General features: G+C 40.7%; 1 protein-coding gene across 1 annotated transcript; it reads left to right on the forward strand.

Moving 5' to 3' along the window:
• The first annotated feature begins 65,447 nt into the window (after positions 1 to 65,447).
• Positions 65,448 to 236,995, forward strand: Brinp1 (BMP/retinoic acid inducible neural specific 1). Its single transcript, XM_047525019.1, has 8 exons — positions 65,448 to 65,767; positions 113,972 to 114,239; positions 172,686 to 172,876; positions 179,668 to 179,837; positions 182,660 to 182,765; positions 205,652 to 205,888; positions 210,100 to 210,322; positions 234,334 to 236,995. Exons 2-8 carry the CDS (start codon positions 114,022 to 114,024, stop codon positions 235,472 to 235,474), a joined length of 2,286 nt encoding a protein of 761 aa, XP_047380975.1. The 5' UTR covers positions 65,448 to 65,767; positions 113,972 to 114,021; the 3' UTR covers positions 235,475 to 236,995.
• The last annotated feature ends 51,363 nt before the right edge of the window (positions 236,996 to 288,358 follow it).

Raw genomic sequence — 288,358 nt, forward strand, 5'->3', positions numbered from 1 at the left:
CTAAGTACACCATTGTTAACACATGTGCACATAGTCACAAGCAAATTTCTATGATGTGTATCTTTGTATATTATTTGAGTTACAAATTTTCATTGATTCTTATCAATGGGAATACTGCTTTAAAAATAGGTTAATATAATTGTCTCTAGATACTATTGTTAAATTGCTTTCTCAAAAGACGTAGAAATTCATATCCCAGTTATTGAATGCTTATTTCACAGATCCCTATTTAAAGGAGAAATTTTTCCACCAGTTTTGCTAATTTGAGAGGTGAGGATAATAGTTCTTTGTTTTAATTTGCCTTTATTTAATTGCAAGTCAGGTTGCCTTTTAAAAACATATGTTTAGTTAGCATTTGTATTTTCTTTTTTCTGAATTGTGTCTGAGTGACATTTTATAGCCAGTTATCATATGGAGTCTTACTGTTTTATATCAATTTCATTTATATTTTAATAACAACTATTATTCCGTTGTGTATATTTGTTTAATTTTTTTCCATTCTTTTTCTAAGTATGTCAATTTTGTCTTTTATGTCATATTTTTAAACAGTAACATCTAATTTTTGTGTATGTTTGTAACTTCTTCGTTTAAATTAAAAGCAACATCTTTCCTTTTATCCATTGAATTGATCAATTGTCAGTATTGCTTTTTTTATTTTTGTTTATAAAAATTACATTTAGTTATTTTAAAAATCTGAAGTTCATTAAAGCATACAGCTTTGAGGGATGTAACCAAGACCTTTGACCCCTTGATAAAGGGGCTCATGACCATTAATTAAAAATAATATTTCATCTGTACATTTGTGATACCATTCAAATGTGGCACTAAATTTCTATGTGTTGAGTAAACTGAATTTTTTTGTCCATTGAATGTCTTCCACCAGAAACACTATCTTCATTTCTTTTCTTATAATATGCAGATAAACCTTTCCAATAATTACTACTTTTTAAAAATGACCTATTTTTACCCATCATTTGGCTAGATGAATTTCAGAGTTGTCTTGTTAAGTTTTCAAAAATCCTGTCAAGAGTTTGATTAGAAAATACGATAAACTCACAAGCTAACTTAGGAAAATGGATCTTCTTACAACACTGAGCTTTCTCCCCAAGAACTCTGTTTATCTTCCTATTTAGCCAAATATTTTTTATACCACACTGTAAAGTGTTCTGATTTTCTTCATAAGCATCTTACATATTTCTTGTTAAAGCTACTCATAGGAATTTTATATTTTCTATCATTATTGTGAATAAGGTATTTTACAATCATATTTCCCAACTAGTTATTGCCAGTAAAGAAAAATGCTATTATTTTGGTGTATTTATCCCATAACCAGTCTCTTCACTGAGCTTTCTATTAATTCTAATAGTTGTTCAGTTGATGTTTTTGAGTATTTTAGGCATAAAAATATATCCTTTGCAGATAATGGTAATTTTATCTCCTCATTTTTTGGCCATTACTACTCGAGCAAAGCTATCTTTATTGCAGGGACTAGAAACCTAGGAAAAGTGAATGGGTCTGGTAGGGGTGGCAGAGGGGATGCCACGGGGCCATGACATGGAATCAGGAGCCTGGTACACCCTGGCCTCAGGGGAAGTAGAGCGAGGGAGCTATTGGAAACCAGAGTCATCCTCCATGTCTCTTAGAAACTACATATTTTGTTTCCCTCCACATCTTGAGTATCTCTCCATGTTTCTGTCCCCCTCTTAGAAAATTTCCTCTGCTGGTGAATGGCAGCAAAATGTGTACCTGTCCTCTCAGTGTTAACTTCCAACATGGACCCAGCAGGCTCAGCAGACTCTCACCAGTGGCTGGCCAGGCAAGGGACTGACTGGCCTTTGTTCAGAGGCCCACGTCTGGTCCATCCAGCACTGCTCAGGTTGGGCCTGGATCATACAGTGGAAATGTCACCTCCAAAGTCTGTTTGTGCTTGGAGCTATGAACACTGTGTTAGCAAGTTTTGTTAGTTTCATACCAGGAATGATAAACTATGAGCTAGCCAACTTCTTCTCCACTCTTACAAAGTCTGAGAATTATCTGTTCTTTGAAAGTTGGAAAGAAATTACCTAGAAAAAGCAAACAGAGCAACAACAATGAAAATAAAAAACTATCTGGAGGGAAGTTATTCTTTGATAATTCTTCCAATTTCTCCCATCGTTACTGCTCCAGTCAGGTCATGAGTGTGTCTCTGTTTGTTTTGTTACCGGATTGTGACCCTCTGGACTGCTGGAACTATGTTTCATTTATCTGTTTATACCCAATTTCAAGTCTGGGCGCTGGCCCCGAGCAGGCCCCTGATTTGGGTTGAGTTGGAGTGATTCAAATCAGAGATGACACACATAATAAAAAGAGGACTGGATTTGGAGACAGAGGAGAGAGTTTAAGCATTTTCTGTGTTCTTTGTTAATTGAGGGGGATTCAGGGAAGCTGCTTCACTCTTTGTCTTACTTCTCGAGTATACAGTGATGCAGATTGAGATGGATACGTGTCTGGAAAGAATCCTCTAAAATCTTTATTGTGCTTTAATATTCTGACTTAAGCATAAATGTAAAAACTGAATTTCAACCATGGAAATAAAAAAGTACTGTTCAGAATCTTTATTAATCCTTGCAGAGCCAGGGTGGTATTAATAAATACATAAATAAAGTAAATACACAAATTAGGCTTTATTTACCCCCTTATAGTGGGAGATAATCATTTGTTCTTTGAAGCCCATAGGCATTGCCTTCTTGATAACTTGTGCGGCACATGTGGAAATTCAAATATTTTGTGTGAAAAATCTGAAAACATAACATAATTGCTTGTGCTTGCAATTTCAATGTGGGCTAATAGCCTTATCCTAGCAATTTATTGTATTTGAAAATATAAACTGAGCCCCTAATTCATACTTCTGTTGAAGATGTGTCCTTGGTTCATATTGATAGAACTCTATGTGTCCACATCCCTATTACCTTCTGACTTAGATCAATTGGCAAGGAGACCCTATACACAGTTATGGATGGCTTATGGGCCCTTTTTTTTTTTTCTCAATTATGTAAAGTATTTTGATTGAGTAACTGCAGTCAGTCTATGGGAAAGAAAAGGTAGGAAAATGACCTTCAGGCAGTGAGGTAACTGGGTGTCTTCCCTGCCTCCTGGCAATGTTCAAGGGGCAACTCCCAACATAAACACCTGACTTTGAAGAATTCAGCAATTGACTGAATGGAGTCTCAGGATCAGGTCACACCGAGCTCCAGTTTCTAACATGAGTTTCAAATATGAAGCACAAGCACTGATTGCAAATCTGAAGACATTTTCATTTCGCCCCAGGGCAGGATTTTTAATTTAAAAAAAAATAAACCTGTCAAGGTCTGCAAGAAAGACTCTTAGATATTCTGGCCAATGGTTTATTTAAAAATCCAATAATGCAATTTCCTCAGCAGCAGGAGGCAAGAGACCTTCTCTAGGGTGAATGTCCCATAAGTGGATGGTAGCCAGATTCCCAGTCCATGAAACAGAAGGGACTTTATAAAAAGAGTTCTATCTTGTGGATCCAGGACTATTCGGGTCTATCCTGAATGCCATTTCTGTATACGGGGAGCAGGAAGACCTGACAGTCCAGCTTCACATATGATCCATGTGAACTTAATCATTCACAGATAATTTAAATACAAAAAATTTAAACTTTAAAATTAAATTTGAATTTTGTAATAGGCCTGTGAATCGTCACCTAAGCCTGGCCCAAGGGTAGAGATGTACTATATAACCTTCCCCTCTTAATCATAAGGGACTCAGAGAAGCACTGAACTCCTGGGCTGATCAGACTCTCTCTCTCTATAATTTGAAATCACTAACCTAAAAAGGATATTTAGTTACCCATGGGCACTGGAGCTGTTAAGGATATCTTACAGCTAGAAAAATAATTCTGTAGTAGCCATCATTATGAGCTATGGCTATGGCTTGTTGTAGATGGGAGAGTAGAACATGGGTAGACAGAAACAGATTGGAGACCATATTACCCAGAAGAAGTAAGAAGAAAAGGAGAGAGGAAGGATGAGAAGATACACACACACACACACACACACACACACACACATACAGAGAAAGAGATAGAGATATATCTGATAATACTGTATTTCCTGTGAGACCTGGAAGTTAAGTTCCATGAAATGTGTTCTATTGTCTCAAGTTTCTTGTGGCAAATCTTTATTCCTAGAAACCAACTATAAGAGAATATCATGACTAAGTATCTGAGCAGAACTTAGGCATTCTTTTCTTAAGTATGGGCAAGATAAACATAAGTGATAGGCAGTCTTGGTCTAGTTTGTCTATACTTCCTCAAACTGTATAAGCAATAAAAATCCAACTTTTCACAGTAAGACACTGGATTAAAAACAGGATATGCTAAATCTAAAGTGACATAAAGAGGAGAATTAGAAAGAATACAGAAGAAAGTTAATTCAACTAACAAGTATTTATTGGATATGTTTTATGAACCAGAATCTATGATAAAAGCTCAAAAGAAAACAATGAGCAAGATAATCACACAAGATGTAGCTCGGTGGTCAAGCGCTTGCCTTGCATGCATGAGGCCTTGGGCTCAATACCCAGTACTGGAAAACAAATAAAAGACATGCAAATCTTCAGATCTCATGGATCTTAAATTTTAACAGGAAAATAAAAACTAAAACAAAAATATGCAAAAACAAACCCTCATAAATAAATAAATAACTGCACATTAACAAATGTGCTAAATGTATGACAGACATAAAAGACATAATGGAATCTTGAGAAGCAGGGCAATGAGAGGAGGCTCTTCTAAGAAGAATGGTCAGAGAAACACTCAGAAGTGATGCAGAAAATATGCCTCAAAAGCAAAGAGGCACTGACTCTGCCAAGAATCAGAGAACCAAGTTTCAGACAGGATTCATGTTGTTACATTTAGAGGAAATGGACTCAGATGCAGTGACCACCTATTTCATGCTCTTTCCTTGTTCTTTCTTTGTATGGGCAGAAGCAGCACCAGTTTTGAGTCAGATAGAATTAGATAAAATTCCTGTGTCTACTTTGTAACTTTGGGTAACTCAGTTTGTTTCACTGAACCCCAGTTTTCTCATTTGTTAAATGAGAAGGAGGATGCCTGTCTTGGTTTCTATGAAGTTTAGCAATGATGTACGCAAATGTCTAACCCAGTAGCTAGTTCTGTTGTGAGAGTTATTATCTCTAAGATTATAGGGATTATAGGGACTATAGTAACCCAACTACTATAGTTTGGATAGGAGGTATCCCCATAAATCTCCTATGTTAATCGAGGACTATGTAGAGGTAAAAGGATTGGATTAAGAGAACTATAACCTAATCACTCTATACTAGTTAGAATAGGCTAGCTAGTTGGTAAATATGGGCAGATGGGGTGTGAGGAGAGGAAGCGTGTTGTTGGAAGTGTGTTGTTGGAAGTGTGCTCTGGAATGGCTCATCTTCTCCTCCCCTTCCCCCACCTCTCTGCTTCCTAGCTACCACCACCTGAGCTGCTGTCCTCTGTCAGGTTCTTCCCCCATGATGCTCTGCCTCACTTCAGGCCCAGAGCAATGGGGTCAGTGACCATGAACTTAATCTATGAAACCATGAAGCCAACATAACTTTTTTGGACTCTAAGTTGTTCTTGTTGGGGATTTTGGTCACAGAGACAAAAAGTTGACTAACACACCAACTTTCCACAGTAATGAACTGGAAAAAAAAAAATGTCCTAAATCCAAAGTGGCAAAAGAAGGGAAATAACAAAGATCACAGAGGGAAAATATGAAATAAAGAATAGAAAATGGGAAAAAACAACAAAAGCAAACTCAGCTCTTTGTAAAGATCAACAGAATTGACAAATCTTTAGTTAGATAGACTAACAAAGAAAAGAAAAAGAGAACTCAAAATATTAAAATCAGAAATAAAAGAAGGGCCATTATTACTGACTGTACAATAAATAAGAATTATCATAGAATAATTTCAACAATTATAGGTTATTGGGTAACCTAGAAAAAAACTGAACAAATTCCTAGAAAGGCACAATCTATAGACAATGACTGAACAAGAAATAGAAAATATAAATAATGAGTAAGAAAGAACTTTTATTAAAAAAATCTAAAAATAAAGCCCAGAACCAGATTTACTTATGAATTTTACCCAACAATTAAAAAAAATCATTTTTTTTTTACCAAGATTTCCGAAAAATAAATAAGAAAAGTAACTCTATAACTTATTCTGTATAACCAGTAATTTTAATTCTGGAACCAAAGACACCGTAAGAAAAGAAAATTAAGCATCAATATTTCTCTGAATATAGTGGCAAAATATTTTTTAAAAAGCTAGCAAACTTTATCCAGCAATGTATAAAAATAATCATGCACAATCTCAGAAATGCAAGTTTGATCCAATATATGAAAATAAATCAATGTAGTGAACTATGTTACTAGGACAAAGAACTGAATCCATATAATAATTTTAATAGGTGCAGAAAAGGCATTTGACAAAAACCCAACTGCCTTCATGATGAAAAAAAAAAAAAAAAGAACCCTAGAATAATTCTTCAACTTGATAAAAAACACCAATAAAAAGACCATTGGCAGCATCTCACTGAAAAGTTTTCTAAGATCAGGAACAAGACAAGAATATCTGCTTTCACCACTATAAGTCAATAGTGGATTCAAGGCTCTATACAAGGCATTCAGGCAAAAACCAATATCAAAATCATCCAGCTGGAAAGGAAGAAGTAACCTATCTCTATTTGCAGAATACATGACCCTGTACGTAGAAAGTCCTAAGGAATCCTTGAAAATATTACAGCTGATAAGCAACAAGTTTCTAAGACTTAAGATCAATATATAAAAATCGATTCCTTTTCTAAACACTAGCAATGAACAATCTGAAAATTAAATGAAGAAAATAATTTAATTTGTAATAGTATCAAAAATAAAATATGAGCTGTGCCTGATGGCTCATGCCTGTAATCCCAGCAACTTGGGAGGCTGAGGTGGGAGGATTGTGAGTTTGAGACCAGACTCAGAAAATTAGCAAGGCCCTAAGCAACTTACTGAGACCCTTTCTCGAATTTTAAAGAAAGGGCTTGGAATGTGCCTCAGGGTAAAGAACCCCTGGGTTCAATCCCCAGTACCAAAATAAATAAGAATAATTCTAGCAAAAGAAGTTCAAATATTTGTGCCCTAAAAATTATTAAACATCACTGAAAGAAATTAAACACAAATGAAAAATCATAACATTCTTGTGGATCAAAGACTTAATAATGTTAGGATTGATAAAAAGATTCAAGACAATCCTTATCAATATCCCACCTGACTTTTTTGTAGAATTTGATATGTTAATTCTAAAATTCATATGGAAATGCAAGGGATTCAGCAGCGCAAAACAATCCTGGGAGTAAAAAGAAACCTAGAGAACTCAGTTCCTGATTTCAATACCTAACACAAAATGGCAGTTATCAGGATAGTGTGGTTCTAATATAGGAATAAAAATATTAAATAATAGATGAACTAGGATCGAGGGCCTTGAAATAAACCCTCACGCTTTTGGTCAATTGATTTTTTAAAAAATAAAGGTATCAAAACATAGGGGGAATTTTTTTTTTTAACAAATAATGATGCAGCAACTGGTTATCTATACTGAAAGGAATGAAGCTGGACCTTTAACATCGAACACAAAACCAAAATGAAATATAAATGTAAAACCTCAAACAATTCCAAAACTCTTAGGAGACAATATAGGATTAAATCTTTGTGACTTAAGTTAGGCAATAGTTTCTCAGTTCAAAACCACAAGTGAAAAAAGAACTAATAGATACCTTGCACTTCATCAAAACTAAAATATTTTATACATAAAATGACATGCTGAATGTGTAAAGACACCTTACAGAATGGAATAGACAGCTGTGAATCATCTGTTTGAGAAAGGTTTCACATCTGGAATATACAAGGTACTCTTGCAACTCAATTATAAAAAGACAACCCAAAGGGTAAAGTATATGAATAAACTTTTCTCCAAAGAAGATATACAAAGAGGCGATAAGTTCAAGAAAAGATGATCAAGATGAAATGAAGAAATAAATGCAAGTTAAAACCATAGTGAAATGGACATTATTACCTTATGTGCATAGGTGACTGAATGACCGAAGTGATCCTACAATATGTATAATCAGAAAAATGAGAGATTACACTCCATTTATGTGTGATTTATCAAAATGTATAAATGCATTCTACTGTCATGTACAACTAATTAGAACTAATAAAAAATTATTAAAAAAACAGAAACACCACTTCACTAACGCTAGGATGGTTATAATAAAAAACAGATAATAATAAATGTTAACAAAGATGAGAAATTAAAATGCTTACAAGCTGCGCTTGCAATATAAAATGGCATATTATTTGTTTTGGAAAACAGTCCTGGCAGTTCCTTAGAAGATTGGTTGGGGGTGGTGAGGAGTGATTGCTAGTTGGTTGGGGATTTCTCCTGAGGCTAATCAATATGTTCTAAAATTTATTATGATAATTATTGCACAACTCAGTGAATATACTAAAAAAAAAAACCCTCTGAATTTTATATTAAACGAGTTGTGGAATATGAGGATAACATCTCCATAAGGTGGTTAAGAATTAAAAAAACGGGGGGTAATCTTATTCCCCCTGCAGGCTCATTAGCAAAACTGTTTAAACAGCTATTTGTTTGAATTTTTGTTGTTATCATAGATCATCCTATTGTAGACCATCCTAGTTTTAGCTAAACGTCAACTCAAGTTGTCGTAGCTTTGGAGAAGGGGATACCCTATGGAATGGGGTATCCCTGCACGTGATATCCGGGAGTGAAGGAACATTCTTAGGTACTGATATCAGGAATTTTGAAGTATAAATATAAGGTGGAACTTTTTGTGTAGGTTTCTTTTTCTGCTTTCACTTATTTTTTCAAACTCAGGTAAAGCATTTAGGATGAGGTTCATAATGATGGTGGCGATGATGATGATGATAGACCAAGTCTATGTAAAGTGCTACACAGATTTTAGTTTCCTTAATCTTCAGTGGTTTGTTTCATTTTCCCCATTTTTAGATGGACAGTGGAAACTCAGATAGTTAGAAAGTCACAAAGTCCATGGCAACTAAGTGTATTTCCTATTTAAAATTCTGGCATGTTTGATTCCAAGATCCATACTGCTAATCTCTAATTATGTCACTTTTTAACCAGCATATTTGCATTTTTGGCTTGTTTTTCTTCTTTTGACATTTTTAAGTGCACGTTGATGCACGTTTATAGTAAAAATATGAAGAGGAGATGTATATCATCAATCACACTTGGGGAATAACTGGGCCTTTTAAATGAGGAATAAAATTGCTAACAAAATTCTAATGTATTTACATGTGACACCATTAAAAGAATGCTTATGGTATATTAAGTGAAATATACATTATAAAGTACTTCATCATACCTCTTTACATATATGCTATATTACTTACATGTATTTCAAAATACATTTACATATATTCTCTATATAAATTATACAGGTGAAAATTTATGGAAAGAGAATAATCTACAAGTGCATATACCCAAATGCTAATTGTCTCTGAATGGATTTCGGCAAGTATCTTGCTTTGGGCTTCTCCATAGTTTTTAATTGTTTGAACATGGTCATCTCTGACTTTTGGAGGAATCCATTGCTGGATGCTTTCCATTTTCTTTGGAAATCTGACTAATGTTAACTGTAAGCCAGGCCTGCCTAGCCAATGGCCTGCTCCTGAATGCTCTAGCATGCTTCTGCTTTAACTGACTTTCCACTGGCCTGCAATTATAGACCCAATCTCATCAGATAAAAGGGACTTTATTGCAATGGGGGCAGGAGGAGCATGATGTTGAACGATGAGTACCTGACTCCGGACCACAGCTGAGCAGCTCTTTGGAGGGAAAGGACTTCATATGTAAAGCTTCAGAATGACCACTCTCTGCATTCTGTGTTCCCCACCCAACAAATTATTGTCTTTAAGATTCTTTGTCATTTCTCTCAAATCTTTAACTGACAGTCTGTGCAGGGGAACTACAGTTAACAACAACCAACAAATCAACCTCCAGTGGTTAAATCCCTTAGCTAAAGAAAGGACTTTAGCTATGCGGAATGCAAACAGAGAACACACAGGAAATATTTGGGTATTTCCATCTCATTATTTGGAATAACTTGGGAAAAGCCAAGAAGTTTGATGGCAGATCCATCAGTTTTTCATTAATGATCACAAATTCTATTTCTTTGAAATGACAACAAGCATATATGCACCCACCATTCTCCAGGGAGTTTAGAGAAAGTCATTGCTTTTTCAAAGAATGTCTTTACAATGAATTTTTCTGCTCAAGATAGATCTCTGAAGCCTAGACAAAAGTGACCTTAGATACTGAGTCCAATCCCTTCATTTTATTAAACAGACAGTGAGGTTAAGCTGGGAAAGTCGTTGACCCAAAGAAACCCCCAGTAAGTTATTAGTAGAAACAGGGAGAAAACTGAGCCTCCTGACTTCTGATTTAGAGTTCTCTCCATACTGGATCAGACAGTTAAAGTAAATGGGTAATATTCAGTAGGGTAAAAATATAGGGAATGCCAATGCAGGGGTACATATCTGTAATCCCAGTGGCACCGGAGGCTGAGGTGGAAGGATCAAAGCCAACCTCAGCAAAAGTGAGGTGCTAAGCAATTCAGGGAGATCCTGTCTCTAAATAAAATACAAATTAGGGGTGGGGATGTGGCTTAGTGGTCGAGTGCCCCTGAGTTGAATCTCTGGTACCCTTCCCCACCAAAAAAAAGTATAGGTAACGGTGTGGACTACACTAAAAAGAACAGGGTCTATTACTGGTTTGAAAAACACATGCATATCTACAGATTGGATTTTGCTCCTAGGTCTCAGTATGCATGCCCAGCATATCAAGTCACTCATTCGGAAACTCCAATGCATTTACACATGACTTATTTTATTCATATTGAACAGACAATGTCGTAGTTTTAATAATGATCACTTAATTCAGTCTCTAGTTAAAACGCCTTTTGCAACCATCAATATCATCTTGAATCCTTTCATTGTTGGGGAAATTATTACCCTACAATTTATCACATTTGATTTCCAGTCAACTCCAATCATTAGAATTAGAATTTTTTTTTTTTTTCGATACAAGGTTTGAACCCAGGGATGCACTGAACTACATCCCTAGTCCTTTTTAAATTTTGAGGCAGAGCCTCACTAATTTGCTGAGGCTGGTCTCAAACTTGCAATCCTCCTGCCTCAGACTCCTGAGTCATTAGGATTACAGGCATGCACGATTTATTTTTTAGTTGAAAGAAAACAAACTTCCCTATAACTTCTACCTACTGGCCAAATTTTACCTTTGAAGGCAAACAGGAATAAATCTCATCCCTCTTAAAACTGATGCTTTTGAAATATCTGAATATGGCCCTTCCAAATTTTCCCATCTCCCTTAACCATTCTTCATATGATCTATGATATTCAACTGGGTAGTGTGTTCAAAAAGGTGAGAGAAAGTCCCTCTAAACCAAAATAGCTTTTCTGATAGTCCATCATAATGCCTAAAATTAATCTAAAGTACTAAAGTATTCTAAGAGATGTCAAAAGAAGTGGAAGAAAGGTTCAGAAAGGAAACATGAGTAGGGTATTTGAAGTTAATATTAATAATAATGGCATCTAACATACATCAAAATCTTACAGTATGTCAAGAACTCTACTGAAATCCGTACATATATTATTACATTTGACTCTCGCAATTATCCAAAAGACAGGCATTCCATCCCCATTTTATAGATGAAGAAATTGAGCCTCAGGGGTTTTAACTAAACTGCCCAAAGTCACTTGGTTCCAAGAGGGCAGAGCCAGGATTTAAGCCAGATCAGTCTCATTATAAAATCAGTGTTCCTGCCTCCCACCATGGTAGACATATTGGAAAGGACACTAAACTTTGAGGTAAAATGTTGGTGCAAAATCTACCATTGCGTGCTATGTCCTGAGCAACTTGGTTAACTTCTTTGAGCTTCTGCCTTCTCATTTGTTCTTCCTGATTTGCTCGCTCTCTCTCTCTCTCTCTCTCTCTCTCTCTCTCTCTCTCTTTCTCTCTCTCTCTGTCTCTTAAAAAAGCACAATTTCCGATGAGAACTGAATATTTTTCTATTAAGGATTGCTAATGTTTCCCATCCGCCAAGGGATGGAGAAGGATAATGCATGAATTCCTTTGCATGAAAGGACCCTTCTCAAGCTCTTACCCACCTTCCTGGACTTTCTTGTTGCTTTTCCTTCAAGCACTCAATATTTGACTAACTACTTGACCCCCAGCAAAGCATGTATTCTCTGGGCTTGGTACTTTTCTTTCTGCTTTGAATGGCATTTTCTGTCTGGAGAAATTGTATCTCATTTTCAAATCAGAGCCCAAACTGCCCCCTTGCCTTTCACTCCCTAGCCCACCAAAACTAACCCATATTCCCTCTGCATCCTTGAACACTGGTTGCATGTCTTATCAGCACAGTCTCCTGGTTACATGCTACTTTTAGAATGTGAATTTCTTGGGAGCAAGAAACACATTTTGTTCATTAATTTTTATCCAATAACATATAGCATAGTGCCTTACATGTTTAAAAATATACATGAAGTTAGCACCTACTAAGTGCAAGATGTAATTTATCCTAAATATAGTTTGACTATATATAGTTTGAATACATTTTGACTTCTTTTAATGAATGAACCAATGTACAAAACCAGAAAGACCAGGCTTCCTTCCTCCACATCAATTAGCATTTTATTAAATGTGATGAATTCCATTTGCTGCAAAACTACAGCTCTTAAATGACTTTCATTTGGATATAAAGATGTACTTTCACATTCAGAGAGCAGAAGATAAAATCAGGTGCCCTGTCATTATTACAACCACTGTCATTATGGTTATGATGATGAATATGAGATTATTATTATTTTTATTATCTTTGGCAAATGAGTTTTCTTTCTTTCCCCCAGAGCTTCCAGGAATTCTTCTCATGTGTTTTTAGCCATCCCATATTGTTTTGACATTTCTGCCAGAGAACTAGATAGAGAGGGGAGAGGGAAAGGGGACCCAGAGGCTGACCTTGGACTTGAGCTGGCCTGCAGCAGACTGCCCTGAGGCTGGGCTGCCGCCACCACTCCGTCTCTTCCTCTGCTGCACTCAAGGCCGCCATTGATCTGCTGGCTGAATGCTTTACGGCTGCAGCCTTGGACAGGCTGCTGGAGAAATTGATTGCAGTCAATTCCCAACAGATTGAGCCACATCGACTTGTCTCCTGGTCCCACCAATGAGTGCCTCGATTCCCCTTTGTAATTACCCCAGTAGTCCTTCTGCATATTGGCCAGGGTCTAGGTTAGGAAGAGAGGAGAGAAAGAGGAGAGAGAGAGAGAGAGAGAGAGAATATATAGGGGCTGAAATAAAACAGCCTTCCCCAGAGTAGGGTGCTTTCTTAACTCATGCCAGGAAACTGGGTCACATTTGTTCATTATGAATTTAGTACGTAGATTATTAGAAATTTTGATGAGCACATCAAGTTGAGTTCAAGACTCAACTCGGCCAACTAATTTGGTAAATTTTTCAAGTTCTCTCATAGAGGTGGGATATGAACATGGGCTAACATTTATGGAGTATTTAAGGCACTAAGCACCACAATAAATGCTTTACAAGGTAATTTCTCTCCTAATAATTTTTAAAATATCACCCTATGATATGATATAAATAAACTATTTCCCTCTATTTCACATAAGTGAACAGCAAAGCTAAGGAGTTTAGATTCTTGTCCAAATTTATGTTAGGAATCAAATTCAAGTTTCTCTGGACCTAAGGTTGCTGTTAATGTCTGTGAGAACTATCAAGACGCTCACAAACCAAGTTCACATGAGTTTCCTTGATATTTCACCTTCAGCCTTGCCCCTCCTATGTGCCACATAGGTGACACACTTAATATGGGCACCTTGGTGTGACATCCATAGGGTTAGATAGTCCCAACTTCTTTCTTTCTCAGCTCAAAGATAAGTTCTACACTCCTGATATTTACATATTTGCATCTTTGCTTTTAAGATGAACTCACAATTTGCAATGACAGTCACTTCTACCTTGTACATCACTTTGATTAAGGATCCAAAATCATGCAGTGATTGATTCTCATGATGTGAGCAACAGACATCCAGCATCAAAGGCCCCTGGAAAACTTGTTCAAAGACACGTTGGGCCACCTCCTGTCCCTATTTTACTGGCATTTCCAAGGCAGGGGCCTAAGATGGCATTTTAACAAGAACCTCTGGTCATTCCCAGGAATGTTTGAGAACCATTGTGCTGAAAGACATGTGTCACCCAGAGTTCAAATTCTAGGTGGTGCTCACTCCCCTCTTACCCAGCAGGCCGAGCGTGTCTTCCTCAATCTTGGCATTCTGAACTCCTGTTTGTCTACCCGCCAGTCACCTTCACCTGTCCCTTTCTGCAATTGGTATTTAAGTTTCATTCAGAGGAATGAACTTAGATCTAAAGGGTGATTATAACTCTTGTGAGCCAGTGGGCCATCCCCATCCTTCTTTGTTGGTGGTTGCTGAGATGTGAGAAGGTGACCTAATTCTGATTGGCAGGAGGCAAAATCTTTCCAAAGGATTCCTGGGGAAATGTCTCATTTTACTTTAAGAGAAAGGAGAGGAAAGGAAGGTCCTTTGCTCTGCTTTTCCTTTAATAATTTGGAAACAGACCTACGAGGATGTGATTCTTAAGGTACTACATCTATCCTGGAACTATTAGGTGAAATATGAGAAGCCAAGAAGGTTAGGGTGGCATAGTAGAAAAACATAAAGGTCCTGTATCCTTGAAAATGGGCTCAGAGTCACTCAGCCAAATCTGAGGTCAACTGATGCTGGTCTAATTGTATGAATAATAAATGGCCTTTGGGTTAAGTCACTGTTAGTCAAGATCTATTATTGCAGCCAAAAACATCTTAACTATCTCCTTATCCTGTCTTGCCCTTAAGCATTCCTTCCCTTCAAAATCAATGCGGAAAAGTCATGTGGAAGCTTTATCAGCTCAGCATGCTGCCTATCATGTGAGAGTCAGATGAAGAGAAATTAACATGGCCATTTGACTCTGCTGTCAAATATCAGATGTCATAACTAATCTTGGGCAGATTCTAGATTGCAGTAAATTGATGGTAGGCTTCTCCAACTCAACTTGGTATATTGATCAGGGGTCTGAAAACCAGTGCCCACAGGACACATCTGGCCCCCTGCCTGTTTTTGTAAATGTGATTGGAACACAGCCCACACATTCGTTTGCATGTTGTGTATCGTTGTTTTTATGCTACAGTGGCAGAGTTGTCGCACACACCAAATGACTGCAATAGCCTAACATATTCTCAGTCTGGGTCCTTTGTAAAAAGTCTTTTCTGCTCTTGATACTGATAATACAGCTGTTGGTTAAGGAGAAAATCTTGTGCTTTAGATACCAAGTGGGAAGGGGACCACACTGTTTTTCTACTGAAAAAAAAAAAAAATTAAGAATCAGGCTTTTACCCTCATCTGAACAGATGGGCAACCCACTTCACCAAAGGTGTAGACAGAGTGGATAAGTCTAAGTTGAAACACTATTTCTCACATAAAAGAGCCTTGGAATCTTGACCAGTCAAAAGGTAGGAAAAAGTAAAAACCTAGGTGTATACTGGAGAAGTAGAAGAACTCTTGGGAGACATGGTGGCCATCAAGAGCAAAACTGGACCAGTGACTGAGATCCAAAAGAGGAAGAGAACTCTGGATGAATGGTATTGTTTCTGGTTCTGGGATCAGCAATGGATGGTGAGGTCAGCTGAAGGAATACAGCTTGAAGATTTGGAGTTGACCTTCAGCTTGCTCTTAAAGGGCTTCCTTGGCCATCCTGGCATGCAGATGGCTGCTGAGAGGTAATAAAAGAGTTGGTGTAGGACCCAGATTTCTGTGTTTAATTAGAGAGGTTACTTGAGCACCCTGATCCCCCATTTATTTTCTTTAAGGTATCACGAGATAATCTTATATATAGAGGGCTTATGTAGGCACTGAAAAAAAATCTTGTTTTAAGGAAAAAGAAGTGAAATAAATATCTTATTTTAGACTTTAAAAAGGCATTTGCTGTTGACAGGGTTGAACGGCATATAATGCCTGGCTTGTAACCTTGGGCAACAAAAGAAACTCTGAGCCTGCTTTTTGGCCTATAAAATACAGCAAAGGAGATATTGACAAGAATATACAAGGGTGTGCACATTACATTCAGAAACATGTGAAAAGTTCTCCCTAAATTATAAACTGCTCTGCAAATGTGAGGTGTCACTATTATTATTGAATGAAACTGCATACTGATAGACCTACAGTTGAGTTGGCTGCGAAAGTTCCCCAAAATAGCTATCTAAATTGACCTGTTGAATGAGAATAATTCATGACTCTCTTCAAGATGTTGGAGAGTGCCTCCAAGATGGGCTCTCTCCGCTTAGTGTAACTGACACTGAGGACATTCTTGTGACAGTAACTAGCCACCAGACTCAACCTCTCCCAGAGAATGTTCCTTGTCAGAGATAATAGAGCAACTTCATCTGCCTAGCAGGGTGTGCACACTTTTCTGCTTGCTGAAAGGAGAAGGCGCATGCAGCTCGGTTACCTAATGCTCTAACATACGGGTCAGGTTTAACCCAGAGACACAGATGGTGTGAGACCAGAAACACATCCATGGGTACTAGGTTGTGTTCACAACAGTGCCATCTGCAGAATGGAGGCTACACTGATGACCAGTGCATTTACAGGGATAAGCAAGGGTTATGGAACAGGATGCTCTCGGCAGCAGCCACCAGTTTAGAAAGCTCATTGTAGTGTTTCCAGGGAGGTCAGTTCAGATACAGGGAAACAGGTAGTGTCCAGATCTTGGAGACAAGAGTTAGAGAGCAGAGGGTAGTGAACAGCGTTGGGGATCTTTGAGTCTTGGGCAGGTACAATTAACTAGCACAATATTTGGGATTTGTAGTTTTCTAATGAAATTATCTGAGATATTTCAAAATTCATAATTGTGTGTGAGTTGGTGGGCTCTGAATGAAGCATAGTCTTTAATAAAACACACTTACATGGTGTATCTAAGTTGAAATCACAGAATCAAACAGTAGAATGACAGCTTCCAGGTACTGAGAGTAGAGAATTACCAACTGATGGTTATAAGGTATCAGTGTCTGCTACAGAACACTGTGCCTATAATCAACAATGATGTAATGTATGTAATGTATAAAGCTGTTCCCCCTGAACTTTCCAGTATAGCCATTTTCCCCGCCTCCCAACCACTTGTCAATCTGTGAACATACTAGCTAGTTATTGGTTCATCAGTCAGCTTGCAAGTATCCTCCTCCGTTATTGGTCCCCTGTCAGCCTGGCGGAATTCAACTGCTTCACTGTAGCTACCCCGCCATCTTTTCTCACACCTCTCTCTTTCCTACTCACTTTCTTTATCCTCCTCTCTTTTCCATTCTCTCTAGCGCGCGCCCTTTCTTTTCCTCTCATTTTCTCTTACCCTGCAGGGAGACGCTTTGTTTGCTTAATAAACTCCCTTATGTGATTTCCCATGTCTGGTGTGGTTTTCGTGGGATCCCTTACCATGTAAACTTAAAATTTATTTAAAATGTATCTCACATCAAATGTCCTTACTATAACAAACTTTGGAAAAATAAAACATAAATCAGGTGTTGAACTTGAAGGTTGTCAGTTTAAACTACTCCTTCTTTCTCTTGAGCACATCTGTACCCCAGTTATATTCACAGCACAATCCTGTCTTTGCAATTGCTAGGTCTTGTGATAAGTATTCAATTAGTAGACTTTTTCTACATGACCATGTTATCCAACATTGAGTTTGTAGGTGACTGTTATGATTTAGACAATGAGGTGTCCCTGAAGAGCTCTGGTGTGAGATGATGCAAGAAAATTTAGAGCCTTAAAACCTAGTAAGTGCGTTAACCCACTGACACGGATAAACTGGGCTGTAACTGTAGGCAGGCAGAGTGTGGCTGGAGGAAGGAGACGGCTGGTGGTGCGTCTTTAGGATTTACATTTCGTTCCTGGTCAGCAGAGCTGCCACCACTTTTTGGTTTTCATGTCCTGAGCTGCTTTCCTCTGCCATGATGTTCACCTCACCTCGGGCCCAAAGCAATGGAGCCAGCAGTCTACAAACTGAGACCCCTGAAACCAAGAACCAAAATAAACATTCCCTCCTCTGCCTTGTTCTTGTCAGGTAATTTGGTCACAGAGATGGAAAAACTGACTAAAACAGTGAACCTATGGGAAATCCTCTACAGGAATGAAAATAAATGGTCTATAGCTGAAGACAACGGTATGGATGTGTTTCACTTACATGTATTGAACTAAGGAACACAGGCCTAAAAGAATCCCTAATTCACTATTCCATTTATATAAAGTGTAAAAACAGCAAAATAACCTAGGCTAATAGCCCCTGGTGGACATCACAATCATGGTAACTGTCAGGGAAATAATTGTAGAAGAGCTCATGAGAGGGACTTTGGAGGTCCTGTTATGTTCCTTTTCTTGATTTCAGTGTAGAGATGTATTCAGTTTACAAAATTCACCAAGCCATGCATTTGTGACATTTCTGGCTTGTTAAATTTGCATGACACATTTTTAAAAATGAAAAAGGTGTCAGGAATGTAAGACAAGAAAGCTAATGAGCAACTCTGACAGGAACGTGCCGTAACACCTTGGGCAAGTCATTTCACCTGACTGAGCCTAGAGGCCTCACTTATAGAGATTAATGATTCTTGTCCATCGGGGTCACTTGAATATCAATTGAAGGGAACAACTGTATGTAAAGTATGTCGCACAGGGATGGGTACACAGCAGGCCCCGACGCCTGGTGGTTGTTAGGATTATGTGGTCCTTAAACTGTCCAGACTGACACCATCTCAGGTGACACACTTACTGTATGCTGGAGGGCACAAGACTGAGCAATGAAAGCAGAGTCGAGATGAACACTAGTTTAAGACTAGGAAATAAAGTTCAAAAAGCTCACCTGGGAAGAGACCATGGAGTTTAAAGATGTCCAGAGGCTGGATTTTATTCTGCAGATGGAAATCACTGAAGACTTTGCGATTGAACAGAGAAATACATGGAACTTCGATGCAGCCAGATTAATTCTCTAGAAAGGTAAAAAAGAGTAAAATGGAAAACCTGGAGATGAACATTGCTTTTCTGAGAATGTATCAGGTCTGCAGAAGTCAGAATCTGATGATGTCGTTCTCATTATTAGAAGGTATAACGACAACTGCAATTGTTATTATTTGATGGTGCACCTGCTTGGTACCACATGTTTAAAAACATATCTCATCTAATACATAAGCAAAACACAATGGGGAGTAGTTGTCATTTATTGGGTTCTTGGTAAGTGCTAGGCGCTCTTCCAAGCCTTTGTATGTATTAATGCAGTTAATACCCATAACAGACCTGTGAGAATGGCACTGTTGTTATTTCCAGTTTGCAAATGAGGAAACTGTAGCAAAGAGGGATCAAATTACTTGTGTAAGATCAAACTTCTATCAAGTAATGGAGCTGGGGTTCAATCCCTGGTGACTTGACTCTCGTGCCCATTCTCAAGCTCATGGTGCTGTATCGACACCTTGGGTACTGCCAAGCCCACACTCAGATGAACCAACAGTCAAATCAATGCTCAACAGACAATAGGCCACTCAATTCTCACTGTCACAGAGAGGGACAGACCGGACAGACCCTTGTTTCCATGATGATACGGACTATGCTTTTCATTACTCACCTACCTCTGTGGGAAATAGTTTCCAATCATGGCTGAGGACAAAGAAACCATCAGGTACTTAAAGATGAAAAGAAGAGCAATAACAACAGTGCTCATTCACTGAACAGTCATATGACAGGTACATGTTACGTGTTTACGAGTGTTATGTGTTCTTATGTGTTGATTGATCCTTGTAACAAGCCTGTAAGGAAGCCTCATTTTTAATCCTTATTTCACTAATAAGGAAGTGGAGTCTCAGAGAAGTCACAAAACCAGTGGGAGATTCAAAATGAGGGCTTTTGCAGCCCAACACAGAAACCAACTCTTATCACTCCACTCAACTGCCTCTTAGCCACAGGAGAGCTGATTTCAGGATCCGAGCCCTCCTCTCTCCAGTGTCCTCAGTGAATTCTGTACTTATGTGATGGCCTGGGGCAGTCTGAAAAGCATTCCAAGCCTTAACCCCTATAAGGAATTCTCAACTAACCTTTCCACTATAAGCTGCGGCAGCGAATTCCTTCCCAGGTTAGTAGAAAGCCCCAGGCCCCAGAAGAGCAGGTGCTTGCCTGACCCACATGTCAACTGCATCTGATATATCTCATTAGCCCTGGGGAGAAATTCAGTCTGGTCTGTCTGCCCTTTCTCCCAGATGCACTCTATTGAAGCAAGAGAAAGAACCAAGGACCTATTTGTGAAGGAACCAGACAGTGTCTCTTCGGGATCAGGAGAAGAGCATGGCTCCCTCTATCAACATGCCTTCTTGAATCCACAGTGTTTCATGAAGATCGACGGTGGCCACTAGCCCAGTGGCAGGGCCAGGGCCAGCCCTAGACACAGAGAAAACAACTTCCATGGCAGCCAGTGAGAGGAATTCAAAAGCTCCCTTTCCCTAGAGGTCTCCCTTCCAGATCTGTCTATTGATCTGAAATCTTCTATATAATCAAATCTTTGGGTAAAGTTCCTTGTATAGTCAGGGTTCAAGCAGAGAAGTAAAAGCAGAGTCAGTAGAATACACAAACACACATTGGATATATATATATGTATGTCTGTCTGTCTATCTATCTATCTATCTATCTATCTATCTGCAGACCAGCAGATTGGAAGCTCTAGGGTGTAGGACTTGCAGTCTCTTGGTGGGATTTCTTCTTCCTCATGAAAACCTCAGTATTGTTCTTAAGGTCTTCCACTGATTGCATGAAGCCCAGATCATAGAAGATAATCCCCTGCATGAAGCCCAGATCATAGAAGATAATCCCCTTTGAGATTATCTGATTTTATATGTTAACCACATCTACAAAATACCTGTGTGGAAACACCTGCAATCATTATTTAATTGCATAATTATGTGATACAGTCTAGTCTCATTGGCACATAAAACTTGGCTCATAAAATATGACACTCCTCTTAGTATGATGGAAAGGCCACCAAGATAGTGGTTATAGTCCTAGATTTCTTTTATCTTGGCATCAGCATTCCTAATACTGTAAGAACATGTCTTAGAGTGAGTGATTTACGAACAACAGAAATTTACTGTTTACAGTTCTGGAGGCTGGGAAATCCAAGAAAAAAAATTCCAGCAGATGAAGTGTCTGTTGAGGGACAATTGCTCAGAGATGGCACCTTGTAGAATCCTCGTATACCAGGGAGGGAAAGGAAACTCACTGCAGCTTCTTTTGGGCACTCATCCCACTCATGAAGGTGGTGTCCTCATGGCTTAATCACATCACAGAGGCCCTGACTATGGCTACTATCACACTGGGTATTTGGTTTCAACAGATGGATTTGAGGGGACACCAATATTCAAACCATAGCACTTGGAGAAGTCTTTTCCTCTCCCTGAACCTCAGTCTGACTTTTTGAAGAACAGGTAGAGAAAGAAAGTGAAAAATAATGAAGGCATGACATTTGTCTGCAGGTATCCGAAAGCAAGCTTGTTTCATGGAAGGAACACCTGAGTTTGCTGGATGGGATTCCAGAAGGCAGGGCCAACTCCTTTGCATTGAAGGAGAAATGCGAATTTAGTTTCGGTTAAGGAAATATGTCTCATAATGAGGTCCCACCATGAGAGACACTGCCTTATAAGATTATGCCCTCCTTGATCCAGAAGAAGTACAACCACTGAAGGGGAATATACCTTGGGAATAATAATATAGAAGGCATTACTTTCTGGACTAAATAAACTCAATGATGTTTTCAGCATAATTATTCTTCACTACTAGAAAAGCTTGCCTCTTTTCTTTTTTCTCCCCCTGGATCCTCCACTGTCACCAAAGTTTGTCAACTTAATGTGCTAGGCAACATAAATATAAACAAATTCTGAAAGAAATATTACTCATTTGTACCCATCAGATGCATTTTCTGGATTTATTTATGAGATTAACTGTCACTAGTGTAATCTCTTAAATCAATTTAGACACTCTCACCCAGAAAGATGCTGAAGTTAAAAGCACAGAAATAGTTTTTGAGTTGGTGTGTTAGGCAAACCATATACTGATGACTGCTATATGCAAAATATTGCTTTGCTTAAAGATCCAGCATGAGCTAGGTCTAGCTCCTGGCCTCAGGCAGAGTAGTTACGAAGTAAAATACAGGGCAGCTTATGCTAGGTGTTATTTTTGATAAGTCTCTGGGATGGGAAAATGGTATAGGGAGAAGGGATTAATTATGATGAGGACAAGGGACTACATTGTTATGAGTGGGAAAATTTAGCTGAGGATGAAGATGGAAAAGACTTGGCCAGATGAAATTTCTAGGGAAAGGCATTATGGGTGACCATACAGGTTACACTCAGGGTAGCAGGAGTGTCATTGAGCTCGAGATGATGACAGAGTAAGATTTTGCAGGGGCCATGGAAATAACAACGTCATTATTATAGAATTGGAAAATGAGTTTGGGGCCCCAAACCAGGGTGTGGTTGAAAGAAAAAGTGACAATTTCCACTTTTGAGAAATTGCTAAGGGACAGAATTTTGACTGCCATTTTTCTTGCTATTCTTATAAGTCTCCCTACCGAAGGTGTCACTGAGAGTTGCCATGTGTCCAAAAGACCTGTGTCCTGGTGGAAAGCTACCTCTCAAAGTCTTGGTTTCCCCACCTGCAAAACATGTATCTGAAGACTTGGACAGATGCTACTCATAAGCTGGAAGTGGCCATGTGCACACTTAAGTACTTAGGGACAGGTTGTGTTTCCTGGGGGAGTTTATAACAGCTTGAGAGCAAGTCTCAAATCAGCTAAATCTGCCATCAAAATGGAGGTGGCAGAGTTGACATGGAGACCAGTGACAGAGACATCCACCTTGTAGCCTTCAAAGCCTTCTGCCTGTTGTCTGTGGAGCATGTCAGCTGTTTGGATTGTTCAGTGTGAAATTTAATTTGGGCTCCTGGGTGAGCAGGGAGGAGGGTGTGAAAGATATGACATTGGTTAATTTCATGTTTTACAGGCCCAACAACCCTCAACGTACCTCGTTCAGAGAAAACGAGAACCTGCAGGCCACTGCGTGCAATGAGATGCAGTCCAGAGGGAGAATGAAGATAGAGGAAAAGAAAAAACATAGAATATATCATTTCTTGAAATCAAATAAACCCCCAAACTTCCATTTCGATGGGTTAGATTGACAGGCAGAGAGAAAAAAGCAAAAGAGGGTTTCCTTTAACGCTTGCCAATACCTTTGCACATAACTGCAAAGAGTCCTTCAGCCCCTTGCCTCTACCCTAATTCATCTTTCCACAGTCAGGTCTGGTCTTATCTCACTCTTGCTCAAAATCTTTCTGTGCCTCCTTGTAGGTTACAGCATAAAACCTGAACTCTTTTTTTTTTTTTTTTTTTTTTTCCGGTGCTGGGGATTGAACCCAGGGCCTTGTGCTTGCAAGGCAAGCACTCTACCAACTGAGCTACATCCCCAGCCCTCAAATTCTTAAATGGAGCCCGGGAGTTCCCTTGCCTGATGGGACCCTGTCCCCTGTCTCCCACATTGCAGCTTCTGCTATCATCCCCAGCCAACTCGAACCACCACCAACAGCATTGACTGATGAATTCCCAAATCTGCTGACCCTTCCACATGGCTCTGTCTTTGTATGTTAAGTTCCTTCTGCCTAAAATCCCCTCTACTTTGGATCTTTCCTCTGGTCCTGATATTGGCTGCTTGATGTACTGAATACTGACTCCCCACATACCACCTGAAGACCTTAACAAGTTACCTAACTTCTTAGCTGATTTCCACTTGCCTCCTCTGTCTGAAGCAGTGAATGAATGCTCCCTACCTCTCTGGTTATTGTGAACTTCAGTGTGCATCAAGTATGGAGCACAGTGACTGACCTATAGAAACTAACCAGTAAATGATTTGTTTCCCTTATAAATATAGCCCAAATATTCCTTCTCTATGAAGTCTCCCTTACTCTCACAGGTAGAATCAGGTGCTGTTTCCATGAATGACACCATTGCTCTTTGAATGTGTATCAGTTTCTGCCATTACTGTGATGTGGGCTATACCTAGCAGTCACTTGTTAATCCCTCTCTCCACCATTAGACTGCAGATGCATGGGTAAAATTTAATCAGCTCTATAGGTCCAACATTAAGTCAAAAGTCCAATATGAAATTGTCATTTGATACATGGCTGAATTAATGAATGGCAGAATAAGTGATAGTTCACAGGCATGGGTTGACCTTCAGGACCCAGGTCATGCCTGCTCTCTTAGGATGTCTTATTTGACCCTATCAGTAGAACAAAATTCCCCTCTTGTATATCCTGTCTGTTTGCCAAAGTCCTCACTGTACCACAATCACAGGATCTCTACACAGGAGACTCCATGTATTATTGGTCCCTCTAAAGCCATTAGCAAAGAACCTGGAACACACTAAGAACTCGCTGTATGACCCTCTTTTCCATCTCTCTTCTCTTCCATCTCCTCATTATCACTATTCCCATGGCAGCCAAGGTTTGTGATATCATCAGAATCAGGATGGGAGAAGGTCATGCCAAATGCAGGGGCAGTCATGTGGCTGGGTTTAGTGCCCAAGCCACACATTCAAATGCAGACTGTGGCAAGATCCTCTGGAACACTGTTCATAGCTGCCTCAGAAAATCAATGCTCAGGAGAAACTGTGAGAAAAATCACAAACCAAAAGGCCTTTGCTCATGGGCAAGAGGATATGTGTCAGGTTGTGAGTAATATCTTGGGCAATTTTGGTTCTGCTTAGGAAGCTATCAATTGATTGAGAGTTTGGAACAAAGAAAAGCTTTGAAACCATTCCAGATAAACAAAGCAGGAGGTAAAAATAATTACTGAATAGGTGCATGTATATTTGCAACTATTTGTAGAGTGTATTTGTATTTGAGAGAAAATAAGCATAAGACAAATTTACTGTGCATTTATTATGTGGCAGGCTTTGTTATAAACACGTTAACATGTATTGAGTCACTTAACATACACCACAACCCTGTAAGGAGGGTAGTATTATTCCCACTTTTAAAATTACTAACTTGCTCAAGGTCACATTGCTAGGCAACTGACTCTAAAACTGATGTTCTTTGTGAATACAGAAGAGATCTGTGGGTATCAGAAATAATAGAGAGGTGTGTGTATGTGGTGTGATTTTTAAAAACAAATGCAACAGGTGTTTATTGAGCATCCAATATTTTTCAAAGCAAAGGAAATGAAGGCAAAGGGACTAGAACATTCCTAAAGATGGGAAGAAGAAACGCAAAGACTTGAAATTACAGAACGTGGCTCTTTTGAGACTAGGGGAGATGAGGTCCAAGTGATGGCAGAAGAGAGCTCACAAAAGAGCTTCCATTTCCCCTTGGGGAGACTGTCTTTTCTCAAACACTGCTGAAGGAAGACTGATTCTCAGCATGAATGAGCAGACGAGTTTGGTGATGTGGTGGAGACTGAATCAGGACTGGAGACCTCACAGTGGGGATGGAGGTGAAGCTTTGTGGAGCACATCCAAGTTCAGGCAGAGGAGACTGCCTTGATCAAAGGTAAACACGAGTGTACTTCTTTTCTAGGAGCAGAGACACCTAGAGATCAGCTGTACTTGGGTTCAAATCCCTACTCTGTCACAGCCTGCCAGCATGGCTGTGGGAAGTTCTTATCACTTCTGTTTCTTCATGTGCAAGTTGAAGAAAGGAGCTCGGAAATAACTGTGAAAGGCCATGGTGTATTTAATGTTGTCCGTGATGTATTGGTTAAGTGTAAGTAGGCGAAATCAAGTGAGTAAATGGGCGAGGATTCTGTGAATGAACCTGAGAAATGGCTGGGACCCCAGGTGTGCCTCAAAGGTGGAAATCCTCTCCACCAGAAAGCCAGATTCCCACTCTCCCTAAGATTTGCAGCCACCTGCTCTTAGGAATAGATCTCATAGACCAGCTGGGGTGGGTGCCCCTCAGTCCCAAGTTCTCTTCCTCAGCAGGAGCCTTGGCTGTAAACAGGGTATGTGGCCTTTTCCTGCACTTCTGTCCCCACAATCATGACATTCCTCCAGAGATCCAGAGCTTCCCCAACTCTAAGGGCTCTCTGATGGCTACTATCCAAGGTTCACATCCCCTGACTCACTTTCTGCTGCCAGATTTTGGCGACAAGGAGCTTGTGTCCCCCCTGGAGAGCTGACCGCACCCTTTCAGGCCTCCTATTCACTCCTCTGCAGGGCCCTCCTCAGCTACTGTTTGGTTTGGTTTGGTAGGATATGCTCCTTCCTTCCTGCATCCGGGCCCTTCTTGCCTTACTGCCCTCTCTCTCTGGGATATATATTCCCACCTCTTGGCTCAGCTGAGTCTTTGTCATCTTTCATGCCCCATTTTCTCATCCATCCTCCTCGAGGTCTTTCCTAACAGCTCACCCCTGACAGCCTGACTTCAGACTAGTGTCTGCTCAGATAGGTCCCCGTCCTTCTGCCTCACAGCACAAAGTTGCATAGGTAATCGATTTGGAATCTTTTTGTTTAACGTCTGTCTTTCCCCCATAGACAATGATTGTCAATGTCTGATAATTTTTGTTCCCACGGGACATTTGATAATGTCTGGAGACATTTCCAGCTTATCACATTTGAGAGAGTCTCTCTCTAGGTAGAGACACGTGGAGCATGGTTAAATCTGTACCTTGCATGGGAAAGTCCCCCACTAATAAGGAACTATCTGACCCAAAATGTCAATGGTGCCACATTTGAGGAATTCTGCCAGAGACTGGGAACTTTATATGGGCAGAGACCTTGACTATCTTATTCATAACTTTATGTCCTACATTGGGCCCCAGTACATTGGCTGATCCGCAGGTGATGCTCAACAAATAGCGGTGGATTCCCCAACCCCCGCCCCCCCCCACAGGTACACACACAAACGCATCTTTGGACCATCTTTTACACAAATCCAGCTCATATATGCCCCCCTCTCAATGGTCACTCCTATTTCCCATATGTATGACCTTACACACTGGACAGTGATTCACACATAACACATCACCTACCACCTAAACCATAATTCATTCTTCGCTCCATCAAATAAGTCCTCCTAGTTTCAACATATATCCATGCTCTTCCCATAATCCCCCTTGTGTGTCTGCATGTGTGGGTGCACCTGCACAGAGACTTGGCACACTTACCACCCCCACCCCCTGGACATCTTTTCACCAAGCACATCAACTTGCTGCAGAGGCTTTCTATGTTATCTCAGTCTCTTGGACTAACAGGCACACACATGTGCGCGCGCACACACGTACAAAAGATGGTGTGGGGAGGAGGCCCAGTGCCTTAACAAAACCTCCCGTGGCCTGTCTAAGCCATGGGAGTGTGAAATGTATACCATTAAAACTAGATCTGAAGCCAGACATCAAGCAGAGGCATCAAATACAACTCCTATTAAAACCTCTCTCTCTTTCCCTTTCTCTCCCTCTATCTCTCTCTCTTTCTCTCTCTCTCTCTCTCTCTCACACACACACACACACACACAACCCTTTACAAATTTTCTTAAAAAAAAAGTCAAATTACAGAAAATAATTTTAATCAACGTCATGCTAGTGTGGGCTGAGGGTGAAATAGGATATTAATGCTTTTATCTCTGCTGGGGACATGGCTGACTTCACCATTGATTCCATTCGAAGTCGCACCCCAGGTGTGTTCCCATAGCATTTCTGCATTAAGCAGCTGCGAGACCAGGTCTAACGTCTTTTATTATCTCAGCGAAGCGGCACACACTGAGTGGTGGGGCCATAATAAAAAGATCCAATACCCCATTAGCACAGCTAAATATTTGACTTCTAAACTCAAGTGGAAAATGAAACTCAGTGCCTGGAGTGGAGCTGGTAAGGGGTTGTGGTGTCTGGAAACGGAACCGCAATCCTTTCTTGTGTCACAGCACCTTACAGTTTATGAAACATCTTTTCACTTATTTCTCCCAACTCTGAAAAGCTGTCTTCGTTTTGGTCAACTTAGCTGGAATTGCATTAAACCACAACAGATAGGAGGTAAAGTCATGTTTGCAGTCTACTTATGATCAGAATGCTGGAAAGAACTGCAGAAAACCCCCACCTGCCTCATTTTACACTAGAAGAAGCTAAGGGAAATAAACACCAATGTCCCGCAGCCAATTGGTTGGCAGACCTAGGTGCCTGATGTCCAAACCTTCTGACTCCCAAAGCATCCATGCAGTTTTCCGACCTCCCTGGGGAGACAAACACATAATAGAAGAGACAAAATGGTAGGGGAAAGGTGAGGTGCCAAGGAACTAACTGCCTGCAGGTAATAACCCGATATAGGCATTACCATTCCTACCCACAGAGGTGAGAGACTCATAGCTTGGAGAAGTGAAGTGAGTGGTCCAGATGACTGGTCCTTAAACCCCCATGCTTGACTCCCAGGTAGATGTGGTCCATAAAATGCACAGCACAGTCACCTCCAAGCCACATTGTCTCCCTTTTCTTCTGGCTCAAAATGTCAGTGCTATACTGAGAATTTTCTGAGCAGAAAATATGATTTCAGTTTCACACTGGGGGAACCTACCTTCCTCCCTCCCTCCTCATCTTCTGCCTGCCTTCTTTACTCCCTGCCTTCTAACAAAAATGTCCCGAGTCCTCACCACCTGCAATGTGTATGCCAATCCTGTGCCAGGCACTTGGGATGAAGGGGTGATGTCCATATCATCATGATCTTCCCATCGAGCAGGGAGGATAGACTGGTATTTAAAAATCATAACAGAAAAATAGGGAAACAGAAGAGGCTAGTAGAGTAGAGGAGATAGGAGGGAAATTACCCTAAAGATGGGTAAGACCCTAAAAAATAACATCAAAGCTGAAACTCAAGTCAGACTCAGTCATGAGAAGGTGGAGAGAGATCTAGATGGAGAAGAGTCCTAGAAGAAACATATAGAAATGCTGAGAAATGTAAGGAGACCATTGACTTGAGTCATTGTGAGCAGTTCATTGTGGTGTGAGAGCAAACCCATGTGAATTGGCTAATAAGTAGGCAGAACTCAAGGGGTAGAGGGGCTGGGTGAAAGGAATGCTGCTTAATGCAGGGCAGAGGTGCCAGTGGTTGTGGGAAGGTCAGGACTTTCTCAAGCTTTAATGTGTAAGCAAACCACCTGGGACCTCCTTAAGGCGAAGCTTCTGAGTCTGTAGGTCTGGGATGCAGCCTGAGATTTTGCTTTTCTAACAAGATCTCACATGATGCCCAAGACAAAACCCATGAACCACACTTGAGTAACAAGGCCTGAATCTGTGCTGTCCAATTTGGCAGTCCCTAGCCTTGTGTGGCTACTGAGCAGTTGAGATGTAACCAGTTCAAATTGAAATGTAATGTTAGTGTAAAGTATGCACCTGATTTTGGAGACCTAGATAGGAAAATAAAACAAAACAAAAACAAAAACCACAAAGAATCTAAGAAGGTCTTACTAGTAATTTTTTAATTGTTTGCATGTTTCAATGATAATGTTTTGGATATATTGCATAAAATAAAATGTGTCATTAAAATGAAGTTAACCTGTTTGTATTTTTTGAGTGGATACAACAATTTTTAAATCACATACTTTAGTATAGGTTTAAGTAAAATATATGACTATAATTCATTACTTCCTCTTTACTTTTGAAAAAGTAGGTGTCACAGAAGAAGAGATGTCTCCAGGAAAAGGTCTGAGGAGTTCCCAGAGGAGAGGGGGAACTCAATCCAGGACCAGCCGGGTTCTTGGCATATGTGACAGAAAAGAATTTCAGCACGAACCAGACAAAGGCATAGACAGAAGTTTATTTAGGAAGGTAAATCCACATTCAAGAGAGAATGCAAGCTGTTTCAAGAGTGAGAAGCAGCCCCGACTTGGGCTGGGGTCCCATATTTATGAAAGGGCTGTATCAGGAGCCAGACTGGAGGTGGATCCAGGGTGGAGCTGCACAATTTCACGTCAGTTTCCCTATCCTTGCATATTTCCCTCATTTTATAAGGCGTAGGGCAAAGGTATGGGCCAAGGGTATGCCAAGGGCATGGGCCAAGGCTGTGCTTTCTGCATGTAATGACTTGAGGGTGTTTCCCTTAAGATTCTGTATTTCCCTCTCCTTATCCTAAATCCTTACCTCATAGGTGTTAGGAACTTTAAAATTACATACATGATTCTCATCATGTTTCTGCCAGACCCCACTACCCTGAACTGTCTCCACCCATAGTTACTCTGCTTACTGTGGCTTTAGCACTGTGCACTTCCCACCGGGCTCCCTGCTCTTAGAATGACCTCCTAGCTACTACTATTATTCAACGAGTTCATCAGAAAGTGTTGGCTCACCTGAAGCAGGGTTCCCAACCCTGGAATCACCAGAGAAACAGGGGAGCTGATCCCAATTGGGTCTGATCTAGATACTTGACCCCAGGTTGTTCTTATGTATATTCAAGGTTGAATGCATGAAAAGGGAATTCAGACTTACTCCAACACTTATTTTGCAAATGGCTAATCCAGTGATAAGAGAATGAGATTAGTTAAGGTCACAAAACAATCAAGTTCTCTTCATTCTTCTCTGTTCTCTGTCCTCAATCTTTCCTTTACAGCCTCTTGTGAATGTCATTCACTTTGACCCAACATTGTGTTTCTCCTCCCAAGGTATTTGCATTTAAATGCCTTGATTATATCTGAAAGGACACACCGTAGGCTGAGGAGCTGGGTAAGCAGTCCCAGGCCTTTGAGAGGTAGGGAGGGGCCAAGACCACTTTCTATAAATATAAATAATAGAAACATATATATACTCTTTGTATATGTAGTTTCCAGTGCTAAAAAAATGGTGATATATTTAGTTATGTAAATACTGTCTAGTAAAGTTAATACCGCTCTCTCTTTCTTACACACACACACACAGATAATTTCATGTATAACTTTTTTGTAAACAATGTTAGCAACCTGAGGTCTTCCATGAACATGAGGCCACATGATGAATGACCATTGTGCCCTAAGATCACCCCTTTCTAGGACTCATTAGGAGATGCTTTGCAGGCTACCACCTGGTTGCCAAAGTCTTGCTTTGATTGCAGTGCTTACCCAAAGTTTGTCTTTTGTAGACTCAGCAAGAATCCCCCTGGGCTTCCTTTTATGATTTCTGTGGGATTATCCCAATCATAATCCCCTAAGGAATTTCAAGCGAAGATCACCGAGCAGTGTGGGAGCAGCACAGCACTCCTGTCTCCACTTGAGGAATACCTCCTCTCCTCTTCTTTGTGGGTTCGCATTTTAAGTTTGAAGCAGCATGTTTAACGGAGTCTCCATTACTCTAATTCTCCCTAAATGCCCTTCTGGGCAGGAGGGTGGATTTATAAAAATGTTGCCTTAATGACTTTTAATAAATTAGAAAGTAGTTCAAAGCTGACATTTGATGGGATGGTTTGGGCCTGAGCTTCATTCCAGTGTCATATAATTCTAGTTCCAGGAAGGGACCCAGAAGTCATTGCGTCTAACCCCTTACTGTATAAATGGGAGGACATTGGCCCAGATGAGGGGTGACATGGTAAAAGGCTACAAAAACAGTGAGTGGCTGTTATAGTCAATTTTTTCAGCACTGTGACAAAAAGACCTGACAAGAACAATTTTAGAGGAGGAAAAATTTATTTGGCACCATGAAGTTTCAGAGGTCTCAGTCCATTGACAGCTGGTTCCATTGTTCTGGGCCCAAAATGAGGCAAAACACCATGGAGGAAGGGAGTGGAGGAGGAAAGCAGCTCAGGATGTGGCCACCAGGAAGCAAAGAGAGATCTCCACTCACCAGGGACAGAGTATAAACCCAAAGGCCCACCCCCCTTGTCCTATATTCTCTAGCCACATCCTAGCTGCCTATAGTTATCACCCAGTTAATCCATTCAAGATTCATGCACTGATTAGATTAAGGCTCTCATAACCCCAAAATTTCGCCTCTAAACTTTCTTGCATTGTCTCACACATCAGTTTTGTTGAACACTTCATAGCTAAACCATAACAGTGACTTCAACAGAACATTAAACCAAGTTTCTGGACTCCCACCTCTTTTCATGACCTTGGATGCAATTGAGTTGACATGAGGACCAGCAAGAGGCAACCTCTTAAACCAATGTTTCTGAACTAACCAGACACGTGCAAAGGAGCAAAGTATTAATTTTGCCCTCAAAAGGTTTAACTTCAGCATGAATTCATATGCATAATTGGGGTTGTGACTCCTTGCACTTGTTTCTTGTCTGTTCATATGGGCTTCCATTCCAGAGGGTATTTTGTCTATTTGTTGTTGTTGTTGTTTTTGGTACCTCTGTCCAAAAGAAATATAATATGAGCCACATAGATAAATCAAAATTTTCTAGTATCCATGTTAAGAAGCTAAAAAGAACTGTGGAAGCAATTTTAATAATATATTTTATTTGAACAAATCATTCCCAATTTTATCATTTCAACATGCATCAGTAGAAAACAGCACTGAAGTCTTTTACACTCCTTTTCCTCTCGTGCATTTTACACTTACAGAACAATTCAGTTTAAGGTAGCTCCTTTTCAGTGTGCCAAAGCCACATGTGGCTTGTGGCTACCATGTTGGACAGTTCAGCCCAAGGCCTCCAACGGTCCGCACAACTCCTGAGACATAACATGTGCCCAGTGATCCTGTGATGAGGGAAAGGTACACTGGCTAATTGGTAAGAGCAGGGTAGAAGATCTGGGGCTCCTGCCTCCTGCCCAGGGCTCTTTATACTATACCCTGCTGTCATGAAAATTGATTTATTTGCAGGACCTGGGAGAGTGCATGACAATGGCAAGCAGGACATGCTGCTGGGGTGCAGATGCTGAAGCACTGATTACTATTTAGATTTCTTTGTGAGTAGGAGTCCAGTGGGCACAGTTGGAACTCATTGTGTCAGGATCTGAATCCCCCTGCAGTAGAGATGCTGGATGCCATTTACATAGCAGAAGACAGGCACCTGCTACCCAGGTTCCTTTTAAACAAACATATGCTTTGGGATGTGCCTGGGGCTCACTGGATTTCAAAACTTCCTCAGAGCCACAGGGTGTCAGACCTGGGGAAGTTTCCCTCTCAAGTTTCCTCTCCTTTCAACATATGTGTCCACTTTGTCCCCATTCTTCAGCCTCACCCAAAGGTACCTTTGGAATGCCTTCCCAGATCTGGGCTGGGCATCCAGGATACCCGCTTCCTTCTCTGGATGAGAGGGAGCAGAGTTCCTATCATTGCGCCTGGGCTTACTGCTTCCTACCTCTCACAGAAAGAATGAATTCCAAGAAAGAGTCAGCTCTCAGAACTACAGAACTATAAAGCGTCAGCTCAAATTGACCTTGTACAAGAGTTTCCCAAACTCTAAATATTTGCATGCCACCTCCATCATTTTTGTAGCCATCTATGCATTTGTAACAACTTATTTTCTTTACATCTTTCTGCTTTCTAAAGTTAAACAATTTTACTTTTGAAGAGAGCAGTAATATCCAAAAGCATGAATTAGATCTATACATTGTGTGTATTTCCATGTAAAATAAATATATAGCCATTTTACTATAATCACGATATATTTAATATTTATAAATAGCTATATATAGCTAGCTACTCTCTGTGTACCTCTGAAAACCAACTGTGCTTCTACCAGTGACATACATATCTCACTTCTACAACATTTTTCTAGGGCACCACCCTCATTAAACAGAGCCTAAAACAGGCAGGGAGAAGCAGGCTCTCTCTCCAGGTAGCTCTTACAGAGATTTGGTGGCCAAGCTGACTTGGTACTGAGATCTGCTGGTTCTAAAAGCTAAACTCATGCTCTTCTCCATTGCAGCAGTCAATGGCATGGGCTCCAAGTGTCAGTTTGATGTCACAAGAAAACAGGGGATTTAGGTTCAAATTCAAAATAGGTTCCAATCCCAGCTGTCCAACTGTGACTGTACCAGCTTATGCCAAGTTTCTGCTTACTCCTCCCCAGCCTGTTTCCTTTCAGGAAATGGGATGATGCATTTCCTGGAGTCGAGGGGACATTTGCATTTCTAACCTGGTTAAGGAAAGGCCCTGTCATATCAATTAGCTGAGAGATTTCCAATAGAAAGATAAAGAAAGCCACGTAGTCATTTTAAATTATACAGTAGCCACATTAAAAAAGGGGGAAAGCAAACAGATAAAGCTCATTTTAATAACATTATATTTAACCCATTATATCCAAAATATGCCCATTTCAAGACATAATCAATATAAAACTTTTTAATGAAATAATTTTCTTTCTTCCATACTGAATTTTTCAAAATCCAGTGTGTATTTTGTATTTATAGCATATTTAAATTCAAACTCTAAATTGTAGTTGAACAACTTGATCTGAACTTAGATTTCACAAAATTTATACAATTGAGAAAGTAGATTCATATATCCAAGTTTTCCAAACATACTTAAAATTGCTTCACTAATTGAATTATCAGCTTTTAATTTTAAATTTAATTTTTTGAATGTTCAATAAAATCATAAATTCAGTTCCTCATCACATTGACCAAGTTTCAAGTTCTCAAGAGCCACATGTGGCTAGTGGCTACCATCCTGAACATAATAGGTTCAGCACCTATCCTTTTTTTTTTTTTATTGTAAACAAATGGGATACATGTTGTTTCTCTGTTTGTACATGGAGTCAAGGCATACCATTTGTGTAATCATAAATTTATGTAGGGTGATGTTGTTTGATTCGTTCTGTTATTTTTCCCTTCCCCCCCACCCCTCCCACCCCTCTTTTCCCTCTATACAGTCCTTCCTTCCTCCATTCTTGCCACCCTCCCTAACCCTAACTCTAACCCTAACACTAACCCCTCCCACCCCCCATTATGTGTCATCATCCGCTTATCAGCAATATCATTCGTCCTTTGATTTTTTGAAATTGGCTTATCTCACTTAGCATGATATTCTCCAATTTCATCCATTTGCCTGCAAATGCCATAATTTTATCATTCTTTATGGCTGAGTAATATTCCATTGTATATATATACCACAGTTTCTTTATCCATTCATCAATTGAAGAACATCTAGGTTGGTTCCACAATCTGGCTATTGTTAATTGAGCAGCTATGAACATTGATGTGGCTGTATCTCTGTAGTATGCTGATTTTAAGTCCTTTGGATATAGGCCAAGGAGTGGGATAGCTGGGTCAAATGGTGATTCCATTCCAAGCTTTCTGAGGAATCTCCACACTGCTTTCCAGAGTGGTTGCACTAATTTGCAGCCCCACCAGCAATGTATGAGTGTACCTTTTCCCCCACATCCTTGCCAACACCTATTGTTGCTTGTATTCTTGATAATCGCCATTCTAATTGGGGTGAGATGGAATCTTAGGATAGTTTTGATTTGCATTTCTCTTATTACTAGAAATGTTGAACATTTTTTCATATATCTGTTGGTTGCTTGTAGATCTTCTTCTGTCAAGTGTCTGTTCATTTCCTTAGCCCATTTGTTGATTGGATTATTTGTATTCTTGGTGTAGTTTTTTGAGTTCTTTATATATTCTGGAAATTAGTGCTCTATCTGAAGTATGAGTGGCAAAGATTTTCTCCCACTCTGTGGGCTCTCTCTTCACATTGCTGATAGTTTCCTTTGCTGAGAGAAAGCTTTTTGTTTGATTCTATCCCAGTTGTTGATTCTTGCTTATCCTAGTTTATATATTTTTTCCCACTGTAGAAGTCATTATATGTACGTCAAAATTAAGTATCTTTAAAATTCTTGTACCTGTGGTGATTCATTTGCTTATCAAAACAATCTACCAGACAATCTAGCTAGATGTTAATATCCTCATTGCATTAATAATAATAAAAAAAATCACTGATCAGGAAGTTACAGAGTATTCTAGGGTCACACAGGCACTAAATAGCAGGATGAAGTCTAGAACCCAGAGTTGCCAATTTCCTGAACAGAGCTTTGCTCAAAATTCTTAATGAAAATTCTAAGTTTACCTACTATTTAGAGAGTAGTGAGATTTGAAGACAAACTTACCAGATTTATTCCTTTAAAATACTGGCTTTATCACATACTTAGTATTATGTTAATAGCTTGAACTCATCATTTTTTTTTCTTCAACTGAAGTGAAAGGAGATGAGGTTATTGGCAAAATGCTGAACTAATTAGCTCTACTGCGGGTTTACTTAGAAGGCTCATTTTAGCAGCTGTATTATTTAAACATCAGATAACTGATTTGTTAATAACTCTTTTTCTTCCTCTAGTGAGTATAATTTTCTTCTCTGGGGTTCAAAAAGGTAAAACTTTCTCCACATAGAGGCCTGATTGTAGTGTTCAGTCTTTGATAAGATTTATTCTTTTGCCAGGTTTTCTGGTTCTCTTTCTCTTTTCTTCTTTCCCCCCAGGTTGCCGGGTGTGTGGGAGTGCTAATCTATATTGGATCTATTTTTTTTTTCTCCTGTTTGTCTTCCTTTGACTATTTTCTCATGTGAAGGCAAATACAATAATAACATCTTACTTTCTAAAGCTCTTTTCATCCTGATCCAGTTCTGAGTGCCACAGAACACACTGCATTTCAAAACTTATGGAAATGCAGTCTTACAGGTTACGAATTCAGACAACAGGAGAAGTCGCAGGCACGGGGCCCTTGAAGTCCATTAATTCACTCACGACATGCCCGGTCCTCTGAGCAGCTACAATTAATCGTCTCCGAGTGAAGCCAAGCCTTTTGCTAAAGGTAGCGCAGACCTTGTTAAGAGAAGGGGAATGATGTTTATTTATGTGTCTACATTTCCATGTGATTATTGGGAGCCCACACAGATCCGCTGGGCTCAAACCAGCAATGTCAGAAGAGGCTCTTATGCTCTTGCTGCAGTTTTGCAGGCAAACCAAGAATTTGCATCTTGAAAAGTCCGCGTTGCTTTAAAAACTGTGCAGAGGTTAACTATAACGCTTCAGAAGATAAAACCCAAACTCCTGCCATCTTGTGTGAGGCCCTACGTATACAACAGCCCTGCCTCACCTCAGACTGTGGATCTCTCTCAGCCACACTGCTTAACCTAACCCTGGAGCCACCTATGCAGTCTACCCTCAACCACGTTGGGATCCTTGTCTGGACCAAGCTCCTCCTAACCTCCCGGCTTTCTTCTTATGCTTTTACTTCAACATGTGCTCTGCTGGCTTTTTCCAACCTCTCAAATCACATCTTCTTCAGTGGGCCTGCCCTGCCCATCTTATAATTTTTATTATGTTTTCCTGGGCTATTGTTTCTCTTTCAACGCTTCAGGTATGTGCCTTTTGATTGGGGGCATTTCATTTGTTTAATCATTTCTGTTTGTGTTCCTCATCTGAGGGCAATTTTAGCCATACAATTGAGCTTGTAGGGTAGCCCCAGGAACCTATTCTCCTTAAATGTATCAACTTAGTTAAAAAAAAAAAAAATAGTGAGATTAAGGGTATTCTCAGTGGTCTTTATTTACTGCAAGTATCAGTGCTTAGGATCCAGAGTAACTTTGTATGCTGGAAGGAAATAATTTGAAGAATAGCAACTTTATCCATGCCTCCCAAGCTCATGGCTGGATGAAATCATTGCTCAGTGTGTCAGATTGACAAGGGAATATGGCCAGGGGGATTTTGAATCACTACCTTTTCCATCCAACTTCCTGTCATTTTATCCATCCGAGTTCTTTCTGGGAGCAACTTATTCAGATCCCACATTCATAGCTAATTTCTTTTAACTACATGTAATGGAAAGGAAACCCTAAAATGAAAAGGAATCCAAATAAATCTCTTTCACTATACCTCAGTCCTAAATCAAGACTCGAGCTGATTTTTGACAGAAGAAATGAGTTTATTCCACACTACAGCCACATAAACTCTGGGGGAGAGACAGAGATGAAAGACAGAAAAGAATAAAGAAAATTGACCATTGTTTAATGTTAGAACTTCCACTTATATAGTCTCAAGTGAACTCCTATGAAGTTAGAATAAAGGTCACTGTCTGCATGTTTCACATGAAGATTGTTGGACACAGGAAAGACTTGTTTGGGCAGATTGATGCTTTGCTATATGTACCATCAAGGCTGTATTTGTCTGTTTGTGTGAATGTTTCATTTGGATTTCACCTCAAGTGTTTCCTCAATAGTCTATTGACAACAACTGTGGGGACAATGATAGGAAGGATTCTGAAACTGTGTCAGAATTTTGCCAGAAAATGTGGTGATTGATTAATAATGTCTGTCAGGACCATGACCATATAACTTAAATCTTTGATAACTCCAAGTTTCCAAAGTACCAGCCATCTGCGTAATCTGGATTTTGAGTCATTGACATATCTGGATTCTATTTCTTCCTCCTCCAATAATGAGTAATGTGTTCTTCAAAAGGCTGTTTCCTTCTGAAAGGGTATTGGGAGTCTGTAAAATCAGAATATTGCAGTGGATGATAGATAAGCCTTTGTTCTGCTGAGATAGTCTGAGATTTTACAGGAAGTTTATAATGACTGTATTATTAGAACAGGGACACTCTTAGGTAATGGAACATTCCATTCTGATAGACCAGCATATTTTTCCTCCTCTTTTTCACTTGAATAGATTACCTAAATGGGATATTTGCTGATATAAATAATGCAACTATTTAAAATAGCAATATTGACTTATTTGGAGTAAAATTAGAAGTCTGTTACGTGTTTGCTCTAACATATTGGGAAGCAGTCAGATTCTCATTTCATCACGGTGACAGCAGTTGACCTACACAATGCACTCCGTATGCTGAACATATGCTCAAGATCATGAAGGTAGAAGAGCAGGGGTCAGAGACGAACACGTACAAGGAAAGAAGATCTGAAGACTCTGATTCACAAAGTTAGAGGGAACTTTCTCCTTCCTATGACAAAATAAAACATGTGCATTATAGAAAGATTAGGGAAAGTAAAGAAAAGAGCTTTGTCTATGAGGTCTATGAGTCCTGCTCACCCCTCTGTCACCAATGGTTTGCAATGGCTGGGACTAGTTAACAAATAGACTTTGGATGTATAAGTGAATGAATGTCAGCAAGAGTTAAAAGAAAAAAATCACATGATCTTGAAACACAAAGATAACCAGGGTTAACACAGTACGCCACCACCTATACTTCATTGGCAAACATATGTTCTCATGCCTAAAAACCATTTTATTGAGGTACAACGTATAGAAGGTCATCAGATTTAATTGTATAGTTCAATGCATTTTGACAAATGTACAGAGGCTGGAAAAAACCACCACAATCAATATATTAAATTTTTTTTTCACCCCAATAAATCTCTTGTGACCCTTTGAAGTGAATCACCTGTCCCCATGCTTGACACCTTGGGACCTCTGGTCTGATTTCCCTGAGGGTAATTTTGCATTTACTGGGTTTCATGTTAATAGAATCAAACAGCATGTTGTCATGTGTGCCTGGCTTCTTTCTGGTAGTGTAAAGCTTTGGAATTCATCCACATCTGTGTTTATCAGAAGTTTGTTCCTGCACTTTTTCATTTTTGTTTTACAATGCATTTATCTATTTACCAGTTGATGGGTATTTAAGTCACTTCCAATTTTGGCTATTGTTATGGAGTCATTACTCACAGTCCTGTAGAAGTCTTTGTGTGCACATGTATTCAGTTCTATGGAGTAAATATATAGGGATGGAAATGCGAAGTTAAGTTTTAACTTTATGAGAAAGCGCCAACTGTTTTCCAAAGTGATTCTATCATTTTGTATTCCTACTGGCAATGTGAGAGTTCCTCTTGCCCCACATTCTTAACAAAACTTACTCTTGTCATTTGTCCTTGTGGTTTTAATTTGTATTTACTTAGTGACAGATGATTTTGAGTGTCTTTTTTCTTGGGCTTATTTGCATTCTGTATATTATCTGGTGAGGCATCTGCTCAGATACTTTCGAAAATTTCTTCTTCCTTTTTAAAATATCTAGATGTTTATCTTTTTACTAGGGAGGTTAATAGATTACTTATATTTGTATGCTTATCATATATTTTCCCAGTCCGTAATTTGCCTTTACATTTTCATCAGAATGTCTTTGAACAAGTGTAGGGTTTTAATGCTCCTGAGGTCCTATTTGAAAATCCATTTTGACTTGTGTATTAGGTATCCTGTAAGATGAAAACTTCCCATAACCCAATACCGCAAGGATTTTTTTCTATTTTATCTTCTAAATATATTTATTTATTTATTATCCTTTACTTTTAGTTCTAGAATTTGTTTTGAGTAAATTTTTTGGTCTGATATGGGGTAAAAGTTTAGGTGTACTTTTACATATGTGCACATTCAATTATGATGGGTTGGCACCATGTGCTCAAAAGGATAAAACCTTTCTGCATTGAATTACTGTCTCTCTTTTATCAAAAATCAATTGACCAATTATGTTTGCATTGATTTCTAATATTCTATTTTAGTGATATATTGTTATCCTTATCTTACAGTTTGGATATAAGTTATCTTCCCCAAAACTCATGAGTTTTTAAGGAATGTTCAGAGTTGAAATGATTACCTTATGAAAGCTGTAACATTATCAGTGGATTAATCCATTTGATGGAATAACAATTTGAATGGACTAACTGGGTGGTAACTAGGCAGCTGGGGCATAGTTAGAGTGGGTAGTTCATTAGGTGGGGTGCTCTTGGAGATTATATCTTGTTCCTGGTTCTCTGCATGGTCTCCCTCTCTCTGCTTCCTGGCTGTCATGAGTTGAGCTGCTTTCCTCCATCACTCCTTTCCACCATAATGTTCTGCCTCCGTTCAGGCACCAGAGCAATGGAGTTGGCTGACCATAAACTGAACCTATGAAACCATGAGCCTAAATAAACTTTTTCTCTTCTAAATTCAAGAATTTTGGTACCAGTGACACTAAGCTGACTAATATACCTTATGCCAAAATAACAATGTCTCAAGTTTATAAATTTTTATGTCTTGCAATCTGGAAGTTTAAATCCTCCAATTCATTCTTTTAAAAAGTTGTTTTGGTTACTGTAGATTGTTTGCATTTCCAAATACATTTTACAACCAACTTCTCAATTTATGTAAAGAACACGTTTCAAAGGACGTTGTTTGGGATTTAAATAAATCTATAGGTTCATTTGGGGAAAATTGCTTAAAATATTAAGTAAGTCTTCTAATATACATCTCCATTTATTCATATTTTAAAAAATTTCCCTTAGCAATACTTTCTGGTTTTTAGTGTACAAATACTGCCATTTTTATTAAATTTATCTCTTAAGTGCTTCATGCTTTTTAATGCCTTTATAAATGGTATCTTTTTGTTTTGACTTCTAATTATTCATGACTGATAAATAGAAGAACTACTTTCATACATTTATCTGGTATCTCACATACTATTTCTAGGAGTCTTGTAATAGATTTTTTGGCAGATATTGTGTACATAAATAATCACATTTCCTGCAAATAAAGACAGCTTTAATTTTTATTTCCTGATCTTTATGTCTCTTTTTTTTTTTGTTTTGTTTTCTTGGTTGTTTTTATCTTAGTGCATACTCTCAACCCCTAGCACAGTAATAATGGGAGTAACGAGAACAAACATTCTTGCCTTGTTTCTGGAAATGTGGAGTGTAAGTCTCTTATCATGGACTAAGAAGAGAACAATAGACTTTTTTTTTAAAATGCCTTTAGAAACAGAGAAATAGTACTAAAAATAGAGAAATTAATTTTTTTCCAACTAGTTTGCTGAATGTTTTTATCATAAGTTTGTGTTGAATTTTTTCACACTTTTTTTTTGCATTGATTGAGGTAATCTTATGAGATTTCTTGTTAGTCTGTTAATTGGTGGATTACATTGATAGATTTTTTAAAAAATGTTATTGTATAATGAATAATTTCTCTACTTTACCCCTGGCTCCTGGGATGGATTTGAAAGTACTTGATACATTTCTCATCTGAGTTGTCCAATTTTATAACACAAAATTGCTTGTGATGACATATTCTCATTTTATGTGTGCAGGGCATGTAATGATACCCCCTTTTCCGTTCCGGATATTGGTAATTTGTGTCTTCTCCTATTAAATCTGCTAAGCCTTTTGTCAAATTTTATTGATTCCAAAAATTAGGTTGTTACTTAATTTTCTCATGTGTTTGCTTGTTTTTTGTTTCTTTTATCATTTGTCATTTTTCTTACTTAAATAGATTTTTTTGACCTTTCTCTTTTCTGATTTTTATCCTGAAATTAGATTACAGATTGAAAATATTTTCTTTACCAATATAAATATATGATTGCCATGAATTTCTTTCTCAGCACTGATTTTCTTGCACTCCACAATTTTTTTTTATTGTAAACAAATGGGATACATGTTGTTTCTCTGTTTGTACATGGAGTCAAGGGATACCATTTGTGTAATCATAAATTTACATAAGGTAATGTTGTTTGATTCATTGTTATTTTTTCCCTTCCCCCCACCCTCCCACCCCTCTTTTCCCTCTATACAGTCCTTCCTTCCTCCATTCTTGCCACCCTCCCTAACCCTAACACTAACCCTAACCCTAACCCTAACACTAACCCCTCCCACCCCCCATTATGTGTCATCATCCGCTTATCAGTGAGATCATTTGTCCTTTGGTTTTTTGAGATTGGCTTATCTCACTTAGCATGATATTCTCCAATTTCATCCATTTGCCTGCAAATGCCATAATTTTATCATTCTTTATGGAGGAGTAAAATTCCATTATATATATATATATATATATATATATATATATATATATATATATCAATCACAGTTTCTTTATCCATTCATCAATTGAAGAACATCTAGGTTGGTTCCACAATCTGGCTATTGTTAATTGAGCAGCTATGTACTTTGATGTGGCTGTATCTCTGTAGTATGCTGATTTTAAGCCCTTTGGATATAGGCCAAGGAGTGGGATAGCTGGGTCAAATGATGGTTCCATTCCAAGCTTTCTGAGGAATCTCCATACGGCTTTCCAGAGTGGTTGCACTAATTTGCAATCCCACCAGCAATGTATGAGTGTACCATTTTCCCCACATCCTCACCAACACCTATTGTTGCTTGTGTTCTTGATAATTGCCATTCTCATTGGGGTGAGATGGAATCTTAGAGTAGTTTTGATTTGCATTTCTCTTATTACTAGAGATGTAATCCCAATGACATACCTTACAGAAATAGAGCAACCAATTATGAAATTCATCTGGAAGAATAAGAAACCCAGAATAGCTAAAGCAATCCTTAGCAGGAAGAAGCAGGGGGTATCGCAATACCAGATCTTCAACTCTACTACAAAGCAATAGTAACAAAAATGGCATGGTATTGGTACCAAAATAGACAGGTAGATCAATGGTACAGAATAGAGGACATGGACACAAACCCAAATAAATACAATTTTCTCATATTAGACAAAGGGGCCAAAAATATGCAATGGAGAAAAGATAGCCTCTTCAACAAATGATGCTGGGAAAACTGGAAATTCATATGCAGCAGAATGAAATTAAACCCCTACCTCTCACCCCGCACAAAACTCAACTCAAAATAGATCAAGGACCTTGGAATCAGACCAGAGACCCTTCATCTTATAGAAGAAAAAGTAGGTCCAAATCTTCAACATGTCAGCTTAGGATCAGACTTCCTTAACAGGACCCCCATAGCACAAGAAATAAAAGCAAGAATCAACAACTGGGATAGATTCAAACTAAAAAGCTTTCTCTCAGCAAAGGAAACTATCGGCAAGGCAAAGAGAGAGCCTACAGAGTGGGAGAAAATCTTTGCCACTCATACTTCAGATAGTGCACTAATTTCCAGAATATATAAAGAACTCAAAAAACTCTACACAAAGAATACAAATAACCCAATCAACAAATGGGCTAAGGATATGAACAGATGCTTCACGGAAGAAGATCTACAAGCAACCAACAGATATATGAAAAAATGTTCATCATCACTCCACAATTTTTTAATGTTTTGTTTTAATCTTCATTCAATTAAAAATATTCATAATTTGTTTCTCTTGAATCTGTCAGGTATTTAGAAATGTTTCGTTCACTTTCAAATTTTTTAGAACTTTAAAAAATGTTCACAAATGGTATGCCTTTACGCCATGTACAAACAGAGAAGCAACATGTATCCCATTTGTTTACAATAAAAAAAACTAAATAAATGTAAATAGATTAATTGAAAAAAAAGTGTTTTCTGGTTTCTAGTTCAAGTCCATGTTTGTTAGAGAACGTATTCTAAATCTTTAATTGTTTTACATTTATTTGTTTGTTTTGTTTTATGGGGGTGCTGAAATGTTATCCTACTTGGTAACCAGTACACATTTATGAAAAGATTACATACTCTGCTGTTATACTGAGTCTTAGAAGTGTTAATTAGGTCAAGTTTGTTGAAAATATTTTTCAATTCTTCAAATTCTTCGTGATTGTTCACATCTATATATTTATTTAGGTCCTATATATTATCTATGCCTGATGAGGGACATAGATAAATCCGAACTAAAATTAGTATTTATTGAGTTTTTCTTCAATTTCTTTAAGTTTTGCCTCATGTTCTTTAAAATTCTTTATTAATTTTAAATCAATTGATACGTTTTCCAATGAATTGGCAAATTTATAATTATGAAATGTCTCTTTTTCCTTGTTAACATTCCATTATAGAAGTCTATTTTATTTAATTATTAATTTTGATACTCTGGTTTTGGTTTTTTTTTTGTTGTTGTTGTTGTTGTGTTTAATTCAGTGTGCCACACTTTATCTTTGGTTTTACATTTATTTGGTTGTAGGTATCAGACAGTTAATTCTTGCTTTTGTTAATCCAGTTTATTATGCCTTTTTCTTTTTAAGTTTTAAACCACTTTATTAAGGTATAATCCATATAAAATAAAGTATACATATTTTAAAAGTAAAAGTTGATATGTTTTGACATAAATATATACACTTAAAAATATCTCAGTCAAGAAAATGAACATATCCATCTTCATCCAAAATTTTCCTTGAGCTATGCTTTGGTAATACCTCCTCTGCCTTTTCTCTTACTATGCCTTTTGTTTGGAGTTTGATTATTTTTATTTTATTAAACTATTAATATGGATGAATTTATAGCTACTGCTATACTGCTTTCTATTTGTACCCTTGTTCTTTGTTCACTGATTCTTTTGTCTCAATCCATCACTTTCTGTGGTTATATTTCATCTATTTATTGGTCCATCCTCTTTTTAAAAAATTTAGTGTTTAATTTCTCTATTCATCTTTAACTTACTACAGTCTATCTTCAAGTAATATACAAAATTGTCTATGGCATCTAAGACTGTATAGTTCCATTTGTCTTAGTTTGTTCTTTATGATATTATTGTCATACACTTTTACCTCTACCTATGTTATAAACTCCACAAAACGTTTTTGTATGTTTCAATCTAAGCAGACAATTATCTTTTTTTTTTTTTAATATTCTTGTTTTTTAGTTATAGGTGGACATAATGCCTTTAATTTATTTTTATGTGGTACTGAGTATCGAACCCAGGGCCTCACGCATGCTAGGCGAGTGCTCTACCACTGAGCCACAACCCAGCCTGACAATTATCTTTGAACAATATTTAAAAATTAGAAAAATATTCCTAGGTCTCAGCACAAGAAATTAGAACAAGATATTTTGCCTCTGGGTAGTCTTCATTTCTGTGTAGATCCAAACTTCCATTTGGTATGTTCTTTTAATCCTAAGAACTTCTTTTGACATTTCTTATGAGGCAGATCAGCTGGCAATAATCACCTGTTTTCCTTGGTTTGAAAACATCTTCATGGCTTTTAGAGTTTATTGCCATTGGGCAGAGTTCTTGCTTGATAGGAGTTTGCTATCAGCACTTCAAAAATGTGGTTCCATTGTCTTCAGACTGTCATGGTTTATGATAAGCAGTTTGCTGTAATTCTTATCTTTGTTTCTTTGGAAGTGTCTTTTTCTCAGACCACTTTATTCTCTTTATCACTGCTTTTCAGCAATTGGATTATGATATTCCTAGTTGTGGTGTTACTTCATTTATTCTGCTTTACATTTATTGATATAGTTTTTGTTTGTTTTTATAAATATTTTTCTTTTTTTCAAGACAATGTGTCTCTTGCTATCCATCTCACAAGATGAATTTTGATGATGTAGTTTTTAAAATGTATAGTTTTCTACAAGTTTGGAGAAACCTGTTAAACACTATTTTTTTCAAACTTATTTTGTGCCATTACCCTGTCCTTTGTATTCTCATTAGATACACAATAGTCTCCTTGACATGGTCACAGAGCTCACTGAAGTCTATTTAAGTTTTTTCTTCCGTATTGTTTTTCTTTTGTTCAGGGTTTCATTTTGGAAAGTCCCCTGTTTTAGTTAGGGTTTTTATCACTGTGACCTAAACACCTGACAAGAACAACTTAGAGGAGGAAAAGTTCATTTGTAGCTTGTGGTTCCAGAGGCCTCAGTTCATAGGTGGGTGACTCCATTGCTCTGGGACCAAGGTGCAGCAGAACATCATGGGAAAGGGTTCAGGGAAGGAAAGCTCCTCAATTTATTGGTGGGAGTCAGGAAATAGAGAGTATAGAAGGGGATCTAGGGAAGATGTGCCTTTTCAGAGCACACCCCCCTAAGTAACCCACCTCCTCTAGCCATGTCCAACCAACCTACCATTCAAACTAGGATGGAGTGATTCATTTATGCCTCTCACACTTCAATCATTTTACATCAAAATATTTCTGCATTAACAGGAGTTTTGGGGGTCCACCTCATATCCAAACCATAACATCCACCTTTCCATGTCTCAAGGTCATTATAGTTTTCTTTGACTGCGACTAATACTATATTTTATTTTATTTTATTTTATTTTATTTTTTGTGGGGAGGGACTGGGAATGAACTCAGGTGCACTTGAACACTGAGTCACATCCCCAGCCTTAATTTGTATTTTTATTTAGAGATAGGGTCTCACTGAGTTGCTTAGTGCCTCACTTTTTCTGAGGCTAGCTTTGAACTTGTGATTCTCCTGCCTCAGTCTCCTGAGCCCCAGGGATTATAGTAATGCACCACTGTGCCCATCTATTTTTCATTTTAGATATTTTATTTTTATGTCTATGACTTTCATTTTTGTTTATATTTCATTTATCTCCTCAGTATGTTCATGTTTTCTTTTACTTTATTGAACACGTTGAACATACTTATGATGGTGATATTAACTTCCACGACTTCAAATTTCATTATCCACATTATAGGTCTGCTTTGTTAATTTACTTCTCTTCTTCTTTTTTTTTTTTTTTTTAGACTTTTAGCTGATTTGCATGACTAATAATTTTTTAGTAGATGTTAGATATTGTGAATTTTTATCATTGAATGCTAAGTCTTCTCTATGACTCATATCAGGTTTATGTCATATGTTCCTTTGTTCTGGTATCCATTACTGTACATGAAAAAGTTCATTTTTAGGGTTGTTTAAATAATCAAACACTTTTATTACAACTGGTCCAGAATAGTACTTATTTGGAGCCCAATTTAATTCCACTCTTAGGGCAATACCTTTCTCAGAAACAGTTCATAAGGGCTGGGGAAGATAGCTCAGCTGATAGAGTGCTTGCCTTGCAAGCACAAGGCCCTGAGTTCAATCCCCAGTACCGAAAAAAAAAAAAAAAAAAAGTCCATAGATGGACTGTTGTGCTCTTGTTGGTGAAAACAGGCATTATTCCTCATCCTCTGTGAGCTCCAAGAATAATGCAGGCTGCTGCCCATACAATCTCTTATTCAATCTCAGTTAATGTCATCTCAAGAATAAACAGGTCATACTCAGTTAAAAACATGAGAAGGTCATGCAGATCTCCAGAGATGATTATTTGGGTACACCTTTCTCTCTTTTCTGTGCCCTGAAAATTCTAGTTTTTTAGTCCTGTCCGAAGTGCAATCTCCATCTCTCAATTTGATAGAAACTCCAGGTCCCAATTGTTCCCCTCCCTTTTCCACAACCTGTAGGGTGCCTCTCCCAGCAACCAGGGACCATCATGGCGCTGACCTCTAAACTCTACACGGCACTGCCTGTTGTTCACAGTCTTGGCTTTGATTAACATTAAAAACTTTTGCTTTGATTTCTAGGTATACAAACTAATTCTCACAGCTCTTAATCCTTCGTGAGTGGATGTAGAAATCCCATAAACACATTTTGAAAGGGATCATAATATACCTTTTCTCTTATAGTTTTTTAAAAATTTCTGCATGTATTATGAGACTTTTCCTAGATCATTAAAGTTGTTATTCAACAACTCAACTTTAAATGCTTTGGAATAGTCTATAGTTCCATTTAATAAATTTGGCATGATTATACATATAGGTTATTTAAGTATCAAAAATAATGTCATCGATATTTATGCACTTTAAAATTAAAAATAAACTAATTATCAGTGTCTACATCAGTGTAGAGAACTAGGAATGAGGAGTTATAGGATGGTTTACCAGAGGCACTCTTTTCTCAGAACAAGATCCTGTAATGGGTCTGACCAACAAATCCAGAAATAGAGACATAATGCACAAAAATGTAATTGGATAGCCATCCATTGAACCTCCTTGAGCAGAATTCTGAGCACACTGCATACTTTTACCTTTGTTGTTATAATAGCAAGAGGGAGATACTTGAAAAGTATATGATGAGTTAATTCATAAATTTATCTTCTGAGTCACGTCCTTGAATTATAATTTAGTTCAGGTTCTTCACCTTCTTCATCTTCAACTACTATAATTTAGAAAAGCCATTAGGGACATTTGAAAAAAAGTAGTCTTAGTGGCACTTTCAATAACACTTCTACAGCAATAAAAATATCTAAGTACATTCTCTCTGTATATCTATTTATTCATAGATGATATACATTATTATATCTATGTGTTATGTTTGCTACTGCTCACATATAGAATAAAAACTCTGAAAGATGAAAAACATGGAAGTAGAATTTCAATATTTTCTTCTCAAACCTCATAATGAATTAAATTTTGATTTTTAAGATGTGTGTTTACTCGCCTTGGAGACCACTACTCTCAAATATAAAATAAGTGAAAAACAGTCAAAGTGACTTATTGAGTTGACACATGGCAATATAATAGTGTACAAGGTTACGACTCACATTTTATGTAAAAGGAAACAGAATGAGATAAGTAAGAGACACCTGTGATGGCCTATAAGTAGAGCATTCCAATATAAATGTAAGGTTCCTCTCTCTGAACACAAGGAGCTGTCCCCTGCACCACTGTGCACCTCCTTGGGAAAGTAATCCTGCATGTCCCATATACCCGGACACCATATCCAAGTAGCCTTCCAGTCCCCAAATCCTGATGACATGATGAGAACCTTAGTTTCAAAAACCAATCACATAAGATGTGCTATTAAATTCATACAATCTAATAATGATAAAAATAGTCACATGTGGTCCTAGAGGAGATGACATTTAATCCCATGTTTCTGTATCTTTTGCTCTTCATTCTTTCTCTCATTTCAGGCATGAGAGGAAGTGAGGTCAGTGGGAATTAACTTTTCATTTCCAATTAGTGAGGAGAGGTTTTGGAGAAAAGTAGGCCTGAATGAAGGAAACGGAAATAGGATAGAAGGAGGGAAGGAGAGCTCTTGGAAAATAGAGGAATCTTTGGGGGAAATTCCAATTCCCTGCTGCTCACCACCAAGTAATCATACAGAACAGACACTGAAAGACTGGACTAGATTCAGTCACTGACCTGGAGATGAAATTCTCCATTTTCCATTATCAACTCAGCCAGAAAGCGACTCCCCCTGGAGCCGTACTTAGCCAACTTGCTATCTTCCTCCACCCTGCCTGGTTCATAAACACAGATCCAGACGTGGAGGGGCTCAGACCCAGCACTCTCTTCCCAAAGGGCAAACTATTTTTGTACTGCATCAAGCAGAGTGCAGGGGCCAGAAATGGTTGTAGTAAATAAAATAACAATATTAAATCCTGTTTGCAGTCCTGCGAGCGATGGGTAAAAAGAGATAAGGAGAGAAGACGAAGAATCAGAACTGAAAATCTTGAGCCCACTGGCTATCGTAAAGTAAATACATTTCACAGCCTTGCACTTTGGTGTAGCAGAACGGGCATGAATTTGACAGTGGAGAGACTAGGCTCCCTGTTCTACTATTTCTTGTGTCTAGATTTTTAACACACCACCTCGGCTTCTGTTAGAAGACCTTTCAAATGGGAAAGAGATTATCAGGGTCACCAAAGAGTTGTTTGTGGCTTTAATGTAGAGTAAACAGGAACATGCTTGGTTTACATATTTAAGGGTTGTGACCATTCACCCTTCCCTCCCACTCTCCACTGCCTTTAGCTAATGTGAACATTCCCTTTTCCAGCATCTTTGGAACCAGGTGGTCATCACATTAACAAAGAGTAAAATGAGATGGATGAGATTAGGTACAATAGCATTTGATTAAACCTCACACATCAAAAATATCATTTCAACATACACCCAACCTAAAAATTATCATAGACATTTTATATTCTGATACTATTCTCTATCTTTAATATCAGGTGTATAGTTCTTACAGCTCATCTAATTCAGATTGGCTCTAATTCAGTTATTCAATGGCCACCTGTGGCCTCTTCCACTAAGAGTCCAAGAGAAGGCAACTTCCTTTCTGAGGACCAAATGCTTTCCTGTGACTCTTGGGTAGCAAAGACCATTAGGTGGCCTGGGAAATGCTTCATGACACCAACACAGTTTCAGAGTTTTAATCAGTTTAACTATCTCTCCTGATATTTGAGATTCAAACAGCAGATTGAAAATGAGATGAACTTGAGCCCCAAGACAGTTTTAGCCCTGATTCAGGGCCCCGTGGATATTTTAAAAAGCATCCCGTCGTTCAAGTAAAAAAAAAAAAAAAAAAAAGTAAATAAATCTGGGAAGAGAGTGGGCCAGCACATATTAGAGTCCACACGCCTTTCTTTTTCCATCCAACAGTGCTCACAAGGTAAAATGCCGCTGTGCGGCCTGAATGCAGATGTGTCCAAGAGGATGAGACCCTAGCTCATTCTACCATAACCTAAATTTGGCAGGCTCGCTAAGGCAGGGAGGATTATAGAGTTTAAATTGGATGAGAACGGTGATGGTTGTTAAAAAATAACACCGTCAACAACAAAAAATCAAAAGCAAAAATAAAATAGAAATCCCACTGTCCACCCATGAAATAACGTTTTATCCCAAGTCTCGACTAGACCAAAGATCTCCTGGAAGCAGACAATCTTTAGTGACTCTGTTAAAACTGAGATTGTGGCTACTCATGTGTGGAAAGGTGCCCTTGGCTTTCTAAAAGCACAGAAACCCTGGCAAGGGTCTGGACTTATGGCCATTTAATAGACAGGCAGTCTAGGCCCCCCGAGCTTACTCAAGGTAGATATCTACTTCCCAGGAGACAGATGTTTGTGCAATGGATTCAGGGGGCAGTCAAATAAGATCACCACTTACAGTGGTATTTGTTTGAAGAGGAGAAACACAGTTCACTTTCCACCAGAGATTTAGAGAGCAACAGAATACCAACACAGCTCTCCAGGAGCACATTCAACCAAGTTTGAGCTTATGGTGAACAGGCATTACTACTGTGACTTGAAAATAACAAATGCTGCGAGTTCTTATAAACGGATGGGAAGAAATATCTCCCCACTTCTTCCCAGCACCCAAGCTGCACTTGTGAAAACAGCTGGAGGAGCAAGAAACTGGATTTGAGTCTAGCTCATTGATCAAGGGACTTCACAGCAAGTCTCAGCTACAGCATGTCCATGGGGAAAGGAAGAGCTCCTAGCATAGGAACCCTGACTTTCCTCGTGGAAACTTTAAAAAAAAAAATTTTAGATTTTTAATTATTTTATTTTATTTGTTCTAATTATTTGTACATGACAGTAGAATGCTTTTATACATTTTTATAGATCATACGTAAATAGAGCATAATCTCTCATTTTTCTGATTATACATATTGCAGGGTCACATCAGTCATGTAATCACACATGTACATGAGGTAATAATGTCTGTTTCACTCTACTATCATTCCTCCCCCCATTACCCTGCCCCTCCCTTCACTCCCCTCTACCTAATATAAAGTAACTCTATTCTTCCCTATCCCCCACTTATTGTGAATTAGCATCCACGTATCAGAGAAAACATTTGGTCTTTGGTTCTTTGGGTTTGTCTTATTTCACTTAGCATGATATTCTCTAGCTCCATCCATTTACCAGCAAATGCCAGAATTTCATTTTTGTTTAAAGCTGAGTAATATTACATCGAATATTTATGTATATATATATATATGTATATATATATATGATACAATATTACATATATATGTATATATATCACATTTTCTTTATCCATTCATCTGTTGAGGTGTACCTAGGTTGGTTCCATAGTTCAGCTGTTGTGAATTGAGCTGCTATAAATACTGATGTGACTGTGTCACTGTAGTATGCTGATTTTAACTCCTTTGGGTATAAACCGAGGAGTAGGAGGATTGGGGAAACTTTGAAAAGCAGGCGGGACATATGTTGGCCCACCCTGGGTGGCTTCCTGGGCTCTTGAGGAACCAGTCAGCATCGGCCACTTGTAGACCATTTTCCAGCTCTCAAGTGTATTTCAACTTACAGGTCATTTTTTTTTTTTTTTCAGAACAAAATGAATTTTAAAAAGTGCCTCCTTGACTTTCTACACTGCATGGTATAAATATGGTAATGGTGTACATAAGAGGGGAATAATTTCCATTGTTTGACTAGTTGTCATAGTCCCATTTAATGCACCAAGAAGGAAACATATTCTGGTTTCTCGCTATATGGTAAAAGGTCTAATATCTTTGCATGCAGAAAGTAACAGAAACAAGAAGAGAAGACTAAGTGCAGGTGAACCTAGGTGTGTTGATTTTCTTCCCTGGCTGACTGAACCAACATAGACTGAATGTATGCTCCGGGCCAGCTAATGCTTCAAGTTCTGGGTTTTAGTTCTGAATCTGCCACTTATAAACTAAGACCAGTACACTTTCTTAATTTCCTTGACAATGAGGTAACAAACAATCTGATTTAGTTACATACTGCAAAGAGCATTAAGTATGTTAGGCACTATGCCAAGCGATAGCAATTTTTTTTAGACCTTTATTTTATTTTTATGTGGTGCTTAGAATTGAGCCCAGGGCCTCACACATGCTAGGTGAGCACTCTACCACTGAGTCACAACCCCAGTGCAGCAATAATATTTTTAACCCTTACTCAATTCTCATAGTTAAATAGTAATGGGCCAATTTTGCATATGAGGAAAGTGAGACTCATACAACAGAACTAGTGGAAGAGGTGAGATTTGAACCAAAGACATCTTGCTGCAATGACTCTGCTTTTAACCTCTGCATGCAAACCTCATAACAGAACTATCATCCTAAAATGTTTTAGAATGATATATTTAATTTCCTGCATTAATCTTAAGTAACTCTATGGTAGCTTAGGAGCTTCCAGATTGCTTTTACCAGACATCTTTCAGAAGACTAGCAATGAAATGCTAGGAGAGAAAGTGGATCACTTAGTCCTCCCTAGTCCCGTGAATGAGAGAGAGCAAGGTTTCAGCTAGGAATCTGTTGCCATGGAGCTGAGACCTAGACTGCACACTTTGGTGCTGCTGGTCTTGAGTCCGTGGCTCCTGGGTGGATGTGATACATCAGGTAGCCTTGCTGCCGTGAGGTCCCAAGTACATGCTGGAGCTCATGCATTACCACCTCGCTGAGACGGAAGGTGCTTTTGAGGTTTATTCCTTTGGTTCTCTTGAAACTGAGGCCCACAGGATAAAATAATGTTCTTAGGGTCTGTATTAGTAAGGATTTTCCAGAGATACAGAAATAACTAAATAGATAAGATAGAGAGATAATTAAAAGGAATTGGCTTATATGATTATGGAGACAGACAAGTTCCCACATCCTGCAAGATCCTGCAAGTCTCCAGCTGAGACCTAAACTGACCCAGGAGCAGATAGTATACTTTCAATTTCAGTCCAAAGGCTGAGAAGTTCAAAGACAGGAAATAGCCAACATCTCTTTTGGAAGTCAATCAGGCAGGAAGAATCCTTTGGTTTTAGGGTATTAGGGGGAAGTAGTGGGACATAAGGTCAACCTTTTATTTCTATTCAGATCTTCAACTGGTTGGTCAAGGCCCACCCACATGAGAGGGGACAATTATTCGCTCTAGTGATTTGACTGTCAATCTCATCCCAACACCCTCCATGACACACTCAAAATAATGTTTGACAAAATATCTGTACATCCCAGTCATGTTGGCATGTAAAATTAATCCTTACAGGGCACACTGCTAAAAAATAAAATAAAATAAAATAAAATAAAGGAAAAAGCCACAAGGAACACACAAGCCTCTGGATTCATTGTGTGGCTGCTTTCCTTTTAAATAATGATTTTATACATTTCTCAACACATCAATTAGAAATAGTCACCCATGTGCATTAACTAAATCACTGTATTGAAGTTACTGACAGAGATCAACGAGTGGGAAATGCCATATACAAGTTATTGGTAAGTGTTATATTGGCATTTTCAATATATAGGTACCTGAGTTATGCTCTATAGTCTACTTGATCAAGGGAAAAAAGGCAATTAAAATAATGTTCTTAGGTTCCACTACCTAATCACCTTCACTTTTTCCTGTTCTTTCTAATGCTTGTGAGTTTTGGCATGCAAAATTAAAAGAAAATAGAATCAATTTTTTACTATCCCTGGCAATATTTAAAAATATCATTAAAATATTTCAATATTAACTGTGACCATTGAATTGTAAAATGTGTAAGGTTCAGCACTATTTAAGAATCTTTCTGAAAATAAGCTCTGCGATTCTAACACCAACCTCAGAAAGATGTTAAAAAAATATTCTCTATATCGAAGACACAGATACTTACCTAAGGAATTTCTGAGAGTCCCTCAATGAGTGAGGAAGCTGACTTCCTAAAACTTTACCCAGTGTTTCTCAGGTGAAAATTTAAAATATGTCTTTAAAATTTAGAATTACTTGCATGTTTCTCTAGACATGCTTAATGGAAAGACTCGATGAGCGTCAAGGAGCTGGTGATGTGCACATTGTTGCTTTTGTAGACTTTGTCTCTTCTGCGTATTTTTAGTAATAGCCTCCCAGACTTTCATGGGAGTCTTCTCTTCCTCCTCCTCCTCTTTCTTCTCCTCCTTCTTCTTTTTCCACTTCATCCTTTCATCTTCCTTCTTTTTGCTTCAGCTAAGTTTCACCAGTTTCCTGTCATTTACAGGCACAAAGTGCTAATCGATACAGAGTGTTTGATGAACTACTGCCTCTCAGTCTGTCTAAAGTTGGATAACCCCCTGGAGTGTGTGGTGATCCTGCAAGACAATTGCTGTGGGATAGTATGACTTGGTTATATCATGATCTTGGTTGTTATCCGCAAGATCTAATACAAGCAAATATCCTAGCACAGAAGAACAATGACCAAATTCATTAACCATGACTTTGTTTAACCTCTGTTAAATCAGACATTGATCTGATTCTAGGAATACCATCCCTAGTAAAGTCCTTGGTGCCCATATATTAATGAAATAGAGTTTGCTATCCACAAATATGTCTGAACTTCGTCATATTGTATTTTACACAAGCGGCATCACAACTCAGGCTCTGCAAGCAATGTTCTGTGCTGAAATCTGTCATAAAACACAAAGAATGATATGAGCCCTTTAGAGTAGAGAGGCAAAGATACACTTAATTCACAATTTGGATAATTCTTTCTATTTGATCTTGCCATTGGACAGTCAGGCTATTATTTCTGGAGTCTACAGAGGACCTTCACCAGGGGTGGAACATGCAGGGCTGCCATTTAGAGTTCCCTTCCTAGGCCAGATCTAATTGATTGGCAGTCATTGCTTGAGGGTTGTGCTAATAAATGGTTTGGGTTTTTCAAGAGAGAGTCCCATGATCGATTAGGAATGGCTAACCCAGGCAAGAGATGGGCAAGAGGTAACTAAGAGATATTGAAAATCTAAGAATATGTGATGGTGTGAAGCAAAGATTAACCAGTTGAACTCAAGTTAATTGCAGTAGAAGTTCTTTATAAACAGTGACAAAAATACATGTTAATGTCACAAAATAACAAACCAACCAGACTTTCTCAGAACAGTGAACCTGAATCTGTAAAGCAAATGTGCTTATATACTATCCTGATGTCACTTGAAACTCGAGCAGATGAGACTTGCAGTCACCATGTTACATAGTGTATTCTGGAAAAAAGCAAGCCAGTTAAGCACAGAGGAGCCCATCCACTGGAGACACAGGCTTTAGGGCTGGGGTTCCAGTCCAGCTCACCTCTTCTTGCTAGCTATGGGTACTTAAGCAAATCATTTTACCTTTTAGTTTTTTTCATTTACAACAAAGGGGAATAATCTGTGACTCACTGCTTTTTGACATTTATTTTAATTCACTTAATTTATTAAATTAAACAATATTTGTGAAGCATTTAGCAATTTTTCCAGAGTATTATAAGCATGAAATAAATGTCAAATAAAAGCAACAAAAAATGACAGAAGTTCTGGTAGCGCCACTTTGTCTACCTCTTCCTGATCAGTGTGATGACTCGTCAGAATTTGTCACATGTGGGGTGCTCACAGTATGGAGGTGGAACGTGTGACCCAGTGTGGAGAAACAACCAAATAATAAAACCTCTCTACGGTTTCATCCCGTTTGTTTTAACGGCCTCTGACCAGAGTTGTCAGGACATCATGGTGAAGTATACAGACTTGAAAGCACAACTATGTGAATTTAAATCTTGAATTCTTACTAATTCTGTTCTCACTGGGGAAGATACTCATAGCCTCTGCCTCTTGGTATTTTTGTGACAATTATATGAACTAATGCACAGAAAGCAGTTAATAAAATGTTGGACCCAAAGCAAGTGCTGAATAAATGCTGTTATTAATAATTATATGATTCCTGTTGGGAAGCTTGAGTCCACTTAGGATGACACCAAGCCCCATGTCATGCTCCACACCAAATCCTCACCTCATTTAATGGTTGCAACACTTTTAGGCATAAGAGTTACTGTTAAGCAACAGACAAACGAGATCGGTGGCAACATGAGGCTAAGAGAATAATTCTATAACATGGGCCCACTGTGCTGACCTCCACATGCTTCCTTTCCCAAGAAGCAATGTACTTGCAGCCCTGCCTGGCCTCAGGGGACAGGATGTGTCACAGTCTTCAGCAAACTACTTGTCAACTGTAGGAGAAATACAGGCCCAAGATAATGTCTATGGGAGGAACTCAGGCAACTCTGGGAGTTAAGGATAGTTCCTCCTAACCATAAAATTTGTAGGAACTTACAGTTAAGAATTCAATTAGAACCAGTCAGCCTGGGCCAAGGTGACGTAGGGTTGCTATGGGTCCTTGAAAGTCTGATGTCATCTTCTTTCAGTCAAAAGTCAAGAGGTGGACCTGGGTGGGACGCTGGAAACTTCTTTTGGGTCCCAATAAAACTGGGGTGCAGGGGAGGAACATTGTCCTTTTCCTCTCTGAGAGGAACCACTTTATCCCTTGAGAGTGTCTCTTTTCCCTTTTCCTGTCTCTTCAAAAACTCACTCCTGTTACTCTGAGGAACATGCCTGAAATCTTTCTGACTCGGTCACACAAATCGAGGTTCGAAGGGCAGGTCTTTGCACTGCCTCACTTTCTTAGAAGGCCCCAGCTCTGTAACATTACTTCCTAATGAGACTGTATATTTCAGGAGGGAGAGGTCTGTTCAGTGCTCTAGACTAAATATTTGACTCAGAGAAGGCACTCAAAACATAATTCTGGATAAATTAGTGGACATGAGGGTGGGTTATCAGGGATTGGGATATATGAGAGGAAACCTCAGTTAGTTTAGCAGCAGTGTAAATTGCCACCTGACCATGCAATGTCAGATCTGAGAGAGATGACTATAGAGATGATTTGATCCTGCCAATTTATGTACAGTTAGTATTCATTTTTTTATTGCTGTGCAACAAATTTCCATGCATTCAGTGGTTTAGAACACATATATGTACTTTCTCACAGGTTCTGTTGGTTTAAAACCCAAGAATGGAGTGACTGGCTTATTCTCTTAGGGTCTTGTCAGACTGAAATTAAGGGGTCAGATAGGGCTTTCAAGTTTAGAGTTGGTTTCTTTGTGGTTTAGGGATGAAGTTCCTGTTTTCCTGACTGCTGTTAGACAGGGATACCTGTTAGCATCTATGAGCCACTCATGGGTCCTTGCAATGTGACCCTCCTAGGCTTTTCATGACCTGGGCAACTGCTTTCTCATAGATTAGTTAGGTATTCTCAGGTTTCCTCTTCTTCAACCAGCCAGAGAAACACCGTTTTGAAAAATTAACATAATTTAGCTGGCCTACCCAGGCAGCCTCTCTCTTTCACCACATAAAATAATATAATCATGTTATTATCTCATAATATGCACAGAAGTCACTGTTTAAGGTCTTCTTAGAATTCTGCCTAGGTGGAGAACACAAGACCCAGAGAACAGATAGACTTGACTTGTCTGAGGCACAGAGTTGGCCGGAGGTAGAACTGGATTAATGGCTATGCATTCCTCTCTTGATTTACTGCTGGAAGAACTACTTCTGTTCTTTCAAATGCTTTCAAATTTCTGTATCTAAAGCTCAATCACCCAGATGTATAATGCTCTTTTAAGATGCATTTAGTAGCAAATGACAAAAACCCCAATCAAACTGGTTTAGATAGAAACCTCTGGATCCATTTCCTCCATGTTGCCTTTATCCCAGTCAGGTTCCTTCATGGTGGGAGCAAAGACAATCTCCAAAACTTGGCCACCAGATCCTGCCAGCCTCAGTGTGTTTGTTGTCATTGTTTTGTTTTTAGTGGTATTTATAAATAAAGCTTCTAGCAATTCCAGCAAATGTCCTGTGGTTGATTTTTATGGGATTAATCTGTATTAATACCTACCTCCAAACCAATCATTGAGATAGAACAATAGAACATTCTGACTTGTTGGTCCTGGTCTAGGCCCTTGAGTCATGGAGTAGTATCAGCATCTCTTGAACCATTTGGATTGAGAAAATTAGAAGGGTGGTTTCCCAGAGGAAAATAAAAGTGCTGTTAGCAGAAGAGGAAAATGGATGTCAGGCAGGCAAAGGCTAAAAATAACCTATGTAGGGCTCCCCCTGGTGGACCACAGGTAGAGAGTGAGAACTGGCCAGCCTGTTGGAAACAGGGAGGGGCTCGGAAGGAATAGGATATAATGAATTGATCATCAAACCACCTAAAATTGTGTTTAATGAGAAATAAAGAAAGACCTAGTACTGATGACTTTTGAGTGACTGGTTCAAGTTGTGGGTCCCTCATTACAAAATCTTATCCTTATGCAATTCATTCTATGGCTCTGAGGTGATGTTTCCTGTATCATAGGGCTACCTGATGGGCCTACCTCATCTTTAAGTCATTGCAGAAAAAGTAAGTTTACAGCAAACAGAACAAAACAAGGGATCAGCTATGTGGGATTTCAAAAAACCTTACATACACTGAAATATTAATTCAAGTAGGTTATCAAGGGAGTTTGCAATAAGGAAATTTCTTGAGTCTCAGCCAACAGGATAATATTTTTCCAGACTCCTTTCCTGAGATCTGTTTTGGAATCATTTGTCACCAAAGCAAAGATCTGGGCAGACTTAAGGTAAGGAAGCTGAAACTTTAGCAACGTGGAAGGAAGAGTGAGGAGAGAGTGAGGAAGCTGGGAATGCCTAGCAAAACCAGTTTGCATGTGTCTTGTCCAAACACATCCATTCTCATGACTGGGGAGATTGGTGGGAGACCAGAACAGGTGCGACTCTTAGTCAAGCAGTCAGTGCATAGTAGCATGACTCCAGAATATCAGTATGCTTCTTGAAGGACCACAGCCAATAGCCAGGAACATAAACAAGGCTGCCATATGCAAATAACCATCATTAAAGACAGAAAATGAAGAGTTATGCAGACTAGAAAGACACAGAATATACTTAAGGATTGGAAAGATTAAAAAGAATTCCTGTTTACTGAATGAATATGTACCAGGCTCCTCCTACATAAAAGACTAGGTTTGTTTTCTATAGCTGGATGTTCTGGGTTTAGATCATGATTCTGGTACCTGATATCAGACCATTTATTTATCTCTGTGTTTCATCTGAAAATGGGGGTGATCAGTATAATAACAATGACAGCATCACAGAGTTGTTTGAAGAATTAAGTGAATTAATATTTGTGAAGCACTGGGAGTAGCTACTGAGATACGGGGACTAATTAATACATGTTCATTATATTTTATGTACCAAGCTGTCATCGTGGATATACATTTTATGGTTTTGAGTTTTAGTTCTAGCTGAGGAAACATATATTAAACAAAAAATGTCACCAGTAATTATTTCATTACAATGATGATACATGTTATGAAGGAGACTTTCAGGGTTGTGAAAGAGCTGACAGGCTTGCGTGGGGGACAGGGAGGTGACATTTACAATGATACTGGAAGGATGAGAAGGACTTGGATGGGAGTGGAGAGTTAGCAGGAAGGCTCAGAGGCAGAGAGGAACTTGGTAAGCTCTGGCAAGTGGAAGAGGACAGTGGGGTCCGAGTGCAGAGCCAGGCGCGAGAGTAGAGAGAAAGTTCGAGCCAAATTATCCTCAGCCTTGTGTGCTTCCTATGAAAATGTGTTCTTACCTTAATTGAAGTGGTACAGGAGACAGCATGTGAGCTAAGCAGTTAAGGAGAAGTCGAGTTAGTCATGTAGGTATGAAGGATTGCTAAGGAGAAAAACTTAACCCTTAAGAGGGACCGGCCTGAGTGAGGGCACAAGGAGAACTAGGAACTAAGAACTAGTGAGCAATGATGGAGAAGGTAAAGGGTGATAATCAGGCACGCATAAGATCGTAAAGCACCTGGGGCCAGAGGGTGGGGGACAAGGCATTTTGGGAAAAACAGTTCTGACTTTGGTATGTAGTTGGATGTCCAACGGGTTTTGGATGAATAAAAGGATGGATGAGAATTTCATTTTAAGCACATTGTCCCTGCAGTTTGGATGGGAAGAGAATGGGGATTTGGGAGAGAGGAGGAAAGAGGCAAAGAGAGGGGTGCTACCTGGCACTTTCACTGAATGAGTAGATGCTTAAATCCACCAAGCTGAGAAACATGGAAGTCTTTGACTGCTTCTGACATTCAGTGATCACTTAATAAATATTAGCTCCTATTCAACTGTTTTTAAAACCGAATTAAAATAGCTCTTGATAGGTGTAATATATTATGCCTTATATAGAAGCAAGCTTTTTTTCCTATTAGCTTTTCCTAGTATTTCCTAAAGGCTGAATATGCCAGCTACATTCTACAGTGTGCTGTGATCATTTAGGCGTAAGTATAGCTCTGCAGTTGACTCCAGATTTCTAGAAGGCAGAAATCAGGCTACTCGTTCATCTCAGATTCTTTCATACCACCTCACATTCAGTGGATGCTTAAGAAAGGCAGGTTTCTTTCTGCAGTTGCTGAGCCTGTTCTGAGCCCAAAGTACCTTGGATTAAGGGATTTTAACTGTTTTGAGATTTGGCAGGAGTAGTCAATGGAAGCTTTTGAGGCAGTAGCAGGTGGCTCAGAGTCCTACACAAACAGGACAAAATCTTGTCTTTAAGGAGTGGGAAGTGGAACCTCCATTCCCCTACTGAACGTTTATCTATATTTCTTATCTATTTCTAGAAAAAAGAAGCCCATTTACCTCCTTATGTATATCCCAGTTGGCTTCTTTTTTCTAATTTCTTCAGCTCAAATTTAAATGAAGCAAGTTATAAAATCTAACTTCAGGTGGGAGACCAGAAAATTCATCTACTCTTGAGGCTTTACAGCTGGGGTTTGAGAACAGACAGTCATAAATGGGGTTGGCAAAGAAGGACTCAATAAAATTTTATGCAAAATTTTGTGGACATGTTTGTGAACACTTTTTTTTTTTGCACAACACAAAGGGTTCAGAGCAATTGTGATGCACATAAAATGAACTGTGACTTTAATAATATTGTCTAATCCATCGTAGTGTGAATAGGATGCTGTGAAATATCCCATTTACTTAGTTAATGCTCTTGAAAAGGTTCTGTGCAAGAATCACCCCAAGGTCTACAGACAGGAAGTTCTTCCTTAAGTCTACCCTAATCTGTCGCAACTCCTCCCCATGCAAGCCCTTGGTAAATTCAGTGGAAATAGCAAACAGCTGCTCACCAACACCCACCCCAAAGAAAGAACAAGACATTTCTCACATATCTCAAGCTGCTTTAAATGTTCTTTCTTTGGCAAAGAGGAAAAAAAAGAAATATATTTTTGGCCTATAAACCTTTTCCCACCCGTGTGTATTTCTGCAGAAATGTTATCCATATGGTTCTGATTGCTTTCTCCATAAGTCATTAGGAATGCTTTGCACTCGGAACTTTTCTGATGACCAAGGAGTCTTTGGAGACATTTTTAAATGGCCCTCTTAGCCTTTCTTCATAGAAACAGGGAAGCTAAACACAGCCAAATGCAAATGAACTAAGGCCTGGAAAGGTTGGAGTTTTATTCAAAACTGAGAAACCATAAGACTCTGGTGAGTCTTAAATCTGTACATGCAAAACCTTCACCTCCTCCTCCAGGGGCAAAAGCTACTAAATCCTCCATTGGACAAATTATGCAATGGACCTAGACATTTAAGTTTATATTTTTAGGGTTGGGTGCAGTAACTCCTGTAAATTCTAAGATCTTCCAATCTTTCCAGGGATTCCCTGTTATTTCTTAAGATGCATTAAAGATTTGGGACTTGGACATGGGTGTGGAATTTCTGACTCTATCACTGACTGACTAGTTGTATTTCAGTATGCTACTCAAGTCTTCTAGGGTCCAATTTTATATCATGTAAAAATGGGGTAGTATTATCTACAACATGCCTCATAACACTTTGAAAATTATGAACAGCGATACAGGGGGCCTTTCCAAATGGAATATCTAGTGCATGATCAAAGTTCTCTCTAACAGTAATTGGAACTAGAATAGGCATCATGTTTCCAGAGGGAAATATTGACTGTGTGGATTAGGGGAAAGAAAGTCAGGAAAATATTCCACAGTGTTAACTCCCTTCCTTATAAGGCAACCAGACCACAACCAATGTAGGAGATTGATTACTAAGGAAGAGTTAAGAAGAGAATTCAGTCTTTACATTTGTCTAGACATGAACCTGCCTGCCAGGTTTTCAGACCAATTTCAGAACTGCATCACCAATAATGTACTGTTGCCTACTATTGCTGAAGGAGGCAGCTCCGAGTTGGGGGGGTTTATGGAGAAAGAGAAAGAAAGTGAAGGGGAAATAAAGGAAGAGGTGGGGTACAGAAAGAGAGGGGAAAAGAGAAAAAAGGAGATAGAAAGGGATAGGAGATAGCAACCTGAGGTTCCATAATGACATGGATGGAGAATCAGGTGTGTGGTGAAAGTACTTCTTCATAGTCAGACTCAAAATCGGAGTTGCCCCTGGAACCGCTGGCCAGGTTCCGAACCTGCTCCAGATGCCAAGGGGAGGAAAAGTTGCCCAAGAAAAAAGGGAAGAAATCTCCATCAGACAGAAAGAGAAATCAGGGCTAGTCAGTGACCTGAGAGCTGTCCGTGGTGCTGACGTCTTCACTTAATAGTCCAGTGAATCAGAGGAACCCTGAACTGGTTGCTGCTCCCTCCCCTCCACTCCCTCTCCTTAGTCCTGCACTCTAGAGACCCAGGCTCATCCCGGTTATCTGTGTTCTTCCTCTTTTTTTCTCATTCCTTCTTTGTCGATTACATACAGTTTTCAAGTTCTCAGACCATCATTCAACTCTCACTCTTCCATTTTACTTCAAGGTTCTTCTTCCTCCTAAGTTCTTTCCAGGCCTTCTTAAAAGTCACATCTCTCTCCTATCATCCTTTGGATAATTAAAATAATAATAATTATAATTATAATAGGAATCACAATAGCAGAAAACATGCATTGATAATTCACTAGGTGGGAGGGATCATTTTATATGCTATTACATACATTGGCTCATTTAAATTCCACACCAACTCCATTACATAGATAGTTACATTATCCTAGTAAACAGATGAAAAAGTGAGGCGTAAGAAGTAAGTAATTTGGCCAACACTGTGTAGCTACTGGATTTGCACCCCTTCTAGAGCCTGTACTTCTGAATCTGGGTTCCTTTAAATTCCCCAACATTTTGTCTTCATGGCTTCCTGCTCCTCCACTCTGGTCGTTTCATTACCCTGGTCTAATGTTCGGGGGTCTAGGAATGTGCATTACTGGTGTGGTTTAAATCACAAGGGAAGCAAAGTAAGCACGCCGACAGAATATGCACGGCGTGGGCATTCAGATCGCCTAAGGGCCTTCTTTTCTGCTTCAGAGAGAGGCCCAGAGTCAGCAACCCCAGCCTGCACCTCAGGCTGAATGCGGAGCCTTTGGCTGCCTACATTCTCCTCTCGGTCCCCGTACCCTTGCCTCTTCCCTGCCTCTGGTGGTCTCCAGAGAACTTTGCGTTTCCTTCAGCTACGTCCTACGTCCTGCCCACGTAGAGAAGCACTTGCTTAATTCCTAGAGGTTCCGTGGGCTCCCGCCGACACAAGGAGAGAAACAGTCTCAAACAGAGAGGCACAGACACAGCCGGACCCACATGGGCACCTCCCCAGACAAAACCCCCCTTCCGATGGGCTCACGCAGCCACACGAGTACCCGCATACTCAGAAACACTCGGGTACTCGCGACGCACAGCTACAGACACGCTTAAGAACACCACGTTCGGGATCTGCGCACACACGCAGCGCCTGTGGATGCTGGGACCCCGAGACGCGCCTCCCTGTCCCCAGACCCCTGAGACTCCCGGGTGGCTCAGCCTCAGCCCACCCAGGCCGCCCCTCCCTCCGGGCGGCCTCCCTTCTCTCCGCTGCCTTCTCTTCCTCCTCCGCCTAAAGACGTACAAAACACTCCTCGGAATAAACCCGGCGCTCGGCTCCTCCCTCCCCGCCCCCCGGCTGCCGCTCCCCCATTCATTTTCGCCCGTCGCCGGCTAAGTCCCGCCCCCTGCCTGGCCCGTCCTCCGCTGCTCCCCGCCCGGAGACCGCGGCGCACTTGGACTTCCCTCTCCATTCGCCAGCCGCCTCGCTCCGGGTCCCTACGGCTGCGAACTGATCTGGCGCGGGGGGAGGAGGAGAGCGCAGGCGAGAGAGGGAGCGAGCTGGCGAGAGAGCCGGAGCCAGGAGCCGGGAGGCACAGGGAGTAGTGACCGCCTTCCGGAGCCGGGATTCATGCCTGTCCTCGGGACCAGCGAAGGGGACTTTACGGCTGAGTATGAGCCAGGCTGCTAGGAGCCAGGTACCCCCACGCCTGCAGTCCCCGCGCCGTCCCCGGTATGCGAGCTGGACGCAGGGCTCTCCCAAGTTCCCACCGAGCAGAATAAAAAGCGTCCGCCCGCAGCTCTCCGCCAAAGACGGACATTGACTCCAGGTAAGGCGGCGCCGGGTGCAGCGCCCTGGAGCCCCGCTGCCCTTGGAGAGGGCCCCGCATCGCGTTCGGGGCGCCCCCGGCCACCCCGCTCTCCGCGGCACGCTCGTCGGCTCTTCCCCGGCCACAGTCCGCCGCCAAGTCCAATCGGGTTCCGGGGAGGGGGTCCCTGTACGTGGAACTGCAAGGGTTAAATGCGGCTTTTAGTAAAGTGGCGTGTGTGCCCCGGCGTGCTCCCGACGTGTGTACCATGGTGGGAAGTTGATGTGCTGCTAGTGTGTGTCTGCGTGTGCGGCGTCGTTTGCGTTTGATGCGTGTTTGTGGTGTGTGTGTGGCTGCGTGTGTGTGTGTGTGTGTGTGTGTGTAGGGGAGGGGGGTGAAGAGAGGTCCTATAACCTACTTACTGCGCGATTTGTGTGTGTGCATGTTTGTATGTATCTTGGTATGTGTGCGCTTGTGTGTCTTTTTAATTAGGTCTCTCCAGCTTACACGAAATGGGATCCTTACTATAGGATCACGTAGCCATCGGGAAACCCGCTGTGGACTTCCTCTGGGCTCTGGGCTCGGGTTTGGCGGAGATGATAGGGATATGGATGGCATCATGTTTAGCCCAATGTTGGTATCCTTGAAGGAAAATTCCTCCAAAGGTTGGACCTGCTACACACTTGGACCCACCGTTTTGTATGAAAGAGAAATGACCAAACCCTGAGGCAAATGAGATGCTGTCACTTTAAATTCCACACTGGGCAGACTCCAGGATTCTGATGGGAATTTGGAGGCACTGGGTAGCCTGTGACAGAGGAAGGGGAAAGTCAGCGCGGTGGGCTCCTTATTTGGGGCTGGGCAAGTCTGGGATAGAAATCTGCCCTGTCTCTTGGTTTGTAATCATCTCAGCATAAGGACATTCTCTGTTTCTAGTGCTTTTGGGGGGAGGATCAGGGCAAGTTTGTGTGGTTCTCCCTTGGGGAAGGGAGAAAACATCCTCTGGGGACTTGCTTGTCCATCACCATTGCATGGGGTCTCGGAGGAAATTTCATGTGGGGGCAGCTCTGCCGCTGTGGGTGATAGGAAGGAGATATCTGGGGCAGAATTTTCTTTCCTTCCCCATATCCAGCAGGCTTGAGAAGCCCCCCAACCCCAGGGAATCTTCCAAAATTGTGCCTCCCCTGGAGTTAGAAGGATATAGGGAGAAGCAGAGGTGTGTGTGTGTGTGTGTGTGTGTGTGTGTGTGTTTCAGTACCGGTGGGGGAGACTCACAATTTGGGAAGGGACTGTGGATGGCGAGCACATGACAGAACGTGGCGGTAATTGACTTAAACTGCTGTCTGGTTTGTACCTCACATCTCTTGTTTAGCTCCTAAATACTGCCAAGGGCAGGGTGGGGCGTGGGAGAATCTCAGTTAGGAAGACAGTTTGGGTCAAGGCCCCTCTTTCCTCCTTCTTCCACCTTTTAGAAGTCTTCATAGGTAAGTCCCTTGGCCACCTTGGCTAGGTACTCTTGGGCTTGGGCTCTGGGGCCAGCCATTGATTTGATTCCGGGCTGTCTCTAAAAGGCTTGCCCTACTCAGCAAAAATGCTGAGTTTTACTGCTGTTAGCATGGCTTCCAGACTCGGCAGCTGTTACTTTCTCAAGGTAAGAGGCAGCTGTTCTACTCCCAGGCAGCAAAACTAGGAGAAGACAAGCCTGAGAAGGTGGAACACAGCAGCTTTTCTACCTTAGCTTGAAGGGACCACCAAAAAAGGGTTTGGGAGGGGGGGAAAGATAGAAATATACTTGGCTTAAAAATTATCTACGTATGTATGTGTGTGTCTTCTAGGGTAAGATAAAAGCAAACGTGTGTTTGCAGGAACCTGCCCCGGCAAGTGGGTGGCTGTTCTACCTGCAGGCACTTGCACACATACCATTCTCTGGCCAGAGGCAGCTACCTCGGGTTGAAGCTTTCACATTGCCACAGAGAATCTGCTTTAGGAAACTCGGGTTAGAGCAGAGCTCCCTGGCTCATTTTGGGCAGGGGGTGTGAAGACAGAGGAGGAAACCCCACGCTGGGAACTGTTCTCATTTTCTCTCTTTTCCAGTTCATAGATGATCGAAGTTGGAAGGAATATTAAAGACCAGACAGGCAGGACTCTGTGGCCCAAGACAGGATGAGTTTCCCCTAACATTCTCCAGGGAATTGGTGGCCTGCCCAGAATTAGAACTCAGGTTGCCTGTCAGTCATATCAATGTCTTTCACTCAGTCACTCTGCCCAGGGACTATGTATTGTTCCCTTCCCTGCCTGGACACCATGCTCCCACCCAAGGGACAGCTGCTTGTCTTTCCCTCATCAAACTTCTCATTTCAAAGACATATTGCAGAACTTCTCCATCTGGAAATGTGACCCTGGAGAGAAATGACCCGATGTGTCTCAATCACTGTTCCCCATAGACAAGCGTGTGTGTGCACATGCGTACGCATGTGCGTGCGTGCGTGCACACACACACACACACACACACCCCATGGATTCTTTCTGCAGTGTCTTTAGATAATTATACACAACCTGGGAACCAATACTGACTATGGCTGGTAGACAGAACCCCTCAAAGCTTCTGGACTAAGCCTGAGCTTCTTATTAAGGAAACTTTGCTTTCCAGAGAGCTAAATGTACACCCATTCATCAATGCAAATACTTCCAGGCAAATTAATTTCTTTGTATTAATTGGAATCTGAGCCCCATATGTTTATTCATGTTGTGGGCATAGGAGCACATGCAGGCACACGTGCTTACATGCACTCACATGCACGTGTGCACACACAGATCCAGAAACCTTCCTGCTTGCTGCACTCCCCAAAGAGATTTGCAACCTCCACACCAAATTGGGTTCCCCTATATAAGGGCATCCATCTCTCAAAGGAGTACTGGGACTCTTAGTTCCAGGGAAATGAAAATCCAAACCCCTGTGAGTCAGAGGCCCTTGAGAAGTCAGAATCAGGCTCACTTAAAAGTGTGCTCTCAGTCTTCTCGATGCTCTTTTTGTCGTGCAGGCAAGTACTGAGAAGCACAGGGTTTTAGGCCCAACTGCTATAAAGTCTTTTCCACGCAGGTTTTTCCGGGACTGGATGGCACTTTAGCTCCCAGAAGGGGGAGCTGTGACTCCATTTCAACCAAGGAAAAACAGTTCAGAGATTCCAAATCAGCTGTTGGGCCCCTGTTGAGTTTAGAAGGCCCAGCTCAGGCTGCAGTGAATACATTTGTAAGCAGTAGAGGTGGAGATGGTAAAATCACTCTCCCCTGTTCTGTTCAAGTAGGACATCTCTTTCTTAGTGCATTAGAGATTTTATGTTATTGACCAGAAAGTCCTCTTTTCTCTGAAAAGGTCTTTGTCCAAAGGCCCTTTAGTTATACAAGGAGACATTTTATGATTTGCATCCTCTCTCTTTCCCCTCCCAGTTCCTTAGATAAAATCATCAGCAAGCATCTCCTAGATAGTCCACTGAGGTCGAACGTACCTTGCCCTTCTCTGGCCCTTTGCTAAAATCCAAAGATGATCAAATCAGTTACCAAACTCCCGGTGAACATATTAACAAGATGGGGCTATGTGAAAAGGAAAAGTCTTCAAATGTCATTTTTCAAATCATTTCCCCCATTGTTTTCCATTCTCATCCTTTGTTATTAAAAATAATGAATTTCTCTCTCATTTTTCCCACGACTCCCTACATTCAGGCTTTCCTTTGTAAAACGCTACCCATATTTTAACATCCAGCTCAAATAACCCTTTTCAAGAAGACTACCCAAGACCTTATTCTGGAATTAATCTCTTTCTTCTTTCGATTGCTACGTAATTCGATCTGAAACTCTGTTGAGGTTGTCTCTGTTTGCTGGGACTTGCAGCGCCATGGGTCTGGGTCTGTCTTGCCCTCTTCAGTGTTCTTCTGAGGAGCATCTTGTGTCCCCAGGGACTGACACTGAGTGGTGGCTTTGTAAATGTTTGCTTTTGCATTTCATGGCCAGGCTCAGCAGCAGCTGTCATCTTTCGTCCTCTGTCTCTCACTCTTTCTCTCTGACAGTCGATGCCTATTTACTCAAAGCAATGCCATTGTGGCTTCGGAGTTAGGCCACGTATACCAGCCATGTCATAAGGATTCTGATGATTCAGATGGAAAGTTATATTCTCCTTGGGAGAGAACATTACCCCTACTGAGTTCCTGATCTTTCACTTTGTTCTCTCCTTTCGTCTCCCTTCCCACCCAGTAGGGCCAACACAGGCCCTGTTTCAGAAGAGAAGAGTGAAGCTCATGATGGTTAGGTTTCTTGCCCAAGGTCACAGAAGGAGCTGGGCATTTGAACCTAGGTCCTCCTTACTTGAGCATCTCTGTGCTTCCCGCTGTACAAGTGAGTTAATGGACGGCTCACGAGATGGGTTTGTTCAATGGATGCCAGAAACAGCAGATACATATTATTAACTCTTTGAATTTGATGGTAAGAAGGTGTCATGAAGTCACTGGATAAAAAAAATCTCAGTGTTTTCTTTGAGAAGTTTTTCTGAAGAAACCTCTGATGGTTTTTCAATAACTGAACTTTCTTCTTATCCAGTAATCAAAAATTCTTTTGGTAATAGACTCAGTTTTAGTTTGAGTACTTTCGGTGACTATGAGTTTATTACCACACAAAGCAGCCTATGTGGTATTGGGAGAGCTTTGTTGGAATATACATATTTTTTTACTTTGACCCTAAATCTGCCTTCTCTCCATATGTCTCTGAAATCACACAAATGTAATTCTCTTCCAGTTTTCTGTTCTTCACATAATATGCAAGCGTAATCACATCACCCCATGTATTCTCTTTCTGAGAAGGGCCTGTATTCACAGCTCTGTCTCCTGGAAATCCTTGTAGGAGGTCTCTTACCATGCCGGATTTTGTCCTATGAACATTCTCTATTTTATCTCATTTTTGGGTTTAGACGGCACAAAGAGGTGAGAGACAAACTGAAATTGAGTGAGGATTCAAAGAAAATACTCATTTATTAAATTATTCCACAAATACTTATTGGGTACCTGCTATTTGGAAAACATTGCCCTAGGCAATCTCTGCACTTCCCACTGTACAATTGAATTAATGGATGGCTCACAAGATGAGTTTGTTCAATAGATGCCAGAAACAGCAGATACATATTATTAACTCTTTGAAATTGATGGTATGAAGGTGTCATGAAGTCACTGGATAAAAAAAAAAAAAATCTCATTGTTTTCTTGGTGAAGTTTCTGGAATTATTAAAATGTTCTCTGTGCTGTCCAATATGGTAGTCATTTACTGCATGTTATTACTGAGCACTTGAAATGTCTCTAGTACTACTAATAAACTGAATTTTTAATTTTATTTAATTTGTATTGATTTTTATTTTAATTTACATAGTTATATTTGGCTAGCGGTTACTGCATTGAACAGTGCAGGTCTAGACATCAGAAATGTAGCAGAAAAGTGGCCCTGTTTTCAATGGAGCTCATATTTAGGAGGCAGAGATAGATGAAAAATGAGAAAGCGAATAGACAAGCATAACAATGTCACAGAAATAATTGGGGAAATCTGCTAGAAAGGAATGTGGGTGATTTAACCTAAGATGCATTGGTCATGGAAAGCCTTTTCAGAGGAACTGACACTAGAGCTGAGATTTAATTGAGGAGGGACCAGCCTTGTGGTTGAGGTTATGTGGGGGAAAAGCATGAGAGGCAGGGAGAAAGATGGTGGTGGAGTCGTTACACAGAGGGAGGCTAGGAGTGGACTAAACTCTGTGTGGCTGAGGATTTGAATGAGAAGAAGAATAATGACAAGAGTTGTAATAAGAGAGGGGGGCAGCATCAGATTCCATAGGCCTCAGAGAGGGAAAGACTTGGCACCTCTCCCGTGACACTGCCCTGGTTGGGAAGCGGGTGGTCTGAGAACCGAGGAGAGTTTGGAAGTTGACAGAGGTTCATCATAAATCTCTCATGATGGGTTTTCATCGTGGTCAATTTTAATCAGTCATTTAAACAAGTTTTCTAATCTGAATTTCTGGTTCTGCTTTGAGTACCATACCCTGGAAATGCCCAAGTTTAAGGAAGGGGGAGAAACAGGAGTAAATGGTGAGAAAAGGAGGAAGAGAATGAAAACCTGGGGAGAAGGTGATTATAAGTCTGGAATGAGTTTCAGTTGGCAAATATTATAGATCTTGTCTGTGAAAGGACTTGAACAAAGAGACTTAGGGGATACATCACTGAATCCACCAGGTGCTGGTCGTCTAATATAAGAGATCTGGAAATCCCTACATAATGGTCATGCGTAATAGACTGATATCACCATTTCACAATTTCTATGAGAGTGTGGGGAGGGGTAGACACATCAGTAGAGACAGTGATGATCAGGATGGTGACAGTGGCTATAATATCTTGGGGATCAGAGACTGTATCTTTTCATTTTAGATCTCCATTAATTCCAAACCTTGTACAATAGGCGCACAGGGACACAGGGTCTGGCCACTGTATATCTAGACCTCCTTAGGGGCCTGTCTTTCTCTCTCTGAGCTTGTCTTCTGTAAATCTGGAAGGACCCCACATAGCTTGGCCTCACTGAAGAGACATTGCCCAGCTCTATGGAGATACTGCATGACAAAGTTATTGTATAACCAGAAAGACACAAGCATGGCGGACATGTGTCATTATGAAGTCTAGGTGACCTCTAAAAAATGAGCAAATCTAAAAGAAGTCATAACTGAGAGCACAGATTGGTATTCAAGGGTGTCCAAATGGGGTAGCCGGTTAACGTGTGCTGCTGGTGCAGCTCTTAATATCTAAGTGATTCAGTGTTGCCATGAAACCCACTGTCCTACTGGAACACAGAAGGCTGCCTGGAAATCCACAGACAATCCTTCCTACTGAGGGGGCAAAGAAGACAATTAAGAAGATAATGAGGCTGAGGAAAAGTGAAATTAATTTTTTTTATGAGAGTGAAGGGGATCTTTGTGTCCCAAGACAACTATCTTTTGGATATTGCAGGTGGCCTAAAGGAGAACAGACTTAAGAAGAATGGGTGTGAGAAAGTTAAGAGCAGTAAATTATCAGACCAGCCTGCCATCCACACACAGGAGCAGGGAGCCCAATGAGGAAATGCCATAGATCATTCTGAACGAATTCTGCTCTCAGCATGCAGTGGTTTCTCACAGGGTGCAGAGCTGTGTACAGGATGCTGGGGCCAACTTGGGAACAGCTAAGTGATGGTATGCCCCCAAGGGTGGAAGGTAGATTCATAAGGCAATTAACAAAGGCAAGATGCAGGGCTTTTCTGTGTGTGTAAACTGCAAAGGTTGGAACAGCAGGGCTCCAAGTAAATGGACCATCTGAACAGCTAGAACTCTTTGTAAGGGTTAATCCAATACTGGCCCCAAAGGGTTTCTGAGAGATAATTTATCTAGCCTTTCAAAGGTCTTGCAAATGAGCCAGGGGGAACCTCTCAGAGAAAGAATGGATCCTGGGGGTAATGTGGAACAGCCCAGTTTCAGCTCACAGGCAGATGCTGGATACTGATAGAGGAAGGGCAGCATCCAGGACATGAGTACCTCTTAGGGGACCCACTCTACCAAGTGAGGAGTTGTCCAGTTTCTATTCTAAAAATTAGCAATCTGCAAAAGTAGATGAAACTCTGGTGGGCTGTGGAAATTAGGAGAGTATCTGGAAGCCCCCAGATCATACTGGAAGTGCATTCTGAGAACTTGGACAGAGACACCTGCCTTTAGTAAGTAGGTCTCTTTTTACACAGTACAAGGTAAGCTGAAATTCTCACGGAAGTTGATGAGTTCTGAGTTTATAGGCACTTCGAAGGGGAAGGACCTACAAGGAGCCGTGCTGCTACTATAAAAACATCTGCACCAGCACAGTGGCCATTAAAAAAAGAAAATCAGCACTTTGGTATGTTTAGGATTGTAGGGGAAAGATTGAAAAATAGATTACCCGGCAAGGCTTGGTAATACGGTTTTGCTGCTGGGACACATTTTGGAGACATGACTCTTTTAGATGAAGTGGTCCTCGTCAAATGCCATTTCCAGAGATGGCCAAGACTGGGAAGGGCTTCAAGGGGTCATAAAGAATTTTATTCTGAGTGCATATCAACAGAACAGCATCTTTCAAAGTCCAGTGAAGCCTTACAAATGATTCCTGAAAATATCGCCAAGTCAGCCAAGTTTTGCTTGTCCTTTCTCTTTCCTATCACTGGGAATTATACACTTAAGCAGAACTCAGGATCTTCACCCAGAGATAGCTGAAATGTGAATATACTAAAATGATTCTTGCGGTGGGACAGTGTATGGACTAAGCATGTCATGTGTTCCGTAACAGGTGATTGACATAGATTTCTTGTTGAATATTCTCAACAAACTTACAGGTAGTATCACCCATTTTAGAGATGAGTAAACAGGCTCAGAGGAGTGATGCAGTTTGTCTAAGGTCATACACTGTGTCAATGTGTGTTATGAACCCGTTGCCATCTGACTTGAAAGTAGAGAGTTGAAGGCTTCAGTGATGGATTTGAATGCCTGCTCTGCGGCTTACTAGCTATCTGACCCCAATGCTCCCATGTCAGTTTTCTCATCTGTAAAATGAGGATTAATATCTGCATAGAGGTAATGTGGGAAATTAATTTCTTTACACGCTAGGTGCTTCAAACAATGCCTGGCAGATCATCAGAGCTGTGGAAGCATTTGCTGTTATTGTTTTCTTTTGTTGCCACACCCTGTTGTATCAGGTTAAGCGTTATCTGGACTCCTGGGTGTGTTCTTACACTGGAAATACCATGCATGGAACATGGAAGAGATAACTATTAGGTTCAAGGCACTACCTTGCTGTTTTAATCAGTTTTCTTTCTTTCTTTATCTATGTTTTTTTTTTTTTTGCTGTTGTGACTAAAAGGCCTGACAAGAACAATTTTAGAGGAGGGAAAATTTATTTTGGTGCTTATGGTTTCAGAGGTCTCAGTTCATAGGCCAGTTTCATTGCTGTGGGTCCAAAGTGTGGCAGAACATCATGGCGGAAGAAGGTGATGGAGGAAGGCAGCGCAGAACACGACCATCAGGAGGCAGAGAGAGCTCCCCTCACCAGGAACGATATGTATGTCCCAAAGGAATGCCCCCAAAGACCCATCACCTCTAGCCACACCTACAGTTACCACTCACTTCATCTTTATCAGGTGATTAATTCACTGATTAGGTTAAGATGGTCATAACCCAATCAATTCACTCTAAACTTTCTTGCCTTGTCTCACAGAGAGCTTTTGGGGGACACTCATATCTAAACTGTAACATTGCAAAGGAATTCACTCATCCTTTTTTATCAACATCCTCCCTCCCCATCCTCCAGTGTAGCATGTGACATGCTGGAGATACTGAGGAAGCAGGGAAGGCAGAGAAGTATGCAAAATTACTAAGGCAGGTTTTTAAATTTCAGTAAACAGATACAGACTAAAGGTCATCTGCCACCAAAAGTGAAAGTTGTCTTCCACACAGTCCAGTCTAATTTTCACTTTTGTGGTTGTTGTTGTTTTGTTTCATTTTACATGTAGACTCTTCTCTCTTAAGATCAAACAGTGTCTGCATTGGTTTGAGAACCTGAACTCCCTATAGCCCATCTCACTGTACCTCTTGCTTGGCTTTCTGATCCATTAGCGTGCTTATCAGGTGTGCCTGGGAGGGTGAATGATTGACAACATGTGGGATGCTCTGGTGTGATCTGTTATCCTCCTCATGAGTTTGCTCCTTATCACTTACTTTACCAAGAACTTGCATGTCTTGACTTGACTTTTATAATCTCATTTAATCTTTATGTTAACACTTTAAAATTGGGACTCTTCTTCCATTTTTCTGGTGAGGACATTGAGGTTCAGAGGTAAAAGAACCTGCTCTGAGATATTAAATAGGTGCTGGCATCAGATCTCAAGACCGTGTGTGCCATTGGTCATTGGTAATGTTATTGCATTGACTTGCTTGCCTCCTTCCACTAGTCTAAGGAAGGCATTGTCCAGCGGTCAGCAGCTTGGTGGTTTGCCAAAGTCAAGGCTGATGATTGCTGCTTGGTCCCTGTTGTCTTGGGCCAGGTCAGCCATTGCAAATCTTCCCCCTTCTGTTATGCATTTGCCCTCGATTCTGATCTCATACACGCCTAAATGAGAAAGGCATCCATCTCGCATGTTCTAGGAGATGTTATAAATGGTGCTGCTGGAGGGAGCCTTCTTAAATCTCCTTAACAATCTGCATTTTACTTTCTCTCCTTCTTTATCTGTCAGCATCATGAATATCTTCCACTCTTCCAGTGCTTTCTGGCTGCCAACTTCATAGCCTCTTAAAATAGTAATTTAACTTCACAATGCCTCAGCAGGAAACCTTAGCTTAGCCTGTTTATTTCCACCCATAAGTTGTAAAAGTTCAAATGCTGCTGAGACCAGGACCAGTAGTCATAGAATAAGCTACTATTTCCCACTGAACCAGAGTCAGGTGCCAAGATCTGACTTTCCTTGAGGATAGAACCACCAAAGCCACTTAGGATTTCAGGAGTGCTTTTAAAAGCAGTCGAGGAAATAGGGTGGAGGTGGCATAAATTGTGGCAGCCAGATGTTGCAAGATAATATATGTATATTTCTCTGTATGTGCATCTGCCTCTCTCCTCTCCTCACTTACACCCACACATGTATATGCATGAAGAAAGGAATGCTGAACGTGATTGAGTGTGGGAAGGAAGGAGAGGAGCAGAAGATAGAGAGATGTAAGTCCAGGGCAAGTTTCTCCTTTCCTGGTGATGGGACATGAGCCCAGAGATGGCCTGGAGATCACCTACTATCAGAAGATGATCTTGGAGAAGAACCTTCAAATAAAAATGGAATGTAGAGCACATGTGGTCAATACATTTATAAGAAATCAAAATATTCTGGTTCTTAAAAATCAATAGCAGTAGGATGCCAAATACTCTCACCAAAGTTTTGTTTTGTTTCAAATGTCACTTTCAATTTGGACTCTAATGCTGGGGGAAAAGGACGCTCTGGTGTAGTGTTGGCGGGGAATATGTATTAAATGCAGAGCCTTTTTATGAAATGTGACTTTTATTTATTTTTTTCATTTTAAAACAAATAAAAAAGCAAACCTTGTTTCTGGAGCACCTTCTTCTGTGCCAGACACTGTTGTAAGTGCTGTGACAAAACCAAGACCCCCATTCCCATCTGGAAGCCAACATTCTCATGGAGGGAGAAGATAATGTATAAATAAACACATAAAAATATATTATCTGTCAGATGCTGATAAGTGGTTGGAGAGGGAAGGCATGGGGACAGATGGCGAGGTGGGAGAGGGCTTGCTGTTCTGTGTGGTTGGGAGAGGGAAGCCCTCGCTGAGATGCTGACGCTGGAGCAGAGCAACCACGGGAGACCAGGAGGACACCAGGTAGATAGCAGGGCGAAGAGCATGCCAGGCAGAGGCAGGGAGAATACAGTCCCTGGGGTGGGTCTGTGCCCAGGAAGGACTGGGTGTGGAAAGAGCAGTGTGCCTGGGCTGGATGAAGTAGGGGTGAGGGAGGAGCCGCATTAGCAAGAGAGCAGGACTTCATTTTGATCTGAATGACTCTCATCTCTGTCTCTGTCTACCTGTCTTTATCTGTGTCTCTGTCTTATCTCTAAGAAATTCCCCTATTCTAAGACGTCAATTAATTAGATGTGCACAAGTTTGTAAAGAAGGGATGTTATTAGAACATTTGTGAAACAAAGGAAAATGACAAAGCAAAGTGTGTCGTGGAATACTGTACAGACTCTAAGACTGGCAATAGGGAAGCACATACATTTGAAACTGGGATGAAAATAGGGAACCTCATCTGTAAAGTGGGTTAACAGTAGGACCTTCTTTGTAGTTCTGCTGTGAGAATGAATAACAAACATAAGGCACTTAGTAAAACACCTCATATACAGTAAGAGTTCCATAAATGTCACTTAATGGCATTTATTGACGGCAACCCATTTTTTTGTGAACTGTTAAGTTAAAGAAGCATAAGGTCAAAACACCATGGATAGCACGGTTGACTATTTTACAAGATGCACCTATTTAAGAGTGGCTTTATTTTGGTAATAGATTATGAGTTGATTTTATTCTTTCTTTTATGCTTACCTCTATTTATAATATTCTGTAATGAATGTGCATTACTTGGGTAATCAACATTTTAATTAGTAGGATGTGGGGGATCAGTGAGCAATTGAGGTAGGAAAAAGAACCAAAGCAGAGTACATGTTTTAATGCAGAGTTTTCTTCATTTCTTAGTCACGTAGCAACCTAAATCAAATTGAAAAGGAGTCAGTATTTTTTTTTCTTATTTTACCTCGGCCTGAGCAAATTCTTAAAAACTGAAGGTTTCCTAGGTGGTTTATACTTTCTATTGAATATTAAAATAACTCTCACACCCTTTAATGGAAACTGTACCACCACCTCTGTATCATCTGGAATCAGTTCCTGTCTGGTGGGAGTTTGTGCATCAGTTCAAAAGCAGGTGGGTGGCAGCTTCCTTGGCACTGGGAGACTTTTCCTCATGTGCGTCTTCATTTTGAATTTTGGGTAAATCACATCTGTTCTCTAGACCTTGCTTTCCTCCCTTGTAAAATGAGGGTTTGAGATTCAAGAGAGGCTCTGAGGGATGTTCTGAAGCCAAGCACAGGAGGAGGGAGGGGCCGATCAGGTGAGACTGGATCTGAGACCCTCCTCAACCTGCCACCTGCAACCAGAGTAGCTCTACTCCATCTGCTTTGACTTGTTACATTTCTGCATTTGAATAAGAGGCTTCAAAGCTTTAAAAAGGCTTGAAATCATTGGCTTAAACTTTAAATTGTCTCTAAAGTAGACCTGTGAGTGACAGAGTCTGTCCTAGATTAAACCTTTGTGCTGAACTCTTTGTAGACCACAGATGACACGGGCACGTTTCGAGGGTTTCTAGGGAAGAGAAGGCATATGAGAGAAGGCACACGAGGAGCCCTCGTCACCTTGGTCATCACGACGCATGGCACATCATTGCCATCAACCAATGAAATGAGCTCTAAGAAAAATGTGCTGATTTATGATAGCATCTTATGGAAATGAAATGTTTGTAGAGAAAGCCTCAGGAATAAATGCATGTTAGTCCAGATTGCCCAGAAAAGTCTGGGCAGGTGGTAGCATTAGAGATGGGCCTGGGAGGATCTGGACTCCTGGAAGTGGAGAGACCCTAAGGCATGACCAGCTGTGTTGTCTTCCATCACAGAACTGTGAGGTGCTAGGGCTGAGCTAGAAGGTGTGTGAGGATTCATCATATCCAGCCCCCTCCTCTGAAAGATGGAGACATTAGGACTCTGGCAAGGGGGACTGTGGTGGCAAAGGTCACATTCTTACTTGGGAGCACACTAGACTTAGAACGTCAGGTTCCTGCTTGCTCGTGTGCGTTGATTCCCACGGCCCCGCCTTTTCTCATCGTTGTTCAAGTCTCTTGGAAAACTAAGAGACAAATGTGTTTTATGCTAACATAAATTTTGGAGAGGCTTTGTGATTTACCCGCCTGGAAATCATAAGGTATATAAACACATTCAAGGTTCTGACAAGTCCTGTAATAAAGGGAATTTTCATCATCTTTAATGAAAGCCTTCTCAAATTTATTTGAGCTTAGAATTTTGACAGGACATATATTTGTTTTTTAAATTTAATTCTTAGTAGTATCTGGTATAACACACTTGGGGAAGTTCTAAAACTGGACGAATCTATACTCCAGAAAAATCAGAATATTATGTGTATGAAAAATTTTTAAATGAACAATTCTGGTGATCTACAATACTGTAGAAGTGATGGTCATATGAAGGAAATTATCAAAGATTAGTGAGAAGGAAAGTTTCCCAGGTTTGGTGTAAACTTCACCTCTTTTCTTCTTTCCTTCCTTCCTGTTTTTAGTCCATTGTATTCCTGATCTCCTCTCATTGTTTCCAAATATAAATATAAATATATATAATTATATATAAATAATTAATATATAAATATATAAAAATATATAATTATATATATTTTTAAATAATTAATATATAAATATATATAAATATACATATATAAATACATATTTGAGGAGCTACTTTGTTCCAGGTTTCAGAAAGTCTACCATGAGTAGAGTATCTTTCTGCTGAGATGCTCTGTCAGCTCCACAAGGTGACGAATGTGCAGCCTGAGATAGTGCATTAGAGCCGGTGCTGTCGTTGGGGCACCCCCAGCTCGCTAAGGCATAGAGAGGTCAGACTGTGAGCCAGGAAGACCCAGGAGCTAGCTGGAGAGACCCGGAGGTCCTTGCGGATGGAGTGGGAGAACCTGCAGAGCGTGCTAGGGGTGTGGCTCAAGAAATAATCTGGGGTAGAGCACCTGAAACCTCAGAACTCAGATGAAGTCACCTCTGTTTAGAAAATTGTTGAGAACTTTTAAGATGCGCATTGACTCCATCAGCTGTGAGATGGAGGAAAATGGGTAGGTGGGAGAGGGCAGAGGGAAGCCCGTTGACCTTTAGTAGGTCATGACCATGGTCCCCATGCCAAATACAAACCATCCTTCTAGACTGGGGCAGTGACCGGGAAGTAGATGGACCCAGGAGACTCTGCGATGGTGGGACAAGGGAAAGGAAGGGGTTAAGGGCGGCTTCCTCCGAGGTTGTGCCGGATCTAGGCCTGCTTGCTCTAAATAGTGCTTCCAGAAACAGCAGGGTCTCAATTATCTCACCGTGGGCTGTGAAATTCTAAAAAAAAGTTCTCAAAACAAAATTAAGTTTAATTTGCTTTAATTGAAAAATAAACACATGCCATGTACAGCAGTCTCAAGAGGAGGAAAAAGGGCTAGAAAATGAAATGAACAGTTGGGTGTGGAAGGCCCAATTATTGGATATCCTGAAATGGGAATTGGTATTGATTGAGAAAATGAATTTAGAGTTAAATTCAGGAACAGAAAGCATAGGCCTCCTCTCTAGGCTTTGATTTTCTTAATTTTTTCTGTGATGGTGCTATTTTTATTATTATCGAGGACATTATAAGGCAACTGTGGACATCAAGTCAGACACTTCAACCATTTTTCTATCACTTAAGTGACTTTTGATAAATCATGTATTTCTGAGTCTCCAGCTCCTCATCTGTAAAATGGGAGTAATAATTCATATATCACTGGATTCCCAAAAGGCTTAATAATTACTATACATCGGAGTTGTATACTGTTAGGAGATGATGGAGAAGAGGAAGGTGTGGAGGAGAGCCAGGAGGCACTGGCGAGGAGGGAGGAGGAAGATTGAGTCCAGGTGACACATTCAGTCACACAGGGTTTATTGAGAGCCCTGTGTGCTCAGGCTTTGTGCTGGACACTGGGATAGAAAGTGGAGAAACAGTTTAGGCTGGCCTCAGGGGCACTGTCTTCTAGCAACAGATGCTCTTCATCTTTAAGCCACGGAATGGAGTCCAGAGTCAGATGGGGTGGAAGGTGGTGCCCGGCAGGCTCTCGACTTTGCTCAAAGATCTCTCCTCATTCTTTTCGTGACCTTTTGCCTTCCCATGAGCATGCAGCACTTTGACCCTGACTTAGGCTCCTCCTGCTCCTGGAGAATGTCATGGCGACCTCATTCACATCGGGGCGATGGCCACTTAGGATTGCAAGCTCTAATTGTCAGAGTCTTACAATAGTGGCATCTTAGGAGCATAACTGTAGAATTTTAGAATCTCTCAAACGTTAGACTCGGAGACTCTTAGAATAGTGAAGACTCAGAGTCAGAATCCCATAGACTCATAGAATGGAATGTAAGAATCCAATCTTCGTACCAAATCTTAAAAACAGAATCATGGGCTCAGAGTCTTTCACCTTCTTTCTCAATTCCAGGAAAATACTAATACAGCATTAAAAATGTAAATATGTTTGAGAATGAATACACATGCAAAAGTGTCCATGAGGAAAACATAAAGCTTAGCAACAGTATGTTAAATAAACTGGCCACAGGGCACCAATGCAGAGACAGGTGAAATTTCTGAACATCATAACGTTTCTTGGTGAGCTGATTATTGACTTTACTGACACCTAAGGCCAAGACTTATCATGAGTAATGGAAAACTTGAAGCAAAGTAGGATTGATGGCTTTGCTCACTGACCATCCCTGCTATAATTTTTATGTTTGCTCAACCTGTCCTTGCTGTCCTTTTAGAAAATATTTTCATAAATATCTGTCTTCTTTCCTATGACTGTAAGCTTCAGGAGGGTAAGAGTGATACATGAGTTTCTAGGACTTCGATGGGGATTCTAGATAAGTGCTTTGCACAGCTGGGCACTTGAAGCATCTGTTCCTAAAGGCTCTTCCCTCAGAGCTTCCTCTTGTAAACACAAGCTAAGCTATCGTTGATCTGTGTCCTTGGTTAGGTTTGCTCTGAAGCATTGGTTTGCCTGGTGAAAGCTTCTTAAAGAACCTGGCATCTAATCTCAAAAAACTAAAGGACGAATGATCTCCCTGATAAGCGGATGAGGACATATAATGGGGGGTGGGAAGGGTTAGCGTTAGGGTTAGGGTTAGGTTTAGGGTTAGGGATAAGGAGGGTGGTAAGAATGGAGGAAGGAAGGACTGTATAGAGGGGTGGGAGGGGTGGGGGGGAAGGGAAAAAATAACAGAATGAATGAAACAACATTGCCCTATGTAAATTTATGATTACACAAATGGTATGCCTTGACTCCATGTACAAACAGAGAAACAACATGTATCCCATTTGTTTACAATAAAAAAAAAAAAAGAACCTGGCATCTATTTTATGTGTGGTTGTTGTTTCCTCCACGGTCCACATTCTCTCACAGGAACTCGGATCCTAGCACAGATTTTGACAGGTACAGGCAGAACCTGGCTTAGAGGTTTGTAGTCTGAGCAAAGCTATTTGGTATCATGGAAGCTGCGTGAGTGAGTGAGTGTATGTGAGTGCATGTGTGTGTGCTATGCACATAAATTGTGAGTTTTAAATGTTTTGTAGGTGAGTGCATGATTTGTGTTTGCATATATCCTTGGATTCCTAAGTACATTCACATATGAATAATCTTGTGTGGAAATGAATGTGCAATAGGCATGTTACATACCTTACCTATTGACAAGGAACATGCTTTGTCAGTGGGTAAGAGGTAAGTGCCTATCTTATGTCCAACAATGAAGTAGGTTCTTCCATAAATGTTAATTTATCTGATCTTACAACAATGACTTAGGTATTATGGTTTTTATTTTGAAGAGCATCAACTTAGGCTTTTATAATTGAAGGGACCAGGGCTAATATTTAAAGTGGAGTTCATATTTTTGAGTGTGCTGGTGTTGAGCACTGGGGTATGTGTGGTAGGCATACATTCATGCATACGTGGGACATGCAGGCTTTTTTATATTTACTTCTTAATGCATGTGTGTATATTAAGTGATATACATATATATGTATATATATGTATATATGTATATATATATGTGTGTATGTGTATACATATGTATATATGTGTGTGTGTGTAAATATATATATATTTACTAAAACACTCATCTTCCACCAAAGCAAATGTGTGTGATTGGTTTGGGGGATTTGGGGGATCAGGGGAAGGTGAATGAGTTGTGTGGGGAAAATATTCAAAAGACAGAGAGTGATATCAGTATCATTTTGTCTGCATTGCTGACATGACTATGTGCTTTTCAGGGATTCTATACCATAACTTATTAACCCCCAAGAACTTGTTTTCAAAGCAGGTTTATCCAGGCCTTGCCAGGCCCATGGAATCAGGGGTTGCAATGTAGGGATCTGTCTCGAGTGTTTTGTGAAAGGTCCCCTGGCAGTTCTGGAGAGCGTCTCTGATTGAGAGCCTCTGACAGCCTTCATCCACAGCAGCAGTTCCCAAATGCTGATGTGCATCCCCAGTTCTGTGGCATTGATTGACAGGCAGGGTCCCAGCCTCCAAGATCCTCAGAGGCTTGCTCAGCAAGTCTGTGGTCAGGACTCAAAATCATTTGAATAGCACCCACGTGTGTCCGTTTCAGGTTATCCTGAGACCTCAGTTTGTGAGTCACTCTTCTAGATATTAAAGTAGGCTTTAAAGATGGGAGAAAGGCAGCAAAAGAAAGCAGATGCCAGAGGGCGTTCACGAATCAGGCCTTAGAGGAAAAAGAGATAAAGGATGGGGAGAAGAGGAATGTGGAGGAGGAGGAAGGCCATAGGACACTTTTGTGGAGTCACTTCAGGTGATTATTTTACCGTCTTGCACTGAAGATAGGACCTGCAGGATCTCTGGAACAGGCCACTTTTCTGTTTCACAAGTGATGAAATTGAGGCTCAGGGTTGATTTTTCTTGAAGAGACAGGTTCGGGACTGGGATCTGAATCCAGGTTTTCCTCCCTTTCCCTTCACGGTTCCCTCCGCTGGGGGTTTTCTCTGGCTAAGACCTGAACCCACATGAATCTTCTGCAGTCTCACACCCAGCCAAACCACATAAACATTTCGCATTCACTACGCTGACGCTTGGAGGGGCTGAAATAGAACTTTGAAATTCTCCTTCACTTTTAATTAAAAAAAGATTTAGGCCAACCCTGGGTTCCCAGTTCTATTTAACTGAGACTGCTTTTAACCGTTGCTGTATTTTTATCGTTGCAAATGTGACGCACAGATCCATCTTCCTTGCAATACTTCTCGGTTTCTGCTCCATCTGTCGAAGAGAAAACATTTGCAGAAATCTCTCGGCTTCTCTCCAAGGGCTGAAACTTCAGTGCTAGCAAGGAATGCAGTGCAGGAAGTGAGGCTGGGCCCTGGTGAAAACCGGAAATTGCTGAAATTTGTTTCCAGGATCTTTTTTTTTTTTTTTCCTGGTGTTTTTGTTTTTAGTTATTTTATTTTTTATTTTTTACAGACTGCATTTTGATTCATTGTACACAAACGGGGTACATCATTTCATCTCTATGGTTGTGCACAATGTAGATTCACACCATTCGTGCAATCATATATGTACATAGGGTAATGATATCTGTCTTATTCCACCATTTTTCATACCCCCTCCCTCTCATTTCCCTCTACATAAAGTTCCTCCATTCTTCTCTTACTCACCCCTCACCCCAATTATATATCATCACAAATAATTGATGTTGGCATGGATGTGGGGAAAAAGGCACACTTTTACATTGCTGGTGGAGTTGCAAATTGGTGCAACCACTCTGGGAAGCAGTGTGGAGAATCCTCAGAACACTTGGAATGGACCCACCTTTTAACCCAGTTATTCTACTCCTCAGTTTAAAGAACTTAAAATCAGCATACTACAGTAATGTAGCCACATCAATGTTTATAGCAGCTCAATTCACAATAGCTAGATTGTGGAACCAACCTAGATGCCCTTCAACAGATGAATGGATAAAAAACTGTGGTATACATACACAGTGGAATATTATTCAGTCATAAAGAAGAATAATATTATGGCACATGAAGATAAATGGATGGAATTGTAGAATATCATGCTAAATGCAATAAGCCAATTCCAGAAAACCAACGGCCAAATGTTTTCCAGGATCTTTTTGATTATCATTTCCTCCAATCTTACAGTGTCCTATTGTATCTAGCCAGGCTGTCCCATTCCCCAGTGTATATATGGGAGTGCACCTACAGTGTAGCATAATCTAGATCCCATGTGTAAGTCTGCACCCTGGGTGTACTCCCACCCATGGGGAGGTTTTTCCACGTGCTCTTTCAATGGATCCATCAGTTCTGTTCTCATTTTTGTCTGTCCCCTATTCTTGGCAAGCTCTTATGTTTGGGTTTTCTAATAAACTGCCATTAATTCTTAATAATGAGAACTAGATTTTGGTGTGTAAAGAGCATTGGAAGACTGGGGTTCAAGTCCTTGCTTTGCTATACCTTAACCTTGCTAAGTCCCTCAAAATCTCCATACCCAAATTGCCTGCAAAAACCCCAGGAGGTGATTAGGAATAAATGGTTTAGAGGAAGCACAAATGCTTTGCAAATTGTGAGGTGCCACACTTAACACTATATATACCAGCAAGTCATTCATTCGTCAGTAGACTTTGCTTGTGCATTGATGTATTTGTTTATTGATGGATCATTTGCTGGATGAACACTATACCACAGACCCTGCATTGCTATATGATACCAAGGTGGGTCAGGAGAAGTTCATATCCTCAAAATGCCCATAGGTATGACAACATGATGTGTTGATCTGGAGTTATGGAGCCTGCTGTTTCTTCTTCCCGTGGGGTCTGGGGATTCCTCCAAGAGGGAAAGGCCTTGAGCTGAATGTTAAAGAATAAAGGTTCCCAAATCCAGAACATTGACAGTCTACATGCTGATGAGGATGTGGAGCAACAGGAGCGCTCACTCAGCTGCCGGTGGGAAAGCAGCGTGGTACAACTACAACTACAAAATATAAGCACCCTCTTACCATAGGGTTTAGCAGCCATGCTCCTTGATATTACCCAAAGTCACTGAAGATTTGCAACCACATGCAAAAACTGCACACGGACGTTCACAGCCACTGTATTCATAATTACCCAAACTTGGAAACAACTATGATGTCTTTTAACAGGTGAATGAGTAAGCAAACTTTGGTACAACTAGATAATGGGGATATTATTTATATATATATATATATCAAGCCAGGAAAATATTGAGGAAACTTCAGTGCATATCCCTAAGTGTAAGAAGTCAATTTGAAAAGGTTACATACCACAGGATTCCAAATACCTGACATCCAGGAAAAGGCACAACTGGAGACAGTAAATCTCAGTGGTTGTCAGGGGTTAAAAGGGAAGGGAGGATGAATAAGTCAAGTGCTGAGGAATTTTAGGGCAGTAAAATTATTCTCCATGATGCTGGGTTGTTGGGTACATGTCATTATATAGTTGTCCCAAAGCATGGACTGTACTGTAACAGAAGTGAAGTTTAATGTATAGTTCAGACTCTGGGTGACAGAATGCAGGTTCATCATCGGTAACAAGTGTACCACTTGGATGCAGGATGATGATAAGGGGGAGGCGGTGCAGATGTGCAGGGGGGAGGGGACATGTGGGATATCATTGTTCCTTTCTTTTAATTTTACTGTGACTCCAAAGCAAATCTTTTTTAAAAAGAAAAAAAAAAGGATAAGTCTTTATTATACTTGGGATGGGGATAAGGTGGGAAGAACGTTCTAGTGGAGGAGCAGTTTGGCAAAAAAATGGCGGGAAGGTTACAGAGATTGGGTCAACTGAAAATAACTGCAGGAAATCTAGAACGCAAAGGCAGAGATGCTGGGAAGAGGGTGGAGAGTGAAATGTGGGGAATAATGAAGTGAAGTGAAAGCAGACAATAGTTCTCATTCAGAGGTGGGAGGGAGTCATCGATCGAGGTGTAGTCAAGGAATCAGCCGACTGACAATGAGCTGCCTTTCCCAGACACTCTCTGTGTCAGACACTGCATTAACTTAGGTTTACGTTCATCATTTCATCGCGCCCGCACACAAAGACCTTGTGTCAAAGGTACAATTTGATGGATAGGGAAACTAAGGCTAAAGTTGCCATGCCTTGTCCACATGGACAGCGTGCCTAGGTCTGGAGCCAAAGCCAGGTGTCTGCTTGTAGCCTCTGCTTTCAAGCTCCTCACCAGCTGCTTGGCATTTTGGGGCTACCTGCATAGCTCCGGGAAGGAGCTGGTCAGGAACATGATGCTGAGCCATTAAGGGAAGGCGGTTACTCTTAAGGGTAAGAAATTCCTTAGAACTGTGTAAAGTAAGTCATTCTGGAAGTTAAACTCCAGGCATAGCTCTGAATCTTTGCAGGGGGGCATTTTGAGATGACAGGCAGAGCTTCCCAGAAGTACACCTTTGTGGGCAAGTTCCTGTTGCCCTGGGGGAGGAGATGGGCTCTTGTCAGGGAGTTGGGCCCCCTGCCTCCTGCCAGTGAGCACCCTTCACATTGAGTCTCTTGGGGTTCTGCACAGACACCTCCCATTTCTGACTAATGTCATGCAAACTGCCTTCCTTGGCCATTCACCAGAGACAGAACCCCAAAGTGAAAAGGCCATAAAACAACTCATAACCTTTATTTTTTCCTTCTATAATGAGATTTTTAAAATAGCATTTTAAGTTCCTTGAAGGAAAAGCCATAGGATCGCAGCCTATGAGGTCTGAAATGTCTCTCAGATTTTGAGCCTCTTTTTGCATCTGTGAATACCAGTGTGGAGACCCCCTCAATACAACCTCTATTTCCACATCCTCTGCCTGTCGGGCTCTGCTTCCCTGCGTGCGCCTTTCTGTGTCACCCTTCTTTGACCAACATTTGTATGTTGATGGTTCTGAAATGCTGTTGTGAAATTCAGTGTCAAAATTTGAAGGACAATCTATCATTTTGGGATTTTTTCCCACTCTATTATTATAAAGTCGGTAGTTAAAATGTACATTCTCTTACAAAATGCTAATAATGGTAATTGTAATTTTGTTTAGTTAAATACCCATTCCTGGAACAAGAAAATGTTGATAATTTCATGTTGGTCCAAAATATTAGTTTTTCAATTTAGACTTGGCTATGGAGTCCAGAAGGCTGATGTTGATACTCCAGAACACACAATCTCTCATTTCTCATTTGACTAGAGCATATTGTTATCCTACCTTTGTATATTTCATTGTCTTCTATAATATTTTGGCAATGTCTTGCCTGCAAGAAGTTATCATTAAATGTGTGACAGTAAGTGAATCTCTAGGAAGCCAAAAAATATTAGATCGAGTGCCTTTTCTATGTTCTGGCCTGCTTCATGTGGCACAGCATGCACATAAATTTCAGTTTGGTATGAAGTTTATAGTCAAGGCTTCAGAATTGAGTAAATTTAGTCATTAAGAGTACAAGATCTAGAACCAGCCTGCCAGAGTCCCCTTTAACTAGCTGTACATCCTCAAGTAGGTTTCTTTACAATGTAGTGCCTTGCTTAGCCAGTCTGTAGTGTAACAAAAACTTCCTAGAGTTCTTTTGAAGGTTGCTAAGTTCATCCAGAGATCTTAGAGTAGTATCTGGCACCTGGAAGTGCTCAGCAGATGTTAACTCTTGAAAGGAAGGCTTGCACATCAGAAATGCTGGTGTAAGGAGTCCTGGTTGACTTGGATCAGATGACTCTGGTGCAAGTTTCTGCTCTGTCACTTACAAGTTGAGTAAATTTGGAAGAGTGAGTTAACCTTCTAATATAAATTCAAATTCAACTCCAACTGCCCAAAAGACTTGAAAGCTAATATGTGTAGGATGGGGATAGTGGAAAGGCCTCTCTGAAGAGGGGCCTTAAAGGCCAAGTAGGGTATCCATGTGATGAAGGCAGCAAAAGAGGTGAAATCACCTGTGGAAGAGACTTAGAGAAGACTTAGAGCTACCTACTTTCCTCTTTCTGGAAAGTTCTTTGAGGAATTAGTAAGAGCATTCTTTTCTTTTGGGATGAGGGACATTGGAACTATTATAGCCGATGGAGCATTTTTTTTGAGTAGAGCCACCTGGAAATAGAATTTTCATTCTCCCACTACCACGACGAAGACTTTATCATCGGGGCGTTGAGGAAGAGACGAAACCAAAGTTGAAAAATGGAATTAGTGAACATAATTGTTCGAATGAAGTTGTTCAGAGTCTGCCAAGTATACTTAAGCTAGGATCAATCTGGAAAGGGTTTCTGCATGACGCAAATAGAATCAGATGTGTGCGTGTGAATATTCAATGAGACAGGGGTTGCAAGTGCTTCTGGCTCTCTGGAGTTTGCTTGTTGCCAGAGATTAGGCTGCCACCTGGATCCTACCTGCATTCAAGATGTTGCGTGGATTCTTGCTGATTTTCTGAAGTTTTATTTACCATCATGCAGAGAAGAAATAAATGCTGGAATTTTAACGTTCTGAGAGGGAGCTGATTGTGGGGTGGGGAAGGAAGTGTGAGGTTCTATTTTTCTGTGTGTGCCCGGAGAATCTTGATAAGACGCGACAAGGTCTGAGTTTAAAAATATGCCAGGTGTGAGCAGAAGACACTGAGTGGATAATCCGTCTGAGTACTCCTTTTGGCAAAGTATGGATATTTGCACAATTCCATGGTGGCTGTGGCATCCGAGGTTAAATGTGTGGTCTCTGAAACTGAGAGAGGTGGAGGTGGGTTCAGAATATCAGCTCTGGATATCAGGCAAGTGATTCCGCCACAGCATCTTGGATTCATCTACTTACTTTCAAGTTCATCTCTTCTTGAGCATGCATGGAAAGCATTCTCCTCTTTGTGCTAAAGGCTGTGGTTAAAATGAAAAAAGTGGATGTGCCTCAGGTCTGGATGATTTCAATCAGTTTATAAACATGAGTTATGCGATCTGTATGTGATTAAGCGCTGGTGATATAAATGTGAACAAGATGGTATGGCCTTTCCTTTTAAGGAACGTAGAGTTAAGGAGAAAGATTAAGCAAATAGAATATGATGTGAGGATGCTAATATGTGTGCATGACTATATATTCACAATATATATTCACCATATATATATATATATATATATAGAGAGAGAGAGAGAGAGAGAGAGAGAGAAAGAATTCACATAATTATGTTTGTTGAACATTGTGTGCAAGGCACTGTACCAAAACAAGTAGTATGCACCATCCCAAATAATTCTCCCTGCCATTCTCTGCAGTAGGAAGAATACAGTTATTATCCAAATTTTAAAATTAGAAAATCGATTCAAGGATGTTAAGTAAGTTACTTAAGGAAACAAGAAGAATCTAGGCAGAGTGGGAACAAATTGAGGTTCTCCGGCTGCACCCTCTTCTTTTTAGCTTCTCTCCTTTATATCCTCTCCCAAGGGGCACTAGGGGCTTTGAAGGTGAAAGCAACTAACATGGTCCTGATGAAGGAAGAGGGGCAGAGAAAGAAGGCTTCCGCCGAGCACTTCAGGAGGACAGCGGGAAAAGCAGGTGACCCGAGAACGTGCGCCAACACACGGAGGTCGGAACAACCCTGCCGTGGTGTGGAAGAATAGTGGGCTCTTAGTAGGTGGACGCGGGGCAGCAGAGAGCCTGGGACATCTTCGTCCCTCAGTATAGCAGAGCCTCAGGCAGAGAACGCATCTCACTTTCAGACTCTGCCAAGGTTCACTTCTCTGGGACCGAGGGAGGGAGGAGTGATTCACTGACCCGATTAGCAAACACCCTACAGAAATGGAGATAAAGAATGAGGAAGCTGGTGTTAAATGGAGAAAATCGGGCTTCCAGGTGTAAGAACTCCTTTGGGAGATCTGCGGTGGCTTTCAAAGGGCGCCAGCGCACGGCAGGTAGCGTAAACCTGTGGGTTAGAAGGTAAAAGCAGGGAAGCTGGTCAACGTGAGCGGGTGAGTCGGGAGATGAGCGGCCCGGTGCCAGGCGAGGACTGGAGAGTTGTTAAGTTCAGGCTTTATGACTTGGAGAACGTGACCCATATAGCCAGCTTTCTCTTGCTGATGTGTTTTTAATCGGATGTTCTTCTAAAATTCACCCTTCGCCGACTCCATATCTCATTTCCCGGAGGCAGCGCGGAGCAATCTGTTTGCATCTGCACTTTATACAGCTGTGGGTCCCTTTGCCGTCACACCTGGTGGGTCACATCTTGGACGCAGCACAACAGCCAGCGTAACAGTGTGCTGAATGACCTGGAGGAAGCTCCGCTCGACGCCGTGAGCTAAAGGCAGCAGAACCCTTCAGCGCGTACTTCCTGGGCTCTGCGCACGCTGCTGACTGCTGTCAGTTGGTTTGGTCCAGGCAGTGGCCCAGGGTATTACCACAATCGCTATTTTATAGATATTTGTAAACTAAGGCAAAGAGAAATACACTGCCAAGGTCAAATAATTAATGAAAAATTTAGGATTTTTTGGTGCTGGGGATCTACTCCAGGCCCCTCCCATGCTGGGCAAGCACCACACTACTGAGTGACATCCCCAGTCCCCAAGCTGAGATTTGATTTGGTGGATGTCACAGCTCTGGAGCCTTGTGTTTAACTTCTGTAGTACACTGTTGACTTGATATTGTTCATGGGTTCTCCAACACAAGCTTAGATGGGGGCCTGGGCCACGGTTTTAATAGCACTTCTATATTAGGGGCAGGAATGCAAGTAATATCTGGCCATCTCAAATACAATTGAGTTAATTTTGCTCCAAGTCACTGGCAGCCACAGGGGACTCTTACTGGTCTCATATCCAGAGGTCTCCCAGGGGTTGGATATATTAACTTTGGTTTAGCTCCAGGCCATGAAGCAAGTACATGTAAGTTTTCCATTTTGTGGAGACGTAAATGGAGCCTCAGGCAGATAATGTAGTAGTCCTAAGGGAATTGTAGAAGTTGCCAGATTTGGGGTTCAACTGAGACTGACCTGATTCCAGAGTCCTTGTTCTTACGTGTGACTTTGGGCAGGCCAGTCCCTTTCCCTTCAGCTCCCCTCCCCCATAAAACTAAGACATTGGATCACATCAATGCCAGTTTTTTCAGCACATCCATAACAACTTCTGCTCTTTTCATTTTGTCCATAATGTTTAATAATTTTCTTTGAATTCACCTACTTATTCGTACACACACATCTCCATGGGAAACTTCATATCATTACTGCAAATTAAAAAAAAAAAGATTGTAATTATATGAATATATACAGTGAAAACAAAAATAATGCAATGATATTCTGGTTTGCATTCGAGCTTATAGATTCTGCTATCTTCTTGTTGACCCAAGTCTATGCTTAGTGTATTTTTGTGTTAAAAAAGTAATATATATAAATACTAGAGAGATACTAAGGGCTTAATAGCAACAGAATTGGATTTCATACTCACGACTGGGAGAGAATCAAACAGGATTTTTTTTTTTCTTTATGTGAGTTAAAGCTATTAAAATGGGTCTCCATTGAAAAGTCATGTGTCCTCCAGCCAGGATGATAGCTCTCATTTTGTGTGTTGCTGGATGTGGGTACTAGTTGCATCTCCTCTAGTTTTGCATTCTGTCTGTAAGATTCTTGGTGTCTCTACAAACTTGGAGATCCAGTTTGGGAGAAGTAGTCCTGATTGGATGATGCAGCGAGAAGTCTGACTCTAGACTGAGCTACAGAAGGAAGAAGTGAAAGGAGAGTTATTGCTTTGCTCTAGCTATCTTGAAGCAGCTAGAAGGGAGGCAGGCATTGGAGTCCATAAAAGGCCAGGGGCTGGAAATCTAACCCTCCTACCCAGCCTCTTCAGTTTTTTGCCACTTTGCCTTGGATGCCCATTGACTGCCTACCCTGTGGGCCTTAGCCCAGTTCTTTCCTGCTGGTACCTCCCTTGCTCACCAGGGACTGATATCAGTTTAAAAAACTGTCTCCAAGCTGGGAGCATTGGCACATGCCTCTAATCCCAGGAACCTTGGAGCCTGAGGTAGGAGGATTGGAAGTTCGAGGCCAGCCTCAGCAATTTAGTAAGGCCCAAGGCAACTTAGCAAGATCTGTCTCAAAATATAAATAAATAAATAAATAACATTAAAAGGTAGGGGGGGGAGTTGGGAATGTGGCTCAGTGGTTGAATGCTCCTGAGTTAAATCCCCAGTTTTTCCCCCACCCCCCAAAAAAAACCAAAGCTATGTCCAGTGAGAATTTGCCTTTTTGCCTTATTGCAATTCCAGGGAGGAATGAATGTGAAGGCTGAGTTTCCTTTGTCCCCATCGTTGCTTAGAAAGTTGGCATATTATCTCGCTTCCCTCAACAAATCGATAAAATAAGCAAGGGTTAGTTTCTCGTTTTACACATCAGAAAATGAGGTTTGGAGAGTGTTAGTAGCTCAGTGAAATCCCACAGCTTCTGAGACCCATAGAGTGGGACCTGCTCCAAATTCTGTACTTTTTTCTGTTGTCTCCATGTGCTGAAGATTTGCCTGGTTTGGGGAAAAGTAGGTCCTTGGGGCGGTTTCTGGATCCTTCCCTGCACCAAGAGGCTGGGACACGATGTCACACCTCTCAGCTCAGCCTTTCTTTGTTCAGTTGTTGGAGTGTGATGCTAATGAGACCCTACTCATGGATTTTAGCCCCTTGGGGGCCAATTAACTTCACTTTACTTCAGCTGCCAGGAACCTCAGAACTAAATCCAGATCAATTAGCTCATCCCAGGTGCCTGGTAACATCTATTCCTTCACTCGTTTTAACTATTCTTTGTTCCATTTTTATTTTTAATTGTCCTGATTTATATCTTATTTAACTTTGTAATATCCCTTTAACTGTGTCTTGGGGGTAGATAGGGTATGAATTCTAAATAAATAAGTAAAAACACTTTAGGGTCATCTCTTGAGAGGAAGAACAGCTCCTGAGTCCTCTTTGGGGTAGAGGCTGAGGTTGCTTCTGGGTGGGTGGCTGGGGGAGGGGAATCCTTCCTGGGACACATGGGCATTGGGGGAGAGGGTGAGGGAGAGGGATGAGCATAAGTAGCTGGGCAGAGGAACCATGTCCACGTGGGTAGGTTAGCGAGTACAGCTTATAAAGTGGAGCAGGACTATTCTTAAGAGCTCCTGGGTAATCAGAACTCAACCAGGATTTTGGAGCCATGTGGGCTGTAACCCTGGAGAAGGATGTGGCAAAGCAAGGTGACACTTGCTGAGATGTGGTGGGACAGCCTTGGAGTTCAGTCTTTTCCCTTTAATGATGAACTGTGTGTCTGCAGGCCCGTCACTTGACCTTTCTGACCTTGTTTCCTTATCTAAACTGAGAGAAATAATTTCTGTAGAAAGTTAAAAAGACTGCACAGTTCAGTGCTTAATACTTCATTCATTCCAAAGATTCCCTCCCTCCCTTCTCCCTTTTCCCTGTTTTTGAGCTGAAAGATTTCTTCTAGACCAGTCTTCTTTTATGAAGAGGATGCTGAACCCCAGAAACTGGAGGTGACTGCCAAGATGAGGTGATAGGGAGTATGAAGGAGCAGCCACTCTGACAGCCTCTTTCTGCAGTGTCTGTGCATCTAGCACATAGTTAGGGCATGAGAGGAGAGAAGACATACAGACCCAGGGAAAGCATTCAGTGGAGCAACTGGTGCATAACAAATGGTCGGTGCAGCTTAACTGAGTTCAGAGAGGCCCAGTGTAGTGCAGAAGCAAAAAGCCCCAAGCACCTGCAGTTGAAATGCTGGAATCTAGTCAGAACCTTAGAGGTTGGTGCTTTTCAAGACATCAGGACTGTCCTAGGGTGTCTTTCCTGCACCCCAACACCTTACCCTGCATCATGGTACCTCTGATCCTTGAAAACTGCTGACTTAAGCCAAATACCTTTAATTAAAAAGCAGTGACAATGGGGTCTTAAGATGAGGAAGCCACATGCCCAAGGCCATCAGGAAGATGGGGAGAGCTAGGAGTAGCACCATGCATCCCAGGTTCCCCAGTACCCTTTCGACTGTAGGACTCTGCTAAGTACCCAAGGGATGCTGGCAAATTTTTTAAAGGACAAAGAGCAATTACATCCCCTCCAAAGCTGTAGGGTGTGACAAGAAAGCTGACGCAGTCAGGGAAAGCTTCCTGGATAAGGTAGGGCTTAGGTGGCGCTTCAACGATGAGTCAAGATGGGGAAACGGGCAGAGAACAGGTTCTGCGTCTGTGAATCTCCCAGAGTGTTGAGATGGGGCTGACTGTGGTCATGGGATCGGCTTTGGAGAAAAACAAAAGTAGACTAGGGAAATAAGTCAAGGCTAGTTAAGGGAGAGGTTTGGGTTGTTACTTACTGTGTGTGGACTTGAGCTTGTCAGCCTGGGGTCACAAACGGATGCACCTATAGGCATGTTGATGAGTTCAATTTGACCTTCCCAGCACTTGGATGGGGAGGCTCATTTGTTAATGCTTAAAAAATTTCCTACACAAATCTGAACTTCTCCCTGGCTTCTCATAAGGGACCTGATGATCTGGCAGCATAGAGAACCTCCTTCCTTGTGGCCTGCTGTCCTTGTGGACCTGGACATGACCCTGCCATTTGTGACTGGACTTCCTTTATAAGCTCCATACCTGGACACTTCTTCCCTCCTGTTTACAGCTTGGCCTTCATGGGCTTTCAAGTCTGCATTCTGTTCAGCAGTAGTCCTGCCCTAAAAATTGGTCATCATTGACATAACAGAATCAATGTTTGAGGCTGTTTATTCGTTCATCAAATCTTTACTGAGCATCTGTTTCCTGCAAGGCTTCAGAAAGGGAAGGATTGGGTTTGGGAGGTGAATTGAGAGGCTGGTGTGGTCAGAGGAGAAGGTATAAAATCTACGTAGGGAAGAGTCACCCCCCACTGAGAAGGAGGCTATATCCTTCTCCCTTGGTCCCCTCAGTTATCCTTTTAAAAGAGAAAGCTGCTTCATCCATTCCCATAGAATGAGGTACCTGTCATTTCAGACTCTTTCACCTGGTTTCTTTTATATTATAATAAAATGTTGATATACATTAGTGTATTCATCCGAGGAGGGTCCATCCTCTTTTCCTTCTCATATTTTGTCTCCCTTTCTTTTTCTTTCTTGCCCTCTCAAATGAACACAACCCATCTGGTCCTCATTCCCCATAACTGCCCCCTACATACTGATGGACAGTGCTGAACCTCAGAGGGAAGTTGTGTGTCATCATGGAGCCAGGCTGGCTCAGAGAGCTGCCTTCTCAAATCAATACAACTGCTTTGTCTCCATCTCTGCATTTGACTGGAGCACTCCTGTTTCTGTGCTCCCAGTGCAGTTTCCTCCCACCCCTGCAGCCCACCCTCTCCATCACTTCTCCAGTGCATTCCTCAAAGGCCTTCATCCTGCGCATGCATTGCAGTATGATTGCTCTCAGAATAACCAGAAGCTGAATTTGGGGAGTGGACTTCACTGCAAATGGTCCTTTTGCTAAAACAAACAAAGAAGAATAAAACCTTACCACCACCCAAAAAAAAAAAAAAAAAATCAATGTCTCTAGGAAGAGGAGAGGATTCTTGGAGTAGTAAAAATAGTTTACGGGAGGAGACACAAAAATGCAGTCTATACTCTTGATTTTCTGCCATTCTCTAGCAGTGGGACCTTGAGTAAGCATTGTTTCTTTTTGTCTAAATTGAAGCAGATATATTTGAGTCTCTTCAAGGACCACTCAACCTAAAATATTTTCCTCCTTGAGCACACTGACATTTCTGATGAAATTTCTTTTCAGTCTATACCTGACATTCATATGGGGATGACCATAAGATGTGCAACTGAAAGACTCTTACCCATGTATGTCAGCTTTAGCTAGAGCTACCTCTGGAGAGTAAGCAAGCTCAGGGAAACCTGAAAGAAGATCTTCCTGACTGCATGAGATCACAGTGGATTGGAAAAGCTCTTTTCCTCCCCATGGATCATCACAAAGAAGATGAACAACAGACCATAGAGTGTTAAGATTCTGTACTTCCTAAACACAGAAGCCTGGTTTGAATGAACTTGGGTGGTTCCCCACCTTAGGAGGGTGTCATCAATAACCTCATAGAAAACAGAATTTAGGTATAAGAAACCAGTTACCTCATCTCTGATCACATGGCCTGGCACATGGAAGGTGTCCTTCCAGTACCTGCTGAGTGAATTGCTTATATTGGCAAAGTATCCAATAAGTACCTGTTGATTGAAAGCCGCTGGTATTTGGTCATGGGATGTCATAGCATGCCTGAGATAGAAGAAGCTTAGAGATCATTGGAAACCTCTCTTTTATACCCAGGCAAACTTAGGTCTGTGGTTTGGACTAGACTCACATGATGAATTAGGACCTGAGTGCCCAGGCTTCATGACTCCCAGAATAGGGTTTTTTGGTCAACCTTTTCTGCATCCAACAATGTAAATTGACTTGAGTGGCCTTAGGTCAACTATTTCCAGAGACCCTACTGGGGTTTGTGTAAATTTGGAGCAGGCTCAGCCGGTGCCTTCTCTCCTACTCTTGGGCTGGCACTTTCTGTTAGCCTCAGTCAAGAGAACATTATAATCCTTCTCCCTGCTCTCGGGCAGTGCACGGCCACCCCATCACTCACTCTAACAGACCCTGCTGAGCACCCACAGTATATCTGGAAGCCATTTTCTGTTTGGAAGTCAGTGGCGGTCAGCCAACATTTCAGTAATATTTGCTTTCCTAAGGCTTAGACAAATCAAATCCATTCACTTCCTCAGACTCGATCTCTCTTGTCTGGCACAATGTCCCCTCATCCAAGGCGAGCCAAGATTGAGCGTGGTTTTTCTCTCTCCTTCTCTTAAAATGTGCAAGTTTCTTTTTCTTTTCTTTTCTACTAGTATAGAATCATAGCCTGATATAAAGGTTAAACTTGAAAGAAACATAAAAAAACAACCACGCAAGCAACCAACCAACCAACCAAACAAACAAAAATACACTGAAGTCAACCTTTCTGGATATATCAGTGTAGACACCAAGTTCCAGAGGTGTGGAAATATCAGTGGCCCTGAGTCTTGTCTCTGGAGAGGTGGTAGGAACAGAGCTGAAATTTGAGTAGCCTAATGTAGACACCTCACCTTGCCTCTCTGAAACTCAGTTTTCTCACCTGTGAAGTGAGGGCTCAGTTTCCTGTTGTGCTGGCCACACAGTGATGCTGTGGAAAGCAGTTGGGGCCATGTGCCCCCTGGGTTCTAAGGTGCTAGATACACGTCCACCCCTGCTGTGTGACATTATGAGCCGCCTTCTTTGAGCAGGAACTTTCAGTATTTCAAAGTTGTGTTTATTCTATAATGAGCATTTGGGACATCCTGGCAAGGAAGCAGCTATGATATTTTGGGGCAAAGGATCTCTTTCAGGCGCCCTTCCATTCATCTAACTGCCTACTGTGTGACTGTCCCAGCAGGGAAGCGGCCATGTTCTCAGATGCATTTAGAGCGGTCTCTGTCAGGGAGTGTATGGGCTGGAAATAGACCAGGCGTTTCCTTTGGAGTTTCACAAAAATGGATCCTTTGGGTCAAAGGACCCTTAATCTGCAAAACACAAGCCGTTTGCCTGACTTGAGGCCTCGGCAGACTTCCTAGACTTGAAGGGGCTTTGGTATGGAAAATGGATTGTGTTTTGAAGATTAAGGGTCCTTTCATCCAAAAGATGCAATATATATATTTTTTTCTTTCCTCAAGCTCCCAGTGAAACACCTTGCTCCTTTATGGCTTAAAACCTGCAGGCTTCCTTTCTTATGCATAGATGGATTAGGCTGGATGACATATTCACAGCCTCTGAGCTGTAGAGAACCTCAGTGAATACTCACTGTCTCCGCCCCCCCCTTTAGGACTAGCCCTTTTCTCCTCCAGATGTGGGCCAGTCATCCTCACCAATGCATTAAAATCATGTGCACGTGATTTAAGACTCCAGATTCTGGAACCTCACCTCTGGAATTTCTGATGAAGTCTGGAGGAGCTGGTGCATTTTCAAAGCAGACTGCTGGGGACCCACAAGCTGTTTTCCCCTAAAGTCTCTTGAGCACCAGAGACCTCAGCCAGTAGCTGACCGTACAGCGCAAGTTGAGGGTCTGGGCTTTGGATAGACCTGGCATCAGATTTCAACTCTGATTCTATGATCCACACATGGGGTTACTTTGACTACGTTACTTAACTTTACTACTCTCAGTTTCCATATCCCACAAAATGGGAATAATTATATTATTATTATTCCACCACAAACTTACTGTATAGCAACCTTTCTTTCAGCCCAGTCAGTTCAGTGCCTTTAACAACTGACACACATTATAGGTCATGCATCAGTGGGTCAGCTCGGGAGCAGCAGATCTCACCCAGTCTCACTGATCTAGGCTGACTGTCCCTGCTGTACAGTTCAGTGTGTGTGTAGGGGGGTCTGCTCTAAGGTTAGCCTGAGGCATGTTAAATGAACAGTCTGCTTCACATGTCCTTCAGCCTCTTTCTGAAACATTAGACACATCCTTCTTCTGGCAGAGGCAGGAGTACAGAGGTTAAGTGGAAACCCACAAGGTCTCTTGAGGTACAGACTCAGAGCAAGCACACCATCACTCCTGTCTCATTCTAATGATCAGAAGGCAAAATGAGGAAACTCAAGGAAAGGGGAGTGGGCTCTGCCTGTTTAGTAGAAGGACTGCAAAACGTACGACAGAGTCCCTGATTATAAGGAGGGGTGATGATTGGAGATCATTAAAGTAACCCATCATGACCATCCCATAGGGAAGGTAGATTGAAGTCAAGTTTGTAAATACCTTGACACAGCTCCACTCACTAAGAGTAATATAACCATAAGTTATTTTAATCACTATCATTAGTGTGGCAAGGACTCAAAGATGGTGGCAATAAGAATTAAATCCAGAGCTCCTGAATCCAGCAGGACAGATGCTCAGGGAGGTGCCCTTGCTTTCTAGGCATGACACAGATGGGATTGTTGGGCCCTTGGAAAGCAGATGGTGCAAGGCTTCTAAATTTTGGATTTGAAGAAAAATGAGAAAAATCCTCATTCTAACTCATCACAACATATGACATGTCACCAGGTGAGGTGGTACATGCCTGTAATCCTAGTGACGGGGGAGGCTGAGGCAGGAGGAGAGTGAGTTTGAGGTCAGCCTGCTACTTAGAGAGACTCTGTCTCAGAAAAATGATTAAAAAGGCTGGGGATGTAGCTCAGTGGTAGAGTGTGACTGGGTTCAACACCCCATCAGTACAGCAAAAATTAATTAATTAAAAACTTAAAATTATACATATTTATGAGTGTGTGTGTGTGTGTGGTGTGCGCATGTGCATGCACGAGCACACATCTCCCTCCAGAGTTGGGACAGTGTAATATGCATAGCATTCACCTATAGTATTTACTAAACATTCAGGTCTCTGTACCACGTTACTAGAAATGGTGATTCAGTTAAGTTAGGTGAAGTGTCCCGGAGGATGAACGGGTGTTAAGCATCCCTGGTGATCTGGACCGAGGTGGTCTGTGAGCTATTCTTTGTGAAACCTGAGTTAATGCCAAGGGGAGGGAAATAGCACATTTCTGTATTCTTACATTGATAGAACTGGGGATGTAGGGAAAAATGGTAGCTCTGCAATCTGTGGGGGCTCAGAGGGGGCCTGGAAAGAGACAGTGTCAATGGAAGAAGACAGATATGGCCAAGGACCAAGGAACATTCATGGCAGCAGGGACAACCCAAACCAGAACCATAGGAACAGTCAATCACCTAACATTACACTATAGCAGATTTTACACATATATGCCAATATGTGTTGAGAAATTTCTTGTATCTGTTTGACTTATATTACTAAAATTATCTAAGTTAGCTTATATTACTAACGTTCATGAGCAGAGGCTGGGCAGTCTACTATATGGTTACTTTAGCCTCAACATCTTGGCACAGGTCTTATTCCTGCCTTTCCTAGGCTCCTCTTGCACAGTAGGGTGGCTGACAGCACTCCAGTCTCTCATCCTTTAGGTCCAGGTCTTTGTGAAGGCTGACTTTCTTGGTCTCAGGGACCCCATCAGAGTCTTTTACACTTTACTTCTCCAAGTCAAGTCACCAACTGATTTCTGAAAACATCTTTTAAACTATAAGAACTTAAAGTGGGAATGAAATAGATCTCCAAATCAAAATAAATGACTGTTAAAAAGGAGGAATGAACCCCTGAGAGGCAAATATTAAGGCCCATTACCATTTTTGTATGCCAGTTTCCATGTTAAACCTAAAGATGACAGAGATGAGCTAGAATGTGGGCCCTGGCCTTAGGATGCTCATTACCATCCAGTGGCAAAAACAGAAATGTCAAGCATGGAGTGAGGTAGAAGTACAATTAGAGGCATGGACAAGTTTCAACCAACTCCCAGTCATGGAAGTGTCCATTTTTACTAGTATTTATTTCCATCAAGAAAGGCCTTCAAAAGAGAAGACACTGGACATGAATTTCCAAGGGAGAGTAAGAATCTGCTCTTTATTTGGAGATATGGAGGAATTTTTAGGAAATTAGTGAAAGTATCATGGTCACTGTAAGATTTCAGAGTGCTGGAGGGAAGAGCATAAGGGGAGTGGGGGGTGGCAAGATGAGTGAGTCTGTGATGTAGGCAGGGTAGAAGTGGAATTCCTATTAAAGAATTTGGACTCTATCCTGCATGCAACAGAGTGGTAAGGACCAGAGTGATCAGGGAAGTGAAACAGGTCTGGTACAGCTAAAGGCAGAGAAGGAATATGGTTAACACTTCAAGTGCTTTTACAGATCCGAGGTTTATAGAAAGGGTAGGAAATACTGACACCTTCTTTAATATGTTTATTTACCTCACTGGTGCAACCTGGCTATATTCCTGTGTTGGAAATAATACCATCTGGGGCCTACTGTGAGAGGTTAGATCAAAATCCACTCTTCATCTCAGTGGAACATGATCAAAGTATCATTCACTATGGATGGTACATATCCAAGAACAAGCCTATCTGGATTTGGAATTTGCTACTGCCTCACATTAGGTGTGAAATCATTAGCAAATTTCTAAGCCTTCCTGGCTTCAGTTTCCTTGCCTATTAAATAGGACTAATGATCATCCTTTTTCAGATGCTTGTTTTGAGAACTAAGTGAGTTGTGCATGTTTTATTAAAACAGTTTACTGATGTTATCTCTCTGACTGTTAAGTTTCTCATCTCTGAAATGAGAGTTATAAATCCCTCCCCTGTATATGTTAAGTGTCATGTTGAGGTCAGATGGAAACCCAATCCTTTTATAGCATGAAGTTTTGCTGGAATGCAAGGATGGTGTGAGGAGTGCCTGGAGGGCATGGAAAGAGGCAGAACACTCACAATCTCCATATTAGATACATTTTTAAAATCTATGATTGCTGACTAAGGCATATTCAGTACCTGCTGCAGATGTGTTCCTGACTTCTTTCTTGAATTTCAAGCTTGTCATGGGCAAGCATCAACCATAGGTGTTCTCTGAGTTCATCATTTAGCAGGGACTCTATAAAAGGATGAGGCCATTGCACAAGAACTAGCAGAACCCATGGATTGTACAGCCAAATAGACCCACTAGGAACATTTCAGGTTATTCATTAATTGCCTCCAGAATCATCAGGTCAAGGGACAGAGCTTTTGATGGGTAAATCTTGGAATTTAGATTCAATTGAAAACTTATACTTGTTCCACTTAATATTAGCACTAGATGAACCACAAGGAAGAACTCAGTTGCTAATTCAAAAGAACATTCTTATTTCTTTATTGAGCAATTACTGAGTACTTATATAGTGCTAGTTTCCATCTTTGACATCACTTTCTGCTTCCGATCCCTTTGGTGTTCCTCTGTGGGGAAACCACTCTCTTCTGACACATCTTTGTATCCCATGCAATGTCCTGCTTACTAGTTTTCACAAAATAGGTCAGTTCTCATGATTCCATGCTTTTGCTCACCCCGGTCCTGTGACCTGGAATGCTTTCTCTGAGGTGCTTATATTCTGTTTTCAAGTTGGTAAATCTCTACTTGAACCAGTAGAGACCAAATCAAATCTCAGCTCCCCTGAGAAGTCTTAAACTCATTGTGAGTTACTTTCTCTTCATTTTCTCAAACACTTGTTCAGGTATCTGATCAAACCCAATCAATTGTTCTGCAATTTGAGTTTTACAGGTTTATCTTCCTATGGCTTCCTAAAACCACACAAAGTTTCTTATTCATTTTTGCTTACCCTGTAGCTGGTCCAAAAATTGACATCCCACCACAATTTCAAATAGATCTCATGTGACTCTTGCTACCAGTACTTTTCTGCCTCATATTTTTATTTTCTTCTTTAATTCTGGCTTTGACCTGTGTGTTTATGAATCTGTTAAAACCTCCTTATAAGGAGAAAAATTCTTCCAGTGACTATTGGCTTCCCTCTCTGGAAGGGAGAAAGGAGAGGTGTTGACCACCATTCTTCTGTGCTTTCCTTCTTAGCCAAGTATTGGGCACTCTGTCTCCATTCATTCATGTCCCATTCATGCTTTAGTCTCTTCAAAGGAATCTTCGGTTCTTGTCGAGCTGTTGAAAACGGCCTACCTCTGTATTGTTAAGTGCAATAGGCATTTTGAGACTTTATCTCGTATTACTCTGCGGTTTTTGAAACTTGAGACCCTCTTCTTCTTAAACATTGCTGCGTCTCCTCACTTCCGTAGAGTTATCTTCTCAGTCTACTTCATGGGATGATTTCCCTCTTCATGTTGCCTAAATATGAGCATTGCTTATTGTTTGTCCCCATTACTCTGGACTAACATATGTACTCTGAATGATCTCACCCGCTCTGAGAATTCTCCACCGCTCTTCCATAGTGATTAGCAAATCTCTACGCTAGTCTTTTTCATTTGACTCAAGGTTCTATTGCCTACTGGAAATCCTGCCAGTGTTCTGTAGACACCACAAACACAACAATTCAAGAGAATACTTGTGATCATTCACTCTGAATCCATCCATTTTTCTTTATTGTTTATTACAATGAATGGCATATGAATCCAGTCACCAAGCCACAGGTACGAGTCATTGTAGACACCACTCACCGAGTCTCCAAATCCTGCTAATTTTGCCACTTAATATTTTTTACCTTCTCTCTGTCAAATATAAAATAGCTTGTTTATACCACATTTAACATGATCTATAGTAGCTCCCTTTATTTTCTCCTTGTCCCTTCTTACATCTCTTCATTACCCTTTGCAGATGGAGTAACCATCTACATGCAAACTAGTGCAAACCTGTTTCAAAGTCTTCTGTGGCTCTCTGTGATCCAATGGGACTGATCCTAGCTCTTGGTTTACAGAATTCATTCATTCAATAAATATTGAATTAGTGTCTGCCATATAATTGGTTCCAGATATTGAACATAGAAGGGGAAAAAGGAATCTCTGTGTTCAAGAAAGTATTATGTAGAGATAAGATTATAAAACAAGCATCCCCATTTAGCTCTTCCTTTATTGTTTGTCATTCTGCTTAAAAATTTTCATCATAGGAACTGTGAAGTGTTTGTAAGTCCTATATTCAAACCATACTCCTTCATTGTTTTCTTATGTTCTCTGGCCTGGGAATCAGGGTCCACTTTTCTAATATATCACTTTGCCTCCTAAGACCTCACTTGAATGCCATCTCCAAGAAGCACTGACAGAGATCCTATTTTGAGGCTTCATGCTTCCCAGCTCTCTGGATACACTCTGTCTTTGCCCTACAATTACATTATATTGATGTCACCTATTTTTGTATCTATTTTGTACCCTAGACTTTGAGAGCCAATTAAAATAGTATGGACTCCATAGATAATTGTTGAATTTTACCAAACTGGCCCAGAACAAACACTGCAAAATGTTTATTTCACTCTCCCTTTGAAGGATTTCCTGCAGAGACTGCCGATAATCTGGGGAGAAAATTTAAAAGGCAGAAATTTAGGTCTTCACATTTCTAAAAGTGGCTCAAATGAAATATTTATGAAGAAAAAGATGCTACATATAACTTATGCTTATATTGTTAATTTTAAAAGTAATACGTGAGATCACAAAATTAAGTACTCTTCATATTTCCATTTTTGTTCAGGTTTCCATGACCTTTTCTAGATTTGACATATCCAGAAATTTCACACTTCCATTGACTTATCGGTCATTCTCTTTATTAGCATCTTTATAGTAGATGTGTGAAAATTTGTGATTGTTAAGGGAAGTGAACCACAGGTAGGAATGCTGTGCTTTTGTTGCTTAGCATTCAAATTCCTGAGTCATAGACTTAAAACTGGCTTAGGTTGAAGTTATATTCTACTGGTTATAGATAATGTGACATTGGAAAAATAACTAGATTTGAAAAGAGAGCCTCAGTTTTATCATCTGTAAAAGAGAAATGATGCTATTTATCTCATAGGATTGTTCTGTGGATTTAATAGCATGGGGCATAAGAAGATCCAGGTACAGTATCCAGCAAGTAGTCTGTGCTCCATAGTCTTTCAACCTTACTAAGGCATGTAAGATACCACGAGACCTGAATCATCTGTTACTAAGATGGGAAATAGGGATGGGCATGGCACGGACAGGGAACATAAGCAAAAGCACTGAGGCATGAATGTTTCTAGCCTGTTCCGTCAGTTCAGTTGCAGAGAATCTGGAGAACAGGGTGGGCTGGGGATGGGTTGTAGAAGACCAGGAGTAGGAAGAGGACATCTCTCTGCTGAATACAAGAGTAAGGGATAAGGCAATCAGAGGGGATGACTGGGGGTGTGTTTAGAAAGGGGAGTACTGTAGCACATCTGCATTTAGAAAGATGACTGGCCACAGGTGCTTAGGAGAGAGGTGGTGGAGAGAGAGAGATGGAGCTGATAGGTCAATGCAAAGATGGTTGCGATAGCCCCCGTGATAGTCATTTTCCAAAAAAGGACACACATCAAGAGGAGATGGACGGGATAATTCATGACTGTCAAAATAAGAAAACTCCAGGCAGAGATGAGGTGTTTGTTACATAGTGTATTAAAGTCCCAAGTCGTAGAACTGAGAATTGGCTTAGGTTGACATTTAAAGAGATATTTCTATTAGAAAAGAGGTGTTTCTAGGGTATAATGTGTAATTGGAAAGAAGGATATGTGTAGGATCAGTCTGAGGTTTACAGAGATTATAGGAGAAGGAAATTACTGGAAATAATTAAGGGAAAGAGGTAACTATGAAAACAAAGTAAATTGGCAGGTTGTGGAGATGGTGACGATGTTGATGGAGTGGAGGGGGAAGTTAGGGTCAGTCCCAGGCTTCTCACAGGCCTGCTGTGGGAGAACCTGTGCATAGGAATACTGGGAGAAGGCAAAGTTGGAAGGGTGATCACGGGTTTAGTTTGGGTTATTTCGAGTTCAAGAAGTCTGTGGGATTTCCTAGAGATGAGGTGGTTCAGAATTATAATACGAAATATACAAATTATAATGAATTCTTATTCCAGTTGTCTTAACCATCTGTAAAAGTTTTTGTCTGTATATCTTCTTATGTGTGAGGGTCTGTAAGTCATTTACACATATTTCCTTCACTAGCTAGTATGTCAGTTCCCCAATGCTCAGTATCCACTTACAGCAAGGGTCAGCTTTAGTAACAGTAAATGTGAATCTGTATTTTAAGTAGGTGTCATGATCATCTTGAATCATTCCAACCAGCACGTGTTAAGTCTGATTAGACCTGACTCTTTTGATTTAGCATTGCAGTGGGACTGATCCTCTGCTATTCTCTTGCTCATGTTGCCTTGAATTAGTATCATTATTATCAATTCATAGCTTTGTTGGCAAAGATCTTTGTAAATTCAATTTTATTTATTTATTTGGTACTAGAGATTTAACCCAGGGGCATTCTACCACCGAGCTAGATCACCACACCTTTTTGTTAATTAATTAATTAATTTTGAGAGGGTGTCTCACTAAGTTCCTGAGACTAAAATCCAACGCCATCTTCCTGTATTAACCTCTGGAATGGCTGGGATTATATGCCACCAAGCCTGACTGGCAGGGATCTTTTAAAGGCACTTTAAAGTCACTTGCCTAGTTTGTGAGAGCCAGTTTAGTTAAGATCAGATCCTGAATTGCATGTCCCTGGGCACAGGCAAACACCAAGGCATCCAGCTCCCTGGATGTGAAGGAAAGATGGAGGCCAGCCTCTGCTTACCGCGGGCTCCCTCTCTGCACTGCAGTGCCGTTGATGACTTGGGTCTGTCTGATATTTGAGCTGAGTCTTAGACCTAGCTAATAAACCAGTACGCTAGGTATTCTAATACGTTTTTCTTGCCTTATATGCCTTGATGAGTAATTATAATTGAATTAATTGGGTTTTTACACTGAGTTGGACTGTGAGTGAGTGTTTTATGTGAAATCTTTACTTTGGTTTAATAGGATTCATGGAGTAAGACTGGAAAACAAAAATAAAACTAAAATCCATTCGATTCTTGTCTCCCACTACTTAAACCTCTTGGATCAGTTTCTCCTGATATTTGGATGAAAGTTAAGGCAAAGCCATAATTTTTTAAGGTCACTTTCAAAATTATTTCTGGTCACCTCTATTTCCCATATAGCTGTTAATGTCCAATTGAGTATATGATGGCAAATAAATCATTTGAAGTGGAAACTTCACTTTCTCAAGAGTGTCCTCTTTCTCCACCTTCTGGGGTTACCGTATCTCTTCCATCTTGCTAAATCTAGATCTCTGACTTTGGGGTTTGGTGGAGACAGAGAGGCAGGGAGGTGGGGAGGCTCTTCCTGGATTAACCCTTTTGGCAGAGCAATCAGTACCCTGCAGCTTTGGCAGGTGTTTAGTGCTAACCTTTTCTTACCTGCAGCGTTTTTTGAGTTATTTTTGAACTTCCAGAGACCTCTGACTAGTGATTGCTTCGATATAGGTAAATACATCTCTTTTCAGCTACTTACCTACTTCTCAAGCCTTGGTCCCTTGGTAAATTGCAAGACGACTTTGAGTTCCTTTTACTGGGCCCCCGTTTTCCCCTGGGTTGGGACTGTGGGCTGCCTGGCCTGGCTTTCTCCTGAAATTTGTTCCATGGTGAGAGAAGGCACATTCCTTTCACCCAGGAGTTAGGCAGTTACTCCCCAAATTGCACTGCCTGCCCTGCTTCCAGGTTGCAGCCTGCCTCTCTTAGGTTTCTCTTCTTAGCATTCTTTTTTAGAGTTTTGTAGTGTAAATTAGGCAACCATCTGCCTTGCTTTCCCAAGCTGCAGGGAACAGTACTGTTCTGTTGGAGTGGTCTCATGGAAACTTGAGGTGGGAGACTTCAACCCCTTCCCCACATCCCGAGGAGTCTAGTGGGTGCTAGGGATCGCTTATCACCGTCATATTCTACTCAAATGCCATTTCTGGCTCCAAGGCCTTACCTTTTCATGCTATGATATGGGTGTTAAGAATTCAGCAAAGTGCATTTGGGCTGTTTGTGTTGTAAGTCTTACTTGATGGTCACATAGCTCTCTTTGGAATAAGCTGAAACCCAACTTTTAAGCTCTGTTAATCCTTACTTGAATCCCAGCAGTGCTCATTCTCCTGTTATTGCCCACATTTTACAGATGAGAAAACTGAGGCATGGGAGGGTTGGTTATCCACATGCCCAGGTTCTCTTAGGTGGGTAGGTCTGCATTTTGGTCTTATCTGGAGATCCAGATTTGGAAGTGGAGGCCTAGGCAAGACCATCTGATCGGCTCAGGTTGAGTAGGCAGGTGCTGTGGGCTGCCTTGGGGTGTAGTATCAGTCCAGTTCCTCAGGGACCCTGGGAAGGAGAGGCAAGAGCCATTCTTTTCTGTCTTCTGGCCCAGAATGTGGGCTGTGGCCAGAATCCATGCAGAAAGCTCCAGAGGGTGAGCTTGGTACAGGCTGCTGGAAGGCTGTTTCCCTCATCTCTTTCTCCTGAGTGTGTGCCTTGGGTGTAAATAATTTACAATGGCAACAATTAGAAATGTGCTGTGTGTGGGATGAACCCGGTTCCCTCAGTGACACTGCAGGCTTATATATAGCACAGTCCAGCCAAGTGCCTCACGTGCTCTCCCTGCTACAGCCTGTGACAGGGGCTCTGTGGACCAGGGCACTGCACAGCAGCAGGCCTGTGACTCACCCAAGGGCACAGGGGGTCAAGGGCAGTACTTGGAATAGAACTAGCCATGTGTTCCCGGGCTCTGAACTCCAGTGGCAGAAAATTCCCTTTGTGAATCTTTTGGAAGAACAACAGCTTCAAATGCATGGTGGAAAATAGTCAGTGTTTCTCTACTACGTGCAGAGTAGGAATGTGGCCCTGGAATGCAGGGGTTTTTATTTATAATGTACTTAGTGTTTGTGTATTGATTTTTAGAAGCAGAAAATAAGTGACTAGTGTTTCAGGAAAGAAAAAAAAAATTAGGGGAGGCGTGGGTTTTGCATTGCTGATAGAAATGTAAAGACAGATGAGTGACCTTCCCGAGCAGGGTCATGGAGCACAAACGTTCATCACAGTCCTCCAGTGCCCAAGATAAACGGAAGAGGAGGAGCCACATGAGTCATTTTAAAGTTTCTAGCAACCACATGAAAATAATGAAAAAAAGAGATGGACAAAATTCATTTTAATATCTTTTATCTAATTCAATACATCCAAACTCATATTTCAGCATGCAATCGATATAAACATTAGGGAGACATTTTACTTTGTGCTAGTCCCACTGAGTCTCTGAAATCCTGTGTATTTTGTACTTAGATGTGTATTTTGTACTTAGAGCACATCACCCTTTGTACTGGCCACGGTTAACATGCTGCTTCACCATAGTTTGGAACAACACAGCTTCCAGTGCCATTTGCTTGCTTCGTGGCATTGAGACAGTTTCTGAACCTCAGTTTCCCCTTTCTTCCAACTGTAAAATGGAAACGGTAACAACTTCCTCTCATGCAATTGTCAGAAGGGAGCATAAGCAACCAGTGCAATCCCTGTTGCATAGTAAATGCTCATTTAATGCATAATTCCTTCCTTAAAATGACTTTCATGGCACCTGAACTCCCCATGGGAGTCTGGAATGCATCCTGGCCTCTGACTGTACCTGAACCTAATGCGACCCTGATCTTTTCCCTTCCTTCCACTGACATTTCTTTGTCCCTGAGGTACCTGCATCATTCATTCCTTCACCTCAGAAGTCCCTTTGTCAGAGATGCCTTTCCTGAGCGCTCTGTATAGAAAACCATACTCTTTCTCAGCCCCTCTGACCTGCTCTGATTGTCTTGAGCATACTCCTTACCACCGCTCTCCCCAATGGAAAATCGACTCCTCCCAGAGCTCTGTGTCGAAAACAATTTCTCTGGCCTCTATTCCTCTGTTGGACTTTATTCCTCTGTTGTAGTATTTATGGAGCACATTTTATATTAACCCTCATGCATGGGTGTGGCTTCCCCAGGGACAAGACCTAATTTTACCAGGAGATTGGGGTGGGAAATCCAGTCACTATGGTACAGATTTTTTAATGAGATACAGGTCAAAATCTTGCATCCAACACTGAGGAATTGTGAGCTTAGGAACAGCTTACCCACCTTGTGAAACACACTTATTAACATCTACTCCTCACTGGATGCTTTGGCTACTACTAAGGGAAGAGACCATTTTAAAGCCAAGCACACACAATATCAGTCATGTGACTCTTATATTATCCCAAGTTTCCAAACTATTTAGTGCTCAACATGGTCTTGTTTATAGAATAGGGGACATGTAGCCTATCATTGTATCTCATATAAAAGCATTTAGGTAAAAGTCTACTAGTCTTTGTTCTAGTTCAACAAAAATATACCTTTTTATTAAAATGTTCTTTGTAGAAAGCTTTCTTTTTATTTTCAGTGCTCTGTGGATCACTGTGACTTTCTGAGTCAGTGGAGGGAGGCTGTGACTTCTTCCATATAATACCCATCTCTACCTGCTAAGATGCAGATGCATCACAGACTCTCCAGATGAATCAGACGTGCCTCATACTCCTGCCAACATTAGGTGGCAGAATGAGAGTCCTTAACCGCAACTATAAGACAGGTGTCCCCATCCACCGCTCGGGCCATGGTCTATAAAAAGGAATTGGATCAGATCAGTTTCTCAACTTTATATGACTGACATGTTGAATCCAGAGTTCTTTGTTGCAGGGGCTGTCCTGAACATCGCAAGATGTTTGGCAGCATCCCTAGCCTACACTCACCTGAAGTCAGTGGCATCCTCTTAGTTGTGACAATCAAAGATGTCCCTGGGGGACAAAATGGCCCCTGCTTTGAAAGCACAGGGTTGGGGCTTTGAAATCTTAGCTAAGTCTGGGACTATGGGCTGAAGCTTCACTCTCTTATGTGCATACATGTGCACAAACACACATGGACACACACACCCATCCCCCCACACCACCGTTCCAGGCACGACCTGGTTCCTGTGCCACTTTGACAGCTGCAGCGTTCTCCATCCGGTTTGCTCCCTCCCACACCTCTCTCAACGGAAGCCCTGGCGAGGGCTCTGGGGGTGACATGCTGCGATTTCAGCGCACTGTAGCTCACCACAGGGAGCTCTGAACAGTCGCCTCCGCCCCCTGCTTGCCACTCCGGTGGGCTGTGGCAGACAGTCTTGGCAGCTGTGGCTGTTACAGTTCTGAGCTCAACATGGAAGGCTTTGTTTTAGGCTCTGAACAAAACTTGAGGCCACAGCTTTTTCCAGCCCACTCCTCTGCACACGTGCTTCTCTCCTCTGCCTTGACAGCTGGGGCTTGCTGCGACAAGTAGATTTTTGTAGCAACTCGTGATAAAATGCTGCATTTGTGCAATACAGGGAAATATTCAGTTGAGCAGGAAATCTCCATCACTCTCTTTTTGATTTTTTTCTTTGTTTAGCTTTACTTTCCTCCCATAGTCAGCTGAAAGAGTAAATAAATAAGGTCTGCTGTTTAATCGTGTGTGTAGATGGTTCTGCAGTTGACAAAATGTTTGTGTCCTCATTATAATTTTACGTGGTAGTCATAAACATCCAAGATGGAGAGAAGGGACGTGACTGTTCCCAGCAATGTGGTTAGTCAAGAGTAGAAACAGTTTTCAAAGGTTCTTGCTAGTTAAAAGCTCACAGCCCAATGAATCAGACATGAAGACAAAGAAGTATCACATGAGATAATAAGTGCTGATGTACAGTTATAGGAAATGAGCAACTAGAGCTGGGTTTAAGGAATAACACTTTTAAAAGAAATTGAAAAAAAGAAATGACCATGGAAAATATGACCTTAAGTGGCTACTGAAGGACTTGGCCGAACTATGGAGCAATGTGACCCAAAACACTCCCAGGCAGAGAATAGACTGATAGACTGATCAACATCAGAATCAGCCTTCATCATCATCCTTATCCTCCTTACCATTCATGCTGGTTTTTTTTTTTTTTTTTTTTTTTTTTTTGGTACTGGGAATGGAATCCAGAGGCACTCAACCTCTGAGTCACATCCCCCAACCCCATCCCTCTTTTGTATTTTATTTAGAGACAGGGTGTCACTGAGTTGCTTAGGGTCTCGCTAAGTTGCTGAGGCTGGGTTTGAACTCGCAATCTTCTTGCCTCAGCCTCTGGAGCTGCTGGGATTTCAGGTGTGTGTGCCACCATGCCCAGCTCCTGCTGTTTTTTTGAGAAATTATTATATGCCAGGCTCTGGAGGGGACACTTTACATAAATTATGTCATTTAATTGTTATATTAGTCCTGGGTGTAGGTGTTATTGTTAGCCACATTTGACAGCTGAGGAAACTAAGATTCAGAGATGTTAACTTGTCAAAAACAGTCTTGCCAATAGTTGGTGCAACCTAGATGCAAGGCCTTTCGATTTGGATTTGGATAAGCTCTCTTTGAATAAGCAGAATGAGGGGCACAAACAGAGCAGTGTTAAGCTAGTGAGGAGACTAATGAATGAGAAGATACAAATAAGACTGGTAAGTTTTCCAAAGCCTAGGCATGACCTTGTGATTTCTGTGATTCCCATGAGAACCCTCCACCTAAGCTCTTTCTTGGACTCCATCTTTTCTCCAACATAGCACCACTGTGCCCGATACCACCCAATAAAACCGGCGTGCAAGACCCCACCTAATACTCACCCTTTAGATTCCCCTCCGAATGCCTTCTGAATGCTGGGAACAGTGAAGCTCAGAGGCATCATGAATTCTCTGATCCCAGGTTTCCTTGGAGTTTGGAAGACACTACAGTGAGCTTTCTAGAAGCTCTGCCAGCAAGTTCTATGAACTCATCTCTGAGGTATCCAGCCCAGATAGGCAGGAGGATAATCCACTGTGAGATTTTGTACATACATCTGCTCGTGCAAAAGCAAAACACACATCTGTGCATACATGTCTGTGTAAGAGGAGAGGAGAATGGAACTCTTGCTTACTGAGACCTTGGTATGTGAGGTAGGTTGTGAAGATGGCAGGTGGGGCAGACACTCAGTTTCTGTCTCGGGGTCTCTAACTGGCCCTAGGAGATACTGATCATGCATTAATTCATTTCACTCACTTTTCCAACACATCCTCAGTGTGACAAATGAAGACAGTGCATCCCTAAGAGACTAAGCAGTTTACCAGTGTTCATTCGACCTGTGAACAGCAAAGCAGAAATAGGAGCCCAGATCTCCACAGATTCTATGCTTTTAGCCCAAACTGTACTGTGTGAACTTTAATGCATTCTGTTAATGTAAGGTATTACTGGGAAGATGTGTTAACTTTTTTTTTTCTTCTCCATTGTCTTCCTCCCCCCTCCTCTCTTTTTCCTTTCCTCCTCCTTTGCTTTCTCCTTTCTTTCTCCCCTTTTGATTTTGTTCTCTACAGGACTCCAGAGAATGGAGCAAGAATGAGAGGAAAAAGGCCGGCAGAAAAGCATGAACTGGAGGTTTGTTGAGCTCCTCTACTTCCTGTTTGTATGGGGCCGTATCTCAGTGCAGCCCTCCCACCAGGAACCAGCTGGGACAGACCAACATGTCTCCAAGGAATTTGATTGGCTTATTTCAGACAGGGGGCCTTTCCACCACTCCAGGAGCTACCTATCCTTTGTGGAAAGACACCGACAAGGATTTACAACCAGATATAAAATATACAGGTATGATCAAGGCTGAAATAGCCCTTGCCTTTCCTTCCTGTTGTACTTCCTGAGCTCAGGCCCTGACACACTCTTGCTGTTGGACAAGTGTCTGAGTCAAGAGATTGTGCCCCTTCTGTGGGCCGTTTTTCGCCTGGCAAAGTAAAAAAAGAAGAAAAAAAATAACAACAAGGAGAAGATCAAAAGATGAAATAACTAATATTTTTTGAGTACTTGTGTGCTGGGGACAGTGCTTAATACTACTCATTATTTCATTTAAATCTTTTGATAGTCATCTAATGTAGATTTTGCTAGATTTTTCCACTTTGCATTTTATGTAACTGAACCTCACCAAGGTTAAATAATGTGTCTAAAGCCAGAGGGTCAATAGGTGGTAGGACTGGAATTCAAACTCTAGTTCTGTCTGCATCCATAGTCCTGGTAATAATCATCAACCACATGAGGCATAGGTGGCATTGTTTTGTAAATGCTGCTAGAGAATCTAAGAGCCTACTCAAATATATTTGTGCATTTAGAAAAAAAGTGGACACTCAGTGAACAAACCTTTGCTTCAGCAGGTCTGAACTGGTTCTTGGCTTATTGTAATCCTACTCAAGGACTTAGCTCTTTACAAGAGAGAAAAGATTTTCTCTGCCCTCTGAAGGGTCAGTAAGTGAGGAAGCTATATGGTAAGTTGATAGTAGATAGATTAAGAGGAGGAAATCTGTTTAAATTTTGTGCATCCATACATGAGAGCCCTATAAAACAGGAGACATGAAGAAGGGCCATATGACTGACATCTGTATAGCATCCTGAGAAGTAGGGGGCTGAGGTTTCTAAGGGGTGGTGGCAAAGAAAGTTATGAGAGGGTGAGGGGAAGAAATGATGGAGAACATCGTTGTCTGGTTGTACAGATAAAGTCTCTCTGGTAATGAAAGTCATCTCTCAGAGCAGCTCATTAGAACAAGAAGTGATAGCTTATGATAAAATCTGTCTGGGCCTGTGTCTCCTCTCCTGAGTTCATCTCCCTGGTTGATGAGATTCCTGGGGGTGGGATTCATGACCACTGGATTCTGTTTGGGAGGATGTATCTGTAGGAGCTTAAGGGAACTTCAGTGAAAGCCCCACCTGTGCTTTGGGGTGAAAGAGAGACCAGAGCCAGGAGGGCAGGAGAGGAGCAGAGAGACCGTGGCTCTCAGTTAGTTCAGAACACTCAGCATGAATAATGCCATACTTTGAGGAATTGTTTCTGAGTCACGGTAGCTAATAGCCCAAAGTCCTTTCTTCTTTGAACCTCTCAGGTTTTCCACATTCCACTTAATCTCATCTCCTTGATATATTCACAACTCTCTACTTATTCCTATTTAACCATTTGCAATTAGAGTGTATTCCTGTATTATAAACTCTTTGGAGTCACTGTGTATTCTTATATTTCTCATCTAACTGGAAACTCTTTGAGAGAAAGTGTGTGTATGTGTGTGTGTGTGTGTGTGTGTGTGTGTGTGTGTAGAAATCATTCACTACTGTGTCCCCGGGGTGATTTTTACTCTGCCATTGTTATTATAAGCACACAATAAATAGTGTGGCCTTGAATTAGAAAATTCAAAAACTCTCTGGAGCTTTGAGTTAATGTCAAGGAAGAAAGGACAAACTCTCACATTTCTGGTCCAATTAGAATAAAAGCGGGAAAACATGGTGCAGGCGAGAACACTGGCCTACAGCTAACAAGGCGTGGATTCAGGTCTTCAGCCTTCTTGGTTGGTATGAAGAGTAGGCCTGTCTTCGTTGTACATTTTGTGGTATTGTGCCCTGGCAGTGAGGGATTCATGAAATCTCTCCCAGCTGCATATGATTCTATACTGAATATTCAAATCCTCTTCTGAAAGTGGGCCCACAAGTGACTGAGGTCTCACAATGGTTCTGTGTATGGGAGAGTGCACATGAGCTTTCTGTGAGCCTTCTAGAAAAGTGGTCCATATAATCAGAGAGTCATTTGGGAAAGAGACTTATCTATCTGGGCATTCTGAAATGGAAGAACTCAAAGGAAAATGAATGTAGGACAAGAGAAGAAAAAAAAAAAGTAAAAGGGGCATTTCTCTCCTCAACAGAGAAGAACGTCAGAATTTTAAATATATATTGATGATTCAAAGTTTCCCTCGGGATAACTCTCCCTCTATCACCCAAGAGCAGTAGTTATCTACTTAATTCCAATTTGGATCCTTGAAATAGCCTCTGGTAAAGTATAGCCACCGCTGTTTGTGATTATGCATAAACCAAGTATGGGCACCCATTGCTTGAGAGGACTTGTCAATCTCAGAAATTCCTGATACTGGAGAGGAGGATGTGGCTGTGAGATGTTGGATTTGGGGATTGGAAGCAGCAGAGATCCAGATATCTCACTCTTTGGGTTTGTCAGGTAATAACAGCTTCTTGGTTTTATGAATGGCTTTCTTGTCCATTTGAGCGCCTCAAGGATATTTTGGGTTCAGATGACTAGTGTTCATATTTCCATTTTAAAGATGATTTGATGAGTGACTTGAGCTAAGTCATATAGTCAAGAAAAGTTGGGGTCTAGGTTAGAAACAAAGACGTCAATAACTATACTAATGACCAGACGAGAACTGCTAGAATGTATTTCTTGTTTACTAATGTTTCTTGGCAAATATGGCATTCTTGATCCTGTGTTAGACACTGAGGTTGAGTGGGTCCAAGGGCCCATAGGCATGATATATGACATGGTGGTGGTTATAATGCAGTTTTATAAGGAGATATATGGCCTCTGTTAGATGATCAATATATATTGCTATTGCTGTTGGACTTATACTTAAATAGGTACCCTAAGGGAGCCACACGCACAGAGACTCAGTAGCATCCTTTCATTGAGCATTTATAATGTGCCAGGAAAGGAGAATATTTAGTCCTCACGACATCCTTTTCCAGGTAGGTAGTGCCTTGTCTTCTTTTCCTCCTTTGTGGTTCTGGGGATCAAACTTGGGGATGCTGTACCACAAACTACAGCCCCAGCCCTTTTCATTTTTTAGTTTGGGACAGGGTCTTGCCAAGCTGCCCAGGCTGGCCTCAAACTTCCATTCCTCTTGCCTCAGTCTTCTGAGTCACTGAGATGATAGGTGTGCACCATCGCACCCTGGCAGCCTTGCCCTTTTACAGATGGAAAACCAGGACTTGGGGGTGGGGTTGAGTCACTGGTACAGCCATCCATCCAGTAAAGAGTGGAGCCTGGGTACAAATCCTTGTCTACTTGACCCCAGGGTCCTTTAAACACTCTGCTGGTGCTCACCCACCTCCTAAGAACATCTCTATGGCTTCCATATGCAGAGGGTTTCAGAGCTCTGAAAGGGTTGCTCCACATATACCTTATTACAACAGCTTTGTCAACATTTTGAGGGTAGTTTTGGAGACGTTGAGAGGTGAAAGGTTGCTAATGCGGTTGGGAGTCAAGACCTCTGAAAGCAAACGTGAATGCTCCATGCACTGGTCTTGTGATATTAGGAAGCCCGCTCTTCCCTAAATCCCACTTTCTTCATTTATCCAATGACATGATCAGTGCTTTTCAACCTGTGCTATTTGAAATGCTGAGGACTGATTAAAGTAGCCATAGAAACTGCAGTAGTGTGGAGACAGGGGCAAAGGGGCCGATCTTGCAGAATTGCCAGCTCTTATCTTCCTTTATAAAGAAACGATTGGCATCTGCTTTTGCTTTTAATTTTTACATATGCTTTATTTTGAATTCCAGGGTTTAAACAAAGTTTGTCATCGTCCAATGAACTGTTTTCTAAGATCCTTTTTAGCTCTGAAATTAAGTATAAGATTTAACCAAGGTCACATGGTTAATTAAATGATGGAGTTCAACCCAGAAGCCAGGCCTTTGGTCATCTAGTTATTCTTTCCTTCCTTTATTTAATCCTCAAATAATTATTAAGCACCAGTTATATGCCCAACACTGTATTTAGGGCAGATGATACAATGATGAGTAAAATAAACATGGTCCATCCTCTCCTAGGAGAGACTGACATTAATTAAGCGTGCGTGCGCATGCACTCTCACATTTACGTACATATTAAGTGCTACGAAGGAAGAAGTGCGGGAGAGATATAATGGGACATCATAAATTCCACAAACACAGATTTGGTCCTTATGCAGTTCAAAGATTAGGTGGGGCTCTTGTCCTGTCTGCACACAGAAGCACATGCAGAAGAGTAACTCACCCAGAGACATGTGCCCACCCAGGTGCAGCCGGAGCAAAGGCCAAGTAGGGTGTGCTCCTGAGACAGTCGTCAGATGAGACCTTTTCCTCCCTGGTTGCCACTTTGTTGAAACACTAAAGCCTTCTCCAGTGCATCTGTCTGTCTTTCTGTATGCTAACGTGGACACAGAACATTAGAAAGTTGACCCTGCTTCAGGAGAGAAAGTTCTTATTAGACTGCCATGGACTTCAAGTTTGGGTCAGTTCCCGCTGCCCCAGAAGTCAGGCTGGAGCCCGGGGCGACTTGAAAGCAGGGGAAGGATGCCACTGGTCCTCACCTACCGAGGCGAAGGTCGTCTTTTTCCTCATATGCATCCCTCTCTTTTTTAGCTCCGAGAGTGCTGGTGAGATTCCACTGACAGTGGTAGCGAGGGGCCCTTTACAGCGACATCCCAGAAGCCCCCTCTCATGCTGCCTCACACGCCAGGCAATACCACATGCACATGCGGTGGCTTGTGTGCACGGGGTACACATGCTATGCTTGAGACAGGGTGGGCTAAGGAAGGCTTGAGTTAGCGGAGGCAAAGGCCAACAGGAGCTGAGAAAGGCTCAGGGAAACCAAGCGAATCTGCCGTGGTGCAGTGACTCCAGCCTTTACCCTGGAGTCAGGGAGCCTGGTCACTAGCCCAGCTCACCTGCCTCTTTTCTGCATGATTCTGAAGTAACAGGACTTCTCTGGGCCTCTGTTTCTCTATCAGCAAAGTGGAAGGGCTAGCTGAGGTGGCCTCCAAGGCCTTTCACATCCCTGAAATTCCATGATTCTGTGAAATATTGTCATTTTGATATTGGGCACGTATGAGTAGAGTGGACTCTGAGTTTGGAGTCTGGAGAATCAGGCTTTGTTTGCTATGAAGTCTCCTTTTAGCTTTATCTTTCTGGTCGGTTCATGAAAGCAGCATTAATTCACTTATACATTCACCATTTTGGAATTTAAGACCAATGGAATGCCATCAACCATGCTCTGATTTGTGATACAGAGATGACCAAAAGTAGACAGTAAAGTGTGTGCGCACACCCACATACACACACACACACATACAAACACACAGTCCACACCTCTGCTCCACTGAGCTCAGAGTTGGGGTGAAGGAGAGAGGGGGGTGAACAAGCAAAGAAGTGTCACTCCATCTATAAGAATGACCCCTTAGATGTAATTTTCCCCTCTGTGGACAGGGATAATGATGTCTGTCACACCTGCCAGGTCAGGTCACATACAGTTTGTGTGACAACCAACAGTTTGTAAAATTTAAATTGTTTTTTGTTAAGAAAATTTTTGCATTTGAATTCTAAATCATCATTTTAGTAAAATAATTTATTTTTACCTTCTTGTAGGCCATACATTGATTAGTCTGTAACTATTCAGTCATTCTGTGAGGAAAATTCTATTATTTTCACATTTTATGAATGAGATTACTAAGGCTCTGAGAGGCTAAGTACTTTGCCCACCTCATGCAGTTGGGAAGTGTCACAGCTGGATTCAGAAGTAAGCCTCTGGGAAGGTCCCCTGCCCCTGGACCTTTAGCATGCTCTCATGGCTTTCCCTGATTTTACTTACCTCGTTTTTTACCAAATACTTCCTTTGACTGTGGGCTACTGGCCACCTCTCTGAGACTCATTTTTCTCATCTGTAAATTGGATATGATAAAAAATACTTGGTGAAGATTTTGTGAGAAATAACTTATTGAGTATATAGGGCTTGGAATTTTCTAAGAGCTTCATACATATGAGTTCCCACCTCCATTCCCAGAGTATTTTTAGAAATTATTTCTTTTCCTATCTTGAACCTTTAAAAGCTAAATTGGTCTGAGGTGTTTCCTGTGTTCCTATGATCTTTTTTTAATTTAATTTTTTAAATTGTTTTCCTGACTTTGAGATCATCAGTAGTTGCTGTAAATTCAGCAATTATTTCAAAGGTGGATTTAATAGGAGGTCTGTGGTACCCTTGGTAGACTTTGCATCTGGAGAGTCAGGGCAGTGGGGAGACAGTGGGGAGACAATGGTGAAGATGGTTACTTTGCCACAAGAAGTGGTTTTACATTGAGTGGTTTTCCCTGCAGGTTGCAGCACAAGGGGTTTGTGGCTTATGTTGCATTTGCTTTGAGCTCAAAATATGTATCTGAAAGTCAAGTATAAATCGAATCTTGGTAAACCAAGTCTAATTGCCCAGCTGTCTTGCATATTTATTTCAGAGTTGTGTGAATCACCGTTCTAATGTGCTATCTTGATATTCCTTCATGTATTTCACAAGAATATCTATATCGGGCTTTGCGGTAAAACTGTTTGGATAAATGAATGGGGCCTGGATGGGTAGAAAGTTCCATGAAGTAAATGAGATGTGGGTTCCCTCAAGAGTACACCTGGGGCACCTTGCTATGCCAGGTGCTGCACACCGGGAGTTGGTAATATACGTAACAGACACAATCCCTGTCTTCAAGGAGCTTAGAGAGGAATAGGGCTGGAGACAAGCCTACTATTGCCCCACTATGGAGACTTGTGATTGAACTTGACAGAGAGCTCCAGCCTCTTGGTTCCAGATCAGTACTTGACATCATATGGTACAAGGGCCTTATTTCTATCTAAAATAATGTCTAAAATTAATGTAGATCAGCATTTTGTGACATATATTACATAGATATCTGGTTCAAAGTGATGTTACAAGTGTTTTTCTGAAAGTAAAAGGAATCCTTGTAGTCAAATAAGAAACAATAGTAATAATTGCTCACTTGGAATCTTAAGTGCTGAGCATTGCACTATATATACCAGGTATAGACATTATACCAATAATCCTGTGCAGTAGGTTTTGCTCTTATCTCCATGGACATAAATTGTACAAGGTAAAAGTATTAATTCATGGTACAGGAGACTTTTCCAGGCAAGCTCGATTCCAGAGACTGTATTCTCCACCATACCCTGCTGCCTCCCAAATAATAAACATACATATGGGAAATAGAAACAATGTTACAGGGCCTCCTTACCACAGGGCTTTTATTACTATTAGATTATGTAGCAGCATTTGACCAAACATCTTTGACCATGCAGCCTTCTGCTGAGCAGACCTGAGGGATGACTGGCCCTGCCAGCTTTGACAGCTTGAGTGTCACCTCTTTGGATTCCAGCCCATGTCAAAGCACTCTAAAAGGGAAGCTCCTTCAGTCTGGGTACCTGGCACCTGGCAGAGGAAACAAATAATCTTGGGGAGCTTTTGTTTTGTGGACTTTGGTTTAAATCTACCTTCTGGTTTATGATTGAAAAACGTGGAATCAGTAGCTTCAGTTTTCCTATCACAGGTCTTATCTGTTTTTGTTTTTAAATTCCCCCCTTTCATTTATATTACTAAGTTTGGATTCCACCCTGTGATGTAAGCATGGGAATTTCAACAGAGGACAGGGTCACAGTTGAGGAGTTAGATAAAACTTGGGTTTCATATGGAAACCAGTGGTTGGATATTAGAATCCTGTACAGAACTCAAAAAAATACCAATGCAGAAATCTTTTTCCAGTATTTTGACTGACCTGGTCTAGGATAGATATGAGCTGGAATAATGATTGCTATCTGGGGTGACATTTTATGTGTGTGTGTGTGTGTGTGTGTGTGTGTGTGTGTACACACAACTGGCAATGGATGATTGGGGACACTTTTGGTGTCCAACTGGTGCTAGTGGTGGGCGGTGCTACTGGTGTCTCTTGGGTAGACCTAGGAATCAGGGTCGCTGTTAACTATGCCATGATGAGCAAAACAGCCCTCTGTAGCAAAGTATTATCTGGCACACAACATTCATTGTTGAGAGGTTGAGAAACTCTACTTCAGTATTACCAGCAACAAGAAAAAAGATGTGGTGAGAAAAACATTAGAATAAGTGATCTTAGATTTTGGTCTTCATGACTTGAGGTTGGAGAGACTTAAATATAGTTACCACTGTAATGGTTTGATTCCCAAAGTGTTTGGCTGGAGGATCCACTGAGGAAGGAATTTTCCCTGTTGCAGTATAGACATGGGCTCAGACTGTGTTGGCGGTTGGAATGTCTCCATTCTTAGGGGAATTGTGGAGGGTTTCTACTCTGACTCAGTATCTTTAGGAAGTAAGATGTTTCAGCTCCACCGTCGGTTCCAGATACAGGTGTCTTCTGTCACTGAAATACAGCTTAGACAAAGGATATTAACAGACACTTTCCTTCCCCTTTCGAGTGTGTCCAGTTGGCTCAAAAGAGGATGAGAATGGGACGATGTCCCATGTTCATATTTGTCAATTTCAGCCACTTAGAGATTGGCAGCAGGCTCCCCTGCCCGCCCCCATCTCTCACTTAATCCAAATTTCTGATCCAAGCCTCCCTGAATAGATGGGAGTAGAGAAGGCTAGCAGGCATTCTTCTCCTAGGCCACTTTCAAACAAGGTCTTCAGTGTCAACTCTTTAAAACTGATCTTCCAATTCCAGGAATGATACCTTTATTGCTGTCAAATCAGTATCTTTGCAGAATTTTACCTCTGTGTCCTGTGCCACTCTTCACCAGGCTCCTGCAAGTGGCAAACCATTGTTTGCAGCAATCTCTGCAGAGCGATGGTCCAGCCGTAGTCAGGGGCGGTGTCTGAAAATGAACCTGCTTGCTCACCCCCTCGGATGACAGGCATGGTATCTTTAACCTGTCCCCAAAGATGGCCTCTGCTGTGACTGGGGAGATTTGGAGCAGAAGTGGAGACAGGCCCTTAGGGCTTCAGACTCTATGCTCCAAACCTTCCCTAAGAAAGGAAAAAGATCCTCATGTGGAGCACCTGCAGCTTTCTTCATTTATATTTGAAAACTCTTTGCTGATCTCCAGACTCCTGCTGGTCAGGTCCTGCACTCTTTCCTGGGCTTGAGGGAGTAGAGCTTTGTGTTCTGCCCTCAGGGAGCTCATGGGATCTTGGGGGAAACTGATCAATAGGCAAATCACCACAGTGCCATGTGCTGAGTTCCCTGATTGAACAGTGCCAGGGGTGCTACATTCCTGTAGGGGAGGGGAACTTCCCTAGCATTGGGGTGGCAGAGATGGGGAAGGATGGGTGGAAAAGACTAATCTGGGAAAGTGTGCTAGAGAAAGAGGTGCTGAACACAGTCTTCAAGGAGGGTTAGGTTCCATAGGAGGGCAGTGAGGAGAACATCATCTCATATAGAGGAAGTTGCACCTGCACAGGCAGAGAGACAGGAGTGAAGCCTGGCACTGAAGGTCCTCATGCGTCATGTATTTTTTGAGGGGTATTGAGTGGTGCTGAAGGTGGGACACAAGGAGGAGGAGCAGCTTGAAGCCAGCAAGGAAATGAATTGGAGATGGCAAGTTGATTTCAACCAACCTTCAAACTCTAGATAATTAGCAGGGTATTGCTAGAGAGATATTTATAGTAGTGTTTTGTTCCTGTTGTTGCATTTTCTGACCTTCACCCATGCAAAGAAATACATTTTACATTGACTTTCAATAAACCTAGCCAGAGAGGTAGATAAAAACATTTTGAAATGAAAATTTACGAAAACTTAACCTTACTGCCTGTGATGCGTTGTAATAGTTTCTCTTCTGTTCCACGCAGATGTAATCTATTCCTTTCTGATACACTGATTTGAAAAGTGCTGGTGCCTCCCAACAAAATAGATTTCACCCTCTATCATGGGGCCTTGCAGTTGGAAAAACACAGACACTGTTGTGGTCACATTGTGGCTCAGAGCAACATTGTGCTGCATTTGATGAACAACGTTTGCTGTGGACTTAGAGTAAGCAGGTTGGAACCTGCGCCTTGCCTTGGGCATCCAGAAAACAGTGAAAGACTTGAAACAGGAGGCTGATTGGGCTGATGTACACTTGCTCTAGCTGCAGCATGAGTAGCTGGTGGAAGGGAGAAGGAGAGGAGGGTTAGGAAGCCACAGTTGATTCAGAGAGAGAGCTGAAGCAGGCAGGTAAGATCAGGGCAACAGAGGAGATCAATAACTTCCAAGGACCACTCAGTGCCACCAAGGCAGGCAGCAGACCCACCGCACAGGCTGCCCCCTCTTCCTGTGCTGTATGCACACCTACCTGCCCTGATTCCATGCTGGGCACCCTGGGCAGGATGCTTTCTTTTATATAGAGTTCTATAGCTGCTGGATACCTTTGTGTCTTCAGTGAAAGGAACCTGAATGCCCAAGTTTCTTCCTCCAGGCAATTTCTTTATCACTCAGAACCTTCCTTTTGGGCATAAGAATTACTGTGTCTCATTAGCAGATTCTCAGACTCTTAGAGAAATGTTTTGAATTCTACCCTTTATCTCATCCTTACTCACCTGGACGGAGACAGGCAGTGATAAGTCTGGATCTTAAGCTTAGGTCAATCCTAGATGGTCACTAAGGCTTCGCAAGTATTTAGACTCAGACTGAACTTCATTGAATCCTAGATTTTCCACCTCCCGCCCATGAAATCTTAAACACTTGGTTTAAAATCTTTGAGTCTCAATTTTGTCACCTGAAAAATGGGAATAAATGCCAAGGTTATTCCAAGGTTAAGAAGAGAATATATGATAGTATTCCTCACAGTACCAGGGCTTGAGAACTGGTAGATAAAACTAATATCTAAAGCACCAAACGCTGGATATTCAGGAATGGGGATTCGGAGGAATCTTGCTGGAGCCTCCAACATTCTGTAATATAGGTAGCTATGTTTCCTTCTTAGACCAAACAATGCTACTTAGGAGGAAGCTAGATAAAGAGGACCAGGGAGAGAAAGGGTTCTGCTGCCCTGAGGCACATGTGGCAGGAATCCAGAGACCAGGATTCCAGCAAGCTGCCTTTAAGATAGCAGTATGCATTGATTTATGTATACAGTACACGTCCCATGATTTTCAAGCTTCTAATTTATTAATCAGCCCAGGTGATGGGAGCAGTCTGTGACATCTCGTCTTCCAATTCCTGTTGCATGGTGTTCACCAGGTTGTCTTTGATGTGCAGTGCTCAGGGGACATTGGTCCCCCGGGGATGGCTTCTCACCCAAGCACCTTCACAGCAATCAGCAGCATTTCAGGGTGGGGTGTGCGCAAGAGTTGTGTGTGTGTGTGTGTGTGTGTGTGTGTGTGTGTGTATGGTAACTGTACTTTTCTGCAAATTGCAGGTTTGTTATTCAGAGAAGGCCAGCAAGGTGCATCCTCCATCCCTGAGAGCTTGTGACAGTCTCTCTGTTACTCTAGTATGACAACGTTTTATTTCACGTTGATGGGGGAGTGTGGTTTCTATGAGGAAGAAAGAAGAGAATACAAATGATATGAAAGACTGTGCTGCTGGCTAATTTGGGATTGTCTGACTTTATGAAAAGAAAATAATATCTTTGCATTAATTCGACAGATACTTGTTGAGTTTCCTACTATGGGCAGGCTCCATGTTAGTCTTGGACGACACCAAAGCATTAGTGATCTTTGCCCTTCATTAATATGGTGAAATAGCTGGGAAAAGATAAGAAGCAGTCCAGTTGACTCTTAGTATGTGACATGCTGGGAAAAAAGTATAAAATGGAGCATAATGCAAAGAAGGTGCACTAAAGTTGGTCTTGCAAGATTAAGGGAGGCTTTCAAGACGAGATTTTAAGTAGGGGTGTGTGCGTGCATGTGCCCGCATGCATATTCTCACACATGCATGGTTTGAAGGACTGTCCAGAGAGAAAAAGACATGTTCTGGGCCCTGGAAGTAATTTAGCATGGGTGACAGAAAAAAAATGTTAACACACAGGCCAGAAAAATCAGTCAGATGTTCAGGTCATGAAGCCCTGTGCATGTTGTATAAGACTTCAAACCTCATCCTGAGGTAGCAGCTCCCACACTTTCTTATTTCAAAATGTTTTTAGTGTTTCAGTGTTTTTATTTTTAATGATTCCTCTAGGCCAAATAAATACTGATAACTCTCTTTATTAAGTAGTTAGGTCCAACAAATTAGTGAAGTATTTATGTCCTAACAAGCTCACTGACCATTTAGAAAATAATATATGCAAATTCAAAGAAAAATGCTATTTTTATTTTATTCTTACTCTCAGTTACCTGCTGCTTCTCAGATGTGCAGTCAGATGTCACCTCCCTCATTTCTTATTCCTTATTCACTCCAAGTACCACTTGACCTTAGCCAAACCTCTCTTATATTTCCCACCATCCCCAAACCCTGGCAACCACTGTTTGTTCTCCATCTCTATGATTTTCTCATTTCCAGAATGTTAGGTAAATAGAATCAACCTGAGACAGAGAGTGTGTCAGTATTTAGTGAGTGTTTGAATATGAAAGTTAAGAGAGAAAAACTCAAGAAGTCAGGGAAATGGCTTCCGTAGGGCATCACTGGATCTGTGTTAAGTAGGAAGAAGAGAAGGCAGACATTTTAGATGTGGTCAACTAAGTGGGCAGTGGTGTTCTTCCATCGAGGGAGAGAGCCTTGTAAGGCAGTGGGACTTTTTGAAGTTGAAGAAGATAAATCAGCTTTGAAAATGTTGAATGTATACTACCTGAACCACCCAGATAGAAGCTTGGTAGGCAGTTATATAAATGGTTCTGCTCCTTAGCCAAGAACTAGTATAAGAAATTATAATATTCAGAATCATCAGGTGGCCAATGTTAGCCCTTGGTGGGGCTATGCTCACTCTTGAAAGCCTGTTTAGCATGTGCAGTGAAAAACATGGAGAAGTGGAGAAATGGCCGTCGGTATGGGTGAAAACTCATGGACATTTAGCATCATGGAGGCTACCGTACAGAAATGTTTGAGAAGGCAGGTGAGGGTAAGCAAGGTTCATGGTTTCTGACACAGCACACATGTAAGAACCATGAATAGACTTTTCTACTTAAAATCTTGATCTTGGCAAGTGTCGTTTAAATAGAAAGGCAGAAACCGAAGTGGAATTGCAGTGGACTGACAAGTGAGAAGAAAAGGAGTAGACATTTTACTTATTTATTTATGTTTACACAGTTTTTAGTTGTAGATGGACACAGTAGCTTTCTTTTATTTATTCATTTTTATGTGGTGCTGAGGATCCAACCTAGTGCCTCAGACATGCTAGGCAAGCGCTCTACCATCGAACCACAACCCCAGTCTCTAGTTAATTATTTTTTAAAGCACAGCTATGAAAGGGGACAGAGATATGAAACAAAGAGTTTATTTTCTGTTGTCATTGGTGGGTTCATTTTTAAGAGGAAGGGGGCAATTAAGGGAAGGAGAGACTAATGCTGTGGTTCAGGGTGGGGTTATTTTTGATGAAGAAGTTCCTGAAGAGGCAGGAAGGGAAAGAATAAGAGCACAGGCGGATGCAAAAGGACAGATGTCTTTCAGCTGAAAAACGAAGAAAAAGGCAAAAGAGAGATGTGGGTGCAGATAAGTCTACTGATGTCTCTTGTGAGGATTTAAAGGGACTTCTGATGGCCTGTGTTCTCCTTGTGAAGTAGGATGTGAAACCAGTCACCACGGAAGAGGGTGCTGGGGTGCCAAAACGTTTGCAGTGTTTGGAAATACTTGGTTTACCTGCAGCGTGGTAGAAGGTTCTGATTAAGAAAATACAAAAGGGTTACTGGGAAGCAGGTCTTTGATAAGGTCGGTGGCCAGCCATTCGTAATGGCTATAGTCTGTGCAGCTGAGATATGCTCAAAAATGACTGAAGAGTTTGGGTCGCAGACTGGATGACAGAAGTGTTAGGTTCAGCAAGATGGGGTTTGCCAAGTGGATGAAATGAAGACCATTGTGTAAGACAGTTGAGTGCATTGGCAAAAATTCAAAAAAAGAACTCCCATATGATCCAGAAACGCCACTACTAAATTTGCCTGTATATCCAAAGGTCATGAAATCAGTATAGCAAAGAAATATCTCACTCCCATATTCATTGCAGTATTGTCTATAATAGCCAGCATGTAGAATCAACATGTGACCATCAACAGATAAATGATTTTAAAATGTGATTTATATATATCCTTTCAAAAGAAGGATATGTTGTCACTTGTGACATTGATGAATCTGGAGGGCATTCTGTTAAGTGAAATAAGCCAGACAGAGAAAGATAAATAATGCATGTTCTCACTTATACAGAGAATCTGAAAAAGTCAAAGTCTTGCAAGCAGAGAGTAGAATGGGAGTTCCTAGGAGTAAGCAGGAGGTGCAGTTGGGGAGATGTTGGGTGATATAAAATTTTAGTTAGATAGGAAGAATAAATTCAGAGTTCTATCATTCAACATAGTGACTGTAGTTATCAACAACATAGAGAAAAATCACTGAGAGTAGATTTGAATGGTACTCACCACAAAACAATATAAGTATATTAGGAACTACATTACTTAGTTTCATTTAACCATTCCACAGTGCAAACATATGCCAAAACATCAGGTGTATACCACAAATATATACAACTTTTACTTGTCAGTTAAAATTACTAAACTGACCGAGAATATTGGTCAAAAATAAGAATATGGATATATCTGAGTTGTTTACCAAAAGCAATGAAGTCATTAGACAGTAGGTAAAGGAAAGGAGGGAGTCATAGAGTTGGAGATGTTGAAAACATGGGAGAAAAGGTGTTGGAATAGGCAAGTTAGAGACTGGCATGTTTTAATATAATGTTTCAGACTTAGAAAGACTTTGGGAGATGTAAGTTCTAGAGTAACCAAGGGAGGAAGTAGGGGGTGAATGATGATACTGACTGAAAGGAGATGAAGGGGCTTGAGATGCTGGGTAGGGGGTGAATGATGATATTGACTGAAAGGAGATGAAGGGGCTTGAGATGCTGGATTAAGTGATGTGAAGCACATGGATTGAAGCAGGACTTGGGATAAAGACAGTCTGAAGGTCATGTTCTTAAGTGCATGATTTAATTAGAGAATACTCTGGAAGATGATTATTGTATTAGTCTGTGTTTTGTTGCTATAATAAAATACTTGATGCTAGGTACCTTATACAACAGAAGAGGTTTATTTAGCTCGGACTTGGAGAGGTCCAAGAGCATGGTGCCTGCATCTTTTTGGCTCTAGTGAGGTACTTCTGTCTACATTATAACATGGTGGATAGCATCATGGTGGGAGGATATATGTGTGGGGAGAGATTGATGTCAGATGGGGAGAAAGGAAGGGAAGAAAGATCCAAGACAGCCAACTTGCTTTATAACCCTCTGCACTTTTGAGAACTAATCCACTCCTCCAGACCAGCATTAATGCCTTCAGAGGTCAGAACCCCCATGACCTAATCTTACTTCCCCAACACCCCACCTCCTAAGGTTCCACCCCTTCACTACCCCACACTAGGGATCAATTCTCCAGCACGTGAACGTTTAGGGAGCAAATCATATAAAATCAGTAGCAATTTTACTACTGTTGCAATTATTGCATACAACAAAGAAGATGTGGAGGAAGAGAATGGGTAGGGGAACACTCTGTCAGTCTTGCTCTGTTCTCCTTTAGACTTTTGAGTAGTGATTTATCTTCTGTGAGCCTTAATTTCCTCCTCTTAGAGAGGAATGAAGAATCTTTACCTCCCCCACAGAGCTGTAGTGTGATGCTCAAAAGAGAAAGTGAAAGTAAATGTGCTTAGTAAACCCTGCTCCATCATGTCCACGTGGGCGGGATTGTTCTTGTTTACTGGCACTGGGGACTTTGGATCCTTTCCACTGCTCTGTGAAGATCGTCCTTTGGTACCTAATAATTGCATTCAAGTGGCCTGATTTCAGAATGCCATTTTAGGATAACAAAATGAGCGGCAGCTGTAATATCGGAGATGGGCCGTTAGATGTCCTATCTTTTAGATGTCCAGAATAAATGTGCAAGAACAGTTGACCCAGACAAATTGACCGATGAAAGGATAACTTGTGCTTCCACATAATGAGTTCAATATTCTTTTGATTTACAAAAAGACAGTGGGGCTCCCAAGACTGGGGTACATGTCAGCAAAAGGAAAATGGAGACTGTTGTACTTGTGGACAGGCACAGAGCCCTTACTCTAACAGCTTCAGCTCAACTGGCTTTTTAATTGTGGTTGCTATTATTGTTTTTATTATTATGGTTATTATTGTTATTATTATAAAGAAGGGCAAGAGAGGGAGCAGTAAAAGCCAGGGGTTTCCCAAGGGAGAGTTTCCAGGAAGTGTTACCCTTACCATGTTAGGTCTCCCACCACTGATATTGCAAATGGAACAGAAATAAACAAGAGCCATGGAGACGACTCCAAAACAGAATTCAGCTGGAATTCATTAACCGAGAATGAAGATAAAGAATACAACTACGCACAACAAGAGTGGGTCTCATAAACCAGTTTGTTATAGCAAATATTTTAATAGTGAAAACTTCTATAACCCTTTAAGGCATTTGATGCTGGCATCAACACTTTGTGCAGCTATTACCTCCAACCCCACTTTACAGATGGGGAAATTGAGGCCCAGAGAATTAATTTGCCCAAAAGTACGCAGTTGGGAGGTGATATGACTGTGGTTCAGACCCAGGTAATCTGCTTCAAGAGTCTGAGCGGAGTGGTGGGGGGGCAGGCTAGGAATCCAGCAGCTGGGGTCCTGCTCCACCTTTGACATGGCCTCCCTTTGTGACCTCAGCACATCACCATCCTGAGCTTCAGGTCCCTTATCTACAGCTCTAGAGATTTAGAAAAAAATGCTGAAAACACTGCATTTTTGTTTGTTTGTTTGTTTTACGACTGTATTGAGAGTTAATTGATAAATTGGAATGTATATATTTAAGGTGTACATCTCCATGTTTTGATGTATGTATAAATTTTGAAATGATCGCCACAATCAAGCTAATTAACATACCCATCATTTCACAAAGTAACTCCCCTTCCCCTCCCCTCCCCCTCCCCTCCCCTCCCCCCTCCCCTCCCTCCCTCCCTCCCTCCTTCTTTGTTTCTGAGGAAACTTAAGATCTATTCTCTTAAATTTCAAGAATACAGTGCAGTATTGTTAACTGCAATCACCAGGCTGTGCCTTAGGTCTCTGGAACACATTCATCCTGCAAGACTGAAACTTGGTTCCTTTAGCCAACATCTCTCCATTTCTACCTCTTTACTCCGCATCAGGCAACCTCCATCCTATTCTCTGCCCCTGTGCCATTGAACTCTTACGTTCCACATGTAAGTGAGACTATGCGGTGCTTGTTTTTCTGTGTCTAGTTTATTTCATTTAACATAATATCCTCCAAGTTCATCCATGTTACCCCAAATGACATATTTTCCTTCTTTATAAGACTGAATAATATTCTACTATGTGTGTGTGTGTGTGTGTGTGTGTGTGTGTATGTGTATGACCTTTTTTTCTTTTTTGCTTCCATGTTGATGGACATATGCACATGTAGATTGTTTTCATATCTTGCGCATCATGCTGCAGTAAACACAGGAGTGCAAATAACGTCACCGTGCTGATTTCATTTCCTGTGGATGTATACCCAGAAGGGGTTTGCTGTGTCCTAGGGTAGTTCTAATTCCAGTTGGAGGGGAACCTCCATACTATTCCCAAATGGCTATGTAATTTCACGTTCCCATCAACAGTGCACAAAGATTCCCATTATCAGCATTGTCTCCAGGACTGTCTTCTGTCTGTCTGTGATAGCCATCCTAACAAGTGTGTGGCCATATAGCTCATTGTGGTTTTAATATGCATTTTCCTGATGATTTGCGACATTCAACACCTTTTCATGGACCTGATGGCCTTTTGTTTGTCTCCAGGGGGAGGGATTTGGGGGAAGGGAGGGGACATGGCTATTCTAGTTCTAGGTCTTGTTCCATTTTCTTTCCCCCCAGGGCTGAGGACCGAACTCAAGGCCTTGCCCGTCCTAGGCAAGTGCTCTGCCACTGAGCTAAATCCCCAACCCCCATAGTCCAATTTTTAACAGCCTTTTTTCCTTCCTTTTGCTATGGAGGTTTGAATTCTGTAAATATCTTGGATATTAATCCCTTATCAGATGTACGGTGTGTGAATATTTTTCTCCCATTCCATAAGTTGCCTTTTCACTCTCTTCATTATTTTTTTTTGCTGTGAAGATACTTTTTAGTTTGGTGCAATCCCACTTGTCTATTTTGCTTTTGTTTCTTACACTTTTAGTGTCATATACAAAAAATAAAAATAAAAAAAAGGAAAAAAAAAATCATTGCCCAGGTCAACACCGATAGTATTTTTTCCTGTTTTCTTCAAGAAGTCTTGGGATTTCAGTTATTGTTACTGTATAGAAATGCTAGTGATATGTGTATTGTGAACTTTGTATTACACAAATTTTACTAGATTCAAAGTTATAAGCTTTCATGGCTGTTGTTGAGTGGTTAGAATTTTCTACATATATGATCATATCACCTGTAAACCAAGATAATTTTACTTTTTTCTGATTTAGATACTGTTTTTAATTTTTAAAATTTGTTTTAATTAGTTATACATGACAGTAGAATGCACTTTGACACATCATATGTAATGGAGTATAATTTCTCATTCTTCTGGTTATGATTGATGTAGAATACCACCAGTTGTATACTTATACATGTACACAGGGGAATAATGTCTGATTCATTCTATTATCCTTCCTAGTTCTTATCCCTCCCCTCCCTTCAATCACTTCTGCCAAATCTAAAGTAACTCTATTCTTCCCTAGCCTACCCTCTGCCCCATTGTGAATTAGCATCTGGTATATCAGAGAAAACATTCATCTTTTGTTTTTTTTGTATTGGCTTATTTCACTTAGCATGATACTCTCTAATTCCATCTATTTACCAGCAAATGCAAGAATTTCATTCTTCTTTAAAGTTGAGAAATATTCCATCATATATATATATATACATATTTTTTCTTTATCCATTTATTTGTTGAAGGGTACCTAGGTTGATTCAATAGTTTATCTGTTGTGAATTGAGCTGCTATAAACGATGTTGATGTGGCTGCATCATTATAATATGCTGATTTTAAGTCCTTTGGGTATAAACCAAGAAGTGGGATATGTGCGTCAAATGGTGATTCCATTCCAAATTTTCTGAAGAATCTCCATTCAGCTTTTCCATAATGTACACTCATATATTACTACCAGCAATGTACAAGTGTACCTTTTTCCCCATATCCTTGCCAATATTTATTGTTGTGTGCATTCTTGATAATTGCCAGTCTGACTGGGGTGAGATGAAATCTTAAAGTTTTGATTTGCATTTCTCTAATTGCTAAAGATGTTGAACATTTTTTTTCATATATTTGTTGATCACTTCTATATCTTCCTCTGTGAGGTGCCTGTTCAGTTCCTTAGCCCATTTATTGATTAGGTTATTTGTTTTTTTTTTTTTGGTGTTAAGTTTTTAGAGTTCTTTATATAGCCTCCAGATTAATGCTCTGAGATGCATGTTGTAAAGATTTTCTCCAATTCTGTAGACTCTCTTCATGTTATTGATTGTTTCCTTTGCTGAGAAGAAGCTTTTTAGTTCGAATCTATTCCATTTATGGATTCTTAATGTTACTTTATGTACTTTGGGAGTCTTCTTAAGGAAGTCAGATAGTAAACCAACATGGTAAAGATTTGGGCCTACTTTTTATTCTGTTAGGCAGAGGGTCTCTGTTCTGGTGCCTATGTCTTTGATCCACTTTGAGTTGAGTTTCATGCATGGTGAGAGATAGGGGTTTAATCTCATTTTGTTACATGTGAATTTCCAATTTCCCCAGCACCACTTATTGAATAGGCTATCTTTTCTCCAGTGTTTTTGGTGCCTTTGTCTAGTATGAGATAATTGTACATATGTAGGTTTGTCTCTTTGTCTTCTATTTTGTACCTTAGGTCTATAATGTCTGTTTTGGTGCCAATATCATGCAATTTTTGTTACTGTGATTCTGTAGTATAGTTTAAGTTTTGGTATTGTGATGCCTCCTTCTTCACTTTTCTTGATAAGGATTGCTTTAGTTATTCTGGGTTTTTTATTTTTCCAAATAATTTCATGATTGCCTTTTCTAGTTCTTTGAAGAATGTTTTAGGAATTTTAATTGGAATTGCATTAAATCTGTATAACTCTTTTGGTAGTATGGCCATTTTGACAACATTAATTCTGCCTATCCAGGAGCATGGAAGATCTTTCAATTTTCTAGTGTTCTTCAGTTCCTTTCTTTAGTGGTCTACAGTTTTTATTGTAGAGGTCTTTTACTTCTTTTGTTACATTGATTCCCATTTTTTTTTTTGAGGCTATTTTGAATGGTATAGTGTTCTTAATTTCTCTTTTAGTAGATTTGACACTGATGTATAGGAATGCATTTGACTTATGGGTATGGATTTTATAGCCTGCAACTTTGCTGAATTCATTTATGAGATTTAGAAGTTTTCTGGTGGAATTTTTTGGCTCTTCTAAATACAGAATCATGTCATTGGTAAATAGTGATAGTTCAAGTTCTTCTTTTCCTATTTGTAACCCTTCAATTTCTTTCTCCTGTCCAATTGCTCTGGCCAAAGTTTCCAGGACTAAGCTGAATAGAGGTGGTAAAAGAGCGCATCCTTGTCTTGTTCCAGTTTTTAGAGGGAATGCTTTCTATTTTTCTCCTTTTAAAATGATGTTAACCTTGGGTTTAACATATATGACTTTTATGATGCTGAGGTATGTTCCTACTATCCCTAGCTTTTCTAGTGTTTTGAACATGAGGGGGTGTTCCATTTTGTTAAATAATTCTCCTGCATCTATTGAGATGAGCATATGATTCTTGATTTTAAGTCTATTGATGTGATGAATTATGATTATTGATTTTCATATGTTGAACCAACCTTGCATCCTCAGGATGAACTCTGCTTGATTGAATTGAACTATCTTTTAATATAGTTTTGTATGTGATCTGCCAGAATTTTATTGAGAATTTTTGCATCTGTGTTCATCAGGGATATTTTAAAGTACCTTTTAAAAGTTTTCTTGCCTAATTGTTATGGCTATGCCTTCTGGTACCCTGTGACTAGAAATGAGGGGAATGGACATCCTTGCCTTAGACTGCATTGGAGAAAAGCTTTCAGTTTCCATTTCTAACACTCCACAATTCTTACTTTTCCTCCTTCCCCATTTTCCTTCCCCCCACTTTTCTCATTCTTCTTTCTCTTATTCAAATATACCATCTGTACGTCAAACTTTAAAATTCAGGAGGCACTTTCCTATTCGAGGTAGTCAATTGCAATTCATTTTACAGATGGAGTAGCCAAGACTCAGAGAAGCTACCTGGTTGGTCCATTATAATCTACATGGTAAGTGATGGAGCGCTGGCTTCTATCCAAGTATCCTGATAGAACTTTCAATAGTCATTTTAACTGTTCTTATCGGGCCCTTTCTTAGCATTAGTCCTCAGTTTACATAAATCTTTGTTGCTTCTTGCAATACTTTTCAAAAGAAATCTTGGAAACGAGTTTTGCAAGCATTCATCAGGGAGAATGTGGCATATTTAGCTTTCAGGAAAAAAAAATACCTGGAAGATTTTCTCTTTCTTGCCTTCTTGGAGCAGAACATAATCCCAAGAAGATGTATATTTTTAGCACTCTTTTTCCCCTGGAGTATTCTTATAACCTGTCATACCTCTGGGGACAATTTACTTTCAATTTATCAGTTATTCATTCCATATAGAGAGAACTTTAATAGAAAGCTCATCATCTTTTAGGAAAGTTTGATCCAGAATGTAAGCTACATAGGGTCATGGATTTCTGTCTGGTTTAATCACTGTTATCTCCTCAGAACCAAGAAGTGTGCCTGGTATATGGGGGTCATTCAACAGGTCTTTAGGGAATCAACAGATAAATCAGTAAGTATATTGCAATCTCCTTAGAGAAAACTCTTGCTAATAACCTGGATTCTAAACTCTATTCCTATCATCTCGACCTCAGGTAAACTTCTGATCTTTCATATAGTCACAAAGACAAACATAACCAAAGACAATCCCCTCCACAAACCCCCTCCTCATTTAGGGTATCCGCATCTTACAGACCAGTGTTCATAAAACTTTTGTCTATTTGCCGCTGATGTATATCTAGGACACCAGTTCACTTAATTTTCAAGATGGAAGTTGGATTTTTTGCATTGGCAGAGTCTATGAAAGGCTGAATTTGAGTGAGCCATAGACTAAGAACGGTATCTTAATTCCTTGTATTTATCATGATTTCAATCATTCACGTGTTCTTTCACGATGTCAATATTCAAGCCTTATTTTGTGGCAAGCGTTCTGATGGTTACTATGGATATGAATAGTGACATGACCTTCTAGCTGAAAGAGCTAGTGGCATAGGTTCAATGACAAGCAAGTAAACAGTTATAAAAGTAATGCTTTAAAGCTGTACTGAAAGCATACATTGCTTAAGCCTTTGTTTATTTTACTTTTTCTGTTCTGACAATATCCATGGTGTTTTTCTACTTCTCATCTGAGTAGTCATCTTGAGCAGTGGTTGGGTGGTAGCAATGGGTGGAAAAACATAGGATATTATGATTCTAATCCCAGATTTATATCTAGCCTTTGTCCAGTCCAGGGCCCTTTCCAGTTCTTACCTCCCATCTCTCAAAAGTTATCTCCCAAAGTTTTTAGAAAATAAAACTTTCACTGACTGTCATCCCTGACTTTGGGAATAAATGCTTTTCCCTTGTAACATACTTTTCTTAAAATTAGCAGAATGTGGTTGTATCATTAAGAACAGCCAACTCACCATGCTTCAGGGAAGAGATCCTTTTGTCTCCAGCTGATGGAGGATGGTAGAGAGAAGGTCAGGGCTCCACCTATTATGCAGTTCTATTTCAGCCTGCTCTGTAATTCTTTCCCTTTTTTGGATCCTATTATTTTGCTGAGTACCACCCACCTACTCCTGGGAGACAAGGCCAGGTGAAAGACATCCTCAGACGTCTCAGCTGCTTCCTCATCCACCTGCTATGGGATGCTGGGCTTTCTGTAGTAACGTGGGAGCTTGCTTCTGAAAGATATGTAGAGAAAGTAACCATTGGCATCATCCTGGTGTCTGTTATGTGCAGGAAGTTTGTAAATTTAATGTTTGGAACCTGTACTGAGGAGCAGAGAGTTCCTCATGGGCTAACTCCAGGGAGAGAATCTTGTATGTGAGGAAGTCTTTAGTGACCAGAAAATGAGAATGAACACCTTGATAGAACCAAGAGAACAATCGCTGTCCTGTCACCAAAGGGATTCTAATATGCATAGTCTGACCAAGAGAAAACACAAGTATAAGTGGAAAATTGACTTCAGTGGCCTTTGATAGCCTTAACAACCCAAGGCTGGTTTTTCTGGGTATGTACAGTTGCACTGTTTGTGAATCTCAATGATGAAATCTATGGAGGCTACATCTTGGCATAAGGCTGCATGACTACATCTGAAAGGGGCACATTTTTGCCATTTACCTATCTAGAGGGAGGATCTTTTTCTAATTTCCATATGACCCTGATGGTCTGATTGGCACTCTCTTTATCAGTATTTCATCTAAGGCTTCTGCAGGAGTCTCCTCTTCCAGTTATCAACCTGCTGCTATACTTTCCTCCACTCTTCCTGGACAACCATTGTCTTCTTTATGTCTTCCATTATAACTGACATTCCATCAACTCCTCAGTTTTTCTTCTCTCCTCCAATTCCAAAATTCTGGCACCTAACTGCCAATTGCACACTTCCACAGCCTTTTCCATGGAATCTCAGGATCCTCATTTTCCTTCCCCACCAATGTGCCTCTTGGATTCTCTGTTTCTAATAATGGCATCATTATTGGCAGAGATCCAAGCCAGAAAGTTAGTCACTATTCTTAAGTTATCCCTCTTCCTTATCTAATTTTTATAAAAATAATAACAACAACAACAATAGCAACAACAACAAAATACCTTATAGTAAGCACTAATATTCATTGAGTGCTTGTCATGTTTCAGATTCTGTGTCCTTTCTTGGCCTCAGTTTTATACTTCTCTGAAAGGGTGTAAATTTCCACCACCATTTATTTCTTATGTTTGGGGAATCTCTTGAGGTATAAAAGACATAGACATGAAATTCTTACTTTTTCCAGTGGTAGTTTTTCAAGAGTAAATTTTTCTATGGTTTCTGTCTACTTACAGGTGCATTCAACAGTCTTCAAACAGTTGTATTTTTTAAAAAAATAAATCTAGTTTTTTACAATTGTTATCTGGAAAAGGTTTAGCTTGACCACTTTACTCTTGCTTTTACCAGAAGTTCTTGATTTACTTATGTGTTTTTCAACCAGAAGGGAGAATCAGAAAGTAAACTGAGAGCAGTAAAGAGGCTATCAAAATTGCCCAAGCAAGACCTAACAATGACTTCAATAAGGAGTTCTAATGTAGCCTATGAAAAATTATCAAATTCCTAGGTTTAAGATTCCATGGATGGGGCTGGGGATGTGGCTCAGTGATAGAGTGCTTGCCTAGCATGTGTGAGGCACTGGGTTCAATTCTCAGCACTGCATATAAATGAATAAAATAAAGGTCTATCAACATCTAAAATAATAATAAAAAAAAGATCCTGTGGATGGGTAAAATGGAAAAATTGGTGTCAATGGGTTATTGTTCAATGCATGTGTTCTTCTAGATTTCCAAGTTGATGCAAACTCAGAAGGAGTGAGTGTTGGTAAAATGGAAAAATTGGTGTCAATGGGTTATTGTTCAATGCATGTGTTCTTCTAGATTTCCAAGTTGATGCAAACTCAGAAGGAGTGAGTGTTGAGACACTCAGTACTCTTAAATGTTATTTACTGAATTCAGGGTTCAGTGTTCTTAAGTTATCCATAAGGAAACTAGTATAAGCTTGTTTTCTTTGTCTATCTATGAAACAAGTCATCAAACCATTGTTTCTAATTTACCCTTTCTACCCTCTTCTTTTAATTTTCTAGCCAAATTCATGCCATCACCTTCTCTTATTCTCATAATGGCATAGTATCCAAAGTCAATCTTCCTCCTACATGGACCATTGGGAGTTAACTGATCTCTCTGAAATAAAGATCAGATCACAATTTGCTTCTTCTCTATTATTTTCAACAACTTCCAGGTCTTGAAGGTATAGAATCCAAATTATCTAGCTTATTATTCCAGTCATTTCCTTTCTGTTTCATTTCTTTCCATTGACAATACCACATCCAATACCTGCCTGAGTGCTTTTTCTCATCTTGTTCTTTGGCTTTAGAAATCTTTCATTATCCTCCATTCTCTGTCTTTCCAAACTGTATTTGGATTTCCACGATTGGCTTAAATGACACCTCTGTTTGGGGGCATTCACCTCTTTTCATATGCTTTAGATAGTTTTATTGAACACCTTATATGTGTCAGAACTTGAGCTGTGTCCTAAGACCATGAATCTGAGTAAGAAACATTTTCTCTCCCTCAAGATTTCAGTGCTAAAGAATATGATGCTATTTTATATTTACCCCTTTTTTCCCCAAGTTCATCGATCTCTACCTTTGTTTTACCTTTGATGCATAACACACAGCAGGAACACAATGGTTATTTATTAATTAAATAGCTTTAATTAATTGTTTTTCCTTCTGTATCACATTTTTTGCTAATTTCTTCCTTATCACCACAAAGAAACGGTTGACCAGTGAAGTCAAGGTCTACCTATTCTTTTTCCAAAGCATCCAGCACATGTTACATCATAACTTTTTTTATAGACTGTGGAGAAATTTTCTAAAAGGGATAAAGGTACTAGGCAGTGATTGTTGACTTTTACATATCTGGCTTTCAGAGTCACATAGTGACATCATCGTTTAGAGAAAGTTATTTACAGAAAGCTGCTGTGAGGTCAGAGTTTTGTTCTCCTGAAAGGAACCTCATTTCTGAGAAGAAATGAAGATGGGGGAGGGGGCTTGCATGCAAAAAACCAGACATCTAACATCTTCTACCCATCCGTTGTCTTTCTGCAATAGAATTTCTAAAGTTTGCCCCAAAGACATGTTTTTGCTTGACCTATATGGGTTCTTCTTAAAAACGGGTCTTCAGATGTTGATAATGCTCACGTTTCATCACTAAGCTGTTATTGGTATATTTGAACTTGAGCATTAATTCAGTAGCCTTGGAAACCCTTAGGATTTTGATTTCCTGGGTTCTTTATATTGCCTTATTTATTTATTCTTTTCTCTGTTCATCAAAAAAGAAATCTGGTATAGCAGACTCAGTATTCTGATATATCTCACCAATTGAATTATCAACTCTACCACTGAGATGTGATTATACAATTTCTACCAATAAGATATTGGCAGCTCAGAGAAGTTAATGAACTTGTCCCAGGTAATGCAATGATGAGAAGTGTGAAGATCAAACCTAGAGCTCTCTATTCCCAGAAGAGTATGTGGAATTAAAGTAAAAGATGTGAACGTCTCTGAGCAAGGATAATGAGGAAATTTTATCCTGCAGTGATATATTTAGGATGTTATTCTAGAACTGTTCCTTGGAACCTGGTCTCTCATATGATGGAACACGAGCGGAAGGCAGAGCTGAAAGTATCCTGTGAATTATTTAAAACTGAAGTGTATTATAATGTAAACTGAGTATTTGGAATAACCTAGGACTGGGTCCCTAGAGAGGAGAGATAAATCAAATGAAATTTGCCAAGTGTTTTATTTTTCTCTTCTTCTCTCACAAATGTCTCTCTCCCTTGGATTCACTGAGGTGAAATCAATCAGACTGGTGATTTTGGGGAAAAAGGCAGGCAACCACATGGCCATGTGATTCAAGTGTTCTGAGAATCTTTAGGTCTGGAGAGGGGTTGTCAGTCCTATCTAGCACTTACTTCTCCTTTTTTACACAGTAACTGAAGCCAGAGTGTTAGAAGGCTTGATCAAAATCTTGGATGAATTAGTGACAGACAGAAGTCTGGAACTCTCTGTCCAGTGACCCCCCCCTACACCTCCCACAAGTGCTCTGGTGCATAGTCTCTTCTAGCAGGTGGGACTGTCCTGAACTTTCAGAACACCCAACAGCACTCTTTCAGCATTTAAACTCTGAGCCTTGTGTTGTTAGCTATTTTGTGTACCAGGAACATCGAAATTTCACATATGTGAAGCCTGCACCCTTTCCCCCTCATATTTCCATCTCATAGTAGGCATATATTAAATTTGTCAGATTGAAAAAAATGTTGATGGTCTTGATACCCTTAGTGATGTGGAGGATACATCAGTCCATTGACAATGTTGTAACATTGATGCTGACAATGATAAAAATCAGCGATGACATTGTGGGGGTAATAACTGCAATGGTAACTTCAACTGGTGCCAATGCTGGTGTTATTAATGATGATGGTGATGGTGATTTTGATGGTGTGGATAATTGGGGGAGGAGGAGGAGAATGATCCTGTTTCTAGGTAATCAGCATTTTGCCGGACATCTTTGTGCTTCTATTTGAGCTCATCTGGTACTGGTTCCCTTTCCTACTACTAGCTGGATCCCAGTTCCCCTAAGAAAAGAATGAGTTGACAGGGAACCATCAATGAAAATCAGACAGAGCCTCTCTGGAGCCTCTGTTATATTTGTTCCTACATTCCCAGACACTACTCTTGAGGTCTCAGAAATGCATTGAGTACACAATAAAGCCTTTTGGACAGTCAGAGGAGGAGGAGGAGGAGAAGAAGGAGGAGGAGGAGGAGTGTGAATGGGAAAATAGGATGAAAATGTAGGGAGGATAAAGAAACTTAGAGCCAAAAAGCCTCAACTTGAAGTTCCTTCACGATTTTAATCCTTAAGTGCAGAATTTTTACCATCAGAAGAGTGATTAGACTGAGGGTTACAGGGATGGACTCCAGACTAAGAAATATCTAAGTTGAAATTGTACCTCCACTACTTATTATATCTGTAAGATGGGAACAGTGTTATCTAATTGTCTGACTGCTGAAGCTGAATGTGTGTGAAGTTGAACGTGTGTAAATGCTTGAGGTCAGATTCCCCAACGCTGACACATGCATGCAATTGCTTGACTCCCTTGTCCCATCGCTGGTCTCTTCTGGATGTTCAGATCCATTTGTAACCAGCTCCATGAGAACCACAAAGCCTTTCTCACTGGTTTGTTCCACATCAGATTTCAGTGATTCTCTAGAACCTTTTTTTTTTCCCCATGCCGGTAGAAACTTGATTAGTATGCGAAGGAGTGACCAGTCCACACCACACTGCAGCAGGAGCCCAGAGGCAAACAGAAGGCCTTGGGAACCTGGCAGTGTATTTCTCAATGGTAGGAAAATGAACCCGGGAGAAGCTAAGCTTTGCTTGTTTCAAAAACTCCGTCATAAATTAACGTAAAGATGCTCTTTTTCCTCACCAGGCAGAGGACGGGCGCGTTTCAGAGGGCAATTAATCTTGGCTGATCTATATTAAATATTTATCTGCTGAAATGAGCCCAGTATTGTAGTGGTATTTTTCATTATAGGACTTTATCATTTCCAAAGAGATTTCCATGTGCCGGCTCCCTTGTATATATTAAACCCAAATTTCCTGTGGAATGACACATCTTTCTTGGCGGCGACCTTTTCTCTCTGTAACAAGCTACTGATATGTTGGGATTTACAGGGTAATAAACACATTTATTGAGAAGGAGGGAGTAGAGCGATCCAGTATTTGCTTCCCTAATAAAAACCCCGGAGACAGACCAGGAAATGTGGAAATTGGTACCCATTTTTCAGCACAAGGAGGAAGGGGGCAAGTGGTGGAGATCAGCTCTAGAAAAAGCCCCAAGGGCAGTATGAGCAAGAGTGACTTTGATAATAGGCATTATAATTCTTTTCATTTGGATCAGGGCTTTAATATTCATTTCTATTATCTAATTCAAGACCCACCACCATCTGAGAAAGAAAAGAAGAACAACATTTCCATCTTAGAAAAGAGGCTCTGAAAATTCCAATGTCTTTGTCAAACACAAAGATGGGGCAGCCCTAGAACTGGAGCTCTCAGCTCATGGTGGCAGAATTTAGGCCTCTTGCCTGTACCATACTGCCTCCCACAGGGCGAAAAGAGAAATGCAGCCCCATTGGCTTCTGGCTCTAGGAAATCTGATAGATAACTCACATCTTTGGTGTAGTGTGCAGTTTATTAAATCTGAGTTAGCCTTGGCTTAAGCCATGCCTTTAGGAAACATGAGCATTTCCAAGGATAAGTAAAAGAAAAAGAATGTGATGCAAAATGTGCAAAAACAGGACTCAAGAAAAGGAGAGAAGAGGTATGATTAGCAACTCAACCTTCTTTAAAGTGCATTTGAATCAGTTCAGGATCTGATGAAAGAGGCAGATTATGATTCACTCAGTCTCAGAGAAGAGGGACCTGGGCTTCTGAATTTCTCCTGATGTTTCTAAAGCTTGCAGTAGATGCTCATGTTGCCTGTTGAAGGACTGCAATTTAAGCAGTAAGATGGTAAGGAACAACTTAAAAAGGAAACTGGAAGAAGGAGAGTGGCAGGTGCCCATGTGACCCTTGACCTTGGAGATCTGAGACTCAAAAGTGTTGCTTAATGTTGTGTTGTTTTTCTCTCCCCCACACCAACCTGTTTTAATCCCTGGGCAAACCTGTGGTTGTGTACATAGTGAGCTTTTGATTCATTGTTTCTCAACCTGCCTGGTAATCACCCAGAGGGCTGGCTCAGACAGATTGCTGAGCCCACCCAGAGTGTCTGAGTCACTGAGTTTGGGGCAGGGCCAGAGATGTTGCATTTCTAGCAAGTTCTGAGGTGATGCTGATGCTACTGATGCTGCTCTTCCAGGGTCTTCGAGGACTCCTTCATTAGAAAGAAATACACAAGGAGGCCCAGAGAGGGGAAGCGATTTCATTTTCAGCTATAGAACCAGCGTGGGATAGATTTATGCTCCAAATTCTTTGAACTCCCAGCCTGGCCTTCTTTCTACTTCTCCATAGCTCTATATCCTTGTTCAAATCCTGTTATCAATTTTTGTTCTAAAATGGTTTAGAAGAAATCTAAGAAGTGGTGGTCATTGATGATTTTGGCAGCTGTGATTAATACTGCAGGGAAGAGCAGGAGCCCGCCCCCCTCTCAGGAGCGAGGAGCCTTGTGTTTGTGGTGCACAGGGAAACGCACAAGCAACCTCCAGCGGTAATCTGTCACCGTGCTCCTCCCCTGTGACCAGCTGTTCCTCTCCCTTTGGTTTCACTCAACATGAAAAAGCATTATTTCTGGGTAAAATTAAATTTGGGGTTTTCGAAAACAAAAGAACAACATTCTTGTTCCCCAGTCCCTTTTCAGAATCCCTTTCTCTTTCTTCCAAAGGTTATAGCTCCTGGCACTGCTGCACATTGAATTTTTAAAAGGCTTTTCTGGAACAATAACTGTGGAGGTGGGCTTATTTTTCATTGCTTCCTTTATTTGATTTCCTCCTTTTTCTTTTGTTCCCTATTTAGCTTCTTCCTCCCCTTTCCTTCGATCTGTTAGAGCCTTCCCTTTCGACCTCTATCCTTCCTCTCCTTCATTCCTCCTTTGGTGGTCTTGCTACACACCTGAGCCAAAAGAAACCTTCATTCATCAAATTAAATTTCTAGGCTTCTCAGAGGGGAAACCAAGATTCAGAAAATCTCACCCCACATTGTTGGATCTTACAGAAGGGACATAGCCAGGGTCTCAGCAGTACTCAGCTGGAGGGCCAGGATGCTACCCAAGTACTTCGACTCCATTGGCTTCATGCTCTCATAGATCTCAGCTGCTCTCCCTCTAAGCACCATCTCAAGTTCAGCCCACTCCCCAGCACTGACATCTCTTCTACACAGGGACAGGAGGGAGTATAAGACTAGGGAAGAAGAGTCTGTCCAGATTCTCCAAATCCTTGGAGGATGTGGAGAAGCCAAGACTTTCAGACTTTATTGATGGAAGTATAAATCTGTGTTTTTGAAAATTCAAGATTTCTATGAACTATGACTGCATAATTCCACTTCAGGAATCTTCTCTGAGAAATACAATGTGAACAGGGATGCACTTAGCAACAGTATTTATGGCAACACTGTATGAGCCAACAACAACAACAGCAACAAAATGGAAACCCACTGGATATCTGTTAATAAAAGATTGCTCAAAGAGATTATGTTATATCCTTATAATACCACAAAGCAACTGAAAAAAGAATAAAATAACCTATGTATCCAGATCTGGGAAAGATATATAAACACACACATACACACACATATATTTAATCAAAGTGATGAAACAAGTTGCATACACAAGCATGTAGATATGTGTGTGTGTGTGTGTGCGTGCGTGTGTGTATTTAAAACCTGACCTGGCTTCTCCTTAAAAACTTTGTGTCTATATACACAAATGCTAGGTGTATATGAGCATAAGTGAAAGTATGGGAATGTGCTATAATCCAGTAGAATAGTAAGCGCTTTTCAATAGAGAACACCCTCCCAACTCTTCAAGTTCCCTGACGATTCTGGTTGATTCTCTCTTGCCCTTAGAAAACCTGTACTGCTCCTAAGTACCTCTGCCTCTCCTTTTGCTCTGTCTCTCCTGTCCCCTCTCCCTTCCTCCTAAGTGACTTTGGAATGCTCACATCAATGCAGAAAGACCCGTAGAGGAAGACAACTTATTTCCTGGTAGTTCTTCCGCAAAGGCTGGCTGATTGATTGTAGATTGCAACCAGGTCCAACTTTCTGTCCCAAATGACAAATGAAGAGCTCTTAAAAACAGTAGAAAACATTCCATATGCAGAGAAGTATCTCTGCCAGGCCAGGCATGAAAAGCAGTGAGCAATGGGAATTCTGTGTAATTCCCGACCCATCCGTCGCCTGTCTCGTTTCTGCACTCACGGGACCGGTGTTAGCAAGGTGGGCTTGGCTGCGCTCCTTGTTTAGCCCTCAGGTTCCTCCACTATCCATCCCCAAACCACACTTATCCCCATCATCTTTCTTCCTGGCATGTATACTGGTGTTGCTGACTATGCCTGCATTTCCTAGGCACCTGGGGCTCTCCCAGTCCTCTGTGGCTTCACGCATTTTTACCCTCCATCTTAAAAATCCTGAGTGGTCTTCAAGGCCTGGGTGATCGCCTCCTTCTCTTAGTTGTCTTCTTTCCTGCATCCTGGCTCTTTGAGGATTAAACAGATCTCACTTGCTCTATTACTAGAACAATTATGTAATGCTGCATTTTACTGAACTGAGTTGGGGTTGGTTCCTGATAGCAGGCTGTTCTTGAGAACAAGGATCATGCCTTTTTCTCTGCATGCTACATAGAAGATGTTCAATGAATGAAATGAAGGATGAATAAGGAGACAGAATGGTTAGATGATCAATGGAGTAGTGAGATTCCTGGTTCAGGGAGGCCTACTAAATAATTACTATTCAATCTCAAATGGACTTAATTCAACAGCATTAAAAACTACTAGGCTCCTTGTCTTTCTCTTTATTTATATATTATCATACATCTATATAGCTCTAGCATTAACAAACTGCAATTTCTCTGGTGAAAGTTACATTTATAAACACCTGTGTCCACAAAAGTCTCTTCTGAGATCATCTACCATTTTCCTATGTTGGACATTTTACTTTATTGCCACCTTTTCAAAATTATAACCAAGGCTGCTGTGCTCTTCTTTGTGCACATAACATTTTTCTTCTTTTGAATTATTTCCTCAGGATACATTCCCAGCAGAAGGATTATTAGGTCAAAGCATATGAACATTCTTATAAGCCTCATTAATTTTGACCCCGCTAATTCAGAATTTGTGCTGATTTGGGCATGTAGTGAGCTTTCTTTTTGCTCTCTCTTCGAAAGGAAAATTGCTAAATAATAAATTGGCATGAACACAATTTCCAGGGTGCCATTGACAGTGCTTCATGCGAACATTTTAAGTGTTTTTGGTAGATTCCCTTTTCTTGCATACAGAATTGATATGCTAATTACAATTTATTCTCATCAGTTCATTAGTGCAGACCTTCAATGATCAACACTTGTTTAACTAATTTCCACCGTTTCACACACAATGGCTGTCCGTGAATGGGTCTTTGGCTACCTCTGAAGGGTTTCCTACTGGTTTCATTTGAGACATATGCGTTAAGCACCTGTAACTTGCTGGGCATGATTTTCAGGACTGAAGATACTGAGGTGAATAAGTCCTGGCCTTTTCTCTCAAGGAGCTCAGCTCTATTAGCAGAGTCTGGTGGGCAAACAGATGCAGCCTGAGGGAGCAGGGAAATGGATGAATGGGCAGGAGAATCTAGCAGCACTTCAGAGGAGAACTGTGCAGAGGCAGGACCAGGTAGAATCCCCATGCTCAATCACATAGCTGGGTTGAGATCCCCAGGAGTGGAAAATAACAACCTAAGACTTAAGACCAGAGTGCATTTTTCAGTCACTATCTGCACTAGATATTTGTTTTTAAAGATTCAATTACTGAGCCTTTTCATTAATTGAATCTAAGCTTCCACCAGATAGGCTGAGTTCATATTGCTTTATTTCTCTTCTCTGAAAAGGAACTGGAATGTACCTGAGGAGGCTGGGGTTCCTGCCTGGCCCTGTTACATATTTGTTCTGAGCTCTGGCAAATCAGTGTACCTCTCTGAACCTCAGTTTTTCTATCAATAAAATGGAAGCAAAATATTCTCTCTGCTTCCTGATTTGCAGTGTTATGAGTATAAAAAATCAGTTGTTATAAAAATGTTTTAAATGATGCAAAAATAAAATGCGAGGTGCACGCATTTGTCTTGTTTACTCAGGGCCTCTGTTAGTTTCTCTCCCGTCCATCTCTCCGTTTGAAGTTCCCCATTGGTGCTGTGTCACAGCTATAATCTATGGAACAGGAAAATGGTTCCCTAATAAGCTCTATGTGAGGCCAGAAAAAAAGTGCCAAACAAAATCAGCAAACAATCAGTCAGGAAGGCAGCACCGCCCCTGACTGTGTGGGGAACGGTTCACTGCTCAGAAAGATTAAGGCTCCAAAGACGACCGTGCCCTGGTGCTGCTGGGCTGCAGAGGATGCAGGAAGGCAGAGAGGGGATCCGTGGGAGGGCTGGGACTCAGGGAAGTCAGGGGCTCTGCAAGGGACCTGAGAGATCATCCAGAACAAATCCTGAGTTGTAAATACAGAAGAGTCCCAGAGAAGGGGAGAAACAAGAACAAGATTTATGTGCCTCACTGGAGCAATGGGGAGAAAGGCAGCAGGCAACAGCAAGGAGTGGAGTTTGATTCCGTACAGATGAGGGCCGGTCCTAGGAGCTAGGAAATGCCAGCCACTGGAAAGTTCTTTAAACAGAGTCAAGGTGACCTCTTTTTAAAATGCATCAAGATTTTGGGAGGAGTAAGTGGGAGAGGGACTCTGCTCACCCATCCTCAATACTTCCCATGGATGACTCCTGCTTGGAGCAATTCTTAGATAGGAATTAATCTCAGGGAATCCTTTCTTTTCTCTGAAGCGTTGTGGTGATTTGTCTTAGTTCAAGACAGGAGGCACCTACTTCTGCACCAGGCACTCTTTCCCTTTACATTTTCCTGTACCCTTCTGTACTACTCAGTCAGGACCTTATAATAAAGGACTGAGATTTCTTTCTAGTTCTGTCACGGTAGGCTCTTAGGATCAGCGCTGGTATAAGTTAACAACTAACAACTGCTTGCTGTGTTTAACATTTGTTAAAAATGCTTCCCCTTCTACCCCATCTCCTCCAAAAGCTCTGGTTGTTAGTGTTTGCCAATGTCCGTGGTGTAAATATTCCCACCATCAAGGCACCAGTGTGATGGCCCTAAATGTGGAGCTGGGAGGAGATGATTGCACTAGGCTTTCATGAACCAGTAAGAGTGGACTTCAGCACATATGATTAGGGCTGTGCTCTTTGCCTTGCTTGTGGGGGCTTCTTCCCAACCAGTCTATTACAGAAGGTGATGTACTAGAAGAGAGGGGAGAAGAAAAGGAGGTAAATATATGCCTAGGTGGGGAAAATAAAGACAGAGGAAAGGATGAGTAGACTGTGATCCTTCATACCCCAGACTCTTGAGGAGACCTGAACTGCCCACAAACACAACAGCTTGGGGAGATCTCAGGATTGTGTCCAGTTAAAGAAGCCAGACCTAATGAGTCCATTGATATTCTCTTCTGGAAAAAGCAAAACTATGGGGAGGCAGAGCATTGTGGAGCACTGAGGGTTGGGAGGAAGGTTTATGTGCAAAGCCTGGACTGGAAATGATGGAGCTGTAACTTGGTGGTGGTTAAAGACACTGTGTACTTGTCAAAGCTCACAGAACTATGCACATAATCTTCATTTTCACTGTATGTGAATTTTTATGACAATAAAATAATAATGATGAGAGAAGTAAAGGGGGACAGAAAAAGAGAATTAAAGAAAATTAAGAAGCCAAAAGAGATTTTACATTTGTATATTTTCTTTGGAGGGAAGTCAGGCTGTGTCTTCATCTTTAAATGAGGTAGAGCCTCTGACCCAGCAGCACTGTCTCCCTGGAGAAGACAGGTGTCTGTGTCCTGGGAGCCTTGGGTAAAAGTTCTGGTAAGCAGGTGATCTGTTAAATAACAGCAAGAATCTCTACCAATAGGTTAGCGCACAAGGTTGTTGTGGTTTATTCCTGGTGTGGAGCACTCTTCGGTAATTCCAAAAAATAAAACATGACTATTCATATTGCCATAAAGAGTGCTATAATAGATTTTGTGCAAACACATACACCACACACACCACACACACACACACACACACACACACACACACACACACACTCTTTACCCAACGGTTCATACGGTACCATTTCCTATATGTATTAAGTCAGTGTGCACACACACACACACACAACAATATCATCCATTCTCTAAGAGTATATTTATACCCATGCAGACATAAAAAGAAAAGTCAGGAAAGTTTCACCATGATAATGGCGATTATCTATAATTAAAACTTCTTTTCAAAAGAAACCATACTCACGTATCGCTTGGATAATTAAGCATAAATGAACTCTCATTAGGAAATATTATGATGGAAAGTTATGGACCCTATTTTGGATGTATTTAGGAAAGAACTCAATTAAGATGACGGTTATAGATATGTCAGGAATATGAATCCTTGAGTAGAGATGTTTTGTCTGACCGCCATGAGGGGAAAACATGAAAGAGAAGGAAAGGAGAAGGGATAAAGAAGAAAAAATAACTGATAAGGACATAAAGGACACAAGGAAAAAAGAAAATGTAAAAAGAATTGGAGAACCTGCAGGGAGAGGGAAGGAGAGGGAGGAAGGAGACAGAGGGCCCAGATGGGTGAGTGGTCAGACGGGAGGACAGAAGGGAGGATGTGGCTCTGTTCTGCCATTAGGGAATTCTCGCAGGGAGCCAGAGTTACCTGCCTCCCTTTGCTGGTTAATGGGCTTGCTTTTCAAATGCCTTGTTATGGCTTAGATATGAGATGTCCCCCAAAAGCTCATGTGAGAGACAGAGCAAGAAATTTAGAGGAGAATGATTAGGTTATGCGAGCCTCAACCCAATGCGTGCACTATCCACTTGAATGGATGAACTGGGTGATAACTGTAGGCAGTTTGTGTGAGGCTGGAGGAGGTGGGTCTGGAGGCATGCTTTTGGGATACATACTTTGTTCCTGGTGAGTGGAAGCTCTCTCTGCTTCCTTATTGTCTTGTCCCAAGCTGCTTTCCTCGGCCACATCCTTCTTCCGTGGTGTTAGACCCACATTGGGCCCAAAGCAATGGAGCCAGCCATCTGTGCACTGAGGCCTCTGCAACCATGAGTCCCACATAAACATTTCCTCCTCTAAAATTGTTCTTGTCAGGCCTTTTGGTCACAGCAACTCAAAGCTGCCTAAAATATTCCTTAATGTCTGTACCATATAGACTGTGAACCTTTGGTAGAGTATGCTTCTTCAAGATAATTGGTGCCCTGAAACTCAGAACTCATGGCTTGGAATAATGTATCCAGTAAAAAAATAGTAAAAATAGGACTTCAGATATGACTGAGTCTTGTTCCTTATGAAGTTGCAGGAGATCCATGGTATGGATGGGCTTGGTTGCAAAGTGTCTAATGTATTGCATTGGACCTACTCAATGGCATGTCCATTTCTGGGTTACTCTCAAAGGGCCCATTGTATTAATAGTGTGTAGGAAACCTCTCCACCTCTCTTAGCACCTTAGGATCATTTAAAGTAATCAATCAAAGTGGAACACTTAAATGATCCTAATGGTCTCAGCACATATTTCATGAAATTACTTGAGTGTGATTGTCAGCTTTTCATCACTATAATGATATACCTGGCATGGGCTACTTATGAAGAGGGGAAGGTTTATTTAGGTCATAGTTTTGGAGTTTCAGCATCTGGGATCGGGAAGCCCCGTGGGTTTGACCTCTGGTGAGGGGAATAAGTGGCAGCACATCATGGTGGATCAGGTGTTGGAGCAAGTGGTCAGATCCTGAACGGGAGTGAAGAGAAAGTGGACAGACAGGGCCAGTCTTGCTTCTTTGATGACAGCCCTCTCTTGAGAACTGCCAAACGGTCACAAAGAAATAGCTCATGCTCCCAGTGACTTAAGGACCTCTCAGTAGGCCCCGTCTCCTAGATGTTTCGCCACCTCCTAACAGTGACAACCCGGACATCAAATCTTTAATCACAGTGCACTCTCAAAGAACACAAACTCAAGCCTTAGCAATGAGCACTTGCCATGTGCCAGGTATCATGGTCGACAGTGTCAAAGGAGACAGACAAACAGAACCAGGAAGGTGAAGCGCAGAGTCAGCTGGAAGTGTGGAATATACACCTAAATCAAGGAAAGACAAAATAGCAACCTACTTAGAGGTGCTTCAAAGCTAACAAACTGCTGTTTCCTCATTGCTTAGAAGGGTTCCTACTCATTTTAAGATGGATTTTTTATAAGCCTAAGGTATTTATGAAAAGAAAAAATGAACTTTATTGTTAGATATGCATTATGAACTTTATTATCAGGAATCAAGGAATATAATAGTTCAGGTACTAAAGTCCAGAGTTAGATGAAGCTAGGTTCAAATCCCAGCTAGGGATTTACTTATGAATGACCTTGGGCAAGTAACTTCAATTGCAGAATTTATAAATGGGGATATGATATATGGCAAAAGAACATCAGGTTATTATAAGTATCAGATAACATATAAAGTGTATAGTTCATTGTATATGCGTTTGTACACACATACATATCGTGTACATATCTATAACATGTATACAATGTATATATATTTTTCTGTGGTATATATAGAATATATATGTGCGTGTGTGTGTGTGTTTGTGTGAATTAATTACCTGATCCTCCAAACTGAGAGCTATATTTGCTCTGTGATTTGGATTCTGACTAAAATTACTTACACATTTGAATCTTAGTTTAATTTCTATTTCTAAATTTTTAGAATGAGTATGCCATTAATTCTGTGCCCTTTTTTTTTTTGGTCCCTGGGGATAACCTGTAAGGTAGGCGTGGCTGGTACAATCCCTTTCACCTTACAGAGAAGAACACTGGACACTGGGGAACTGCAAGTTGGAGAGACTTTACAGGATTGTCCAGAAAAAAAAAAAAAGTTTGTTCCTTTAGCTCTGTCCGTGGTCTCTCCCAAATCAGGGCCAGCTGTGGTTCAGTCCAGTGAAATGGAGCCAGCTCCATTGGCAGAAGCACACAGGTTCTCAGTTTCTCTGTAAATCCCAACCAAATCCACCTCTTGCCTCTCCAGTTTGGCTGTTCACCTCTGCTTACTCTTCATTTTGCTTTTTGTACTAGAGTTTGTTTTCCCTCATGTGTCCTCCCATTCCAGGGTCCTGCTCTCCATGGCTGGATCACTAGAGGCCAGCAGAGGGAAGCTGGCTTTTCCCTCTGTCCTGATTGCCTGTGATGCACCCTCATTTCTCTGAGCTGGGAAGCACATGCCATTTAGAGAACACAGCTGGTGAGTGGGAGAAGAGGAGGAGGGCAGAGGTCTCCTTTGCTGGGCAACCTGGAGAATGAGTCAGGATAAACAAAATAGGTTTGACTCAGTGGGATTGGGTGGCTAATTGCACTCACTCTGCTTTTTAGTTTCCTAGCTGGCTATAGTCTGAACCTCAGTCTAGGCATGCAGTATTGTTTTATTTGGGTTTATAGCTTTATTATCAGCTTCAACTCTGTGCCAGGTGCTGAGAATACAAAGGTTGTGATGACTTGCTCTAGGGAAGTTCACTGTCCAGTAGAAAAAAGGAAGCCATAGGTAAAGCAATGAAATAGTTGCAAAGCTCTTTGCTACCTTTGCACGGGTAACTGGACACCCCTGGGCAAGTAACACAACCTCTCTGAGCCTGACATTTTTGCATCTTTGCCTTGACTTTAATAATATTATCACCTTTCAGTTCAAACAGTTGAGTGACATGCTGTTTAATACATGTGGCTCATTATAAGTGCTCAACAATTTGAAGACCAATTCAGAATGAAGAGGTAATTTGAATATTGGAAGGCTGGAAGACTTCCTGGAGGTAGCACTCTGCTGGGCTTTGCAGTTTGAAAGAGCCCATCCTTGCATGACATTTTCCTTCCTTCTCATTCATCCAGAATTGCCAACACTGCTCCACAGCCCTGGAATTTCTTCATTCTTTTATTTGATCACTTAAACCCTCACCAGCCCCAAAGCTCAGCAAAATCCTGCCCTTTCATCCAATGCTGGCCTCATTTTGGATTCCGATTGAGAATCACCCATGGTTCACACTCACTTGTTTGGTCATTTCAAAGAATCATAGTAGGTAGTGCCAAGGACTTCAGGGAAATATCTTCAAACCTTTGCTTTTATAGATGGGGAAACTGAGGCCCAGAGAGAAGAAGCAGCTTGCCTAGGTGACAAAATACCAGCCAAAAACAAGATCCTGGGTCCATTCTGTCTTCTAGAGTTGTTTCAGTTTGACTTGCTTATGTTCTGGAGTTCCTAGCTGTCGTTCTCTTTCTGTCCCAGTCAGTCAGTGGGTGCTGATAGCCTGTGGAGCTGTGCTCAGGAACCTGCAGGGCCCTAAAGCTCTTACTGCTGGCATGAGCTCAGCACTGGCTTGGAATTTTGTGTGTGTTTTCTTCCCAGATCCACATGAACTCCCTCTAAGGATAGGGACCATGTAATAAGACCTACCTCAAATTGCTTCCTCTTTTACTTACACAGATGGGCAGATACAATGTGAATTCAGAGTAGCCTGGGTTATGGAACAATAGGAGAGGGAGCTGGTATAGCAGCAAGTGTTATGTTCTGTGATGTGGCAGCTGGGATAGGTTTGGCTACAGGGAAGCTCTTTTTTTTTTTTTTTTTTTTTCCTGTTTGTTGCTAGAGCAAGAAGTAGGAGGAAAGCAAGGCCTGGGAGTTTCAAGTTCAGCACACACAGGGGCTGTCTCCTCTGTGTGAGGCCCCCATGAGCCAGGTGGTATCTGGGTAGCTGAGTTCCCTCTCTTGGGAGCCCGCTTGTCAGGACATGCAGGTGGTGGCCCTGAGGCTCTCTGGTAGTCTACGACAGTTTCATCTGCTCCTGTGAGTTCAGCTTTGGCTTTCTCACGCTCACTGTAGGATGGATGCCAGTCAAGCCGTCACACAAGGTTGTTCTCTGATAAACTATATCATATATATGCAATGCTCTTCAAAAATGATTTCCCCCAATTTTCTATTTTGAAAAACATTTTAAAAATATTTCAAAAAATTTAACTCAAAAATTAAAAAGAGAAATTAATCGAAAATTAACAATATACACTATCTAGGTATTAATGGTTTTGTTCAGTCTCTGTGTCTTTTTCTGAAAAAAAAAAAAAAGAAAAAGAAGTTGCAGACATCATGGCAAACCCTCTATGCTATTTTGCCATACTTCTTCTAGGAATGAGGGCATGTTTAAACAATAAATAAATGGATTTAGTAATACTAATTATATATCAGCATATTAATAACTGAACATGATAATAAATCAATATTCTTGCCATTGGAGTTGCAAATTGATGCAGCCACTCTGGAAAGTAGTGTGGAGATTTCTCAGAAAACTTGGAATGAATCCACCTTTTGAACCAGCTATCCCACTCCTCAGTTTATACCCAAAGGACTTAAAATCAGCAAACTACAGTAACACAGCCACATCAATGTTTATAGCAGCTCAGTTCACAATAGCTAGATTGTGGAACCAACCAAGATGCCCTTCAACAGATGAATGGATAAAGAAACTCTGGTATATATACACAATGGAATATTATTCAACCATAAAGAAGAAGAATATTATGGCATTTGCAGGTAAATGGATGAAGTGGACGAATATCATGCTAAGTGAAATAAGTCAATCCCCAAAAAACCAAAGGCTGAATGTTTTCCCTGATAAGTGAATGATGATATATAATGGGGGTTGGGGGGGGTGGGGAGTGAGAGAAGAATGGGGGAACTTTAGATTACGTAGAAGGAAATGAGGGGGGATATGAAAAATGGTGGAATGAGACAGACATCATTACCCTATGTACATGTATGATTACACGAATGGTATGAACTACATTGTGCACAACCATAGAAACAAAATGATGCGCCCCATTTGTGTACAATGAATCCAAATGCAGTCTGTAAAAAATTAAAAGATAAAGAAAAAAAAACACCTAAGAAAATTAATAACAGCTTTATATTCTGATAATCAGTATATGTTTATTCAAATATTCTCAATGTTCTTTGAGACTATTTCATTGCAACTTTTCCTTTCCTGGATCCAATCAAAGGTCACAAATTATACTTTTAAAAACTTTTCTAGTCTCTTCTGCCCTGTGTCCATCCCTACAGTGTCCTCTCCTGCCACGTCTGCACCGCCCTCCACCCTGCCCCTGCTGCAAAGCTTCTCAGCTTTTCTTATTCCTTCTTATATATCATGTTCTGTCTCCCTCCCCACCGGCAATTCCTATTGCCTGAAATACTCCTCTTCCTTCTGTGCCCCTGGCAAACTGCTTTACCAGATATTGTACTAAATCTTAACTTCCTCCAGGAGGATTTTAACAAAACCCCTGGATTAGGTCAGATGCTGCAGTTAGAGTCAGTTACTCCCATTACCTACTGTACTTCTCCCACCCCAAAGGCTTGATCACATTGCAATCTATTTTATAGTTATTTGCTTCTTATACTTTCTGTATAGATAAACTGTAAACCCTTTGAGGCAGGAACTGTGTCTATTTTCTTCTCTCTGCCGTACCAACACCAGTCTCTAGCATAGTTCTTGCTGATAGTCATCATATAATATTTGTTGGATGCCTGAATCTCCACTTAGGTTAATTTTTGAAAATAAATAGAGGTATCAATGGTATCAATAATTTTTCTCTCCAAGCCCAGATTTGTATGCCCACATTGAACAGCTACATTAGAGAATGAGTAGACTTCTCAAATATATCATGTCTAGGTATTCTTATGACTGTCCCTCCAATCTCTGGCCAAATCTATACTACCCACAGTCTTTCCCATCTCAGGTAATGGAAGGTCCTCATTGCAAGTTGCTCAAGTCAAAAACCTTTTATTCTTCCTTGATCCCCTGTGTTCGCTCAGACCCACATCTGATCCATTAGGATATTCTAAGTTCACTACCTTGAAAGTACAAATCCAGAGTCTGAGCAGCTCCTATTCCCTCTCTTGTTAGTCCCTTGTCAATCCATTGCCTTCTCTCTCCTGGGCTATGGCCACAGCCACTTGTATGGTCTCACTGCTTCTAACCCATTCCTCTTCATTCTATTCTCACCACAGAGTGATCTTTGCAAAACAAGCCTGATTGTGCAACTTATTTAGCTCAATGCCCTGAAGTGACTCCTCCTTTGTTGCAGAATAAAAACAACCTCTTTTCAGTGGCCAACAATAGTCAGCCTCTGTTTCTCTCCCCCTGCTCTTCAGTTGCCAGGCTCCAGGTACCAGGTCTCCTGGGGTCCCCTCTGTCTAGCTCACATAGCTCTCCCCGACCTTCTCCAGGTGTCTGCTGAGGTGCCGCCTTCTCAGTGAGAGCAGCCCTGACTACTACTGAAAGTTGTGTCCCCTTCTGCCAGCGTGACCAACAAGCCTTACCCTATTCCACCTTTCCTGTTGACCATAGTACTTACCCTTTCTAAATTACCCATTTAAAACACTTATTGTTTTAGAAAAGAAATTTCACAAGGAAAGATCTATAAATGTGTTCATTAATGTAGCTCAAGTGCTTAGTGTCTAATAATGCTTAGTTCACGTTTGCTGAATGCATGCATACAAGAATGAATTAATGAAAGATTGAATGAATGAATGGTGTGGCAAAGCAGAGAGAACAAGGACTCCAAAATTCACATATACCTGGAATCGCCTCCTGGTCGCTCTGCTTTGTGCCTTTGTGACCTTGACCTTGTATAAGTTATGTCATCTATGGAGCTTCAACTTCTACCTTTTAAAGATGCAGTAAATAAAAGTCCCTACCCCATAGGGCAGCCTTCAGGATTAAACTGGGGTACTTGAGATGTGCTTTGTAAACCGGAAGGCACTGTATAAATGTTAGCTTTAAAAATGGGTGGGGAAGAACAAAAGAAGAGAAAGACATCTTGGCGAAGAGTGAGCAGCAGGGATTATACGGGCAAACTCCTGCAATCCCAGAGCAAGCACTGGAGGGGATACGACGTGAGTACAAATGATGAAGTGGAAGAGATTCAGCTAAAAATGCTTCCTGTCCCTGAAAAAAAATGGCTTGAGTGTGAAGCATTGCAAACACTTTTTCACAAGGAACGTAGGAATTGCAAGTCACCAGGCTCAAACAGAGCTGAACTGGTACAGATAATTTCAGAGTGCTTGATGGGGGCAAAACCCTTCTTGTAATCGGGTCCCTCCCAAGAAGCAGTTTTAGTAGTGCTGAGGAAGGACAGAGTATGCTTATGAGGTGGTGCTCACCCCTTGAACCCCTCCCTGTGACCAGGCCTGGGTGTGCCTTTGCTGGATTTTTCTCTTTTCAGTTCCTAGATTTTAGAAAACCTCGGATTTTGGCCTTGGGCATCTTCTCTGCCTGTGCCTGCGTTTTGCATGTCCATTCTATTGTTACTTGGTCTTGTGGTCTTATAGAATCCATCCTGATGATTCACATTTATATCCCCAGCTTAGACACTCCTCTGTACTTCCGATTCATAAACCCAACAATTTAATAATCTCCTTAGATGTGTCATGCTAAATTCTGGATTCTTGGTATCTGCCTTCAAATGTGTTCTTCTACCAATGTTTCCGTTTCAATTGATTGACATCACCATTGACCCAGTTATTTGAACCCCAAGTCAGGAAGCATCTCTGATTCTTCTCTTCCTTTCACACCTGCCCACATCAGCAGATCCTAGGACTTCTATTTAGAAGGGACACTTCTAGCGTATGCACTCATCAGCCTCATCTAGCTCACCAGCACTCTTGTCTACCCGTGCAGGGTGTGTTTCTGGCATTCCTCCTTCCAGGTTCATCTCTGCCTCCTTCAGCTCATCTCCGCACAACAGCCCGAGTGACACTTCTGCAACCCGACTCAGATCCTGTGGCCTCTCTCAGACCTCTCTAGTGGCTTTTCATCTCACTTAGTACAAGATCCATAGATCCATGTCCCCATCATGGTCTATCAGGTCCTGCTCCATGTAGCTTCTGCTAGTCTCCTTACCTCTCTGAACCGGCCTTCTTGTCTTTCTTCACTCTAGGTTCACGCAGAGCATCAGGCATTTTGCATTCGAACTTCCTTTACCTGGTACAGAATAGTTACATCCACTGTACCAGCCTAAAATGAGCCCTCTCTACCCCCGACACTTGCTATCCCCTTAGCTCGTTTTATATTCCACACTTTTTATTTTTACAACGTCTGTATTTTGCTGTGTATGCATTGTTGTTTATTGTCTGGCTCCCCTGCTAGAATACAAGTTCCCCAAGGGTGACAGTTTGCCTGTCCTTCCCACTGACTGCTTATCCTGCATTTAGAGGACCCTGTAATACAATAGGTGCTCCAAACCGTTGGTTGAATGAATGAATGTATAGGTGGGAAGCCATGGAGTCAGCTGAGCATGAAAGAGACAGGTCATTACTTCTGCAATTTTGAGAACTTACCATATGCCAGGTCCCGGGATAGGTGCTAAGAATATCTTGAGCAGGCTACCTGCCCCTTTCCCATTCTTGCAGAATACATCCTGTAGCAGGGACAGAACGAAAGTAAAGGGGCCATCACAGGGTGATACAATCATTGAGAATGTGCAAGGTGCTGTTGGTAAGTAATAATAATGTAGCAGAAGAGCTTTTCCAGTGAGGAAAGCTGCATGTAGGTAGGAAAACCTGGAGGTTAGAGTAGATTTGTGCACTTGATGGAGCTTTAGAACAAAACAAAACCAAATGCCATGTTAACTGCGAAGGGAAGAGAAATGAGGAGTCAAAAACAAGCCAGAGAAGCAAGTAGGCAGGGAAGGGCCCAGAAGATGCCTTCCTCGGGGTTCAGATGCCTGGGCTACATTTGAAGTAATGGCTAATCTCTGAAAGTTGATACAAAGTTAAGGAAAAAGAGAATGTTGGTGACATCATTTATGATGGCCCCACAGAGCAGCAGTTTAGTTTGAGCAGAATGAGGACAATGTAGTACAGGAAGGAGCTGGGATCTGTGGTTTATCCCTGGACATGAAAAATGTTGACTGTAATTGAGCGAGTTTCCTATTTCTTTGTGAGACAGTGGGACTCATATCTACTTCCCAGTAAGCTGGTGGAGGTGGCTTGAGCCAGCCCACACTTGGAGAAGTTTATTTTGGCTGCAACATTTAGGAAGCATTGTAAGGTTGTCAAGGTGGAAGCAGGAGGACCGGGGGGGCAGCCTTTGTACCTCCATGTGTCTTGGCTAAGAACCTGGCTTTATTTAATCCCATAAGACGCCTCTTCTCCAGATCTGTGGACTTATTAGACTTGCCACTGACTGGAAAGAGGAAAAATGAAAGCACGAAGGTGTTAAGGATTAATTCCAAAATTCCCCACTTCTGAGAATGTAATTGCCACCTCTGCCTACGCATGGAACAGGGTGCTGGAATAAATAGAAACAGGGAGCCTCTGAAGACTTGGGCCATTTGGAAGCAGAGTCCTAAGGTAACTTGCCAGACTCCAGGGGCTCAGTGTTGGCAGATAAACACTGTGATTCCGGGGAGTGCCTGAGAACACGAGTTTCTTCATGCTGGAAAGGAGAGAGGAGCCATTCATAAACCTCTTGGCATTGCCTTCTTTATTCGAGGATTATTTATTGGTATTTTATATATTGCAGGCAATGTACTAAGAACTGAGAAAAAAAAGGGGTGCAGTTCTGCCCCCTAGAAGTAGCTGTGTTGTGGGAGGGGTGACAGTAAAATCACCACCAGCTGTGTTCAGTGGTCTAGGGGGACCTGAGTTGGCTCCTGGAGTTGGAGAAAGTGCCCTCTGGGAGTGACCTCCAGGACCAGGTCCAGAAGGTTGAGAAGCAGAATCCAAGGTGGGAGTGGGGGAGATGTTTGTCCCAAGCAGAGGAGGGCTCAGCCGTGCTTCAGTCCTGATTCTTCTGTAGAAGGATCACCTGGGAGCTTGTTAGACCAGCAGAGGTAGAGATGCTGAGTTATTAAAGTTTTGAGTGAGTTCTTGTCTCTGTATTTTAACATGAATTCTCACCAAATTCTGATGTCTGTGGCAGATGGACCTCACTTCAAACCCTACAGATGGAATCAAAGTCTGATTCTTCTCAAATTGTGTTCCTTCACCCGAAGTGCAGGATGGTGAGAAGAGAGACTAGGTCCTATAAGTGGCCCATCCACCAAGAATTTTCTATTTATATCTCATTTTCCCATTTTGCAAAAATATTTATTGGAATATTGTCTTTTTTATTTTTCCCAGCAAAATGCTCTTTATTTATGTATACTGTCTATACCTATCGCCGTAGCATCTTAAAGAGAATTATGTATGGTTGATGGCCCTTACCCAATTATTTGAAAGAACAAATAAATGATTCAGATGTTCCAGGTCTAAATGAAAGTTTGAAGGCCATTAATCCAGTGCAACTGTCCATTTTACAGATGGAAACAGTGAAACCCAAAGAGGAATTTTTACTTGTCTATGGCAGTCCAGATTGCTTCGATTAGAGTAAGTGGCAGATTTACAGTGCCTTTGCCCACAGTCCAGCGCTGGTTCCTCTAGATCCAATTTCAGATTTTAGGGAGGCCAAAATATTGGCCACATTTTGCAGAAAATACAAGAAGTAAACAGGAAATATGAAGTAGCTGAATCACAGTCCAAATGAATTCATGGCCTTGAGGTTCATAATGGTAATTAGCTTGCTACAAAGAATCCTGGATTGAAAATAATCCTAAATCAGATCTAGTGTGTGCACAGCATATTAGAGAGAGGTAAGCCTGGGTTGGGACCTTGGAGTCTGAGATTCTTCTGTAAAATGAGGCTCATCATAAATAGCTCCCAATGTACTTGTATTCATGTGAATGTTGGTGGTATCAGTTATGATGGGTCCACAGAGCAGGCCCATATCAGGAATTGGAAAAGCAAGCATGTTCCATATTGGAAAATAAAGATGTGCATAGAAGAGAGAGAAAGGAGGCAGGGGTAGGAGAAAGAGCATTGCACTTTCTTCTGGAAAATTCAGTGTCAGTGTGAGCTTGCAGAAGCACGACTACTAGCAAGTTGCTTTTGTGAAGTGTGGCCATCAAGATATCTTTATGCCCAAGAAGAATAACTTTTGGTAGTCAAGTATGGAGACCTGAAGAACGATGAACTAGTTGAAAGCCCATTTGATGGAGGAAAGCCATTTCGTGTACTGTAGAAGAAAGAATGGAGTCACGATTCAGACTCTGGGGGCAGCTTTATCATATAACTGGAAACTGGCATCTGTCAGTGTATTTTGGAGTATTCTGCTAACTCAGAGCTGAACAAGAGCTAAGTAGGTAATCCTCACTGTAACTGCTATCCATCCTGCTGGTGCTGAGTGAGGCTAATACTCCTGTCAGTGGCCATAACAATTAATAGTTCCTGATTGAAACATTTCCAATTCTCTTGGGCATTCAGAAGACAGTTCCTAATGTTCCATGTGTATTTTCCCTTTCCGAAACTCACATCATCTCCTAGTCAGTAAGGACAGCAAGAGCAACACTTTCCAATCACCTTTTAGATTCTGAATTCCTCCCCAAAGCATATCTGTCAATCAGTTATGCAAATTCTGCTTCACTCTCTTTAAAGACAGGGACCTCCCTGTTTCCCAGGGCAGCCTGTTCTTTTATGCTCATTCTGACAGAAAGAGCTTGCTTTACTGAGCAGGGCTTTACCTTGCTGTCAGTTATTTCTGGTCATTCTGCTTCTAGCACTTGGAGCTGTCTTTTCGTGACAGTGCAACTCCTCAGATCCCCCCAGCTAGGAAACCTGTGGTATCTTCCATCTTCTTGTGCTCTTTGGACAGTCAAAATGGAATGCCTTAGCTGCCCACCCACAGTGTTTTAATCCTGTGTATATGAAATCAGCTGTCTTATTTATTCATCATATCATAAATTCCACATGAAGCTTTTTTTTCTTTAACTCTGGTGTTATCTGGACACTTTTTAATCCATTTATTCTGATGTGTATTTAAACAATGACTTTGTTATTTGGTTTAAAGTTGTTCCAAGAAGACTTTGGGGGACAATATCATTGTTTTCTAATTTGCTTTAGCCCAGAAGTTTTTAAACTTTTTTTTTAATTGTCAAGGGTCTCTTTTTTGCCAATAAAACAAACAAAATGAAGAAAAATCACACAATCTACTGACCTCTCACTCTCACTCCCCACCCCCATTCAATCCAAAAGTCTTAAGTCTGACATCTTTGATTGTTTCCTTACAATACAACATTCGACTGGGCAGGTTAATGCATTAAATCAGGATGGGCAGAACTTTTCCTATAAGTGTCAGAATAAGTATTTTTGATTTCATAAGCCTCATGGGTCTGTACCCCAGTCTCTATTACAGTTCAAATGCAGCTGTAGACCACAGCCACCTAGACAAAGGAGAATGACTACTTTCCAACAAATAATTATTTACAAAACAAGCATTAGAACACATTAGGCCTGTGGGCCACAGTTGGACAACTTACGACTTAAATAATTTTTAAATACTTTGGTGCACTTAGGTTAAATAAAGGTGGTTTTCCCTAGTTTCTGATATAGGGTCAGAACTTTAGTCAGTGTGTGGAAAATGAATTGAATAAAAAAATCAATTTCTTAAATAATTTAAAGCAGAAACGGGGCAGGTTTCTAAGAAAATGAAAGAGGGTTCTAGCTGAGTATATGGATGGGATAGGGATCAGAGATGGCAATGTTCTTTCGAATTCTAAATATTTTACTGAGAAGGATATTTGATAATTAAATGAGCATTACTTGCTGAGGGAAAAGGTGTTCACTTTTGTCCTTAAGGGATGTAAGATAGCAGAGGGAAATGAGCAGAGACCCGGATGTACAAGACCTGGATTTTAAAATCAGTTCTGCCGCTTACAATAGTGTGTCTTTGGGAAAATTCTCTTCCCTCTCAGAGTCTTCATGTTTCTGTCTGAAGATTGAATGCACAGATGAAGACATTCTCTGTGGTCCCTCGGAGCTCTCAAATTTTGTGATCTGAAAGAGAAAATTCATATAATTGCAATGTTTAATGGGATTTATGATAATTGGAAAATAATTGCTGCTCCAAACTTTTATTAATCTATATTTAGTTATGAGTCATGCTTTCACAATAGATGCTTTGGAAATAAGCAGAGAGACAAATCGAGGTAAACAGAATTTTAAATATTTTATTTATATGCAGTTCATGTAATCCCTGGAGCCCATAGGCATATTAAGATCATTTAAAATATCCATTAAAAGTTATGTGCTATACAACAAACTCCCCTTTTAGAATGCCTAGCCAAAGGATAAATAGCTAACATTTATTGAGTAGCTACTACTGCCAGATTAATTGAATTCATTATGGCTAATCCTTCCAGCAACCCTGCAAGGAAGGTAGTAAGATTTCTGTTGCATTGGTGAAGAAGCTCAGAGACACCGCAGAATCTGCACTCACTCACTCAGCTAATGAATGGCTTTCTGACTGGGATTCAGAGCCAAGTCTGTCCGACTGGGAAGTTTGTGTTCATTCTCGGGCACCACAGTGTCTTCAGGAAAGAACTTATTTTTATCCTTTTTCAGATGCTCAGTGGAATAAGCATTTGCTTGTTTTTGTTTTCGTTCTCTATTTCTTTGCTGAGCATTTCAGAGACTTCAAGGCAGTTTGGAAGACTCTTTGCATGACACCAGAATGAGCAGAGGAGAGGAGAGTAGGAAGAAGAGGGGAAAAGGCCAGACAGAGAACCATAGAATCTGAATTTCAATCTCAGCTCTGGCATGGATTTACCAAAGTGGACTTCACAGCCCTGGGCCCTGATTTTCTCTGCTTGTGATGGAGTGGCAATTCTCCCATCTTTCAGGTTGAAGGGAGGAGAGATTTGTAAAGAATAAGTGCACTATAGAACCCCCCCCAAGTTGTGATAATGGAATGGAACAGTGGGTCAGAGTAGAAAACAATGCAACTGAGGTCAGAAATCTGGGTTCTGTCCCCGTTAGCCACCAAAGGTGTTGTGACCTTGAGAAAGCCCGCCTTTCCCACTGAGGCCTCAGTTTCTTCATTTGTAACATGACAGTGACAGCCTTGGATGAACTCTTGGGAGGCCAGCTGAGGTATAACAAAGCAGGAAGCAAGCAGGATTCTCAGAGTGAAATAAAATGGGAACATTCCAACCTGCCTTCTCCAGTTGAGTCCCATAACCTCCTTCAGTCACAGTGCCCCAGGAAGAATCCCACTTGGTTTTTGGAAACAGTCCATTCACAGGAAAGTAGTGCCATCCCGAGTGTGTTTGCTGTATTTCTATGTTTTCTTCCCAAGTTTCTTCTCCATGAGAAGCGCGTAGTCCCTGTTCCAACACTCTTTCCCTGGAATAAATGTCCGCATGTCTCTGAACTTCATTCCTCTGCTATGAGCCTTCAGAACTTCTATGGGCTTGTTATTAAAAATAAAAAATGCCATTACTTAAGTGAATATACGTAGAAAAATAGATTTATGTGCAAATTGTAAACACATCATTTTATTCTCTAAGTCAATGTCTTTACTTATAATTAAAAATAATACTATTCATAATCATGTTTTCACAAATAGTTCTTTTTTTTAAACAACTTCTTTCTTTTTCTCCCTTCACCCTTTCGGGCTGAAATGATCCGATAGATCACTTGGATTGCTGCCGCTCCCACCTGGCCTCTCACTTATGTTCTGGGCTGGGAGGCGGGGCAGGGGATTTGGCACCAGCACCCTCTCTCGTTAAAATGCATCATTTCTGCTTCACATGTGCCCTTGGGTTCACCTTTTCCTGAGCTGACTGGGGATCCTGCGGGGAGACCAGGAACAGCAGGCAGGAGAAATGCCCAGGCTCCTTCTCTCAGCTCAATGATTTCATCTCCTTACTCTCCTCTGCGATTCCCCTTGTTCATCTCTGGGAGTAATTTGCTTTTAACAATAATGGAAGCAGCTCCAGAATACTTCTCCATCACCCTGATAACACAGAGGCTTCTTCTTATTCCATTTCCAAATGATTAGTTAATGCAACCAAAGGAATAAAGCCACCCAGGAATAAACAAATGCAAACATCCCATAACTGCAATCAATCATGCTCTCAACAACATTTATGGGACTACAGTGTCCATAAAATATTCTAAAATGTACCCTTGGATCAAGTCAGTCTACCAGACTAGTATCTATCTAGCTTAGAAAGCTTTTGACCCTGTGGAATTGCTTTGCTGAGGGTGCTTTCACGTTTGCATTTGGCTACCTTGAGCCAGCCAGGCTGGTTGGAGGCCCATTGAGACCATCACTCACCAGCACTGACTCCTTCCTTGAACAACAGCTACTCTGATATCCTCTGGACTGCATAGGACTTTGGACTGTGATTTCTCTTTGTCCTCTGAAAGGAGGGAAGCCTAGAGACATTTGTAGTTCATGTTCATCAAGTGTACAGGATTTGATAGAATCATTGTTTCATGTAATTTTAGCCCTAATCCTCCTTTTTATATTCATCTCTTTATTTTTTTTTCTGTTTTCCCTGTATTTTAAAGCCTCAGTCACCTAGGAAGCAATGGAAGAAACTTATAGTAGTAATCCAATGCTTCCTGGGGACCCAGGAGTCCTGGAAGTACCTTCTGAGGAGACCTATATACAACATTTTCAAGCAATAGAAACATCGTAGTCATGTCTTTCCTATGCAAATACTAAAATAATGGTCATACCAAGAGCAGCTAGTTGTTTTTCACACTCTGGTGCAATTTTCAAAGACATCTTCCAACCATTATTTCATTAAAGTCTTAGAACAGGACAATTTGGAGATGCATGCTTTAGTCCTCATCATATTTAGGATGAAATAGACCTGGAGAGAATTTGTAAACTATGAGTCTTTCTTAAATCCAGTCTCACTGTTTTAGTATGTTTCACAAAATTCATATCCCACCTTTCCTGAAGGTCAATCTACTGGTACCTTTAAAAAGAGCACAGTTGCTTCCTCTCCTTCCCTCTCCACCATCCACCCACTGTCACCCGACTTCCCACTGGAGCTACTCATATAATCATAACAGCAGTGATAATACTGAAAATAGCTTTGCACTAATATTTTATTGAAGGCTGGTAATGTTCTAGGCACTATGCTTCCCGATTTAATACAATCCTAAACCTATCCCTGTAAGGCAGATGCCATTTACATTTGATGGAGTTTAAGCAATGGGTGGCAGAATGTGGTTGTAATCCAGTCTTTCTACTTCCAGACCTAGGCTGGCAGAGACAGGGCTGAAGGGGAACTAATTCAATCAGCTTATTTTACAGGGGGAGGCACCAATGTCGGGGAGAAGTAGCACCTTCCTAAGGGTACAGGGACAGTTCTCCTGTCTCATTGTCTTTTTTCCCTGTTCAGTGCAACTTGTACTCAATGTGTCGAGTGTGTGTTGTGTGTGTGTGTGTGTGTGTGTGTGTGTGTGCAGGATCTCAGACGGCTGATAAAGAGGACGAAGGAGGATTCCTGAAAGGCAGTGAATACTTAGCTCTAAAAGGAACACCTTGGCCTTGCAAGTTTTTCTCCAGCCCCATCTTACATCCTGCAACCTTAGCTCCAGTCTTCCTGCTTCCCCTGCCCCTGTCGTCACCTGCTCTCCAGTTCCAGCTCCCCAGTGGAGTGGGGCCTTGCTGCAGACACCCATGCCTTCCATCCAGGATCCTTTTTTATCTCAGTCTAATGGTTCACCCACCCTGCTGGGATGCTTAATTGGGCATAAGCATATTCTGCAGATCTTCTGCCATCATGAGTTCTGCCTTCTCCTCCAAGGGGAATTGCTTGCTCTGTGAGCTCAGAAGGAAAGATATATTTTATGTTGCACTCAATTCACTGAGAACTTACATGAAATTGTTCCTGGGCCAGCAGAGCAGTAAGACAATATGGCAAGCAGAGCTTGCTTTCTTTTTCTTTCTGTAATTTTTTAAGGTCGCATGTTGCATGGAAAGGGTTCTGTGATTGGAGTCATGAGCTCCAGCCCTGCCAGTCTTTTGCTGTCTGGTCTTATGCAAATTACTTAATCTCTTTGACATTTATTTTTCCCATCTGTGAACTGGGTGAGTTAGATTGCTGACTTCCGTGAATAAGTACTGGTAAAACTTTTAGAATAGAGGTTACACTACCTGTGAGCCAAATCTGCCCTGCCAGTGCTTTTGTAAATAAAGTTTTATTAGAACAAGTAAATTTATATAAACTTACTTGTTTATATAATGTCTGACTGCTCCATATCATAAGGACAGAATGGAGTGTTTGGCTGAAAAAAAGCATGAAGTATTACTATCTGGACCTTTACAGAATAAATTTGCCTATTTTTTTTTTTCCCCAACATATCAGTTTGTGTCAGCTCAGAACCTTCTTTTGACTTTTAATGTTCCTTAAATTTAAAAATTCTCAAAAAGAGCTTTGCCAACCCCACTCCATATTTGAATGTTAGTTTTTTTTCTCTCATCTTCCCCTTCATTCATCTCACCTGCTTTGCTCATCTAACCCTCCTTCTTGTGTTTCCTCACACCTGGCAATCACATCCCTACCTGAGGACATTTGCATTTGCTGTTCTTTCCTTCTAGAACATTCTTCCTCCACCAGATGGCCCCGTGGTTCCTCCCTTTTTTCCTTTAAGTATCTCCTCAAATATCATCAAATCAGAAAGTATTTTTTTTTCTGACCACATATAAAACTAGATCTTAAATCACCTCTGGGCATCTCATTCTCTCCCCTTCTTTTATTTGTGTGAATAACATTTATCTCCCCTTTACATGTTACACATTGGTTTCATCTATCCACTCCTGCCAGAATATAAGCTCCTCCAGAGCAAGACTTTCATCAATTTTGTTTATATTCTAAGGGTCAGAAAATAGAAGGTGCTAAAATTATGAATATGTAAGTCAACCTTTTCAGCCTACATGGATAAATCTTCCTCAGAATAAATCTAGGTGCTTGGGAGTTCTTTTGCTAACATGTATTCTGGTGAGTATAAAGCTGTGATTATCACAGTCTTTGTGTCAACATCCCTATAATGTTTACAGAACAGCATAAACCCATCCTCAGAACGTTTTGGTCTGGATTTTTGGCCAATGAGAACAGGATTTACACACTGAGATTTAATAACAGAGTCTGACACATAGTCCTTTAACCCGTAGTCTCTGAAAAATTGCCCTTCCTATTAGCATTTTTATCACACACATGCTGGGTCCTTGTGTATTACCTGAATGGGGGCCCTTCCCAACACAGCTGTGGGTGACTGCAACCTGGCAAGAGACCAGCGACAAGGCACTGGGATCCCCAGCCCACCCAAACTACCCCTAGCTTTGTCTGGCCAATCTTTGTTTCCTTCAAAATTCAATTCATACAGAAGAATTCTAAGACACCATACTTCCCACCCACCCCTTTTCCAGACCTTGTCCTCCTTGATCCCTCTATGACTAGAATTACCATTACAGCTGCAGAGCATAGTATAGAGACCTCCCTGAACAGCCATTTGCATTTGTCTTCCCCTTGTCATCAGGGACTCTGTCCAGGGTGCTGAGATGCCAGTGCCTGGCCTGGAGCTGAAGCCTTACAATAACAGCCCCTGTTTCTGGGCTCTCCCAAGGCCTGGCCTGACGCTCAGTGTGCCACACGCTTCTCTCACTCTGGCTTCCCATCCATTCCAGAAGGTAGGTCCTGGTACCCAGCACTGGCTTCTTTCCTGTTTTTTTTCAGAAACTACACAGATGGCAAGCCCTGAGACTGTAGCTGGTGAGCTTCACAAAGACTATGAAGGTTGTTAAAAAAAAAAAAAAAAAAGGAATCCACACTGCACTGATTCTCCTATGTTTTTATACCTTCTCTCTAAATATTTACATGAAATATGATTTAAGAGATAGGATATTTAGGAAACCAGTTTATACAACTGACTCTGTCACTAACTAGCTGGGTAACCTCTAGCAAGTTACTTAAATTCTCTGTGTGTGTTAATAGTAAATAGTGTTAATTCTGAGGAATATAGTTATATTCATAGAAAAAAAAGCAACCCAAAAGTTTAATTTATAAAAATTATAATATATGTAACTATATATGTATATATTTTCTGAATGGTGATATATGTGTATAAACACACACACACATATATACATATATATAAATTATAATTACATGGTATGTAATTTTGTAAATTTCAGAAATAAGCTGTTGAGGAAAGATTCAGATATATTTGGTGATTCTCATTGACTCGTATTGGCCATGGATGACTGAATAACAATTTACGCCATTACTTGGTTACTTAGAACAACATTATCTTGAAGTTTCTGTGGGTCAGGAACCCAAGTGCCTTGTCCTGGGTCTCTTGTCAGACTGCAGTCACCATGGCTGGGTGTTTCCAGTTCATGCAGAGCTATCTTATGAGGACTCAGCTCCACAAGAGGTCCCAGGTCCTCAGAAGATGCTGACTGGCCCAGGTCCTCAGAAGATGCAACTGGAGGCTTCCCTGGGAGGTTCACTCTGCAGATCTCTCCAGAACATCTCAGAACATGCCATGAATGAGGGAGAGAGAGCCATGTAGAAGTGGGAGTGCTTTGTAACCCAACATGAAAGCCACATTCCATCATTTTCATATTCTATTTGTTGGAAGCAAGTTGCTGGGTCCTGGGGTCCTTAGGCCTTATGTCAGAAACCATCTGCCCCACCTATAAAATTCTCAACTGGTTGTCAAGGACCCTCTGACACCTGGTCAGCCCACTTGTTCCATCCTGTCCCTTCCGAACACCCTGTCCATATTCCTTCTCTCCTTCTATGCTCTTCTCATTACACATCCTGTGTTCCCTCCTCTCATTGTGCTCCTGCCCTTTCTTTCAGGGGGTTGGAATTTGTGTAAATCCTCTGTAGACTTCGAAGCTGGAGTTCACACATGACCTCTCTGAAGCTTTCCCTACAGGCCGAGTGGTCCATGCCCCAACTTCTCTATCCTGCAGTCCTGAGTCAGTTTACAAAAAAATGGAAATGTTTAGTCTTCCTTGATAGACTGTGAGCTTCTCGAAGACAGGGGCCATATCCACTCCATAGGCACCCTCAGGGTTTCCCTAAGTGCAATTGACAAAGTACCTAGGATGTGCAGGTACTGTGTCACCTTATCATTTGGACTACATGAAGAATTATGGACAAAGATACCTTATGCAGACAGCCTAAGCTCTGAGGTTGGGAAATGTATTCTAATATTAAAACTTCTCTCAGACCCATTTCCTGTGAGTCAGGGGTCAGGACTCTACCCCTGAATTACTGGGGCATATCCGGCCCGATTCCCACCCTGTTCTACTTTTTCTTGTCCCCTGGCTCTTTCTTCATCTGTCTCTCCCATGCTGTGGCAGAAAAGAGAGACCTTTTCATTAAACTCTGGTTCCATCATTTATCTAGACTGACCTTAAGGCCCTTTTGACTAGTCTGCATTTCTCAAGGGACAGAGAGTGTGTAACTCAGGCAGGCCTGAGAAGCTGGTCGCTCTGGGGGAGCCGCATCTTTGCTAGAACAGCGACTGTTATTTAAGCAAAAGCACCCTGAACCAAGTCCCATTAAATTCCTGCTTGTCTTCAGTTTGTGGGCTCTGTGTTCACCGTCTGTGCACATTTAATGATTTACATGTACATATTTGGGAATTTGTGAGGAAATACAGTTATAAAACAATAGTTTACATTTGATTAGTGCCTTGTAGTTTGCAAAGGTATTTTCACACCCTATCTTTCATGCAATTCTTGCACCAGTGGTAGGAAATAGACCCTACTAATTCATATTTATAGATGAAGAAATGTAGGGACAGAGAAGGGACATGATTTGCACAATTTTGCAACACATAATTTGTAAGAGGCAGAAGAATACTTGGATTCCCAAGTTTGGTGCTTCTCCATCTTGATCTCTATAATTAGTGAAAAAAAAAACAAAACAAAAACAAAAACAAAAATTTCCCCACAAGAGCACAGCTTAGTTTCTTCCAAATTGTAGGTGCTTAGTGAATTCATGTTAAAGTTTAGGATCCAAGTGAGCTCTGGGCTCAATGTTTGAATTTTGAACTGTCTTACAACAGATCTCAGGCTGCTTTGTGCCTTAGACTCTGCCCACTTAGATGGCCTACCTTCCTCCCCTGCTACCTTCCTTCCTTCTTCCCTGCATTTGCTAATTTATTCCTCCACCAAGCCTTGTCATAAATCCTACCATGACACAGGCACTGTGCTCTTTACAGGGTGCTCAGGGGTTACCTAGAAGATTCCATCTTTGTAATGTCATTCACAGTCTAGTGAGAGAGTTGGACAAGCAACTACCAACAGTGGAAAACTAGTTCTTGTGAGATGAACTAGAAATGGATAATAGTCCCATGTCACAAGGCTAGTGTGATAATTAGATATGAAATGAGACCTGCTATTCTGGTCAACTATAAAGTATCATGAAAATCATCATTACGATCATTAGTATCAAATGATACTAATGATAATGATAATTTCTTTTTTTTTTTCCCCTCAGTCTTTCCACCTAGTAAAAGTGACTCCTGACTTTGTTTCTCTGATGCTCTGAGAGCAACTTGAATGTGTGGCTGTCTATCTGGTTCAGTCCCAGTAATGAGTGGTACTCAATATTTTTTGACTAAAAGGGATTAAAAATTCTAGATCAAAGAGTCATTTGGCAAAATTAAAATTATAGGCACTCTCACCGAAGGAGAGGACAGGAAGGGTTGATTGGGTGGACTTTGGCTGGAGGATAGAAATGGTAAATTGAGTGTCACTCTCTCCCCTTCTCAGGGAGTTTGCCCGTTGGAAGGTGAGGAACACAGCCATTGAGAGGAGAGATCTGGTCCGTCATCCAGTGCCCCTCATGCCAGAGTTTCAAAGGAGCATCCGTCTGCTTGGCAGGAGACCCACCACTCAGCAGTTCATCGACACCATCATCAAAAAGTACGGCACCCACCTCCTCATCTCTGCTACGTTGGGAGGTAGGTCAGCTGCCTGGGCCATGGCCCTGTCATGCCTTTGGGTCTGGGCTGGAGTGAGTGGAGTGCCCTGAGAGCAAAGCCTTCTTAGCTCTGTGCCACTGTGCATCACTCAAAGGCATGTATGGCCAGATAAATCAAACTATCTTGGTTGTTGTGGTTTTATCTGAGCAGATGATTCAGTTCTATGGGAGAGTCTAGTTTGAGAATTTACTAACTTTTGTGAAAATGTAGTTTAACCTTGGAATTGACTCAGTTTGTTAGGAATGCTTTTTTTCTGATAATTATCTTAGGTCCTCTAAAATGGGGTCTGATCTGGGGAAGAAATTAAATTTAAGATGTTGTTTAGGGAATTGCTTTTGTTTATGTAAGTCTACCTTAGGGACTGATAACTTGAAGTTATCATTTTATAAATGGGCTATCATTTGTGTCTCATATGTGCTTGGAACGGGTTAATAGAAAAGTAGGCTAATTGCTTTACCCAGTTCAGTCTTTCTCATCCCTCCCCATCAGGTCCAATCCATCTTTGAGGGAGTGAGGAAACAGAGCTGAATACGAGGAAGGAAATTGATGCAAAGGCCATGGGAAATGGTACAGTTGAGGCCATTTAGATCCTTACTGGTCTTGCCTGTGTGCATCAGTTGATAGTATGAGTTATGATCCCTTAGACATCCATTTTTATCCATAGTGAATGGGCCCACTGAACTTTCAGAGAACCCCCTTGGTGGTACAACACCATGCTACCTGTTCACAGAGATGATAAGATGCATTTAGTCATAGCCCAGGCCAGGTAAAGAGATTGGTGTATGAACAGAGGCAGGGTGGATGTGATTGTAATGTGGATCTTCCCTTTAAAGGTGGGTTGAGCGCTATGGACTGGAGTGATCAGTCCAGACTTCATGGTGGAAAGTAATGGTTTATTTGAACAGGAGGTTGTTAGATAAAGGAGGGTGGCAGCACTTTCTAGGCTGAGCGTACAGCACACATTTTGAGGAAGGCAAGATCAGTCATTTGACAATGTGGGTAGAAGTGTTGGTTGGGCACATTCATTCTTTCTTAAGTAATGAGTATTTGCTGCACAACAGACATCCTATATTATCAGTATTTCTCAACACTTCAATTTAATCATAGTATTTCCATTTTATAAATAAGGAAACTTAGACCCAGAAGAGGTGTAGCAAATAAGAGGGAAAGCTAAGTTTTTAACTTAGGGATTTCCAGTCTCAAAGCTTACAGTATTTTAATCCATCTAATACCAATTATTTCTTTTACCAACTTGCTTACCCTCCAACCTACCCACCCACTCCAATAACCACTCAATCAATATGTATTTGTTGTCTGTGTTTAGACATTAAATTAAGTAGGACTTTGTGAAATAATTAGTATAAATTCTACCTTAACACAAAGTGACAATGAGTGTGACATCAGTCTGTCCTCTTTCCTCTGTCCTTCCCTTTCACTTGGAAAAATTCATCATTACAACCAATTCAATTCCTCCATTAAAAAATGTGCTCTGGTCCGAGTGCCTGGAAATCCCATGTAGCAAGACTTTTCTTTCTCAGTGAAATATATTTTTAATTTCTCCAAGGCATGGTGGTAAATTATTTAAAGAGCCTTGTTCCTCTACTGTTTTTACAACACAACATTTTAAAATATGCAAAGCTTTGGATTGAAATCCAGTGTCGGACAGCAGGCCCTAAACATTCCCTTGGCCCTAGCCATGGAGGAGTTGGGGGAAGGAAGAGGAGCAGATTTACTTTTGCATGAATGCTGTGTGCCAGAAATCATGTAAGGTCCATCTCATATCAACATTTTATTCATTTATGCATGGAAATTACTTCTTAAGGACCTTCTTATGCAAGGGGAGGGGTGGGTGGCATTGTAGTGAGTGAAGAGGCCAGATCTGGATTTATATCTCCCAGGTTCTAGTCCCTCCTCCTGCTTTCACCAGCTTGGTGTTGCCTCCACTAGTGACTCAGTTCTTCAAGACTCCTCTTTTATAAGTAGTCATATAAATATTACTTGATGTAAATTGTAAGGATTAAATATAATAATGCATTAAAAGTAGTTAGCACACTGGCACCTAACAAATTATTGTGATGTGGCTATTATCAGCATTTTTACTGTGATTGTCTTCATTATCTGATTGGACTAAGGAACTTGCAGATCCAGGATTAAAGCCCAGTCTTTCCACTCAGTAAATGAGTGGGAGGCTTTTAGAAATTCACTTTCTTGTCTGAATATCAGTTTCCCCATCAACATACAAGAAGTGCAAAAGATATTATTTCATTATAGTTTTTTTCCCTAAGAACACTGTATTCATTGAGCATAAAGACTGTGATAAACCCTTTGAGGTGTCCAGTCAGTTCCTAAGGGCAGCAACATCAAACAACAGAAGATGATTCTTAGACTGTCACATACATAACAAGTAAATGTATTTGTTTGACTCTTTAGGGAAAGGGAAGAAAGAAGAAAGAGGGTGGGAATGAGAAAGTGGAGCTGGTGGTGACGTCCAACAACTTGGACATTTTCTTGAGATCTCCAATTTTTTGGTGCCATCTGTTAATTCATCAAAATATTGGGTATGACTTATCTGATGGAAGATGGAGAAGGGACAAATTATGCACCTGGAACAACACACAGGAAAATAGAGATAGTAATTTTCCTTAGTTACTCTGAATATGGAATTTATGGCCAAAGGAAACACCTTGAATGTGTGAGTGTGTGTGACATACATGACAGCTTGCATGCATGCATGGAAGTACAGGCCTACTTGCCTAGGAAGATGTTCCAAAATGCCTGTCTATGCTTGGGTATGAGCTGATCTGTATGTGAGCTTGCATACACACACATTGCACACACAGATATGAAAGAAATATGTGCATGTGTGTGTATGTTTTTACACGTACATGAATCATGTTTATTGCATGGGTGCCATTTTTTACAGGAAGCCTCATGATTTTTGTTCATTTGTATATGTTAGTGTGTGTATGTGTGTGTGTGTACATTATTCCCCACACTGTGTTTTGGTACATCTTCCCTTGACTGAGAGGAAGGCTGATAATAAAATCACAGGGGCTCAGAAGGAAAGGAAGAAGGATATCCCAGAGCACTAAATCCAGACACCCCTGTTCCCCATCTGGGAGCAAAACCCTCTATTAATGTAGAGGTAAACAGATCAACTACAACCTCTTCTTCCATGCTGTTTATCCAAGTCCTACTTTGCTCTCCTCTGTGAGAAGGTGTTTCAGAGTGAGGCAAAGACCCCTGGAGGACAGGAAGACTGAGCAAAGGCCTTTTGGGGTGAAGAGGCAATTTGCAGGAATGCCCAAGTGGGAAAGTAACTCTAAACAGAACATTCTCTTAATAAACAAGAAATTAAGTCTTAATAATGCAGCAAGAAGTCCATTAACCCCTCTTGATCTAAGGATTGCTTCTGCCAGTTCTCTGTCCAGAGGGAACTGGGCTTGTTTCACCTTCCACTTTGTGGGCCCCTAAGAGAGCCTGGACTGGCACTTAGAATATTTATTTCCTCTGCCTTGTGACTGACTCCCAGAATATTACTTAACCATTTACTTCTTCAGTCATCTATCTACACATATACCTATTCAATCATCCATCCATCCCTCCATCCATCCCTCCATCCATTTATCCATCAAATGATAACTGAATATCTGCTCTTCATCAGAGCCTAGGAAAGATTTGGGAATATTAAAAAGATGAAGTGGATAGTCCCTGTTTACCCACCTACTGACCCTGGAACTCAAAGTATAATTGGATGTAAAGTCATTTTTAAGTCAAATCTGCTAGGTTCCTATGGGGACCAAAGAACCAAATATCATGCTTTAATGTATAACAGTGAGGGCTTCATGAGAAAATGCAAACCAGAGTGTCTTACTTTGAACTCAATTCAAATCTAAGCATGTGGAATCTAGAGATGAACTTGAATGATGGGTCTCCCTGTTGGGAGGTGTCAGTCTAGTTGTTGAGGCAGACTTTTCAGTCAATTAAAAAAGTGCAAGTAGGATCACTTCTGGGTTCATTCATTCATCTAGTAGCTTCAATCATTTGTTAAGCACATAACACATCCCATATTGTGCTAGGCAATGCCACAGAAATGGGAAAATACTCTTACTTGCTCCCTGCCTTCAGAGTGCTTCTGCTTCACTGGGGATATGGGCTGTCAAACCAGAAATCTCCAGGAGATATGATGGGTGACTTATTGGAGAAATAGAGGAACCATGGGGACATATATTGTAGGAGTTACTAACTCAGTTCAGGAGAAGAGTAGAAATAGGGGGGGATCCTCAGAAGAAGTGCAGTGTTAGGGAACTTAGGAATGGGTAGAAATTAGCCAGAAGAAAAACAAAAGAGCAGAGTACCAACAATGAGAGAAAATGGGGTACATTTGTATGGGGTAGAGCATTCCCAGAAAGCAGTGAGGATACAGCTAGAGAGACCAGCTCATCAGAACCTTGTGACCCACATGATCTACGGAGATGTGGGCAACCCATCTCTGGTCTGCATTCCACTCTGCATTCCTCTACCCTGGCTCTCCATCTGCTGTATTAAAATGATCTCTGTCTCTATCTCCTTCAGCCACCACTGACCGATAGAAGCAGAATGCAGTCCTCAAATGGGAGCCACATATGCAACTGTAAATTTTCTTGCAGCCACATTTTTAGAAAGGAAGAAGAAAAAAGGGAGGAATCAACTTAATAATATATTTAACATAACATATCCAAAATATTACCATTTCAACATGCAATCGATAGAACAAATTGCTAAGGAAAGATGTTACTTTTTTTTATTCTCAATCTTGGTGTGTACTTACGCTCACAGCACATGCCAGTGTCTTATTCATTTGTCACTCCAAGGCCTGCCAAAATGCTCAGTGTAGGCACACTGAGCTAAACCAAAAGGACACACTGAATAATAACAAAAGGAAAGTGATTCCTTACCTCTGGGTCCAGGGTGTGGCTGGGGATGTTCTCCAAGGAAGAAGCCCTGCTTGAACAGGTAATGAGGAGTGTGAATGAGTGTGTCAGGGAAGGAGGGGTGAGCAAGAGGAAGTGACAGTGGAATGGGCCAGAAAGTGGGATTCGATTTCAGAAGTCAGACATGTAGGAGAAGGACAGGATGGAATTCCTTCTGAAAGTTGATAGCTTTTTTCTCTCCAACTTGAAAAGTAATCAGCATTCTACGGACACTGCAGTTGTCATAGACACCAGTCTTCATTTCTGACAAGGAACTGACTGGTTTTGTCTGTCTAAATATTTCATTTTGTTGAATGAATTACGTGTATGTATAAACATCATACAACCAGTAACTTGGCAGTTTTCAAATCATGGTAGCAAAGACTTCCACAATGCTTACTGTGTGCCAAGTAGGATTGGGGTACTTTATATAATTAACTAATTTAATCCTTAAGACAATACTATAAGGTAAGTACTGTTAGTATTACCACTTTACACATGAAGAAATGGAAGCAGAGATGTTATTTTCAAGTACTACAATGAACTACACATGTTTTTAAATACTTATTTACCAATTTATTCTTTTTAATAATCCTATGGGATTGGAAATTCTTTTCATTCAATATTGGTAGTGAATAAACTGAGAAACAGAGAAGGAATGTGCCCACACTGGTAACGTTAGTAAAGAGTGACTGTAGAAGTTCATTTAGAGTACATCTGTAAAGCTTCTTTCCTTATGTGCTACCCAGAGATCTCATTATCCAAAGGAAAAGTCAACATAGCTTAGAAGTGTTAGTAATGCATGCATGCATTTCCAAGGAAAATTTCACATAAGAAAATCTATAAATTTGTACATTAATATCTACATAATTATATCAGTCTTCCATCCAATGGATTCTTCTTTCCATTCATACAAATATCCATCTATCTGTCCATCAATCTACTCTCTGCTCTAGCTTTTTCTTTTCCTTTCTTTCCTGTACTGAACTTCCTGATCATTCTTCTCCCCAACCCCAAGATGTGACCCTCTTCTCTTTTCTCTCTTGTACTCTCAAAAGCACATTGCCTGGCATAAGGTAGGTACTTAAAAATATTTATTGAATGAATGGAAGAACCATGAACTAATGATGTCCTCTGTGTGGAGAGTTCTCTGCTCTGTGTAAGGATAAAGCCACTGTGGATACCTTCACAGGGTTGGAAGTTTAGTTTTCCCTCTCTCTATGGGGACAAAGTTCTCCCTATCTCTACCTCTAGCCCAGTGTCATCTCTAGCTATATCTAAATATCTATGTCTTATCTATTTCTATGTGTGTCTATCTTTCCATATGTTTGCTTATCTATAAAGGTATGGGGCAGGAGAATGAAACAAAAAAAAAAAAAGAGAGAGGAAGGGTTGAAGGAAGAGAGGAAGGAAGAGTAGAGAAGAGGAAAGGAGGAACTGAAAGTGAAGAAACAGAAATAGGGGAGAAGGGGAAAGGAATATCTATGCTAAATCAACCATTTTACAAAAGAAACTGGGCATTCTTGAAAGAGGGGGAAGTGGTTATGTTGTGAGATGATGATGATGGGAAGTACAGAATGGATTACCTGGGATTGGACTCAGTGGCAGAGGGAGTTTCCATGGCCCTTGTCCTAATGGAGCTTGGTGTGTGCTGTTATCTTGGGACTGTTTATATTTCATTATTCCCCCCATTTTTAAAGGAAGAAGATATAAAATGAATTAGAGAGGTCCAACTCTTGTCAGCCCCCAGGCCCTGGTTCCTCTCCTCCCACGCTGGGTCTCCATTGGCTTTCTTGTCTTCTTTCCCTTCCCATGCAGGAGAGGAGGCTTTGACCATGTACATGGACAAAAGTCGCCTGGACAGGAAGTCAGGGAATGCCACTCAAAGTGTTGAAGCTCTGCACCAGCTGGCGTCGTCCTACTTTGTTGACCGTGATGGCACCATGAGGAGGCTCCATGAGATCCAGATATCGACTGGAGCAATCAAGGTACGACTGGACGGTGGACTTGGGTTGGCAGGGTCTCAAGGCAACAGTACTTCCAGGCAGACATTCGGAGAGCAGCTGAACAGATACAGTTCCTGACTTCATACCCATGTACTCATGGCACCCCTGCAACCTCTGACTGTTGAGGTCACATGCCCCATAGCTTCGTGAGCACTGGCGTTAGGGTGGCCATGTGGCTATGGCTGTAGCATGATTGACAGTCCTCTCATTCACCCTTAAAGAGTCCTCCTATAAGGATGATTATCACATTCCATTTCTAGCTGAAGAGACTGAACTATGATGGGGTAAATGATTTTCTCAAGATTGCAAAATAGCAAGAGTCAGATTAGTGATGCTTAGATCAATAATTTTTTTATAACATTTGTGTCCTTTACAGATGATAAAACTGGCATTCATAATTTCAGGCTTTTGATCAGCGTTACACAGACAGAAAATACCTTAACAGGATTAGAACTCTCTACACTAGAGGTCAGCACACATACACTATAAAGTCCCAGATGATTAATATTTCCGCTTTGCAGGCCACATGGTCTCTGCTGTCCCTGTTCAACTCTGCTGTTATATCATAAAAGCAGCCATAGACAGTATGTCCATAAACAGGCATGCTGTGTTCCAATAAAACTTTATTCACAAAAGCAGGCCCCGGGCACACTGTGGTTTGTGGGACTGTCTTCTACAAAGCACTGTCCAATATAGAAACTTCTAAGATGATAGACATGCCTATATTTGTGCTGACCAAGATAGTAACCATTAGTCACATGGATTTATTGAATTCTTGACATATGGCTACTGATGAAATAAATTTGTAAGTTTATTTACTTTTAATTAATTCAAAGTTAAACAGGCATGGTGGATAGAATAGCTTAGAGCACAGGAACTTTAAAAATATTCCATCTGAAGTACAATACATTCAGAGACTACCTCTATAAAGAGATGTGGGAGGACATTTGTGATGTAAATAATTCGTTCTAAGGGTTTCAATGCAAATTTTTCCATCTCAGATTTTCTAAAACTGTATTATGCCTGCATGTTGCTTCTCAGTCTTTACTCTGACTTCTGAATAAAATGCAGACCTAGCGTTCTATTAAGACTTCTCAAGATCTCTCTTGGGGGAAAAAAGGTGCAGAGGGAAGGTCAAGGGAAACTGGCAGATGAGTCAGAATTTGACCACAGGAAGGGAAACGTGGGCGGGAGAGAGTTACGGGAGGAGGGAAGTAGTAAGGAGAGAAATAAATCAGATTCACAAACAAAGGGCTAGCTTATCTGAGAAGAATCGCCATACCGGGGGGATTATGTTGTTAGGGAACTCAGTACTGAGAGAGGGATCTTTATGAAGCTATCAGAGTTAGGGATCCGCAAAGACCTGGTTTTCATTATCACCAAATGGTTCTCTGCCCCCTGGATGGGATGTGGAATTGAGATATTGAAGCTCTGTCAGAAGATAATCCTCTTTTGTGCATCCTGGAAGTGCAGTCTGCCTCCTTAGGAGGAATTTCTCAAACAAATTGCACAGAGTCCTCTCAAGAAACCTTTCTGACACTAACACTGCTTTCCGCACTCAATTTGGACTTGAATTTTTCTAGCCATTTCTTACCACTCTCCCAAGACCCAGTGGACAGAATTATCTCATTACCAGATTCCTTGAAGGTCAGCCCCCGACCCAGGTGGGGGATTTTCACCCAGTTCCTTTTTTCCCCCAAAATGGATATCTTTAATTTAAAGAATTGGTTCTTTTAACTATCACTTTATAATAGCTATGTTATTATTCCTCTCTCAAAATGAATAAATTATTTGTAAGACAAAATAAAATCTGGTTATCTTGCATTTATTTATTGCATCTTATGTGCTAAACAGGTCAAAAATATGATCTCATGCCCTGTTTAGGTGAGTAAGAACAGGAGTAACATCTAATAGATGAGGAATGAGGCTTAAAAGGGGAAACCTATGGATCAAGCTTTCACAACTGGAAAAGGGCAAAGGAGGTACCTATGACTGTTCCCCATACTCTACAATGGATGCTGTTTCTTTATGGTTGGGTGCCTCAAAACAATTATAATGGGAAGCGAAGAGATGAAGAGGCCTCTTTTCAGACTGAACAGTGCTTATTTTATGGTTATTTTTTGAATAACTCTTCTTCCATGATCCATCACCTCATGACTTTGCAGACAATGTCTTGGAGACGCATAGCCAGAGGATCTGGATGCTTTTCTCCTGTGGTGGCACCGATTATGTTTGTGGCTTAAACTTGTTTTGCAAAATGTGGATAATTTTATTGTTCTTACCTGATAATAATGCATCATAGAGCCCTATCAATTTATAGAGAGTTTGTAATCAAATACCCATTTTGAGCATTTGCCATTCCTGACACTTTATACACTCATCACGTTTGTCTTACAACTACCCTGGAAAACATTTGTTAGTTTGAGTTTGCAGAAGCTTAGAGAAGTTAAGTGACTTCCTTATATCATACAGTAAATGAATGACCCAACTGGAATTTAACAATGATTTTCCTGATTCCAAAGCCTGCGCTTTTTTAATGTATATAGTGCTTAATTTATTAGTCTACAGCACACTCACAGTGACCTTAGTTAGGAAGTGAGGGCCAGGGATAGAAACCAGGCACTGTGGCTTGACCATCCTGCTACCCTGTCTGCTCTTTGACAGGAGAGATGTTCAGGAGACAGCTGTGGACTGAGGCCACGGGACCTAGCTGCTGACTTTGTTCTGCAGGGGAATGACTCTTCAGGGTCTGCCCTAGAGAAAGACGTCTGTCTCACACTTGTCTCATTTGATGCCCACTCTAGGTCACAGAGACACGCACTGGGCCTCTGGGCTGTAACAGCTATGACAATCTGGACTCTGTGAGTTCCGTCCTTCTGCAAAGCACGGAGAGCAAACTGCACCTTCAAGGTAGGAAGCTAATGGGAAAGGGTGGGGCCAGAGACAGGGAGAGGACACAGCAGGGGTGTGATGTAGGGAAGGAGAGAGTGCCTTCCCAGGGAGAATGAAGAAGAGAGGAACAGAGAAGCCAGTGGAAGCTACACATATGGAAATTGGTTATGACATGATACATTCTTTTAGAATTTTAACATATACAGGGCATTAAATTCATGGTTATTAATTAGTTTTCAGATAGAACACACGGGGATGGGAGCTTTATCTGATTATTTTGATGAAAATGTCTAAACAGTATTATTTATAGATGCCCCAGATCTAATATATATTAAAATTGCATATCATATCATCTGGATTTTCTGCATTATTGTTTTTGATTTCCAGTGTGTTTTGACAGGTATTTGAATCCTGAGAAGTATAGGACATTTTATAGAATTTTTGATTCTCTGTAATTTCTCACTCCCCTTATTTGTTAATAATTTGTACTCTTAAACACACACACACACACACACACACACACACACACACACACTTTTAGCAGCGAAGAGAGAAAAATACTCTCAGACATGACCATCAAGAATGCAAACATTTCAAGGATTGTTTTGTTGGCGTTTATAAATGTTTGTACTTATTCAATGTGTGTTGTATGTCAGGTTCATGACAGGTGCTTCATATGTGTTTATTACCTATAGAAAATATACCCTTTACAATAGTAATTTAACTTTTTTTTGTAATTTAACTCTTTAATTCATATCATAAAGAGAAGTGATTGCAAGAAAAAAAATGACTAGGATTTAAGTACAGATGGTGCTGTTTTAAGAAGCATAATTTATAATATTAAAAAAAAAACCAATGTACACATCTCAATTTTCCACATGAGAAGACAAAGCAAATTGGGTTGCATCCAGAAACATAATATTAGGCAGGTACTGAAAGGTTATTTATTAAGAGTTTTTCCGAATATGTGAAAATGATTTGATATTAATTAACAAATGGAAGGTTTCTGATGGAATGTATGGCATGATCTGAACAGTATAAAAAGAAGAAAAGTAATTCTGCAAGGAAGTATGCCAAGGGTTTAAAAGAGGTTACTGCTGGATGGTAAGGTTATAGACAATTTATTTTAGGCTTCTAGTTTCTTTCTAACTTTCTTACAATGATCATGTATTAACTTTATAGTCAGAAAAAAATGACAAGCTTTAACTTTGAGCAGACTAAAAATGTGACCTTCCCTAAAGGTATATGATAAAGGTGATTCTGAATGTCAGTGGGAGGAAGCTGAGTGGAGATTGGCAGGTAGTGTTAAGCAGAGCCTAATATGACTTTTATATTCTGGTTCCTTGGCAACTCTTTGATTCATGCTCCTGTTATAGAAGATGGCTGGAAAATGGTACAGGGAGGGCTGGGGAGCACCACCAGGGAGCTCTGAGTGAAAACCTCTCTGGGAAACTCAGCCATACATGTCTGTATAGTGTTAAAACACAACACAACAAAACTTAACATGCAGGAGGTGGGGAAACCTATCCCCTTTAATAGACAAAAGAACACCATGGTCAGAATGGTTTGCTAATGCCTGTTAAGAAGCAGTGTTGCCTGACTTTAAACCCAGCGACTCGGGAAGCTGAGGCAGTAGGATTGTGAGTTCAAAGTCAGCCTCGTCAAATGAGAGGCGCTAAGCAACTCAGTGAGACGCTGTCTCTAAATAAAATACCAAATAGGGCTGGGGATGTGGCTCAGTGGTTGAGTGCTTCTGAGTTCAGTTCCCCATACCACCCCCCCTCTAAAAAAAAAGTGTGAATGAGAAAGACAGAGCTGTCCTGGGTATGGTGGGTTTTCAACATGGTAGTCCATGTGATATCTACAGCAACATTGTGAAGTGAGAGCCAGGATTTGAATCCAGGCTGTTTAACTCCAATGTGTGTTTCATCACTGTGCTTTGCATATTACTGGCGAGACACCCAAAAGTTAAAATTGTAGTAAACTTAATAGGAAATTACAAGATGTTACTACCAAGGAACTTCCTGACATGTTAGGGACATTTAGAGTAGGCTGATTTACCTGGATGACAATGAAGTTTAAGTTTCAGGGAGTCCTCACATTTTCTCATTATAAATGTGTATTGAGTTTTGAATTTAATTTTGATTATTTTTCTTCCCAAAGCAACTATTGTGTAAGAGCCTGTTCTTCAAAAATTAGATCTGCTCTTGGTTTCATTACTGGAAGTATGCTATCCACAGTTAAGAAGGTGACACCCCTTTCCTACATTGCATTGGTGAGAGCACACCTGGAGAACTGGGTCTATGTTCAAGCATCCAGCTTTAAGAGAGATGTGCAGAAACTGCAGTGTGTCTGGAGGAGGGTGTCTTATGATAAAGAGTGAAGGAAGGTTAATTTGAAAAACCAAGAACTGGTCTTCGGAGACCTATCTTGCAGAAAAGACAGCCTCATTATTATGACTAAAATGGGTGAGATTCAATCTGGTGGGGGAACTAGAAGGACCCCAGCTTTCAAGGCAGTGTAAAATAGATCTATCTTTCTTCTTTTTTTTCTCCTGCTGGGGATTGAGCCCAGCAGCTTGCACGCACTAGGTAAGCACTCTTTGTACCACTAAGCTTCATCCCTAAAATACCTAAAATAGACCTTCTAATGCAGTTTCATATCCAAAACCTGAAATGATCTGCTGAGGCACATAATGACTCCCTCTTACCTGAGAGTTTTAAGTAGATGATATTTGGTAAGAATGTTACAGAGATTATTTAGTCATTATTCAATTTGGATGATTGAAATAGTTTTAAGTTATTTTCAATGCAGATCCTAGGATTTTATGAAAATGATGAATCATCAAATCTTTAACTAAGGGCCAAATCCAGTACGAGACCTTAGACATATGGTCACAAATCAGTTTAATTCAACAAATTATATATATATATATATATATGTGTGTGTGTGTATATGTGTGTGTGTGTGCATATACATATTTTATACATATACATATATGCACATATATAACTATATATAAAATAAATTACATATCACAAATTTATAAATAATTATATATGTACATATTTATTTAAAAATCCATCTTAGCTAATATGGTAGGCAAAATGATAGTGATAAACCAGATACACATGATTTTTTGTCTCAAGGAAATATAAACTCTATCAGGGAAGACAGAACTTCAAACAACCAATAAATGTAATGAATTTTAATAGGAAAGAAAATCAGTGTTACCAGTGGTACCAGATTTTATAAAGACATGCCTATTAAAGAGTCAAGAAAGGTTCCTATGTAAAAATGCCTAGGACAAGAACTGCATGTTGAATGGGAGGCAGGGGCGTAGATACAGAGGCTGATAGAGGTGTCAAGGGTTGTTTGATAAAATTGAAGGTCTTATGAAATTATAGCAGAGGTATCAGTGGTGAGAAGGACAAGATGACCCTTCATATTCAGGGAGGCTGCTGTAGCACACTAACCAGTTGAATGTTAATTTGGGAGTTGTGGACATCACGGAAGGGTTTTGAAAGAGGAAGTAGCATGGAGAGAACAGTATTTTGGAAGATCACTCTGATTCTTATGGGCAATTATTTAGAGACTGGTAGATTAGAAGTTAGTAACAGCTCAGGTGTTATGAGTTCTCGAGATGAAATGACAAAGGTTTAGACCATGAAGTTAGCAGTTGGAGTGGAAAGAGATAGACCAGTTCTAATGGCCATTATATCAGGATTCAATAAAAAGATCATGAAAAATTTAGATAATTGAGTGAACAGATTTGGCACTGTGATAGTGAGGATGGACAGGTAGATATCTATGATTCCAGTAATGCAAAATATAATAGGAAAAATGAAAGTAATGCCTAGCATTATGGAAATTGAGAAAATGGAGTAATTCATTCTGTCTGTCCAGTTGGAGGAGTTAGAAAAATAGATGTCTAAAGAAGAATAATATTCTCCTAGTTGAAGGTAAAACAAAGAAACTTCTTAAATACAAGATAGGAGAATATCTCATGACTTTTGAGTAGATTGATATTGATTCAGTAGGATCTAAAAAAATAAGTGTAAAGGAAAAGAAAAGAAGTTGGACTACCTTAAAAAGAAAAACTCTTGTCATCAAAATATAGAATGAAATTTAAGAATGAATACAATAGAATGAAAATGCAAATTATATAACAGAAGAAAATATCTATCATCCATGTATCTGACAAGGAACACTTCTGCAGACTATGTAAAGAACTCCTAAAATCAGTGGTAAAAAAGGCAGTCAGAAAAGAAAATGGACAAAAGACATGAACAGGTACTTCACAAAGAAGGATATGCAAAGGACAAATAAATATTTCAAAAGACACTCAACATTCCTAGTCTTCAGAAAAATGCAAATTAATACCACAATCTAATATCATAGAACAATGATGAGTGTGGCAAGTACAAATGACTGATGATATCAAAGAGGGACAATGTGAAGCAGAGGGAACGTACATGCTTACGAGAGCATGAGTTAGTTATAACCATTATGGAAAATCCTTGACATTATGTGCTAAAAACTACACATATTCTTGCCTATGACCCAGTAATTCCAGCTCCTTGAGATCTGCCAACAGAAATGAGCCCAAGTTCAGCAGAAAACACAAATGTTCATGGAAGTTTTATTCAAAATGGACCAAGCCAGAAATTTACTGTTTTCTTATTGATGTCTGTCCATCAATAAGAAAATGGATACCTTATCATGCTGTCACACAGAAATGAGAAAGAATAAATATTTATTGCAACAATATGGAAGCATCTCACCACTATAACACCATAAGTGAGAGAAGCCAGACACAAGAAGAGTGCATGTTGTATAATTCTGTTCAGGTCATACAAGTGAAAAAATGGTAAAATCAAATAATTGTTTTAGAAGTCAGTCCAGAAAGAGTTAATGTTTTGGTAGAGAAATGAGGCAGTTAATTGAGGGGAGTACAAAATACTTGAGAAAATCAATGTAGAGAAGAAAGGTTTATTTTGGCTGAGTTTCAGGTGTTTCACAGACCATGAGCAGTTGACTCCATTGTTATGGGCCTGTGGTGAGTCAGAGCGTATTGTGTTAAAGAGCCGCTCACCTTATGGCAGTAGGAAAGAAGAGAGACAGACAGACAGAGACCAACAAAGAGAAAGGAGCTAGGTGCATGCTGTGGTTAAGGGCAAACCCCAAGAACTCATTCCCTTCAACTAGCTCTCAGAACTTATAGTTTCTAGCACCCCCAGTAGCACCACCAGATTATCCTTTGTGGGTCATTGTACCTCCAAAAAATAACAGAGGAAGAGAGGTTTCTATGGCTATTGGTAATGTTCTGTTCCTTAATCTGGTTAGAAGCCCATGGGTATATTTGCTTTGTGAAAATTCATAAAGCTATGTACACACATCATGTATATATATATATGCATTTTTGTATATGTAGTGTACATCTAACTTTTATTGAATGATGTATACTATCTTGACTTCTTCTGCAAAGAGAAAACATGGATACAACATGAGTCATTGAAGAGTAAGAGGTAGTCTAGCTCAGGAGAGGACAGGCCACATGGACTGAGACCAGAGGAGGCAGAAGTAACAATGAATGATATTTATGCAGTGCTTTCATATGGACCAGTGACTGTAGCAATTTATTCTTATTTAGGTTTATGTTTTCCTATTTATCTTTAATTTATTTGTTTATAGCATGTTTATTTTATTAGTTAATTTATTACATTTTTAATGATCACATGATTCCTATGAGCACAGCATAATTAACATCCCCATTTTGCAGGTGAGGAAACTGGGGCTCAGAGAGACTACTAAATCAGTGACTGAGTTGGAATTTTAACTCAGCCATTTGACTTCAAAGCTCCTCCTTCTCGAAATGGAGTTGCTTTCCGTTTCTCTATTCCTTTGAATGAGACTGGCAGGAGAGATTCTGCCAAGATTTATTTTGGAGGATAGAGGATGAGAGGAACAGTACACTAATGACCTCCAGCTTTTGGTGATTCACTAAATGTTCATTAAAACAGAGCAACAGTAGAGTGAAATAGCAAAAAAAAAAAAAAAAAAAGAAGAGTCCTGGAAAAGATTAGAAATGAGAACGAAAGCACCATAGAAATGAGCAGAGGCTATTAGTAGTCATAGCAGCAACAATCGAACTAGTAGTAATAACACTAATGGCATAATGATAACTTCTTATTTTTATACTTCTCTCTCCAAGAAGCCCATTGTGTGTTTTACCGACATTGTCATGTAATTTAATCTAGTATCCATCTGGTGAAGTATACAGAGAGCAGAGCTCTGCCTCAGTAGCTCATTGATGTGGAAAGAGATGCAGAGATAATATTTTGCTGAAATCTATGGATGATATAGAGATTTATTCTTTCATATGTTTACCCATTTATTTAGCAATTTTAATGGGCATCAACTATATATCAAATATCACTTTAAAAACTGGAGAGACAGAAGTGAATAAGCTAACTCAGTTATTTTGGAGCTTATATTTAGTGTGGGTGTCGGGGGAGCAGATAATAAACAAGTAAGGAAAGAAATATATTTTCTTTACAGTCAGAGAGATAGTTTGGGAGCTGGTCATGTAGAAATTTGTAGACCATGGAAACGAATTTAGATTAGGTTTTACTCCAGATGAAATGAGAAGCCATTGAAAATTTGGGCAGAGGAGTAACTTGAACTGAGTTTCATTTTAAGTGGATCACTGTGGCTATTTTGTAGAAAAGATCACTCAGGACAGGAACATTGACGAGGACCCCAGTTAGGGAACTAATATGTTTATCAAGGTGAGAGAAAATGGAGGTGGTGGGAAGTGCTGGAATTTATGGATATATTTTTAAGATATGCTGACATTATTTGCCAATGGACTAGAAAATGCTTGTGAGAGAATGAGAGAGTCAAGGGTGACCTCGAGGTTTGCCTAAGCAATTGCAATGATGGCATTGCCACTCATTCATGTGACAAGACTCTGGGAGTGGCCAGTTGTGATGAGTCATGAGAAATTGGGTTAGAACTTCAAGTTGAGAAGTCTATGAAATAGCCAAATGTAGATGTGGAGTGGGAAAATTTGGAAGGTCAGAGGAGAGGCCTGGGAATACAATTAGCATAGAAATACATCTTAATGATGGATCCTTGGACAAGAATACCTTGGGAAAGTGTTAGGGTTATTAGAGGCTCAAAGAATTAACTATAGAAATGTTGGGATTATGGGATTCCAAAGAACAAGAAAAGAACCTCAGGAGTGCCTGGGAGATGGTAGAGTGCCAAGAGAGTGTAGTGTTCTGGACATCAATTAAGGAGTATTTTCCAAAACAGATAGCGGGCTAAGGATGTTGTTTAGTGGTAGAGCACTTGTCTAGCATGAACGAGGCCCTGTGTTTCACACCGGTACTGCAAAACAAAAACAAGCAAACAAAAACCAAAACAAAACAAAAATAGAATAAAACAGATAGTGGTCAGTTGTATCAAATACTACTAATAGGATAATTAAGATGAGGACTGAGAAAGGAGTACTGGATTGAGCAACATGGAAGTCATTGGTGACCTCGACAAGAAATGTTTCAGTATAATTATGAGGGTGAGATTCTAAGTAGAATGAGTTCAAGAACAAATTCTTCAGAGGAGTATTATGGTTAATGGCACAATAGCACAAGGTGATGTGATGTCAAGTGTTTTTTTTTTTTTTGCCTTCTTTTTAAACGTAGAAACAATAAAACTTGTGTGTGACTATGGGAATTATTCTGTTGAGAGGAAAATATTCTTGCTGTAAGTAAGAGGCACTGATTTTAGGATCAAAGGTGAACACTCAAGAGTAAATTGGGTCTTGTGTATAACCAGAATCATCCACCTTCAGTAGGAGTGCCCAGCCATTGTGAGGAGAAGTAGGGGAGGAAAGATGGGATCAGAGTGGGTGCAAGTCATAGACGTGGTAAATGGAGGCATTCTGTTGAACTTCTTGATTACTTGTCATAGATTTAAAGTTGCATGATTTTTCAGATTTTAATATCTCTGAAATTAGAATGCCTTTTACGATTGATGGTGTGTCATAGTTTAATTGGCAAGGTATTATTTTCTTACTGTATATAAAGCAATGGTATGTTTTACCATGAATGGCAACTTAGATTCAATGGCATATGCTATTTTTTCCTCAGTGAAGAAGGAATGAGTTATTTAGCTCGTTTTATTTCTGAAAGAGAAAGATGGATAGGAGGAGGGTGAAGGTTGTTAGAAGATGGGAGGCGAAGGCAGTGAGAGGAGATGGGATCCAAGATGGCTAACTTGAGGCAACACTCTCTCTGCCTCAACCTCCATACACGGTCACCTGAGACTACTGTGGTTCTGAGAGCCTCTCTCTCATCTTCCCACTCAGGTGGTCCATTTTCTATCTTGATCTCAAGTTATCCCTCCTCCCCTTTTTCTCCCTTCACTCTGTGTTCTCTTCCTTGACTCTCACCTTTCATTTTCCTGTTTCTCTTCTTGAAATGTCAGTTTCTTCCAGACTTGGCTCCATCTCTGACCACTTATGCATCCAAACATTCTTCATGTCTTAAACAACATGCCTCTTCTCTTTCATCAAGTTTGGTCCATCTTTCAATGATTATCACAAATGTTCACTCATCAGAATCATCCTTCTCTATACCTGCCTTAGTTCAGCTCCTCAGGTCCTCCTCTCTCCTCTCCCTGGATTATTGCATTAGTTACTAAACGAGCCCTCTAGATTCTTATCTCACTGGTGCTGACCCACCACATCACAGCAGCAGTGTGGTCTTCTTAGAGCCAAATCAAATACTGTCACTTCCCTCCATAATGCAAATCACAGCCTCTGTCAAAATTTTTGGTGTAAAGTTTAGTCTTAAGATAGCACCAGGCTCTTCACAATCTAACTCTTGCCTATCTTGAATTTTCTTACTCTGCTATCAAACAGATATCCACATCTGCATTCCAGGCCTATGAAATGTCTTACACTTTCCTACAGACATTGCTTTTTAATTTTAATTTTGTTTTGTTCTTTAACTTCACATGTTCTCTCTCCAGTCCCTAACTTTCCACATCTCCCAGGAAAACTTCTCTGTCTTCCCTCTCCAGGCTGTTAGTTGCCCTGTCCATCTTCTTCCCTAGGATTAACACAGTAGTATATACATCCTATTACTAAGCTGACATCCCCATTGGAACAGAAATCCCCAGTGGGTAAGCACCATCTCTTTTCCTAGCACAAGACGAGCCTGGTTTATAGACACTACTCAGAAATATTCGTTAAATGATTTAAGGAATGAAAGAATGAATTAATGAATGAATGGGAAGAGCAGAATCCACATGAGCTCTGTTTTCTCTAACTTTTTCCACTTCCTATCCCACATTGCACTAAATCCAGTTCAACCTGATGACCATTTCCTGAGTACCTATGTTATGCTGAGCATTGGCTGTCTAGTGAGAATCACGTTCTTAAAATGTGCTTTTTCTGTTGCACTGGATACTACATCATCCAGGCGGGGGTCATACAATTGATTCCTCCAAATGCCACTTCTTCAGAGAAGCCACTTGGCTTCTTTTGCTTCTCTGACCTTCATCACTTTCTTCCTTATAAAAGAGATCCAATGTAGAAGAGTGGTTTCAAGAAAAAGCCCTGGACTTAGAAAGACTTCTGGCCAAGTACCAGATGTACCTTTGCACACTGAGTGATCTCAGATGAGTGAATGCAGCCTCTGAGGCTCTATTCGAACCTACATCATAGGATCATTGTGAGTATGGTGCTTGTAAGAATATCCAACAAACCTGGTTCCGATTAATGATATAAAAAGTTGGGCATTCTTTGTATCACCTCAATCAACATGGTATTTGCAAAACATTTTCTTTATCTTTACATCCTCCATGGCATATAAAGTGCTCATTAAATATATGTTAAATGAATAAGTGCAATGTACCTTACCTAGTAGGAACTTGATAAATCAATCCACAAGATCTTAGAGTTATTTATGGTACACCAAATACTGAGAACAATCACAGTGCTGATAAAGTGGAAAATCACAGTCCAGAAGATTAAAACAAACACATATACATAAAATGCAAACCATTTAAAAGATGCCATTTAAAAGATAAACCTGAGTTTGATTATTGTTTCTTTATGACTCAACCAAGTGATCAATATTTTTCTTGGTGGGTGGGCTGATATTCAATGCACATTAATTCATACTTTTGGATTAATCTTTCTAAAGCATGGGTAACTAGGACTGACCCTTGCCAGGTCCCTGGATTTTAAGAGCCATTTCTTTGTATAAAGAAGCTTGGCATCTGAGGCCCCTCATGATGACAGAATTCCAGTCTTCTTTCTAGCCCAGGATCAGGCAAGGGCTCCTGACCAAGTCTCCTCTTGTCCAATTAACAGTGGCCTGGGAGATGCTGGCGAGTATCTAGTGTTTCCTGTGGCTCTAAGAGGCTTGTTCAATAAGAAAGCTGTTCCTTCATTGACAAATGGGATTGCTGATTACCACTGCGCTGGCTGCACCCAAATGCTGGTTTTCTTTTATGTACCAGGGAGCACCCTGTTCTGTGGTGAGTCCAAGGAGAAGAGGGGTTCTTCGAGAAGGATACTGAAGATGTCAATCAAAGACTCAATCCAAGATAAAATAGAATGCAGAGAACCTTAATGAAGAGTTGATAGTGATAAGTCTTTAGACTAGTTAGTTAAATCTCTGAACTTCCCTAGATGTTTTAGTCTGCAAATTGGGAATACCTCCTAGGCATTGTTCAACATTTAATTGGAAAACATATACCTAAAAACCAAGGGAACTGACATAATCAACATAGCTATTATAGGTAATTATTATGCACCAGGTGGAGGGCTCATTTCCTTAGATCAACATCTCATGTAAACCTCAACACAGCCCATTTTTCATATTTTTAGGACAAAGGCTTACAGAAGTTAGAGAATTGTCTTTTTTGTGGTGCTGGGGATTGAACCCAGAACCTTGTGCATGAAAGGCAAGCAATCTACCAACTGAGCTATGTCCTGACTCTATTTTGTGCACAACCAGAGAAATGAAAATTTTTACCCCATTTGTGTACAACAAATAAACAAAAATTTTAAAAATTGTCTTGAAGGTGCCAGAGGAGGAATTTGAATGCAGTGCTCTGAAACTTTTTTTCCACGCTGATTCTCAATCTGGGGTATACTGATAATAATAGTATAGGAGCACCACAATTCTGATTTACTTCAGAGAGTTTGTGATTCTTTTTTTTTTTTTTAAATCACTTGCCAACTGTGTATGTGTAGATGGGACTGATTTCCATTTCTCATTTTCTTAAAAGGATCTATAGCCAGCAAAGTCTAAATACCCCTAGAATAGATGATCACTCAGTCTCAGGACAGTTCAGGAGTAGACTACCCTAAAAAGTGTGCCTCTGACCTGGAGAAACCTGGAGTCTAGAGGGAGCTCCAACTCAGACATGGGCAGGAAGGATATAGAAATTCAGAGCCAGGGCTCATAGTTGGGTGCGAGCTGATGCAGAGAGAAGACATCTCCAGGAGTTAACATCAGCATGGGGTCTAGTGTGGCTGTTCCTTACTAATAAACTAGAGGCCAAGTTTGCAGGATGTAAATCCTGACAGGTAAATGATCGATGTGGTCGTTTAGTCTACTTATAAACCTGTCCTTTTGGATTCCTTGTCGATATCATTGATTGTGCAGAAATCAGGCTTCAGGTAGCCAAAACTTGAATAAGTCACCTCAGATAATTAGTTTATTGACAGCATATGAATATGGTAGCTGTTTGTTTTAAAAATGATTGAGTCAATCCTTATAGTCTTCCTCATAGTTCACCTTAGAATTAAACTTCCTGTTTGCACTGCAAACACAACACTTTTGATGTGCCTTTATTATATTCTAATACATTCTGCCTTGTCTCATGCACACAATGGAGCCCACTGCCACTATATTGCAACTGAGAACCCTGAGAGTAGAAACCACATGCTTCTCGATGTGTTTGTTGTTCACGTCTCTTTTGTATAATGTTTAGCTCAGAGTAGATGTTCAATAGGCTTTCACTGATTTGAATCAGTTTCAACTGTCCAATCAATTTGCTTCAAATCTAAATTTTGTGGTACTAAGATATATACAATGTAAAATCTAACATTTTAGCCATTTTAAGATGTACAGCTCAGTGGCATTAAGTATGTTCACCAAGTTGTGCAAGTATCATCACTATTTCAGGAACTTTTCATTTCCCAAGCATAAATTCTGTAGCTATTAAATATTCATTTCCTACCACCCTGCTCCCTTCAGCCTCTGGCCGTGGCTTTCTTCTCTATGGATTTTCCTATTCCAGATATTTCAAATAAATAAAATGATATATTTTTGTGCCTGACTCCTTTCACTTAAAATGTTCAAGGTCCGACCATACAGTAGCATGCACTAGTAGCAGCCCATTTCTTTTTCTGGCTAAGTTACTATTCCATTGTATAGATACACCACATTTTGTTTATCCACCATCTGCTCATAACATCAAGGTTATCTCCACCTCTTAACTCTTATGAGTAGAGTCATTATGAATACTCATGTACATGTTTTTGTTCTAATACCTTTCTAGAGTTATTTTGGATATCTATGTAGGAGTTAAATTGCTGGATCATTTGGTCATTGAGTTATGCAAAAAAGTTTGCTGTATTTTGCCATAGATTTGCATTATTTTCTCCTCCTCTGAGAGGATTGTCTGTGCTTCAGTGTGCTGTCATGTGATTGGCAGTGCTGGGCTGTGTGGGGATTCTGCTGCCCCTCCAGTCGATAATGGCCGTGATCTGCTTTGGCCAATGGAATGTGAGAGTATGTGGTACTCCACATCTGAACAGGTACTTCAAGAGACATCGCCTGGCTTGGCTTTTGTTCCCTTCGGTCTACCATGAGAACAGCACATTCCTGATAAGATTACTCTTTCAGCCTAAATCCTAAATTAAAGAAAAATGCATCTGGAGTAGAACCAAAGCATAGTCAACATTAAACATGAGCAAGATATAAACCTTTGTGGTCATAAGCCCCTGGGATTTTGAGGTTATTTATTACCACAGAGTAATTTAGAGATAGCTCCCTAATACTAAAACATTGGATTAAATAACATAAACCACATTTATTTACTGCAGGACTTCTCAGTGCCTTAACTCTGCTAATGGGTATTATGAGTCTCAAGAGGGGAATTAAATGTCCAGAGTTTCCTGAACGTGTTTGAGCCCAGGGACATTTGCAGTTCTATGATTCCAAGGAAGGCATACAACTTGGAAAATGCTGTACTCTACCTTACCTCTCAGGTTCATGCTATCCAAAATAACTTTTCTGATCTCTTCCCTTACAAAAGTAGGGCCTTTTCTTTCTCAGTCCTACTGGAACTTGTGCAGTCAGTCTTATGTTTATATTGTACTATCATTGTACATTAATGAGTCTTCTCATATCATGCAACTAAAGCCTCTTGAGGTCAGACACCACGCTTTCGGGATCTAGTATAGCACTTATCTAAATATAGCGGTGGATGGAAGGATGAGATTAGTTGATGCTGAAGAGAGAGCTCTTATTTTTGCACACTCCTCTGATCTAGCACTGTGCCTTGTATATTGCAGAGACATATACACTACAGTAATCCTCAAGAATCATAACCTTTAAGAATGGATCCCAAGCAAAATATGTGCTGAAATCAGTGGTCAAGTCTTTTTGTACTGTCCTAAGACTGTTTTTGCATCTGTGTATTTATTCCTCAGATCTTTCTGAGTACTGGTCTGTGACTACTGAGATGGAGTCAAAATAGCTCCAGGTCTCAGGTTATGATATTGAGAATGGAGATCCAGGTTCTGCGTAGGAAGAGAGGCCTAGAGGGGAGGCATGCTAAGCATAGACTGGAAATACAGGTGTCTTTGAAAGACTCCCCTTCATTCTAACACATTTCTGGGTACCTACTAATATGCTAGATGAAAGGAAGATGGATGAGGAAAGCCTCTGACATTCAAGGAGCTGGCAGACTAGGGGAACATGAGCATAAGCACATATAATCAGATGCAGTAGTGTTTCTATAAGAAGCTGAGATAAGCCCAAGGTGTTTTTGTTGCCTGTAGGAGAGCTACCTGAGGTGTCCCACGGTCTCTGGAGGAAGCAGTAGAAACCAGGACAAGAACAGAAATTGGCATCAGTCTAACGCATATACTATAACTTCTTGTGTGTTATTGATTTGATTTGATACGTAAGTTCATGGATGCACAATTTATAGATAGCCAAATTTACTCTTCTGAGTTTCATCATTGTATGAATCTCTGTGATGCACAGGGACAGAAAACAGAACAGTGGGTGCCTGGGGAAGGAGGGAGGAGCAAGCCCACACAAGAATGGAGAGAGCAGAGAAAGACATTCAAAGGGGAATGAGGAAAACTGGGGGTGATAGAGATGCTCATTATCCTGACTGTAATAATGATCTCATAGGTTATATCTATTCCAAAATGTATCAAACTGTACACTCAAAAATCTGCAGTGTATTGTATGTTAATTATACTTTAATAAAGAGGTTTGGGGGAAAGAAAGAAGCTAAACCCCTTAGCTTCTCCAAGGTCTGTTGTTGGTCAGAGCCAGAGGCATGATCTGAACAGGGGAGAGCAGGGCTACAGCAGGAGGTGGAAGAGGGGACCTGGGTGGGTGGAATTTGGAGACATCAATTCAGCCAGGGATCAGACAGAACCAGTTCCTGTAGGAATCAAGTTTGGTTTTATCATGAATTCTGTGAAGCAGCTTATATTTAAATTGAATCAATCTCTTCTTAAAGTTTCAAGAGTATCTTCCTGATGAAATTGAATAAAAAATATATGTTGGCATTCTTATCCCTGAGGATTTCATAGTTTAGACTGTATTATCTTTTTCGTAGTTGAAATTGTCATTTAGAAGTCTGCCTGCTCTCAATCCCTTTTGTCAATATAAACCCTTCTCTGTTTTTATTTATTCATTGTTGTCTTTCTTTCTCACAGTAAAATCCACAAGAGCAAGGACTGTGCTTCTAGTGTCTTGCCCTTTCTTCTGAGCCTAGAACAGTACCTGGGACATATTGCATGCCAAATCAATCTTTGCTTAATATATGAAGGAAAAACAGCTCAGAGTAAAATCATGGAAAAATAAATGTTGGAATGACTTGTAATGGCCATCTAGTACAGGGGTTGGCAACTTTTTCTTTAAAGAGCCAGATGGTAACTATTTTAGGTTTTGTGGGCCACATGGTCCCTATTGCAAGTACTCAACTTTTCCATGTGCATGACCCTGTTCCAGTAAAATTTACTTACAAAAATGAGCTGCAGATCAGTTTGGCCATTGACCATAGTTAACCAGCTCCTGTATCTGTCAGTATAGGCTTGATTATGTTCTGCTGACAGACAGTTCCAGAACCTCAGGGGTATGCAAAGGTAAATGCTTCTTTCTTGCTTATGCTGCATGGTGGTCACAGTCTGTGATGATTCTGCTCCTTGATGGTCTCTACCTGGTATGTTGTGATCTCATGCAAAAAAAGAAATTGATGAAGTTGTTTACTGAGTTTCATTTTGTAAATCAAACACTCACGTTTCCTTCTCTGGAGTGTGTAGTATAGATATGTCAGAGTTCAGAATTTGGGGGCATGTTATCTTGAAGAGATGGCACTGTGTCTGTGTGTGGGGGTGTCACTCAACATAAGTTAAAGATAATCCAGTCCACAGTGCCATTTGATCTTGGCATTAGGTAAAGTGTCCTTCCATGTCAGCTTTGAAACTCTGCTTGTACATGTCCAATGACTAGGAGTTCTCTACTACCAACACAACTCGTTTCATTCTTCATCACTTCAGATATCTGAAAAGACTTTTGCTTTATTGTCCTGAGTTCTACCTACCTATATTTTTCACCTATGGATTCCAAGTCTTCTCTTAAGATCCTGCAGAACAGATGATGATAGTTGCAAATTCAACATATTACCCTCACCAGGAGGGGGCATTTCCTAATTCCTACATGGAGGGAGCCAGAACTCACCCTTTTCTCCCCCAGGTAGCTGCCTTTCTTCATTTCCCAGAGTGTAAATGACCCATCACAGAGACAGGGCTGAACTTCTGAATGAGATCATAGCCTTTTCGCCCTTTCTGCACAGTTTCACCCGGTGAATTATTGTCTTATTTTCATTCCACTCCAATGAGCTGTCAGCGATGGATACTGTAATTCACAGCAATAGAAACACAAACAGATGGGTAATTGACCTGCATGCCTTCATTACACTGGAGTTCAGCTTGGCTGTGTGAGCCATAAAGTCCTTTATCTGCCAGTCTGCAATCCCTGAGCTTCCACAAGGAAGGGGATCAGGACTACCTTTTGCAAAAGGTGCAGTCCTTGTTGTTCTCCCCACCTTGTATGTTCCAGAAATGGACAGAATTTGACAGGCAGAACTGAACAGGTGTGAGACAACAGCTGGGACGCCTCCAGGGCTCAGAGATATCTACAGGGGGCCACGTTCTGAGGCAAGAGCAGGGTGGGGAAAATGTTTACCCTCAGCCAGAATAGAACCTGTATTTTCTCCCTCTTCCTTTTGGTACTGTAAGAGATCATGAACTTAATGTCTGATGAAATAGGTCAGGAAAGAGAAAATTCATAAAAATGTCACTGGATTGGGTGATTGAGATTAGGAATAAAACAAAACAAAGCTGATCAGAAGCAATCCATGATGGTCTTTGGCTGGGACAGGACCTCCATGAATCGCAAGTGTCCACGCCCGGAGCTGTGTTTGTTCAAGGCGTGCCTTACTCTGTGGCACCTGGAGCTGTCCTCCTTTATCTATTTGGATTGTGCTCATGTTTCAAAACTCAACCGGCATCCCATCATGACATCTCTAAGCTCATTTTCTTCCGTCTTCATAATAAATCCGTGACTTACTCGTTCTATGAAATATATTGATCAAACACCTATTATGTGCCTGGCACAATGCTCTCGTGAGGTTTTATTCACCCTTTTTCTCTTGTTCTCAAATTGTGTGCTTTGGTTTTGAATCTGCGAATAGCCCCTCTGTTCAGTGAGAAGACAGGAAGCACGTGTGAAATGTGGTACACCTCCCCTCTGTCTCCTCCAATTCCCCATGCATGATTTTGAAGGAAGGAGGAGGAAGCTAAGACGTCCTGTCAGCAAGAGGAGGATGCGACTCCAAGATGGCAACCGGACTGTGATCCTATGTGTGCAGTGCACCTGCAACTTCTGTCGATCGAGCTTGTTTTCCAGATGTGCAATGGCCCCCAGCCTCACGAGTGTGGTCAGCGAACCAGCTGACTGCTTTAGACAGCAGTATGGGGGGTGGCAAGGAGGTCTGCAGGGTCCAATGCATGAGCTCCCTGAAAGTTCTTCTGCTCCTTGAATGTCCCTCAGTGGCTGAAACTGAACAACACAGTGAGCTCCATTTTTTTTGTTTTTGAAAACAACAACAACAACAACAACAAAAAAAAACAAGAAAAATATCCCTACCTGTAATGAACAAGGCTTAACCTTTTTTTGTGATAATGAATGCTTTTCCTCTAATGCACTTCCTGATCTCTACTCTGTGCCATTCTTACCTTCAGAGTTTTCATCTCCTTTTAGACTCAAGAACCACTTTTTGTCTAGGGAACATGGAGGCAAACACACACATAAAAGTGGTTGAAAAAAAATTTTGTTTTTTTTTTTTTGATACCAGGTATCAAACCCAGGGGTACTTAATCACCGAGCCACATCCCAGCCCTTTTTATTTTTTATTTTGAGACAAGGGCTCAGTAAATTGCTTAGGTCCTCACCAAGATGCTGAGGCTGGCTTTGAACTCTCCATCTTGCAGCCCCGCATCCCTCTGCCTCAGCCACTGGGATTACAGGTGTGCCCCGCACCTGACAGAGATGATTCTTAATCAGAAAGGAAGGCGATGACCAGGTTAGTTCTCAACTGGAAGGCATTCTGTTGTTGAGTCCTTTCCCCTGCTTTGTCCACTTTCTAGATTATTCTTCCAGGGGACTATCTATCCCCTAAAGACTATTTATCATTAAGAAGGCTTTCCAAGGAAGTGCTCCAGTTTGGTTCCTGGAATGGATCATGATCTGATGTGTTATGGCACATCTAATTATGTCTTAGCATGCTCGGGCTGGTGTAACAAACACTGCAGCTTGCACAAAAGACCTTTATTTGTCACACTTCTGGGGGACAAAGAGGCTGATGTCACGGGGTAGCAGGAATGGTGACTGGTAGGCTCAGCTTCATGGCTTGCAATCAGCCGCCTTCTCACTGTGTGCTTACTTGGGCTTTGCTTAATAGACAGGAATCAACTCCATGGTCTCTTCTTTAAGGGTCCTAATCCCAGGGTGGAATCCCCTCTTTTGTGAGCTCATCCTCCCCTAATTGCAACCCTACCAACGAGGTCAGGGTTTCCACATATGAATTGATTGAGGGCCAGAAACTTCCAGTCCATAGCAGGAAGCTTGTGGTTTAAGTGTGGTTTATGTATTTTCTCCCCTCATTAGTAAGTCCAGAGGTTGGTATTTCAAAATTATAGGCAAGCAAATCCTGAGTTTCAGAGAGCCTAAGGCATTGCCAGGTTGCTGTGTGCTGGGGTTGCCATGGAATATTGAGCCAGGAGTTCATCTTAGAACCTGTTTCCCCTTGGAGAGGTGGAAGGAACTTCGATTGTTTTAGAACTCAGGAGACTGAGACAGGAGGATCCCAAGTTCAAGGCCAGTCTCAGCAACTTAGCTAGACTATGTCTCAAATTCAAAAAACAAACAAAACAAACAAACAAACAAAAAAAACAAAGAGGCCTAGGAATATGGTTCAGAGGCTGGGCACCCCTAACTTTAATCCCTAGTACCAAAGCAAAAAAAATTTAAAAATACATAAAAAAAGTTCAGTCTGATTTTCTGAATTTGAGTTCTCATTCTGTTCTCCTTCTGTTCCTTTACTTAGGGGAGTTTTGGACAGGTCACCTAATTTTCAATTCTACCAGTCCCAAAGTCTAATGAGGGCTTTGCCTCATTTACACTCTGGGATCTGTACTGGATAGATAGTCCCTTTCCTCCCCAAATTCATTCTTTAATGGAGGAGATGGAAAAAACAACAAACTTATAAAATAACATAAGCCAGCATTTAATTCTTTTAAAGAAAACAGAAAGATATTTCAATTTGGGTACTCTGGGAAAGTTTGCACTTTACCACAAGGACACCATGCAGAAATATGTGGAAAGGGTATTCCGGGTACTGGGAAGAGCAAGAGCCAAGACTCTAAGAGGAACAATGCAGACACGTTGGAAGGACCAAGAAAATGGCAGAGTGCCTAGTGTGTTGTGAGTAAAGAAGAGACTGTTCAGCGATACAAAGGAGGCAGGCAAGGACATAGAGGTGGCCCATCCTGTGACAGAGAGAGAGAGAGAGAGAGAGAGAGAGAGAGAGAGAAATATGATCTCAGCACGCAAGAACTGTCTACAAAACACAGAGCATGCTGCAAGATGTATGTATTGAAGGTGGGATGGGGGCAAGGACCAAGGGGGATGGAGCGAGAGTCAGGAAAAGGAGGGAAGACAGCTTAGGGGAAGGAGTGATGCATTCAGCTTTAAAGTATAACAAGATCTTTTAAAAAGTTAATGAGATTGGAGGGAAAATATTCCATATGTTCTGTGTGGGTGAGCTGGTGTTCAAATGCAGCTCTCAACCATTGCCTTCCTGGGTTTTGTGAGGCAAATTTATATGCTTGGCAATAATGGCGGCCTTTCTCTCTCTAATTTTCTCAGTTTTCCTTTCCCTGTGTATGTGTGTGTCTTTGGGAACCATGGGGACAGAATATTCCACCCCAGCCGGCAGCTGTATATCTTTCAACACTGGTTCCACAGGCCAAATCCCCCTCCAAATTATTTATGACTCCCATTGAAGCCGGCAGGATTCGGGTGCCAATCTAGGAGGTCAGCAATGGGCCTCTTTGTTGGACACAGGTCATCGGGAGACGACTCTGGCTGTGACTGCTGTGTGAACCTCCGCTGCCGTAGAAATGGTTATGTAACTTTAAACAGTAATGACATTTTGCAGAAAAGTGCTTTTTAATTGCTATGTCTTCATTATTCTCTTTTGAAATTGCCCAGGAGATTCTGCCTCAGAGACAACTCGGCATGTTCTGAGTTTCCATTTTTAAAGAGCAGCCAGTTTTGTGTTTCAGCTGCTCCCAGAAAACCCCCAACCCCAAACTTCATCTGTTTTCAGTTGCATTAAATGGGGTAGGTAAGACTGCCTTTTGTATCCTTGCCAAATGGAGAAATGATTTGACGCAATTTTCTAAAAATGCTCTCCCCACATTCCTTTTGGGCTGGGACCAAGAATAGAATATTTTATCCCCTACAAAAGGGAGAAAGAAAATGATGAGCAAGCTAGAAAAATGGGACTGAGAATATAGTCTGTAGAGTTCCTCTAAGCAACAGAAACTTAACCCCAATCCATAGACCCAGTTGCCTACGGGGGATTGGAATCAGCTAAAAATAAATTGTGCTTTGGAAGAGAAAATGGTGATACAGATAAAATGACTCAATAATGCATACTCTGGAAGAACTGTAGGCTCAAGTTTAGAAGGGACTTTACAATTTGATTTGTTCTGCCCGACCTTCTGACTTTGGTATCATACCCCTGTGCAATAGTCTTTCCAAGCAATCAATCTCGCACGAACCCCTTCCTCATGGGTATGGAGCTTACCAGCTTTGCGGCAGACTGTTGTGCAGCTGTATAGTTCTGTCCATTAGAAACTTCCTTGGAGATGGCGTATGTACCTTCCCGGGCAGCCCTCTGGTTCAATAGGCACTGAATTCTGAACCCTCCTCCCTGGGATGGCTCTCCCAACCACTAAAGACCAATTTCTGAAAATGCTCCTTTTCCGATTAAATACCTGCAGCTATTGTTCTTCCATTTATCCTGAAGGTTCTGTTGGACCCTCAAAAATTTAATCATAGTCGTGACATCATCATCAAATCATCGTCATCTTCTTCATCACATCAAAAATAGGAAAGAGATAATGTATTGTTTGCGTGCCCAGGAATGTTCCAGAAAATTTGTAGGGATCTTTCTTTAAGTCTTCATAACATTCCTCTGATGTTGGTATTACAGTGTTCTCTATCTGAACACGAAAGGAATTGGGGCTTAGAGGCTGAATAACTTGTCTGAGAGTACTTTTGTAGTAAGAGGGACAGGACAGGTGTGATGACCAGCTCTTAACTACTACTGTGGCTTCCCGCCATGAGGCATGCTGGACTCACACTCCTCTTTCCCACCGTGCCCTGCTGACATTTTACCTGCTATACCAGGACGGGTTCAAGTGATGGGGATTATTATTTTATATATATATATTTTCATCACATATAACTACACACACACACACACACACACAAACACACATAATTTGAAGGAACAAGAGGGAAAGACAAACTCTAGAAACGCACTGTGTAGTAGCAAGGCAGAGCGTGTGCCAAGTGTATTCAGCAAGTCCCTGATGAGTAGGATTAGGGGGTATCTCTGAAGCATGAATGATAAAACAGAGCAATCCAAATAAGAATATGATTCTCTCCTACAAGCTGGATACGGTTACACCCGTATATATTGGAGGCTAAAGCTGTTAGCAGCTTCAGATGAGCTGGAGAAAGCCATCCAAGGTGAAGATGCCTTAATGAGTTGAGTCACTCCAGAGTCGTCCTTCTGTCGGGGCTGCATAGGGAATAAAGTGTGCTGTGCTGACATTTCAAGGTAGCAGAGTGCTGGCCGTGCCCACTTAGATCCACCTCCATCACTGGCTCTCAGGATTAAGACTTTGATTATTCAAATACAGTGTAAAGATCATGCCATGCAATCAAGAGTACACATCCTAAAACCGTGGACTAACTACTTGGAGGTCCTCTGTATCTTCAGTTTTAGAGCAAAGAAGAGACGCTGTCCTTCCTACTGGTATTTTAGTTTTATGATCCATAAGCATATTAAATATTTTCGTCCTCGTTGCATCACTCTCACTCTTGAAGTCTATCATCACGTACCACGACCCACAAGAGGAAACCCACATCCTCAGTTTATTCTAAAGCCCTTTGCACTCTGGCCTCTCTACAACCTGTTTTCCCACAGCCCTCTACCTGCTTCCCTCCAAGCTCACCTCCTTCATCCCGAGCTCCAGACTCATCTGTTATGTTTTTGCTCTTTCTGTTTCACTGTTTGGAATGCCTTTCCTGTTCTAACATGGCACTCTCTTGCTTGTTTTCAGCCAGCCCAAATCATGTCCCCTGCACAGGTGTCCCTGCCACCCAAGCCATGTTACCTGCAGTCTTCTGCTGCCCCGTGCTTCCCATGGCTGCCTCTGCTATAGGTCTACAGAGCTGTTGTGGTGATGTGCATCTGCTATCTAGCTCTGCTGATTATATTGGAAACTCCTCTAGGGCAAAGATTGTGTTTTTTTTTTTTTTTCTTTTTTAATCTCCATAGACGGTGCCCAGCTCAAGTCTTGTTCTTCATAAATAGGGTTCATAAATATTTTAAGAAAGGGAAAGAAAATAAATGAAGGAAATAAAGAAAGATAAACAATAGTATTCTGCTTTCAATGAAGATTTTCTCCCCAAATGGAAAAAAGGTACATATCAGATCTGCTGTAGTCTCAGTACTAATATAACGGAATAGAGTGTACATTTCAGAGATGACCAAGGTCATGACCTGAGAAGTTGAAGTAGAAGTAAAGTAACTGGAGGCCTGGCTGGTGATGCCCTGTCTGGACCTCCATAGGCCCAGAAATAGTCTGGTTTCAATACACAGGGAAAAATCTAGCGGCTTTAGATTCCTGTGTATCACCTTTGGAAACTGTTAATGAAACACCTTTTTTAACCTTTCTGTTTCCCCTTCTTGCTGTTCTCAAACAGGTCTTCAGATAATCTTCCCTCAGTATCTGCAAGAGAAGTTTGTCCAGTCGGCCTTGAGCTACATCATGTGCAATGGCGAGGGGGAGTATGTGTGCCAGAGCAGCCAGTGTCGATGCCAGTGTGCTGAGGAGTTCCCTCAGTGCAACTGCCCCGTCACCGACATTCAGATCCTGGAATACACACTGGCCAATATGGCCAAGTCATGGGCCGAAGCATATAAGGACCTGGAGAATTCAGGTACAGAGCCTCAGTCAGCCTACTGTGTGAGTGACCCTTAGCAAAGCCTGCAAGAGGGGCCTCAGCTAAGGGGAATTAGGATCACTGTGAGGGAAAATTCAGAGACCCTGACTGTCACTTAAGAGGGTCCAGAGTCAGGTATAGCAGCTGACATGTAGTAGGAACTCAGTAAATCTCCACTGGATGAAATAATGAATAGCATAGTCCAGTTTGTGGTCACATGATATACTGTCTCTGTTGTCCTCAGAAGACAGAGTAAGATCACTTATGAAACCTCTGGAGAATGGAGAGTCAAATCCAGACATATTGATTCTTGGTCTGTGTGTGTGTGTGTGTGTGTGTGTAAATAAACATGCATATGTATGTATGTAAGTATATGTATATGCAGTGTGTATCGATATATGCATACACACACACATATATATTCAAAGCATCACAGATTGTCAAGACTGTCAGTCACTTTTCTAGTAATTTAGTTATTTCCTGATTTTTATGGTTCAGAAAAATGAGTCACAGTGGAGGAACATCAGTCACCCAAAGTCATAAAGTGGGCTAAGGTCTAAAGTTGACTCTGCCTTTGTGAAACTTTTGAGTTTTGTCCGAAAGTCAGGCATTAACATTGCAACCATACAAGTGGTTGACATTTCAAGTGTCCATGCATAGAGAAGGAGAAGCTGCAGTCAGCATACCACATTGAGTGGGGAGTTCATGTGACCAGTACAGCTAGGAAAGGCCACATTGAAGAAGAGAAGAAGTCTAAGCATCTGACTGTAGTTCAGGATCCAAAGGAGCAAGTAGGCAGAGGGGGATGTACAAGGTGACCTGTGATGTGGAGTAGGAGGTGATACCAACATAAGACAGAAATGTTCAGAGATGCAGATAGTTAGAAGGGAAGAGTAGCAGGGTTTGATGTGGTATTGGATATGTAGTTGAAGAGAAAAGGCACTGAGACAATGTTGAGAAGCCTTGTTTAGATATGCCTGTTAGTTAAGTTGCCGGATAGTGGTACCCCTCACTGAGCTAGAACACCTTGGAAGGTTTGGAGACGAGACAACATGCTCAATTTTAGTCATGATAAGCTTGAGAATCGTAGCATTTCCAGGAAGAGATGCCAAGTAGGTAGTTAGCATATAATAGTGCTCAAACATTTATTAAACGAATGGACCTGTGTATAGGGCATTAATGCTTCTAACATCACAAACCTTAAATCTGTTAAAAACAGCTGCGTGAAAGCGGTGGTATTTCCATCTTACAGAGCAGAGAGGACACGAAGACTCAAATCTTCCCCAAGGTTACGCAGTTAGTAACTGACAGCCTTGGTAATGGAATCCCTGATTCCAAATCCAGTGCTCACAGCAGCTTTTGCAACTTATTAATTCTGCTTTACCCCCCAGGCCTTAGTTCCCTCATCTGATAAATGAGAGGACATGTTTGTATTTTTAATATTTGAATTTATGAAAGTCTTTAGCCCAAAAAACCCTTTGATCAAACAAAATCTTACCTTGGAGCCACTGTGTACCACAGATAAAAGCAGAGCTTCATGGAGCAGCATTTGAAAATGACTGGTTTCTGTGAACTCCGAGCCCCCGTCCGGCACTGGGAGCACAGGAGTCATCAGGGATTCTGCTTTCACAGGGTCGGGCAGCTCGACTGGATCTGTGGAGGCCCACGAACCTGCGCCCATGAGTCTATTTAAAATCCGGGGAATCCATGAAAGAGGTTCATGATGAAAACGTATTATGATGATTATTTGGTCTCAAATGAAAAAAGCATTTGATAAAATGCTTTTGCAAAGAAATTTTACTGATTGCTAAAAAGCAGAGAGGAATGTAGGATGTATTCTCTAGCAGTCAGGAACTTTAATTCCCAAGGAACAGAAACCACTTTGAGTGGGTGGGTGAGGAACCAGAAAGTTTAGATGCTGCAGGATAAGGAGATGATTTATGTTGCACTTTCTCTCCATAAGGCACATGTTTCCTCTAGATGCCCTGCAATTATATCCATCCGAAATGGTTTTGACCATTAACATAGATTCAGTCATTCATACTTGGGTCTTTGACTTGTGCTGAAATGTGTTCCTTCTGCTCATTTTCAACTCTCACCCTAATGCCTCAGCCTCTGGTAATTTGGAGGGTAGCCAACAGGACCTATTTTCTAGAAAATAAGGTCTGTACTTGCGTCTTTTGAGGAGAATCTCTTCTCCTTTTAGTCAAGAAACTTAAAACATGAAACTTTAAATTCTGTTTTCCTATCAAATCTTAATTTGAGTTCATTGAAAGGGCTGTTACCCCTTTGAGGTTAACAGAACTCTCTATACAATGAGCTATGTGTCTTCCACGGAAGTGAGGCTGGCAGAGAGAGCATGGGTCATTAGGGGTGGCCTCCTACCTCCAGGCAGCTCATTAAACAAGTCAATCAGTGCAGAACTCTGAGTTCTCTTGTAATGTTATTCAGTTTTCCATTACTGTGACAATATACCTGAGATAATCAACTTAAAGGAGAAAAGGTTTTATATTTGACTCATGGATTTAGAGACTTCTAGCCATCACCACTTGGCCTATTGTTTTGGGATCAAGTACATCATGGCGGAAATGTCTGGTACATGAGGCCTCTTCATCTTATGATGGTGGAAAGTAAAAAAAAAAGAAATATCTCCAAACACCTCCCACTAGGCCCCACCTTATAAAGATTATATATATATATATATATATATATATATATATATATATATAAAATATATATATTTTAATCCAAGAACTGACCTTTTCTCCTGAAAAATCATCAGTTCTTTAAGTCTTTAATTTTCCCAGTAGTTGGAGGTAGATGGTGGGGCTGGTGTGAGGGAAGTGTTAGACTAGCAAGCGGATATCAGGTTTTGGACCTGGCTCTTGTGGCTCGTCAGATGGATTATATTCAGAAAATCATATTCCCACCATGGGCTTCAGTTTTCCAATCCCTGATGGAGAACCAAACTACATCATTTTTAAAAGTGTGTCAAATTGTAGCCCATGATGATGTTCTGAAACTCAACATCACAAACCGAGATGGAAACCTTCACCTAAAGGACACAAGAGCCCCAAGAGTTTGTCACCATATTTCTACCTGTGCCATTCCTCCCGCTCTCTCTCTCTCTCCCTCTGTCTCTCTCTCTCTCTTTGTACTGGAGATTGAACCCAGGGGCACTTAACCACTGAACCACATCCCCATCCCTTTTATATTTATTTTTAAATTTTTAAATTTTTTTATTTTAAAATAATTTTTAGTGGTAGATGGACACAATACCTTTATTTAATTTATTTTTATGTGGTGCTGAGGATTGAATCCAGTACCTCATGCTAGACTAGTGCTCTACCACTGAGCTACAGCCCCAGCCCTGTATTTTTTATTTTGAGACAGTGTCTCACGAAGTTGCTGAGGCTGACTTTGAACTTGTGATCCTCCTGGCTCAGCCTCCTGAGCCACCAGGATCATAGGCATGCACCACCACCTGTTGTCACCATCCCTTAAGCTGGGGTTTTCAAAATGTGAGATGATAGATTCAACTTCACATAACTCTTGTGCATCCGAATGGGGAGGATCATCCGTTTCAGGTCTGTCAAACCTTCATATTACATCAAAGAGAAATTTTCCGTTTCGTGCTAATATGCCTTTAACACCTCTCTAACACATGCTAATTTTCTATATTTTAAAATGAAGAAAGGCATAAGGTTTTGATCACTTAGCAGGCAACAGTATCTGACTAGAATCTATTCATATTGTTTTCTTCAAGTTTATTTTTATAGCTACCATTCTACTGAAGGCTTGCAATAGTGATTTTCAATGTTGAATTACATAAAAAAGTTTTGCTTCAATTTTTAATTTTTAAATTAAATTTTAATTTTTAATTTTTTAACTGTGGTGATTTGATTCAAAGATAATGTTGAGTATACGTGCAAATGAGATGTGAATATTTTCCTAAAGTTGGCATTCCAATGTAGAAGTCTGGGAAAGCCTGTCTTAAACAAGGATGCAACATGAGGTTGCATGTCATTAAAAAGCACAGTGGCTTTTGCCTGCCTCGCAGGAAAGCAGACTTGTGCAGTGCTGCATGGGTCTTGGACAACTTGGTTTCATTTGCAAACCTTCTGCATTAAGAGGCAGGGCTTTGTTAGAGGCTTCTGATGGGTGTGGTCATGCTTAGCCCTTCTCTCTTGACCTTTGTCTCCTGCTAGATGAGTTTAAGTCATTTATGAAGCGTCTCCCCAGCAACCACTTTCTGACCATCGGTAGCATCCACCAGCACTGGGGCAATGACTGGGACCTGCAGAACCGCTACAAGCTCCTGCAGAGCACCACAGAGGCTCAGAGGCAAAAGATCCAGCGCACTGCCCGCAAGCTCTTTGGCCTCAGTGTACGCTGCCGCCACAACCCCAACCACCAGCTGCCTAGAGAGAGGTATGTGCTGCCCCACCTCGGTTCCACAGGCACCCGTCGGGCACCTGGTGTTTCTGAGATCACGTCTGCTTATTGCAGAGGGAAATGCAATGCAGATGGTGCATCTGGGGTGGTTAGCAAGGTCTCCTGTGGTTCAGATCAGCAATGCCTCTGGCTTCTCACCCCTGGCTCTGGCCATACTGGATTTCGTATGGGTTCCTGAACATACAGTTGACTCTCCAAATCAACACGTTCTGCATCCACAAATTCTACTAACCCTGAATCGAAAATATTTGGGGAAAAAATTGCATCTGTACTGAACATGTTGAAACTTCTGTTCTTGTCATTATTCCCTAAACAGTACAGTACCACAACGATTTACATAGCATTTACATTGTATTATGAATTACAAGTAACCTAGAAATGATTGAAAGAATGCAGGAAGATATGCATAGATTATGTGCAAATATCACTGCCTTTTGTATAAGGCATTTGAGCATCCATTGATTTTGATATCCATGGCAGTCCTAGAACCAGTCTCCCAGAGCTGCTAAAAGAAATTGCACCACGAACTTCTAGCCTTCGGCTCCTTTCTGATTCATCGGACTGAGGAAGAGAAGTAACACCAGCCCTAACAGCTATGTGACCTTATTCTGGTGGCTTCAAAAGTAGTATCTATTTAATTTTAAAATTATGTGACAATGTAGATTTTAACATTCCCATCTTAATAGTAAAAGTGTTGGGTTAACTGATTAGTCAGCCAACTTATTTATTGAGGAGTTTTCATCAGAGTCTGGAGTGAAATGAGATAAATGGGACACCTATAGCTAATCATTTAAGGAGGCCTCAGTGGCCAGGTCCCTGAGGGGGTCCTCACCTAAGAGCACGTGCCTCCTTAAGAGCCTAGCTGCCTCACTTGCCTCTCCGAGGCCTATCCCTGCCCTGGATGGACCAGGTGTTCAGATGGATGGGGGGAATAGAGAGGACAGGGCACATGCCTTCACAGAGTTAGGGCTCACTGCCTCTCAGGCACACACAAGAAGGGAGCCAGGATGCAGATCTGGGTCTTTCAGACCATTCTCCCAGGGAATTTCAGGTTTGCTCCTGGGAGTTGTTTGTAGTGGTGACTCCAGGGTTTCTATGAGGACATTGCAGGACAGCAGGAAGTTAGTGGTGAGGGTTCACCACCCTGATTCATCAGGAGCAGCTCTGCTTTTGTTCATTTCATGTGTGAGGATCTAGCTTTCAATTTATTAAAATAGAAGTCCACTGTTGAAAAGAATGAGCCAAGACAAACTCACTTTTCAGGCTTCATCAGCTGTATGTACCTGTGTGTGTGTGTGTGTGTGTGTGTGTGTGTGTGTGTGTTACATATATAAATTTGCTGCCCTCTTGTACAGTCTTGGAAACTGAAGTTCAAAGCCAAAGAAACCAAGTAATTGGTTCAAAGCTACAGTGTAAATCAGTGGCTCTCAAACAAGAGTGATTTTTTTCCCCAGGGGCATTTGGACACGTCTGAAGACATGCTTGATTACCCTAGCCGGGTAGTGGGTACTGTTGTGCAAGGAGGTCTCCAGAACAAAGAATTCACTAACTTCAAAGGACACTGGCAAACTTCATGTAAAGGGAAGAGACAGGAGTCCACCTGCATCTTATGCTCTCAACACCTGCTCTGCTGGCACTCAGGATTTAAAACCCACTGGATCCTTTAAGGCAGACCCTCCAACCTAACCATCCTGTCCATGTACCTCCTTCCTCTCATCTTTCTGACTCAGAGCTAATGCTGCCTTCCCTGCGATGTCTTGTATAATTGTATCAGCCAATACAGAAGGCTTCTTCTCATTTCCCATTATGTAATATCACTTTTCTTAGGTGTCTTTTCCTCTCTTTTCCCCTATTTTGAAATGGTTTCCCTATCCTTATATGTATTCATTTCTGATTCCTCCAGTCCTTCCTATTCTGAGCCTGTGGCTTGTACCTGGTTTGCAATAATTATTTTGTGAATCAAGTAGATTTTTTCTGCCAGTCTTGCTTGTTACAGAGCTGCTGAACCTGGCACTAACAATGGGGTCCACTTACAAAATGGCTTTCTTGTCATGTGCAACGGATGCCCCCAGTGCTACCATGAATGTATCTCTAAAAGCAGTCTTCTCTTTGATCCATCAGTCATCTGCCACATGACCAGCATGAGACAGGGGACCCGAAATGAATACAGTGTGCAATGTGAGAAAGACATCTTTTACAGCAGGAGTACTGAGGGGTCCTGCTGGTCTGCAGGAGAACGTACCTGTTTGTTTCAGTTTGCAAAGACTGAGATAACTGTGTAGCACAGAACCAGTGGCTTAAATAGCAGAGGTTTATCTTCTCACAATCCTGACAGCCAGAAGTCCAAGATCAAGATGTTGGCAGGTTGGTTTCTTCTGAGGTCTTTCTCTTTGACTTGTAGATGACACTCTTCTTCCTGTGTCATCATGAGGTGTTTCCTCTGAATGCATCTGTGTCCTAATCTCCTTAAAAGGACACCAGTCATACTGAATTAGGTGCTACCTGTATTAACCTCTTTTACTACTTTAGAGACTCTGTCTGCAAATGCATTCATGTTTTGAAGTACTGGGAGTTCAGGACCCGAACAATGGAACTGGGGAGGGGTGGTAATTCAGCCCATAACTCCCTAAAGGTAGATCGGGGTTGGACACTTAGGTCAAGAAACTGTGCATCCTAAGGACTAATGATGCTGAATGCAAATCTGATTGAGGAGAGAAACACTGAGCTGTTACCAGGCTTCAAACAGATGCATCTGTCAGTTTTGTTAATTGCCACTTCAGAGAAGGGAGTGCAGTGTCCAAGTCCAAAGGCACTGAGCAGGCATGTATATTAAAAATAAGAAGAATCTCCAGAGCCTGGCATCACTTGACATGCCAGCTGTGGAGAAGACTCAGGAAGATTCCAGGAGAGTACCTGGACAGGCATTAGAACGGAGGAACAAGGGACAGAATGGGGTATTGGGAAGAACACCCGGGCAGAGTCAGGGAGCCTGATTTTGAGATTATGCCCCACCATTAGTAATCTGTGTCACCTTTGACAAGTCACTTCTCTTTTGTGAGCACAGGTGTCCACTTTTGTGAATAAGTCTCTGCTCCTCCTGTGCAAGTTGTTAGGTGTCAATAGCTAGAAATATGCTGTCACCTCTGGGACCTTCAAATAAAGAACTCTGGGTGATGTCCTTGTTCTCCTGAGATGAGAAAGCTTACCCTAATCCTCACATCCTTCCTGCATTTACCTGGAGAGGATGCCTGGAATGCCGCCACGGGCAAGTCACTCAATTATATTCATCTAGGAGCATTGAATGTTGCAGCAACAGGAGTGGGAACAATGGAAATGAGACTCTGAGGGCTTCCGGGACAGCTGGACTTCCTTGGCCTTGCTGTGGGCTGCTTCCTGACACCTGAATCAGAGGCTCTAATGAGCATTTCTCACACCGACGGGGCACCTGTCGGCCATGGAGCAGTGTCAGACAGAGGTGCTAACACTGGGAACCTTGGGCCACCTCTAGCTGAGCAAGTTTGTATTTGCAAATGAACTGATTGCTCAGCTTCAGTTTGTCTGCTTGTTGAACTCTGTAGGAGACAGAATGCTCTGAGCAGGTGCCATTAATGCAACAGGTGCCACGGAAGTCTTTTACTCATCTCACAGAGGGGTGGTGTTACAGCAGGACAGGAGAAGGAAGGAGCCGAGGGCATTGGCTGCACATTGATGGGTGGAAATCCTGGCTGTATCCTGTCACTTACCAGCCATAGGGCTTTGTGTAAGTGCCTGTACCTCATTTGCAAAATGGGATAATGACTTACCTTCAGGTTTAGTATGAGGATTAAGATTTTAAAAATTTAAGATCCTAGTAAAGTACCTGACACAGTGAAATGGAAAGAAGAAAGAGAGATAAAAAGAGAGAAAGGTGCTTTATGTTCTAAACTCCAAGCATCATACATGAATTAAACAAATTCTTTCACTCACGTAGCTTGATAATGAGGCACTCTTCTATTCTTTCACCATATACAGTTGACCAAAAACCTAGCCCAGGTGGAAGATCCGAATGCTGGGAGATGTAATTCATTGCAGGGATTCGGGGGAGTTCTTTTTTTTTTTTTTTTGAAATTAAGTTCATAGGAGAAAATGAGTACCTTGGAGATGGAGATGACTGTACCAGATAGAGGGCAAATAAGATGAATAATAACAATCACAAAGCAATACCAATAGCAACTGCTTTTAACAGGCAACTGAGATGGCTGTGTGTAAAGATTCTGGAATTGGAGTGCCACAATTGATAGCCCATCTCTGTCACCTTATGTTTTTATTCTGGGGGAAGTCACTGACATCCTTGAGTCCCCATTTCCTCATCTATAAAATAGGACTAATAACAGTGCCCACGTCATAGGTTTATTTTGAGGATTAAATGTTTACACCCACATCAAGCACTTCCCGTGATGACTGACATATGGAAAACACTCAGTCCATGATAGCTACTTCTCACTGTTTTTTTCCAAACACTGACATTTGCATGCAAATTTCCGATCACATGGTGATCACGCAATGAGACAAACTGTTGAGGATGATGGCATATATTTTTTTTTATCTGATCCTCATTCTATCACCATGAAGTAGATACTGTTGGACCCATTTTATAGAACAAGGAACAAGGATAGGCAGAGATGTACCTAGTTTATCCAAGGTCACATGGGATTAGAATTATCTTGCTGCTTCTACTGGTGGGATTCTTGGTCAAGACCCCTGTGTAGAGAAGCAAGAGCTCCTGTTTTCTAACCAGTGTGCAGCTTCAAAGAGGGGTTCTGTGCTGTGGTTGGGGCCTCCTGGTGTGAGTGTGTGCTGAGGCCAAAGGCAGGGCAAGCTCACCAAGGTTGGGCAGGTATGGACTAGGATTGAAGAAGTCTGGTGTCCTGAGATTCAGGAAACATCTGGAATAAGTCTGACTGTCACCTGCAATTGTGAAGCCTTGAATAAAGTCAAATACAAGCAGATTCCCAAGTAGACACATTTCCTAGAGGTCACAGGAAGAGGCCTGTCTCAGTGTAGGCCGACTGAGGCACATAGTAAATGTGCTGAGCATTTACTATGGGCTAGGTTTTACATGCACCATGATAAGTGAGATCCTTCCACCCTACAAAGCCCAGTACTTGCTAAGATGAGAATAACAAGGCTGAAACCAGACTACCCCTGCTGATGGGGGATTAAACACCCAACCAAATATTTATGGGATTCCCATCATGTGTGCAATTACATGTGAGATTGTGGGGACACTATGATGGACTTCTGTTAGCTTACAGGGGAATTGACCCTTGTGTCAGGGCATGGTATTGTAGTTGGACACATCAAGGGAAGGCGAGGACCCTTAAGGAAGTCTTTGTGCATTATCTCACCAGGACATCCTTGAGTTATGAAGAGTTAAAAAGAGGAAAAGACAGGAGACAGACTTTGAGTTTTCTCACTGCCATTACTAGACACTGAGACTTTGTAAGCCTTGTTTTTCTCAGCTGTATAATAGACGTAATGATTTCTGCATACTGCCTCAGAGGGTCACTATCAGGGTAGCCATAGATGGTGAGTAGACTAGTCAATTCTGAGAGCTGTATAGAAGGGGACTATGCAGGCTAGGTGAACTTGAAACCAAGCTCATAGGGAGAAAAAGGAAGCTAAGTTCAGGTCTAAGTGAACATTTAATAAATAACATTTCCAAAGCACTCACCATGCACCAAGCACTATCCTGACTTTCACCTCATGTAATCATCTGAACAATCCTGTGAGATAGCCCTGATTCATCCCACGATATAAATGGGGAAATTAAGGCATAGAGATGTTAAATGACCTGGTAAAGATTATACATCAGGCAAAAGGTAGGATTCAAACTTAGGAAGGATGAGTTCCTGTAACTTCTACCCTATTTTACCCATTCTAGGGTTAGATGATACTAGGTGTTCAGATGGCAAGTACCAAGACTGAAAATTACATCTTGATCTTAGAAATCACCTCTTATTACAAAAGGGAGAAGGAGGGAAGGAGGAAAGTTGGAATGATGGTGTGAACAAGGGAAGAAGAAAAGAGGGAGGGAGAAAAAGGAAAAAAGAAAGAAGGTAGGAAGGGAGAAAGAAAATAAGCACAAAATAAAGTTGGGAAATGCTGAAATCCATTGGCTTTGGTGCAATACCACAAATGTTTACTGACCACTTGATCTCCCAGCCCTGCTTGAAGGCATTTAAAGATTACGAGCCAACAGTGTTTTTGTCCTTAAAACATCATTGTCTAGCCTCTAGATGTGTTGAAATGGACATTGTTTGGGAAACAAGGGACCTGAGTTCAAGTCACCCCTGCAAGCGTGGGGTGCAGGTTGATAGTGAACAATGTTGCTCTCTTTTAAATAGAAGAGCTCTTCAACTCTTTTCTCTATAGAAATTCTGAACTAAAACTCATTTGGGAAAATAAAGTGATTTTTTTTTTCCCTAAAACAATTTGAAGACAATGGGTCTTAATTATCTCAGAGGTCCTTTCCAACACTAGGAGAAATAACACTCAGAGAGAAGGAGAGAATAATAGTTCAATTGAGAAATATTGGGAGAAGGTCAGTAATCGAATCTTTGAGCAGCTTTGCTTTCAGAAGATGCTAATTAGTCAATTTTAATGAGTAGCTTATAGTTCAAACTAAGATCTTCTTTTGCCTGAAATTACAACAGCCTCTTAACTAAGTCTCCCAGAATCTACTCTGATCACTTCCCAATTTATGTTCCAAAAGGCCCTCAGAATTATTACTTAACAAGCAAATTCAATCTTGTTCTGTCCTTGCTTTAAACCTTTTGGTGACTGCTCAATTGCTTTTGGTTGAAAAAGCAGAATTTTAAGGTGACCTACAGATCCACCATTATCTGCCTGCCTACACATCTTACATCATGTTTGACACCTGTTCTTGGCTGGTCAGCCACAGCCCCATACTTGGCTTTCTGTTCCCTGAATGTATGCTGCTCACACCCACCCCATGGGTACCATACAGTCTGCTCCTTTTACCGGGAACATGTCTGCCTCTTTCCATTACTTTCTCTTTCCCTTGGAGCAGTAGCTTCTACCCTTCCTTTACATCTCAGCACCAATGTTCCTTCCTCAGGAACAGGTTTGCTCCATTGAAAGGCTTTCTAAGGACTTTTTTTTTTTTTTATGTGCTTTCTTGACATTCCAAATTCCCAGTTGAATTGAAAATCTCAGTTTATCATTATACCTTTTTGTATCTTTGTCTGTCTCCCACATGAGACATAACTCATAACTTCCTAGCACAGTACCTGGAACACAGTAGGTACTCAGAAAACTTTGTTTAATGGATAGAGAAGTAGATTATTTTCTATTGAGATTGTGGCCCAAAGGTATGTTGACGTAACCTTCTGAAAATTGAGTCTATAGCACATAAGTAATCTAGGGATTTTTCTACATCTGTTGAATATGTAATCTCTTCTTCGTTCACCAATGAAGAAACTAAGACCAAGGAAGTGAAATGACTTGTCCAAGTTCACTGGGGAATTTCTGAAGAGACCATGACTAAAATTCAGGTCATCAGACTAACAGTGTAGGCACTTGGTAAAAAGGAAACCACAAATGGAGATTTCAGCTGACCTGGATCCAAATCCCACAAGTATCTCTGGATAATCCTATTACTTTGGGGAAATTTTCCTTATTGGGGAAAATTTAAAAAGAGGATCAAAGAGACACTTCTCGGAGCTTATTCAATTCAGTAAAATGAAGCAAAATTCATATAAGGTTTATGTAATGTTGGTGTGATTTGATGTTTCTTTCCTGAATCTTGCTATCACCTGACTTTTTAGAGATTATAGCATTGTGAGGCAAAGCAGATCCATGGAAGATTAACTTGATGGCAGTCAGTATAATTATTTGCATTTTCCAATGACTCTTGCTCTTTGGTTTATTTTTACTTCTCAAATTCACATGGCCTTGACCTGAAGGTCCAGGCTGCAGCCAAGAACAATGTAATTATGTATTGTCAAGATCAAACTTTCTTAGAGGCATCATCCTCAGGCTCCAATCTTGGGGCCATAGCTTCTGAACCCATGTCAGCCGTTAACGTATTTCCGGATCCATCCCGTGTTTAATTGGTTACTATAGAAAGATTCTGGCTACCAGAATAATTGCTATTGCTAATCAGATGACCCACAATCTCCACTATGTTTTTCATTCTTCTCTCTGAACTGTATACTTCTTACCTCTGGATTGATTCTCCATGCTTTCCTGTAGTGGGACAAAAGAATGTGACTTCTTTACATTTTACTGCACCTGCCACTTATTAGGTGCATAACCTCCACAAGTCTCTAAACCAAGCACTCTGTTTCCTCATCTGCATAGGCAGGATGAGATCGGCTATCCTATGGAGTTGGTGTCCCATTGATTTTTTGTAATGGAAGTGATAAGTCTTCATAACCTTTAAAGAAATGCACAGATATAACATGAATATAACCAAGTGCAGTGATAGGCTCTGAGGATTTGATGATGATACTGTTTCTACTTCCAAAAAAAGTAGATGTTTCTGTTGTATAAGACAAAGCTTGATTTTACCAAAATTAAACCCTATAGTGGAGCGGCAGTAGAACTTTGATTCTTACAACTCTTAAGTCTGACAGGCTAGGGTGTGTGGCTACCACTTACATTTCCATGTAAATTAGGCCCAGTACGAAGGTATCCAAACTTCAGGTTCCTAATTAGTATGTTGGAGATGATAGCAATACCTAACCTAAAAGACCCAGTAATAGTACTTATTTCACATATGGCACCTTTAGCAAGTACTCAAAAATCAAAGGCAAGACTCCTTGTCAGACAAACTTGGAGACTGAAAGTTTTCAGTGAATTGAAAAAATGAAATTAAAGGAGGAATGAAATTAAAATATTATATATAATATATGTATATATATATGGCATTCATGCTACGTATAAATAAACCATTTTGTTTTAACTTAAATCTTAAATTCTACAAGTATGCATTCCTTGACCAGACTTTGAAAATAGAACTAAAAACTCTTTTGAAAGTATTGGTATATTCTGTTTTGCCTTGTACTGGCTTTTTTGTATAAATTACATTCATAGTCATATAATATTTCCCACCTCGGAGTTTACAAAGTGAAGCAACAGTTTAGACACTTAAGAAACAATTTCAGTGTGTCTAGATTTTTATAATCCCTCCCAATCTTTCTCAGTTACTTCCTCTTTCTTTACATTGATGACCATTTTTGTTAGTAACTGATCTTTATAGAATTTTCTAACACAATTCAAATGAACTTTCACAGAGAAGAGCAACTCACACATTGCTGATTTATTTTACTCTTAATTTCATGATATACTAATAGCAGATACTGTTACCAGGAACTGAAGTTCCACTGATCAACTTCACTAAAATCAGGAGGCAGAGGTTGGTGAAGAATATAGGTTATTAACAGCCAGCATTGAGGAAGACAGGGGAGACTTTTCCGTCTCAACTCTTCATCTTCGAGGTACTCAGGAGTGCGAACAGCTTTTATAAAGAGGAGAAGGGGTATAGTGAGACACAAGACGGGAAATATACATACATAGATTGAGCGAGGCTGGGCTCCTCAGAAATATCTCAAGGTCTCAGTTTTCCTGGGGTCCTCCTGAGGCAGAGGGCAGCCCCCGCCCTCCATTCCCCAAAGAGGAAACTCTAGACACCAAAAAGCCATTCTCAGAAAGTTGGTTTTAAAAAATAAACTTGAAAAAAAGAGTTGCTTTTAATTTTTTTTATTTCGTTTGTTCTAATTAGTTGTACATAATAGTAGAATGCATTTATACATTTTGATAGAGCACACATGAATAGAGTGTAATCGCTCATTTTTCTGATTATACATATTGCAGGGTCACATTGGTCATGCAGTCATACGGTACATGAGATAATAATGTCTCTTTCACTCTACTATCATTCCTTCCTCCATACCCACTCCTGAGTTGCTTTTAATTTTAAAGGGACTCTGTTCCAATACAACTGGCATAAACAGGTCCAGGAATAAAGAAACTCAGTAAGTTTGTCTGTTATTGATGGAAACAGAAATGTGTGGGATCTAAAGAGCACACCGGCCAGGAGCACTCAGTGTGTCATGAGCCTCAATGCCGCATTTATCTGATGGAAAGGGGACTGTCAGTTTCCTGGCAATCACTTACATAAAGGTCAGTTTCAAGAGCTTGTCCTGTTGAAGACTGAAGCTCTTATTCTTAGTAACTTGCCCCTAGGAGTGGAGCAAATTGCTTCAGGTCATATAACAAGAAAAAAAAAATGACAAAAATCATGGACACATATTGACTATATTATTATGCAGCAGATATAGTATTAAATGCCTTACATGAATTAACTCATTTAATTCCTATAACAGCCCTATAAAATAGGTACAATTATGCTTCACATATTATAGAGTTTGAATAATAATCAAGATAAATGATGCAAGAGAAGAGAAGGAAGCTATTCCAATTGTGGAGATTGTAGAATCCCCTCCCTCTTTGCCAGGATTACACTATTCACTTTTTGAATTTCAGACTATCCCCTGGTTTCTGAGGAATGCCTGACTGATACACTGTAGCAGGTGGCAACACCCTACTGTCTGTCTTTACTGCATCTTGTATATCATTTTTTTCACTAACACTTTGCTGTATTTGCAATGATGTGTTTGATCCCAGACTTCTCTTACCTTGTCACAAATTCTTTCTTTGAGGGTGGAGACCCTGGTATCGTTTTGGTTTCTGTTTTGAGCTAACCAGTGAGTGCATGCTGGTGACATGTAGCAGGCCTGGTACATACGGATGCAGCATGTGCTGAACTGAAGTGAGGGAGCATTTGGGATGGGAGCTGAGGGATGGCGGTGCTTTGAACTTGCAGTGAAGAGGATGGTTTTCTATTTAAGAAAGCAATACATACTTATGAAGAATTGAATGCAGGATTGATTCATCCAGAAATGGGAAATTAGAAGTCAGGGAGACTATGTGCATCAAGATTAATTAAGTATACACTGGCTCTGGAACCAGTCTTCTATTAGATCCTGGTGAGTAGTGTGCTAGGTGTCCTCATCTCTAAAATAAGGATAATGACCTTCAAATGAGAATAATGATGATATCTTCTCCACATAGTCATGGTGAAGATTGCCCAAGATTCATATGTGATGTTCCCCTGCATAAAGTAAATGGTTAATAAATATTAGTGCTTAGTGTACTTTGTTCTTACTGTTATGAGTAAGTCCAGACCAGTGTGTTGGGATGAAATTATGGAGGGATTAAATACCTGTATGTCTTAATCTTATCTTAATCTTATCCCTTACAGAGCAATTAAATACCTGGCTATCTTAATCTTATCATTTAGTGATAGGAAGTTACTGGAAAGGAGAAATAGATGGGATGCTTTGGTTTCCTAGGCATTCTCTGGTAGCCATTTGGAAGATGAACTAGAGAACTGATGGACTCTTCTCCCTGAGTGTAAGGAGTTCAGTGTTCCTACCCTGTGTTGACATGAGCATCACCACTGAACAATCTACAATGGCACCTCAATGGCTGCCAGATGGCTGGGCCCCATGCCCGAGGCTTCTGATTCAGCAGGTCTGGGATGGGTCTTAGGTTTGAGGTTATACTGATGTTGCTCATCTTGGGACCACACAAACATTAGATGTGAGCTCCCTTCACTACACAAATGTAGTCTCACCTTGATGTATGTTTGGTACAAACCAAATAAAACTAAATTCCCCTAAGTGAATCCTACAGGATGTGGGGAAATGGAGAAACCAAGTTGTGCCTGTTGATGAGTAAGTTAAGAAAATGTTTAATTAAGGAAAAATAAACTAGAGAAAGGGTCAAGTTTGCACATTTCCAAACTACTTGACCAAGAGTCCTTAGAGTTGTCAAGAGATTCTGTTCCTGGGGGTACAGGAGGACCCAGGCTGTGTGGTGTCATGCTCAGTTGGCAATTTCCCTTCCTGTCAATGGAGATCCCCAGTCCTCCAGATAGTCTTCTTCCACTAGAGCTTCCAACACCTTCTGCCTAAGCAGCTGTTAATGGCTTTGCATCCCTGCAGGTAGCTTCCCCACTGAGAAGTGGCTTGACTGCTAACCACAGTAGCAGCAGGAAGGTGCTCCATTTCTGGCATAATTAGGAAATAAATTTACCCCATTTGCTTAGGGACATTCCTAATCTTGAAAAGTAAACTATTCCCAAGACAAATACCTTAAGTATAGGTTGTTTTAAAGTTCTGCACTCCAGATTTTATCTGATCCTTGGCTTTGGTTTCCCAAGAACAAACTTTGGTTTCCCCACTTACAGATGAGAAAACTGACTCACAGAAATTAATGATATGCTTGAGTTTATGAAATAATATTCCTTCTTTTGACGACTTCTTACACATAGTCCTCTCGTCAGAATATTTACAATAATATTTGTACTGAATCAGCACTCACTTATTCATTCTTTCATTCAAAAGACACTTGATGAGTATCTACCAAGATTCAGACGTTATAGGCATTATACAAGGGCTAGTGTTAGGCTGGAGAACAAAACAAGGGGTACTCCATTCACAGAGAACTTGACATCTAGCAGACATAATAAAACTGACTGAGGACTGGTCCTCCCTCACACTTTACAATGGCAATCAGCTTTGGAAAGCTAGCTCACCAAAATCTATGAAATTATATGTCATGCATGGAAGGGATCATCTTCTCTATTACCGTCGTGTTATTAAAAACAGAGAGGAGAAATGTCCTGCCTGGAGTAACTGTATTAGTTTTATACTGTTGTGTGATAAACTACCACACGTTTAGAGGTTAAAATGGCACTGGTTGATTATCTGAGTCCCCATGGGTATGAGTCTGGGTCTGTCATAGCTAGACATTCTGCTGAGATCAAGTTTTTGGTCAGACCAGGCTCTTCCCTGTATGCTCTGGGGAAGGACTATCAAGCCCCTGCTGGTTTTTGGTAGAATTCGGCTTTGGAGTTGTGGGACTGGCTTCATTTCCTTGCTCTTGGTTGACCAGAATTCATTCTGAGCTCCTAGACGTCGTGATCCAATCATTGCATATGGCCCCTTCATCTTCAAAGGAATAAAGAAGTACCCTGCCCTTCTCATGCTTCAGACATCTCTGAGTTCTTCTGTCAACAAACAGAGATCATTCTCAGCTTCTTAAAGACTCATCTGATTGGATTAGGTCTACCCAGCTATACGTCCTGTCGTTAGACAATTGCACTGTATAAAATTACACTGGAGTGGCATCTTGTCATAAGCACATGCCCTGGGGATTAGATCCTTGGATTTTGGAAAGGGAGAGAGCATTTTAGAATCCTCCCTAGAAAAGGAGCATGACTTGGTCATTATAAAGCTGGAAAGAGAGATCCTGAGTTCTCTTTGGGACCCGAGGTGCATAGTGTTCTGAACAGCTATTGATCTATTACAGATTGACCTACATCGAGGGACTTAAAACGCCAATCTGCAAATATGTTCATGATCTGTGAGTCAGAAGTTTGTGCTGGGATTGGCTGGGAAATTCTATTGCACATGCAGTGGACTAGAGTTACTGGTGTTTGGCTAGCAGCTGGGCTAACATGGAGGCTCCAGGAAGGTTTCACTCACTTGGCAGTTTGCCTTACAGAGATGGTCAGAAGGCTGGACTTCACTGGATATTCCCCCTCTCTGGGTCTCCACATGGTCCTCCAACATGGTGGCCATATTGCTAGAAGGGGTCTTTGAGCTCCAAGAGGACATTTTCAAGAGACACGTTGTAGAAGCTGCTGGTCCCTTCTGTTGGCTCTCTGCTGCCTTATTGTCTTGGTTTAAAAAAGTGACAGAATTAGTCCAGATTCAAGGAGAAGGTACATAGATTTCCTGTCTCTGTGGGAGGAATATCAAACCATCTGACATATATAGCAGGTTTTTAATTTGTTTATTTTTCCAGGGTGGCACATTTTAGTGCAGAGCAGAGCACACTTCTCAGAGATCTTGTGAGGAAATGTTTTGTAATGCAAAGCTGCCCTTTAGAAACTTTGTCAACCAAGATTTCATTTAGTGGATTTACCTTAAGTTTAAAACCCTTGCTGTATGCTTCTCCTCAGGTGCATATTGAGTTGTTTGTGTCATTATTATTGTTGTTGGTTGTTTGTCTTGGAAGCCAGTTATAGGGGGACCATTTCCCATATGTTGCTATTATTTTATTTTTTGATGGGTGTATATATAGTGTGGGTACTAGAAGATGAAAGGAAGATATACTTCCAGTTACTAAGTATTCCAGTTATGGAATAATCCCAAACATGCATTCTAGAACTGGTCGGGGGCAGCACCACAGCAAAAACCTGCTGTGAGATGGACCGGAGTGAACCCCCCATTCGTCAGTGACACCTCTCTTATTCTGACATTCTGCATCTCCTGGAATTAGTGTCAGTTCAAACTCAGTGCCCAGTAATCTTCTAAAAGTGAACTATTTCCTTTCCCCAGTGCACAGTCCCCAGGTAAAATGTTGTCGGTCCCATTGGAGGAGACTGGGAGAAGCATTAGCTGTGAAATTCTTGGCAATGAGCAGGAGCCTTCCATATAGGGAAGATTTGGGTGCTGGGCTTTCAGGTACAACTTGTGTGACCATCATGTCAATCACTTCGTGTCTCAGGACTCAGTTTCCAATCTGTAGCATGGACCAGGTTTTGCCTAAGTATCATTCAGCTTTGGGATTCTGATATTCTACTACTACAAACCACCTTAAGGCTATTTCCCCCAGAGGTTACTTTGCTAAACCTTGTGTGTGTGTGTGTGTGTGTGTGTGTGTGTGTGTGTGTGCGCTTTGAAGGTGGCAGTAGTGGTCTTGGTCCACAAATAAAGCCAGGCTATCCCGGACAGCTGTCAGTCACCAGAGCCAACAAGTATCTCCCCCAACCATGTGGCAGTGAAACTTGAAAGCTAAAAATAATCTTCAGCCTTTCTTTTCTTCTATTTATGGGGCAAAGAAGTGCGGCCCAACACCATGGTGCCCCAAAGGGGTGGAGTCTGGATGAGGGGCAGGGAGTTGTGTGCTGGCGGCTGAGCACTACACCAGGTCCTTTAAGCCAGCACTGGTGGGGTGTCTCCGTTGCACCCATGTCCATCATTCTGCATTTGTAGCAAGTAGCACAATTGACTCACTTTGTCGACCTAAGGCAAGAAAATAAGCATCGCCAGTTCCTTTTTATTGTTTTTAGTATTTTATTTTCCTGAGGCTTGGAAGAGAATCTGGAGGCTCAGGGGATTGGATCAGAAATTGGACTAAGTTTTTACGATCTTTGTGGGTAGCTCTTTTCTTATCCTACTTCAGAGGTACCTCCTGACTCTTTTTCCCCACCTCCATTCTCCAAATCCATCCAACAAACTCACACTTGTACAAGTTATAATCCCCTGACATGACGCGTCCCTAGGGACCACCAGGACATTCTTCTCCTGTTTGAGCCTCAGTGTTTCAGGTTACCATGTGATTCACGATACCCTTTTAACCCAGCCTAGGACACAGAGAGGTCACGAAGATCAGAGCTAGACAACAAACAGCAGGACTTCGGAACCTTTGAAAGTGGGATAATACGATCATGTCTTGCTGCTTAAACACATTATTCTTATTGTTTTAAAGGATGTGTGTGGTTAGTGTCTCACAGAAGTATTACGTACTGAGAGCAATACGAACACTGGCAGTGCATATAGCAAGGTGAACGTTTACAAACTGAATTCACACACGCAAACAGTACCTGGATCAAGAAATAAGGCCTTCGACCAGTTGAAAGAAAAGAGAAGAGAAGGGAGGGGAAAAGAAAAGGAAAGAAAGAGGGCCTTCTCTGCACTGCAGCCCACATGTCCTCTGAGCCCAGGGCATGGTTACCTTCTCTGAGGGAGTGACTCTGCTCACTGTTGCATCCACCCCAGGTCAATTTTGCCTTTTTAAAATGCAATGCGGACACTTTGTGTCTGGCTCTTTGGCCTTTTCATTCTTCAGTGCTGTCCCTCCATGTCGTCTTGTGGGGCTGTGACTTCCTCCTCCTCCAGGGTAGCCCATGGGGTGTGCAGACCCCATTGCATTGCCCATGGCCATTTCCCTAGTCTCCAGCTTGGGGCTCTCACAATGCTGCTATGATCATGCACACGTCTCTTGGCAGGCTTAGGGAGGTACACACTGCGCTGGGTACTACTATAGGAGGAATTGCTGGGAAAGAGTATTTACATATTCAGCGTCCTTGATGCTTTAGTAAATACTCGCAGTTTCCCAAAATTGCTGAACCAAATAACATTGTGAAGAGTGTTGTTCACTCCACATCTTTGCCAATATTTGGCATTTTTGATCATTTTTATTTTATCTTTTAATTTTATTTTAGCCATCCTGATGCAGCAATATCTCATTGCACTTTTAATATGCATTGTCCTGATGATGAATGAATTTGGGTTTCATGTGCTTATTGGCCTGTTGAATATCCATTTTTATTATGATGTGACTGCATCTACCATTTGCTTATGTTCCCTTTATGCTAATGATTTTCTTACTGATTTGTAGTACTTTATGTAATGTCTTCTTCTGTTTAAATGACTAAAACAAAAGATCATAAGCTGGCTGTCTTATAAGTAACAGAATCTTTTTCTTGCTGTTCTGGAAGCTAGGAAGTCCAAGAAGAAGGCATTAACAAATTTGGTGTTTGGCAAGGGATTTGGGATTCTCCATGTAGTTCGGGATGAGGAGTCTCTCTCCCACCCTGAATATAAGGACACTAATTGCTTTCATGAGAGCTTAACCCATATGACCTAATGACCCCCCCAAAGGCAACACCTGCTAACACCATCACTCTGGGGATTAGGATTTCAACCTCTGAATGTGGGGGACCCCTAACATTCATATATTATGAATTTCATATATTATGAATCCAATCTTTTGTTGGCTAGATTATTGCAAATGTAGTCTCTCATTGAGAATTAGGTTTTTCCTCTCTGATAAGTGGCTTAAAGAAATCTTCCCTACTCTGACATCATGAATAGATTTTCCCTGTGTTCTTTGGTGGTTGTTATTGTTTCACTTACGTCTGCAATCCATCTACTTTGATTCTGGGGAACAGAAGAAGTTAAGTATCAAAATTCCTTTTGTTTAATGTTGATATCCAACTGACCTAGCAGCATTTGTTGAATTCTTCCTCCCCTGGATTTTTACCCCTATAATTACTGATTTCAAGGGGACCATTTGCCATGTGAGCTCAAGAGGAGCACAGGAGATTATTTTCATGAGAGACAGTATGCACCTACTATATGTCAGGAGCTCTCTGTATACGTCATCTTACCTAAGCCTCAGAATATCCTTGAAAGGGGTGTGTTATAATTCTGTTCTGCAGTTGATACAACAGAAGCTTAGAGAAGACCAGCAATTAGTTCAAGGTTAAATAATGAGTAGTAGAGCTCAGATTCAGGATTCAATGTTTTTTTTTTTTTTTTGTCCCCCTGACTCCAAAGCCCACGTCTAGCATTTTCCTGTGCAAATATCATGATGGCAGCGTTCACTAGAACTACGGAGAGTGAACAGCTAGTGAGACTAGGACATTATGCTACAATCAACTTGGCTGGTCTAGTACATGAGAGGGATATTTTCACCCGAGTCATTTATAAAACATGGCTGCTCCTGGCCCTCCGTAATGATAATGGTCAGTCATAACTTCCTTGCACTGGAAACCTCCCAGGCATTTTGCATATTCAATTCTGCTTCTCAAGGTGCAAAGTAGGTATTACCATCCCCATTTGACAGATAAATGAGTCAAAGAGGACAGATGAGTTATTCAAGGTCACATAGCAAGGTCAAATGCCAAGGTTAAACAGTGCTAGAGAGGATCCTGCACGTACTTTCCCCCACACCCTCAGGCGGGGCTTTGATCTAGATAGTACTGTGCGTCAGCACTGTGCTTCACACTTAGTACTGTGCTAAGCACTTTAGCCCCTTACAAGACACTCCTTTCTTTGGGAGCCTTGTGTTTGGAGTCCTTCCTGGTCCAGCCCATCTGCTGTCCTGGACGGATGCGTAAGTGCTCCTGCACCCCGCTGCTTTCAATCCTGCTGCCATCCCGGAGGCTTCAGGCTGCTTCCTTCACTTGTCTTCAGTGCAACCATGCCCCAAAGCAAAGTGCTGCATTTGAATATGCAGCTCATGTCGCCTGTCACCTCCTTGCAGACACAGAACTCTGTAATTGCAAAAATCGTTTCATAATCCTCCCCAATTAAGCTCCTGACAACCTAATTTTAAAGACCCCACTGGATTTTCACGTGGCTGTTCTCCTCGTTCTTCCTTCCGCTCTTCACCCCTGCCTTCCAGGAGGAAGACCTGTTGCCGTCTCTCTACGGTTCCAAACTGGAAAATATCCTCAGCCGGGCGCGAGGCCATAGAACCTCGGTCTGGTCTTTTCTTCCTAGTGGTTATGAGCTACTTGAGTAGGTTCTGATATCACGTGAAGGACTGGGAGAAGAGGGGAGCATGGGTTATTAAGGCTATGATAGAAATTCAAATAGGGAATGATTAAAAGCTAACTGTTTATCAAGGAAAAGTGATGAACAGACTGGGTTTGATGGCCAGTTATAATTCATACTAGCACATCTATAAACCTCCTTCCAGCTAAGCCCCAAGCACTCTGGCACCATTGACATATTCATCTTCTATCAGCACCGTTCCTTTAACACACACACACACACACACACCACCCTCAGCACAACAAAAGAACAGAGCATCCTCAGAAACCTACGAACAACCATTTGTCTCCTCAGTTTAGTCTCTGGTCTATAGAGTCTACGTTTTGTGCAGCCACGCAGAATTACTCAGATACCCATTACAATGTCAGAGAAATGCCAGAGAGGGATACAGGACACAAATAAAAGAATAATTCAGAACTGCAATTTCTTTCTTTCTTCTTTCTTTCTTTTTTTCATTTCCTCTCCACTTTTGAAAACACACTCCTGGTAGGTAAATAAGAGTTGTGGATTAGAGTTTTCTATTTTAGCCTAGAACTGACTCCCCCTTCCTTGGCATGCCATTTGTATGATCTTCCCTAAAATGGCACAGGCCAGGCACTGCCTTCCCATCTTAGGCAAAACCTCCAATTAAAATCAGCGGGGAGGTTGCTTGAATTAGGAATCCCAGCCAGAGCTCCCCAGCCCGGTTCTGAAAGGGAGATGTGAGCCTTTGAAAGCACTGATGGGAAGCCCTGGGTGGCAGAGCCTCTGTCCTCCAAATGACGAGCAACTTCATAGGGAGACCTGTCATGTTGCCAAAAGATCCTGGCTGAGGTAAAGACAGAGCCCGCAGGGGAGTAGCAGAGGTGTCTCCGTGGCCCTGAGCCTAGTTTATCTTGTAGTCTAGGGTTTTGAGGATAAGGAATGGATAGCAGGGTAACTGAAGGAGCATTGGTTGGGTTTAGATCCAGAAAGGCTGAACTCTGGCCTGTTGTGCTTATGCTGTGTGACCATGGGTGAATCACAATGCCTCTCTGGCCTTCAACCCCAGAGAGAGTCCTATCTCATGGGGGTGATGTAAGGATAAAGGGGTGACTGCCCTAAAGTTAAAAACACTTGAGAAACACTGTTCTCCCATCTCAGCAACCAAGTCTCCGTGGGTCTGAACATGAGGGAGGTGGGCTGAACATTTGCAAGCCTTCTTGAAAGTTCTCTGCTTCTGTGATACAAGCTACTCCATTTGGAGCCATTGTGGGTGCTTATCAATCAGGCGCCAGGGGTTTCCACTTTAGAAATGGAAACGCAGCTTCCTGCCATGCCCTCCTTCCCCCCCTACCCCCGCCCTCCCTACTCTCTGCTGGCCCCTCATCAGAATGAATTGAAATCTCATCCAACAGAGAGATGCTGATTTGGAGGTATCGGAGTTCAACTTTGGATGCAAATGGAAGACACTAGGGATCCCTAGGGACCAAGAAAAGCATTTTAAAATCCGATCCTTATTGCCTGGCACTGACAGTCAGTTTTGTGAGACCCTCCCCTCCGGAGCTGGCCTATTAAGCTGCTTCTCTGTTGCCAGGGTTGAGGCAGGCTGTCACCAGCCAACCTGGGAAATGGTATTTATAGATCACAGTCCCTCCTATCCTGGGTCCCTAGTCTCTTCCCTGTGCACTTGTCGGTGAGCCCCAATTATCTGTGACTGGAGGAGAGGGACCCTGGCAGGTCCAGAGGAAGCGAGCAATGTGATAATAGGTCCTTCACATGCTCAAACTTTCTGTGTTTTTCCGTTATCTCAATTTATTTCTCATCTGGTGGCTTGCTTCCTCCTTACCTGCCGTATTGTGATAATTTCACATGGTTTGCAGCAGAAAGTGCGCCCATGCCAGAGGTAGAGTCTGGTGTTTGAATGCAGAGTAACTGTGGGATCTTAGACAAGTTATCTCACGTCCCAAGGACTCAGTATCTTCATCCACAGGGCTGGGACAGCTCCCCATGTTGCTCAGGGGACGTGAGTTTGCAGAGTCTCCAGCACCACGCCTGTTGTGCAGTGAGTGCTCAGTAGCTGTAAGGCACAGACTCCCTTAGCTGGATCAGAGTGCCACCTGCAGTTGAGCCTTCCAGATTTGTGACTCTCAATGGTTATCATTCAGAGCACCATCTGGAGATGGAGAAGGTATAGGAGATTGTTCAGATCAAGGTCAATTTCACATTATTGGAGTTTTCTTGCATTAAAAACAAATACACCAAAAAAACAAAAAAATGGAAGGAGATTGATTTTCTGGATATAACCAGAAGTACTGAAAAACAATGAAGTGCTCATGACCTTGGGGATGAGGTTTCCTGGTAACATTGGTTCCTCTCTGACATGGGAGAGGGATGCACCACGAGCCCATCCAATGTCCACGCTCCCCGGATCTGTGAGTTCTGACCAGGGATTCTCAGCAGAGGGATTCCGTTCCTGTACTGCCCACTCTTGCTGAGTCCCTTCACCTTCTGCCCTGCCTGTGGCTCTGGAAGCCCCGCTGCTCCTCTGCTCCACCTGCTCCCCGTCACTCTGACCCCAGGTCTTTTCCTCTTCTCTGACCATCCTTCCCCAGCTCCACCTTTTCCCTTCCTCCTTCCCGCAGCCTTGCCCTCCGGGCTCCCCCGAAGCCACCTCCTTTCCAAGTCCTCTCGATGTATCATTAATGCCTTCTTTGATGCAGCCCACAACCTCATGATTATTCTGAGGTCAGGAGATGCAGGTGCCGCGCAGCTCGCTGATGCCTCTCAGAGGGCCTCTGTCCGCAAGCCCTCCTGCTCGACAGGGCTGGAATCCTAATGGGCCCCCAGCCCCACTGCTGGTGGCAGCATCGCCAGGAACTTTCATCTTTCCAGGCCCCCCCTCCCGAGGATTCTGAGAGTGTGGCCACAATGAGGCATTGATTCAAGGAGTGGGGGCTGCAGCCCCGACAAAGGGTCCCAATGATGAGACACGGGAAAGGGGGCGCCCTACGGGGTTATAGAATGCCTTGCAGATGGGGACAGAGGAGCTCTAAATGGGGTACTGTCCTGTCACTTGGAGAGGGAGTGACAGGAGCAAGTGTGGGCCATTTGAAAGAGGCATTTTGAAATGACGCTCTTGTCAGATGGAATCACGCAATCAGAGCCGCGTGGAGGGCCCCTGCAGCTCACAAAAATATCAGATGACTCATACCCCAATATTCAGTCAACGTTCTGGTTCGGGAGGTGAGAGCCACACAGCTCATTATCATTCCAGCTCCGTGTTCCTGGAGGCTGGGCCCGCTGCTGTTCTCCAGGCTGTAATAGGATTGGTCTCACGAAGCAGAGGCCAGGGAGTGCTGGAGCGACGTGGGCGGATGGTATGGAAAACTGACACTGCAGTCCTGGGGGGGACAGAGAAGTTTGCTTTGTCTTTCTTTAATGAAAAATATTAATACTCTTTGTTCATTCATTCAGCAAACATTCATTTGTTCAAGGAACGTTGATAGAGCCAGGCTCTGTGCTGGGAGCTCGGGGAGGAGAGGGCCGTCCTCTGAAGCCTAAAAGCTCAGAGGGAAACTGGGAAGGAGACGAGGGGCTCCCACTGTCACGTCTAGGGCGTTGTGGGGTGGTCTGTGTTGCCAGGGGCAGGAACGGTTCTGCAGATTTAAAAGGCAGAGAGTTCCAAAAAGCTAATTATTCCTCCATTTTCTCTCAGCTGATAAGCAACTCAATTGAAGCAAAGCAGGCCAGGAAGCCATTTCAACAGTATCCATTTTCAAATGGATATTACAAAATGGCTTCCCTCACACCGGAGTGAGATAGCGAAATCCTTGAGAGTGTCTCAATGCCTTCAAAGGAAATGCTTATTCTCTGGGATAAGAGTACTTTTTTATTACTACCTTTTCCATAATTGCTCTATGCCGGGCTTTTCTAAGCTCTTTAAATATATTATCTCACTGTATCCTCTCACCAGCCACACAAGATGAGCTTTATTATCCCCATGGTAGATATGGATACTGAGGCCTAAAGCGATGAAGTGACTTGCTCCCAGCTCCAGAAGTGAGTTTAAACTCAATTCTACTTGGGCTCACATCCGTGCTTGTCAGCACCAGGCTCCACTAGTTCTTGGTGCTCATGCCTTGGATATTGTGGCTCATTGGTGCAAATGATAGACACATGTTCTGCTAGCTGTTCCCCCCCAAGGACAGAATGGGGTAAATCAGCTGCTCTGTCCAGTTTCCTAAGATGAAGATCCTGATCCACAGATACCACCATTGTCACCATCCACATCACCATCACACAGGGGCCTTAGGAAAGGTCTTCCTGACTCCTGATTGACTGCTACTGCAGAAGGCAATAATTACAAGCCAGGAGTTGCCGCTACTCACTGGTCCTGTGACTTGGAGTCCATCACCTCACCCTGAGCATCTGTCGCCATGTCCATAAAACAGACCTGACAGACCCTTTGTGGGAGTAACGGGAGCTAAGTTTTATCAAGCTCTTAATACCTACCAAGATTGGAGCTAAGCCTTCCCATAAAAATTCATGTGATCCTCACCACAACCCCGTGCTCTGACTGGAGGTGAGGGCCACGGCCCAGCATTACCTCAGCTCACGTGGAAGAGCCAGGGTCTGAGGCCTTCTCTCACTGGCCTCCAGTCTCAGGCTGTTTTGGGGGTGTTGTTGTGAGACTCCAGTAGGAAAATGGCAGTGACTGTGTGCTGTGCAGGGTAAAAAGTGCTCGACACATGTAAGGAGTTATTTGTGGCGTGGAAGACGGCCAAGAGGCGACTTGCACAGAAATGAGGAAAGATGAGAGGCCTCCAGGCTGACTGCCTGGTGCATGTGTCCCTCTTCTTCTGTTGCTTCTTATCTGAGCACATATCTGTCTTCACTGCAATCTGGGTACAGATTCTGGTATCATTTAGAGTGCTGAGGGGCAGCCAGGCCTAGGCATGCATGTGGCCTTGGAATGCCACTGAACTCAGAGTGCGGAGCACTGGAGAAATGAGTGAAATACCATCTTTCTTGCATGTTTTGAGAACACCACTGTGAGAATCATGCAAGGTCATCAGTAGCGGGGCACGACGTGATTTCTAAAATACGACAAAGTATAACTTGTTTTTTGTTGAAGTTGTCGAATGTTATATCACCCTGTTGGAAGTGAGTTGAAATCATCTGATATGGATTAAAAGAAATAACCTCTAAGGTCCTGTCCACTGCTGGTGGTGTTGTTGTTTAAAATTTCTTATCATCCATAAAGACAATTTGTGGTTAGACACTTTCATTTCCTAAACCAAACTTCTTTGGGACTGTTTGCACATTAGAACAGAGAGGTACAATACTATTCAGCTGGTTTGTGGCACTACGAAGAGCTGCGATGTGGTCATTACAATGTATATTCATTGTTTTTCCTATTTGAGCTGTTCCCCCCAGTCTTGTCACTTTGGGGATGGCTCCGATTTCCATTATCATTTGTACAGAGCAACCCAGGGTCCCACCATGGTGGTTAATGTTCTCCATTTTTCCTCTATCCTCCAGGACGATTCAACAGTGGCTTGCAAGGGTCCAGTCGCTTCTCTACTGCAATGAGAATGGGTTTTGGGGAACGTTCCTGGAGAGCCAGAGGAGTTGTGTGTGCCACGGTAGCACCACTCTGTGCCAGCGTCCCATCCCCTGCATCATCGGAGGGAACAACAGCTGCGCCATGTGCAGCCTGGCCAACATCTCTCTGTGTGGCTCCTGCAACAAGGGCTACAAGCTGTACCGAGGCCGCTGCGAACCACAGAACGTGGACTCTGAGCGGAGCGAGCAGTTTATCAGCTTCGAGACCGACCTGGACTTCCAGGACCTGGAGCTGAAGTACCTGCTACAGAAGATGGACTCGCGCCTCTACGTCCACACCACCTTCATCAGCAATGAGATCCGCCTGGACACCTTCTTCGACCCTCGGTGGCGCAAGCGCATGTCCCTCACTCTCAAGAGCAACAAGAACCGCATGGACTTCATACACATGGTGATCGGCATGTCCATGCGCATCTGCCAGATGCGCAACAGCAGCCTGGACCCCATGTTCTTTGTCTACGTCAATCCCTTCAGCGGGAGCCATTCGGAGGGCTGGAACATGCCCTTTGGGGAATTTGGCTACCCACGTTGGGAGAAGATCCGTCTCCAAAACAGCCAATGCTACAACTGGACTCTCCTGCTGGGCAATCGGTGGAAAACGTTTTTTGAGACGGTCCACATCTACCTACGTAGTCGGACTCGGTTACCTACTCTGCTGCGTAATGAGACTGGCCAGGGCCCGGTGGACCTGTCCGATCCCTCCAAGAGGCAGTTCTACATCAAGATCTCGGACGTGCAGGTGTTCGGGTACAGTCTGAGGTTCAACGCCGACCTCCTCCGCAGCGCGGTGCAGCAGGTCAATCAGTCCTACACGCAGGGCGGACAGTTCTACTCCTCTTCGTCGGTGATGCTCCTCTTGTTGGATATTCGGGACCGAATTAATCGCCTGGCCCCTCCTGTGGCCCCGGGGAAACCCCAGCTGGACCTGTTCTCCTGTATGCTGAAACACCGCCTGAAACTGACCAACAGCGAGATCATCAGGGTGAACCACGCCCTGGACCTCTACAACACCGAGATCCTCAAACAGTCGGACCAGATGACAGCCAAACTCTGCTAACGGGGGACCCCTGGCCGTGGACTTTCCCTTTTGTTGTACAAACACAACAGAACAAAACAAAGCAAAACAAAACACAAAAATTTGTAAAATGTAATTAATATTCAAAGAAAAGGAGGAAAATCTTCATTTGTTGGAAACTCAAACATTCTAGCAACTGTATAAAACCGTCGGGCATGTTTGTTACTTCTATACTCTGTCATGAAGAAGGGTCTCAGCCTTTGGTGGAGCTGTGAGGGAGTAGCTCAGTAGGCCTCAGGTGCTGTCTGGAGGTGGGAGAGGGAGAGCTTATGCAATGAATTGTAAAGATCTCTGCTGTGCAGGTGCTAAGATTAAACACTAAAGAGAGAGAGAGATATATGTAATGTACAACTGACACTGCCATTTTTCCTTGTGGGAGGAAATGGACATAGATAAAGAAGATATTTCTTCGGTTAAGATTTCTTCCCTCTTTATGCTTAATTCCTTGTGGTTTTATTGACTCAAACAGGGGTGGGAGGATGCAATGACACTACTATCTTACCCATATGGCTTCTTTTCTTCTCAATAAATGGAAACTGATGGAAGCTGACCAGCAGGTGAGTTTGGGAGAAGGAGGAGACACAGTCACATAAACACAGGACAATAAGTGACCTCATATACTAGCACCTGCAAACTCTTTAGTTGGAAAAATAGGCTCAGAGAGGAATGACATACCCATGATAACACCCACAACAACTGCCTGAATTGAGTGTGAATCCTGCTTTCTGAACACCTTAGCTCTGCACCTTCTTCCAAATCACACTGGCCACTTTTGTGTTTTTCCCCTGCAACAAAGCTGCCAAGGGGTGAAGTGTTCTCTCTGATAGTCATTCTTCATGTGTGAAGAAGTTCCTTCTGCTACTTTCTCCAAAAAGAAATAGTGTAGTGTCAGATTGCCTACAACTGCTTTCCATATTTGAAGTTTTAGTTTGACTAAAATCAATGACCAAAATTAAAAAACCATAAAAATGTAAGTTTTAGTATTGCCTTGGTCTACCATTAGTCTGCAACACAGGCTTCCTCAAGTAAGACTGTAAAGTACTTTTCATTTGATTAACTCTTAATACACATGTATATGTACCCACACCCACCTGCCCTTCTGCACAAAAGCATAAACATCTGTTAAAAGTGAGAAGCCATGTGAAGGACTTGAGAGTCAATAGAAATAAGAGACTAAAGGAAGAAAGCTTATCTCATAGAACTTTTGAAGAGAATTTGAGCAGACACTGCTTCTTAGTCTCTGGGGGTTCAGCATTCATCCTTTTGCTGGAGGTTGCTTGTAAGAGGTGCATCCCAACCATCTGGAGCTTCATTTCTGCATTGGCAGCAAACTTCAGAATCACAAAAATTTAGAGTTGGAAGAGAAAACAGGACTATTTGGTTTAAGCTTCTGCCCAGTGCAAATTTCTTCTTCATCTTTGTTGGGAAGTCACCACTGTTCCCTGATTGGGCCATTGAGGGGACAGGAAGCTAATTAGTTCTATTTTCCATTTTTCTTATATTCTTTTACAGAAGGGAAGCAATAACTCTCATTCCATCTTAGAAAAAGAAGCTAGCAATTAGAATATCTTTCCATACATTGACCATCTTGCCTACCTCCAATTCTGGAGGGTACATTTCTCTCCCACGGTAACGTTATCCTAGATAAAATACAGAGACTTGTCTTTGCAGTCACCTGAGTCTGTGACAGTATGATACAAAGAGAACACCATCCCTGATGTACCTTATTTTAAAGTGAAAATGGAAGACTTTAATGCATAAATGGTATTATCCAGTTTAAGTATGAGTAGAAGAATTTTTTTCTAGAATAGTAAATTCTAACTTTAATGTTCTCATTTTTAGTATGAATTAGCATACATTTTATGCCATCTTTCACAATTAGCATGCACTTCACACTTACATAAATTTTGGACTTTGGCTTTTAAGAAGGTTCAGTGCTCATTTAGGGTGGAAATCCTTTGCCAGAGATCACATCACAGGTTATCCATCAAACACAAGATTTTGCAGATGTCCAGTAAATCATCACACATTTTTTCAGCACCTAATAGGTGACTAGAGAACATCAAATATATAAATATTTGTAAGTAAATGGTACATGCTTTTGTGCCACTTAAAAATTAATGAAACACACACACCTATTACAAAGAACAATACTTAGTACTCTAATACAAGTACTATCATGGAGCCAGGCACAGAGTGGAGCTCTGGGGAAGTTACTGACTGTTCGTGAGGTTGGAAAATAGTTTGGTAGAAGAAATGTATTCATTTTGAGTGTTGAGGAATGATCAGTAGTTGAACCAGTAGATAGGAACACTGAATGACCAAAGAAACCATGAATGCGAAAACGAACATATTAAGAGGACACTTAAGGACACTTTTAAAAGTGTTATTTTAAATGGTAAACCTACGTGATTCGATAAAAGAATATGAAGCAATCATCCATAGTTTATGTGAACTGGAGAATGAATTTCAGACTTCTGCAGTTGCCTTCCCTTCTTTTCTCCTTCGTCTTCACCTTCCCCTCTTCCGTAGTTTCTGAATGGAATGACCCTTATATTTGCTCAGCACTTTACAGATTACTAGACAATCTTCATCTTCACTTGCTACCTAAACCTCATCACAATGCAGTTAGGACTCTCAACCTGAGTTCTTCACCTGACTTCACCAACTGAATGTTTGGGAAAAACCTTTGCTCTTCACCTTGAAAGCATTAACTCAATCACTTCGTCTTAGAGAATACAGCCATGTCTAATGATTGGTAAGGTCATGGAAATAGAGAACATTTCAAGGAGAAACATTCAGACATCAAAAATTTATTCTAAGGTGAGAGAAAAATACTTTGCTATGAAGGGCAACAAAGTTTTGTGGATTTCCAAATGCCTCTTGCTTGGCACTTTGAACTAACAGAGTTTCCCTCTATCTGGGAGGAAGAGAAGGCTGGAGGCTTCAAGTGAGATTTTAATTCAATTAGTGTCTTACCAATTTGATGCAGCACTAAGGACCTGCAGTCTCTGATTAATATGCTGATGCTAAGACACAAGAGTGAACAGAATGCCCATTTGGATAAGGCCTGGCAGCAAAGCATGCCATTGCCATGGAAACCACAGAAAGCCATTAATTAGCTATCAAGTAAAATCATTGGAAAATACTGGACCCTGGTATATCTGCCCCTATTAAAAAGAAGGGCAAGAAGAGGGTCACACTAACAGTAAGGCTCCCTTTGGCAGTTAAAATTATAGTCACAAGAGACTACATGTTGCAAAGTGGAGAAAAGATTGATATATAAAACAAATGGACACAATAAGAATGAAGCTTTGGGATTATTCAAGTCCAAGAATGTAATTTGGAATGTGCAATACTTCTTGAGGTGTCTATATTGATAAAATCATCTCCATGAAAAACATTTTAAGCCTATTATCTGTTCTGTGGAAAGTAAGTGATAATGTGGATCCACTAGATGGTGATAAATGATCAGGGGAAGAGATCAGACCATCAAAGGGTGAGGAGCCATTAACCCCTAATACAATAGAGGCAGATCATATATCTTTCAGATTAACAGAGGAAAAATTAAAAACTGAGAAGGCAGGAAAGGAGAAAATTTAAAATAATCAGACACATATAAACAGATACAATGACAAAACTTTCTACACAGAAAATCACAATAAATGTAACTGGATAAAACTAATCAGTAAAAAACAGGTTGTCAGATTGTAAGTTGCAAATTACAGAACAGGCTGAAAACAAAACATACACTAGACAGAAACATACGCTAGGTTAAAAATGGTCCATTTATCTGGAGAAATGAACAGAAAATGGGATGCATTGAAGTTTCTTAGAGCTAAAGGGGTCTTTAAAAATGTTTAAAACTTCAACTGTCAGAGATTAAGGACTTATATTCAGTTATTCTGAGACCTTTGAACACTGACTGTATGTTTAGCTCCCTTTACATCATCTCAGAGTGAAAGGTTGTTAGCCCAATTGCCATGGCCCCTGACATTTCACCTGCTTCATTATGAAACTCACATGCATGAAACATCTCTATCTCTCTTTGTCTCTCACTCTCTCTCTCTCTCTCTCTCTCTATTTCTTTTTCTTGTCGCTAAAATCACATGCATGGGCATTTTTCCACTGAGGATCAACCAAATCCGTGGGTGGTTATTATGATCTCAGGTGGAGTGAAGGTCATGCTCCTCCTGACACATGCGTAGTATCAGTAACTCTGATCTTGCCAACCCAAAATTCCTAGAAGGCAGAGATTGCCTGAGTGAAGTTTGTAATCTCTGTATCCTTTCTCTTTCCAAACCATTCTAAGGGTCTGCAGTTACAAGCATAAGGTCATACTTTCCTTTTCAGCATCTGGTCTGTCAACATTCTGCATCAAGGCATATGGTATGCTCTGTGACCATTTTGGCTTGAAATTGTCCTTTCCTCCCAACAAACTCAGAAATCAGGAAGGATGCAAGGGATGGAATGGAATAGATCTGAATCATGGTCCAGGAAGTGACTCATTTTTATTACATGAACTTATACTAATTTTGGGAAGGAATTACAGGTCTCTTTAATTTTACTCTAATTTGAAGGGAGTTATATATCTCTTTGAGAAATGCAAAAACTCTGGGATTTTTCCCAATAAAAATGTGCCCTCACATACACTTTTGAGCACTATTTCACAGATACCTTAATAATATCTCTTGAACATTCTGAAATGCTACACACCTTGGGTCAGCATCTCTGCTCTAGTCTGAACCATATGTTAAGTTTCCTTTTTTACCACCTTAAATAAGAATTGTCCCAGGATCATATATCAAGTTAATGTAGCCATTCATATAGCACCATCCTGTCCTCAAGCTGTCTTAATATAAAAATGAACCTCTAGATAGGAATAGTAGTGGTGCTCACTTTAATAAAACTCAACATATACTAGATCTAAATTTGTTGAGAAGGTATGTTTTTTATAAGTATCAACTAAAGGAAAGATGCTTCAAAATTAAAAAGTAATGTGCTGGTTTAGTGGATGAAGACCAATGTGCTGGTAAGTATTGCTTCTTGAATAGACAAGAGAGTCTAGACCACTAAATCTGGTACAAGGGTGGACATGGAGTTTGAAATAGAGTTTGGTAAATCTGTGAAAGAAAAATCTCCATTAAGTAGCTTGGATTAAGCAAGTGGATTTCATGAGTCAAGAGTTGAGTTATTCCCTCAGTTGATATCTGATCTCTACACACAAAATTCCTTCTTGGTAGGCATCTTCTGAAGCTGCCTTGGTTCCCCAAGGACTAATCATTCCCTCAGAGGACAAAAAGACTCTGGCACAATTATGACTTTGTAGCCTTGATAAAACTTCTAAATGGAATCATTTACCGCAAGGAGAGAACAGCTCTGATAAAAATTTTGAACAGAAGCTTAATGACTGATGATAAGTAGAAAGAAGGAGTATCCATGTTGCAACTCTAAATTTGAGTGTTGACCTTATAGATGGTGACTGCAGCCCCCCCACCCCACCCCTAGCAGAGTTGTTCATTATGTGCTGCTATTTTATAATACATAATTATAAGTTATTATAATGTCACCTGTTACTCTGCTAGTGCACAAAAGGGTTCTGAGCTAAAAGGCTTGGCCGGGCCCTAGAATTTCCTCAATTATCACAACAGAATTAGAACTTGTATTTTCCAATTCCCAGGTTAGTGATTTAACCATTATACTCAACAATATTCCTGACATGAAAAATAAAAGGCTAAGAGCTTTGACTTGGAGATAGGAAACAGGGCTTAAAGCTTGGCTATTGACTAGCTATGCTACTTGACTGAGATATCTAACCTGTCTGTGATTCAGTTTCTTCTTCTCTAAAATGGAGATTTTCTTCAATGGTGGTCCCTAATATGGTTTTAAATAGAAGACAGCACTTTTTAAAGAGTCTAGCACAGTGCTTGGCACAAGAAACCTATGTATTTGTTAAATAGATAATGCAGTAAAAAATATAATTTAGGGAAACAAATATAAAAATTAATCTGAATAATAATAGCTGAAATCAATTGAGCATATTTATAGGTCAAGTACTATAGTAAGGATTTGATGTAAGCTATGTTGTAGTCCATTTGGGCTGCTATAACAAAATACTTAGGCTAAGTAATTTGCAAACAACAGAAATGTACTTCTCACTGTTCTGGATGCTGGGAAGTCCAAGATCAGGGCGTCAGCAGATTTGGTGTCTGGTGAGCACCTCTTCCTCATATAAGACATCTTTTGCTGTGTCCTCATGTAGTGGAAGGGACAAGGGAACTCCCTGGAACCTCTTTTATAAGGGCATTAACCTTATTCATGATGGTAGAACTTACCAAAGATTCCACCTCTGAATATTAACACACTGGGTATCAATCTAACACCTGCATTTGAGTGAGCAACAGCATATAGACCATAGCATCATATCTAACTTCAGAGTGACCCAAAGAGGTGAGTACAATTACCACTTCAGTGTACATGTGGAGAAACTGAATCTGATAAAGTTAATATAACTTGTCGGTGGCTACCCAGTTAGTAATGGAACTATGATTACTTAACTACGCCAGAGGCTGTTTCCTCAATAAATACAAAATATAGCAGTTTAACAAAACTATCTACAAGAATAATCAAACTCTGAATATCACAGGGTACTACTCCTTTAATACAGAACTGTTAAATTCCTCCACAAAGCAGACTCAAGTGTAAGAAGATAGTGTTACACATGACACCTGAATCATAGAGCTTCATCAGGGACCCAGGAAGAACAGGTTGTGTAGGGCAGATTTTCTATTTGGGGAAGAGCAGTGTCTGGCTTAGAGCCCAGATGCATTTCTTACTGTTCCATGAGCTCCTGCTGGCTCTAGATAGGGCCACTGCCTCTCTGGCAAAGGACTATTGACTTGCATGCGTGTCTCTTCTTTGAGACTTACTGTGGGAGTGAAATGGGCAGGTGGTGTTTGGTGGCATGGGTAACTGAGGTCAGAAATGAAGGCTCTCATTTATTTTTCAAAGCTATGGTACAAACAGGAGGCTTCTGGTCAGCAAGGTCAATTCCCACATTTCAACATAACGGGTGGAGTTGGACCAAGCTAGTCCATGGCTACTGAGAACTCATCTCAGAGTCATCTACAGTAGGCCTCCATGACTAGTGAGGATCTTTAGAACCAAGGGGAGAGATGAAGAATGACTTCTAAAGACAGTACATTGGACAGGGTGAAGAGACTATTCTTGTTTAGTTTCCTGATGTCACCATACTTATGTTATTTGTGTCTTCCTGATCTCCTGAGTTCCAGAACTGTCATCCTTGGTCATAACAAACAATGCTTTTTTTTCCCCTCCTTCAGTAGCACTGAGACTCCATTGATGGAAAGATAAAAATGAAGATACTATATCACGATGAGGGATTTCAACTGTTTACAAAAACATTGCTTCTACAAATGATGGTCTTTGGAAAAAGGAAATGGAAATGCGACCCTTTAACCCAACAGGTTCTACATCAGCCATGTCATAGGAAATGGATTCAGCACACATTGACAGGAGAGGAAAAGAAGACACACACTGTTTCCTGAGCCGCGGTGATGCCCCAAGCATTTAATATGCATCTTATTTAATCCTCACAAATCCTTAAGAGTTGCTATTATTCCCATCATGTAAGCAAGAAAATCAGGACACCTAAAAGGCATGTAACTTCAGTTCAGTTTTGCATTTATTTATTTAAGATAGGTGTTAGATGTTCAAGATGAGATGGGGAGGTTTGCAGCATTGAGTCTGAGGTCCGAGAGATTCAATACTTGGTGTTGCCCTTTACAAACTTGTGAATCTGTAGTTGCTGAACTGCTGTGCACCTCTGTTTCTGCTGTTCTGTGAGGAGAGCACTCCTGCTGCATTGGGTTGCCATGACACATTTCTTTTGTCCAGATTCCCACCACTTACATGAGTTCATGTAGGTAAGGCCTGCCTAGATCTCCCTGGTACATAGCAAGCATCCAATGGAAGTAAGCTTTCATGATTCCTTTGATCCAGGCATGGATCATAACCAAGACATGAAACCATTGTTCCAGTATGCCCCTTGGTTTCCCTTGCTTTGTGTGCATGTGTCCCCTGGAATCCTCTCCAGCAGAGGAATGGAGAAGAGTTAACTTCTGGAAGTTAACAACTGACAAATGACAACACTTACCTTTAAAGTCCCAAATAAGGGAAGGGTGCCATCAGAAGAGATAATAGAGTTTTTAAACAATGAGAATGACATCTAGGAACAGAAACCAAAATGACTAAATTTGTAAGACAAGGATTTCTGAGTAACTGCACCCAGTGTCCTCTTCCCTGACAAGCTTGGTATAGCCTCACCCCATTTCCAGGCAAGCAGGGTTGTTGCTTAGCAACCCAGCCAGGAACAGCAGAGCAAGCTCTGTGCTGGTGCGTTCAGGGCTGCTACTGCAGCCGTGAAAGGGACCAAACCTTCACTTAAAACACCACCTCCAGCACAAGAGACTCCATCAACTGAAAGCACCTGGGAGGAGAGTCCTCTGAGGGGTGAGGTTGAGTAGCAGGAAGCAAAAAGGAAAATACTCAATCTAAATTAGTGGGAAAATATAGTTTTTCCTTTTTTAAATCTCCTTCAAACACTGCAGAAACTTAATGTGCTAAGAGAATTGCCAAGGCAAGGACTTAGTGAGTCTGCTTTATTGAATTTTGACAATTGAGGCCAGCAGGACCTACCCAGTTTGCAGCTCATGTAGGCCAGCTCTACTTCAACTGCAGGCACTTGATTACCACCTACAGGTTCAATCTCAAGTACAATCCACAGAAAATATTGTCCTTAGTGAAGATCAGAGGTGTTAGAGTTCAACTCCGTATTCATTATTTCACTCAATAGATATTTTTTTGAAGCTGACATTTTAGCAAGGAAGCCAGACAGTAGAATTAAAATGTGATACATGTTAAGGAGAGGGAAATGTAAGATTATACTGGATTATTATACAACATAGACCTAATCTGGAATGAACAGGGATTGGAAGGTCATGGAAAGCACCAGAGTCTTGGATATGACAAGTTGAATAAAGAGAGGAAGGAAATCTTATTCCATGTAGGTTTAAGTTTATGCAATGGTCCAGTTCAACTGGAGAGGAGAGATGGGGTGGTGGGGATGTGGGGGGAGAGAGAGAGAGAGAGGAGATCAAACTGGGGATTGAGATGCACAGTAGTAGTACCTAAAAAGAGAGTATTAAATACTCATAGGGTGAAGCATAATGAGACTCCTAGAAGCATTCTAGATTTTATTCTAAGAACAATGGGTAGCCATTGAAAAATTTCAATCATAGACATATGTTCAAATATATCCAGCAAATATATTCAGCATCCATTCTTCGCTTGTCTTCCAGCATTTGGTCCCTGCTGTAGTACATGAAACTGTTAGCTGGGTCTTCTGACATATTCCTGTGTACTTGGAGAATGAAGAGCTTGCAATGTTTTTGGTCATGTTTCCATCCCTTCCCTACATGCTGCTCTTGAACTTGAGTTCATGTTGCATCTCTTTACCTGCTCTTCCTTCTGACTTTGTCTGTGGTAAGACTCTTGGCTGACCCTGATGTTGTGTGATTGTGCTACCTCTCTCTACTCGCTATCATTTTTTTCCATTTTCTCAACATAGGTAAAATCCCCTGAATAGTCATTGTCCCACAGTCTATAGCAGCTATGTCTGAATCAACTAAGTGCCCAGGAACTAATCCAAAGGTCTTATCTCAAGTTCTGATCAGCCCAGTGATGGTGTAAGAAATCCATCTGAGCCATACATCTGTTTAGAGTAATGGCTTAGAGCATAACTTCTGAATCAACATCCCTTGAGGCCTTCAGGACTTAACTGTGTGACCTTTGGCAAGTTATTTCATCTCTCTGAGCTTGAGTTCGTCTTTCTTACATGAAGATATCACTCACCTCATGAGGTTATTATGAAGACTAAAAGAGACTGTAGAAAGAAAATACCTAGAAGAGCACCTTGCACATAGTAGGAGCAAAATAAATTTTGTTTCCTGTCCACTCTCCCTTTGAAAGTATGTTCTCTGCACACATTTCTGATTTAGATCCTTACAGTGAATGACTTCCTAAGATTAGAGAATTAAAGGATATTATGCATAGAAAGCACCAGGTACATAGTAAAAACAAGATAAATAGAGCTATTAATAGTAATTATTATCATTAATGAAGCAACATACCCAATGGAAGGATTAGCTATGTTTTATTTTCTTGAATATAGGATAATCATAAATGAACAAAAGGTAACCATCCATCTTGATGGTTCCTTTCTGTGTTTTCACAAGTTCCACCAGAAAAATGCAACATTTATTCTCTGAGGGCCCTTCCCAATCTTTGAGAAGAACCAGCAGCCTCTGAAACCTTCATCTTCATTTCAGAGGCCATCCTGTGAAAACCACCAACGGGGAGATTATCACAATGGTGGGGTCAAACAGCCTCATGGGTACCACTCTCATCTTATTATAGAAGAATGGCTGTCTGTGTGGCAGTTGGAACTGGTGATGGTTGCTATGTGCTGAACTGTGTCCCCTGGCCCCAACTTTGTATGTGTGATGTCCTCACCCTTGACACTTTAGAATATGACTGTATTAGGAGATGGGGTATTTGAACAGGTAATTGAGATAAAATGAGGTTGTTAGGGTGGGTTCTAAAGCAATCCAACTGGTATCTTTATAAGAAGAGATGGCCTGGACATAAAAAAGAGATCTTGGAGATGTGTGGCCTACAGAGGAAAGATCTTGTGGGGACACAGAAAAGGGTCCTCTGTGGGCCAAGGAGAGAGGCTTCAGAAGAAACCAAACGGGCCACATTTGATTCATGAAAATATATTTCTGCTTTTGAAGTCATCCAATCCATAGTAGGTCAAGGTGGAGATCAGCAGTGACTGAGAACCAATATTTTGCCTCATCGTTCTGGAACCACTTGTGTTTAGGATAAATGTCATGTCTCAGGGAGGGGTCAAGAGAACCTCATCATGCTAATCAGGTCAGTAACAACACAGAATCAGATATAATATGATGTAAAAACAAAGAAATATAAAATTTCTTGCATCCATGTGTTGCTCAATAAGCCAATAAGCATTATACATAAGTAGGTGTAGCAACTATAACAGCACAGTATTAAGGTAAGGGGCATGCTTATCTAAATTTCCCTCTGTTGTGTCCCTAACCCTAGGATTGCACTTCACATCAGGGATATGCTCAGTAAGCATTTGCTCAATAGGAAAAAAAGAAAGAAAATGGAGTGGTCACGTGTTACATTCCTCAGTCAGAGATGCACAGAGTGATAAAGACACCTAGCCAATGTCACAGCAAGTCAATAACAGAGACAAGCTAGGATTGAAAACATTTGACTGCCATTCCAATGCTTTGCTCAAGACCTCTGTAGATATTTAACATCCTTTCAATGGATGTATCTGCTTCTGCATTCTTCCTGGGCCAGGCCAATGGATGGGCAGAATGATCTGGTGTGACAAATCCTCTTTTCCTCTGCCCCTGTGCAAAGGGAATTTGCCATCTTCTGTGATCATCGGGCTGGCAGCATCAATCTGGAAGTTTGTTAATGACACTGACCTGAATCTGTCATGTTGCAAGAGCTCTTCACAGCAGCTGGGATCTGCTGCCATATAACAGCTTTATTGTACATGGAACTCTGTAATAAGCTGATTAAAAAATAAAATTTTTGAAGCCTTAACATGTACTTTTCAGGCATCTGATAAGAAGCAAAGTGAATGGAGTTATCATACTCAGTGTAAACCATCAGGAATCCTGCTGATTTAGAAGATGCTCATACTCAGGTGGCATATTCCTCACTGTTGGCAGAGAAAAGGTATGGATTAATCACATCCTTATTGAGAACTTTCTTTGGTTTGTTTTGGTGATGCTGCAGCATATGAGGGATAAGTCAGAGATGAGCAGTGTGCCTTCCTAGGAGGGGTTGACATCTGACTGTACCCCATGGAAAAAGCCCATTTTATTACCTATGTACCTGACACTGAGGTATAGGTACAAATCTCTAATTCTCCAAAAGATGCTGAAATAAATAAGAGTATTGAAATCTTGATGCCCAGTGCAGCAATGTTCAGAGGTGGAGATTTTAGGAAACGATTGGGTTATGAAAACTCTAACCTTACCAGTGGATTAATCTATTTGGTGATTAATAATATGAATGGAGTACTGGGAGGGGATAGACCCTGTAGGAGGTGGTCCCCAGCCACCTCCCTCTCTCTCTATTTCTTGGCTGTCATGAGCTGAAGAGCTGAGCTGCTTTCTCTCACACCCTTACCCCATGATGTTCTGCCTCACCTCAGGCTCAAAGCAATAGAGCCAGCAGGGTATGAACTGAAACCTCTGAAATCAGGAGCCAAAATAAATCTTGCTTTGTGTAAGTGGGCTTTCTCAGGTATTTGTCACAGTCATGAAACCCTAATGCAGAAGGGCATGGCCATACTCAGGTCACCAAAGAGGAAACTGAGTCTTAGAACTCAGACTGAGTCTCTTTTTCCTTGGGACTTGGGAAAAGCAGGATTCACCAAGCTCTGTCCACCACCCACACTCATGTTCCTGAAGCTATTCATTCCTAATTTCATATAGCAAAGCTTGAGCACCTATCATGTGCTCGATACTGCACATAGGTGACTTGCTATCTTAAAGCAAACAGGAAAAAAAAAAAAAAAAAAAGCGGGAACCATCTTCCCGACCAGGAAGTTATCACAATACACTTTAGTGCCATAATCTGCTGGTTGAAATACATACCTCATTCTTGTCAGCATTTCTCCATTTTATTGAGAAACTTCACCTTGTAAATGAGTACAATTCTTCAGAATTGACCATTGGACAGAAATGATTAACTTGGTATACTTGGATTGCTCAAACGGTGCACATTTCCAAGAAATGCCTGTCTTTAGGATTGGCCTTTGACCCATTTCTGGGAGATGATGTCTGAGCCCTTGGGATATTCTCCCTGGCAAGAGTGCTTTTATATGCCTGTAGCCATACCAGTTTGATCAGATAGTTTCTGCTAAGCAGTGTTATTTGGGGTGAATACCTGTTTTTGCTCTGTAGACCTAGAGTCAGAGTAGCTGAAGCTAGCCACACAGATGCTGTGGCCTATGTAATTAATCCCCAACACCAAAGCTCAAGTGAGCCTCCCTGGGGGAGAACTTCACCTGTGTTGCCTCACACTATTACTGGGAGAATCAAGGGTGCCCCTGACACTCCACCAGGGGAAGACACTTGACTCTGATTTTCTTTATTTTCACCTTGTGGACTGTTTCCCTTTGCTATTTCTAATTTGTACCTTTTTCTGTAACAGTTTTTAACAGTGAATGAAACACTTTTTGAATTCTTGGAGTTCGTCTTCCAATCTCAGGGTGGCCGTGGGCACACCTGATACAACTGTCCACTACCCCACCCTCTTTGCACTCCAGAGAGCACCTGCATTGGCATACCCACTGTTGAAGGAGGAATCCTAGACTCTTTGGAGATAGGTTCCTTCTCTGACGGTGTTTTAGGGACCCAATCTGACGGTGTTTTAGGGACCCAATCTGATGGTGTTTTAGGGACCCAAGGTCACCTGCTTTCTAAATCAGGGGAGACTGAGAGTGGCTAACAGGTGGGGGTCTAAAAATTGTCTGTCATATTGATCAAGAAGTGGTTGGAGGATGTGGTGTAGGTGTGTATCACTGTGGACTTGCTGTTCTCTCACCCCAGGATTATGGATGTATGCACCAAATCACAGAAACTTGAAAAACCACAGGCCTCTCCTCCTGGCTGGGCTTCCATCCCAAGCCTGTGACTTATCAGGAAGTGGAGCAGGGCACTGCTCTCTAAGCAGGAAGATCCCGGGAGGAAAGATAACCCGCTCTCAAACCCAACCACCAGAACATTAACTCCACTTTCGTATGAGGGAAAATGCAAGGGGATGGAGAAATGCATGAAAGGGTTTCTCACTGACTAATGGTTGCCCTTCTGTACACAGCCATTGAATTAGAGGAAAGAAAATTATCACAAAAAAGAATGTTATACAAATGAGGAATTCTGCAAGGACTCCAACTCTCAGTGTCCTAGAGCCCAGGACATGTCCTCCAACACCAATCTGCATTAACCTTGTGGCAATTTCTGTGCTTTTTGTTGTTGACTTCCAAATCTCACGTTCTCAGTGATAAAGATCCTGAAGATACTTAAAATGAAAGAAAAAAATTCAAAATTAAGTTCTTTGAACTTAATTACTACAGCATATCTAAGGAAAGCCATTTGCTTCCCTATAGACCAGGGACAATTTCTCAAAGCCCAGGTCTGATACTTAAGATAAACTTCAACCTGTAATTCTCCCTAGCTTGTTTCATATTGTGTCAGGATGCAGCAGATGCACAGACATGGCTCTGACAACATTTTTTAGCCTTATCTCAGCCCTACCCTATTTAGCAGACTGAAAAATGCTGTTTTCAGACACAAGTTTTTGTTTGTTTGTTCATTTCAGTTTCATTCACTCATCTGTTCATTTAATCAAAATTCTTTAAGCATTAGCTATGTACCAAATGTTGTTCTATATACTGAGACTATAACAATGAAGTGCCTTGGTTTTAGGAGCGGGGACACACTGACAAAACATGACATTGTGCATCCCAAGACAGGTGATTCTGCAACCTACAGACAAAGGGAGTGGCTCAGTTCTGGTTCGGTCAGCTCTTATTTGCACTCCAAAACATCCACTCTTGCTTTATCATTCGTATTGACTCCTTATTCTCTCCTCACCTTTCAATTTTCTCTTTTTGCCCCATTCCCTAATGATTTCTGACACCCACTCAGGATCTCAGGATTCAGCTAGTGTCCTCTGTAGATTCCTCGCCAACCGTGGTCCTTTGGATCAGATGCTCTATTGAACACCACTCTTGTGCTCAGTCTGTACTAAATTCAAGGTCATTTGGATTTGGCCTGGACCTGCCTTTCAGACTTCCTAGAATTTTTTAATGCAAGGTTTTTGCTGCCAGAGCACAAATTGTACCTCCAGAGACCTAGAGGCTGTGGGGTACATCACAGTGCAAACCCAGGTCCTGGATTTGCTTATCCAAGCTGAGACACCATTCACTCACCACTAGGTTTCAGGGCAAGATTTAAAGCCGTAATGTTGGTTTATTGATTTCTTTAGATAGGCTTCAAACTTGCTCTCTGCTGTTGCATATTTTAATTGTTACTGTTTTGTTCTTCATCCCAAGGTGATTTTATCAGGAAGAATACATGCTTTAAGAAGCTGCATTAAATACACACAAGTCTCATTAATTCAAACTCCGCTAACTCAGGCTGAACTAAAATATAACTTTCTATTCTCTAGAAGTAAAAATAAAATTCTAGGTAAATTAGTAGTGGAAATAAGACTTTAGGGAGAGGAAAAGTTTTCACCTGCTTCAAAGACAGTGTTCTCAATCACTTTTAGGCATTCTAAAAGGGCCACCAACATATAAATAGTTTTCTTTATGATTTTTCAGTCAGGCTAATGATTTGCTCTTTGCGGAATAACTTCCTAGGTGGCAAAGTTTCTCTTCAGTTTGCTATTCTGCAAAATTGGGGGAAAGATAGGCTCATATCTTTTAAAATATTCAACAAATCCACCCTGGTTCATAATGCTAAATATAATACAGACATATTGTATCTGTACCTAAATAAATATGTATGCATTAAAAACAATGGACACACATAAAAATGAAGTGGCATATATATGGTTGGTAAGATTTAGGGTGATTTTTGTATCATACTTCATATTTGTTAATATTTTCTGGGATGAATTCCTTTTTCTTAATGAATTAATTTTTTTTTAATTTTTAGAGACTGCATTTTGATTCATTGTATACAAATGGGGTGTATCATGTATCTTTTCGTTTCTATGGTTGTGCACAATGTAGATTCATACCATTCATGTGATCATACATGTCATGGGGTAAAGATGTCTGTCTCATTCCACCATTTTTCATACCCCTGCCCTCTCCTCCCTTTCATTTCCCTCTACATAATCTAAAATTTCTCCATTCTTCTCTTACGCCCCACTCCCCAACCCTCATTATGCATCATCATCAACTTATCAGGGAAAACATTCTGTCTTTGGTTTTTTTGGCTTGGCTTATTTCACTTAGCATGATATTCTCCAATTTCATCCTTTTATCTGCAAATGCCATAATATTATTAGTCTTTATGACTGAATAATATTCCACTGTGTATATATATATATATATACCACAGTTTCTTTATCCATTCATCTGTTGAGGGCATCTAGGTTGGTTCCACAGTTCAGCTATTGGGAATTGAGCTGCTATAAACATTGATGTGACTGCATTACTATAAAATGCTAATTTTAAGTCCTTTGTGTATAAACCGAGGAGTGGGATAACTGGGTCAAAAGGTGTGTCCATTCCAAGTTTTCTGAGGAATCTCCATATTACTGTCCATAGTGGTTGCACCAATTTGCAATTTCACCAGCAATGTACAAGTGTGCCTGCACAAAACTCAACTCAAAAAGGATCAAGGACCTAGGAATTAGACCAGAGACCCTGCACCAAATAGAAGACAAAGTAGACCCAAATCTTCATCATGTCAGCTTAGGACCAGACTTCCTTAACAAGACCCCCAAAGCACAAGAAATCAAAGCAAGAATCAATAAATGGGATGGATTCAAACTAAAAAACTTTTTCTCAGCAAAGGAAAACAATCAATAATGTGAAAAGAAAGCCTACAGAGTGGGAGAAAATCTTTTCCACACACACTTCAGATAGAGCACTCAAAAATTTACAAAGAACTTACAAAACTTTACACCAAAAATACAAAGAACCCAATTGATAAATGGGCCAGGGAACTGGATAGACACTTTACAGAAGAAGATATACAGGCAATTAATAAATATATGAACAAGTGTTCAAAATCTCTAGTAATTAGAGAAATGCAAATTAAAACAACTCTAAGATTTCATCTTACTCCAACTAGAATGGCTGTGATGAATTCTTTATCACCCATGTAAAATAATTTTTTAAAAAAATCACTAATATTTAAAAATATTTAATGGATATTTCCCCCTATAAGGTATATATTAAGTAAAGCTGAATTATATTCACATGTGCAAATGAGAGGACTTGGCGGGTAGTGTGAGAATCTGGCTTACCAGTGGTCTAAAATTTATCTTCAGACCATCTCCACTGAATACAGTTAAATTTATCTTGACTTTGGTTTGGGATATAAAGTGAGCCAAGAATACTTCTCAAGTTGTGTAAGAAACTACCTATTTTCTGTATATTATGGTAGGATTCTTATTAAATTATTATTAAGTATGAAAGTTATGTTGATTCTGCCCTTGTACATGTTTTCCAGGAACTCCAAGATATCATGGAAATTACGGCAGCTTATATTCACCACAATGGACTATGTAGTTACTCAGTGACCTACAAGCTGTAACTAGCACTAAATACCTATGATAAAACTTTCCTGACTCCAGTTAGTTAATGTTAGAATTATTATATTTCAATTATTGCAGCAATATTGAATATTTTATTTATGCCAGGTAAATTTCCCTGCATTTGAAAAGTAAAATTTACTTTTCAATCATAAATAATCACAGATTGATGCTCAGGGGTATGGAATAAATTGCCTAGGATCCAACAGCCTATTAATTGCAAGGGTATCATTCACACTAATGTTCATCCAATGTGAAGCTCCTGCTCTGACCACCCTGCAGCACTGCCTGCTGTAAGCCTGGCAGCTGCATTTCATTCTAATTGCCTCAAATGTTTGTCTAGGAAGTGTGCTGGGAAATCTAAAGAGCTCTTTGAGTTTGGCTGGTCCTTTTTGAACTTTGGTGCTTAATTCCTGAGATAAACATGGGGTTGAATTGACCCAAATAACTCCTCTGGAGACTGGAGCATGTGTGTGTGTGTGTGTGTGTGTGTGTGTGTGTGTGTGTGTGTGTAACAAATTATATGTATATAATTTTTCTCAGGGAAAGCACATTGTAAAGAAAGAGCACTGGATTAGAGAGTCAGACATGTTGATTTGCAAGTTCTGCTTTGGCTCCTAACTAAGTGTGTGAACTTGAGCTTCATGTCTCATCTCTTTAAACCTCCATTTCTTTCTTTTTTTTTTTTTGTCAAATGATCAACATATATAGCTGGTGAGAACAAAAAATTGAGATCAATTATCTTACAATACCTTAGAAGTGTTTCCTTATATTAATATAACTCATAACTAATAAGCTACTCATCTCTGTAATCAATTATCATTACAGGTCTAAGCCTGCAATTCAGAATTCTCTGAACTAGACACAGTAGATGAGTTTTCATTTAATATAGGTTTTGGTATTCTTTCTAGAAGTGACAAGTGCCATTTTAAATAAGGAGCAGCCCCACTTGAGTCCAGTCTGCAATCAGGAAGGTGTTAATTTGTCTTCTTTCTGCCCTACCCTTCTAAAACTTGAATCTTAGCTTAATATTTTAATATTAATAGAATAGATGTCAAATACCTTGATGAATAATCAGTTAGGGAGGTTGTCCTAACTGCAATAATCCCCAAATCTCAGTGTCATAACATAGTAAAATTCTCTCTCTCCTTCAAATGGCTCTTTTTTTTAAATAGCTCTATTCCAGCTACACAACACTCCAGATTCTCTTCTGGTAACGTGTCCCTCTTAGAAATGGCTTTTGGGGATTGCTTGTGGAAAGAAGAGAAGAAAGGTCTTGCTGAGGAGTTGAGGGGTCAAATCTGGGAGTCTGTACCTCCCTGTAGACCACATTATGATGCCTGGAACGAGTCACCTGGTTCCAGCCTCCTGCAATCTTGCTGTGAAACCAGCGAGAGGAGACAGAAGCTGTGAATGCTGAGGCTTCCTCTCCGGAAGCAGAGTGGGCATGAAGCCTCTGTATATCACCATCCCTGGAGTCTGCTGTTATTGGCTGGTGGTGTCTCTGCCCTTCCAGTTGTTCAATAACTTGTTGGCTGCGATTTCTTGTTCCAGTAATTAAAGGCAATATCGAAATAGGTTTATGGTTTGTTTCATTTCATTTCATTTCACTCCATTTTATTTTATTTTATGAACAGAGTGTGATTTTATTGTCCAAAAATTACTCTCCCAAATGTCTTATAATTGGAGTCATATAGTATATAGATTTTTCAGACTGAGATTTTCACTTAATAGCTTGTGTTTAAGATTCATCCATGGTTTGGATAGCTGGATGATGTATTTCCTTTAATCATTCCCTTAAATAGGTGTGCTGGTATATTGACCCATTCACCTATTGAAAGCCTACTTGGTAGCTTCCAGTTTAAACATTTACAATACAGCTGTTATAAATATTCAGATGAAGATTTTGTGTAGGGAAAATCCTTTCTAATAAGTCGGATGGATACCTATATGTGCAAACTACTTTTGGTTTTGTAAGAAACCATTAAACTATCAGTGAAAGTGACTGTATCATTTTTCATTCCCAGCAACAATGAATGAGAGTTCCTGTTGCTCCATATTCTCACCAGCATTTGGTATTTTATCAAATCCTTCATTCTAACAGGTGTTTAGTTGCTTGGGATCCCTTTAAAGCTTCAAGTGGTTTAGCAGATCCTCCTCATGTGCATTTATCTTTCCAGGCAGGACTGTGGCAAAATCAGGGTTAGTTGATGATGTGAAAGAAGACCTGAGCCCCAGGCAGAGTGGGTGAGAAGCTGCCTGGGGGGTAGGCTGTATAGAATCTTCCCTCATTAGAAAATTGAATGATCATCTGATGAAATCTCTGACTTGATTCACCTCTTGGGCACAGCAACAGTAGCCTTTTCAGTGGTCTTCTTTGCATCCATCTCCTGCATTCCTCCTTGGAACACAGAATCACCACTAGGTAATCTTTGTAATGTATTTCACATGACAGAATTAGGAGGAAAAGATAAACAGATCTCAGTTATCACTTAGAGAACGCTGGCCATATAGTGCTTCCAGGGAAGCATAGGATACTTGTTCTTTCAGAAACAGAAATTGATCACTAAGGAGATGAATGCTTCCAGATAAGAAGACATAGGAGATTCAGTGAGGAAGAAATTTAATCAATATCCCAGTTACTAAGCATCCAACTCTCCAACTCCCTCTTCTTTTCACATAAAGCAACAGGCAGACTGGAAGAAGAGCTTCCATTCAAACATGGTTGATAACATAATAGGATCTGGTATTGTGGCTTTGTATTATGAATGACATAGAGCATAAGGGACAACATGGAGGAACGTGAATAGACTCACAATTTAATTCCATGCTCAGAGCAAAATACATGATTGAAACCAGCCAGAAGAACAATATAGAATGTAAAATCAGAAGAATAAAATAAGACCATGCATTCTTAAAATACTCAGTGAAAAATTATTTCCATGTCTGAAAGAAAAAAAAAAAAAAAACTTCAGTAAAGAACAAAGTCCAAAAAGCAGTGCAAACAAAGAAAACAAGATGATAATGGAGTTACACACTAAAAGAGAGTTGGATTAATTTTAAATGAAAAAGAACTGGAGGAGAAAATAAAATGATTAAAGAAATCAGAACCCCATGAGAAGGACAGGAAAAAAAATTAAAGACTTCTCTGAACACCAAAAACAGGGTTGTGGAGGAGAGGTTTAGAAAAATAATAACATGAAAAAAGTAAAAAGGATCAAAAAGAAAATTATAGCTACACAATCTAGAAGAAAGCAAACATATGGTTGATTAATGTTCCTGTAAAAGAGAACAAATTATGCAGGAAACAGTGTTTTATAGCAAAATAAAAAAATACTGAGTTAAAGAAATACATGTACAAAGTGCAAGAGTGTCCCAAGGCTTAGAAAAGTTGATTTGACAAACAACAGACAAACTGACAAACATCTAAACAAAAACAGATTTAATGTGCAACATAGTAGTGTAGGTTATTAATTTGCGAAGACAAAGAAGGACTCCAAAGGCAATAAAATGATTCTCTGCCCATCCCCAACCTCAGGGAAGGGGATGAAGAATAATCAGACCTGTTCTTTTCCAGGAAACATGTGATGCAGCAGTGTAACAATGCATACCAGCAATGTCTACTTGGTCCAGGGGAAAGGAAATGTGACCCGAGGATTTTTGTAGCATGGGAAATCCGTATTCAAGAATAAAGGTATTCAAAACCATTTTCATACATGGTAGAACTCAGAGTAAATGTCTCCCAAACTCCTGACTTGAAAAAAGACATGGTCATGAAATCCAGTCAACCAAGAAACGAAGCATAGTAACATGCATAAGAATGGAGGAAATATGGCCACAAAGTTCTTAGGCACTGAATTTATTTTAATTTAGGACTAAGGTTAGAGAATGGTTGGGATTTATGTTACTATGAAAATCATTAAGTGCTATCAACCATGAAAAAATATATATGGAAATGAGACTAACAAGGGAAGGAAGTGATAACAAGAGAGACTGAGGAATTAATACACAGGCAGATGTGTATTAATTTTTCTTTGTTTTCATTATGGTGGGGGGATTCTATAAATATTATGTTTGATAAAATGAGAAAAGCATATTTAGACATATTCTTAATAAATATGAACATAATAGTTGTTCTATTGTTGAGGAAACTTTCAACTTATTAGAAGGAAATCAGAAATACAAAGTGAACCAAAGAAGCAAGTGCTAAAAAACAAAATAGAAAATCCAATGGCAAAAAAATCAGAGATTAACTCAAGATAAAATAATAGAACTAAACAAAAACTGTACACATTAATTATGATTGGAAGAACTCACATCGTATTTGATAAAAATCCATCATACTGATTTAAATGCAGCATGGAATTAGAAGTTAATACAATTATCTCTCAAACATGTTCTAAAATACTGAATAAAGACATACTATTCAAAGAAGTCAGGAATTAACCTATCAGCATAAGACAAAATTAGGTTTAAAACGATTAAATAAGAAAAAAAACATACTTCCTAATGATTTAGCAATTGCGATCTCATTGGTATGAATTTTTGGACCCAATATCCTAACACTGTTATTCAAAAAGAAGTACAGAAAGTGTCAAAATTATTGCACAAAAACAATATTGGTAGGGCTTTCTAATTAAATTCCTGGCTTAAGAAAGACACATCAAGTAAAAGAAAAAAAATTAGATAAGATAACAAGACCTACAAACATAACTAATAAAGCAGATGTTATTAATTCCGTACCAGAGAAGAGCAAGTACATGTGAGCATGTACAAGGAGAGTCCATGGGCATTTGAATGTCTCAATCTTGGGTTGTTTAACTATTAGCACCCCAAAATTGATTAAAAAATAGTAGAATTGAAAAAAATAGTGGAATTAAAAGATCATATTTCTGATTCCAATAAAGTTAAAAGTAGCTGCAGGGACAAGTTCACAAATCCAATCCATTCCACCCTCTAACAACTTCCAGAGTAAAGAATAAAGCACCACTGAGATTACTGAATAACTAGAAAATAGCAATAACGAGAATGCCACATCTCACACCTTGTACCAGAGTTATAATTAAGCTTAGAGAATAGTTCATAGCTTTGAGCACATTACGATGCAAAAAAACCATGAGAATACATAAACTAATCATTCATCTAAAAGGTCAGAAAATGAAAACAAAAATAAATGTAAGGAAAACAAAAGGTGAGAATTAAGAAGTCAAACTGAAATTAATGATTCTGAAAATAGAAACAGTAAAATGAACAAATACAATGAAAGTTTGTTGCTTTGTAAAAAATAGACTATCCATTATCTACCTAATATGAAAAAGTGTATGTTTGTGTTGAAGGATGACTGGAGAAGGACAACATTGACAGTAAAATTAGGTAATTAGGGAAAATAGAAAAATCTGAATATTAATATAAAATCCCTAAGCTCTTAGCAAATAAAACCCACCTTTACAGATATTAAAAATTGAGGCATCATAAGTAACTGGAAATTTATTTCTATTTTAAATATAATATTTTAAATATGATATTAAATATGAAATTACTATTATTTAATATTTTCATATCATAATGAAGCAAAAGAAACTCAGTGTATAGTTATCTTAATACACAAATCGATTACAAAAGATATCAATTACAAAATTTAGCTATATTTGGTTTTATAGATGCTTCATAAAATATTAAATAGATTATTCTTAGCCCTATGTTAATCAAAAGCTTAGTAATTTTGAAGCAGAAGCAAGAACAGGCAAAGAAAATATTGTGTTGACTATAATTTAAATTTGTTCTACAAGTATTAGCCATTGCATTTGGAGAACAGAAAAAAGTACATCCAAGTTGGGAGATGGAAAATTATTATCAGGACATGAAAAGACTACCATTAAAAACTCAGACAAATGACTTAAAGTATTAGAAGATAATTTATAGGTAATTAGAATTTTAATAAAAATTCAATAACACTTATAATTATGCTATATTGATATAAATTTAATTCAAGAGCGTAACTCAGTTATAAATATAACGATAAAGATTAATTTCCTAGAAATAAACTTAACAAGATATGTGCAGAGCCTATATGAAGAAAGGAAACTGTAAAGTGCTACCGAAGACCATAAAAGAAGACTTGGATAAAAGAAAAGACTCTTCTAGGTCTCTTATAAGATGGTGTAAATGATAAAATATATACATATACACATACATATATATAAATCTAAATATACAATGTAATTAGAACAAATATGTTAATGTAATATTTCACTTTGGAACTTGAAAATAGGACTCCAAAGGTTCATCTGGAAAATAAGTATGAAGAAACTGCCAGAAACATTTGAGCAATTAAAGAAATAAAAAGACTAGCACCATCAGATAAGTACATTGCAAAGCAAGGTGAACTAAAATTATTCATTACTGTGGCAAGAACACAATAATAAATAAGGGAACATCAAAGTTCTCCAGAGGCCCAAATGCACAATGGAAAAAATGGATTGTTGGAAAAGCTCAAATTTATTTGAATAGATTTGCTTGGACAACATCTAGCCACTGGTAGGCAGAGAAATGAAAGATAATTCTCATTTTATTTCTAATAAATTCTGGAGTTTCAAATGTATAAGAGGATATGTAAGACAGTAAATACCAAAAACATCAACTAGAGTCATTACAGATAATAATAATGAACTGTATACTTTAAAAGTCTATCAGAAAGAATTTTGAATCTTTTCATCATAAATGAATGATGGATAATCACACAGTACACTATAAACATGAACAATGCATGTTTTTATTGTATTGGTTAGAAAGTAAATTTACTTTAAGTTAAAAGATCTTGATGTGGGAATGCCTTTTTATAATTTATATTTAAAGAAATCAGAAATTATCAAGACATAGATTATTAAGTGTAGACATGAAATAAATACTTTTGCATTCTTTTTAGAATCATACTTGAATTTATCAATATATAAGAAAGATTAGTCATTGCTTGATATGAAACTGATAAGAATATCAAAATGCAATTCATAGAAAATGCACCCTGCAGAAACAGACACAAATATCCAGGGGAGTATACAGCGAAAGGTGACCAAAGTCTGTCATAATTAAAGAAAAGAAAACTAAAATAATAACTAAAGACCACATTTATTTATTGTTTTGCCAAAGGGAAAGAAGGGTATGAGTTAGAGGGAAACATGCATTCTCACAGACTGCTGAGTTTATACATATTAAGAGTCAGTTTGGCTATTTTAATATGATAAAATCTGCACAGTTTCTTCTATTCATTGATTCAATGTCCAATAATATATCCAACAAATACTTCCGGTTGCATATGTGGAAGAATGTTCTTTAAATTTCCAAAAAAGATTAATTGAATTAATTAAGGTGTACATCCATGCACTCTAAAGCTATTCCAAAGATGGAGAATTTTCTTATGTGCAATTATGGAAGCATCTTTAATTCACATTTAGAGAAAAATAGCAAAATCAATGTACAGAGCAGTATACACTAGGACCCAGTCTGCTTTTAATAAGTTAATAAAGAATACGTACCTTTGCTAACTCGTGTTTTCAACATTTCTGGAAAGATTCATACACAGAGAAAAAGAAAGTTTGCAATCGTGTCCTTTGAGAATTTGGATCTTGAGGCTGTCTTTGCAGGGAGACTTACTTTTCATTATCTTACCATTTAAACTATTTGCATTTTTACCAAGCACATACATTTCCTTTACAACAAAAACTTTGAGAGACAAATGACCATTTTTTTCTGAAGAACAAGTGAGAGCTAGGTGATATTATTATTTGTAAAGAATTTTTTAACCTATGTAGATCAATTTACAAATAATTAAAATGTATTTTAGTGTGAATTAAAAAAGAACTAAGGGATAGATAATAAAATATCAAAACCCAGTTAAAAGATTAGTCCATGGAGGAACACAGGCATAATTAGAGTTCTCATCTGTCACTCGATGTGTGTGATCTGTATTCATTTGTGGAACAAGCAGCTGTGAGTTCTGGGCATTTTGCTTACTTTCCGGGAGTCTCATCTTCATATTAAGATGGGGATAATAATAATAACAGTAATGGTGATAATTGCATTAATACTTACCTCATAAAACTATTATAAAGATTAAATAAGAAAATGACCATAAAGTTTTATCACAGTTCCTGACACAGTAATTGCTTAAGAAATATTAGCTCTAATCAAAGAGTAGAAAGAAAAAAAAGAAAGTCAGTCAGCCATCCTTTTGCTTTAGGATTGCCTACTAAGAAATTTCAGAGAGAAAACTAGATTGCCAATTAGTGGAGGATAAACGGTCCTAAATAGATTAAAAATACTATCAACCCTAAAAATGATCCACCAAAACACAGCACAATCCCACATCCCACACCTCCACTAATAATTAATCCTAAGCCACCAAACCGTGTAAAGATACAGACATAAAGATTTATCTCCTGAACACAAAGTGGGGTTCATATTCCATGTATGCTGGCGTACCCCACTTACAGTACATTGCCAATTCCGCTCTCCATTGTGCACAGGGTCCACACCCTATCACGTGACATGCTAGGCTTGGGTGCTTACCTCTGCCTTCACTTGCTGACTTTGTCTCCCATTACGGCCCAGCATGTACCTGATGCTCTTGCCTCACTTCACCCAGTGGAGCGAAGGACTCCAGCGGTTGGCAGTGTGGCAGTACCTGGGCCTGGAAAGCACGTGGCACTGGGTCAGACCAACTTAAACATCCTAATCTTGGCTCCAACACCTACTGATGTGTGTGTGGCCAAAGGAAATTCATTTGATCTTATTTGCTAAGAAAATTTGCTTTTGATAGATAAACTTTTCTTGTTTAGACATCAAAATAACAGTTGGGTTTACAAGGCAGAACACAGCAATAATTAACAAAAAGTACAGTGTTCCCCACATAGTAATAATTGCCTAAATGTTTGCTCCCTTAGAACATCCGCAGCCTCTCTCACATCTGGACTTTCTTTCTAATATGCATGATAAGCCTCTTAGTTCCCTTAGTTTCCTGGATTATTACAGCAGTCATCTAACTTGCTTCCAAATCTCTATTTGGTCCCTCCTTCTAGGTTTTCTTTTGGATTCATCTTTGTAAGCATTTTTCTAAGCATGTCTCTGCTGAAATCATCAGTGATTACTCATGTCCCCAGATGGAACTCCAATCTTTGCCAATGTGTTCTTCCAACCCTGTGTCAACCCGTTCTCCTACCTTTGCCTGTGCTCACGCATTCTGTAGACCTCTCCTGTTCCTGTATCTGTGCTCCAGTTATTACCTGTTTCCAGAATATTCTCCTCTAACCAAGACTTCTTTCTAAAAGTCCTCATTCCTCCAATAGATTGAGAGCTCCCTATGAACAAGGGCTATAACATTCATTTTATATTTCTGCCAATTGGAACCACAGTTGGAATGTAATGGTAATTTAAAAGAATGCCAAATAGAATAAAAAAAAAATAAAATAATGCTTATTTAAATAAAGCAAGTAAATAAGTGGCCTGCAAGCATGTTTCCACCTCTACCTGGTTACCAACACTGAGAGGTTGAGAGGCAGTTTGATAACGACTTTAGTGTTGAGCTAGTGTATGGAGGGCATAATAGCAATATTATCTACCATTTTTGAAATGCCATTTTATGCTGAGCTTTGTACTAGAAATTTCATGTCTATGATGACATTTCAGAATATCCCACCTACGACCATTTCATTATTTTGATTTTTAGATGAGATAACTGAGATTCAGAGAGGTTAGCACTTGGCCCGCTTGCCTCTGTTATTTTTTATATATTTTCCCATTATCTTACACAACTGATGGAAATTTAGTTCCTTTTTTATGACATAGCAATGATCTGCCAGCTAATGCATCTGGTCCTTTACATCTGTTTGTCTCATCATTATGCCCATTTTAGGACACAAGATTCCAAAGGTTAAATGCTTTCCTCAAGGCCATTAGCCATGTGAAGTAACAGAAATTAAAACTCCTGTGTCATGGATTAGACTGCACAGTTGCCTTGAAAGACATACATAAATTCTTCTATTCCCCTGAATGAGATATGATATGATCACTAATTTGTTAGGCTGGTTCGTGAAGTTCATGCAGGGCAAGTTAAGAGACAAAGTATACAAGAATCAGATCCCAGGGGCTCAGCATGCCATATGGTGCAGTTTGCACTCTCCTGTAGGCAATGAAGAAAACATTAAGCTCTAGCAGCAGAGAGATACTTACTGGGAAACTGTTCCAGCGATGCTGACCAAAGAAGCTGGTGGCTAAGTCAGAGTTGATGGAGAGGAGAGGGCTGAGTCAGGAAATATTCAGAAGGTTGTCCATTTAACAAGTTTGGCAATTGCCTCTTGAGCAAACTTTGCAACAATATGAAGTTCATTGCAGCCTCCGATGTAACTATTAAAACCAAAGTGAAATGTGTGGTTTCTATTGCCTGTAGGCCTAGAGTTTATTCTGTCACCATTAGTGGGGATAAGAGGCTCTTCAATAAGAAAAATGAACGTTTTACTTCACAACATTATTATATCAGTTTAAGGGGTGCCAAGGTACAGCACCCACGTGGGTGTACCAGAGTGAATCTCCCCTTTGTGATGGGATCAATAATTGTTCCACTAGCAATGGCTACAAAGCAACTTTAAAAACTAATAATTGTGGAAGGGCTGAATCCTTCATAATAAAAATCTTTAAAACCTTTATAAAATTCCTCTGTAAAGCCACTTTCCTGGGGAGACCTATAATTATTGAAAAGCAAGATGTGAACATCAGCCCATTTCCCATAAACATGGATGGGTTGAACCTCAGCCAGGGAACTGAAGGTAGGGAAATAAAACCCAAATGAGAAAATGAACCAGGATCAATTTTTCTTCCCAATGTATTTTATTGTATACAAACGATAAAATATAAACAGCCTCTGATTTCCCACCAGGCTGATTTTTTTTTTCTTTTAAAAAAGCTTCATGGCTAACACTGAATCACAGATCCTGTCCTTTCAATGTACATCCAATCTGAGCTCCATTTATTTTGCTGCAGTTAACCCTATTTTCATGTGGCTGCTGCTTTTCTCGCCTTGAATTTTAAATTCGAGCACTTAGTTGAAATTTAAAATCTTTTTTTCTTGGATCTTTTAAAAATCATAGTGGCAGGGGTAATCACCCCTTCCAACCTTCTGCTCAGTTTACTGGATTATTCATTGTTGTTCAAAAAGCAAGGAAAAGAAAACGTAGTTAAATTCAAATATACCCAACCACCATTCCAAGCAATAGTCCTGCTTTTAGCAAATTTTCCAAAGCTCTTCTTCCATTAAAGTCCCATAGGACTTGGAGAAGTCTTCTTAATTTATACTGTATGAACAGAAGAAAGAAACAAGAAACCAGGAAACCCAGATTTGGGTGGCCTTGGCACTTCATTTAGTCACCCAGGTCTCAGTTTCCTTATCTCTATAAGGAAAGCACTGGACCAGAACTTGAAGAAGAGGTAGTTTTAATTTCTTGAGCCAGGTCTGATCAATCAATAGTGACTGCCTCAGCTGCTTCTTGGGTTCTCAGGTTGACTCCAGACTCAGGAGGAAGGAGGATCATCTTAATTAGTGCTGTCTATCAAGCATACAGGAAGTGATAACATAATGTTAATATTCTAATGTTACTGGGAAGAGAGAAGAAAGAATGTACTTTGAAGTAAGCATGTGGATTCAAGAATTATGGGAAGATGAAGTCAACATTCTGGAGAAAGATGACTAAATTGGGATTAAAAACAAGAGAGAATTCAGAGGCAAATGATTGATTATGAGGCAAGAGAACCAAAGAAATTGAACTGGAAAGATTATGTGCAGGCTTATGAACAGACTGACAATGGAGATGAAGCCTATCATCTGCAGTGTTTCTCCCTGGTGGGATGATTGAAGGACAGCACGTATGGAATGACAGGAACACCAACAGAGAACTTGTGGAAGTATCTGGAGATATTTTTGACTGACACGATTGACAGGGAATCTCCTGGAACCTGGTGGGTTTAGACCAGGATCCTGCTGAACGTCCTAAAATGCACAAGATGATCTCACAAAATTTATCCAGCCCCAAATGTCAATTGTATCAAGGTTTTAGAAATCCTGTGTTGAGTAAGTGGATACAGAAGCCCTACTCTACATGCATAAGTTACTGTGCTAGAAACTCCATTGTTCACAAACATAATTGTTCCTGTCCTTAATTCAAATCTGGACCATGTTTCCTAAAGCAGGCATGGCCATGTGGTTGAGTTTGGTTCAATGACATGCAAACGGAAGTTACATATGATACCTCTGGGACTGGTCCTTTAATAAAACTTCCAACCTGCAGTTTTCCTTTTGTAGTGCTGAGTGGAGTGGACTCTCATCATCATGTTGGGGAGGGGAAGTCACATGATGAAGGAAGTCTGATCCTTGACTGACTGTGCAGAACAGAGGATTCCCTAATTCCCTTGCTCCCCACATTGGATTGTGTTGCACAGGAAATATAAAATTTCATTTACTTAAATGTTTGAAGGCTAAGGGTTGAATGTTACAGGAGTCAACCTACCTGAATAACATGTTGAAAAACTTGACCAAGTGAACTGTCTTAGTGAAATTGTGCCGCTATAACAAAATAAAGTGGGTACTAGTCTGAAAATGGTTGTAGAGGCAGTGAAGTCAAAGATCAAGGTGACAGAAGGTTCAGTGTCTAGTGTTGCTCTCTGCTAAGAAGATGGTGCCTTAGCTGCTGTGTCCTCTTAGGGTAGAAAGGCAGAAGGGTGAACACACTCCCTCATGTCCATTTATAAGGAATGAATGGAGTTCCCCTCATCTTAATATTCCAGAGGCTCACGTTAGGTTTAAGTTCTAAGTATGAATTTTGGAGGAACACATACATTTAAGCAGTAGCATGCACTTTTTGCTGTGCCCTAACACAATCAGCAGATTGGCATTTTCTATCCTCCATCTACTTGTCTGTCTGACTCTGTCTCTGCCTGTCTCTCTCTCTCTCTCTCAACTATCTTATACACTAATGCATATTCTGTCTACTCCTCCAACTCCTTTTTTCTCTCTCTCCCTTCTGTCTTATACTTGGCTGCATATTTGATTAACTTTCCTTTATGACCTTTATTACCAGTCCAAGTTTCTCCATTCTAAGAAACTCTTTTGAATCTTCTTTTTCTGTCCAAAGCTGCTGACAACCTGCTGATGATCTTAGTAACTACAACATCTCTAAAGCAGGGACAAGGGGATAAGTGTCTTTCTTTCTTACATCACAGTTTCTAGACCCCATATTGACTCCATAGCAAGTTATAAAATTCCTGAAATATTTTAAATTCTGAAGGAAAAAAATATACAAAACACTAAATAGGCTCCTTAGGTCATAGACTTGTGTCTTTACCAGAATTTAGTTGTAGAAAAATAAATGTAAAATTATAAGGAAGGCTATAATACATACATTATGGAAATAAAATACAATCCTGAGGTTTCAGGGAACATCATATGGTCAGAGATTTCATAAAAGGATAAATCAAAGTAACAACCTTTCTGGTGGAATTCAACAATGAGTAGGATTTTGACTAAGAAGCACAGACACAGGCATGAGCCATTAAGGTGCCAGTTACACTCGGGGACAGGAGCACGTCCAATTACTTAGTCTAGAATGGAACCATTCAATAAAAATATAATGAGTTTCAAATGAAAATTTGTGATTTTCAAATAGCCATATTAGAAAAGTAAAAAATAGAACAGGTGAAATTAAAAGTTAACAATATATTTAAAATACAATTATTACAACATGTAATACAAAAAACATTAATAAAACATCTTTCTCCTTTCCTCTCCTTTCCTCTCCTTTCCTTTCCTTTCCTTTCCCTTCCCTTCCCTTCCCTTCCCTTCCCTTCCCTTCCCTTCCCTTCCCTTCCTTTCCTTTCCTTTCCTTTCCTTTCCTTTCCTTTCCTTTCCTTTCCTTTCCTTTCCTTTCCTTTCCTTTCCTTTCCTTTCCTTTCCTTTCCTTTCCTTTCCTCTCCTTTCCTTTCCTTTCCTTTCCTCTCCTTTCCTTTCTTTTCTCATTCCAAGGCTCTGAATCCTGGAATCCACTTGGCGCTCACAGGGTACTGCAATTTGGACTAGTCAAATGCCCACTACCTTCCCACATGCCTTTTGTTATATCTTTGGACAGAGAGTGATCAGAAGCCATCTAGGTTCAAGGCCTTGAATTCTGTTCTTGAAATCATCCACATTGTTCAGGATATAATTATTTGTTCAGTAGCTCTCAGTGTAGTCTGCTGGGAAGAATTGCTTCAATAAACCCTTCCATGGGAGACCAGATTTATGAAGTTTCAAAGAAAATTTCCATTGTGATGCAGAAGTCCTAATTGGCTATCCTTATAATTTGTCCTGAATGCAGGTTTCTGTTATTTGACTTTGACATACTAGTACCTATATGTCTCCTTGGCTACATGAGATACTTTGCAGCAAAGTCAGCAATGTCATCCAGGGAGAGTAAGTCTTAACATTCTCATATTCTGGCCACCAGTATCACCAACTCCAGGCCATGAACCCATCTGGGTCTTCTGGAGCAAATGCAGTGGTTCTGCCAGTTGCTTTGAACACTTTTAGAATTTTTGGGAATTACAGATTTTTTTTTTAAACCAAGCCAGTATCTGTATTTTCTTTAAATTTTTTTCAGTTTGGATTCATTATTTTCTTTTGCACCCAGTGAATGCCCAATCTCCTTTGGCTTCTTAAAACCTCTGCAATTTCTCTTGTTCAAGTGCTCAGTGCTATCTTGATTTCAATAACTTTCAAATTGACCTTCTGACTTTTCTCACATTCCCCTCCATCTATTCTCTCCTCTGTAGCTTGAGAGATATTTCGAAAAATAAGTTGGGATATATTCTTTCTTATTCTGTTCTGCAAAGGTCTCAAATCAGTAACTGCTCTTCACTCTCAATGAGGTTTCTTTTATTTAACCATAAACTGTGTGCAATATTCACCACAAAAAGTAACATTTTTAGGCACCCTACGGAGTGTGCCACAGAATGGTGACTGCCTGGGATTTCCTGCCTGGTGCCTTTGGCTTTCTTTATGAGAGCCTGAAATCCTAGGTCTATGGAACAAAGTCCAAATCGCTCACATTCATAGCTAACTGATCTCGGATTACTGCATATGAACTTGTATCCCACCAATTTCTTGTTGCTGCCTATATTTATTTGTTTTAGTCAACTTTTTTTTGACCAAAAGACCTGACAAGAACAATCTTAAAGGAGGAAAAGTTTTTGGGGGGCCTCATGGTTTCAGAGACTTTAGTCCATAAAAAGCTGGCTCTACTCAGGGCTTCAGGTAAGGCAGAACATCATGGTGGAACAGTATGGTGGAGGGAAGCAGGTCAGAACATGGCCACCAAGAAGCATAGAGAGGGAGAAAGAGAGAGAGTGCCCCTCACAGACAAAATATGAACCCCAAAGCCCCCATGGCCCACCTCTTCCAGTCACACCCTACCTGCTTTCAGTCACTACTCAGTTGATCCTTATAAGGGGATTAAGTCATTGATTGGGTTAAGGCTCTCATAAGCCTTAATGACTTTCTGTCATTGCTTCATACATGAGCTTTTGGGGGGCACCACAGATTTAAACCATAACAATATTGTTCCTAAGTTGCAAAGAGCAAGAACCTAAAAAAGTTTCTGTGACTGCTCTGTGGAAGGTCCCGTGCTTCCAATGCAAGGTTTACTTTCACCCCCTCACAGGCCAGTGAAGTAGGTGGCATGCATGCAGTGGGAAATTGAGGCTATGATCTTGATGAAGGTCACAGAGCTGGGACTTGTCAGAAGGGGATTCCACCTATGAGCACTATGGGCTCTGGAATTCAGCTTCCACACTCATCTAGTTCGGACATCTCTGTGGTATCGCTCATGACTTCCACCACCCCAGCTTCCAGGTAGCAATGGCTTTCTCCTTCATGAGGCACACACCAAATGCTGGTTGCCTGGTCTACAAAGCCCTCTTTGCCATGTCCTGATAGCTCATCCTGTCCCTGTTGTCCTACAGATAGATTTGATAAACACTTTACCAACACAATCCTTTACATTGGCAGGTGTTCATAAGTATTTCACTTACTGGTGAAATGAGTTGCTCTAGTTCTTTGCATCTCAATTACCTTTACTTAAAATCGATACATTAGTACTACATATCTCATAGTTGTTGTGAGAAAAAATACCAATGATATAATAAACCTGGAGTCCCTGAAAAGGGCCCTGGAACATAGGAAATGATATTGATTTGTGGGTTAGCTATTATCATCCTTCTCATTTCTGGCACTAGACTGAGGAGGAAGGAATTTGCATGAGCAGTTGCTATGCCCCCAGTGATGAGCATCACACCTTTGACTCCATAAGTGCTCTGTGAATGTCTGATGAGCTGAATCATGGTGAATTGCTATTTCTTCTTGGACTTCTGCTTTGCAGAGCCTTCTACATCTATCATCTTTCTGCTTCTTTGGCTGCACATGAATTTAAATGTTCTTTGTTTCAGAATATTTCTGTCTGCTCACAATGAATTTGCTAGTTTCTCAATTTATTCCTACCTCCCCCCACCACACACACACACACACACACACACACACACACACACACACACACGTTCTCCTTGTTTCTGTTCCAAGAGCTGAAAAAAAAAAAAAAGTAAGGAACAAGACAGGTTTCTTTCTATTTATATGTAGCTGACTTTCTAGTAGGTGAGGAACAATATATAAGAAAACAAGTAAATCTATATGCTCTGCCAAGATCAAACAGATCAAGGAATAGAGGACACCAATTAATTTGGAGGGGAGGCTCTGTCAGTATATTCAAAGGCTTCCCTAATGGTACCTGAGTGAAGGAAGGCATCAAAGAGCCAGGTTTGGGTGTTTCCAGGCCAGGTGTGCAAAGTAAGAGGTCTTGGTTTTGGAACAGGCTTGGAGTGTATCTAGAAGAGGAAGAAGGTGCTATTGTGCAGAGTGTTAGAAAACTAAGCCCATGAGATTGAGGGATGTCACTTCATTTATGGTCATATTATAGACTGAACTATGCAGCTTCTCCAGAGATATTTGGGTTGCAAACAGTGACGTGATCTTACAGGAGTCACTTTGGCTTAGGGTACGAGATCAAGAGTGGGTGTTAGAAGACCAGTTGGAAGACAGGGAACATTCTAGTTGACAATGAAGGTTGGATTCAGGGGAAACTATGAACCTGGTAGGACATGATCACACTTAATATCTTAAAAAAATACAGAACTCCTCACATATTTATACAAGTAAATGTGATATATTTTTGTAGCCATAAACAAGTCCTGTAGCCATTATCAAGATTCTGTGATCCTCTCTCTTTTTCTTTTCCTACCTTTCTGTAATTTTTCTTGCTTTCCCACTTTAATCTCTCTCCCATTTTTTCCACTGGGATTGGCAACCTAACTCTGTAAGGGGACAGACAGTAAATAATTTTGACTTGGAAGGAAGTAATCACTATCATAGTACTCAACATGATATAGTGATGTAAACATATTCATAGTATATAAGTGAATGTGAGTGAGTGTTAATATCATTATATTTATAAAAACAAGTGGCAGATGGATTTGGCTGACTGGCTGTAGTTTATTGACTCCTACCCTAGAATCCTCTGAGGCAAGTATCACATATCATGCTTATCAATATTTAATTCAGTAAGTGTCTTTATCAGCCCAGAGCTCTCTCCTTCCACTTCTTCCTCCCAATGCCCTGCCCACTCCCTTTCTTCCCCTCATTCTTACCACCATACTACTATTGTCACACAACAAAGCCGTAACAAACTGTTCTTACACCACACACACCCAATCCGTATTTGATATTGTTCCTGGTTCCATGAGTATTTTTTCCAAGTTGAAATCCAAACAAGTCTGCACATTCAAGTGGTGGATGTGTCTGTTAAGTTTAATCTCCAACAGTTCTCCCTTCCTCTTTATATTAATCTGTTAATTAAAATGTTTTCATTTGAGGTATTGTTTATGTACATCCTAAGTCTCTAGATCAATGCATTTTACATGTGGATGTGGCAGACGACACAGATTACAAGCCAGGTGATCATGACCCATGTATCCCATCCCACCTCACCATTCTACATCATTCTCCCCTTTACAGTCTAGCCTAGTCTTGCCTATTTTTGAACTACATATCAAGGGGAACTTTACTATAGCTTATAAAATTAACATTATTTTAATTAAAAAAAGAGTTGTTTGTCATAAAGCATTTTCCGCATTCTGTGTATTTCAGATATTATCTTTAGCAAATGTCCCTTAATCCCCTGTATTTTTTAAAATCTGAATGTTCTACCTAGAAGATTTATCAGATTCAGGACAGATAATAGTAATGGGGAATTCCTATTGGATTCCAGGCACATATGGTCTATTGGTCACTCTTTAAATGATGTTAAAACTGATGCATGAAGCTGGTCAAGGTGGCATATGCTTGTAATCCTAGTGGCTCAGGAGGCTGAGGCAGGAGGATTAGAAGTTCAAAGTCAGCCTCAGCAAAAGTGAAGACACTAAGTAACTCAGTGAGACCCTGTCTATAAATAAAATATAAAATGGGGCTGGGAGTGTGACTCAGTGGTTGAGTGCCCATGAGTTCAATCCCCAGTATCCCCTCTCCCCACCAAAAAAAAAAAAAAAAAAAAAAATGATGCACGACTTGTGAACTACTTCCCTGTCAAGGTTCAGAACTCCTTCAGGATTGGGTCACTCATTAAAAACTGATCACTTACCTTCTTGTCTAACAGAAAGGAGGCACTTAGTAAATAATTATGAAAGATAGAAAGGAAGGGCAACAACTGGAAAACAAAGGGTTTGTAAAGAAGGAATGACTGACAGAGTGGAAGGAAGAAAAGGAGGGAGAGAAAGAGGAAGGAGAAAAAAAAGGAAGGAGGAAAGGGTATGGGAAACCCTTTTACCAAGTAGAGTTTCCTAGGCCTAGCGCCATTTTCTTATTGATTTTGGTATCTCTAGCCCTTACCACAGAGGAATAATAAAAATGACTATAATCATTATAATCAAAACTCCTAAATTATTACAGGGTCTTCATTATTTTCCAAAATTTTATTTCAATGTGTGCATAACTCACATAAATCTTTAAAATTATGCACTTTTTCTAGACCTTTTTTGTTTTCACATGAATAAAATAATAAAAAAAAACTGAAGCCACATGCATGGGGTTGTTAGTTTTAGTACCAGAACCAGCTTTTCTTTCCTGGCAATTTCCATAATACCTTCTTTGGGGAAAGCCAGAAAATGTCCATTGAAGGAGTGGCTGATGCTTTAGCCCAAATGACAGACGTGGTAGCTGCTCAATCAGCATCAGCTATTCTCACCACCCATCTTCTATCTTTCCCAAGGCCTGTATTAAAGACCTCCTGTGCAGTAAGGGCCCCCAAGTCCCAGCCTATATCCCTCTTGCAGTAGTCCACACTCATTCACTAAGTAGTTCCTGTACTTCTGTCTTGTCTTTGAGGCTCAATGATCATCCTTCATATATAGACATGACATCTAAACACGCTATTATGCCTGTCATTGTTTCACTGCAAAGCCAGCTAAACAGTAGGTGCTCTATAAATGCCTCTGGATAGTTTAATTGATGTTTAGTCTAGAAGCAGCTTTGTGCAGAAGGAACATTAAACTGGTGAACCTTCTGGTTCTGGTTCTGTTACTGACAGTAGAGGGGGAGGCACCACAGGAAAGCCAATTAAACTCTACGTGTTTTGACTTCCAAACTGTAAAATTGGCACAATAGTCTTTAATTCCCATAACTCTCAGGTATATGGTGAGGTTCAAATAGGATAATGCAAGCCATAAATTTCAGTACAGATACAAGGCTTTATTATCCCAGTTACATTATATCCCTCTCCATCTCCTTGCCATCTATTACCACCTTCTCGTTTAGGTGAACACTCAATATTCACCAAATGATTTTCCCTAAATCAATAATATAAACAAAGAAAACAAGATGATCCAGTAAAAGAGGCTCAGGAAATTGACTCTTGGGGTGTGTGTACATTATTGTCTTGGAGAGGTAGGCTGATATAATATGCCACTAACTCTCTAAGTCAGAGAAGAATTTACCAGAAAGCTTGCAACTAAATGCATTTTCTACAATTCACTCGAGCACAGCAATTCTCAGGAGATAACACCATTAATACTCCATTTCAAATTAAAAAACATATGCTTTTTCCTCTCAAAAAAAGAAAGCGAGGGAATGTGTCCCATTTTCTTTCCTTTACAAAACAAAAGCTTTTAAAATGATAAAAATCATCTCTGCTTGATGAAACAGCCATCTGTATTTGATTTCGTTAAGTGTTATTCTTGTATCTTTTTATATTATTATTATTGTTTATTGGGAAAAATGCATAAATACAAAGTGAACTTTTTAGAAAGGTCACACGATTTCTAGTTCAATTATTTCCCAAACTTCATCTCACCTTCAAGTTGACCCTAAACTGAATCTTAACCCTTAATAGAAGGATTTGAAATAAAGCTTAAGAAAACATATCTAATTATTTATGTGTACTGCCCTGCCTGCCCCTTCTCCTACTTTCATGATGTTGATGGAGAAGGGAGATTAAGAAACTCTAGAATGAAGAATCACTATTGCATTTGGCATTTATATGACCCTCTATTATTGTAATCATTTTTATTAGTTATTTCTCATATTGGCTCTGGGAGAGAGATTGGATAAGCTTAGTATTCAGAGTGGGTGAGCTCCTGTGTGCTGTTAACTTCAGCGTGATGGTCATAAACACCAAATGGCATGCCATATGAAGCAAGCACAGGGCGGCTTTTCCAAACATGAATTAAGATAAGAGACATGGCATCATCTATGCGAATATTAGAAACTCGTAGAGATGGTTCCTTTCAGTTTAGGACAAACAGAGCAGATGAAAAGTTTGTTGATAACGCCCTTAAGTGGGCGGTGTTGACCTTATCAGCTGAAGTCTGAGGAAAAAGCAGTTGTGAGAAATGGAGCAGATTATGATTTGGGGTATATAGTTTATATTTAGCTCGTGTGGTGAAAAATGGTAAATATGGTAGTGCCCTTATCTTCAGGGGATAGATCACTAGTGGATGCCTAAAATCACAGAGAGTACAGAAATACACACACACACACACACACATATATATATATATATATATATATATATATATACACATACATATATATATACAGAAATATATGTATATATACACCTATGATAAGGTCTAATTTATAAAAAAGATTAGAAACAAAGTAATTATTAATAAAATATTATAGCAATATACTGTAGTAAAAGTTATATGAGCATGGTCTCTCTCCCTTAAAAGATGATATTATTCTATACAAAGCTTAAGTGAAGTGAATGATGTAGGTATTGTGAAGCAGCATTAGGGTTACTTTAACACAAGCACTGAAATATCGCAATACTTTATCTGGTGGCCAAAATGGCTACTAAGTGTCTAATGGGTTGGTAGTGTATACAGTGTGGATACACTGGAAAAGAGGATGATTTATGTCCCAGATGGAATAGAGAAGGATGGCATGATAGTTCAACATGCTACTCAGAACAGTGCCCAATTTAAAACTGAGAGATTGTTTATTTCAGGAATGTTCCATTTAATATTTTTGGATCTCATTTAACTGTTGTTGATTGGGGGATACTAGGCCAGAGATTATGCAAAATGAGCAGAAAAATCATGGCCTGGTTGCTTTCTTGGTTCTTCTATTCATCAGCATTATTATTGGAGATCAGGAAACATGGATGCCAGTAACCTGCTCTACAACCTATGCACTCCATGACTGGAATCATGTGTTTTACATCTTTGGTTTTCTTTTTTGTCATTTACAGAATGGGTAAAATTTACTCAGGTTGAGAGTAGGAAAAATTGTTTGATGCCCAAATAGAACAAGCTGGACATACATAGAGTCATCAGAGGATATCCTAAGCAGGACTAGCATGAGGAAAGGCACCCCTGGGGACAATCTTGATATATATGGTGGCAAACGTCTTGGTGTGTGGTTGAATCTGATAGACAAGAAGGGTAATGGTGACATTTGAGATGTCATGGCCTACCCGCTTTTTATTAAAGTCCTTTATTAGTTTGTTTGTTCCAGTTCTGGTATCAGAGAGTTGAAACGTTAAATGGTTTAGAAAAAAAAAAAAAAAACAATTCTATTAAGCAAAATGAATTGGAAGAGGAAGAGAACGCCAGGGAGGCCAGCTAGGATACTTATAAAAAATGAAGTTCAAATCTGGACAAATGCAAAAGAGATGGAAGGTGGAGGAGAGCCACAGAGACGGAGATGGAATTTTGTATGCAGCCCTAGTCTGCATGATGGATATACACAGGCAGTATGTGTTATCTGTGATCATTTCCTCTGCTGGGCTGTCCTTTGCAATTTGGAGATGACCCCTCTGATGGTGATTACTGTGCTGTATGCAGCTGTGGCTGAAGAAAGTGACTTGAGGGAGCAGCATTTATCACATGAGCAGACGGCAGCCATGTGGGGACAAGTCTGTGGGCAGATCAGACCTCTTTCCCCTGACCTCCCTCGTCTTTCAGAGCTCCCTCAACCTCCTCTTGATTCTGAAACCCCTTATCCCTGTTCCTATAATGATAAGATCCTAGAGGGCTAACATTCCAAGGGATGGGCTCTTAAAAAGGAATGAAATAGATACGGACAGATGTTGGACCAGAAAGTAGTGAGTTTAGAGTGGCAGGATGTTTGGTTCAAATTCTGTTTTTGTGGCATACCCATAGTGTGCCATACAAGAACACATGGATGCAATAGTTCCATTGGACCTCAGGCAAAAATAAAACATCTCTTGGCCTCAGTTCCCTTACTTACAAAGTAGGTATGTAAATGGATAAATTACATGCATTATTGCTGATTAAATAATTAACAAAGCATCCGTTGCCTGTTCACAGAATGGAAGCCAAGCTATTGGCCACAATTCTAATGAATATGAAGAACATTGCTTGCTACCAGTATCACTACCATGTCTGCACTCTCATTATCTCTTCATTTCTTTCTCTTTCTTCTCTCTCTCTAAGACACTGACCATCCGGAAACAGGTGGCCTTCCTCAGATAGCATGTTTCCAACCAGGATGCTGAAGTGGCAGCCTAAGAGATAGTGGCAAGGGTAGCATAAGGTAAAATCAGGGAGACATTCAGGTAACCCCTGCAGAAGCTACCTCCTCATATTCATGAAGCAAACATCAGAGAGATCTGTCAGACTGTGCAATGGTGTGAGCATACATGAAAAAACTTTGTAAGTATAAAAAAAAAGACATTTTAAAGGAAAATATAAAAGTTTAAGTGTTTATTTCTCAAACAAGAAAATTGGTGAACAGAAGGATGAATAATCATGGCAAACATTTTGTTTCATTCTCAAATACTCAAATTTATTGGTCTAAGACAGTGTTCTCAACCCAGGGGTATAGTTTGCCCACAAGAAGACATAGGGCAACAGTGGAGATATATTTAATACTTTTATTTGTCATAGCTGGGGAGGGTTACTATTAATACCTCATGTACCAGAATAGCATCCCCAGGACAAAGAACTTTCTGGCCCCCAAATGCCAATAGTGAAATAGGAAATCTTGGTCTAAGTCAATCATGGTAAATTCTCCCTTATTTTGCCACTGATGGGCGCAGGGATGAAGCCACAGACAAAAAGGTTGTCACGTTCTGTTGATGCCTCTTATTTGTCAAGGTTTTGGCACAACTTCAACACTAGCTGAAGGATAAAAGCTTGTTTCAAGTTTGGGCTGTTCTCCCCAGTGTGAATACGGAAGCAAGATGGACATCTGCTGTTGCCCACTGCTGTGGTTCAGATGTGGTTTGTCCCCCAAGGGATTTTCTTTGAAGACTTAGTCCTTTGGTTTAACAGTGGGAATTGGAGGAATTTTAAGAAGGGAAGCCTCACAGGAAGTTCTTAGGCCAACTGGGGTGTGCCCTTGGAGGGATTGTGGGATCCATTCACTCTCTTGCCTCCTGTATGAAGATGTGATCTCTTGCTCCCACCAATTCTTCAGCTGATCACCATGAGGTCCACACTAGAACCAAACTGATTCCAATATAGTGCCATGACCTTAAATCTACAGAACTGTTAACTAAATAAACCTCTCTTCCTTGCAAATGTAACCTTCCTTGGAATTTTATTATAGTAATGAAAATAGACTAATATAACCACCATCTTTTAACTTTAGGGTAATGAGCCTGATGGTAAAACCTATATTTCCAAGTAAGGCAGAGAAGAGAATTGGAAAAGATTCAACTCATTGAAGACACTGACTCTATTCACTCTGAAGCCCATGCTGTATCCGCAAATTTCATGTTGCAAAATAATAAATAGTTATTGCATAGGTCAGCTTAGAGGGTTTTTTTTCTTTTTAAACTTACAAACATGGTTATGTCAACTAATATCATGCACAGGTGATTTCACATTTTTCTAAGAGTTTTACCTTTTTCTGTGGGTTTTCTTGCTCAATATATGATCATTTCTGAGCATTGCACTCCTCTAATACATTGCTCTAGCCTACCGGTAGGCAGATACTTCTCCTTCCTTCATTTCTCATTAATAGAGCTGAGACCAATTAGGGTTTTTTTTTTTTTTTTTTTTTTTTTTTCCTGAGACTTTAGAATACTGAGCAAGAGGAACAAGAGGAAGATAAACACAGGAGAGGTGCAAGTAAAGTTTTAAAGTGAAAATTAGGTTATAAAATCTCTAGCCCCAATGGCTACCTCAATTTAACTCAATCAGAAAATACCCCGCATGCTAAGAGATACTGAGAACTCTGCTGGGGGCTGAGGTTGCACTGATAGAGAAAGCGGAACTCTTGATTCCTAAGGAGCACAGCCTTTTGTGTAGAGGGGCACATGAGTAAGAAGTCGGTGAGTGGTGGGAGGGGCCCTAAGAGTTCTCCCAGGACAATTTCTTCCTCTCTTCCTTTTTCCTTTCTTTCCTTTTTTTTTTTTTTTTTTTTGTGTGTGTGTGTGTGTGTGTGTGTGTGGTGCTGGAGATTGAACCCAGGGTCTCACCCATGCTAAGCAAGTGTTCTACCTCTGAGCTGCATCCTTAACCCTCTTCTGGTCTATTTCTAAGCAGTCAATTCCACCTTACAGTTTAGTGCACACAATTAGGTCCCAGCCACCTGGATCCCTCTGTGACCAAGATCACAAAACATAAATAAATGCACCTCCCATCTAAAATTCATAATTTGGGTTGCTTTCTGGTTTGAGCTGTAGGGAAGACAGCATCTTGAACAACAGCACCAAAGAAGGCCCGTACAAACCAGTACAACTCCCACACAGGCAAGGCGGATAATCGACCCAGCCGTGCCTCATCTTCATTACAACACATTGCCAAACAGCGGAGGATTATGCCGTAGGAGGAAATGTGGCTGTAATGACAAGAATTATACACACACAGATGTAGGACTGTCGCTCTCTCATAAACCCATACTAGGAACATGGTAGAAATACAAAAAGAGGTGAACAAAAGAGACATTTCTAAGAAAGAATCAGTGGGACTTACGACAGGAGAAATGAAAAAGAGGGTGGAGTAATAATGAATCCAGCATTTGAATACCAAATCACAAGGGGAGCGATTGTGTCACTGAGAAGGACAGGCTGGGGAGAGGTGAGGAGGAGGAGGCAGTCTCAGAGAGTAATGACAGGTTTGCTCTTGGTCATATTGCCTTCAAGATTTTACTAGAATTGCAAAGTACTTTGGTAATTTTGTCACATTCCAGCACTAATTGAAGGAAAAACTTATGAGAGCAGATACAATAAGGGAAACTTGAGGGAAAAAAAAAAAAAGAAGAAGAAGAAAACAAGTTTTTCCCAACTCTATCTTCCAGTGGTCAAAGATACCATGAGTTGATATGTCTCTCCTGTTCCCTGCCCCTACCACTTCTGTCAAGCATAAAAAATAGACCAATTTGTCACTGTGTCTGCATAATGTCGGCTAAGTGTGTGCCGTTCCCTTCCCTTAGCAGAGGTCACTGAAAGAGCATCTCTAGGATTGTCTGAAAGAAAACAAATGAGCAAGCCCAGAAATTGGAGGCGAGGTGCTCCACTGTGGCAGGGAAATGACTTTTGGAAAATTGCACCGGCTTTATCCAACACGGGACTGTTTTAATCACTGCAACCTGGGACCTGCTTCAAGGACGGATAGATAATGCATGTTTCAGAAAGGCTGATAGGGAGATAGTGCAGATCCTCAAACATCTTGAGCAAGCCATTAAGTTAGCAAACGTCCTTGGACATCTGCTTGGGGGTATGGGGCTCAGAATTTCACAAAGGAGACTTCAAGGTTTCCCGGTGGGCTCTAAGGAGCACTTGGGAAGGCAGACAGAGACTAGCGGGACTCCAGAGAGACAGGAAGCATGTTGTGCCATCCAATCAGGGTTTAACATCCCCCAGACACAGAGAAAGTAAGTAGAAGACAGATGATTGATAGGAAGACTAACAGACACTCTGACTGATACCTCGACCTTGGTAATACTCTAATCTCCAAACTTCCTGAAACTTTCCTATGTAACTTACGGAGGTGCCAAGAATTTAAGGGAGGCACATGGGGGTCAGGGTGATAGCTCATATCTACTCTTAACCTTGTGATTTAAATGGGGCAGGGACAGGCTTTGACATTGTACTCTCCAAGTTCATATCCCAGTTTTGTACTGAATTACTTGTGCAACCTTGGACATGTCACCTAACTTCTCAGATTCTTCTCTTGTAAAATTGAATAAGTGTTCCTGACTCATGATTCTTGCAATCCTGAAATGATAGTTATACAAATATTTGCTGTTGATATGGTTATTCTTCTTTTATGTTTGGTTATTATTTTTTCATTATTTTTGGTGAAGGGACTGCTTTCTCAACCATAGAAATATCATATCATTTCTCTGCATCTTATATGCACAAAATAATGTTCAGGAGCTCCTTCTAAATGCCAAAGCTATTCTAAACACAGTACATAAATTTAGTTAAAAATGAGCTCATGAGATAGGTAATGTTAACCTCTAGCCCCTATACTGCCTTGTTTAATGACACATAGCATTAGCATAACATGGGGCTCCAGTCAGGTTGTTTACAGACGTCCTGCTTACTCACATGGATGTGTCTTCCCTTCCAAAAAAGCCTTCTAATTAACATGAGGAGAAACCCCTCAATTATACTGGTGACTTCTCCTGGTGTATGTATCTGCAAAACTGGTAGAATTACTTCCATTCAGTGGAAAGGATACAGCATCTTTAGAGAAAGTTCTGCAGAGGCATCTGTGGGGTCATAGATTGTGTCAAAGATAGGGGAGACAGTGGATATTCTCAGGACATTCGTTTCTTTTTCCCAGCCTTAAGATTGAGGTATGGGGGAAGGAGGGTGTGGCCCAACCTGACACAGGCAGCAAGCAGCAGAACAGGAACTGCTGTCCTGTGGCTCTCATGCCAATGGCCTTTCTCTTATCCCAGCCAATCTGCATTGCACGCAGACCTCAGTTCAGCATTGAGCCCTTGCTGTGATGTTTTATTTGTGTGAGATTAAACCATACTTATCAAAATATTAATGTATTTTCATTTAGAGATTGGGAAAATTGACCTTGAATAAGGTGGCACATCTCTATTGAAACAAACACTTGGTTAATTGCTTAGTACAAGATTGGGTACACAGCAGGTATTTAATCAGTACTCCTTGAATTAGACTGAATGTCTTGTATGGCAGGCACACGACTCTCCATCCATCTTCTAATTGTTCCTTCCATCTCAAGTCCTTAGCTGAGTCTATGATTTAAGAATGTAATTTATCTCCACACTTTGTGAATCAGCAGACAGAATATACTCCACATGACGAGCAAGTTGGACCTAAAAAGACTGTTTTCTGGCTCTAGGCTTTATTCCCTTGCCATTGAAAGGGTGCCTTAGCACAGCTCCTGGGTACAACAGCTGTCCATTAATGTTAGCCGGAGTACTGCTGTTGTGAGAACTCATGATAGGCTACTAGGATAATGGGTGAAGAATACTTGCAATTTTCTCTAGGAAGCCTGTGAATAATGGTGAGATTATCGCATTAACCAGTAATTCCAATACATTACAATTCTTATTGGTGAAATGGTGAGACCTGTTAATGCTATGACCTGTGAATGCTGAAAGGGAATACTTGTTTAGTTATTCAGTGCTATTGAAGGCAAGCTCAAGGCAGGTCTCACAGAGAGCAGATGTTGAGTGGGATCTTGATGAATAGGTAGGAGCAGGGAAGACAGATCGAAAAGGAAGCTATGGGGCTTGGATCATTAAAAACCTTCATGGAATTCCAAACAGACTGGTCACAGGACAGAAGTAGATACATATGTGTAGTGCAGCAACAGGGGGGCAGAAATGGAGCTAAAGGTAAGGAAGGAACTGATTCCTGTATGCTAGATTCAGGAACTTGACTTATAGACTGAACACAACTGGGAGCCTTTGTTGGGTTTTAAATGGGCGGGGAACGTTTGCAGATTTGCATTTTAGAAAGATGACTTTGACAGCAGCATAGATACTAGAAAGGAGAGGAGTTTCAGAGGAGAGGGAAGTCTTTGGAAAGCTTTTGAAAGAATGTAGACAAGAGATGAGGTAGACCTGGATACATTGGTGACAGTGGGGAGTGGCAGACAGAAACTTAAGACACCGACTAGATGGGAGTAGATGAGAGATGCTGAAGGGGGTGAGTGGGTGGAGCGTGGCCCCCCGCAGTCCCCTCCCACCCTGGTGTGCACCTCCCTGGCAGAGCAGGTATTCGAGTGCCCCTACTCAGTGGGAGCTAACAGGGTAAAGGAGTCTGCTCTCTGCACAGCGATGGCTCTGTGTGGGGCTCCTGGCGCACATCCTCCCCCGGCACCTCTCAGCCCTGTTGTGTTTATCATCTCAGCTATTTGTCTTTGCCAGGTGAACATGACCATCCATTATCACAACCCAGCTATGAAAAAGAGATGCTTGTGTTTTCCCCGTGTCAATTTGTAGTGCTTGGGTGACACTGCAAAGGAAGTGGCGGGGGTGGGGAGGATGCAGAAAGCAACCACAAATGGCATGCATGATAAAAAGGACAAGGCCAAGCTTCCCTTCCACACACACCATGAGGTGTGGTGATACCCGAGCAGACATGCACCAGCTGTCAGTACACATTGTGTCCCTCGCTCAGCTGGTTTCTTACAGTGAGAAACTTTCTCCCCTTTCTTTGTAATCTCCTCACCTGGCAACAAATGTAAGTTTGTAAAAGCATGCTGTAAGGTCAATAATTCCTCTGAATCTCTTTTTAACACACAGTGCCTGAGACTGGATTGTTTAACCTGTCAGCTGAACCTCTCTGCAATACGAACTCAACTTACTTTTCCCTCAATAACTTCCAATTTTTCTCCTCAGGTATTCAAAGACTCCACCAAATGCAATTACCTCTATCTTTTAGAACAAGTTACATGCTTCTGCCACATCAATTCATTTTAGCCCAGAATGGCACTTTGCATTGTCCCCGCCTTTTGCTCTGCAGTGACCTTGCTGAGCTGGTTATTCCCATTCCACAAAAGCTCTCCCTCTCTCTCCAGGACCTTTGCACATGACATTTCCTTTACTCCCCCATCCCACTTCTCCATATTGGGTTAATGGAGAAGTCAGTTCAATTAATTGTCACTTCTTCAAGATAGCAGGCCATCCCTGAATACACTTGCCCCAGCATCGTTGGATCTTACCAAGTCATATTGTGCTTTGCTTACTAGGTAATAGAAATGCAATAGAGGAGGATATGTTCCAAAACTTCCGGTGAATGCTTGAGGTTGTGGATAGTACCAAAATCTATATATACTGTGTTTTTTCCCACTGCTGGTATTTGTAACTTCAGTATCCATATTTCCCCTTAAATTGAACACTTAAAGGAAGAACTCAGTTGCTTCTCCTTGGCATATCTGAATTGAAAGTGTATCACTACTCTTTTTATTTAAAACATTTTTGGGGATTGAACCCATGTGTGCTCTATTACTGAGTTTCATTTCCAGCCCTTTTCTCTTTTTTTTCTTTCTTTCTTTTTTTTTTTTTAAATTTTGAGACAGGGTCTCACTAAGTTGCTAAGATTGGCCTTGATCTTGTGATTCTCTTGCCTTAGATTCTCCAGACACTGGGATTACAGGCATGCAGCAGGTACCCAGCAGCATCACTACCCTTTTTCTTTGGAGACATTATTAAGTAAACTAAGGGTAACTTGAACTCAAGTACTGTGATAATGTAACAGTTGGTCTTATAACTGAGAGACTACTAAGTGACTAATGGGTGAGTAGGATACACAGTACGGAAATACTGACAAAAGGATGAGCAATGAACCAGGCAAGATGGAGCAGGATGTTACAAGATTGCATCATGCTACTCAGAATGGCATGCAATTTAAACCTTATGAATTGTTTATTTCTGGAAACTTCCACTTAATAGTTTGAATCACAGTTGACCATGGAAAATAGATATTGTGGATAAGGGGAGGCTAGTATAGTGACTTCTAATGATGCCTATGTGTGACATTGGATTCATGTCTAGCTTATCCCCAGATTATAAGTTTCATAATGCTCACCATCATACCCTCTATGGCGAGCATACCAGCTGGTACACATTAGAATCTTGATAATTGCAAATTACATGTTGAATAATTAAAGTAGTAGATGAATGCATTAATTAATAAATAAAAAAAATTTCTCCTCACTCTTAAAGGATCATCTCTAATGGTACTTCCCCTGTAGAGGCCTTTCTCATGCATCCTGTTACCCAGCACCTTAAGACAGTTTTGCCAAAAAAGACTTACTCAATCATTTCAATACTTGGAATATATTTCCTGTATCTCCATTGTAAAACTTTTGGAGGATGACTTCTGTTGGAATCAGAAGGCTATATTTGACTCCCTAATTAATTGCAGAGTTTAAAATTTTTTCAAAAAACAATACAGACTTTTCTTTTATTTTCCAGGGTTAGGTATAGATATGGCTCTGAAAACTTCTTGAAAATCGCCCATTATGCAGAGACCCATAAAGTACCTCTGAGGTATGCTCAAACTCGTGTACCTATTTAAATGCTTCAAAAAAAGATGAGGAATCTGTAATCCTCCAAAGGGAAATAACATGCTAACAAGTTAATGATAAAACTTGCCCCAAATCCAGCTTCCTGACTTTCAGTCTAGTCCTTTCTTCAATATTCTGTTTATTGTCATATCAAAACAAATAGCCATGGCTGAGAAAAAAGAGCTTATTTATTTCCCTCAAGTAGGACATGTTGCTTTAATGGGACACACATAGACATTATTTATCCTTGATGGTGAATTCCAAGTTTAATAAACCAAACCTTCTTGCCAAATTCTAAGCAGGCAATTTTCTACAAAGTTGCAAAGAATGTGTAAATTAGTCACATCCATCACAAAATGACATGTTCCCTAGATGACACATGCCAAGAACAGGGGTCCCTAAAATTAGGTGTCATTAATAACCAAAAATGATTTTACAAAACAGAATATTCATGGAATGAGTTTCATCATTTTAGAACTTGAAATTGCTCCAGAATCAGCACATATTTTGCTTGAATGTATATGTACAGAAGAAGTCGTAATGGGGGCTGCTGTGGAGTCAATCCATTTTAGCAAGACAGTATGGATTTTGGAGAATCTTCTGTGCTACCCCAACCTTTCTGTGCAACCTTGGACAAGTCAATTCTCCTCTCACTTGCACCATTTGTAAAATATAATTGTGTTGTCCTAGTTAGCACTCAGCTGGATGATGAATAATTTTGGATTGGCTTAATAGAGAATTGAATAACTCAGGGAATTACTCAGTTTTTGTAGTTCAGTCGAACACACAATTATACCATGTAGAGTTATCACGTAGCGATCACTATAGTAGGTATTGTGAACACCGAGTTGAACTAAGCACTATCTCAAACTTCAAGGTGTTCACAGATAAAGAGCAGGGCTAACATGCAAATATCCCAGTTCAGTGAGGGCAACAGAAATATGAGAAAGCTCAAATTGCCCACAATAGGAAACAGAAAGAATGTACACAGATATCAAGGAGTCATTGTGGATGAAAATATGAAAGAATAAGGGATGATGAAAACAGAAGGGAGATCAGTGGAGTAGGATAAGGGGATTGAGAGACAGGGAGGAGAGATGGGAAAAAGAAAAAAAGGTGGAATGAAATTGACCAAATTATGCTATGTTCATAAATGAATATACCACGGTGAATTCCACCTATACATATATCTATAAAACACCAACTAAAAAAAAAATACACAGAAGGAAGACCAGTAGAGTAGAGGAAGGGAAACGGTGAAGGGAAGAGGGGAGTTTGAAATGGAGCAAATTATCTTCTATGCAGGTATGAGTATGTCAACATGAACCCCAGTATGACATATTATATATATATGTATGTATATATATATATATATGTATATATAATAATGTATACATATGTATTAAGGCACTGATAAAAACATTGAAAAGAATATGATGTGCAACACTTTGCCAATAAAGCTTAAAATATGTACAGAATTATTTTTTAATAAATACAGATTATCAAGATTGATTTAGGGATATATTGAAAGTCTGAATGCACAGTGACTATAGGTGAGGTGAGAATACCATCTACACAATACAGAAACAACACAGCACCCAGACTGTTAAATGGAAAAAACTTTACATTTTTAAGAAACATGATTTCTATTTAACTTAGAGAGTTTTTAAGCATAGAAAAACAAAAAGCACAGGGATGCATTTAAATTTATTTTACTAATTTGGAATAAACACTGCACTTATTCCAAAAATGTGACAAATAATGTATACAATTTTATCTACACATATAAATGGAAAATAGCACAAGTAAAATACTATTAAATCAGGGCCATGACTTCCAGTAATGACTGCATGATGAGGACAGGTGATTTCTTTCACAGATAATAATGATAAAAACTGGATCACATTAATAAAAACAGCCATTTAGAGATACTGCAAAATAATAGAGAGTCTGTGGAAACTGAGCTTGTGCTTCCAAGATCATTCCTCAGCAAGAAAGCCCTGGGAGCTGGTGGCTATCTTACCTAAGATTTCTGCCACCACGGATGGATTAGATGGTGAAAGGCTCATTGGCTTAAGGTGAAAGACAACAATGTTCAGAGGAAAAGAAGCACTGGAGAGATAAGGGAGATTTTTTGAAAGTGAGAAAGTCACTGAAGGACTGATATGCCTAATTTGAGTAAGAAGGCTGCTACAATTGGTAGCTGGTTGGTAAACTGCACATACAATAGACTCCAGAGAGCTCATTCAAAGAATAGGCAGATCCAGAAGTGTGGACCCTGGAATACAGGAACTACTCCTAATGATGCTCTCTTCACTTTTGACAGACTTTTTTTCCCAACCCAGAGAATTTCCATGGCAAAATGGGAGTGACCTCTTGGCGTAGGGTGTTAGAGGGCAGAAATTAAAGCTGCTCAAAGAATCAGAAAATTAAGGGAGAAACCCTCAAATAGTGGGAATCACAGAGAAGGGGAGACTCAGAATCTGAGTTAGAAGGTTGTTCCCAATCTTTGACTGAGCACTAAAATATATAGATACAGAGAAGCCTAGAGACATGTCTAAAAAAGTCATAGCTCAAAACCCAAGGAACTGAACAGAGATAAAGGTCATGGAACACTACAGTGAGACAGATTTTACAATCTGAGCATGCCCAAAGTAATTACTTTTTAGAATAGAATGTTGACAGTACTCAGAGGAACACAAGGGAGTCCAGAACCCCTATATCCTATCACCAGCAATGCTTAGTTTTCAACCAAAAATTACTAAATAGGCAAAGGGAAGAGTAACTAATCAGGACAAAAAACAAATAAAGGACAAGCAAAATCTAGTGGCTAGAAATTTAGTCCAGGCAAGTTTATCTGCTACAAATGATGGACAAAGACACACAGACAATTGCATAATCAACATTGTCAAAGACTTAAAGGAAAGTAAGTATAAAGAGGGTTGAATAGATGGTATTAATGAAAAGATAGCAAATTTTCACAGAGAAATAGAAACCATGAAATAAAATATTGTAAAGGTTCTAAATCTGGGAAACGTAACAAGCAAAATGAAAAAAAATTACATGGGTTCAAGAACAGATTTGACATGGCAGAAGGAAGAATCCATGAACTTAAAGATGCATCAGTAGAAATTTTCCAGTCAATCTAATGGAGAGGAGAAAGAGTGAAGGCAGACATAAAACCCTCAGAAAGCCTGTGGTCAATATTGAATGTCCTATAATCACACTCTCAGAATCAGAAGATAGGATAGAACAGAAAATACTGTGATGGTATAACAGTCAAATATTCCCCAAGTTTGTAAAAGAAGAAAAAAATTGATTTATAGAGCACAGTAGCTCAAAACCCCTCAAGGAGTTTATACATGAACACACACACACACACACACACACACACACACAAAGCACATCATAACAAAATTGCTAAAAAATATATAATAGGAAAAAAATGGAAAGCAGCAAGATAAAAACAACACATTGTAGGCAAGGACACAATGATATGATTAATGGCTGAGTGACATCAGAAACAATGAAAGCCAGAAGACTGGATTGAGATATTCAGAAGGCTGAATGAAAGAAAAAAGTCGTGGTGTAATAAAGACATTTTAGATAAAAAAAAACTGACAGAATTCATTACTGTCAAAAGCAATTTAAAGAAATGTTAAAGGAAATCTTTCAGGAAGAAAAGAAATCATATCAGATAGCAACTTATGTACTTTTATACAGAGAAAGACATGAGGAACACTGGGAAATGTGAACACACACACACACGTAAAAGGCATTTTTCCTTTTCTTATGTCAAGATGCCTAGATGGGCTTAGTTGTGCTAGAGACTTATTAAGGAAAAGGCCTGCAAAGAATAAAATGAAGAGAGAATTTGAGTAGGCAGAGAGAGGTTTCAGACTACAGTGAAGGTCGCATTTGAAGACAGAGTGAATAAAAACTGGGTTGAGTAGGAAAGTCTGAGGTCATAGTCCTCTTTGGAGAAAATCTCAGGAAGGCAGCTTGTTGGAGGAGTCCCACATGGAACAAGAGTGGGCAGCACTGGGATCTGTAGTTTGTACTCAGTGGTGATGATCCACCTAGGAGATGGGTGTTCACCAGAACAGTGTCTGGAGGCTGTCAATCAACTATGTTCCCTTCCCCGGGTTCTCTTGACAATGATCCAAGCAATGTACCTCCAGAGGTGCCACCCTTGATTTCTTTAAAGATATATAGCTATTTAAAGCAAATAATACAACATAAGCTTTGTTAGTTTCATGACACTTCTCTGTAAAACGGATAGATTCAGACAGACGGAATAAAAGTATTATA

The sequence above is a fragment of the Sciurus carolinensis genome, chromosome 14, assembly GCF_902686445.1.
Source record: "Sciurus carolinensis chromosome 14, mSciCar1.2, whole genome shotgun sequence".
NCBI classification, from domain to species: domain Eukaryota; kingdom Metazoa; phylum Chordata; class Mammalia; order Rodentia; family Sciuridae; genus Sciurus; species Sciurus carolinensis.

Excerpts from the sequence above, each read along its gene's own strand:
- Brinp1 (XM_047525019.1), top strand. The coding sequence starts at position 114,022 with ATGAACTGGAGGTTTGTTGAGCTCCTCTACTTCCTGTTTGTATGGGGC. Across the intron at positions 172,877-179,667 it reads CATCTCTGCTACGTTGGGAG|GAGAGGAGGCTTTGACCATG; the intron begins GTAGGTCAGCTG and ends CTTCCCATGCAG. Across the intron at positions 205,889-210,099 it reads TAAGGACCTGGAGAATTCAG|ATGAGTTTAAGTCATTTATG; the intron begins GTACAGAGCCTC and ends GTCTCCTGCTAG.